This window comes from Esox lucius, chromosome 9 (assembly GCF_011004845.1).
Source record: "Esox lucius isolate fEsoLuc1 chromosome 9, fEsoLuc1.pri, whole genome shotgun sequence".
Taxonomy (NCBI): Eukaryota; Metazoa; Chordata; class Actinopteri; order Esociformes; family Esocidae; genus Esox; species Esox lucius.
Genome location: NC_047577.1, coordinates 20,542,146 through 20,830,503, shown reverse-complemented (window position 1 = coordinate 20,830,503; position 288,358 = coordinate 20,542,146). Strand labels below are relative to the sequence as shown.

Sequence of the window (288,358 nt, the reverse complement as noted above, 5' to 3'; positions counted from 1 at the left end):
GAGATCTTAAGTGACCACAGTGAGTCAGCATCCTGTTTTTAATGCTGCATTTGAAAAAAAACTTCTTACCCGGGACAAATTTGAGTTCCCTACATTGCGATTTTATCTTAGTGACCCTATTGGCCATCCAACACTAACTATAAGATAAGAACAATTTGCGCAACCATGAGATGGTTGAAAAGCATTGAATGAAACCAAAAGGAGAGAATGGAGCGCTATTTTGGCATGAATCAAGGTCAGAGAGGGGCTTGTTAGAAATATGGGGCATACCTTAGAGCTAAGTGATGCCCAACCAGGTTAAAACTTTCCAAACTTTAAAGAATTCCAAGAACATTCATATGACACTATAATATTTTTAATAAAATGACATAATGGAGTTTAAAAAACATACACATCTAAATGACAGTTCAGAGATTATATTTACTGATGATATTTCCTCTTTAGATTTTTTTGAAAGCTAATGGAATCCCTTCCAACAGTACAGATGATTCATGACTTAATGATTGTAGTATTAGCGACGCAAATCTGGTGAAACTCCCCTGATTCCCAGTGTAATCGATAATGATTAATTAATAGAATATCTGATTTAGCCAGAGTAGTCACAGGCTGTCTGAATCATCTTTTCAGGTGGGTCAAAAGCAATGGTGAACCGTGACAATAGACCCATTTGGAGTGGACGTCACAGTTACTATACGTCACTGAAATTTGGTGGTGGCAGAAAACTGCAGGAACAAGTGTTGGGAAACGGGCAAGATTCTGGGACTAAAGGAAAATAATATATTGTTGTGCCGTTGGATGTCAGAATATATAATTTTTTTTATAGAATATCGTTGTCGAAACCACCCTTAGAAGGTAAATGCAGACGTTCATGGTTGCAAGCCATTAAACAGACAGATTGGACTGATGAAATCATCTGGAATGCTCGTCTCTGCAGTGCTCATTTCATATCAGGCAAAGTTTTGTCCACTGTTTATCACACACAGGCAAAATCAATGATGTAGCTATAATAATGACGATGAATTAATAACAGCAGCAACCACAAAGCTGGCATTCTCAGTAGGCTATTTCACACTGGTAAACACCATGGACCAACGTTAGCAACATTAGCTAGCATGTAAGCATAACTAGCATGTAAACAAGCCAAATTGCTCATACTTGACAGTTACATCACTAAGTATTTATGCAAGCATTTAATGAGTGAATATACAGTAATATTATATCTGTGATATGACATTTTCTTTACAAAATAATTGGAGAAGGTATACTGATGAGGTATTCCTATGTGTTGTAAAGAGGTTACTGTCACTTTCTGCCACCAGTTCAGCTCCGCCCACAAAATACCTCATCACTGTTTACTAACACAAAAAGGGTCTATTGGAGCAAGGTGCTCATTAGTGGAAAAAGATCTGACGTCATACATATAGATAAAAAACTTGGATGCATGATTTGAGACTGTTCTTTTGCAGATCTATGTAGAAGCAATTATTTGATGACAGAGTAAAACGGTCCTAAATATGGTTTGTGCCGTTTCAAAGAAACATTTGCCAAAACAGTCACTCAAATAGTGGCGGAATAAATTCAACCATACAACTACTCACTTTATTTCAAGACCATGGTATATGTTGTATGTGCTGAGAAAAAAATTGCACTGTATTCAATGTCCAGCAGGCAATTGAAAAAATGCACGAAAAGACATGTCATGTACCCAGTACTTCCTATTGCAACATCATTACCTTTGTTTTTGCCACACAACCAGTAATCTAAAGTTGAAATAATATTTTATACATTCAAAATGATATGAATGAGATAGCAACAAAAAGCTGTAGATGAAAACAAAAAGTCCAGACTCCAATATGATAATCATTTTAAAATGTCCTTTATGAAATGTATAATGGCAAGTTCATGTAGCTTGTCTTTTGATTTTAAATCAGAAAGAAGTATATTTTTGATTGAGATCAAAGCCAGGGCCATCACCCTCCTTACATACACTCATGGCAAAAAGCTAACCAGCTAGCAAGGCTTGTGGGCTAAAGCGTGAGAAAACAAGATAAGGCTCACTATTGGCTCTGAATTTGTGACGTATTTCCCACCTATTTCAAAACAATTTGTGATTGGTTGATTCTACTGTCATTCCCAAATGCAGTCAATGTCAACGACATTGGCTGGTGCCTTCTATTCAAAGCCTGAGGGCCTAGCCAATGAGCGTTGAGCACAGCTAGATAATTTCTACCAAGATACTACCAAAGAGAAACTCAGATTAGATATTTTTTTCTCTTGGATATTAACCCTTCTTTTTCCAACACAAACTGAAGAAATTCAATAAGTAGATTATTACAATTAAGACAAAATGTTTAAAACAATGAAAACAATAGCAAATTATTATATATAAATATATATATATAGATTTGTATATATACTTAGGCCCTCTCTGAGGCTGTAAAGGGCCTTGAAGGTTCCCCACTGTTCAAAAGGGTAGATCATCTATATACAAACACTCAATAAAATAGCTCCATAATTAGAATGCTTGTTTACATGTCACATGTTTACATCCCCATATCTTACTGGATGACCATGAATTGGATGTGTGTCTGTCCTGGTGGCCCACTACTCAGCAGCCCCTTGGTCTTTTCCCTTGCATGTCAATCACAGAGGTCCTGAGTCCCACTGCCCTGCAGATCACCGACCTTGGACCTGGGTTCACCACCAAAATGAGGATGCCCTTGTGACATACCGGTTCCCATTTAATCTCAGACGCCTAAAGAAATGTAGCATGTCCCAGAAGACCCTTACCGATGGCCATTGAGAGAATACTATCAAGCTCCTTGGTACGGCAACTGCATCGCACAAGAGATCGCACGGCTCCCCAGGGGGTACAGAGGTCAGCCATAAGCACCATCACGGGCACACTGACTGCCCTCCTGGATATTTATTCCACATGGTGCGACAGAAAGGCATGGATTGTTAGTGATGCTACCACCTAGCAGACAGAGACGTTTCAGAAGCATCATAACAGTGAGGCTGAAAATAAAATAACAAAACATCTACCCCCGGGCCAACAGACTGTTAAAGTCCCTGCACCCTGTTCTGCTCCTTACAGCACTTTTTTACACACTCAAACAATTCAGCCCATTTACATAGACTCACCATTACCAAATTCTCACCATCTCACCCATTCTCCATGGACACACATACACACACAGTGCACAACACTGCACTCATGCACAAACTACACCAAAATGTAACAGGGACCAATTTGCAGCCGCTACACAACCTTGTTTAAGTGAGAGAATTCTTGAATAACAAAATACACTCTAAAATGAAAAGCGTCTCTTAGGATCCTTTCAAGGTTCTTCATTGACACTTTGAGGGAGCCCATACAAGTTCTTCAAACAGAAACAGATATTTCAAAAACCTCCTTTTAATAATTCCTCAAAGAACCTTTTTATGAAGAATACCCCGGAACACATAACCCCAAAGTGTACACATTTTCTTTGAGGAACCATTAAGTAGGGGTTACTTGAAAATAATTTGAAAGGGTTCATCAGAGAACTTTTAGGGGTTCCCCCACAGTTCCCTAAAAGATCCTCCAGGAACCTTATCTTTTTGCTGGACCGCATAAGCGGATCATCAGTAATGTCTCTTACTGAGTGAGTGAGTGAGTGTCGGCCCGTTGTTAAATAGCTTAGTGGTTAAAGATGCAGACTGCCAAACAACAGAAACTTGAAACAATCAAAATGAATAATGCATTAGGATTTGTTCCAGATAGACAAAAACTTGGATAGACAAAAACACTGGCTACAACCCCCAGTAGCTATTTTATAGTAAGCTTAAACTAAAACTGTTTACGGTTATAGTTGTTATTGTAAACCTAAACTAAAACTGTTTACAGTTATATTGCGACTATTTCTGCTGGATTTTCAAAGTATGCATCCGTGCATAACTTTTGGGGTAATATAGGCTAGATCACAAAAGAGTAGGGGTTTCCATGATTTTCTCGTCTTTTCACTTGACAAGTTTTTCTGTTATCGTCACCTATATTGATATTTATTGTATCAGTAACAAATGAAATGAAAGAAAAACGAACGTTGTTGTGCTATGAAATGAAATAGCTTTGGCAGTGTAAAGTCTTCAGTCTCGCTAGCAATTGCTCAATTCTTATGGCTATTCCAAGTAGTAAGATAGTAGATACTTGTAGGCCTATTACTGGCTAAAACGGCCAGTGGCAAAAGCCATACAGTTCCTAGATACTACTTGTGGTGGAGGTAAACTTAATAAGAAACTTTACTCAGTTTAACACAAAAGTGAATGGTGTTTAGCGAAATATTTAAACTTGATGCGTGACAGAATTATCCAATGTCGAGAGGCTACAGGGACAGTCGACAAATGTTTAGCTCTGTGGCGCCGTGGTTAAAGACACAGCCTTTTACGTGGGAGACTTCTATACGTAGGCCGGCTTAACTATGCTTTTCTGGTTAGGGTGTACAAGTAAACTTGAACAAAAAACACAGGTTGTTCTCATACTGACATTGTCAGAAATATAGTGAAGTTCTGTTTAATTTACTGCAGGGAAATTAGAAGGCTGCAAGCAGTAATGTCTTGATACAACAATCAGAGGGTTCCCAGACTTCTCGAGGATCTCAAATCAAATATCATCTTCGGTGCTCACCAATAATACGGTTCAATATTAGTTTCAGGACAGTCCATGAATTAATATTTACTATAAGTGCAAACAATAGCAGGAGAGTGTCCCCCAGGAGAAGAAAAGGTCTGGAGAGAGACAGGCATCCAGGCACAAGTACAACGTTTCAGTTCCACTGAATTTATATTAAGCCACGCTATGCCCACTCTCATCCTCCAAGCACACATGATCCTGCATGCACGTGACAGAGATCATCTGGACATGACAACAACAAAACGCCACACGCTGATCAATTTCCTGGTAATAAAATCCAGTTTATCTGCCATCTTTGTGTATTTGATTGAATTGGAGCATTTTTCAATTGTGTTTAGAAATTCTCTATCTTAAATTATCCAACAGACCGCATTGTATAGGGGCAGCTGCAAAACAGTTGGCTACCTTGCTGACAACATCTTAATGTGTATGCAACTAATACAACTTGATTTGAATTCCACTGCTCTGACTTCCCACCAAAATCACAGCGGGGCTCTGGGAACAAAATGGCCTCCCCCTTGACGACAGCACTTAAGGCCAAATCCTTTCCCGATTGCCTAATTAACTACAAAGTCTATTTTTTCCAAAACAGACAAACAGCCCCAGCTTATGCTTTGATTTCAGTTTTCTTCCAAGTGGTCAGAGCATCATAGTTTTAAAATAGAATGTGATGCATTAACATAGGTTTGAAACATAGACATGTAAACTGTCATTTTTAGTCAGTCTGAAGTCTATTACATTTTGTCTTCAAATATTTTAGTGTATATAGTGATAGGCAACTGCTGATCCATTGCATGTAGAGCATATCCTAACAACACCAAGCTTTTACCATTGCAAAGCTGGACAGAAAATGAACAATTAATATGACTGTGCACCGGAGGTAAGAAGACTAAAGAAAGAAATGATGAGAAACACACTAGCAGGCTAATGCTAAAAATAACACAAAACCCTTTAAGAAGCTAGCACTAAAAACGATGAGAAACACTTTAGGGGGCAAATGGTAAAATAAGGAGAGACAGTTTTTTAATGGTGAGAAACACTTCAAGTGTCAAGAGGCTAATCTAAACACTTAAAAAATCATACAGAACACTTTGGGAGGGAAGCACTACAGTGTCACTTTGGAGGAAGCATCTCCAGGAGCCGTGACTAATAATCTTGGAACTAATTTCTACAAGATTATGCTCATTCATCTAACATTAGTCCAACACTTCAGAAAATTTCATGACTACCATAGGTATGGACTGAAACACTACTGATGGACAATGGCTGCTACTACAGCAATAATCTACGTCAAATGAAAATGCAAGTGTTGGGCTGAAATAAAACATCACTGAAATGTTCGTCCCAGCAAAGAAAGCATATTTTTCTCATATATTTCAAAGGCATAACAAAAAGCTAATTAAACAGAATGATCATTACACAGATGAACCTTGTACTGAGGATAAAATGACCCAATCAAATATGTAGTCAGTTTGTTACACAACACAATGACACAAGTTAGAGTGTCCTGACTGCAGGAATGTCTACAATAGATGTTGCACGAAAATTTTATTTTGATTTTTCTATCATTAGCCGCAACCAGCGTTTTTCTAGAGAACTTGGCAGTACGTCCAACCCACCACACAACCGAAGAGAGCGTACAACCATGCCAGCCCAGAGCCTTGACATGAGGCTTCCTTACATGGAAGGTGGTATGTGACTACCCACTCAGACAGCTAATGAAACTGTGTTTCCACAACCCAAGGATTTCTGCGCAAACTGACATAAATCATCTCATCTGCATGCTTTTTGACCTCACTCTTGATCTGACTGCAGTTTGGCATTATAACCAACTAAAATAACAGGTAGTCAGTCAAATCTCTGAAATTGTTGCATTCTGCATTGACAACTTTTTTAATTGCAAACCAGCAATTGCCTTATCATAGTAACTTGTGTCTAAAGCGCACAAGAGCACTAGTTAGCTAGCTTTAGGAGGGAGAATTTATTATAAAGTCTGTGAAGGGGCAATGATAGCATCCCCTTTTGGGTTGGAGACCTGCTCAGCTAGCTAGCAAACTTTTTTTACATTTTGATTCAATGAATACTGATCTTATAACTACCGTATTCCTTAGCTTGATGCTCAATTATGGGGTTAAAACTTGCTCAACAGAACAGAGATTCTTCAAAAATGATGAGAACAAATTTGGGAAGCTAACATTTACAATATTGAGAAACACCTTGCAAAGCTGGCACAAAAATGTATGATGAACACTATAGGCCTGTTTCGCAGGTACAGTTTAAGCCTAGTGTAGGACCAGAAAAAAAAGCTCAATGGAGTTTTTGGTTGAACTAGATTTTCTTGTCCTAGATTAGGCTAAATCAATGTCTGTGAAACCGGGCCTTAATACTAGATCCTAATGCTAAAAACAACAAGGAAGCTAACACTTATTTGTTATTTTTTCTTTCTTTTAAACCTTGTACTACAAATTAAGAAATATAAGCACCTTCATTAGTATTAATGTACCCCTAATCTCACCCTGTGATGAATTGCCACTTCTCCTACATCCCCCATCCACTCCTGAGCCCAGTTAAATATGTGCAGTTAAATATGACAGTTCTAAAATAAGTGTAGAGTAGGGAGGGATGAAGTCCAAATAGAGTTGGGATGAGGTCATCGTTGTGCTATCAGCCTGCTCATTAGCCATGCTTAATATAGTCCGTAGGAGAAAGGAAGCCATCTGGTCTGTTCTGTTCTGAGCCAGACATGCCGCATAATTTTTCTAACCTTTCTGCTCTCACTTTAAAAGGCTTTGCTCGTTTCCTGTTTTCGAACAGGGTCACACATACTTTAGAGGCTTTCGAGTGGATATGGATGACATCATTGTAAACAGGGGCAAATGGGAAGGGATCAGGCAGTGAAGACTGCATTAAAAACATAACAGACTAGCATAAAGCCAAGTTTTCCGGCACCATCTGTGGTGGCGGCCCACAAATTAAGTTAGCGCGGGAAACTAATGCACTGGGTGATGACATCACTTTCTAACCCACAAGCCCTCTGTCCACCGCGTTCAAAGCGATGATTGCAAGAGTTTCGCATGGTCTTGTCTTAGAGGTTGCAATGTTCTTCAACCCATAGACTAATGATTAACTATGTTTCCCTCATGCATTTCCTGTGTTATGCACACTCCATTAATGTCTTATGCATGCCCCTTTCATCATTTACGTATTTGTCATTCATGCCTCCTAATGCATGATATATGAATTCCTTGTGCACGCATTGTTCATGCTATATGCACGCCTCATAAGGTTTCAAAGAGGTGCCATGTGCTTCTGAAATTGAGAGCAGCAAGTACACACCCATTTTACTTGTCTGGTGGTGAACCCTACGAAGCCAGTTGCTGCTCAACCCGTTTTTCCTGGAAGAGCTTTTCAATGGAAGTAGTGATTGTCCTTGACGCGGTGAACAATGCCAGCTTATTCTTCCTCTGGGAGGAACAATAAGCAATTGATGTCTCCAAGAAAGACGATGGCTGGAGGGTGTCTCAAGTCTTAAGAATCAGGTGAAGGGTTATGTGTCCAAATACAGGCACGCTTCACTGTTACATTAAAGGATAACTCCGTTTTAGTCGGTGTTTCAGATAAAAGATGTGGTGTGAACCCGCACTTTCAGTGAATGGCAATATCATGCCATGGTTATGGTAATTTGTCTTACGTTTAATGCTTTCATATGTGCCTTTAGGCTTAAATCAAATGTTAGTAGTGTAATTTAGCGGTGTATTTTAAGAAGTGTGCTCTCATATTACTGTGGGTGTGAGGCCAAATGCTTGTTTCAGGCTACTAAACAATACATCAGATAATACTAAAAATAATAATAATGACAACAGCAATGACTTTGACATTAAACTAGAAATGAAAAAAAAAAGAAAGAAAGAATGTATAATCAAACTGGAGTTGGTAGCAGTAGGCAAGTGGGAGTGTGCATATGAAGTAACACTGAAAAAAAATGCAATAGTCAAGTAATGGTATAAATTAATCAAAAGTAACCAGTGTTCAGCATTATTATGTATCATGTTGTGTATTGCAGGGTTGTGTGTGTGTGTGTGTGGATGTGTGTGTGTGTCAGCGTTGAGCGTGGATGAGTCACTGAGTGTGTGTGATTGAGTTTTTGTATGGTAAGTGGGTGTGCTTATGCTGAATAAGCCCAATAGGGATGTTCTGTACCCACTGGCACTTATTCCAATAACCCACCATACCAAAGAGATCGAAGGAGTACAGCAGCAGGCAAAACACAGCATACATCAAAAGGCATAAACACAGAGGAAGTGCAAATAGAGGAAAAGTGCTAGCAGGCCTGGGCTAAGCACAGAGTCGCTCATGAAGACACTATACACCTAAACGAATTCCATGTACACCCACTATGCCTCAGCAGGCGCTCCACTTCCCAGAAATGTTTGTTGCTGTGTATGGCCGCTAGCGTTTCTTCCATAAGGTTTTCAGTGGGTAGCCCGTGGAGCGTGCTAGCAGGTCTGGTAATCAACTCATACTGTCGCTGCTGAGTCACAGGGTAACATATCTCTTTCCCCTCCACTCTCTCACTCTCTTTATATCTCTGTCTCTCTCACTCGCTCTCTCTCTATATATCCCTGGCTCTCTCTCTCTCTCTCTATATATATATATATATATCCCTGGCTCTCTCTCTATATATACATATATATATCCCTGGCTCTGTCTTTCACACATTTTCTCTCCTTATTGGACAGGCATGGCCCAAATGACACAGTATTCTTTATATGGCTCTGGTTAAAGGTAGTGCACTACATAATGAGGACTGATTTATTCAAATTCTATAGCGCTTTTCATTATAGAAAATAATCATAAAGCCCCTGAAAAAGCTGAATAAAATAAAACGGCTATGATAGAGCAGGTCTTGACTAGAACTTTTTGACCGAGTGGAAGGTTTACAGTAGTTTGAATGATCATCAAGAAGAATGTGGCCTGAGCAAATGTGAGGACGAGTGTGTTTAACGAGGGAGACGAGCAGGTCCTCCGCAGGCAGGCAGGCAGCACAGCCCACCCAGCTCGTGGTCTCCCCAGCACCTTGCCATGTCTACCATCCGACCGCGACATCTCTATAACTGTTGACCTGTTCTCCTCCTGCATCCCGTCCTCCTCCTCGTTTGGCCTTTTGCAGATGTCGTTCCAGAAGCTCATCACTGACAGAATTGTTAAATTCTCCCAAAACTATAAAGAAATACTCCTGAATAGATCTGAATATACTTTCTCCAGATCATTGGTGAAATCTCCTTTTCAATACAAATATTCAAAAGAAAACAATCAACTACCCCTATTTTCCAAAAAAGTTGGCACGCTGTGTAAAATGTAAGGAAAAACAGAATGCAATGATTTGCAAATCATTTAAACCCTGTATTCAATAGAAAATTGCACAAAGACAAAATAACAAATGTTGGAACTAAGAAATGTTGTTTCTTGATAGATATATGCCCACTTTGAATTTGATGCCAGCAAAACTTTTGAAAAGAGCTGATACAGGGGCAACAAAAGACTGGAAAAAGTGTGTAATGCTAAAAGAAAACCTGGTGGAACAACTCAAAACTTATTAGGTTAATTGGCAACAGGTCAGTAACATGATTGAGTATAAAAAGAGCATCCCAGAGAGGCCTTTTTCAGATGTGAGGATGGAGAGGGGTTCACCACTCTGTGAAATTCTGTACAAGCAAATAGTGCAACAATTTAAGTTACATTTAATTTAAATTTAAAATTGCAAAGAGTTTGGGGATCTCATCCTGTATATAATATCATTAAAAGATTCAGAGAATTCAGAGAAATCTCTGTACACAAGGATCAAGGCCAAAAACCAATATTGGATAGCAGTAATCTTCTGGTCCTCAGGCGGCACTGCATTAAAAACCGACACGATTCTGTAGTGGAAATCACTGCAGGAACACTTCTGAAAATTATTGTCTGTGAACACGGTATATCGCTGCATCCACAAATAGAAGTTAAAACTCTACCATGCAAAGAAAGAACCATATAAAAACAAGATCCAGAAACGCTGTCGTCTTCTCTGGGCCTGAGTTCATTTAAGATGGACTGAGGAAAAGTGGAACTGTCCTGTGGTCTGACGACTCATAATTTGAAATTATTTTAGGGAATCAGGAACGCCGCGTCCTCCAGGCTAAAGAGGAGAGGGACCATCCGGCTTGATTTCAGCATTCAGCTGAGATGGTATGGGGGTGCATTAGTGCACATGGCATGGGTGACTTGCACATCTGTGAAGGTACCATCACTGCTGAACAATATATACAGGTTTTTTGTATGTATTGTGGACAGCGTCTTTTCAGGGAAGGCCTTGCTTATTTCAGCAAGACAATGCCAAACCACATTCTGCACGTATTAAGTAGTAAGAGTCCGAGTGCTAAACTGCCCTGCCTGCAGGTCATTGAAAACATTTGGTGCATTATGAAATGAAAAATAAGTTAAAGGAGACCTGTTGAGCCATTGAAATTCTAGATCAAGAAAGAATGGGAATACATTTCACTTTCATAACTACAGCAATTGGATTCCACAGATCCCAAACACTTATAGAAAAGAAGAGGAAATGTAACACAATGGTAAAGCAGCCATTGTGTTGTGTTGCTGGCTTTAAATTCAAAATATGCTGTCTTTGTACTAAATGTAGGGATAAATGTTTTGCAGATTATTGCATTCTGTTTTCATTTACATTTTACACAGCAAGTTGATGGTGGTTGCACAAATTTATTGGAAACTGGGTTGTAGCTGCAGTGATTTGACTGCGGAAAAGTACAATTTCAGTTTAATTCTTACAGTTGAAAGAAAATAAATATTAGATACAACTGATCACCATTTGGGTAGCCACTCAAAAACAAATATTTGTTCAAGAAAAATTCACAAAAAATCTATCAAAATCTATGTCTGGACTTTGACTTGGCCATTCTAACACCTGGATATGTTTATTTGTGAACCATTCCATTGTAGATTTTGCTTTATGTTTTGGATCATTGTCTTGTTGGAAGACAAATCTCCGTCCCAGTCTCAGGTCTTTTGCAGACTCCATCAGGTTTTCTTCCAGAATGGTCCTGTATTTGGCTCCATCCATCTTCCCATCAATTTTAACCATCTTCCCTGTCCCTGCTGAAGAAAAGCAGGCCCAAACCATGATGCTGCCACCACCATGTTTCAGTGGGGATGGTGTGTTCAGGGTGATTAGCTGTGTTGTTTTTACGCCAAACATAACGTTTTGCATTATTGCCAAAAGGTTCGATTTTGGTTTAATCTGACCAGAGCACCTTCTTCCACATGTTTGGTGTGTCTCCCAGGTGGCTTGTGGCAAACTTTAAACGACACTTTTTATGGATATCTTTAAGAAATGGCTTTCTTCTTGCCACTCTTCCATAAAGGCCAGATTTGTGCAGTATACGACTGATTGTTGTCCTATGGACAGAGTCTCCTACCTCAGCTGTAGATCTCTGCAGTTCATCCAGAGTGATCATGGGCCTCTTGGCTGCATCTCTGATCAGTCTTCTCCTTGTATGAGCTGAAAGTTTAGAGGGACGGCCGGGTCTTCGTAGATTTGCAGTGGTCTGATACTCCATCCATTTCAAAATGATCACTTGCACAATGCTCCTTGGGATGTTTAAGGCTTGGGAAATCTTTTTGTATCCAAATCCGGCTTTAAACTTCTCGACAACAGTATCTCGGACCTGCCTGGTGTGTTCCCTGTTCTTCATGATGCTCTCTGCACTTTAAACGGACCTCTGAGACTATCACAGAGCAGGTCCATTTATACGGAGCCTTGATAACACACAGGTGGATTCTATTTATCATTATTAGTAATTTAGGTCAACATTGGATCATTCAGAGATCCTCACTGAACTTCTGGAGAGAGTTTGCTGCACTGAAAGTAAAGGGGCTGAATAATTTTGCACGCCCAATTTTTCAGTTTTTTATTTGTTAAAAAGGTTTGAAATATCCAATGAATTTCGTTCCACTTCATAATTGTGTCCCACTTGTGGTTGATTCTTCACAAAAAATTACAGTTTTATATCTTTATGTTTGAGGCCTGAAATGTGGCAAAAGGTCGAAAAGTTCAAGGGGGCTGAATACATTCGCAAGGCACTGTATGTGCCATCTTTTCTTTTCCCTCTTTCAATTCACCAGATAGTTTTCTTCTATCACCTCCACTCCACACTTCTGAGACTTATTTGTTTAGATGGTCTGTGTGAAGGAGACTTAAGACATGCCGGGCACCGTGTTGAATCCTCGACAGGGACTTGCGATTCTGGCCTTCTGCCTTGCATCGGCTGGTGGTTTCAAAAACCACCTGGGTGCATTCTATTCCTTACATAGTGCGCCATTCTGAAAGTGGTGGACTTCATAGGGATTAGTGCACTAGTTTGGACGCATATTTATGTGGATCTCGTTTCACTTCAAAAATGACCTATTCCCCTGTCTACACTGTAATAAGAATGATTTAAAACACATGTATGACAGGTAACAGCAGGTGATGACAATTTACATCAACATGAAATGTACCAAATTATGTCCCTACCCCTACATAGCCTATGTAGTTCTACTTGCTGTAATGGGGATATTACTAGATGATAGTTGTTTCAATCAGGCTTAACATAGTAAACCCAGTTATACTTAAGTTAAACATCTGTTAAAAGTTACAATTTGATAGTACTGGTGGCAATAGTTATTAAGTATTTCTGGGAAGTGATGCTGGGAGGCAACTTGTCAGATGAGGCAGCAGTCTAAAAGAGTACCACACGTTTGTTCTTCAATGTCCTCTGACCGTCTGGCGGTTCATCAACTTAAATGAGCCCATAAATCTGTCTGACATGCTGCTCAGCAGGAGTGTCAAAAAACGTGGGCCAAAAAGGCTCACTTTAAATACGGGGCATATATGAAGTCGCCCTGGTAACATTCAAGAGACATTTTCAGAGCAATCAACTTGCCTCGATATATTCATTGGTTGTGCAGCGGCAGTCTTCTGTCATGTGTATAGAATGGAAAAGGTCCAAAGCAATCAATGATTCATTCGTCCTCTATTTAAATTTGCCGGGCACGAATACAGATTTTCCCATGACTTCTCTTGGAAGCTGTGTAAACTCTGATTAGTACAGGACACTATCCAGAGAAATTATGTATGACTAAATATTATTTACTACTCAAATATGGTAACAGTTAGTCATTTTTGGCAAAAGTATTCTTTTATTATTATCAAGAAATGTCTAGGGATTTCTTAAAAACCTGGGAATTTGGGGAAGTTAACAGAATGTTGCAACATTACAATTATCCAAACCTTTTGCTGATTTCTATTTTTTTAGGCTCAAGCCTGTCCAGATCCCACAGTCCCCTTTACTCTGACTGAAAACTGATTTACGGTTTCAGTGAAGGAAGCCTTTTTTATTTTGTTATGCATACAATGCCAGAAATATTAACATGTTCCCTGAAATAAACTTAAAATAACAACTGTATTGTGTTTTCCACGAGGAATAAGGAGGAACCTCAGCTTCTGAAATATGAATTATCATCTCCGTCTGTCTCATGTTTGTGGTTTCAATAAAAACCTGTGTTATCTTTGCAGTGGGGAACCTTTGACCTCACTGTTTGCTGGGACCTCTTCAATTTCTTCCCGCAACAAAAACAAAACAACAGCTGTGTCATATTTCTTAACCCCTGCAGAGCCCAACATTCTTGCAGTGTTTATGTGTGTCTGTGGCGTGTATCCAAAGGCTGGAAGGATTTCAAACAACCCTATCGGTTTTAGCCTTTCTCAGGGAACCAAAAAATTGTTACAAGCACAGAAATTGGATACATTTGTATAAGCACTATGTTAAACATTTAGTCTAAAATGTTCTCTTTCATGCTTGTCCCTGTCCTTGTATACAGTAGAAATTTTTCAGAGTAAATATTGCCATCATGTTTTTCATATACTCTAATTTGACTTATACTATGTCAATATAGCCTGTTCTATGAGGGACAACCACCCAGCATTGTAACCTCTTTTAAACCCAAATGCACAAGATCCTTTAATGTATCACCTCATGCTCAGCGTCAATACAAAATCAGCCAGGTTGCACATGGATGCACACAAACCCCTTTACAACAGGTTGCCATGGAGACAGCATTGATTTTGCCCTACAATGGACAGTAAATTAGTCTCATTCAGGTGACAGGCGTCACAATAACAAGATAAACATCTGTTTAATGATGTAGAGACAAATGTAACGATACTGTGTGCCACTCACAATGCCTTGTCCACATTCTCTACTCATTAACCGTTCTGTCTATAACCTTGTGTAACGCTAAAACTCCGGGAAGGAGAGCATGTTGTGGGATTAAGGACATTGCTCAAAGGACCAACAGTAGAATTTTTTTTAAAGATGTTAACCCAGAATGGTTCTGATAGCCAGATCAAATACATCAAATGTTTTTGATTAAGTCTTGGGATTTGAATTGTCCACTTTTGGCTAAATGTGACATTTCTTGTTTCTTTAAGGTTACGTCAGTTGAATCTGCTGCCAAGGCGCACATTGACATGGGTGTCCAGTCAACTAAACATCAAACTGACATTGACCCGAAAATGTAATAGTTATCATTAAACGTAGGATTGGTTGATTCAAAATGTGCCGTATATTCAAACTTTCATGTAATTAACCAATCCTCCAATGGGTGTTAAGTGCAACATATATCATTAGGCTGGACCACAAGAGCCCTATATAGGCCAGACTAATCCTGACTTAAAGATATGTGAAGAAATATGTCTATTAGTCTCATTTCCTACTGTTCACCTCACTGCTTATGTGCCTTTGTGAGGGCATTATTCAAGGGCAACTCAATTTGTGCATGCCCTCCAGCTTTGCAAAGATCTGTAGGTGCTAATAATCAGCTTAAATGGTTTGGGTTCTGATGCCTCATGTCATTCTGCTGGTAAAGGGGGTGTCATTTTGTCTGTGCACACTACACTATCTTTGACATTTTCACAATGATAAAAAAAAGGGCATTAGGTAACCCCCTCACATTTCTGTTGCCCTCTAGGATAGTGATAAGGGAGTAAACTTTTTGCGTGTATGATATGATTTGTCCTTCAGGCTCGAGGACCCATCTTCGGGGGCGGCAACTGCCTCGCGATTGGGTGTGATCCTGGCTGGTAACCATGGCGACAGGGCCGTCTGGCAAGGAGCACCTGGGGAGTGACGCACTCAAAGTCAGGACTCCTGAAGGACAGTAGGAAGATTAAGAGGGGGGCAGGTGCGGACTTGCAATCAGGCACTTCTGGAAAATATCGTAAGGGCTGGTCCATTTGTTTACCCGGAGGATTAGTCTGACTCCTTTATAGGGCTAATAACACATGCTTTAAGAAATACATGGTTTCATGTGGGGACCTCAAGAAAACGAAATGGGCGGATATATTAGAAATGCCAAAGCATATTTCTGGTCTGAGTCCGCCCCGGGTAGGGGGCAAGGACAGGCTGGGGATGGGGGGCGGTAAAACTGAACAAAAAGGTGCAAGCCAGAGGGGGAGGACGAGAAGGAGTGAAGGGAAAGAGGGGTGAGAGAGAAAGGGAGAGGCCATAGAGTGCCAGCTGTGTCCACAAACGTGGCCACAGGTGTGTGAGGATAGGCCGAATGAGATAAAGGGCGGGAATGTTTCTCAGTGAATTTTCCATAACATTTACTGCTGAGGCATTGAGTGAAAGAGAGGCTGTTCATTTCCCGGGTCCTTGTGATTTTGTCAGCAGAGTGAAAGGACAGAGAACAGAGCGAATGCTATAATCAGTACTTCTCAAAGCCACTAAACTAAACCACCACAGACAGTTCTGTTTGACTTTGACCACTCAAATACAAGTTTGGCAAGTTATGAGTTTTTGTTTTTATACCGCAAGCTGAAGCATACGTCTTTTATCCATAGCTATACTAAAATAAACCTAAACAATTATACTTGCTTTTGAATTAAAGGTGGATTTTGATAGAGAATGAGGGTTGTTGCTTGTAATAATAAATAATTAAATTCAGAACACTTACTACGTCTTGGTTTAGTTAACAAATGTTCATTTTTTTATTTTTATTATTCAATGCTTGATTTAATAGAGGGACAGCTTTAATGATTCTGTTAGATAACTGTAATTTGAAATAATATTAGCGAAACATGATGCTGTATATCAGAAATATATAAGCTACAGTGTTAATATATTTTAGACACTTAGTGTTTGGAAACAGGAGCTTTACCAAAATGCCTGAATCATCACAATTCCATTGGCAGAAATCTCTGTATGATTAAAAGGTGGCCTTGGCAGTTTTTGACATTGACAATCAAACACACTGCCAAAGCCTTAAGCCCTTCTAATGTAATAAAGCAAGAACTATTTGAGAAATATACACATGGACCTCAGTGTAGTGGGTCTCACGAGGTTTCCATTAAAGCAACATTTGAAGTAGCAACTGGTCTACAGTGGGGTGAAATTAGTTTGGATCGGGTGAATTGCTGATCTCCTGAATGCTTTCCTGAAATCTGACAACTTTCGAAAACCGATGCAGTAATTGACAGAAAGGTTTGAAATCAAACCAAGTGCTCAACAAGCCTAGATCCCTCATTGGTTTCATTGATTTTGATAGTGCATTTTTGATATGGGCACATCATACACCTGTAGAAAGTGAAGTACAACTGTTTATATTTGAAGAGCGACAATGTTTTAAAGGTAAATAAATGTATTCCATCACTGTGTTTTGCGATTGGATTCACCACAAATGCTCAGCCATCGGAAGACATGGGATGTCTTTCACAGCGACCTCTGTGAAGACTGACCTGCACTGACAACGCCATGGAAATAACCAGGCTCCACAGGCAGAGAGAAAAAGCCCCTGTTTTGTGAGCTAATCATACCACCAAGTACTTGAGCTCATAAAAGGGCTGTCTCTGCGGTTTAACGTTGTCAATTGTAATTTTGAGGACATAGGATGCTGGAAAGAGTAAAGATGCAGTACTTTACTTTATTTGTATTATAGTTTTCCATTGGTTCAATGTTTCAACTTACTTGAAACTTACTTGAAACTTACTTATACCAGAAAATAGACTTTATTTCAGTTGTACAGAATTATTGTGAAATAAAGAATTTGGCCGTAGTCTACAATTAAGGCTTCTTTGTTATGATGATAATACCTACCCAAAGTCAAATATACAGTGAACTTTCAGAGTTCTGTATTTGCACAGTGGTAATTCTGTTGTTTTGACTCTGTTCGAACACTTTGGATTTGCAATGATACAATGATTCTAAGGCTAAAGAGCACACAGTCAGCTTTAACTTGAGGGAAGTTCCACACACAGTTGTGTAAACCATTAAGTAATTGCATCACTTTGTACATATTCTCTCCATTATAGGGAACCGAAAGTAATTCGGGAAATGGACTTACATGTGTATGAATTCCTCCGTATTTAGTATAATATTCCAAGACATTAATGACTGCGTGATGGCAACCAACATGTGAATTGGAGATTGCATCTGTGGTTTATTTAGGTCGTTTTTCAGAATTTGTTTGTTCCTAAGAGAAATTAATGGTGAACAAGGTATTGTGTCATTTTGCCCTTGTAAAAATTAGAACTATTAAATGATAATAGATCATTCTAAATTAATAGAGTATAATGATGTCCACCCTAAATTTCACTACTTCTTCAAGTTTTATATTTTCCTATTGATGCCTAATTATTAGTAGAACACAACTCCATCGACATTATATGCTTTGGATAAGTAATCAAGCCATATTGAAATGCAGTAGGGCAGGCTATATTTCAAAACGTGTTCATGGCCTGATTCCATTCCAAGCCCCAAAGATGGCCTAACTCCATTCCAAAAAGCCCTTACGATGCACTTTATAAAGAGTGAAGTACATGGTGGTCTGTCATAACAAAGTCTATATTAAGGCCTAGTCCACACGTACACAGGTGTTTTTTTTACTTCGATAAATCCCGTCCATACGAGCTCTGATTTAAAAAAGAAAATCTCAGTCCACATGAAAACACAAAAACACGCTGTCAAGCACTGTCAAGAGAATGCCAAACCAACAGGCTACGATATAACCCTAACCCTAACCTACGTGGGTATAAAAGGTCTACACACCCCGGTTAAAATGACAGGTTCTTGTGATTTAAAAGAATGATACAAAGATAAATCATGTCAGAACTTTTTTCACCTTTAATGTGACTTATGCAACCAGGTTATTGTAAGGTTTTTATTTGTCATTTTTCAATTGAATTCTTCACATTATCGGTCACATTAAAAGTGAAAAATTTTCTGACATGATTTATCTTTGTCTCATTTTTTTACATCACAAAAACCTGGCATTTTCACAAGTGTGTGTAAACTTTTTATATCCACACTATATTCACAGTATTATGAATTAATGTGGTTTATTTGGTAGCATTTCGTAGTGTGACTGATTTTACTTATTGCATTAGTAGGCCTACTGTACAAAGTTAGAGGTTTGCTATTTGATAGATTACCTGCTTCTCAGGCTTCCAGTGGTGAGACCTTCCCATCTTGTATTTCTGACTGGAGACCTTCCCAGGCAGTAATCTGCCTAGCACAAACTAGAGTCAGGGCGCCTACTCTGACAACATAAATTGACCCACAGTCCCACATGATGGCATCATTTATGTGACATGAAAATGAGCGAAAACAAAATGTCACCATTGTGAATATCTTTTGTGCGATGATGGAATTTCACTCTGGTGTTTTTACTTACAACAGTCAGTGTTCACCACATGAAACCTTCCAACTGCCATCATTTTAGGTCTAAATTTAACAAACCATATATCCTAAGTAAATTTTTACCGATCTGAGACCGAACACAGTGTTTGGAACAATACTGGGTACTCTTCTGTGTTGCCTACAAGATTCAAAATATTAATGAAAAAAACTGCCACACTGTGTTGTGATTGAGTCTAAAATGTAATCTTGGAAAGCTCATTGTTTTTGTTTGGCTTTGGCTTACTTCTATTCAGAGAAACAATTCATTTTTTTAAATAAAGCGACAGCTACTATAATCCCCAAGAGAATTTCAAACACGACTGATATGTAAAAGATTATTTATATCCCATATATAGGCCACAAACACAAGCAGACAGACAGACACAAACATGAACCTCCACCTCCTCTGACTACAAAGTATGCGCAATGCACATGATCCCTTTGAAAGGTTATTGTCTAGTGCCTGAAACTCCCTAGCTAACACTGTCACTAACAACTGCTCTAAATATGTCACAGATTCTCTTCTATACTGTCACTTATTAAACATTTACAGTGGAAAAAAGAGACCACAGGGATGATGTCTTATTCATTGGCCGCGTTACGCACCACTGGCGCAGGCCGATTATGTCAGACTCGTAGGAGATATAGACAACAAGGGGTTAATGAACAAACTCATCTCACATCACTGGCTACCCAGCTGAAGCAGGGTGACGTGGGATACGTTATTGTAGCCCGGTGGAGGGATCATGTAACCTTGGACGCAATTGTTGTTGGGAAGGTTAGGAAAAATGTGGCGATGGCTATGGTGGATTTCCCCTCCGAACCAGCTTGCCTTTCATTCGTTAACTATTTAACATTGGGTAAATAGAGTCTTGCCTATCAAAGGGTTTTAAGGTATATCAGTGTGTGCTTGCAGCCTATTCTGTTGCTAGGAAAGATTTGGATTTGGCCCAGGCTTCGCGTCAGTAAATGTTGTACATGGGTGATTGTGTCCATGGCCCCATCAATACTCAGGCTGTATAACACATTTGACACAGTGCAACTAATATTTTAGTTTGTCGGTCCAATTGTTTATACCAATATTCTGTTTTGTGAAAGGACAACTTTTACGAATATGTGGGATTCCCGGACCAAATACAAATGTGTAAGTCACAGCCTGAAAACGGAAAATGGAAAAGATTACTTTCAGAATTTGTTAAATACTCATTTCTAGCTCAAAATACTAGGGATTACAGTTTATTTTGGGACAACTGTCCTGCATGGTATTGCTCACCACATTGTCCGGGACAACTATACTACCTGTAACCCAACCACACTCCCATTGACCACAAGAAGCACACCTCCCACACTTGATTTCAGCATCCTGAGGCTATCGATTTGCTGTCCTGAAGGCACACTCACAGTCACACGACACGCTTATAGACTATATTTGGTACAAAGGTCAGACTTCGCTTAGCCTGGAGAGCCTGCCTCACCTCATACCCCCACATTCACTTCCACTGATCTGAAAACCCGAAAAGCGGTAAAGGCAACCATATGGATGTCTACTCTGAATTAGTTTTCCAGTTATTTCAAGTCTGTTCAGGTAAATAGAACGTAAGAAGGAATGCTTAAAGTAGGCCATTTCTAATTTTGGGATTTACCAACGTTTTTACCCCAAACTATTGATGTAATCGCTGCATTTCAAAAAGAGGATGTGGCTTTAAAATGTGTTTTGAAACGGCCTAATGGAGAACATTATGTTCTTCAGCTACTATCTACCAGTTAAGTAAAAAGTCATGGAGCCTTTCTTATTGCTCAGTTTCTGTATACAGATTGTACTATGTTGATTGACTCGTGCCTAGTGGCATATGGAACCGTTTTGTTTCTCATACAATTTGCTTACAGTTGATGAAAAATGTTTCTGTTTTTGATCATTTGCCATAGCATGTTTACTGAAAATGTACACATATTTTCAGTGGCCCCTTGAACATGGGTGGCTCATGGTTGGATCATATGATTTGATTTGTACACTGTTTACAAATGGGAAACATTGTTTTTTCAGCAAGACATTTCATTCTGTTATAGGTAGAAATATTGTTGCTGTTATTACGTAGTATTTAAACAAGGGAAACTTTGTCAAAGGTTCATATTTCAAGCCTTATAAAATAATGTGGATCAAGTAAACACTTAAAACACTTAGAAGTTAACACTTGACAATAAAGTTCCATTCATAAAATACAAAGGTCTTAACATTTAGTTAACACATTAAGACATCATTCCAGTAGAGACTCACTTCTCAACCTAAGAGATGATCACCAACTTACCCATGATATTGTACAAAACGTATAAAGCAGCATTATACTCAGATTATGATACAGTTTGCCTTGTAGTGGCAAATCTGACTGAACCACTTCCAGTGTCTGTGTGAAAATTCGGTTGTTTCTAATTAGATTACATTATTTCTATGGCTTATTCACTAAAATCAACTGAAAACACAGCAAAGAGAAAGAAAAATAGACTATTTTGTCATTTGAAAGTGTACTTTATCTGCTTAAAAGTCAGACAGCCAGACAGCTCTTCTGCAGCAATAGGTAGCTATAGCCAGCTTTTGGACGCTAAAATAAAATAAAAGCCAGTAAAATGATTGGCTGCCAGATAAAATGTCTAGCAGAATAGTGCATTCTCCAAAACCTTTAAATAGCTTACAAAGTCCCCATTGGAATATTCAGTGTACCCTAATTGGGCAAAACTGTTAATTATTGCCTTAATTTCCATGATTTAAAATGTGCCCACAGGGAGGGGATTTTCTCCAAAACCGAATATAGACAGCCTTAAGATCCTGTCTTCAGCAGGAAAATGTAAGCATGCTAACGCACATTTGCAAGCTGCTTGAAGAAGTTGGGCAGTTGATTCCCCACTTTAGGAGGCCAAGATCCTCCCCAGGCACCTACATGCTCAGCAGATATGCCAAAAAAGGTTTAACTGCTGGAAACTAAGCACTCATCGTCTGCTTTTGCACGCGTCTTATAACACCAGCTGCATTAATGTCCAGCTCGCAAGAAAACCCAAAAAACCTCTATTCCCGAAAGCCTTTCTGATAAAACCTCTCATGTTATTAGAATATCATTTCCTACTTTATTTTATTGGATAAAATTTGCAAGCAGTTACATAAATAAAATGTTAAGTTGCTCATAGTGCTTTAGGCTAACTGAGTCAAAACAGAAGCCCTGGTAGCTAGCAAATATCGCTAACAATGTATAATGTCTGTTTTTCCTTAGCTGGGCTAATAGTTACTAGGTCCTAGTAACTTGCAACCACCCAACCATATGATTCCATTATCTGGTTGGCTGGTTACTAGTGGCTGGCAGATGCATCTGACTAATCAGGGATGAGATAATGATAACTGACTTAAATGAGATAATAACTATTCTAATCAAAAAAGGGAAGAGTTCCAGTAATTGCCAGTCCCTACCTTTGTGGGGCTCCTATAAGCCTTATTGTTTTTATGCTGTATTTTAACAGCGTCCAACCTACCAACAGTGTCAGGTAAAAAGGCAGGTAACAGCTGAGTGAGAAGAAAGGGCCCTTTGTTTATTTAAAAAGACAGAAAGGGAAACTGCAATGCGTTGGGTGTGCAAATCTAAAAGCCACTGATCGGCAGGGAACACAACCAACCCCATAAATTCTTCTGACGGTATTAGTTCATAAGGCTTTTTATGTATAACCCCCCCCCAAAAAAAAAACAAGAAAAAACAATAACTGATGCCTCTAAAAAATATATTTAACAATAGAATCATGGATGTAGGGTGAGGGGAAAGCGCCATCCAAGATATGAAAGAAACTACCTGAGATCAGCCTAACTCTGTCGGTTGAAATGGCATGTATGAAAATGTAAGGATAAATATACACTCAGAACTGTAAATAACACTGGAAAAGTATCTGAAATGTATTTTGTTAAAATATAAGGTAAAAAAGTGGTACTATAGACTTGTCTGATAGTGGAATAGAGAGACGCAGGACATACTGCCATTTATTTTATGTTTAGACTACTGCGTTGTCACCCCTTAAAAAACAAGCTCTTAGAATAACTCAACCTGGTCTCAGAGGATTCGCAGACTATTTTAGGTAAATCCATTGCACCAGATTTTATATATGCTACGTTAGGTTACATTACAATGCGCTACCGCAACATATAATACATTACGAATTGGCTAAAACCTAACATTCGTTACGAACACTATTAAAACTTTTAATATGATACAAACGCCAGACAAACTTATAATACGTTATGAAAACGTATCATTTATTACGAATTTGCACCAAACACACAAGCTGTGTTTCAAACTGGCGATGAGCAGTTCTGAAGGTAGGCACCTTGCACACTGCTCCACACAGGGTTTGTGGATCTTGTTGGATTAGTATTGGCCTATAATATGTAATGAATGCATTTCAATGTTTTTTCTACAGTTAGGTAAGGATTGGGTATCAAAGCACTGGGGTTAAGATTAGGGTTAAGTTTAGGCATCACAACACTGGGGTTTAGGTTAGGGTTAGGATTAGGAAGAAAATCACTTGTAACATATTGATGTTGTAACACCACTAATCAGTAGTGTTGGCCATTCGAGGCTTCATTACCATTCTTCTACCAGCAGGATATTATGCTAGCAGCGCTTACTCAGATTTTCTTTTTCAAAATAAAAGCCATCATTGAAATATATTAGGCAATATACTTAACAATCGAGTTGGTACATTTTATGTTTAATGTCCATTCCAATGTTGTTTTTGTCTGTTCTTTTTTACAGACTAGATTGTTAACTATATTGCCTTATATATTTCAATGATGGCTTTTATTGTGATAAAGAAAATGTGAGTGCTGCCAGCATAATATTTGGACCCCATAACATTTGATTTGTTTTTAAAATAAAAATAATTAGATGGTGGCTAGCTAAACAAAAAGTTCCAAAAACGGTGCAAGAAACTAGAGTTAAATAACGCCTGACAACTGCATGGGCACTTGACTGAATTCAGTTAAGACACTGAATAAACATAACAGTTTTATAAGAATATAGTGTTGCTTTACTAAGAACAGGGGGTAGACAAAGGAGGAAAAATAAAGGTACAGTGAGAGTAAGTAGGAGAGATAACCCTGCCATCCTCAAAAAGGACTAATCGCTCACCACAGACAAATCCTCAAAGTTCTCTTTTATAGCCCCTGATTGTCAACTGAAATAAAACCATGCTAAACCATGCTGAAGTGATGAACTGAATTAATCCACCTTGATAAACCCAGTAAATTAGAGACTGTCCCTGTCAAGGCCATCAAGGTTGCTATTTTCTATTCAGTCCTCTATTCTATTCTGGCAACTCAGCACTTAAGAGGTAATATGATCAGCCGGGTGACTGATAAAGATACTGTCAAGCTGGAAGGCTGCAACTGATTCACCTTTGATTTCACCTTTAGCCTCATTCCATCATTCTCTTCCTCCAACCATGAAATCTGAATTTGATTCAAATTTATCCACTTTTTTTTGCTCCATTTGCGCAACTCCAGCAACTGACTGTTACAGTGGTTTGCAACCAGCTGAGACAGTTAAAACTACAGACATATATTCTCACGTTTTAATTTGGACAAAGGCTTTGTTCGCAATATGCTGCTGGACAACTCCGTAGCAGTGCTATCTCTGGAAGTTTCCCCTGCTTTAGGCTTTGTTTGAACAGAACTCACAGTGACATGTCATGAGAGAGAGGGAGAGAAACTCTGGACACTGGTACACATTTACCTGAAGGGCATTATTCAATGTTTGGTTGTTATTTACACAAATATGTCACTGGAGAGTTTGACATGATTGATAATGGAGAGGTGCTGAGTGAAAAGGCACAAAGCATCTTGTGTTTGGTTAAGTGGTAAGGTTACAGGGGCCATTTAGTGTCTAAAATGGGCTCTGGCTCTGATGAACTCGACTGACCTTGTGTTCTGGTAAGACCACTCACTTAAAGCTAGGATCCTTAAATTGAAGAAAAGAAAGGAAGTCAACCAAACTGTTTTTAAATAAAAAAGCTCATTGTGGTTGTGGAAAAATGCTATGAAGGCGAGGCCTGTCCAGAAATCCAGAATTATATTTTTAACCGCACCTTGTGGCAATGTTTGTTTGCCATAATTGTTTACCAACGTCAGAGTTATACAAGTTTATATTTTGGATTCTGATAAGGTATAATATTCATGGTAATAATGTAATAACTACCCAAACCAGCTATGTTTAAGCATGATGGGACATGACACCAATCCATGTGGTACACCACGTGAAATAAAGGATGGGATAGAAGTGCTATAAAGTTTTGGGCTATAAAGTTTTTACATTCACTATTTTGATATAAATGAAATCAAATGACATTTCCCGATGGCCACTTCTTTTTTACTTGTTAAAAGTTGCTCCACATATCTCCACATATTGGACAATGATATTTGCAAAAGTCACCCACTCAGAGAAATTATAAATGTTCCACGCTTGTTATATCCTCTCTCTTAACCATGTGTAACTCCTCCATGCTGCAAGCTGCAATCACTCACATTCCAAACCACCACTGCACAACAACCCCATACACACACACACACACACACACCAACCAGTTAGTACATCCCAGTCTCTATGTCATGCTAGGCTGCACTCGGGGGTAGGGGGGTTCATCTGGGGTATGGAATTCCCCAGCATCAGCAGACCACACAGCCTGACCTCCCAAACACACATACCCACACACACACCTACTGCTCCACCCTCTCACCCATCAGGAGACCACACAGCCTGCTCTCCCAACACACATACCCACACACACTCCTCCTGCGCCACCCTCTCACCTATCCGCCAATATTTATTAGAATTATAATTTTGCTGTTGCGTGCTTAGTGACAATGAGCTACTGTACATGATGCGGTTGTCCCTGTGGTTAATCGTTTAATCGTGGTTAATCACATTGAACTCAAAGTGAATATTTTATCAATGGTTTTATCAATGCTTTTTAACAACTCATGACCTCAGTTGCCTTCAGGGACCACAATTACGCTTCATCATTCAAGCACGGAAAGCTTTTTTTTCCAGTATTCCAATCTTGAACTTAAAGCTGTAATCCTAATCCATTTAAACAATATAGTAAACCTTTAACCCACTTGTATTTGGGTAAAAAGCTATGGGATGGGTCTAAAGAAGTCTCTTATCATACTCTCTAATTAATTGAAAGAGCTTTAAAGTGAGACCTGACCATCCAGTGTTAGGAGGTCATACTATGTTCGTTTACATTCAGTAGTGCTTTCTTTGAAAAACAACAAAAGTGTTAGAGTAAATCAAACATGCATTTGGGGTTCCGATTGGGTACGACAGTTGATCTTAGCTTATGTACTATTAATGGCTAAAGTATATCACTGATTTATAAGTCTAAAGATGATGAGCACATACTAAGGAACCCAGCTTTAAAAGCTCTTTAAATTAAGAATCTCATGGAGAAATACCTTTTGGACAAACCTGAGACGTTCATTAGGCAGTATGTCTGGGAAATTAGTACTCTGTGTGCAAGCACAAAACCTTTGTGCCATGAGACATCCAGTCAGTTCTTTCCGTGTATGAAAAGTCCAGCTTGAGTCTTCCCAGAGACCCCGATCATGCATAGTTAATAGCCCGCCTGAGGAGCAGGGCGGGTTCTGCTCTGGTCAGCCAGTGTGAACACACACCAACCTGTTTTTCAAAGAGAGCCCTGTTCTCGTCTCATCGTTGCCTGGCAACACCAGAGGTCAAAGCCAGTTGAAATTTTCGAGGGTTTTGGCGAATCAGAGGGCTGGTTAGCCGACACGCCCCTGCAGACTGAGAAGGTGCTAACCTGATTCATGGAGAGGGACTCTCTGAGTTCTGTTTTACATTGCAATGACAAATGTATACACACCACATGCTTTGCTTGTTTTTAGTTAATCTTCTCATTCTGTAACATTAATAGCTTTTGTATATACACTCCCAGTTGACTTTCAACTTTTAAACTGATGCTATGCATCAAGTAGTATAACTACTTCAACGAGACGGCCTGGTATTTTCCACAATGAAAAAACAAAGTGAATCCTGAAAATAAAGATTTATTTTTTACATGCATTTTAATGAGTGCCATATATTTGGAACATATTTGATTGGAAATGACATTTATGTCCAAGATTTAATTTTACATTTGATATTGTACACCTAATAACCTTTTCCCTTTGTGAGCTGCCTTGCTTTGCTGTAGCATGTTGTATACACGGGTGTGCGAGACTCCATGCATGCGTGCCACCAAACGCTCAAGAGAGTTCTAACTTTCCCCTCAACAAAGCCTAAGGGCTTACTGTATGACTTTCTCTGGTTTCCTGGTCGCCGATGTTGTTGTTTTTGTTGATGTTGTTTTGTCCTGAAGAGACTCTGAAACAGGCAGAGATATTCTGAGATTCCCATTAGAAGGAGCCGTGGTGCCTCCACCCCGGTAATTACGGCACACTGGCTTGGCACAAGCACTCTGGAGGTCACGTGGAATGTTTCAACGGCACATCTCATTACCATGATGTTACTGAATGTGACCCCCCCCAACACAAGCACATGTTTGCATGTGCACTAACACGCACATGTGCACTAACACACATGCCAGTTGTGGCCACGCAGCAAATTTCATTTGATTCGCTCAGTGAATCATCCCTGTTGGGTTGGCAGTATCAGCGCATGTGGCTTGGATGCTGGAAGTGGATCGGCAGTCTGGACTGTGTCCTGAACGGGACAATCTCCCGTGCGAAAACATTCGAGTGTGTGTGAAGGTTTTCAACCTACTTACCCCCCGCTGATTTTTCCACTAAATGTCGTTTTTGTTTCTATCTGTCTGTACATGAGGTTGTTACAATAATCAAAGGATTTCAGAGTAAGGTAACATTTTAGTTACAGCAATTCCAAGTCCAACTCAATAAAAATCCTACTCGACTTACAACATCAGCAGCATAACAGGACAGTGTTTAAGGGACTATTAACCGTACTGAGAGTTGAACTGTAACGAAGAAAGAAGGTGAGCAAGAGAGGGATTATGGGAGGCTCTAGTGTGTTGATAGTTCCATTTTGGAGGTACCAGCCGACATTGTTGGGGTTTTCCCTTAAATACACAGGAAGGCACTGCAGAATCTAGTGTGAGAAAATCATGAGAGTTTTGGAGGTTTCATGTTTTCCCTCCAGTCAATGTCCTCTATGTCTGACTTGCCCCGGCTCACCTTTGTCGGCTGTGTCGAGTGTGTGTGTGTGTGTGTGTGTGGGCACACGCATGGTTCTGTGCAAGTTAACCCAGCAACAAAGGGAGTGGGAGGGTCATTTGGTGACCAGTACTGAAATAAAAAAAAAAGGATCTGGCCGGCCAAAGCTGGCAGCCGCACAGATCCAACCTTTTAAAAAAAAAGATTACTGCATTCCTCCGAACAAACGGGAACCAGGAACAAACAGACACACACACACACACCTGCTGAGTGCGATGGAATGCTGAGAGGAGGTCTAGTGGCCTTGGAAGGGGAGAATTGTTTTATTTTCTCCTCGTTTCTCCCTTCACACACAATTGTTTAAAATGAAGGCCGTGGTGTAAGCAGCACATCATGATCCAGGGTGAAGTTCACTTCTAGTTCTCCTCTACAAACTGAAACCCAGGATCATACCTCCCCTCCCTCAATCCTACCTTTACTGAGGAAAAAGAGGATTGTCGCGAAACAGACAGCAGATCAGTTTCAGTAGAAAAGCAGGAACTTCCTGTGGATGTAAGCAAATACCTCCTGTTTTAGTCCAAAGCAATGTCTACCTGGTACAGCTTTTTGTTGTTTCCTTTGTGTATGACTGTACTGATACGGACAGCACGGATGGATTGCAACGTCTGCCACATGAGAAGATGAACTCAAAACAAAGACAGTCACTGATGACGTTGATGGAGTCAGTGATGTTAGTCATTGTCAAGTGACCCAGTTACACAGAGAGAGAAGATGTTGATACACCATACAGGCAAAAGGCAACCCGCTGACCTAGGCCTGAGTTTGAGTCGCAGCAACATTATTATTCATAAGCACAGTTCCATTGTGGCTGGTATTCTCACAGTCGTACATTTAGCCAACCTGATTTCTACTTCAACCAGAGAAATGTTTCGATACAAGGGGCATGCTCATTAAGGCATTCAACAGAAAATGACAACCTTCTGTTGTTTTCACAGCCAGGTACTGGGTCCCTGTCTGTTTCATTACATTTGACCCTATGGGCACGAGACGTTGAAAATACATCTTTCTGGTTGAAAAGGCTCTGAAAAGACATTGAAAAAATGTTGAGAAGACGTCCGTCAAATTATTTTGCTCACTGGGACTTCCGTTTGGTTCACCACCCTGGGCTTTTCCACTGCATTTTGCCTGAGTCAGGGAAAGCCAAAACAACAGTATTCCCTTCAGACACGGGCACCAAAGTCCAAAGTGCTGATCCCACTCTATCTCCACTGACCTGATCTCTCTCTCTCTCTCTTTCTGTGTTTGAATAGGACTGAGAGGGCTTTCCAGAGTCGCCGACTAATGGGGCCGAGAGAAAGAGAGAAGGTGAGCGAGATAGAGAGACTGATGACATGACCTGTCTGTTGGCCCGTCAGTGTGGAGCCACTGGGGTTGTGTTGCCTGCCTGTCCATTTGCAACAATTGGTAAAAGGACAGACAGAGAGAGAAACATAACAGCTCCAGTGGTATCTTATGTCCGCATGTGTCAAGTCCATTAACATCAATGCACTTAACCGTGGTGATATTAACTGTTCTATTTTTGACCCTGTCGGGTTTGCAAAGGTTTGTGTTATTGCAGGGTGGGGGTTCAATTGTTCCACCCGTCATCCAACCCTTGTCCCAGCCTATTGGCAGGGACGGCTCTTTGGTCTCCCCCATTACAAAACCGAAATAAAATACTTTTGTCGGGACCCGAGTCTCTTCAGCATTGGGGGGGGGGGGGGGGTCTTGGGTGGTCGTTGCAAGTTCAACATGAAAAAAGATACCCAATAATAAAACTGACACGTCTGGGATTTTCTCATACAAAACATCCAAGGCTGTCTGAGTTTGTGGACAGTAGTTCACAGTAGTTCACAAACACAAACTAGTGTTCAGAATATGCCGCCCCAGAGTAGCGCAGGTGTCTAAGTCACAGCCTTGCAGTACAGGTGTGTCATTCTCGACCGTATTTCTTCATCCTGTTTGTGGCATTTCGACGGTGCCTGTGATAATTCCCGGGCTTGACGGATGGATGTAGGACAAGTTTGCCTGGTCTCATTCCACGCTAGTGACTCCTTATGGTAAGTCTTACAGCTGCAAGCGAAATCATGGCTGTTTGCCAGGAAATGTCTCCCTGGTTCAACATCTGGTGTGATAAGCAGCTGAACTCCTTGGCAAGAAGTATATAGGAGAACTATGTGTTATGGCAAGGCCATAATATCAAACTTTAGACAGGAGGTGATAGTCATCCACATCTCTTGTCTAACCCCCCCCCCCTCCCCCCCCCCGAAAAAAACAAAGCTTGGCAAAATGAAATATTGTTTTTATTGTTCACATTTAAGACCCTAGCTTTAAAGTGCAGTGGACTTGTGCATCTGTGACTTTCAGGAATAGATTTAGCCATACTGCACATTCAGTTCACCCGGTCTACGAATGGTGGAGAGAAGCCCTCAGAATAGACCAGTATGTAAGCAGTGTTGTGAGGATTTAGGTTGAGTTTGATGTCACTTCCTCCCTCTCTTTTTCCCCTCCCATTCCCTCTACTCAGACAGAAGAAATAGCAGGCTGTGTTTCTGGGGATGCTAGGTCGTCTGTGGACGTGCCACAGGTAGTGAGCCTGCCGATGTTCTTTGGTGGGGAAATTCTGCTCGGTAACCCGTCGTCACAGCAGAGGCCCTGCGCAGTGATTGGAGGAGAGCCTTTGCCTGGAGGGAGGCTCGTTCTATGACTGTGGTGCATTTTTTATCGCCGCCCCCACCTCCCCCCGTCCCCCTTTCCCAAGCCAGACTAAACAGAGCTAGTGCTTTGAAGAAAGCCGCTGTTGCAGAATAACAGCGGCTCATTTCTTCCTCTGTCTCCCTCTCCCTTTGCCACTTCTCACCTCTCTGTTGTCCGACTTCTATTGTCTCTTCCTTGGCTCTCATTTTTCTCAGTCTCTCTTTGTCTTGCTATCTGCCATCACATCTTCCGTCCTGTCTCTCTCCATATCTCTCTTTCTCCCTCCCTATTCCATTTGGGTGTCCTCGGGTCTCGTCCAGCAGAGACTTTTATAGAATTACAAGTTGTGGGGGGGTGTAATTTAATCTCGGCAAGGGGCGGGGGGGGGGTGGAGTAAAGAGGGCATGAAAGTATAAAATACAGATGATAGCGTGATAGAGAGGGATAGAGATGAGGGACGACGAGGAAAAAAAAGGTAGGAATCCCCAATTAAGGCTGGAATGCCAGTCCAACTGCTGGGGTTTATCCTGGTAGACACTAAAACCTTGTTGTTGACCATCACAGTGCTTGGAAGCTTTGCTTTGATGCAGAGGACAACTACATGTCAAATGAAACCCTTCAACTGATATTAAAACAGAATTGATTATGTCTGCGTACAGTATGAATCAACAAGATGCTGAATGATCTTCAAAAGCTGATATGCCTGCGCACAGACCTGGACATCAGTCGTCTTGTAGGTTTCAGCACAATACTTCCAGAATCTCTTCACCTGTCTGGGAGTCACTTTTGTCCATGCCCTGATGAGCCCTTATATTATTTAGGTGTGGCTCCTCAGGGCTTTTGACTTGGGCTGCATTCAGCATCCCAACTCTTCTCCTCTAGGGCACCTTCCAAGCACAGTGGCACGTCGTTGATGTCGGTTGGTGCATGTTGAGGGTTGGTACATGTTGAGGGTTGGTGCATGTTGAGGGTTGGTGCACCCACCAATTTAAAATGTACACTCACTGGCCACTTTATTAGGTTTATCTGCTTGTTAAGTCAAATAGCCAAAAAGTGAGACAGCTGACTGTTACTCAATATAAGGCATGCAGACATGGTCAAGAAGTTTTTATTTGAACAAACAAAGTTGCGCGACAACAGAGACTTTGACTGTGGGATGACCATTATGGTTCCAGCATCTCAGAAACAGCAAACATTTTCTTGCAATACAGACTGTAGAGTTCACAGAGTGCAATAAAAAAACATCTAGTGAAGGGCAGTTCTGTGTGTGATAACACCTTGTTATTGAAAGAGGTCAGAGAAGAATGGCCAGAATTGTTCAAGCGGACACAAAGGCCAAAAATACTCAAATAACCTCTCTTTATAACAGTGTTGTGCAGAATGGCATCCCTGAACACATGACACGTCAAACCTTGAAAAGCATGGAGGCGAACATTTCCTGATACCAAAGAGGCATACCTAAAGACGTGTCCAGTGAGGATTTAATCTGCCTTCCGGAGTTACACAATTGGACTGACAATGATCCCAACCATGTACCAAATATTAACAATAAAACATTTTCTCTCATCCAATGTTACTGTTTACACCAGTGGCGTCGTTAGGCCTCCGGAAATAGCCCCGGATCTTTTATGAATAGCCCCAGGTGTGTTATGATCCTAGCGAGACATCTGGTTTACACCATAATAATTAACAGTGTGGGTCTTTTTACATTTTACTGACAGGTACAGTTTATAAATGTTGATTAGAAGACTGATTAGAAGGATAACTAAAAAGTTAATGGCAGAACAGGGGATCAATTTGTTGCCTCAAGGTGAGTATGGTTTCCTGGGATAGAATGATTTGGGTTTGCCTCATGTCGATTTTTCTGTATTCTGTAATTTTTCCAAAGTAACGTAGACTGGTTAGTAGATGGTACAGCATTGTAGAATGAGGACTTTCTGAAGAACGGCTGATGAGTGCTGGCAAGGGAATAGCTAACACAATTCTATTTTTGAACTGTCTCATTAGCGAGCGCTGGATTACACATCACAAATTACTGGGTGTTAATGATGGTGTGAGATTTGAAGTGACACATTTCTAAAAGTACAAGGTGGCCTTTCTTTGTTACTATCAGCTGCAGCAGAAGCCTGCTACTGTCCTTTTGACCAGAACACAAAGCTGCTCAGTAGCTATTTGTGCTTTTTAGGATCTTTTCAGTTTCAGTTTTGAGTATAATTAAACATATTGAGGTCTTTGATTTTTCTTTAGATCTCTTTTTTTGAAAATGTTTATGTATTATGGAATAACGGCAACACATTATTACTAGGTTTGGTTGTGTTCCCGGCCAAACATTTGATTTTAGTTTTGCATGCGATAGATGAGCTGCTATTTCTGCCAGCACTCACTGTCTGTATGAGGTATCCAGTATGGGGAACGGTGTGGTGCATCCAACAAATTGTCTACTGAGTATATATGAAGGTATGCTAACATTCACCCAAATGCAGATACAAAATGCCTTCTATGATAATAGTTCAGGGCTAGAAGGGAAGACACAGACAATGTTATAAAAGTATAATTTTCAAATGTCAACCTCCCATTCCAAAACTTAAAAATACACCTGCAATATCATTAACCACAAAAAACCTGAACCACCAGAACCATTACTGCTCCTATTGGTGCCCAAATATAATGACAGATCTACTGTACCACTTTTGTCTACATAGTCCACCCACAAGTAGAGAAGTTATTTCAGTTTTTCTTGTAATTGTTTTATTACTCAAAGTTTTTTTTTGGTACAAGACTGGAACTTGGCTCATCCGATGCTGGCTGGAATGGCCTTAACCGAAACCACGGACATTCTCATACTCCAACATCACTCCCTCAGTCCAAATCCAAGTCAACTCCTTTACCCCTTCTCTCTCACAAGTAATGGTTCACTTCTGGGTTTCATTTTTGTGTGGCCTCCAGTTCTCCATCATTTGGAACATAACAAAATAGGACAGACTCTGTAACCGGAGAAATGTAAGTATCCGCTCTGGTCATTCAAGCTTGCAGGCCAAATGAGAAACAAATGTTGCTTCTCAGCTGCCTTTGGCCCACTTCCCGGATCCCTTGTCCTCTGGAGTCTGGGGTTCGTTCCTTTCAGAAAAAGTGCTCGGCGTCAGCATAAAGGGAGCCTGTGAGCGCTCTTCCGTTCACAACGTATCAGGTGGCCCGTCATGCTTTATCGTCTGGGACTCATCTCCCGCATTGTTGCCACATGCCAAAAAAGACTGTAGATTGCAAGATTAGGGAATAGGATGTGTATATATATGTGTGGGAGGGGGTTCTCATGTAAAATCGGCAGTGTAGTTAGTTTTACTTGTCGAGTTGTTATGGAGTGGCTTACTATGCAATTTTTTATTCTGGGTAGGATGGCTTTAAGACGTTGAACATTTTGGCGATATTACATTCATTTCATGCTGGAAAATTGAGAGGAACTCAAACTGGCATTCCAGATAGACGTTTTTTAGTATCACACAACGAAGGAGATTTGACACCAGGCTTGTGTGATCCAGGTCGTCTAAAAAAGGTTTCCACTATGGATGAAGCCAAGATTTCTAGTCCAAACAAAGCATTTGCAAACATTTTCCAAATTCAAATATCACCTGATTTCAAAGGCTTCACACATTTTCACCATGCTGAACACAACCCTGTGATTTTTAGTGATCTTTAGTGATTTCTTTTTATTTGGCCACCATGGCCGTTTAACGTGTACGCTGGCCTCTGAGGGACTTTATGCAGAATGGGATTTGAATTTAAGATTAGTAGTCTCCTTATGGGTCTTGGCTGACTCAAGACTAAATCTGATAAGCCAGGGTTCTAAATAGCGTCTGGTCTGGGATATTGGGAAAGACCGCCAAAGATCAACGGTCACAGTATGACACAGTCTGGCGAAGTTGTGACAAAGCTGACAAATAGATTGTGATGTAGGAGGACCACGAGGCTGAGATCCACCAATCATTCAATTTAAAGTAGAGCCAAGAACTTAACAGGCTTACCCAGAGCCTTTGGAATCAATGACTTAACACGTAGAAATAGAATAACTAGATTCCAATTACTTTATCATGGGGAGCCATCTGGACTAAATGGAAATTGTTTAGGAGTTGCTATTGTAGTCATTGCTCTGTCATAGATTGTATGAAATACAATCAAGCCATTCTACACCTATATCATTTCCACCATCTCTGTTGCAAAACAAACGTTCATTCAAAACAATACAATTTAATTCATGACGCACTGCAGGATCATTGGGGACAGGAAACCAAAGGGGAAGTCTCACTCTTCACGGAAGATATCTTTTCTTCGGCCAATATGAAATGAAAGTTCAACTGCCCTGCTTGATATCCTAATAACATTTGCCAGTGACACATTTAGAACACAAGCCTCGATCTAGCTTTTGAACTGGATCTGCTATGTTAGCCTAAATCTATTTCTCTAACCCCAAAATGAAAGGAAGTGTGTGATAAGGGAACCCAAGACTCTTTAATCTATTTGGGTCCGTGCTCGCCCCCACCCTGATCACTTGGCAGCAGAACAGAGCCTTCGTTTCTCACCACATGACCTCATTTCCTTGGAAACGGCGGGGCGGAGGAGCAGATACCCAGTAATCCTCCTGGTGCTGTCAGCAGTGGCAGTGGCTGGCTAGTCCATTCGCAAAGGACTACTGGGGTTTATCAGTTCTCTGTTTGCAACAGGGTATTATCATTACCCAAGATTACCTAGTGGGCTATGGCCTAGATAGGCGCACATGTGGTGTTGTTGTTGTTGCTGTTGTTGTTGTTGTTGACGGTTTGTCAATGAGGTTTGAACTCTGTCATTGTAAGAGCTTACCTATCCTGACCTCTGAGTTCTTAATGAAGACAATCCTTCAATCGGAAGTCTGGAAACCTATGATTATGAATTACCTATACTGTTTTTCAGTTAGCATGTCTGTTCATTACAATCCAAACTTTGTAAATACCATGGGTTTTCTGTGCTCAACATGATAACATTAGCCTTGAGCTAGCATTAGCATCGAATACCAAAACATTATAGGAATGAGTGAACTTAGAAATCTGTTTAAAGAGGCTGCGCAGCACCTACTTTCAGTGAGGGGATTTGGTTATGTTTTGTTTTAGAAAAGAACATCCAGCCCAGAGCAGGTTGCAGCCCAATATTCTTCCTGTAAACAGTAGACTAATTCCGAACCATTACAAACAAGCAAAAATCTCCAAGAAGTACCTTCTAAAAAAATCTGTTAAATTTTTACCATATGGTCTGACCACTGCTCGCTTGCACGAAAAGAAAACCCAGAGAGAGGTCTTCTCTTTCTCTCCACCCTCACACAAAATAATCCAAATGCTGAATTTGTTCAGGTCCCTGATAACATTGACTACAGGGGTCCTTGGATAGGTAAAGTAAACGTAATAGAGCTTTAGCTTTGAGTCCTAAATGGTGCCTTGTTCCCTTCAAAAGGCACTACATTTGACTAGAGCACTATGTCAGGAATAGGGTGCCATTAGGAATGCAGACTTACACTTAATCCCTGCTCTGGGTTTGTGGTCAGTCAAAGCCCTGCAGGAAATATAGCGTTCGTGAGAAAGCTTACGCGCACCAATGTTGTGGCTTGTTTCTTAGCGTGGCCCTCCATTCACAGTGGATTAGCTCCAGTTACCATTAATGGAAAGTAGAGCAGACTCCTGGCTGAGCCGTGTGTGTGAGATAGGCTTCCATCCTGAGTGGCCCTACTACTACTACCACCTCATGTACTCATTGTGTGTGTGAGGTATGACAAAGGGCTTGCTACATGTGTAAGGAGCGAGGTCTCCCCAGATGGATGTTTACATTACAAGTGTATTTAGGTAGACTGGTGGTTTGCATGAGTGTGGCGGACAGGATTGTTGGATGAGCTGTTGTGAGTTAGGGTTACAATTTCATAGTGTGTGCTTCAAAAACATTAGTACATTAGTACCTGCCATTTTAAAATTTGCTTAGGTTTTAAAATAAAAACACTTAATCTTAATTTATCTAATACCTTGTCTTAAAGTCTTACCCTAAAGCCATGCACCTAATTTAATGATTTTTCTATGTACATTTTGTGTTGTTACCGATTCATACAGATACATTTGAAATATTAAAACGATAATTGATAAAACCTCTAACCTCTAACATTTTCCCACGGCTTTGGTTGTACACAGTATCATTCAAACATGGAATGATACAGTGGAATACAACTGTGATGTAGTATGACTTGGAGTGTCTTTGGGTGTTGTATAATGTGCTTAGAAACATTTTCATAACACATATTTTGGTCATCCATTGCAGGGCCATGCTAATGTGTCTCTGTGTCTTTAATAAAACTTAATATTATATAAAACAGGGGGAAAAAAGAAAAAGTGGGAATAATAATATGCTATTGCTATGTGTGGACTTTGTCAATGTCTGTGGCCCCCAGATAAAGTCAAAATGAAATACTGAGTGTGTGTGTACATGTAAACCCTGTCCATGTCTTTGGCCCCCAGACAAAGTCCAAATGAAATACCAACACAGGTCAAAAGAAAAGTAAATGTACAATTTCCTGGAAACACACATTCTTGAAATCCCCAAAAGCCTTAGCCGCAAACTATGAGTATATGTGTGTGTGTCTGTTATTGTAGACTTAGGTTTCACTACATAAATGAGAACAAATTGTCCCCAAACTTGTGGTTGAACCAGGAAAATATTTCCTGTCCCCATTTTTAAATAGGGTATTTTTGGTCTTCCGTGTTATGTTTAGGACAGAACTGATGATTGGCCGTACCCAGGGATAGGTTTAAATATCAGGGGTAGATATGCAGACATAGCCCTACAGACAGAACACACACGGACACGTTTATTTTCACGTTCATTATTTTTGTGGATAGTAGAAAAACAGATATGTTCACAAATCCCTAAACCTACCCCAAAATCTAACATTAACCTACCCCAAGCTCTAACTTTAACCTTAATATGGGTAAATGTAATAAATCCTTAATGCCAAGACCAAACTAAAAGTAACCCCTATTTTAACACCAGTCCCAATTGTAAGTTTTACCCTTAACTTAGCTCCTAGCAATCTTATGTGGAGCGCGTTGTCCAATTTCTGTATCTTTTGGGGAACTTCTGGTCCCCACGTGTAACATTACACACACACAAACCCCCTCCAACCCATCCTGACACACACAACGCACACTATGAGCTTGTCTTTTGAACCAGGGCCTCAATTAATGCTATCCTGCTCCAAAGAAACAACTCCCTCTCAGCACCAGAAACCCAATGCCCCCAGGGAAGGAAGGACGTGGAGAATGTGTGTTTGTTGGGAAAGAGGTGGAGGGAAGGACGTGGGGGGGGGGTGGAGGAGTAAGGGAGGCCCATTGAAAAGCAGGCCCCCAAACAAGGGCATCCTTTGTGCAAGTTAGAGGCTCATGTGATGAATTAGCGCTAGCTGCTCCTGCCTGGAGAACATTTTTCCCCTCCCTCTTTCTCTCTTTCCCTCCCTCCCTCTTTCTCTCTTTCCCTCCCTCCCTCTTTCTCTCTATCCCTTCCTCCCTCTTTCTCTCCCTCTCAGCTGTAGGTATCTGATGACTAAGAGCTTGTGCTATGCTCCATGGTGAATAAATGAATATGACTAAGAAAAGGATAAGATTACAACACAAAAACACACACATACACAAGGCACATACACCAACACACACACACACACACAGTTTACAAACACGCACATCAATTCTTGTGCAGGAAACCCAACCTCAAAAGGGGAATTTCACTTTCTTAATACTTGAGGTTAATTGGTTCCTCATCATGAAAAAGGTATTGCAATATAGGATTCAGTTTTCATCAAACATGAGCTCACTAATGAAAACAGTTTTGGCTAGACTGCTTCACTAGAATTTAACATAGTCAATTCCCATGATTAGTTTCTTGCATTTTTTTGATGAAATATCCAACATAAAGTATAAACATAAGATATATTCTCCTTTAAGAGCAACAGCTGACATACCAATTCTGGCAACAATCATCAACAACATCCCGACCCATGGGCTTTTGTAAGTGGAGGGTGGTACCGAAACCACAACCTATCTGGGTTACAAAGACCAAAGTCCTCTGCGACATTCCTCGAATAGTCTTTACTACCAGGCAGTATTCAGTGGAAGAGTGCCAGATAGCACACTATTCCCTCTATAGTAGCACACTACTATGAACCAGTACTTTCCCATATAGTGCCTTTGGCCCCTGGTCAAAGTAGTACACTATAAACGGAATTGCATGTCATTTGGGATGTAAGCCAGAACTTACCTAGGTCATTCCACGCCCCCATCACAACATGACATACCATTGACGCCATGAAGGCGCGGTACCATCTTGTGTGGTGGTATGACAGACAAATACCACAGGGATTAGGCTTAAGCTGGTATGGTTGACATATGCTGCTTTCTTTTATGTGTGTGTGTGTGTGTGTGTGTGTTTGGGGGGCTAAGTGTGTGAATGGTGCAGGATGGGTAGGGGGTTTCTGTGTGTTGCTTAGCTTTCCGTTGACATAATTACCATGCCAGGCCCTCGGTGAAACAAATCCACAGATCTGGATTCAGCAGAGATGCAGCATGTTTTTCTTCAGACATTGGCCGTGCATGTCTGATTAGACAAGTATGGGCCTCTTGCATCACTGCTGTGGGACCCTGGCCAGAGAAAGGATACAGATTGACTTGCTGTGGACTGGCAGTGGTGTTGGTTCCGTCCTCACAGTCGTCTCACAGCCCTAGTTGTGTTTGAACGTGCTTGTAATGTGCACGTGCGAGCGCGTGCGTGTGTATGTGTGGGTGTGTGTGTGTGGGTGTGTGATATACGCCAGTTAGACCTGGCCATGGGACGGGGAGGATCCTGTGTAGCTTTCTGAACTCGGGCCGATTCAATTAAACATTGTAAATAATTGAACTAATGGAGAAACTCTACCCAGCGACCGCATGGGATAGCTGACATCATGGGGTAAGAGTAAACCAATATACCCCCTTCAGCCGGAGACACTGCCGTCTGTTTGTCTCCAAATCAGACCACCCGATCTGATTACTCGAACGCGCACCGCGAACACACACTCGCACGTACACACCGAACCGCCAAAGGGTAAGTCCAAAAATATCGAGTCATACTAGCACTGACGCACATTGGGATAAACACACACATCCGAGGAAAATGACGCTGTGTTCGCTATACACCGACTGAAATAGCAGGGTTTATTTCAGGCACTTGATAGAGGTCAGGTCAGGCTCCCGCGAAGGGATTTGCAGATCCTGAAAAACAGCACTAATCCCAAGCAGGAAACCGTTATTAATAAATGATCATTGGTTTTACACCATGGTTATGAAAAGCCTGGTATTTCTGTCTCTTCTGTAATGGAAATGATGTATGCCCACTGATGTGGCATGATTTTTAAAGACGCACTCCCGCTATTTTAGACTTTTTCCACTTGAAAAACAACACGTCCCAATAGGCTCTGTGCACAAGCGTATGGACGGAGTTCCGCTTTAGCCAGATGTCGGCATATCAGTTTCCGGTTTACTTTAGGCAATCACACGCGTCGCCCAAAATTTCAGTTTTTAGTAGATGTCTCCAAAACCTGCCTAAAATAAGCATTAGTGATGTCCATCGAATTGTTGATGCCTGGTCCCCTGCTCCAACAAGCAAGCGGAACAAGGGATTCAAACTCTGCGTATCGAGTTATCTGCACAACTACGAGGGTAAGTAGTTTACTGTGGTGTGCCGGACGGCTATCGGCTAAGCTAGTTAGCGACGCTGTTCCTTTTTAGTGTAGGCAGGACAATAGAACGCATAAAAATTCACCCTAGCCTCAAAAACTGCAGAAAAACGCTGGCTGAGCTGGAACGCTAGCGCGTCCCCATAGCAAGTGAATTGAAACAAACCTTTGTTTAGCCTCTTCTAACATGAATGAAGCTTAAAATTCCATAGCCTAAAAAAAGCACCAAAACAGGTCTCCTCTTTTATTTTACTACTGTAACCTCATTTCACAACGAAACTCAAAAATAACAACTGGCATAGGAAGTAAACATCTGGTCCTATATGATATTAATTGCGCTTAAACCTGCGTTATGTGGAAGTATATCAAAATGTGCCTTTTCTGACAATTTCTAGTCTAGCGTTTGAAGTCATTAAATGGCGCAAGCCATATTAAAAAGAGGACATTCTCCTGATTAAAATGATGCCCCACTTGTACCTTGAAAATTAAATGAGTCACGTACATTATATTTCTTTTTTTCTGTACAACAGCATCACTCATCTTGTTGTGAGTTTAGGTGTTTACTAATGCGGATGAGTATTAGTAAGTAAACCGGAAACTGCAATACCGACTTCTAGACAAAAGTGGAAGTTCCTCACTAAGCTGGAGCACAGAGTCTATTAAAAGGTGTTCTGAGCAAAATACTGTTTCTATTTTTATTTATTTTTGACAAATATAATGCTAACGTCATGGAGTAGGTGTTGGTTTGATGGTCTGGTGGTCTGATGGTCTGAGTTCATCCCTTACTTGAGGACTTACCTGGTCCCCGGGCAATGGTGCAGATCACATGCAGCATGAGCCTAAAATATCTACCATTTGAAGTTAGCAGTTAAGGAGGGATTGAGGGAAATGAACATTGAAGGCGCTTTATATTACCAGCTTATAGCCTACAACACTTTGCAATCATAATGAAGAAGTTTTAATGAAGCAAAAACTGTCTTGTTATGCCACAAGTCAGTGCTTGTAGGAAAGCTCATTTGTGATGTATGCACGCGGCTGTCCAAATGTGTGCGATAATGTGGCATTTGGAGCTTGGGGGCACAAAACACATGGGTTAACATGTTGTGGGAAATTACTCGTTGGTAGATTAAGCCGATTTAACCAATACCATCACCGGAGGAATTTTTCACGACTTTCTTATTAGTTAATGAACCCCACGTAGGTCAAATTGTTCCGCAAGACCTTCCACAGATTTGGCTGGAAGTGTCTGGGAACAGGATACTTGAGGAACAAAGGAGGAGCAAGATTTGTGTCATGTCACAAGGATACCTGAACCACCTAATAAGATTAAATCAGATGAGAATTGAGTTACAATGGAACTTGGAGTATGACATTGAATTGAACTCTTTTTCCACCTTAATCTAAAACTATGAGCTTGCATTGTAAAGTTTTTGTGTATTTTCTGCCAGACTTTGGTTGCTCATTAGCCAAAGCAGGTCATAGTGTTTCTTGTGACCATTTTCTTACATTTGATATTCTGAGTGATTAGATATTTTCCCAGTTCTGATGACGCATTGGTAGGAGTTTCAGTTTCAGCTGTCTGGCGAACAACAGCATTTCCTGAAAGCATTGGATATAGACCTGTACAGAGCTATAATGTATATTTTGTAAATACTTGCATATTATTTCTCAAATGTTTTACATTTTACATGGGTAAAGGAGTATCCACTGTATTTATTGCACTTGTCATTATCTTTCAAATCGTGGGAAGGGAACCATAGATCACTTTGGGATGGGGGAGAGATTATTATGTCGTAGGCTGTGTTTAGCCTCAACACCCTTCAATCATTTGCCACTGTCTTGGGAAACTGGGGAGGATACATGTTTAAATTGTTCATTCATACATTCCTTCTGAAAAGCCCTTTGATAGCTGTTTCTCCTCCCTGACCTCTACATATGATGTGGGCAGTGGTGGCCCGGTCATCTGGAACCCACCAAAGTTTCCTTTAAGTCTGGGGCATCCACCCGAGTCCCTCCTTTTAGGCGGAGGGTAATCATTGCCATGTGCTAACGGGAGGTCAAAGGGCACAGGAGACGTGAGCTTTTCATTAGTGGCGAAGGCAACAGGAGTCAGGCACAAGCTTTAGGTAGGTACTCGGAATGGGTTTGACGGTCTGAGAACAAGGTCTTTCCTTTATTGTGGAGGGTGGTGTTTAGGGGATGTAGGAGTAAACCAATCAGGCCATGTGAATCTCAAAAGCAGGTAACATACCCTACATGTCTCTCTCTTCTTGTCTCCCACTATTTGTCAGAAGTGCCATCACCCCCGCTCTCATGATAGATCCAAATGAAAGGTTAAGGGGTCAGCCTCATTCCTGAGCCTCGCCCCCCTGTCCCTCTACTGCCTCATTGCTATACAGACAAAAGCCAAGACATGTTGTGTGTAGAGCAATGATTCGTATCAATCAGAGGAGACTGCTGCTAACATGTCACATGTTGAGTCCTTTTCTATGCTACTTTAAATCACGATTACTGGCCTTGGGGAAAATGACTGCTTACTTGCTGAAGAGTGGGGGTTTGGGGGTAATGGGACATGTCTCATGAAATAAGATGGAATAAGTAGTCATTGTCACTGGTAAAATGAACTGTGGTAAGCCTGAGCAACATTACGTGATTCCAAGCAATATGGCCACCTAAGTTACTACACAGCCACAACTGTGGTTACGCCACCCCCCCCCCCCCCCACTCTGAATCCCACAGGGTGGGAGAAAGAGTGAAAAACAGTTGCTTGGGAATCAAAACAACAGCTTGGCATGTGTGTTGAGAAAGCCCAGAGGTCCGTCATCATTTCCTGAACACAGCCCCCCTTTTACACCCTTTCAGTCCCCTCCCCCTCCTGTCGTCTGGTGCAGCGTGCTAAAGGCAGCATGTCTGGCTACGTCCGTGGCTACGGGAAACTCCGCTAAACCCTCCCAGCCAACCTCATTAACACTGATCCCAGAGTGGTGCAGAGGATCGCTGCGAGTCAGCGCATGGCGGGTATCCCACGGCGACGCTGAGGCCCACCCCGGGTTTTTAATAGTTGTCTACTGATCTGCCAGCTTGTTTGTTTGGTTTACCTGCCTCCAGGCAGGCTGGGACAGGCCACCTTTTCAACCAGGCGAGTTTCCCGCAAAGCGTCATGACCCACTTCCTGCTCTTAGGTCCAAATTATTCCCTTTGTTTCACGCCTTCCTCACACAGGGAACACTCGTGGACAAAATGCGTTCATTTGTGGACGTGTGTAACCTGTCATACCACCACGTAGCGAAGAAGTCGAAGTTGGAGTAGATTCCCTGTAAGTCGCGTGTGTTCATTCAAACCTTCTATCCAAATTAGTCAACAACAACAACAACAAAAAATACAGTTGATGTTCACCTGAAAAAAATAACGCAAAACCTAATCCGTAGATGGCCACAAAAGTATAGCTATACATCAGAAGAAGAGTTGACTCAAAGGCTGATTGGTATGCTGAAAGAAGGGCCTTCATGTAAATGGATGCCTCTCTCCTTCAAAGAGGGTCTAATCATCAGAGGCATCTTAGGCGGGGCGTCACACTGAGCTGCCATCCCCGGCCATCTGCACAGACACTGGGTGCTGCCAAGGCCTTCCTACGGGCGTGCTTGGCCCAGGCAGTCGAGATGACAGGGAGGAAATATAACCAGCTCTCTAACCAACAGAGACGCTGTCGCCTGCTAGCTAGCACGACTAACCAGGTTACCAAAGACTAAGTGTGTGAGATGTATGCGTGTTGCCTCCTAATGGCAGATCTAAAAACCTCTCGAAACCGCTTGCTAGGATGAAATCTTTTCTCTGACCGTAAGATACGAAAACGAAAATGAACATAAATCAGTTCATATGAGAAATCTCCCTCTCATTTGCCTATTTAATGGACCAGAGAGCCACACAAACATAAATACACAGATTGGCACTGAAAGTAATAGGGGGCAATTCCCTGAATTTAAGAATAGGCCTATATATTTTATCTTAATCCTACTGATTGACACAAACTTAATTTTCAAACCATGGAAGGCTCTTGTCTTTTAACTATTGCCAAATCCTTGATTTGTCCACACTTGTCTGTATTGATGTATTCCACGCGTTTTATAGTACATAGGCTGCTACTTTTTAGAGTCATTCACTCGTTGCTTCAGCTGAATTTTCTTTTGTTTTGGGAGTGTATGGTTTCCATGTGTGTGTGTTTGTGTCAGTGTTTGAATGAGCCAGTGTGTTTCTCTGTGTTTGCACCGCTATGAATATAGCCCTGGAGCTGCAGCTACCCCTACTGAGAGACCAAGGGTGGTGTTTGTCGGTTTTGGATCAAAAACCTCTTCTCTTTCACAGTGCCAAAGAGCTTCCTCCATCTAGTACTCTTACACAAAATCCCTTTCGTCCTTCCTGGCTGTCTCACAGTTCAAACCTTAAACTGTAAAATTCCACAACCAAACGCTGAAACAGGAATTAACAGCTAAAATGATTTTGAACACTTGTTGCCCAGTCTGGCTGTACCAACCTGATGAACTCCCATATTTACAGACATCCCATTCAGACACAAATCTGCTCACAGGGGGAAACATTTATTTTGTTTCTACCTCCAAAGACTGACCTAGGTTTGCAGGATACACATATACCTTACGTAAACATTTTATTTCTATATTGATTTCCACCACAAAAAAATATTCTAAAAGAATGATATCCAATAAAAGCAATATGTGTCATACTTTCAAATGTTTAAAACGTACAGAATTCTAACTTGTGAATCATTAATTAAATAAAGCTATTGAAATCACTTTGTTATCAATACGAAGAAAACAAGTAAGGTTACAAACTGTATTCGTTTTCGTACTTGCATTTTTCTTTTTTGATAGGTAATCTTTTGAGTTAATGGTAAAATGCTAAGTTTTATTTAACTATCTTACATTTAGAAGCTCTATTACCAGCAATGTGGCATTATATTCTTTAAGTACATATCAACAGATTATATGGTATTATTTTTTAATTATCTTAAAGATGCATTCAGAGATTATTGCATTCAGAGAAGTGGCATTGTAAAAATGTAATGTACTGAACATGCTAATATATGCCCCATGTCATCATAACAACTTGCTTTCAAACATGGAATTCCGGTATGATTGGGATTCTACATATAAAAACATATTACATATCCAGGCCAAAATGGGAGGCAAAATCGTTTGTTATTCACAAAAGTCCCATGTGGAGTGTACATACAGAGCGTTGTTATGTATTTAACTTGCTGTTTAATAATTCCAATGAATTTCAGCTCCAGTGGTTAGAGAGGTTTTGCTTGTTTTGGGGCATTTTTGCCTTCAGCCTGGTCTTCAGCAAGTGAAATATATATTCTGGATTCAGTCCAGTTTTTGTCCCTGAAAAACATTTGAGGTCCTTGTCAGGCTGCAAGTTAAAAGGCCATCCAATGTCAGACAAGATGTTCCCTCTTCTAAACGTACCAAACAGTTGATTTTGGCACGTCTGATGTTTTAGCTTTGTACCTGATTGATTTATTCTGGTTTATCTGCATCAGGATGGACTTGAGTTGCAATAAGACTTCTATTGTGCTCACATTGTCAGACACCAGCAGCAAACTCCAAATATAAGACCAAAGCATAGAATCAAGAGTATACTTTGGCAGCTTGTTTGTGCATGCATTAATGATGAAAAGAAACACACCTTCCTAAGCTATAAGAAAGCTATGAAATGTCCAATTACTTTGGGCACACTTTTATGGGGGGATGTAAAAATATTATTTTATTTCTAAATTGTCCAATATAGATATGTATACCTCAAATTAATGCTTGACTGTACTTTAACCCATCATCAATATAACATTTCAAATCCAAATTGCTAAAGTACAGACCAAAAACAATAAAACACCAGGCATTGTTGAAATACTGATGGATTGCACAGTATGTAAACGGAAGCTATAAGCAGGAAAATGGAGCTAAATACACTGAATGTTAATTAATCCTTTGAGGTAAGTAGCCTGAAAACGAATTATATTTCCTGGAGCCAACACAACTGACTTCTCGAGATAAAATGGTGGCCAACTCACTGTTGCACTAGATATCTGGACAGAAATTCCCCTCAGCCAGCAGGGTGGAGGGAGAGCGAAGGAGCCGGAATCTGAAGCCAGCCGCCACCACTGCTAACTCTCCACTTACTGACCCCAGAGGGAGGGAGTGGCGATTTCAACATGGCGGATCAGTTGGAACGGTCCAGGGAAAGAGGGAGACTGGTCCACTTACTGCCTCAGAAAAGAAAAAACTGCCACCACCAATACTGATGCCAAGAAGTGAAGAGAGAGAGAGAGCGAGCTTATGGGGTCTCAGGGTGCAATGCCACACTCGCACAAGTGGTCCTCTCTCTTCCTCTCCCTCCTGCTTTCCATTCCTTTTCAGTCAGCGCCCTCTCCCCATTCAGACAACCTAAACATAAAAGTCTTTCTCTTTCTCCACTTGGCTGGGAGAGTTGGCCAGGCTGTCATCCTCCCTCCCTTTCTCCTTCCTCCGTTCCTAGTTCCACTACGTGTTTCTCCTTGAAAACACATCTAATGACATAGCCTTTGGAATGGGACGAGCACAGGGTTCATGGAAAATACAGGGTAGGCCTGCCATTTCCAGTTTTATGGGACGTTCCTGGGCTGGGATTCAAGACGGTCTGTATTTTGTTCCAATAGTAGGAGAGGGGATTTTTTTTTTTCTGTCTCCTGGCGTGTCTCTCTGCTGCTGTAGCCAGGACTGCCAAGATACACAGGAAAAACAGCTGCAGCCAGGGTAAAAATAATTATTCCTCTGTTTACCCCTGCAAGCTTTCTTTCACTAGAGTCTTTGTGCAAATTCACTCAAAAACACTTGCCTGGTCTGTGTCTGCATGCATGTCTTTGGTTGTGTGGGCGTGCGTGAGTGTGCTCGAACGTTCATGAGTGCGTGTGAAGCCTCGGCGGGAAACACCTGTGGCAGCGTGTGCATATCAGCCTCTTTCAGCTGCTCTGAAATAACTGCTTTAAAAAAATCCTGTGATGTTTGAACAGCTTTCTTTCTCTCATTGTCTCTTTGGGGAATACCGACCGTGTTGCCATGGTTTCCTCCCTGGTCTGAAACCATGGCAACGGAGGCTTGCAAGCGCATTGTTCTGTTCAAGATGACGGGGCAGAAGGTGATAAATGATCATTTTGCAGACGCAAGTCACGGCGGCAGGTTTTACAGTAAATGTGCTGAGTCAGAGTACGGGCTAACGGCGTACTGTCGCTCGCGTTCGCCATGCGGAATAGTGGACACTGATTGTATTATAGACCCAAGTTAGATACCTAATTGGCTTGATATCACAATGTGCACATACAATAAAGGTATACAGCTTGCGTTCTTGGTAATTGCAGGGTTTCCCTTGTTGTATTGCCAACTTAAGTTGACCCAGGACATCACTACAAGTAACGCCCATATAAATGGTTTAAGAGAGATATGTCAAAATCATTCAATAAGGATCCCATTGTTTGGATGTCATCTTAAACCCCAAGGTTCTATACAATTCTAGAATCTGATTGAAGCAAAGGAGGTTAGCACCTTAATTGTCCTCCCCAATTTAGGTGCCACCAGCTGCCTGTGGTTGTGCGTTTGGCAGAAACTTTATTTGTGCACTATCCACAGGTCCCTTTGTTGTATCTCAGTACCTGTCTCCAAACATCCCAACCAACAAAATGAGACAATTCAAATCCCAGCAACTTGGTTCTTCTACTTATTTTCAAAGGACTTTCTATAGTTTTCACAGGCAGTTTTCTATAGTTTTCAACAAAAGAAAAGTTTTTTTTTTCTCCCAGTGGTGAGCTGGGATGACATTACATCATGGATGCAAACGCACGCACACAGACACACACACACACACACACACTAGGATGACACATAGTAGGTCTTCCAAAGCAGCTTCCAGGAACGTTTGAGTAATTGTAATAATATACCAGCGCCACGAGGCAACCAGCCTCTGGCTGAGCCTCCTCATGTCATGCCTGGGCACTGATAGAGGTAGATGCCGCAGAGGGGGCAGTCCTTTGCCCATCCCGGGCCAGCTGCATGTCAGCTGTGGGCTGGTAAGCCGCTGGCGAGAGAGATTACAGGGCAGATGGATAATCCTTCCCATAGACAAGTGTACACACGTATGCATTGTACACGCTTTCGTGTGCGTGCTGTATGAAGATGATCACTTGCATTGCAGGCCCACACACACACACACACATAGAAACACTGTCAATGGTTTGGACACACCCACTCATTCAAGAGTATTTTAATGATAGAAAATATTATCATCTGCATAGTATTTTCTAATAGTGAATACATCAAAACTATGAAATGACACATATGGAATCATTGTAGTAACCAAAAAAGTGTCAAAATATGCTTATTTTATTCTTCAAACCTTTGGGTTGATGTCAGCTTTGCACCCTTTTGTCATTTTCTCAGGCAGCTTCATGAAGTAGTCATGGGGAATGCGTTTAAATTAACAGGTGTGCCTGATACTGTACATTAATACAGGAATTAAGGTGTCCACACACACTTGCTTAACGACACACAAACAAACGTGCACTTACAGTATGCAGGCACACACAAAACACACACACACAGTCTAACTGGAAACCCCCCAAAAGCATACACATGCATCCAGAACCCTGTCAACCGGTAAAGTGTGGTCAATGACGCCACCCGCCAAAGGTTTAGTCATCCCCTTTAATAAACTGTAACCACCACAACCACCCATAGAGATTGCACAAGGGCTGCATAAGACTAGGTTGCCATTTAAAGGCAAAGGCGCATGTTATGGCAGAAACAGTCATTCGTACCAAGAAACACGCATTATGGTGTGTGTTAGAGCAGGTCTAAGCGTGTGCCCTCCCTACCCAATAGTCAAGGTGGTATATTCCCGCAGATGTCTGGCCTTGCATATGTAATGCAACTGGCCATCTGTGCTGTTAAGCAGCACTTCTCAGGATTAGTAATTATCTGGGGGATGAGAAGTGCCAACTAAGGCAGCAGACAGGCATATGAGCAATTCTTAGAGAAACCGACACACGTCTACCTAAACAAATGGTGACTGTAAACCGACCTACAGTGTTCAATATTTTGGCTGGAGTCTGTCCCAGGTTAAAGTAGTAGCTAAATGCTTTTCATTATCTTGAACTTACCTGATTCATCAAATTAGTCCATAAGCCTGGGGGGGTCTGTCCAGCTTAGACTTACTTGGAGCAATGTTTTTTTTCAAGGTTATGTCCCTAGAATGGAAATTGTGTGATAGCATGTCAGTGTTGATGGCTTTCTCTGTGTAATCACGCTGAATTTGTATCCCTCCTTCCAAAACAATTGTACATAATAGTTTATAACTAGACTTCTTAGGGATTAACTTCGTGCAATGGTTTCCTTCTCTCTTTAGGTGAAAAGGTTTTGCTATTCCTATGGAATTTAATGAATATGCTTGATGTTTAAATCTTGCAATTATTGATATTCAAAAACAAGTAATTTCATTCTTGTGCAGAATCTTACCATAATTCTGTGAATTGATTAAGTCTTATCTGACAGACATGGCTCATATGGTTGTGTATTCTACATCATTATGAAAATGCTTGGATATTTTAGGGAATATTAGAGTATAATTTCATACACAGTCAACTTGTCCAAATAAATGATTGAGTTGTCTAGCGGCTATACTGGACTTCTATGGGGCTTGTATAAGACTTCTAAGTGGATTTTGTTAGTTGAACTCTGTGTTGGCACTCTGTCTACAAATATTTTATGTAGAAACAAACTGCTCTAGCTGTGTGGGTGTGCAACAGAGCAAGAGGTGCGACTGAAAAAGAAGATACAATCCTCATAGATCACATTATGTGAATTAGCTCCAGACATTCCAAAGAACAACATGAGTGCGTTTTAAATAATACCTGTGCCTTTTAAGTTGGTTATTTTGAAGGATAATTTCAAGACATGTCAGGAAAACTTGTCGAACTAACTTGAAAATGTTGAAGCTCGACACCCCCGCATCCTGATTTTTTGGCTGTCTCGAGGTCTAAATCTGGTACTGTACCTAGCCTTGGGAGGCTCCTGCTTTTTTTGAAATCATTATGTATTGCTACTGCCCCCTTGCGGCAATTTTATCTCAATGCAACCACCCACCAGTGTTCCTCCGATCTTTGTAGTTATGTTGTTTTTAGGGACAAAATCACGTCTGAAATCAAAAACACACAAAAAAATTTGATGTCATGTTTTAAAAAAAAGTATACTTTATATATCTAGGATCTAGAATTATTTGTATCTAGAATAATTTTTATCAGGCGGTCAATGCGAACACCTTGGCTGTCAAATTAGCAGTGGGTCTTACAGGTCCTTCTTGCTGCGAGCTTGAGCCTGTGTGGGGTCATGTACCATCTCTGATGTAAATCAAAATTTAAATAATCTCTTTAGTAACTCAGTAATATCATATATTTCAGAAGTGATGATGGGCAGTAAATCGAGCACGATAGCCGCTGGTGTTTGCGGCGCTTTGTTTGTCGGCTACTGCATCTACTTCGACAGGAAGAGACGGAGTGACCCCAACTTCAAGAACAGGCTGCGAGAACGTGAGTGTTGTCCGCGCTGTAGACCCAGCTCCAGTGCAACAAAATGCCTGACGAAGGCTGAACTTATATAACTATTCCCAATTAACGAGGTATGGGAGTTATAATGTTAATTGTTTGTTCAGTAGATCTGATTAAATCATTGTCAACGCACTGCATTTCCGGCCAAAGCCTTGCGTCTAGTTTGCTCATGTTCTGTACTGTTGCATTCTTCCTACTCAATAAAAGCAAGTGTTTTGTCAATCGTTGAATGATTTCAGACAAATAAAGTTGAACTTAACGTGATTCATTCGTTGGAAATTATAGCATACTTCTATGTAACTGTCGTAGACCAAGCAACCTATTCCAGGCTACTAGATGTCTTAACTTGCCATAGCAAAAGTAAATTGGATGTCAGAGGTATTACTCTATCCAATTCTATTTGTACAGTTAGGCAAAGCTAGGCGTTGTCTAACAGCTCTTGGGATGGGAATTGTTGTGGACCCCACGATACAATGTTATTACGACAGAATATGTATGTGATCTTTACATGTTACGATTATTGATCTTTGAAATCTAGTGAGGGGAGTAACATACTAAGAATAATATGTCCAAAGTTATATTGTGTCTCAAAACCCAAATACAATCATCCACTTCAAGTATTTTGCATTTTTATACCAAAGGCTGCCTTTGCAACCTATACATTAGTCGTTTTCTTGATTTCCTGGAACAGCTCGCATTGGAGAGGAAGAGGATCTGTGTACCTCTGGACAAAGATTTTAACACTTAACACAGAAAATAATGCAAGTTTTTCATTTTGTAGTTTTTAATGAAACATGCCTTTCATTGGCCAAATGTATCACCAATGATTCATGTCCCTTCAAAATAAGAGTTCACCCCATTCATAATTTAAATGTTTTTCTTTACTTTCTATTAATTAGTCTATTCGTCGTACTACGCTAAGGTTAGTAGGTGGTTGGTGTCAGTATTCAGAAATCTGCATGTTAGAAAACGCAGAAATACAATAGCGGTGGGTATTGGCAAATACCTTGCAGTACAATACGATATATATCATGATACACGTTACAATTCAATACATAACGATTCATCACGATATCACAATACTGAAGTGCTAAAGAAAATCTCAAATAATATTAGGCAATATACTTGAAAGAACAATCTTTAGCTAACCCCCATGGGCAACCCCTAATAAAAAAATAACCACTCAATTTGAAATGACTTAGAAGTTCTAAAATAACATTTTAGACCCCAATAGAATTCTAGAATTCTGTTAATTACTGAAAATTCTCAAAATAAATCATATTTTCTCACACATTTCAAACAGACATAGCACCAAAACCAAATTACAGTTACAAGTTCACTTTTTTTTAAAGAGCACATACTCTTCTTTTATTTGACAGCACATTAATCTAACTTGGAATAATATAATTTGTTTACAATCAATAGAAAGAAGGACGAACATCCAAGCAACGATTTGAGCTCCACAGCTGATGTGCTTATCTATCAATTTATCACGAGACGATTGCAGTTGTCATCTAAAAGATATTACCAACATTTCACAGCACTAAACTTATAGCCACAGTTTATTTCTTCCTCACCTCGACATCATTATTGCTTTCAAAGAGAAAGGACGTTTCTAAACTCGTGTCACCAAACAACACAGAAACAATCTCTTCTAACGTGAAATGTCGTGGCTGCTTTGGCGGAAGCTTTTTGAGTAAAGATATTAATAAAACAAAAAAACTAAAATCACAGCATACCCTTTTCTGGTTTCTTATTAATGACGACATCCATGGGAATACCGTAACAGGCTTTCCTCAGGTAGAATTTGTGATATTTACACAAATATTACTGTTTAACGGGCATGTTCAGCGGCTGCTACAGTCATTTAAAAGAAGGCTGTGGACAGCATAAAAAATAAATAAACATTGATTCTAGAGATCAGAATATCGAGATTTTACATTAAATCGTGTTGTTGGCTCAGCACTAAAATCCAATCATAAAAAGACAGCAGCATTTAAAAAAAAAGTGGTAAGAAGCGTTTAAATAATTACACAGTATTGACAAATGCACTTTCATTTAGGATGGTGATGTAGAATTCCTATTATTCTTACTGTAGCATTGTAGGATTGTCTAATGATGGGACAAAGCAGAAGTGATATTAATAGTGACTGTACGTATTACCTCTACACTAGGGAGGAGAAAGCAGGCAGCTGCAAAAGAAGGGACAGGACTGTCAAAGGTGAGTAAACCTCCAGCAGGTTTTATTTAAATTCTTCCTGAATAAAAACGTGTCTAAAGAATGCATGTCAAGTCAAGAGTCTTTCATGGTCTTGGTCAGAAACCACTTGAACTAGGCCAGCTATTTTCTCTGTGCAAGAAACAAATTTTTTGTAATCATATTGTCAGCTAACATTGGCAAAATAGCTTGCTTGCTATTACAAGCTATTTAGCCTGCCATTTATGAGATGGAAAGATTCCATGCCTGCTAATGGTTAACCCAGTGAAAACTCGACAACAGCTTTTCCAACATGCCAATATTTCCCAGTAATTTTTTGACCCCGGAAAGTAAAGGTTGTGTGACCTTTACAGCTTCCAGACCTCAAGGATGCTGAAGCCGTCCAGAAGTTCTTCCTTGAGGAGATTCAGCTGGGAGAGGAGCTGTTGGCTCAAGGTAAACCAGGTTTATTTATATTGAGTTCACATTTGGCACGAGGTTGACAAAAATAGGAACAACAAATTATTATCCTTGCATTTGATGGATTTTCACATATGCATTTTAAGTATTTATAAGCAGTGTCCTAAAAAAAAATACTGATTGGCTAAAAAAATTGTTCTTTGATGAGCCACTCCGGTCACAATCATCGGATTGAAAATTGGCAAGCTTCTCCTGAAGTAGAAATGTTCTTAGACTTCTTAGATAGTAACAGTTAAAAGTTTGGACATCTACTCATTCAAGAATATTGTAAAGTAATCAAAACTATGAAATAACGTGAAATTATGTAATAACCAAAAAAAAAGGTTAAACAAATCAAAGTACATTTATATTTTAGATTCTCCAAAGTAGTCACCCTTCGCCTGATGACAGCTTTGCACACTTTTGGCATTCTCTCAACCTGCTTCATGACGTAGTCACCTGAAAGGATATTTCAGATGGACAATCAACATTTTTCTAACTGTCCATAAGTCCCTTCGCGGCACAGGGAATATTTCAAAAAATCGGCAACCACCGATACTGGTGACAAAAACGTGCCACTCTTAGCGCCAATCTAATTCCCTTCTCAACCTTGCAGGAGACTACGAGAACGGTGTAGAGCACCTGACCAACGCCATTGCGGTGTGCGGCCAGCCCCAGCAGCTGCTTCAGGTGCTGCAGCAGACCCTTCCGCCGCCAGTCTTCCAGATGCTTCTCACCAAACTGCCCACCATCAGCCAGGTAACCCAGACCCCCTTTCTCAGCAGACTCCAACCATGGGCGGCTAACCGGAAGTCTGGAAGACCACGGCTGCATGAGCCGATGCGATACGTACCGTGGCTACATTCCTATTCTGGGATAGGGCAGTGCCTCATTTATTTCGGGTTCATTGACAGGCACAGAATATTTGTGCTGTTAGTTAAACCTTTGCATCTTATCCCTCACAAATGACATTTTCAGTGCTCCAAACAGTATGCTTCTACCCTGAGCAACTTATGTTAGGGAGGCTATAGTACGATATGCTACCTTTTTGAATGACGTTTAAATGCATATTCATTGAGAAGGGAAATTCAGAATTTCATTAAGAGCAAAGCGCCACTTTAATATGAATTGAGCGCAATTCTGGTGTATCTGTTCTGAATTTGACTGCTTCCCTCTCTTTTCCACAGCGCATCGTGAGCGCACAAGGCAGCTTGAACGAAGATGACTTGGAATAACTAGTAACATCGTTGGAAATGTCCCCTCAGAACTTTCTTCTTCGGGAACCCTGCTATATAGAGTAGGGTGAAGTTGCCCCTAGATGCTGATCTTGGATGGTTGGTTAGTATTGGGAATCTGATCCTAGATCAGTACCTAGGAGAACATTTCAGAATGGATGTCCTTTAACCCTTATCCTGACTCGTCTAGGAAATTAGTTCTTTTTTTTACTCACCTTGTCCTTTTCTGGGGTTTTGAGGATATGTTCCTTCACTTCCGTCCAAATTAAAGGGGGAAATAAAACCATTGTATTACAATTGGTCGGATAACTTGACCATACATTATTCTGCGCTAATGGAAACCAATTGAAGAGAAAACGCCTGTCAGAAAATCTGATTTTATTGGATTCACATGTGGTTAGAAGTTTTTAAGTGATGTCTTATCTAACTGTTGTGGTTCTGTCCCTGAAAGGTTCAGCAAAATAAAGTGGGTGTTTGAGCATTTCCTATTCAGTCCCTGCTTTTCCTTCTGGTTGGACCCCGGGAAGAACAGCTGCTGCTCTGGCAAAAGCTTACGGGGATCACAAACTTAAAACACCAAGGGCTGTATGTATCAAGGGGCTGAGTGTAGCAGCGCTGATGGTGTAGGTAAATGTCACTCTGCCAATACATTTGTATTAACTTGGATACAATTTAAAAAGGTGAAAAAAAATACAGTTCCTACTCAGACTAGAACCAGTATTGAAATACTACTCACTTTTCCTGGAATGCACAACTACCACAGGAAATGGACCACCGACGCAGTTGCTTTGATGTATTTAAGTTATTGTTTTCAATCAAATGTAGCTTCTTTTTTAAAGTGATTGAATGTTGTTCTGTAAGGCCATTTCAGAGGTTGCTCCTCTTTGAAAGAAACCTAAATAAAGGGTAGGATGAAGCAATAACGTGTATCGTGAGTGATTTGAATGTTTATTATGACCGATTACTATAGAGGTCTCAGAATAGTAATGAAAGGATTTTGTCCACAGATTTATGATAATACAGATATCTAAAAAGACAATGTTGGTCTCAGCCCTCCTCAGTATCAACAACATTGACAAAACTCACTCTGATGAAGCTCCACTGAGACTGTTAACTGTACAACATGAACACTGTCACCCCTAAATCAAACTTCTTAGAAACTGCTATGTTGCTTACGACCATCAGATCTCCGCAAGTAAAGACTGCCCCTCCCCAATTAGAAAACAAAAAACTTGACACCATCCAGCTCTCAGGAGGTGGATTTCAGAGCAGAAACTAAAATCCCCCTTCACAACTGTTCTAAATGTTAAAAACATGTCAAATGTGGATGACCTGATTCCTTCTCCTGGGTTTCAGTTTCTTTTTCAATGCTTTTGCCTTTGCTTTCTTGCTGTTCGGGTCAGCCATTTCACCTTTGAAAGAAGGACCTGTAGTTGATTTCGCAGGCCGGTCTGGTGTTCTTTTGAATGGCTTTCGTGTTTTCTTTTCGGGACCCATCCTTGACTGCTTCCCCACAGATTTGTTTTGGGTGCCACTTGGCCCCTGTCTGTTCTTGAAGTCACCCTTGGTGGGCCTCTTCTCTGCCCCTGTAGCCACTCTTTCCTCCTTCCGTGGGCGCTTGTTTGTGTTTTTTTTTGGGCCCTTTCCTCTGGGCCCCAGTTTCTTCTTGTCTTTCTCTTTCTTCACAGACCTCTTCACCCGAATCGACCTGCCTAGGACTTTGGAGCTGTCTAGTTTCAACGCCAGCTGGACTGCGTCGATGTTCTGCAATGAAAACAGTTTGAAAAAGTGGTGCCATGACGCTCTGATCTGTCATATGGCATAGTAGAAGTCTACAGCCCAAATATGCTATTGCTTGTTGTGTAAAGACAATAGCATAGGACTAGCCTAGCAAGTAGGAAGCCTAGTATAAAATAAAACAAACTCACTTCAAACAAGATGTAGCCGAAGCCCTTGCCCATTCCAGAGTCCTTGTCTCTCACCAACCGCACCCCTTCCACCTTGCCACACTGCTCAAAGTGCTGTCGCAACGGCAACTCGGTTATATCTGCAAGTCAATATGATATGAAATAGAAAGGGATAAAATTGACCAAAACAAACCAGACGCATGTCATATTTCCTAGCATGACTCATAAGTGAACCCTTCCCGATGGTTGCTCACCGTACGGTAGATTGCCAATGAATATTGACCTTTTATGATCGTGCTGAAAGACAAAACAGATGTATACATGCATGTTTAGCAGCTAGATATGAAGCTAACATACCACCTTAACTCTCTGGAACTGTCTGCAAGTGAATTCCACTACCACATGGGTGGAGTACACCAAGCATGTGCTTTGTTTTTTTTTAAATGTTGCAGGACACTTACCACCAAATTTTTGGTGACCTTGTCCACTCTGATGTGAAAGTCCTTTTCAATCTCCATGCCATTCCTGTAAGAATTCAAAAAAATTTAAGTTTACATGTTTTCTCCAGTATGTAGATTTTGTCGCCGATAATTTAAATATCATATACTTGAATTTAACAACAACAGGGTATATGGGGGTGATTCTGTAGCCCCTTCACTACTTGCTAAGTCATTTATTGATTTTCTGTTGTGGGAGTGTAACGGCCCAGAAATACAATACACATTGCATTGCCATCAGCGTCGCATCAACATGACGTTTTTTTGAAAAGGGAGAAGAGCAGGTGAAGAAAGTTATTTTATGATAATGGGTATGTAAAATTTTGGTTACGTTTTTTTAAACTTACTAAATTGCTCCTTCATGGTCATTTATTTATATAAAGGGTGACTTGGGACATTCAAAACCTATACTTCTCCACTTCAATTATCAGTAGTTTGTCATCCATCATCCAACTTTTACCAAAGCAAGGGTGGCGTGTCAGTTGACCTGTGGCAACTTCCAAAAAAAACTACATAACTCCAGAAAATGTGTCTGATGAAAGTAATGCCAGCAGCCTAAAGAGCTAAAACAAACACTGCAATTTTCCCAAACACAGTAGTCCTATATGAGCTATCATTACTTTTAGTTTACTATTAGTTTTTTAAATGAATCAATACACCCGAAAAATACATTCATTTCTTATTATTGTAGTTCCCAAGAAGATTATTGAACCTCAGCGTTTCTTGAAGCTTGGATGCTGCCATTGAACGTGACAAGTGGAGTAGTGTGGCAGCAGTTATTCATTTCAAAGGGTCATTCCTTAATGGTTGACGGTTGATGGCTGTTGTGCAGCTTCAAGATCATTTGGCAAAGTCCTATTGTTTGCTGATCAATTATACAGTTAAAAAGTGGTATTTTGTTCTTTCCCAATGTTAACCTTAAACGGTTATTTCCGTTGCTGTACCTTTCCAATGCTTTCTCTGCACCTTCCTCATCTTTGAACACCACGTAGGCATTGATGCTCTGCTTCTTTGGGTGAACCTTACGCCTGGAGAGGAAAAGCAACAACAGCAATATAATATTTGCGAGAATGCATGTGTCATGTTATCAACGAAACTGCCCCAATTCCCAATCAGTTTTGCATTGCCACTGTCAACACAGGAACGTACTGAATAGCAGCTACTTTGCGTGCCATGCCTGGATCCTCCCTCACCTGTAAGAAAAATGTCATGTTTAGATTCACTGATCAGGTTTGAGTCTCCTGAAAGCCTTGTATTACTAAGGTCACTGTTGATCTATTAGGTTTACATTAATGCTAGGGAGGATTGAGGGAACTCATCCCAAATAATCACTCCCCATACTTTGTCAAATGAGAATTCAATTAGTGTAATAATTATGGCGAACAGAGTACTTGCCACTGATCGAAATCGTATGGTCTCGATGGCTCCGTGACCCTTGAAGACGAGTTGTAGCGTCTGAACAAACCCACAAAGAAACGGTAACATTTGTAGCCAATGTCTGTTTTTTCCATTACTCTTCTGTCTGGGACAACTGTTTACAATGAGGAATGGGGCTGCGGTTTACCTTCTTTGTGCAGCTGGCAGGCAGGTTGCCGACAAACACTGTTCGTTTTAGTTTTATCCTCTCCTCTGCCATTTGGGGTCCAGTCCTCTTTTTTTTCTGCATCCCCTCTTCTGCATCGCCTCCTTCTCCCATCTCATCTCCAACAGCTTTCCTTTTAGTCTTCTTGGGCTTCTTTAGTACCTGTTCTTCTTCATCAGCATTTTGTAATGCACTTTCTCTGAGGGAAAAAGGGAGGGAGAGAGAGAGCAAGGCAACTTTGTTAACTATAGATCTGCAAATTCTAATGCATTTACTGTATACTGGAATTGTTATTGCTCACCTGCTTTCTAGCTTTATGTCAGCAGACGATTTTTCTTTTGCAGCCTTCTTCGTTTGTTGCTGTTTGTTCTGGTCTATTGTAACTGCAACTTCCTCCTTCACCTCAACACTTTTTGATTCAGGCTATGAAGAACCATACACAAATCTCAGCAAAATGACAAATACAGAACATCGTGGCCAGGTGTTAGGCCAAGGTTTCTAAGGCCCATCTGAGAACCACATTAAAACAGCTAGTCTTTTCTTCCTGCCACTTAAAAGAACAATGTTAACTAGCCAGAAAATACAACTGGGCTAAACTTGTGGTTGTTGATCAAACCTAAACTAGTTACTGTCACATTCTAGTTGTGAAACATTTAAACATGTTTTGAACTTTTGTTTGGTGAAATGAATATACACCAGGTTGGTCCTTTCTATTAGTGCAGTTTGACCAAACGGGGAGGGGTCCTACTTGAAATTGACCAATACAAACGGTTTGATTAAAAGCAACTAAACATTGTTTGGTCCGGTCCTTAGAAGCAGATACCAAATAAATATTAATTGGGCTCGAGCTCATGAGCTGTACATCCTTACGGTCTTACCTTGGGAGCAGGAACAAACAGCAGAGTGTTAACTACAGGTGCGGCTTTGAACAGGGCAGATAATGAACCGGATTTGGGTGCAGACTTTTTGGGAAACAAGCTGCTTGACACTGATCCCACCACATAGTTCACAGATGGCCCCTCCTCACTGATAAAGTAAGCAAAAAATAATGTTACACGTAAAATTGGTACGAAGCACAGCAGAAATGTGCTTCGTACCAGTATTGCTGGTGTTGTGCATGTTTGCAACAGTATGTGTTAGATTTATTGTATGTTATAAAACTAACCTTTCTTCTTTAGATTCCTTTTCCATTGTAAGTTCTTCAGTGATCAAGACTCGATGATCGATTCCAGTTAGTTTTAATGATTAGACTATATTTCTTATCTGTGATTTCTTTTAAACCATAGAATTAATCAAATAACTTGTGGATTCATAGTAAACATACCACATGAAAGCAAGCTACTGATGCCAAAAATGTTAATGCATATACTCACGTTTTGCTCTATGAATACCTGTCCTTCCCCTAAATAGGGCCTACCATCCACAACGCAAATGTAAATGGTTCCTGGCTATACCTTACGGATGAGTATTTCCCCTAAATGCATTCCTCTAAACACATCTAAATACATGGGTGGCTACCTGATACGATAATAGTTATTCAAATAAAAATAACAGAACAACGTTTGATATAATAAAAATTAATCTATCAACAAACATTCAACGCAAACGCGTGCATCATCATATTGTGTTACTTCTTTCCGGTGTTTATTCTACTAAATCGCAAGTCACAATTTGAAATAAAAATCCCACTTTTGATTCTCATTTAAGTTAGTTTAGGGGTGGACATTAGGTTAACGGTAAGTTTAAGATATGAGGATGCAAATCTAATTCATGAAGACATTTCTCAAAGGGGCGGAGTTTTTCACTAGTGACGATATTCCTGTGGGTTTGGCTTTGATTACTGTAATATTTAAACTGCAGCGATGACCAACCCTTTCTGATTAAGGTAACTTTTTTTTGCTGTTATTTACAAATGACAGCATATACATTCGGTCGTTACCTGGTCCTCGTGACTCTCTGACATGTAATATATTTTTTCACATCACCAAGCAGAATAAACAACCCCTACACAGTTCAGATTTGACATGAATAGCAACACAGTTACGTTAGCTAGTTAGCTAGCTTGTTAACGGACTACCACCAGAAAATTATCTAGCTTTGTCAAATGTAGGAGTACTGTAAGTAAAATGGATTCGCTGTCCATTATTTACCATTGCACTCCTTGCAGGTGGATACCTTGATATCAATCAGAGTCTCTGACCAGACACCATGGACGAGGATTTTCCATCAGACGCAGTGGGCAGACGTGTGACTTGTGACGGGGAACGGGGCACGGTTAGGTTTTTTGGTACTGTACCCCCAACTACAGGTAAGCTGTTAAGATAACGAATGTGGGATATGAATGGCATTAGTACTTACAGCGGAAATACTGACTGAGATAAGTTCTCAATTTCTAGTGCTGATTTGATATATCTGAGCTTACCATTACTTTTGGGCTAAGGTGTATGGCTTGGTGTGGAGTGGGACAACCCTGACCGAGGCAAACACGATGGTAGCCATGAAGGTGTCCGCTACTTTACATGCAGGTGATGTAACATCTGTCTAGCAATTGCGATTAGTAACAGGTTATTTGTTCTTCTTGAGATTTTAGGTGAACAATGTACTTTTAGCAGCAATTTTATGATTATATTACTCAAATTAGAGTAATCAAGGAGGAAAATAGGGGATGTAATGGGATTTGAATCTGGCCATTGTGTCATGGATGGTTCTCTGACAGACCATGGACAGAAGTAAAGCCACTTTCCAAATCAACACTCTTTTCAAGTACAGCTTTCCTACCAAGGTAAATAGAAATTAGGGAATTGGCTGCTGTGTTTTTACAACTTCTGCTCAAACCCTGAACATAAGGGCAGCCATTTTATATTTGGAATGCGGCACTATTCATTAGACCACTATCTTCATTAACAGCAGCTCTCAGACCAAGGACGTATGAAATGTTTTTGGTTCTAAATGCGTCCCTCCACAGGCAACCAAAGGGTGGCTCCTTTGTACGTCCCAGGAAGGCCAGCTTCGGAGTGGACTACTTGACAGCTGTTAAGAGGCGTTACGAGATTGAGGTCCAACAGGTCTTGGAGGAGGAGTACCAGATCTCCACAAAGAAGGTAGAGATGGTTGGCTTTGAAGATGTCTCAAAGAAACAGAGGTAAGTGGACAGACGGCAAAGCTTCGGAGCTATTAGTTATTGTCTCTGGTGATTTGGAATGTCTTGTTTTGTGTTCTGGGTTCTTAGATGCTGTTGAGGATTAGTTCTGGATTGAAAATGTGTCCATTCAAGTTGACTACGTGAATCTGTCTCTAAGGGATGCATGTGCTCATTTTTATAGTGAACTCGTCATGTACTGTTTTTAAAGTGGCCCAGTTTTAGGAGTAATTTGAAAGGATGTCCCTTTACACCTTGATACTATCAATGTCAGTTCCCACTAATCATAAGAGTTAAAGCATTTAGGGAAAATAAATACACTAGAAGTTAAACTTAGGGCCAAATAAATTGGCATACAGTCGGGAGAACAAGTATTTGATAACCTGCTAAATCGGCAGTGTTTCTTACTTACAAAGCATGTAGAAGTCTGTAATTTTTATCAAAGGTACACTTCAACAGTGAGAGGTGGAATCTAAAACAGAAATCCAGAAAATCACATTGTATGATTTTTAAATAATTAATTTGCATTTTATTGCATGACATAAGTATTTGATCATCTACCAACCAGTAAGAATTCCGGCACTCACAGACCTGTTAGTTTTTCTTTAAGAAGCCCTCCTGTTCTCCACTCATTACCTGTATTAACTGCACCTGTTTGAACACGTTATCTGTATAAAAGACACCTGTGCACACACTCAATCAAACAGATTCCAACCTCTCCACAATGGCCAAGACCAGAGAGTTGTGTAAGGACATCGGGGATCAAATTGTAGACCTGAACAAGGCTGGGATGGACTACAGGACAATAGGCAAGCAGCTTGGTGAGAAGGCAACAACTGTTGGCACAATTATTAGAAAATGGAAGAAGTTCAACATGACGGTCAATCTCCCTCGGTCTGGGGCTCCATGCAAGATCTCACCTCGTGGGGCATCCATGATCATGAGGAAGGTGAGGGATCAGCCCAGAACTACACGGCAAGACCTGGTCAATGACCTGAGGAGAGCTGGGAGAAGGTCATGTGGTCTGATGAGACAAAAATAGAGCTTTTTGGTCTAAACTCCACTCGCCGTGTTTGGAGGAAAAAGAAGGATGAGTATCACCCCAAGAACACCATCCCAACCGTGAAGCATGGAGGTGGAAACATCATTCTTTGGAGATGCTTTTCTGCAAAGGGGACAGGAAGACTGCACCGTATTGAGGGGAGGATGGATGGAGCCATGTATTGCGAGATCTTGGCCAACAACCTCCTTCCCTCAGTAAGAGCATTGAAGATGGGTCGTGGCTGGGTCTTCCAGCATGACAACGACCCGAAACACACAGTCAGAGCAACTAAGGAGTGGCTCCATAAGAACCATTTCAAGGTCCTGGAGTGGCCTAGCCAGTCTCCAGACCTGAACCAAATAAAAAATCTTTGGAGGGAGCTCAAAGTCCGTATTGCCCAGCGACAGCCCCGAAACCTGAAAGATCTGGAGAAGGTCTGTATGGAGGAGTGGGCCAAAATCCTTGCTGCAGTGTGTCCAAACCTGGACAAGAACTTAAGGAAATGTATTATCTCTGTAATTGCAAACAAAGGTTTCTGTACCAAATATTAAGTTCTGCTTTTATGATGTATCAAATACTTATGTCATGCAATATAATGCAAATTAATTCCTTAAAAATCATACAACATGATTTTCTGGATTCAGTCTCTCACAGTTGAAGAGTACCTATGATAAAAATTACAGACTTCTACATGCTTTGTAAGTGGGAAAACCTGCAAAATCGGCAGTGTCAAATATTTGCTCTCCCCACTGTATGCATTTGGTTTGGAACTGTGGAACACCAATGATGTGCGGTTGTACTTGATCCAAAATGCATTGTTGTTGTCTCTTCAGGGTGGAAAAGCTCACGGAGGTTGCCCTGAGGATGTGCGATGTTTCCAGCCCGGGCCCTGCAAACGAAATACGAAAAACAACTCCCCGTATCCTTTCTTTAGTAGCTTTGAAAAGATTATTTAGCGATGATTTAGTCCCTTGTCAGAAAAGCATGGCTATCAATCTCACATTCAGAACTCTGTAAGTATTAATTAAGAATTTTTGTGGTACTGTGAATTTCAGTGCAATAGGTATGCACTACTTTTGACCAGGGTCCATAGAGCATAAGGAGCCTAAGGTATTGAAATGAAATGGTGCACCGCCATTTGGGACACAACCCATGTTTCTTGTTAGTTTGGGGGAGATGTTGATTTGATGTTCATCAAATGGTGCGTTTCTGCTACCATGCCCTTAATGGTCACTTAGACGTGCTGATGCTGGACCTCTGTGCAAATTTGCTCTGCAGCTGGGATGATGTGGCAGCCATTACAGAGCAGATGGAGAATCTCAAAGAACTTTTACTAAGGTAGACCAGACTGAATATTGTGTTTGTGTGTTTTTCTAACCTAACTGTATTTTGGATGTCCTCTGATTTATCCAAAATGTCCTCTAATTGTGGATAAATCAGAGACTTATTACTTGTCCCTAATTGGATTTTTTTGGGCTTGAGCATAAGGTTTAGGGAAAAGTATAATTGGGAGTAGGGTTAGAATTGGGTGAGGCTTTGGCTAGGGGCAAGGTAAAGTTTAGACACAAATGTTAGGTTATTGGTTATTGTGGTTAAGGTTTGGTTTAGGTCAGGACAATTCAAGTCTTACCCTAAGAGTCCTGGGGCCTGCTTGATTTCTGTAAATAATTATCTCATTATACCCACCTGGTGTCTCCGGTCTAAATATGTCCTTGACTAGAGGATTGCAATGAAAAAATGAAGAGGAACTGGCTCTGAGGTCCAGAGTTGAATACTCCAGGTTCAGGATTGGTTAAAGCAGGATTTATTTGAGGACAGTCAACTTAGAGGTCCCTATTTGAATAGCTTAGTATAAGCACAAGCGTGTTCGCCTTTGCCTTGATGGTTCCTCTGTATCACGCCTGAACAGCCTGAGACATCAGCGGAGATTAGTAATGTTGGTAAACAACTGAACTCTTAGGCAACTTGGCAGTATGATGGATGTGCGTTTTGTACCCTTTAGACCTTAATTTTTTTGAATTCTCTAGACTGTAATGTGAAGTGTGGTTTCAAATAAAGTATTTACAGCTTGAGTGTTTTTCCACCACACTTTGTTTAAACTTTTACCCCCCCCCCCCGACTGTTCCTGCCCTCTTCTGTCCCCTCAGCTACAACAGGCTGCGCGTGCCCTCTGATCCATTGGCACGACTTCGTTCCTTCCCCTGCCTCAGGGTGCTCTCCCTCACCAGCTGTGCCCTAACATGGCCTCAGGTGACCACTACCACCCTCAATTATGGTCTCCTTCTCAATTCATCGTTCATCATATAAATCATATGAATGCCTGAAGAATATGTTTTAAAAATCCTCACATTACTTCATAGATTTATTTCATAGCAGTGATAAAAATGTAGGCTTAACTTGAAACTCAATCGTGGAATACGGTTACTCTTGATAGACTGCTTTCAGGGTGAACAACTTTCTCACATCAACTTATAAAATATTGACCTTTTGCTTTTGACAGTATATAAAATGTGTAGTAAACCCTTCTGAAAATATCTATAAAACATGAGAAAGAGATCAAAACATGACATGATGATCGGATTAGATTCAACTTTATTGTCATGGAACAGTACAAGTACAGTACAATGAAATGCAGTTAGCATCTAACCAGAAGTGCAAATAGAGGGCAGTATAAAGTATACAATGGATATAAAAAGTCAACACACCCCTGTTAAAATGCATTTTTTTTGTGATGTAAAAGAATGAGACAAACTTTTTCCACTTATAATGTGTACTATTCAATAGAAAAACAAACTGAAATCTTTGAGGGGGAAAAATGGAAAGTGTGTACACCCTCTTATAACTGGGGATGTGGCAGTGTTCAAAAGTAACCAATCACATTCAAACTCATGTTAAATAGAATTCATTACACACCTGCCATAATTTAAAGTGACTCTGATTAATCACAAATAAAGTTCAGCTGTTCTAGTAGGATTTTCCTGACATTTTCTTAGTTGTATCTCAGAGCAAAAGCCATGGTCCGTAGAGAGCTTCCAAAGCATCAGAGGGATCTCATTGTTGTAAGATATCAGTATGGAGAAGGGTACAAAATAATTTCCAAAGCATTAGATATACCATGGAACACAGTAAAGACAGTCATCATCAAGTGGAGAAAATATGGGACAACAGAGACATTACCAAGAACTGGACGTCTCTTAACAATTGATGAAAAGATGATGAGAACTGGTGAGGGAGGCTTCCAAGAGGCCTACAGCAACATTAAAGGAACTGCAGGAATTTCTGGCAAATACTGGCTGTGTGCTACTTGTGACAACAATCTCCCGTATTCTTCATATGAATGGGCTATGGGGTAGGGTGGCAAGACATAAGCCTTTTCTTACAAAGAAAAACATCCAAGCCTGGCTGAAGTTTGCAAAAACAAACATCAAGTCCACCAAAAGCATGTGGGAAAATGTGTTATGGTCTGATGAAAACAAGGATGAACATTTTGGCCATGATTCCATAAGGTATGAACACTATACCCACAGTGAAGCATGGTGGTGGCAGCATCATGCTTTGGGGCACTTTTTCTTCACCTGGAACCGGGTGGAGGGAATTATGAACAGTTCCAAATACCAGGCAATTTTGGCAGAAAACCTTCAGGTATCCGTTAGAAAGCTGAAGATGAAGTTCACCTTTCAGCACGACAACAACCCAAAGCACACATCTAAATCCACAATCGCATGGTTTCACCAGAAGAAGATTAACATTTTGGAATGGCCCAGCCAGAGCCCAGACCTGAATCCAATTGAACATCTGTGGGTTGATCTGAAGAGGGCTGCACACAGGAGATTGGGCAAATATTGTCACGTCAAGATGTGCCATGCTAATAGACTCCTACCCAAAAAGACTGAGTGTTGTAATAAAATCAATAGGTGCTTCAACAATGTATTAGTTTAAGGGTGGGCACAGTTTTTTTTCAATTAAATTGTTCACGTTAAAGGTGGAAAAAGTTCTGACCTGATTTATCTTTGTCTCGTTCTTTTACATCACAAAAACCTGGCATTTTTACAGGGGTGTGTAGACTTTATATTCACTGTATGTATATTACAAGTGACATTTGCAAATGTGCAGTTAAGGCAAATGCAGTGCAAATGGCAATACTAAATGTGCAATTAAGGCAAATAGAGGAAGGCAAAATGTTAACAAGTATTAGATATGGTGTATGTTACACGTGGGATAATAGTTGTTCAGATACTAATGGCAATTTCTAAATGGCATTCTAGCTGTGCAAACGAGGCAAATAAAGGAGTAATGTAGTAGGGTAGCGTGAGCAACCGGGATGCAGCACTAAGGTCTTCGAGTTAGTTGTCTATAATAACTGTTATAAAAAATGCAAGCACAATGTCAATTCTAAATGTGCAAAGAGGCAAATTGAAAAGGTGCATGTGCCACTGAAATGCAGGGATAGAAGCGGTGAGGTTCCTGAGGTAGACACGTACCTGCAACAACTGAAGAACTTCCATTATTAGATTTCCAAGGCAGTGTCGGAGTAGTACCAGGGAGTAGTGCAACAAGGATCTGAGAGGCAGGGCGGTGTGGTAACTGATGGGTCACGGAGTTCAGCAGGGTTACCGTGGAAAATATTGTCTAAATTGTATTTCATTTCTGCCACACTTATTGCAAACCATTATCTCAACTTTATTTATTTTTATTGTCTACATAATTAGATTAGTTACACAGACAAGGCAGGGAAATATTTTTCAGTTTCGAACCTGTACAGGATAGGATGCAGCTTAAAGTTATAGCAATGGTAGCTTTGTCTTTTTACTTTTTTTCATCTCCTGTATCTTTTGATAACATAGACATGTGGTATAAGTCCCTCAATCTCTTGTTGACCTTTGACTGTCAGGGTGATTTTTAGAGTTAACTTAGAAATGTTGCTTTGAACTGGAAACCTGCTTCATTTTCAGCTTTGTTTGACAAGTGGTCATGAATTTACCTTGAAAATGAGATAGAGGTTATATTATCTATATATAATAAAACCACAAAATTGGGGAACCCCTATCGATACTGCTGCTGTATACATGCCTGCTATATCCATTTTTGATAAATGTCAGACCCAGGTTTTAAAATGGACCTTTTCTAAGATGTCCTCCAAAGATATTTTGGGTTGCATGGTAAACAGTATGTATTCCAGCTCTGCTCTAACACTCCTGGACATACAGGTATCCAGGGTAATGGGTAATTCTAAATTGTACTCTTGAGGTCAAGTTTTTGTGACGTGCCCTAAGCTTATCTCCAGAGCATGTACTGGTGCGGCATGGGTTTGAATCTGGCCCACAGATGTTTCAGTCTGCTAACTTTCACCACTGTCTCTATTAAAGCATAAATGCCTCCAATTATAAATACAATTTAAAAAGTCTGGTCACTTAAGTCTTCCTTCAAACATGTTAGGTGGATTGCAGTAAATCAATAGTTTCTGTTGATATGAAGACTGTAGTGACAAATACCTTGTGGTATACTGGCAACGTTTTAATGGGATGAGGGGGTGAAAGAAAGTTATTAATGCAGCTGTCACATCTATAAAATATATTGTCGGCCCAAGTGGTCCTGACCCACCTGGCTAATGGAATATGATCATTAGAATTCTTACCAAGATCTGTATTACGTTGGTTGACTTAGATTTCTTTCCTCTCCCTTGGTATTGGTCTTTTAGCTACTTGAGTGCGCCCCCATGTGGCCGCAGTTGGAAGAGCTCTATGCATCTATGAATGACATCACTGAACTGCAGAAGTAAGGTTTTGGGCCATTTACATTTCTATGGTTTTTGGAATTTAAATTTTTTCATTTATTTTAGACCACACATTGTCCACAGCTGGAAGAGGTCTCTCTGGCTGATAATGATAATATATAATACTGATTTGTATTTCAATCTTGGTCACGCAGGCCAAATCATGTTTTGCAGTCCCTGAAAGTTTTGGATCTGTCCAGTAACCCTTTGGTCGATAGAGCTGTACTGAACCTCGCAGACCTTCCACGGTAAGAGCAAGCATAAGCGTGCCAACGCATACATTTCTCCCCCCCAAAGAAAGTAGGTTTGGATTGACAGTAGACATACTTGTAGTATTTCATTGTTCTTAATTGAGTAAACATGAATATACTTCTCATGAATAAAATATGTTAATCTAGTAAAATAATATTGCAAAGCTGTATATGTATTATAATTCATCATGAGTAACATTTATAATGGCTTTTCCTAATTGCTACTTTTGTGTAGTGTGCTACATTTTACCTCTTGCCCCTGGTCCTGGAGGTCTAAAACACTTCTGGTTTCAGTTTACACCTGGTCATTAATTTCACTCTGATACATGTAAGTCTTTCATTTGTGGGACCGAATTACAAACGGAAGTGTTTTGGCCTTCAGGACCAGAGTTATAGTCCTGATTTACATCAGTGCATTTTATGATTTTTAGATTGGAGAACCTAAACATATCTAAGACGGGTTTGTCAACCTTGTGCTTTGATGATGCACTGCCAGGTAAAGTTCAAGCCCAAATGTTTCTAAAACTTTTAAACATGCATGTAGTCTGGACCATTTCAAAACATCCATGTGGAAATATATTTTTAATGACAGGAATTATGTCTTAAACAGTAAGGGAAACAATAGTAAATTTGACCATAATTACTGTAATTTCCCATTTATAAATGGCTTGTACACAGATTTAGCAAAAATGTTCAACGACAGCGGTCAAAACAGTTTGGTACTCATCCAGAGGATAGGGAGCGATTAATTATGTTCAACTTCGGCTGACTTAGCACCTTAAATAGCTCCTTTAGTAGTTTTGTTGGAATTGGGGTCTAGGTGACATTTTGTGGGTTTGGAACTCAATACTTATTTAGTGAACGTGTTGAGTGATACAAGGTAAACAAAATTCAGGTGTCCCCATTGACACCAGGTCAGGGAGGTTCAGGTCATTCTCAGGACAACTGAGATTTTGTAAACTATACCTATTTAAGGAGGAGTCAGTTATTTGTTTTCTTTTGGTGATGATCTTTTCATCAAAGAAGTTCATGTAATCATTATTCCTGAAGTAAAGACCCACTTCACTTTTTGAGCATGGCTTTTTTGTTAACTTTGCAACTGTATCAAAGAGACATTTTTGATTGTTTTTTCTCACCTCAATCAGGTTGGGGAAATAAGCTGATTGAGCAAATGTGTGTGTGCTTTTCAGTATTTGTAGTGTACTGTCTATCCAGGCTAGTCTAAATGCTTCCAACTTGGTGGAGCGCCACTTTCGCTCCAATTTCCTGGAGGCTTGCTTAAGTGCTCTAGTATTGTCTGTGTACCAGGGAGCGAGTTTCTTGTTGCGTATTTCTTTTGTTTTTAGGGGTTATCAAGAATATAACAGTGTTGAGTTTAGATCCTCGATTAGATTGTTTGCAGATTCATTTATACTGTCATCGATGAGCGAGCCTGGAATAATATCAAGAAATCTATTTGTAGCCCGAGAATTTATACTATGGCTTTTAAAAGTCATAGTTTTGGGTGCAAGTGGGTTTCTTGTTTTAACGGTAAATGTAATAAAACAGTGATATTCCAGGATTTTGGGGGGAAATTATTAGATCTACAATATCTATTTCTCGTGACAGGACTACATCTAAGGTATGATTTTGGCAGTGTGTTGGACCTGAGACATGTTGGACAAAAGTAGTACTTTGAAACTACAAAAATGTGCCTATTTTGTAGCAAATTACACTTTTGTTTTGCTGTGTTTTGAATGCCCCTTGATTACTTACTAGAAATTAGGGGCATCCCCTTAATGTATGTACGAGTCATAATTATCCAGGCAAATGCAGTTTATGTATGGGTACGGTTTATACTCGGGTTTATATATACACACAAAGCTATACAATTAATGGTGCAGCTTATAAATGGGGAATTACGGTATTAGTAATAATTACTATTTGTAACAGCACAAAACTTCAATTTTTTTGGAACACATTTGTTCAAGAGGAGTTTTACCCAAAAAGCAAGAGCTCATTTTGTCAGGTCTTCTGAAGGTTGCAAAACTGAAATGTTTCCTGCCCTGAAGATTCTTGCACTCCATAGCAACAACATTTCAGAGGTGAGCATCATCTTGTTTTAAGTGTTGTCTGAGCGTAAGGCTATATTACTGCAATGTATATGTATAAATCGCTAAACACACTGGATGAATACACCTTATGCACAAAATTTAGATACTTGTCTTCTATGAATCAGTTTGAATGAAATTAACACAAATTGACTTACACAATACATTTGCACGACATGATTATAATCTCTAATTAACTTGAACATGTTCTCTTACAATCTCATTCATTCACTGGCATGCAAACACACACACACACAGTGGCGGGTGATAAACGAGCTGGAAAAGTTGCAGAACCTGGTCCAGTTGTCATGTCGGCAGAACCCCCTGCTGAGTCGGGAGAGGAACCCAAACACTGCGACGCAGCAGCTCATCGCCAGGGTGGCCCAGCTGGAGGTCATCGACAGGTGCACGGTGAGGAGGCCTGCGCCCTGTTACGCCTGCAGCCAAACCTGGGCTGTGTTCATCTAGTGGAGTGTTAATAAAACCTGTACCTTACTGCTGACATGCATGTCGTACTGGTGTAACGTATGGCCAGCCACTGTGTGCCCCAAAAGCAAAATAATGGCAGTGATACATTCTGCATTCTGAGTTGTGCGATTTGGTTTTGCTTAGAGATTGTGAAATGTTCCTTCAAAACCAGTCCTCCTTCACAACCTTCTCAACCTATGGACATTGAAGTTTAGTGAACGCACTTGCTTCAATGCTGTAACTTCTTTCTGTGTTACTGTGGATTACCTCTAGGTCTTGCCCGAGGACCGAAAAGGTGCAGAGCTGGACTACCGGAAGATGTTTGGGCTAGAGTGGCTGGCGTCCGGGGGGCACCAAGACCCCCTGCAGAACCGCCCCAGTGCCGAATTCACCGCACAGCACCCCCGTTATCAGAGACTAGTACAGAGTGAGTTAGGAGTGGCTACATTTCTTCCGAAGTTAACAGAGATTCGATCCATTTATATTTCAGTGGAGGGGTGGTGGAGCAGTCAAATAACAGATGCTCTTGCCCAGAGCCACTTACAGTTAGGAAGTAAACATCTGCTGCACCACCCCTGCTCCAGACTAAGGCGGTGCAGTTCATTCTGTATGGTATATACACCCTGCTCCAGACTAAGGCGGTGAAGTTCATTCTGTATGGTATATACACCCTGCTCCAGACTAAGGCGGTGCAGTTCATTCTGTATGGTATATACACCCTGCTCCAGACTAAGGCGGTGCAGTTCATTCTGTATGGTATATACACCCTGCTGCAGACTAAGGCGGTGCAGTTCATTCTGTATGGTATATACACCCTGCTCCAGACTAAGGCGGTGCAGTTCATTCTGTATGGTATATACACCCTGCTCCAGACTAAGGCGGTGCAGTTCATTCTGTATGGTATATACACCCTGCTCCAGACTAAGGCGGTGCAGTTCATTCTGTATGGTATATACACCCTGCTCCAGAATAAGGTGGTGCAGTTCATTCTGTATGGTATATACACCCTGCTCCAGACTAAGGCGGTGCAGTTCATTCTGTATGGTATATACACCCTGCTCCAGACTAAGGCGGTGCAGTTCATTCTGTATGGTATATACACCCTGCTCCAGACTAAGGCGGTGCAGTTCATTCTGTATGGTATATACACCCTGCTCCAGACTAAGGCGGTGCAGTTCATTCTGTATGGTATATACACCCTGCTCCAGACTAAGGCGGTGCAGTTCATTCTGTATGGTATATACACCCTGCTGCAGACTAAGGCGGTGCAGTTCATTCTGTATGGTATATACTACGGATGCACTGAAATGGCGGCCAGCAATCTGTAATCTCTTTACATTTTCCTGATATTTCAGACCAACTGTGCTTTCCAGCTGTTCTGCTACGTACATTTTTCTTAGATGCTTGCAAAACCATAGCTGCCACAGCAAGAAAACAACTAATTCCAGTAACTTTTGCTTAGACACATGTATAGCATTTTCTTCATATGTAGATAAACTTTGAGTTACAACACTGTTCTTAAGGTTATTGAGCTCCTGGTCCAATTGTATTAATGTGCAACTTTAGTAGGAAAGACGCAGAGTGCGCAGCAACAACGTGTTCCAGTCCAAGATACTTTTCACCTGAATCTGTAGGTAGCATTTTCTTTTTTTTCTTTTTTTCTTTTTTTTTTTTAAAACCACGCTTGGTGGTTTTTATTGTTAGTTTGAGTTTAAACTACAACTGCTAGCAACAATGTCAAATTACTACAGGACAATGTAAGTGCTGTTTCTGTTACCACGGTAACCTTTCAGACACAGCTGAACATTTCCAATCTGTGATATTTTGACGCATGATTTTTTTGTTGCAATATTCTTTTTTTTTCTCGAGTCAATGCACAGCATACTTGTTCATTTGTGTTTTATGGTATAAAGGAATGTGGTTTGGCTGGCAAAATGAGTGGTGGTTAGATTTTGAATCTACCTGGCACATTTGCTGGGGAACCAAACATTTTAACTTGATGCCCTGAATATTGTCTGTCAGTCTGTGCCAAGAATCGTTTTATTGTGCATTGCTATTATGCACTATAAACATTTCAGATTTGTTTTTTTCCTTCTTCGTCTCGCTTTATCGGTGTGCTCTGATACTATATTGGGCAAAAATATATAAAAAGCTGAAACCATAAAATTACCCCTATCCTGTGAAATAAATCTTACAACCAGATCCCCATGCTTTAACTCTTCCAGTGCGCAGTGGGTCATTATGAGGTTTCTGTATTCATAGACTGGCCTGATTGTACTTTTGTTTTTCTTAGAATACGGTGCTCCAGAAGATGGTGAACTAAAGAAGCAGGAACCATTTGCACTGAAAAATCAGCTTATAAGTAAGTTCCCTTGTGTGTTTCTTTATAGCACCCTTCAACTTGAATTTACATCGCTCTTCAAGACTTTATGGATAAAGCAATATGTAAGAATTGTATTTAAATTGTGTTACATTAGATATAAACTAATGAACAACTATGAAATTTTTTCATAAAAAATCTTTGTTCATCTTAACCAAGGGTGCCAAAAATTGTGAGCGAGGTATTCATTGGTGTTTTGGAATGATTTATTTTGTTTTGTGATGATTTGCTACTAACATGTAATAACCTTGTTTCCTCAGCTGCATGTCCTGTAGTTTGAAAGTTTCACATTTTCTCCCCTCCAGGCATAACATTTGTTTGTCCGGATGAGACAGACCAAAAACCAGTGGTTAAGAAACTCCCAGGTAAAGAATACAACTATTTAGATGGATTACCGATGCAGCCAAATACACTTATCCCCTTGCACTTTACTTAAATTACGGAATATTCCTTAAAAAACTATATTTTGAATTTCCTTCACAAAATTAAGTTGTTGCATTATTAACATTTCAGAGCCAATAAAATGTTTGTGTACTTAAGTTAAACATTTCAATTGAGAAAGTAAAGCTGATGACAGACAATTATAGAAATAGAAATGTCATTAATTCTAGAACAGTCCAGGATATCGTCTTTAACATTCCTTGGTGATTTATTTGAAATATGAATAATAAAAATGACCGTCATTGACATGGTGTCAACTGAAAAGTGAAAGAAAATAGAAAGATGTGTATTTGGCCACATCTGTACTATTAGTTTTATTCTGAGAAAATTATAAATGAAATAATTATGTTCAGTGTATCAGGAGGCTGACCGATCTGAGAAAATGTATCATTGATGCAGTCAAAATATTAGGTGTGACTGAAACTGGCTCAATTATCTTTATTGAGAATGTGACTGCTGTTGGCAGCTGCAGGATCTATTCTAAAATACAGAAACATGTTATTTGTTCAGGTCCAGCGCTTGGGATAAAATAAGTGCAGGTACTGCCAAATTGCACTTTAGACTGTTTATCAGAATGTATGTGTTAATAGAGCTTGTTCCAGTAAGACTTGCTCTTTTGCCTAAAGGTTCCAGAACGCTGTTTGCCTAAAATTAGAAGTACTGGAATGCCGTTCAGGCCCAAGTAAAGCACTGCACAAGTCCAATCAAATGGTTTGGTCCTGTCCATCAGAAGAGTATGAAAAATTTATGTTTGCATAAAGTCAAAATAAGATCTAGACACCATGTCCGCCCTGACACCATGTTAACATTTATTTTGGGGATGTTTTTGAGCAGTATATTTCAAGGTTCTCTACAACAAACAACTGCAGACTTTGGAATTTGCTCATTAGGCAACATGTCGGGAAGTGTAATGTTTTCTTTTGTTGACTGAATTCATCATTGGTCTTGTTTAAATAAATAGCTGCAAATCTGTAAAATGTCCTGAGTGTTTCTGTCATTTAGCACACCCTCAAAACATCTCATATGCTCTCAAAGATACAATTGCTCTGCTGATTTCCCATTAAAGGTCTATGGCTTCTTTCGTAATCAAACATATTGAAACCCCTCGCTTTCTATGGACTTTGAAATGTTTAAATTATTATTATTATTTTTTTTAAATGTGCTGCTGTTAATAATTATGATTACTAAATAAACTTGAGTCTAGACCTGGCAGAAACGGGAAGATGGTTCTGTTAAGAGGAAGAAACAGCAAAGCCTTAAATTCAAACAGCTACGGACTTCAGTGAGACCTATGTATGAACTTAGTGGTCACTTCTCTTTTGATGTGTTTTAGATTCCATGATTGTTCAGAAAGTGAAGGGGCTACTCTACAGGCTGCTGAAGATACGTGGTGCAGAGTTGAAACTCACCTACACAAGTTCAAAGGTAAAGAGGTTTACTGACAACGGTCTTATGGGAAACCTGATAACCGAAAGGTCGCTAGATTTAATACCGGAGTCAGTAAGTTTAAATCTTTCTCTGGCCTTGAAGGCATTGAACCCTAATTGATCCCTATGGGCCCATTGTAACAGTGGAAAGGACTTGCTTAAACTATTTGTTTTTTAGATGGAGGGCAAAGAGATTGAGATTGACAACGACCTGAAACCACTGCAGTTTTACTCCATTGAAGACGGTGACAAGGTCCTTGTCCGGTGGGTGTGATTCACAATGGCCAGCATCGGTAGTTGAGGCAACGTTCGGAAAACTGTATATGGAAAATGTATAAAAGCTAAAGCTGTGATGAAAACACTCCCTATTTAGGCATAAATTCACCAATCAACATTTTGAAGAAACAGGCTTGTTCTTATAGGGCATGAAATGGACGATAACTCTCTACAATAGATGGGAACTTCTGAACTTGTTCAATGAGATTAATTTATTGTTTAAAAGGGAAAACTAGGAGAAGTTTAGGCCCAGAATGACTAGACTTTTCCATCCATGAGGCATAGTGCCTTTTATTGCTTGGCCTTCAGTGAATTAGCAATGGTTGGGGTCAGTTCCAGCTACATTTAAAGTTTAGTCAATTCACAAAGTATACAAATATTCTAATTCTCTTCAATCCTTCCCAATTATGAAACATTTCAAGTTGGAGATCGATATACTTTTTGAATGAAGTGGAATGTCACTGTAATATACCCAAACCCTGGAATTGGTAGCCGATGTGGTATCAGGAGGTGAACTTAAGATGCTCTAGCAAAAATTGCTCACAATATGCATTGTCCCAGCATAGAAGTGATGAAGTCTGATGTAAGACCAGGAGGAATAAGCAGATGTAAGCGTCTTTTTTTCACCTAAAAATAAGGCTAAGAACTGTACTTGTATTTAGTTTGACTTCACCATGATCAGACTGGTTTAATGAAGCTACATTTTTGGCAAGGTCATCTGACTTAGTAATTAAATTATACACTTGAAACAATTTTGTTGGTTTGAAAACACCTTGGAATAGAAAACACTGCAGTATGTTGGCTTTCTGTCTCTGTTCCAGACCGTACATCCCAAGCCTGCTTAAACTACTCCGATCAATATAAATAGGACTGTCTTTTCCTTAAGTTATCTATGTTGAGTTTGGTTGTAGCTTGCCCAATGTTCTGGGTAGCACTATCTTGGCTCATTGTTGAAAATATTTATTTGATCCAAATCTGTTTATTCCATTAGCTTGTACAACAATGTTGTTTTTAATTACATTACTTTGTACTAAATAAAGGTGCATAATTGTTGTCATTATGTTGTCATTTTAATTCATGAGATCCAATTTGAGTACTTCTCAATATACTCAAACTTAATGGTGGCTTTCAAGTTTCTAACAACCTCCTGACACGTTAGTAATGTGATATACTGCAGAGGGAGAGAAGAGCTGCTGGGAAATGTAGACATATTTGATCTTTAAAACATACATGGAAAGTTCTAACATTGCCAATTATTGGTGGGAAAGTGGGGCTTAATCTTGTTTTTGGTTCATGTTCTATCTACAGTAAAGACTATATATGTTATTTTGTTTTTTAAAGATTCTCACAGTTGAAAGCCCTTAAAGCATTTGATTTATCAACTGGTTGCTCAGGTTCACATTTTATTAAATGCACACATCATTGAAGTACAGGTATTGATAAATAATTATTTAGATAAAGGATTTAGATGAAAACCGCAAGTGTCATTAATCAGGTCACAGATAGTTGTTAACTCACCTTATCTGCATGTTCCAATTCTGATAAGAAAGAACAAATATGTTGTGTGAAGGTGGACGTGTTTATTGGCACATTTCCTAATGGGGAGGGGACAGAACAGACTGAATTCTGGTCAGGAAAATTGCAACTACAAAGCTGCAGTGCAGACAACGGAATTGAATTTGGACTTCATTGGACTTTCATGATGTGGGTTGAGTTGCTGTTGCTGGCTGCTTTGTCTCTGTCAACGCTCTCCAATTGTGAAGTACTGTGAGTAAATCATGAATGAATGTTTTTCATGTAGTTAAACATGTTGTCATGCTATATCTATAAATATGTGATCCAATCAATATAATGTGTTTGAGTTCACAAGTGTTTACATGGCATCGGTGGGCCAGAAATCTAGGAAACATATTTTTGCATGTGCATTAGGAGATTTCATAGAAAGGTGTACACTGTGGTACACTGCAGTCTTCAAAGACAAAGGACAGCTGGTGTTGAGCAGGTAGAATTCAGTGAAGCTGTTGGTTGAGAACATGTGAGGTGTCTGTTTCTCAAACTAGAGACTCTGATGTACTTATCCTCTTGTTTAGTTAAATTTGAGCTTTCCACATCTTTATGTCCTTGTTAGAGCCAATTGTCTTTTACCTAAAGTAGCTCCAACTTGCTGAATTAGGGGAAACTCTTCGGCAAGTCAGTCCTAATTTTCGGACTCCTAGGTTGTTGGCGTAAGAGCATTTTACAAAGCGTTTTAGCACTAAAACCAGCTCTTAAATCTGTGGGAATTTACAGGTACTAAGTCACTAAGAACCAAATCACAAACAATCCTAAAATGTCTGCTGCCAGTAATCTGCCTCATAATCAGCCCTGTTATGCTGGTGTCTGAGTGCCCAAGGGCCCAGTCCACCACTGAGGCAATAGGAGATTGAGTCCTGAGCCTCCTAATAAATGTTTTGAATTATAGATTATTAATTATAGATTATAGATGTTAATATAATCTGCAATAACATGTATAGCAAGGTTAATTTATGTACAAATACATTTATGTTCATTCTGTATAGGCTAAGTACATTGACTAATAGAGAATAAAATATTATGGTCTAGTCTAGTGAAAATGATTGGCCTAATGTCCTATTACCTGTGGCATTTGTTTGTTGCTTGAAGTCTGAAAACTCTGCCCTTGTCTGAGACTGCAAAAAATACCTACGCTTTTCACACATATCAGTGGTTCTGGACAGAATTGGAAATTTTTGTTTTGTTTTTAGAAGTTATACAAACTCAAATTGTTCTTAAATAATGTCCTTCCTTTCATGCACAAGTTGGCCAAGAAGCAAAAGCTGTTCTTGCGTCCAGTTTGGTTTTCATTTGCACAATGTAGGATCACACGTCTTAACAGCCATGGTTGTTCTAGTCTGATAATTAAAAAGCTGCTTATATGTATATCTGCTAATTGTTTACAAGCTGCCAGACATAAAGGCTGACAAATAGCTGAACATATCTTGACTAGTCAATATATCATTCTTGGTTTCATGTTTTATCAGTGACTCAGCCTACATTTTTATATGGATATCTTTATTTCAATGGCAACATGACATCCTTCTACAGTATTGTTATGAGGAATTCACTGACAGAGACCCCTCCCCTATCAGCCAAGTCCCTGTGTGACTTGACATCATCTATAGCAATGGGGTCAACCCTGACCTTTTTCTTAACTTAAGATTTCTCCCCATTCCATAATAAAGGTTGGTCACAGCAGTTTTCTGAATAGGTTTTAAGAGGAAACTCTTTACTAAAAACTTTCAATGAAATGGGGAGTGGTGTAAGTTGGCACACAGGTAAGTTGTCACGCTGTTCATACATCCAAAAGAAATCATATAGCTACTTTGTGTGACTACATGTTCTATGGTCAATGTCCTGTTCACATGTGGTCAAGAGCACTCTAATCTGAGGTGAGCACAAGTTTCTTATTTTTCCCCTTCAAAACCAAAAAGTTGTTGAAGGTTGTGCTCATAAGTGTGCTTACCCTGGCCGAAATTGGGAAATTCTGACGTTGATATTGAAAATATGACTGATCAAGCAAAAGAAATGTATTTAAGGATAGTGTTCATCTGAAGACATTTATTATAACAGTTATTTGGCTCCTTTTTAAATAATGATAACAGAAATCACCCAAATGGCCCTGATCAAAAGTTTTCATAGCCTAGAATATTTGGCCTTGTTACAGACACACACGGGTAAAAATGGCAAGTGAAGGTGACTCCCACACCTGTGGCTTTTTAAATTGCAATTAGTGTCTGTGTATAAATAATCAATGAGTTTGTTAGCTCTCATGAGTATGCACTGAGCAGGCTAGAGACTGAGCCATGGGGAGCAGAAAAGAACTGTAAAAAGACCTGCGTAACAAGGTAATGGAACTTTAAAGATGGAAGAGGATATAAAAAGATATCCAAAGCCTTGCAAATGCCAATCAGTACTGTTCAATCACTTAAGAAGTGGAACATTCGGGGATCTCTTGATACCAAGCCAAGGTCAGGTAGACCAAGAAAGATTTCAGCCATTCATGTTTTCTTTACAAATTGTACATATTTGTTCAAGACTGATAAACATATTTGATTTAAGACCATCTATAAGAAATGTGCTAAAGGCCATCTGTTACAGTTTAAATGTAATTTTAATGGTATAAGTCTTGACAGGAAAATTCTCAACATTAATGAAAAACTTATATAACTATATAACTTATATACACTCACCTAAAGGATTATTAGGAACACCATACTAATACTGTGTTTGACCCCCTTTCGCCTTCAGAACTGCCTTAATTCTACGTGGCATTGATTCAACAAGGTGCTGAAAGCATTCTTTAGAAATGTTGGCCCATATTGATAGGATAGCATCTTGCAGTGGATGGAGATTTGTGGGATGCACATCCAGGGCACGAAGCTCCCGTTCCACCACATCCCAAAGATGCTCTATTGGGTTGAGATCTGGTGACTGTGGGAGCCATTTCAGTACAGTGAACTCATTGTCATGTTCAAGAAACCAATTTGAAATGAGAAACCAAATTCTGACTCTACCATCTGAATGTCTCAACTGAAATCGAAACTCATCAGACCAGGCAACATTCTTCCAGTCTTCAACTGTCCAATTTTGGTGAGCTCGTGCAAATTGTAGCCTCTTTTTCCTATTTGTAGTGGAGATGAGTGGTACCCGGTGGAGTCTTCTGCTGTTGTAGCCCATCCGCCTGTGCGTGTTGTGGCTTCACAAATGCTTTGCTGCATACCTCGGTTGTAACAAGTGGTTATTTCAGTCAAAGTTGCTCTTCTATCAGCTTGAATCAGTCGGCCCATTCTCCTCTGACCTCTAGCATCAACAAGGGATTTTTGCCGCATACTGGATGTTTTTCCCTTTTCACACCATTCTTTGTAAACCCTAGAAATGGTTGTGCGTGAAAATCCCAGTAACTGAGCAGATGCCACGCTCAAAATTGCTTAAATCACCTTTCTTTCCCATTCTGACATTCAGTTTGGAGTTCAGGAGATTGTCTTGACCAGGACCACACCCCTAAATGCATTGAAGCAACTGCCATGTGATTGGTTGATTAGATAATTGCATTAATGAGAAATTGAACAAGTGTTCCTAATAATCCTTTAGGTGAGTGTATATTTCAATGAAGCATGGACAAGGCTGCTAGAATCCTATCTAGAACAAAAAAAATTTACTAGCGTCTTTACACTGGCTGCCTGTTAGGGTTGGGGCTGACTTTAAGGTTTTTCTGTTAACCTATAAATCCATACATGGACTTGCTCCTACTTTCCTTGCTGAAATGATCCAGCCATACATACCTACAAGTAACCTACGATCGCAAGAGGCAGGCCTTTTAATTGTACCTAAAATTTCTAAACAAACAGCTGGAGGCAGGGCCTTTTCTCATGGAGCTCCACTACTGTGGAAAGATCTGCCAATTAAGGTTAGAAATGCAAACTCAGTGCAAACTTTCAAGTGTCTACTAAAAACTCATCTCTACAGCATGGTTTATAATAGGTGTAGCCTGGCCCAGGGGCGTGAAGGTGACCAGAAGGCCTGATACTGTCCACCCTTGCTGTCTTGCCAGGTGGGCTCTCGTCGCCACTGGGATGCCCTCCCTCCAATGCCTTTCGGGGGAAGAGTCACTGGCTTGTTGTTTTCTCTCTGTTGCGCACTTGTGCAATTGGGCTGTACTCTGCTGGCAATACCTTGCCCTCATTCAGGGTGGTTGCGGTTGGTGGGTGTCCCTTTGGTTGATGCCTGGCAATGTGGGTGGATTGATTTCCTGCCTGTTGGGCCCTGTCCGGGGCCTCCCCCGGGTAGGGCCACAGTGTCGCCGGGCCCCCCCGTCTCAGTTCCAAGGTTGTAAAAAGGGATTTATAAATATATTTGATTGATTAAACTGACTAACATTTCTTATTAAGTTTACTTCCACCACAAATAGCATCTATGAACTGTATGGCTTTTGCCACTTAACATCTTATTAGCCAGTAATAGTTTTACTAGTATCTACTAACTTACTGCTTGTAATAGTCATAAGAAATGGGCAATTGCTAGTGAGACGGACGACAAACTTTACACTGCTCAAGTTATTTACTTTCATAGCACAACAGTGTTTGTTTTTCTATCATTTATAAAGGACATTGATACAATAACTATCAATATAGGTGACAATAACTGACTTTTTCATCAAGTGAAAAGATGAGAGAATCGTGGAAACCCCTCCTCTTTTACTGTACAAAGGGTTGTGATCAATAGTACCCTAAAAAGCATGCACAGATGCGTACTTCAAAAATTCACCAGAAATAGTTGCAATATAATTTTAAGCCGTTTTTTATTTTAGGCTTACTATAACATAGCTACAGGAGGTTGTAGCCAGCAACGTTTTTGTCTATTCTGAACAAATCCTAATGCATAATTTTTGACTGTGGTGAGGCTCGAACACCAGTCCCTTGCATGGCAGTCCGAGGTCTCTAACCAATACGCAATTTAACAAAGGTCAGTCAGTCACTCACTCACTCAGTCAGTAAGAGACATTCAAACACTTGTTCAAACGGATACTTTGACAATTTTCAATCTGGTTTCCGACCGCATCACAGCACAGAGACAGCGCTCATTAAGATAATAAACGATATTCGCTTAAATACTGACTCAGGCAAATTATCAGTGCTGATACTACTTGATCTCAGTGCTGCATTTGACACTGTCGATCACAACATACTTCTAGACAGGCTGGAAAACTGGGTGGGGCTCTCTGGGATAGTCCTAAAATGGTTCAGGTCATACTTAGAAGCAAGAGGGTATTATGTGAGTATAGGAGACCATAGGTCTGAGTGGACGTCCATGACATGCGGAGTTCCTCAAGGCTCAATTCTTGCGCCACTCCTATTCAACCTGTACATGCTCCCAATGAGCCAAATAATGAGAAAGAACCAAATCTCTTATCACAGCTATGCAGATGACACACAGATCTACTTAGCCCTATCGCCTAACGATTACAGCCCAATTGACTCCCTGCTCCAATGCATTGATGAAATAAATAGTTGGATGTGCCAAAACTTTCTTCAGTTAAACAAAGATAAAACTGAAGTTATTGCGTTTGGAAATAAAGATGAAGTTCTCAAGGTGAACGCGTACCTTCACTCTAAAGGTCAAACAACTAAAAATCAAGTCAGGAATCTCGGTGTGTCTCTAGAGTCAGACCTTAACTTCAGTAGTCATGTCAAAGCAATAACTAAATCAGCATACTATCATCTGAAAAATATTGCAAGAATTAGATGCTTTGTTTCTAGTCAAGACTTAGAAAAACTAGTGCATGCTTTCATCACCAGCAGGGTGGATTATTGTAATGGACTCCTCACTGGCCTTCCCAAAAAGACCATAAGACAGTTGCAGCTCGTACAGAACGCCGCGGCCAGGATTCTCAGCAGAACCAGAAAATATGATCATATCACACCAGTCCTCAGGTCTTTACACTGGCTGCCAGTTACATATAGGATCGATTTTAAAGTATTATTACTGGTATATAAATCGTTCAAAGGCCTAGGACCTCAATACATTGCAGATATGCTCAATGAATATAAACCCAAACGAACACTCAGATCATTAGGATCACATCAGCTAGAAATACCAAGGGTTCACTCTAAGCAAGGAGAGTCTGCTTTTAGCTATTATGCCAGTCGCAGCTGGAACCAGCTTCCAGAAGAGATCAGATGTGCTCCTACAGTAGTCACATTCAAATCCAGACTCAAAACACATCTATTTTACTTTGCATTTAATGAATGAGCACTGTGCCACTGTCCGTCCGACTGTTTTCACTGTCCTTTATTTTATTATATTTTTTATTCTAAACTGTATTTGACTTTATATTCTTAACGGTTTTAATTTTTCTTATTTCTTCACTGTTCTGTATTTGATTTTATATTCTTAATGGTTTTTATTTTTTCTTATTTCTGTAACAGTACCTCTGTCAAATGGATATTTAAATTGTTTTTATGTAAAGCACTTTGAATGACCATTGTGTATGAAATGTGCTATATAAATAAAATTGCCTTGCCTTGCCTTGCCTTGCCTTGCCTTGGCTGGCTCCTCTTATGCGGTCCATCAAAAAATTGAAAAAACATACTGTTGCCCTTTTTTCTCAGTCCTGTCCTTTTGTTTTTTTTCTTTTAGGAAACTAGATTTCTCTTTAGTAAGCTGAGACATCATTGACGTTCCCCCAGCAATCCTCACGCAATTCATTGCTATAGCAATTGCCATTTTCGCCTGATTTGAGACTGGGCCAAACCATTTCATGTGGAGGGGGGTTGCGCAATGCTTAATACAGAGGCTCTCTGGATGTTTACTTTTCCCCAAAACAAGAAATTAAGATTGGTGGATTGGTTAATAATTAATGGATTGTTAAATAATTAACTTAATGTTCTAATATTTTTTTAGGGCCCCCGTTAGTCATGGGCCCTAACAATCCTCCTACCTTTTCCCCCTCATACGACACCCCTGAATACTGCGTGTCAACTGAAGTGTAAATAACTATAATGTCCAAGTGTAATTCTGACAATAAGCAAGTTCAAATCGTATTTGTTGTCTCTGTTCTCTTTATCCCTGCAGGTATGTCATGACTGCTCCTAACCCCCTACGAGTGGGCTGTAGAGAGAGGGTGTTTGTTGAAGCTAAAGATTACAAAAAGGGTGCCCTTGATGTCAAAATCAAAGTGCTAACTTTCCCTGCACAAAAAATTCTCCTTACTGAAAGTGTAACCCTGAATTCAAAGAACAAATTCCAGGCACTAAAGGAAATTGAAGTAGGTCTTCCAACGTTTTCTCATGTTAATTTAAGGGGAATTACAACAAATATCTATAATTTGTTTAATGGCTCAAACGTACCTCACGAAACGGAGTGTCAACGCACGTTATAGTTTTGTTATTTTCCATAAAATGGTTAGGGTGTGTTTCTCATACACAAGACATATGCAACGCAGTTTATGACAGACCCTCAAAAGTAATGCAAACACTTAACAATGTAGACGACATGCATTAACTAGCATAATTTGTAGGGGCAGTGAGGACGTTTCCATTATTTTATTTTTTTTGTCCCCGGAGATGTAAGAGCAGCTTGAGATGTTTGAAATATGTTTTGATCCGTTAAAAGTTAACTGACAACTAGATGTAGCTAGATATGGGCCTATACAAACAACTCAGACCCGGAAGTTAAAATATTTTTAGTACAGCCTAAAATTGCGAGGGACACTGGGTTGAAGCCACTCTCGCACTCACCCTATAGCCCAACTAGTGGATGTTACGCTACTAGGCAGACTTTAACATTGGTAGGAACACAACAACACTTTAATCCAAAAGGTGTTCTATAATCAGCTGGTCAAAATGCAACATCCCTTCCCACTTACGTACGTTGATCTACGCACGTGAGGAATGGCTGAGCCTTAAGCTCATTAATCGCTTCAGTTGTTGGACTGATTCTATGAGGGGTGATTCGTGCATTTAATAGGCCCAGGGAAGCTGTGACTCACTTGGCCTTCCATACGTGTATGTTGTGGACGTGTCGTCTGTAAGAAAACTGCGTCCCCATTGATGGACGGTGTTAATTTTAGAGGTAATTTTAAGGAGCTGTTCAGTAGTTAAGTGACTTGGTGAGTCATATCAGTAGCTTCCCTAGGCCTATTGAATGCACGAATCATCCGTCATAGATTCTACATGCACGCAACTCTCTCTCAGGGTGAGCAGTCGAACCAGCACGAGTGAATCGTCAGAGGGTTTTATTACTCTCCCCTTACTATTGCGATCAAATGTTCTATTACAGCAAAAACACAACATTGGAAAAACCCCAATATATGGTGGTGCATGCCCTATACATATGTGATTTATGTTTGTCTCTGGTTTTAAAGTTCACTTTTTCGAATATCTCCTCCATAGACGTCAAATGGGCTTACTGCAACAAGCTGTATTGAGAGATGTTGGAAAATGTAAAATGTGTTAGCTCGACCTTCTTGCAAATGCCACCATGATTGCGTGTTTTCTTGAAATTCACAATAAATTTGACCTTTGTTAAATTTCCTAATCAGATAAAGGTTGAACCTGGTTACTTCGATGAGGATTCCATGCTGAGCCAGTATGTGTATCTGAAAGCAGAATTTGGCAATGACAAAGCTTCCCTTGAGAAAGTTGTCCTGGTCTCCTTTCAAAATGGGTACATATTTATACAAACGGACAAAACCATTTACACCCCGGAAAGTAAAGGTATGACCAAAACCTTTTGATCTACACTGCATGCACAATTATTAGGCAAATCGTATTCCTCAAGATTTATTTTATTGTTGAAAAACCACAATGCTCTCAGTCAATCCAAAACATAATTTAACTTCAAACCTGAATGTTTAACAAAGGAAACATTTGTTTTGATCTTACTCAGGGGAATACATAAGTGTGCAGAATTATTAGGCAACTAAAATACTAAAATAATTTCTCCTGCTCACTTGTTTATTCTCAATTTCTTGAGTAAGTGCAACAAATAAGTAACAAAATGAAAATTAAAGAACATTTTTGGCCTTTCAAAAATATTCAGTGACTGATATAGCCACCCTTCTTTTCAATAACTGCCATGAGCCTTCCATCCAGTTTCTTCCTGTACCACTGCTTGAGGAAAGTATTTTCCAGAATCTGTCAGTAGGTATGGGAGTTGAGTTCCAGTCCATCTTCAACCTGAAAAGGTCCAACTACCTCGTCCTTAATGATAGCAGCCCATACCAGTACCCCTCCTCCACCTGGCTGGCGCCTGACTGAAGTGGTGTCTTGTGTCCATTAGTGATCCAGCCACCGGCCCGTCCATCAAGAGTCCCTCTCATAAAACATTAGGAAAATCTGTCTTCAGTTATTTCTTTGCCCAATCTATATGCTTCAACATGTTAATCTTATTCAGTGGTGGTCTTCTTTCAGCCTGCTTGACCTTGCCCATGTCTCTGAGCACCTGACACCTTGTAATTCTGGACACTCCAGGTAGGTGTTAGTTCTGGAATTTGGTGGCACTGGAGGATAATGGGTTCCTGGTCGCTTCACGTTTTATTATTCTCAAATCTTTTGCAGTTAACTTGCACAACAGAGCGGTTAAGTGTCCGGTGGTTACGCCTCAATAGTTTAGCTATTTCAAGAGTGTTGCATCCATCTGAAAGGCATTTTACAATTTATGACTTTTCAGTGTCAGTTATACTGTATCTCTTTTTTGGCCCATTTTACCTGAGGTCATGAAGCTGCCTAATAATTATGCACACCTTGATATAAGGTGTTATTCACTGTTGCCACACCCTCCCTCATTACACAAATACATATCACCTTAAAATGATTCAATCCAATGAGCATTCAAGTTTATTTGGTTTGGAGTTGGAAAATGTGCATAGAAATAATAATACGATCAGAATACTCACTTGCCTAATAATTGTGCACGCAGTGTAATACATTTAAATTAGCATTGCTCAGAAGTGGCTATGGATCAGGGCAATGGCATGAAGTGATGAAGTGGTCTCTTAAAATAGTTTAAATCAGCCATCTTTTTCAGTAAACTATAGAATCTTCGCCTTAAAACCGGATCTACAGCCTTTCACGGATACCATCTATGTGGACATCATGGTAAATCGTTTCTTTAGACTATTGTACTTCACATTAAACTACTTTATAAATACTGACATTACTTACCCTGGTTTACTTCTGTCAGGGTTGGGTAGTAACAGGAATTAACTGTAACTGATTAAATACAGAATTTACTGTGGGGGTTTTCAGACCCCTGATGGAATCACCTTAATGCACCAACCGTACAAACCTTCAAACGGTATTCAATCTGCAACATACCAGATTCCAGAAATATCAAGGTTAGTTTTCACTCTTCAATCATCATACACCCCTTGAAAAATTGTTTTGCCTGTGAATTCTTGTGGTCTCATTTTCACTCTTGTATGAAGCTTAGGAAATTGGAAAATTGTGGCAAAGTTGAAAGATGCCCCACTTCAGAACTTCACAACATATTTTGAGGTGAAAGAATATGGTAAGGAAAATGTTGAGGATTGTAAATTCTTTAATGTTAATAACGGGCCTGTTTGTAAAGAGTATTACGTGATCTATGTATTATCATTTTTAGTTCTGCCAAGCTTTGAAGTGAAACTGACATTGAGCCAGTCCTTCTTCTACATTGACGATGAACAGCTAACGGTCACCGTTGAGGCCAGGTTGGAGTTTTTGTAGAATGCCATAAAAAATATATTTTGCACCTCATTTACTCCTATACATAACTACATTGTTTTTGCCTGAAGGTACCTGTTTGAAGAGCCTGTGACAGGAATTGCTTTTGTGGTGTTCGGGGTAATCCAAGAAAATGAGAGGACAAGTTTTCCTGGCTCTCTTCAGAGAGTAGAGGTTTGTGCATGTTAATTGGGAGGGTTTTCTATGTATAGTAGAAATGTACAGTAGCTAGTTTATGTTTAAGGAGTTCTATAACTTCAATTACCAATATCAATAATGCCTCAAGTAGATCTTGACTTTTTTTCACGAATGCAGCTTAAAAGCCAAGGAACAGCGAAGGCGGTACTGAAGATTGAGCACATTAAAGAAACCATTCCTGACATATATACGCTTTTGATGAAATCCCTATATGTATCTGTTAATGTGTTAACAGACACAGGTAAGTTGAGTCTTTGTGTGGTACATTCATATTTCTGTGTCATAAAATCATACCTGCGAGGGGGTTTGTATACACCAATCAACCATAACATTATGACCATTATGAAGTGAATAACACTGATGATCTCGTTACCATGGCACCTGTCAGTGGTGGGATATATTAGCCAACAAGTGAACATTCTGTCCTCAAAATTGATGTGTTAGAGGCAGGAAAAATGTGCAAACGGAAGGATCTGAGCCACTTTGACAAGGGCCAAATTGTGATGACTAGACGACTGGGTCAGAGCATTTCCAAAACTGCAGCCCTTGTGGGGTATTCCTGGTCTGCAGTGGAAAGGAACATTTGTGAACCGGCAACAGGGTCATGGGCAGCCAAGGCTCGTTGATGCACGTTGGGAGTAGCTCAAATTGCTGAAAAAGAGAATGCTATTACTCATAAAAAGGTGTCACAACACACTACTGTTTATTGCGTATGGGGCTGCGTAGCCGCAGACCAGTCAGGGTGCCAATGCTGACCCCTGTCCACTGCCGAAAGCGCTTAATGGAAATGTGAGAATCAGAACTGGACCACGGAGCAATGGAAGAAGGTGGCTGGGTCTGTTGAATCACATTTTGTTTTACATGGATGGCCTGAAGCGTGTGCATTGCTTACCTGTAGCACACATGGCACCAGGAGGCACTATGGGAAGGCAAGCCAGCGGAGGCAGTGTGATGCTTTGGGCAATGTTCTGCTGAGAAAGCATGAGTCCTGCCATTCACGGGGATGTTACTTTCACACGTAACACCTACCTAAGCATTGTTGCAGTCCATGTGCACCCTCGACGTGTCATGGCTGTTTTGACGGCAAAGTGGGGACCTCCACAATATTAGGCAGGTGATCATATTGTTATGGCTGATCGGTGTATACAGTACTATCTAAGACCAGTCTGCTAGTTGATAAAGAAATAGCTACTGCATGAATACTGCAGTGCAGGTGTGATTTAATTATGCAAGTTTTGATTGGATTAAGTTGATTATATTACATTTACAGGAGCTGGTCATATAATTAGAATATCATCAAAAAGTTGATTCATGTCAGTAATTCCATTCAAAAAGTGAAACTTGTACATTACATTCATTCATTACACACAGACTGATATATTTTAAAAGTTAATTTCTTTTAATTGTGATGATTATAACTGACAACTAATGAAAATCCCAAATTCAGTATCTCAGAAAATTTTAATATTACTTAAGACCAATACAAAAAAAGGATTTTTAGAAATGTTGGCCAACTGAAACGTATGAACATGAAAAGTATGAACATGTACAGCACTCAATGCTTAGTTGGGGCTCCTTTTGCCTGAATTACAGCAGCAACGCGGCGTGGCATGGAGTCGATCAGTCTGTGGCACTGCTCAGGTTTTATGAGAGCCCAGGTTGCTCTGATAGTGGCCTTAAGCTCTTCTGCATTGTTGGGTCTGGCGTATCGCATCTTCCTCTTCACAATACCCCATAGATTTTCTATAGGGTTAAGGTCAGGCGAGTTTGCTGGCCAATTAAGAACAGGGATACCATGGTCCTTAAACCAGGTACTGGTAGCTTTGGCCCTGTGTGCAGGTGCCATGTCCTGTTGGAAAATGAAATCTGCATCTCCATGAAGTTGGTCAGCAGCAGGAAGCATGAAGTGCTCTAAAACTTCCTGGTAGACGGCTGCGTTGACCTTAGACCTCAGAAAACACAATGGACCAACACCAGCAAATGACATGGCACCCCAAACCATCACTGACTGTGGAAACTTTACACTGGACTTCAAGCAACGTGGAAATATATCAGTCTGTGTGGAATGAATGTATACATTATGCAAGTATCACTTTTTGAATGGAATTACTGAAATAAATCCCCCCCAAAAATATGATATTCTAATTATATGACCAGAACCTGTATACAAGTAATGTTGTAGACACTCCAATTATTCTTCAGGAAGTGAGATGGTGAAAGCAGAGAAAATGGGAATCTACATTGTCAAGTCACCATACACCTTACACTTCAAGAAGACCCCACTGTATTTCAAGCCAGGGATGCCATATGATATTTCGGTACATTTAAGAACATTGATGTTCTATATTAACTCCACCTCTATCTCATTTAGCATAATAAATAAACTTCTTTTCAACATATTTTCAACACGTGTATTTTTAAAATGTTGTGTGACACAATTGTATTTAAAGGTGTTGTCCAGTTCTTTTAATCAGGGAAACATCTGGTTACTGTGGACTTGGGGTAGTACATTGGGACTGCAACTTTTAGTCTGACTCCACCACTTTCACAACTTCATCAGGTGTATGCGACTAACCCAGACGACTCTCCAGCCAAAGGTATTGTTGTGACGGCTTCTCACAAAGAACATATAGAGCACGGGACGACCCAAGACAATGGAATTGCCAAAATGACCATTAACACAGACGCGAGTGACGATAAGCTTTTAATCACGGCAAGTTCAAAACATTTCTAAGTCTTAATTTGTATGCAAAACATTATCTCTGTTTTGGATATTTTGTTAAAAAGAAGTCTGTCAACAATGTGTCTCGTTACTGTCATTCATTTAATTTTTTGTTCTATTTCTAATGCAGGTGGAAACCAAAGTTGATAAACTAGGGCAGGGCAGGCAGGGCACGCAGAAGATGACTGCCATGCCCTACAAAACAAAGAACAAGTCCGGGAACTACATTCATATAAACATCCATTATGCAGAGGTCAAAATTGGAGATCTAATGAAAGCCTTGATAAACCTCGGCAGCAGTCCTGCTGTGTTCACAAATGACATAATTGAGATAACCTACCTGGTGTGTGGTTTTAAGACTTTTTACCTAGCTGAAGTGCATTGGCTGACACTATTACACTTTATTAAGCTGCATGGACAGTGAATTTTGTAAAATTTCAGTAGCACTGTATCAGAGCATGTGAGCGGAATTGAGCGGGAGCGAGCGGGGAGCGGGAGCGGGCAGATTTTGGACAGAGCGCAGAGCGGCATTTTTAAAAGGACGGAGCGAGCACCCTATTTCCCACTGCGCTCAAACGCGAGTCTAAGCATGCTCAGTCGGGCCTGACCCAGAATCCATCTGTGTCTTGCAAAGTCATCAACACACAGTACAACAGACAGTAGAAAGTAGACATAATGGAGTTCAAAAAGTACTTTAAAAAAGAAAATGAAAGGTCATACAGGTGTAGTATTAAAATAAAACGAACTAACAATGATAATGTGGTACAAGAAAACAAATGTGGATACATTGTTTTTTAAGTAAAGATTCATTTTGGAATCTGAAAAGACACATCTCTCGAAAACACGAAAGTGTGCTACGTGAACACGCTGGGAAGACAGCAAAAGGTTAGCAAATTGAATACTTAACTTGTAACAAAGTTTAAATTAAATATAGTGTAATATTCAAACAAATTCGTTTTGTCATTCAAGTAGGCCTAATGGTTCGTTTTATTTAATTTGTGTCGTCCGTGAATTTGTATTTAATAGAGCGAGAAGAGGAGCAGCAGAAACAAAAGAAAACGGTTGAGGAATTAAAAAGTTTCTTCACTGTACGCAAAGGCCCAACAATAACAAAGGAGAGAAAAAAGAGAGCTGGATGTAGCATTTTTTTAAAAGGTTGTGGTCTGAAATCTACATTTGCAGTTCAGATTTTAAATGAAATAATGATGATGTGATTAAGGTAGAAACTGTCAACCGTGATTTTTTTTCAGGATGTTTTCTTCCATGTCAGATGAACCATTTTGAAATCCCATTTCCCCGCATTTTGTATACAGAGTGATTATCCTTGATCCAATCTTTTATGATACAGCAACATTCCATCAGATCAAACATATAAGTGAAAAACTGACTAACCCAATTTTTTAAATTAAAAACAAGAAACCAGGCACGCCTAGTTCAGCCAGCCCACATTAAAATATGTTACCAGGCTCCGCTTACGCAGTCCGGCAAAAAATCATCATCATCATTTTCTTCCGCTTATCCGGGGCCAGGTTGCGGGGGCAGCAGTCTAAGCAGAGATGCCCAGACTTCCCTCTCCCTAGACACTTCCTCCAGCTCTTCCGGGGGGACACCGAGGCGTTCCCAGGCCAGCCGGGAGACATAGTCCCTCCAGCGTGTCCTAGGTCTTCCCTGGGGTCTCCTCCCGGTGGGACGGGCCCAGAACACCTTCCCAGGAAGGCGTTCCGGAGGCATCCGAAACAGATGCCCAAGCCACCTCAGCTGACCCCTCTCGATGTGGAGGAGCAGCGGCTCTACTCTGAGCTCCTCCCGGGTGACCAAGCTTTTCACCCTATCTCTAAAGGATCGCCCAGCCACCCTGCGGAGAAAGCTCATTTCGGCCGCCTGTATCCGGGATCTTGTCCTTTCGGTCATGACCCAAAGCTCATGACCATAGGTGAGAGTAGGAACGTAGATTGACCGGTAAATCGAGAGCTTCGCCTTGCGGCTCAGCTCTTTCTTCACCACGACAGACCGATACATCGACCGTATTACTGCAGAAGCTGCACCGATCCGTCTGTCAATCTCCCGGTCCATCCTTCCCTCACTCGTGAACAAGATCCCTAGATACTTAAACTCCTCCACTTGAGGCAGGCACTCTCCACCAACCTGAAGTGGGCAAGCCACCCTTTTCCGACTGAGGACCATGGCCTTGGATTTGGAGGTACTGATTCTCATCCCCACCGCTTCACACTCGGCTGCAAACCGTCCCAGTGCATGCTGAAGTTCCTGGTTTGAAGGGGCCAACACGACAACATCATCCGCAAACAGCAGAGATGAAATTTTGTGGTCCCCAAACCTGAAACCCTCCGGCCCCTGGCTGCGCCTTAAATTTCTGTCCATATACATTATGAACAGAACCGGCGACAAAGGGCAGCCCTGCCGGAGTCCAACATGCACTGGGAACAAGTCTGACTTACTGACGGCAATGCGGACCAGTGAGTCTGCTCTCTCTGGCCAAACTTTCACTGACCTCACAGATGGTTTCACGCGTGTAATGAGGGGTAAATACTTGGGGAGTAGGAACAATGAAAAGTGGTCAGACTGACCCGGGTGGGGGAGTGGAATGGCTTTGTAGGCCTCTGGAATGTTTGTGTACACCTGGTCCAGTGGATTGTCTCCTCTGCTGGGGCCGAAGACATTTTGACGGAATTTGGGAAAAACTATTTTCAGATTTGAGTGATTGAAATCGCCTGCTACATTAAAGGCTCCATCCAACTGGGCAGTTTGCTGCTTACTAATTGCAGCCTGCAGCTCTTCCATTGCTAGTTTAGCATTAGCATCCGGTGGTATGTAGGTTGCAGTAACAACAATAGATATAAACTCCTGAGGCAAATAATAAGGCCTGCAATTAATCATCAGGTACTCCAGATTGGTTCAGCAGTGTTTCCTCAGCAAGCAACACGCCAGTGGCCCATTGGCGGCTCACTAGCTTTCTGCCACTGCGGCCGGCAACCTTTTCTGCAAAGCGTCTGGCCAGCGGGCCGCCATCTACGAAATGCTTTTTTTATATTGCGTGTTGCATTTGTGCCACCGGTGGGCTGCTTTCATTACAATGCCTTCCAACAATACCCTGATCAGCGGCTCGACGGCATCTAGCCGCTTTTATGCACTAAACCCGGGTGGGATGCCTCAGGCCCCAATATTAGGTTTTATTTATAATAATCCTTTATAATAATTTAGGTCATATCACAAATGACAATGAACTGAATAAAATCTAAACAATGTATTTCAATTAGTGCAAGATGCATACAAAAAACATGCATTATACAGCAAGCACACAAAATAAACATGTGCAAATGAATTGAAATACATAAAAAAAAATCAAATAGTGCAAGAAAACATGTCCAGCAACAGATATAGTAAAATCACAGTATTTTAATTTGAAAAAAGTACAAAATAAACATAAAACAAAATAAACAAGGGCTAGAATGGCAGTAATATACATAAGTGTGACCTAGCAGCAATCGATAGTTGTTGAATATTGGTTGCACTGGAGCTGTCATTCATATTCACGGCAGGTCCCTTTTACCGCCACGACATCGTCTCCCACCAGCACGGTCAGCTGCCCCTTTCAGGTATCTGGTGACCTGGTTCTGGACAGTCTTGTCAGTGGCATTCCAGGTGGAAGGATTCTTCCTTATGGCTCCTGTAATACAGTAATCAGATATTGTACTTAAGTGGTCTGACAAGATTGAGAAAAAGTCATGAATTAACCACAAGAATCTAATAGCCATGTACAAAATAACTAGATTAACATGCAATTCACATACCTATAGGGCTGTAATCCACAGGGTGTTATGGTGTAGATGTGTGTCCTTGTGGTGGTAGGGGCCCACACTGGAACTAATTTCGCTCCTCTGGTGATATACACGTCCGGTCTCTCACGTATCTAGGAAAAGTTACGATTTTGTAAGCTTTTACCCTGCAAAACACATTTTTATTTTTACTTGCATGCTTGATGATCTTATAAGGGACAGCCTCACAGGTGTCTTCAGATGGTGAATAAGTTCTGGCATACTTGTCGTTGCTGAAGGACTTCCAAATGGTGATGCTGTGTGGTGGCCAGTAGCAAAGTTCCCCCTTTGAGCCACAGGCGTGGAACACCTGTGTGAAGTTGGCCCCCCACCCAACACAAAACTTCGGCAAAATAGGCTCAATCGTTTATGCTCTGTTTGGGCTGGTTTGTGTCGTTAAAATCTTCGTTTGTGCTGGTTTGTGCTGTTAAATGTTTGTTTGTGCTTCATTTGCATTTTTAATATTGGAAATGTAATTATTGACGATAACGTCAGTCAGCCCCCCAACATGCTCCAAATTCAACCAAACTAGTCTCCTTTGTTTGTGCAACCCCTGTAACCCCTGAGTTGGAAACTTACATTGATCGGTCCATATGTTCACAGATCTTAAGCAAAGGACAGATCATTCACTTCAAAAAGTTGGAGTGGAAGAAAGGACAAGGACTCCTGGCAGTGGATATGGACGTGACCAAGAATATGGTCCCTTCCATCCGCGTTGTGGCATATTACCATGTAGGCACGGAAGAGGTTGTGTCTGACTCTGTCTGGGTCGATGTCCTAGACACATGCATGGGAAAGGTGAGAATGTTGCCTTACTGTGTTAAGTCTGTGGTACATTTATAACACTCAGCCTCAGTCAAATATCTGTCCTTCTGCACCAGAGATCAGGCTTTAGTCCCTGTGTCCACCCTTTTTTTTTTTACTGTCAAATCAGTTTGCATGTTTCCCCCTCTTCAACTGCTACCCTATTGTCTTAGTATTTATATGGGAGGTATAGCATTCCATTTGAGGTATAACATATCTCCTCCATTAGCTAACTTTGGATGCTGTCAGGCTCAGCGGAAGTTATGCACCCCAGCAAAAAATCACCCTGTCTCTCAGTGGTGACTCAGGTGCCACTGTGGGACTTGTAGCTGTGGACAAGGGGGTCTACGCCCTGAACAACAAAAATCGACTTACCCAAACTCAGGTGACCAACTGCAGACTCAACATTAAAACAGAATATGTTCAAGACGACCACTAGTGATGGTTTTAAAATGACTGTTTGTTTCTGTGTTCATACATCCCTAAAATGAAAATGTATCACAAGTGTCACCCACTTCATTGACCACTGTCGACTAACAGTAAAATGCTCACCTGCAGGGTACACTGTGTACTGAGTAACAATAATTTGGCTAACCCTAACCCTTTATAGGAAGTACCAGTTCTGAAATGCTAAATGAGTGTACATGGTAATTTAGGTCATTTACATAAGTAGAGGTAGCAGCAGATGTGTAATAAATAGTAGAAGAAACAGCAGCAACATAGGTGATAACTGTGAGGTTTTGTCTACTTCATTAGTATGCATGTATCTTAATGTTATCTGTGAACAAGTCGTGGGTGTATGTGGGGGGGGGGGCAGGTTTGGAGTTCATGCCTATAGTCAATACTGAAGGAGTAGTGCAAAACACTACATTTAATAGTTAGTGACATGCAATTAAAATGAATTTGGCATTATTAGATCTGGGACAAAGTAGAGAAATATGACACAGGCTGCACAGCTGGGAGTGGAGAGGACAGTATGGGGGTTTTCCACGATGCTGGGCTTGTGTTTACATCCAACACTGCAGGGGGAACCCGTCAGAGGACAGGTATGCAACGTCAACACAAAAAACTTCTGCCTAAAAAAAATTCTAAAACCATCACCATTCAACACTGTGTGACCCTTTACCTGATTGCAAAGTGTGCAAAAAATATTTTGGTGAAATATCCGATAATGTGTGTATGCCAAACCCAGAGATAGTCAGCTAACTTAATCTTCAGGGGCCAAATTCACAAAACATCTTAAGGCTAAAGGTAGAAGTAACTCTGATTTAGAAGTAACTCTTCTAAAATAATTGGCGTGTCAGTCCTAACAGTAGGACTCCTAATTATCCTCATTTAACAAATCTTGTTAGAGCTAAAACCATCTCCTAAATCTGTGAAAAGTTAGGAGTAGTCAAGAGGACTCCTAAGTCACTAAGACCAAGTCACAAACAATACTAAAGCGCTGCTGCCGGCAATCCACCTCATGATCAGGTTGATGTTTGAGATACATTTATTGATACTGAGCTTTTAACAAGGTATCGCCTTAATCGTGAGGGTATTATGATCATAGTAGCACTAGTCAGGGATGCTGTCACTTCACCAAAAAACAGAAACAACCCAATAACATTGAACATCATGGCTGTGGTGGCTTCTATTACTTTTTGAGATTGTTCCACTTCGAAAAGTATTCAATCATTTTGCTCAAAGGTGTCTTTTCTTCCACACCGGCACAGTTGAAAGTAGCCTCTTTTCAAACTTCTAGATCACATGGCGAAAGAGTGTTGACCTTTGGCCATCCTGCTTCAGACTCCAGCAGGAAATCAGGACCATTCAGCCATCATTTAGTGCTCAAGAAAGCACATTCCATAATCCTCTTGAGTATTGTAGATACCACTGGATTTTCTGTAGAGCTAACATATCACCATTGTGATGGATTGGAGAGATCTCTAATCACAGATATTCTGTTCGCAGTAAATGTTTGGAATCGTCTTGTGCCATTGTAAATGTACTTAAGTAATGATTGGCTGTCAGTCTAAAACACTGTTCCTTCAAGGGGAATCTGAAGTTCAACTTTCCACATTCGGTTCATGCATACAGCTAATGTCGCTGCCGCAATCTCTATTCAGGGAATGGTTACCTATTTAAGTGGTGTGACTTTGGATTTCCCCCCAACAAGTGCAATATGTACTTGATCCTTTTCATTTTTCATTTTCATGTAGCTTGCCGTGCCATATCCAGGTTCACTTGCATCGCTAAAGTGATGGAGCTGTGCTGTTTTGGTCTTGCTGAAGTTGTCAGGCTTCATGGAACAGGCAACCTCAGCTGGTCGGGTAACCATTTTTGCCAGGGTTTAGCCAAGTGCTCAGGAATGACTACATCTCATCCAAACTTCAGTCGACAACATTCTTTAAGAATCAACTTCACTTTCAGAACAAAGCGTGACAGAAGGCAAAGTGGATCATATATGGAACTGACCATCAAGAGAAGACCCCTTCCTGTGACTATTTATCATATTTACCTGAAAGGTACTGTAAAGGTATCCATCTCAATGTTCCACTGTGTCCCTAGAGCCCTTTTAATCGTTAGCTTGTCATGATCCAGGTCCAGCTCTTTCATCTGCTTTGCTTTGTCTTCTTTTGGGATTGAAGCCAGAACTGATCAACTATTACTGACCCACTTAGATCATTTAAATCCGCATTCAGCCCAGACATCCCTAAGTCATCCTGTATTCTTCCAGCCTTGAGTCAGTGTTGCCATCAGGCCACCAAAGCACAAGTAATCACAACTTGATCAGGACAAACTCTTACTTGATAAAACATATTCTCGATATCTGCCATCATTGCAACCTTTTCTTGACGGCATGTAAGTAGAACTCCCAGGAGAGTGTTGGAAAGATCTGGACACTGAAGGAGCTCACTTGATATGTTGAGATGTTCCTTGATATGTTGCTGTGCAGTCAAATACAACTCTGATCATTTGTTTGTGGTAAACACCATAATGAGGTATATAACAGATTTTTCCTTTTTGCTAAAGTTTGCTCCCGAACGTCCGCTAAACTGGCAATTGAGATCATGTTAGCCATTACCTTTGGACGACCCACGTAATCAGCAGCGGTGCAACCTTCGAGTGGTGCATTGACCACCCAACCTAACAGGGTATTAACCGCATGCGGTCCATCATCTTGACTATTCATGACTTGCCAGTTTTCATGACTTTTGGAATATTCACTCCAATCAATAGTTCCAGTTCTGCATCGATTTCTGTCCAATGTATCTCCTTCAATTACAGCTATTTACTGATATCCCTTTGGGTCAACATATTATCCTTTGCGGCTGATATTTTTCTTTGGTTATACACCTTAGGCAGTGAAATCAATTGGTCACCATCTATGCTGGCTACTTCCAGTCCAGTCCATACTGTAGCATGAAATGGGCTTCTCCTGACCCATCGTTCGCAAAAGGATGTCAGTCTGTTTGCCTATTGCATGCAAGTGTTTCATGTGCAAAATGTGGCTGAACTGCCTGGGTCCAGGAAGACATAGGTGATTACAATCTTGTCACACTTTGAGAGTTTTTCTTGTACTGGAACAATAGCCAGTACAGATTCCCTGCACATTCTCAGCCCCGGTATCTTCTCCGGTTTCCATAGAAACAAGTGCACTACTAACAAGGGTTTCTTCTTGCTTAGCCACAGTGCAACTCATTGTTGTACTGTCTGTCTGTCTGCTGTATTTCCAAATGAAGTAAGACTCAATGCCTTTTCTGACAGTGCTGACATGTCATTCAGTTTTTACAGTGTTAACTAAGGTGTCCTTTGGTCAGACATCCAAAAGATAAGCCATTAGTGTGTACCAGATTGAATTTCACTTCATGTGGTTGCGTGTTCAGTCGCTGGCATGCAAACAAATATTGTTCTCCTGTACAATAAATGCATTGGTCATTTGACACATTGATCTCTGGCCTTTCTTTTTCAGATGTGCTGTAAGACAGCGAAGCTGCCTCCTGTCCTGCCTTGTTTGAACTTTTTGGTGGTCGTTGGTAGTACAACGTCTTGAATGTCCCCATACAAAGGATCTAATACTATTTTGGCTTGCTTTTCAATGAATAGAACAAGATCAATTAATTTAGCTTTCCTTTGTCTTTCATGTATGTCACTGGCCATGGACCTCCATCTTTCCCAATACTTGTAGGGGAGCTTTAGGACAATAAGCCTGATGTTTGATGGAATATCAAGCTCTTCAAGATATTTCAAGTCTTGCATAGCATTGTGACATCCTCGAAGATAGAGTCCACGGGCTTGCAATGATTTTCCATCCTCTTTCTTGCTACTTGGCCATTTCAAGGCCTTTTCCATGTAAGCATTGGTAATCTTGATTTCATTACCAAAGTTATTTTCAAGTAGCCTTTCAGCTTCAACATAGCCACTGCCTGGCTACATGTGCAGGCAGCTGCGCACCATGTCTTTTGATTGTCCGGTTGTAGCGTACTGTTCCAGGAAAAAGTCTGTCTTGACTGTTACTTGTTTTGTCCTCGATTCCATGTTCAAACACTCGCATGAAAGGCCTGAAATTCAATGGATCCCCATCAAATACAGGGATTTCCCTTACAAGGCGTAGCGCAAGTGCTTGCTGAGTGACCAGGATCTCAGCTATGTCATTTTGTCTTTGCAGTACATTAGTTATCACATTTTGATTGACCGTTTCATTCCCTTTGAATTTCTTGTTCATCATAGAGATTTGTACATTGGTTAGCAAAGTTGACCCTGGCCTTTGATGTAAATGATGTTGAGATGAACCTTGTTTTTGAATAACAACCTCTTGCAGTGGGGATTTTGGAATTATTCCAGCAAATTAAATTGGTGATTGCTCATAGATAATTGGTTCCAAATGTTCTTTCATCATATCATTGTATTCTGTTACACTTGAGAGAATGTATCAAATTGATCAATAACATTTAGCTATGTCAATTGTTAATCTTAATTTTGCTTTCCTTGTTTTTAAACTGTCCTCCTCCAACTCCAGGGCAAGCCTCTACTCTAAAGCCACTTCTTGGACTTCCAGCTCAGCTTTTTCTTCTTCAGCTTTTAGACGTGCGGCTATGATCAAGGAAGAGGTGGACTTTTGGCCATTTTTACTTCTCCTACAAGATGTAGCTACAGAAACTTTGTCATCCAGCAAAACAGCTGATTGGGGCTTGTCAGCTTGTGCAAAATCCTATTTCCACCCCTCCATTTCATCAGAAAATTCATCAAAATACATATTTTACCCCCAAACCAATCGTCATCATCTTCTCTTTCATCTTCAGACAACATCGTAAGCACAGTACCATGGAATTCCCTAAAATAATTCAGAGCAAGATTGAATGCTTTAATACGCTTGGTTATATCACAAACATTTCCCTCAGCGCACAGTAATGATTGTATTTCATTAATCCTCTGTGTATATTTTCTCAGTTTAGCTGTACAGGATCCAATCATTGACATTAGCTCATTAACTGCTGCAGCTGCGGCTGGCTTGCTCGCTTGGCTTAAGCTGTCGACCTTTGTCACTTTTATTAAAACAATTAACGACCATTGTCTCATTTATGCACATACAGTAAATTGTATTAATTGTTACTTCCAAGTGTTTCTGGTACGGCAACATTGAGCTATGAGGCTCATCGATAATATCCTTCAAGCTCCCTGAGTCCATACATTTAACGTTAAACATTAACATCCATTTGGTGTCACGGTACAATATTATACAAAGCTGTGAAGGTGCGTTTTTATGTGTCAAATCCTTCCAAATGAGCTTTTTCAAATCCTTGACACATTCTTCTACAGTATTGCTATGATGAATTCACTGACAGAGACCCTCCCCTATCAGCCAATCACTGTGGGCATAGTAAGTTAGCTTGTTTGTGGAACACCACATCATCCATATCAACATGATTAACCCTGCCCTTTCTTTTAGCTTAAGACTTCGACCCGTTCCTTAGTAAAACTTGATCTTAGCAGCTTTGTGAATAGCCTTTTAGAGAAAACTCTTAGCTATGAACCTTTAGTGTTGTTTAGGAGTCCTCCTAGTGGTAAGATAAAAAAAATTGGGAATATGGCCCCAGATTTTAGCTCTGATTTCTGAGTTGACAACATAGTAGTTACTATATCATCTTGAGCCTCTGTAATAGTGTTTTAGTATTAAAATGCATTTTGCATTAATGTGCTAAATTACCAAAATGTTATAATTCTCAAAGAGGAGTTGATTTCATGTTTAATATTGTCTTGGTAAATGTCCCAAGTAAGTTTTGTATATTGAAATGTGTTATCTTCCCTGTGCGTTTTAGTGTCCACCTGCCCTCTCAACTCAAGGAGAAGACGTGCAGTGACTATAAAAAAAGTCATAACCATATTGGGTAAGAAGATTGAGTGTGTTTGAAAAGATAATATAATTAAACTACACAGCTCATGAAAATTAAAGGAACGTGTAATCATCACAGTATAACACCAAGTCAATTAAACTTCAGGGGTATCAATCTGGCCAGTTAGGAAGCATAAGCAATTGTGAATCAATGTCACCTGATTTGGTGCAAATGAGAGTGATAACAGGTGTACTGGAGAGGCAACAGCAAGACAAACCCCTAAAGGGGAATGGTTTTGCAGGTGGTGGCCACAGACAAATGCTCTCTTCTTATCCTTCCTGACTGATTTTTCTCTAGTTTTGGGTTTTGCTACTGGTAGCATGAGGCGGTACCTGCAGTGCTTTCAGGTTGCACAGGTAGTCCAGCTCCTCCAGGATGGCACATCCATACATGCCGTCGCAAGAAGGTTTGCTGTGTCTCCCAGTACAGTCTCAAGAGCATGGAAGAGATACCAGGATATGGGCCGTTACACGAGAGAGCTGGACAGGGCCGTAGAAGGGCATCAACTCTGCTGCAGGACCGGTATCAGCTCCTTTGTTTGAGGAGGAACAGGAGGAGCACTGCCAGAGCCCTACAAAATGACCTCCACCAGGCTACTTGTATGCATGTTTCTGACCAAACTGTCAGAAACAGACTCTATGAGGGTTGCATGAGGGCCCAACATCCTCTAGTGGGACCTGTGCTCACAACCAAGCGCTGTGTAGCTCGACTGGCATTCAACAGAGAACACCACAATTGGCCATTGGCGCCCCGTTTTCTTCACAGATGACAGCAGGTTCACACTGAGCACGTTGCAGACGTGAGTCTGGAGACGCCATGGTAAAAGTTATGCTGCCTGCAACATCAGCCAGCATGACTGGTATGACGGTGGGTCTGTGAAGGTCTGGGGAGGCATATCCTTAGAGGGTCGCACAGACCTCCACGTGCTAGCCAACAGTACCCTAACTGCTGTTAGGTACTGGGATTAAATCCTCAGACCCATCGTCAGGCTGGTGCAATGGGCCCTGGGTTTCTCCTGGTGCAGGACAATGCCCGGCCTCAAATGGCCAGAGTGTATAGGCTGTTCATGGATGACGAAGGAATTGATGCCATTGAAGGGCCTTCACGTTCCCCAAACCTGAATCCAATTGAGAACCTCTGGGACATTATGTATAGGTGCATCCGACGCCACCAAGTAGGACACCATCCGCGGTCTCATTAGGAGCATGCCCACACGTTGTCAGAAATGCACAAAGGCATATGGGAGCCATACACACCATTGAGTCACATTATGAGTTGCCATGATGAAATTGACACAAGCTGGAACAGCTTGTGATTTCAGTTGTTGACTTTGATATTCGGTGTGGGTTTGAATCTAGCCCTCAGTCGGTTGGTGATTCTGTTTTCCATTGACCGTTATGTCATTTAGTTCTCAACAAATTACACAATGTACAATTAAGATTTTGATCTTTAATGTATTTAATTCATCGAGACCCAATGTGTGATTTTAGTGTTCCCTTAATTATTTTGAGCAGTGTATTTGCACCAGAGTTCGATCTATACAATGACAATCGGGGGGTCAACTTTTTGCCGGACTACATAAGCAGATCCGGACTAGAAGAGCAAATGTCTCTTACTGACTGAGTGACTGAGTGACTGAGTGGCTACCCCTTGTTAAATAGTGTAGTGGTTGGAGACGCAACCTCCCACGCAGGGGACCGGTGTTTCGAATCCCACCGCAGTCAAATCAAATTATGCATTAGGATTCTTTGAGGATAGACCAAAACTTCATTATGTTATAGTAAACCTAAAGTAATTTACGCTTATAGTCTGACTATTTCTGGTGCATCCGTGCATGCTTTTTCCCTTGAAGGGAGAGAGAGCATCACAAAACATCCTACTAGCACAAAAGCTGTCCAACTTTTGCTGGGAATTTGCTGTACTTCGGGTCATGCGTCTTGATGTTTTAATATTACTAATTATTATTATTAAATAGATACAGTGGGGAGAACGAGTATTTGATACACTGCTGATTTTGCAGGTTTCCCTACTCACAAAGCATGTAGAGGTCTGTCATTTTTAACATAGGTACACTTCAACTGTAAGAGATGGAATCTAAAACAAAAATCCAGAAAATCACATTGTATGATTTTTAAATAATTATTTAGCATTTTATTGCATGACATAAGTATTTGATCACCTACCAACCAGTAAGAGTTTCAGCTCTCACAGACCTGTTCGTTTTTCTTTAAGAAGCCCACCTGTTCTCCACTCATTACCTGTACTAACTGCACCTGTTTGAACTCGTTACCTGTATAAAAGGCACCTGTCCACACACTCAATCAAACAGACTCCAACCTCTCCACAATGGCCAAGACCAGAGAGCTGTGTAAGAAAATCAGGGATACAATTTCAGACCTGCACAAGGCTACTGGACAAGGCTACAGGACAATAGGCAAGCAGCTTGGTGAGAAGGCAACAACTGTTGGCGCAATTATTAGAAAATGGAAGAAGTTCAAGATGACAGATCTCCCTCAGTCTGGGGCTCCATGCAAGATCTCACCTCATGGGGCATCAATGATCATGAGGAAGGTGAGGGATCAGCCCAGAACTACACGGCAGGACCTGGTCAATGCCCTGAAGAGAGCTGGGACCACAGTCTCAAAGAAAACCATTAGTAACACACTACACCGTCATGGATTAAAATCCTGCAGCACACGCAAGGACCCCCTGCTCAAGCCAGGTCATGTCCAGGCCCATCTGAAGTTTGCCAATGACCATCTGGATGATCCAGAGGAGGAATGGGAGAAGGTCATGTGGTCTGATGAGACAAAAATAAAGCTTTTTGGTCTAAACTCCACTCGCCTAGTTTTGAGGAATAAGAAGTATGAGTACAACCCCAAGAGCACCATCCCAACCGTGAAGCATGGAGGTGGAAACATCCTTCTTTGGGGATGCTTTTCTGCAAAGGGGACAGAAGACTGCACTGTATTGAGGGGAGGATGGATGGGGCCATGTATCGCAAGATCTTGTCCAACAACCTCCTTCCCTCAGTAAGAGCATTGAAGATGGGTTGTGGCTGGGTCTTCCAGCATGACAACGACCAGAAACACACAGCCAGGGCAACTAAGGAGTGGCTCAGTAAGAAGCATCTCAAGGTCCTGGAGTGGCCTAGCCAGTCTCCAGACCTGAACACAATAGAAAATCTTTGGAGGGAGCTGAAAGTCTGTATTGCCCAGCGACAGCCCCAAAACCTGAAGGATCTGGAGAAGGTCTGTATGGAGGAGTGGGCCAAAATCCCTGCTTGCAGTGTGTGCAAACCTGGTCAAGAACTACAGGAAACATATGATCTCTGTGATTGCAAACAAAGGTTTCTGTACCAAATATTAAGTTCTGCTTTTCTGATGTATCAAATGCTTATGTCGTTCAATAAAATGCAAGTTAATTACTTAAAAATCCTACAATGTAATTTGCTGGATTTTTGTTTTTGATTCCGTCACTCACAGTTGAAGAGTACCTATGAACAATTACAGACTTCTACATGTTTGGAAATGGGAAAACCTGCAAAATTGGCAGTTTATCAAATACTTGTTCTCCCCACTGTTGACGATCTGCTCGATAAGGTTTAAAATAGGTTATTCTAGCTAACGTTTGCTATATGTAGAGGTTAGCTAGCTACTGTCTAGATTAAAAAACGTTGTTTTTGAACCTATGTTTTTGAGAGGAAATACAAAAATGAGGTGAGCAATGGGAATCTCTTAACCAAAGTATTTATCTAATAGTATACTATTTATTATTAAAGAAAGGAGAGCAGGCTTGGAATTTCGTAATTTTAGGGGCAAGGCCATTGGGCCTTCGATTTCACACAGATGTTTAGGGCACAAAGGCCTTTGAGTGAAATAAGAGGATTTGAGCTTAATGAAACCCATCTTGAATTGTATGGAGTTACTTTTGTTTCAATAAGAACAAGCAAATGTTTTAGTACTGCAAAAAATTGAAAGCAAAATATCAACTAAAAAGTTTTGAGATAAAAAAATATATATTGCAAATAGAATCTTTTGAAATGTGAAAACAAACTATAATTATTTGAGAGGAAATGTTTTTTCTTGATCTTGGTTACGTTACCCTGGATTTTGCTCCCGAGTTCTTTTTTTGCAGTTGTGAGTTTTTGACACAAATTTCACGGTGGGCGGGTTTAAGAGAGCAAGCTCCAGTTCATTTACACTGTAGGCTTGTTACATTAAAAAGTAGACATGCTGTTGTGTAAAGTGTGGAGTAAAAAGAGTGAAGCAAGGAGAGTGTAGAAGTTGAGGTGGAAAGGTGAAGAGAAGGAAAGGAAGAAAGAGAAGAAAGATGATCAAAAGAACAAAAGAGGAGAATGTCTGTAGTAGAAAAACTCTATTGTCTCTGTTTGTCCAATTTTGTTCATTTTCTCTGCTCTGAATCTACCCGGACAACCAGGACCACTGAATGACAGTTCAGATTGGACAGTTCAGACTTGTCTGTGGTGTTTCTGTACTATAGTGGTTTCAATGTCTATTATGTGCCTGTTAGACTAAATATAAGAGACCGGAATTGTCCCCCTTTTTTATTTCATTGATAATAACATCAGATCAAAGATATATTAACCGCCAAACTGGATATGTCCCCGGTTTTCTGGTCACCTTACTATAAAGTCAATCTTCTTGTGTATTGCCAACCTTATATTGAATTAATATATCTTCAAAGGTCTGGTTTACCTTTTGTAGTAGGGAGGCATTCATAAAAAAAAAAAAAACACGGCAATGTTGGGAGGGAGCCAGGCAGACAAGACGTTCAACTAACCTCAAGGTTAGGAAATGGTATGGTGCTTTTTATGGGAGTCTGAAATTGTATTATAAGATTCTTCCAGGCATGAATATGCTAAATATATTGCAATAGTTACGATTACAGGTAAGAATGATATATAAATGTTTCAACCCCAACAACCTGTTGTTTTTAGGGGGGCCTAATTCGAATCCTGCTTTACAACTGAACTCATATGGGGCACTGTACCTATGCCTTCTTTTCTTTCTTACTGTTATTTTATCAGCTACATATGCCTAGAAAGTAATGACCTAGGGTTTAATATGTTGCTCGGAGGCACAACAATCGTTTTTCACCTTGTTGGCTCCGGGATTAGAACCAGCAATCTTTAGTTTACTGTTTCAACACTCTTGAACACAAGGCGACCCTGTGGCCCAATTTTATTTTGCAAGGAAAGTCAATAAAAAAAGAAGGCCTGAGTACTGGGATTGAATAAAAAGAAACAGACACCACAGAGAGAAGACACAGCAACAGCACAGTTCCTCCACAAAATAAAGATTGTAACACCGGACCGCATGACCCCAGCATCAACGATATAGACCTGATAGCAGACAATATAGAAAAACAATACAGCAGGGCACAAGCGTTTGGACAATAGATGAAAACTGAACCAGCATGGCCAAATTACAATCAAAATACTTTTTGTTTGTGATATACAGTGATGCCCAACAGGTGTAGACTTGGCCCATGAGACCCGTCTCCAGGGTGAAAAGAGCTTGGTTCGACCCCACTCAAATTCATTCAGTGCTTTTCATTTACACTGAATGGATGATTTCATCTGGGTTAAATCCCACTGGGCATTGAGACTATGCTGTCAGCAGTGGGATTGAACTTCTTTGTTCCAAAAAAGAAATTAGCTCTTCTATTGGGACTCTCCTCTGCTACTGTTTTCTCACAGCACCAGTGCAACTGTCTATGTGATGTACATCTCCGGAAAAAATTAAGAGATCCACTGCACCTTTTATTTTCCAAAAAAGTTGAAAAGGAAGGTTTTGAGTGAGGAACAGAAGTGTTCATTTGCAGTGGTCTCTTAATTTTAACCCTTCTGTTCCTCACTCAAAACCTTCCTAATCTACTTTTTTGGAAAGGAAAGAAAAAGGTGCAGTGGTCTCTTAATTTTTTCCGGAGCTGTGTATAACACCTGGTGTTGTCACTTAGCTTGTTTGGCTTCTCTCACAGACTGCACCCTGTCATGCTGGAGAAAAGGGTTGTCTAACTGTGAGTGATGTTGGCCAGGCAGGGTGCCCCGCCTTCTCCCGTCTTTGTGGGCTGGCTGGTAGGGAAGGGGGGCATTAGTGAGATTTTATCACCTCTCGAAAAAATATGATACGTTTTCATACTGGGTTCATTTTCAAAAGCAGCTCTATTAAATGAGGGACCACTTGAGGCTGGCCAATGAGATTCATCCTTACCAACGAGCCAGACCTCTTAACCCCTATTGAGTTGCCAGAATTCTTTGACCCTGTTGCGTTATTCTGTTCAGGGTAGGCAAGTCTTATTAGATGTGCTTATTGAAAAATGTATCTAGTGTAGAGTGCAATGAGGGGACGTGAGCCTCAGTGCCAGCTTACTTTGAATTAGCGCACTACACACTGTTTTGTTTCTCTTGGGTTGGCTACCCCAGCCTGCCATGTTCAGGGTTCCGCTGTACATCCCGGGAGTCTGTATCTTTGGGTTGGTTATTAATATAACCGTGGTTCCCTAAGGGAGGTACCGGGTGCGACACCTCAAGAGCCCCACGCTGTTAATGCTGAAGAGAGGATTTGAATATACGGGGTTGCGGTCGATTAAGGTTTTTATCAAACGCAAGGCAGTTCTCCCATGTCAGAATGTAAGGCATAATTGATCTTCCTTTTCTGATGTGTATAAGGACAGGTTCCTCATAATGTTAATTGGCTTCTTTATTGAGCCAAGGATGTATTCATAAACCAAAGGTTTCAACCAGTCTTTCTTTTTTGTATAGCTTCCTCTAAAATCTCAGAACTAGGTTTTCTAATGCTTTTGTAGATCACTGTGCCATCCCACGAACAATATACTGCTCTCTTTCCTAGCGAGCCGTTACACAGGCCTGAATAGACAATGCTGCATGGATGGTATGAGAAAAAACATTCTGGATTACACATGTCAGCGCCGTTCCCAATATGTAATTGATGGACCAGAGTGTGTGAAAGCCTTCCTGGAATGTTGCAGAGAAATGGCCACTAAACATGAGGAGGCCAAGTTTGACCAGCTAATCTTAGCCCGCAGTAAGTAAATCAACTGTACTGGAATTGTAAATTCGAACATAAATCCCAGTGGCGATTGTCTGACTTCTCATTCTTGGTTAGGTGAGGAAAGTGTTGAAAAGGAAGGTGAAGATGAAGATTTTAATGACATAGGTTCCCGGACTGTCTTTCCTGAGTCCTGGCTATGGAAGGAGGTGACGCTGCCAGACTGTCCTACAGCCAAAAACTGGTCAGTGGTTGCTTTGATACTTGAAAAATAAGCGAAATAACCTAGATCCAGCAAGTAAACGTCCCTAATCTGTCACATTCTGCAACAACTAAAGATGTTGCATTTGTTTTGTGCCTGTAAAAAGTGTGAAACAAACCTATGCACATACTCAGATACTGTGTGTGACTGTATGAGCGTATGAAGTTTTGCATCTTCATATTATCAATATCTTTGGCGCTGCATGTAACTTTTTATGGAGGCAGGACACTGGTTTAGGGAGAACAGAAAAATGTCATAACATAACTGATATGTAACAGAACTGGGGCAAAACCAACAATAGACAGATGTCTGTGCTTCAAATGAGAGGGCATTGGCCTGCCATGCTAGGATAGGACCGCATGGGGCAGTTATGTTTACATTAACCTACCTTTAAGGATCAACATTTAAATTAAAAATATAAATACATTCCTAACAGATAATTGCCTTTAGGAATGAAATGCAGTAAAAATATTAGTAATGTACTTATTATACCTATAGTAAAGTACAGATACCTCTCAAAACGACTTTTAAGTATTTTCACCAAAGATAAGTGTTTTTTGAGTTCTCTCCTTTTAGAGGTTTCCATGTTTCTTTTTTGACCATTTAGTGACACACTCAAAGAGGATATTTACTTACCGGATTCCATCACCAGCTGGCAGATTACTGCGATCTCTCTGTCCAAAACCCATGGTATGGTACCTTGTTATGTTTGCTCTCCTCTACATTGGTGGCAATTCCTTCGATGTCTAATGGCAACTCTTTTATTGCTTAACAGGAATATGTGTGGCTGATCCCCTTTCACTAATTGTTCGTAAGAATTTCTTCATTGATCTAAAGCTTCCCTACTCTGCTGTACGCAATGAACAACTGGAAATCAAAGCCATTCTTCACAACTACCTTTCAGAATCTATAAAGGTAAGCGTATGTAAACAACTCAGACCGTCTAGACTTTGTTGTTACAGAGTGTAGGCTTCCAATGTCCAGAAATCAATTGTGCATTCAGTTAAAGCTCAGTTATATTTTTATGACTGTCAAATGTTGCATAGTGATAACGCACAAATCATGTCACAGTCATCTATATAGAGTGGGTGTTGAAAGTCACCTCCCCCAAAATGTTGACCTTTTTTTGCTTTACCGCCTGAAATGAAAATGCATAAAATCTGACTTGTTCAGGGTTTCATTACTCAGAGTAACTCACATTATGAATCTCAAAATCTCAATTAAAATAAAAACTGTAAAATACCAAATCTGGTTAAGTGAACATCCTCCTTAGAATTCTAATTGCCAACTTTCTGAATTAAAACCAACCCCTTCCAGATCACCAGTCAAACTAGTTGGCTTCCATCTGTGTCAGCTGTAGTGACTTTAATTAGTTCAGAGTAAAAACAGTTGGTCATAGAGGACTCCACTGCTTAGTAATGCAATTCAAAGCAAAGAATCCACAATGGGAAGAAATGTACTGTCAAAAGATCTGTGATCAAGCCGGGATGGATATAAAAAGGATATGTCTATCCCTTGGGGAACAGTTAAGACCATTATTTTGAAGTGGAATGCATATGACACCACCAAGACCTTGCATAGATCAGGCGAAGATTGATCAGAGATGCTACCGAAAAGTCAATGGCAACTTTGCAGGTGCTTCAGGCCATTATGGCAAAGACTGGCGAATGTTTGAATGTGACAATAGTATCACAAGCACTCCACAAATCTGGCTTCTACGGGAGGGTGGCTAGAAATCAAAAACTCCCCAAAAGGTCAACATCAAGTCTCGTTTGAGCTTTGCCAAAAAGAACATTGTAGGTTACGAGGCCAAGTGGCAAATGGTGCTATGGTCATATGATACCAAAATTATTATTTTTTGCCCGGAATGCAAAACTATACATGTCTGGTGAAAACCCAATTCATATTTCCACCCAAGGAACACCACACCTTGGTGCCAAGTAGTACCAGAGTAGATTAGATTCAACCCTATTGTCATTGAACAAGTGGTACAGTACAGTATAACGTAATGTATGCAGTTTGCGTCAAACCAGAAGTGCAAATAGAGGAGGACAGTATACCAATTCTAAATGTGCAGTGGAAAATGTACAAATGTACAGAAAATGTACAGGTATATTGTATGTACAAGTGGGATAAATAGTTGTGCGGGTGGCAGTTCTCAATGGTATTCTGAATTTGCAATTGAGGCAAATTGCAGGAGTAGGGTGGCATGTGCAACTGAAATGCAGGGCAAGCAACAATGAGGTTCAAAAGGTAGACTGGTGTGAGGGTAGCAGGTGCGTAAAGGAGAGGCAAACATTTTACAAAACAACACCAACACAAAGAATTACGTTTCTTGACTTTACAGCTGACGGCACCACACAGTCTCAAACAAACATAGACACAATAACCCCGTTAGGAGCGGGTGAAAATGAGGAACCTAAATAGACATTGTAATGACTAACTAAAAACAGGTGTGAGGGAGTGTTGGCTGTGCACTGCTGCCATCTACTCCAGCCAGTGGTTAGTACACTGGCGAGGTGGAGCGCCGGAGAGGGAGAGAGCACGCAGTGCCACACGGAGTAGCCGTCCCAGTGTGTATGTAACAATTGAAAATGCTAGTACAGTGGAAGTTCTTAATGTGCAATGGGGGCAGGTTTAATGTGCAAGTCGGCATGTGGAAATGAAATACAGGAATAGCAGCAATGACTCGTACCTGTAGACAACTGAAAACTGAAAACCTTATCAGACATGTAAGGCAGTGACAGAGTCCAGTAATACACAGTCTGGGTATAGTTAGTGATGGGGATTCAGAGTTCAGCTGGGTTACCATAGATTCAAAGAAACTGTTACTGAGCCTGTGGTACAAGAATGGAGAGACCTGTACCACCTGCCTGATGGGAGGAGGGTAAACAGTTTGTGGCACGGGTGTGAAGGGTCCCTGGTTATGCGGCGCACCCTGCGCAGACACCGCTTGTGTTGGAGGTCTACAATGCCTGGGAGCTGGGTACCCGTGATGAGCTGGGCGGTTTTCATCACAAAGGTGCCTTATGCAACTTAATGCCACCTATCGGCAGTGAGATGCATATTGGTTCTATAACTCCTTTTGTATCTGACACTATCATTACTAACTACGAACATACTGACCAGTTTGAAACAGATTTTGAGTAAATTTTCCAAATACTTTTGGTCCCTTGAAAAATAAGTGTCTACATATTAAAGAGTGAACCCCTTTCTCCAATTTGGATGTAAATACCCTCAAATTAAAGCTGAGAGACTGCACTTTAGGCCCATATTCATTATTTAACTGTAACTTGAATATGTTTTGGTAAACAGACAAAATAACTAAACTTGTGTCAGTGTCCAATTATTTCCGTAACTAACTGTGTGTGTGTGTGTGTGTGTGTGTGCTTGTTTTTAAATCCTTGTGGGGACAAAATTGGGGGTTCTTTAAGGTTAGGCATTAGATCTAGGTAAAGTTTAGGTATAAATGTTTCTTTAGGTTAAGTTTAGGGTTAGTTATAGATTAGGGTTGGGGTAAGGGTTAGGGTAAGGGTGCATGCAATTTAGTTTTTTAGGTCCCCATGAGGATATAAAAACAAACATCTATGTCTGTGTGTGTGTGTGTATATACTCTCACCTAAAGGATTATTAGGAACACCTGTCCATCCCTTTATGACCACCATGTACCCATCCTCTGATGGCTACTTTCAGCAGGATAATGCACCATGTCACAAAGCTCAAATCATTTCAAATTGGTTTCTTGAACATGACAATGAGTTCACTGTACTGAAATGGCCCCCACAGTCACCAGATCTCAACCCAATAGAGCATCTTTGGGATGTGGTGGAACAGGAGCTTCGTGCCCTGGATGTGCATCCCACAAATCTCCATCAACTGCAAGATGCTATCCTATCAAAATGGGCCAACATTTCTAAAGAATGCTTTTAGCACCTTGTTGAATCAATGCCACGTAGAATTAAGGCAGTTCTGAAGGCGAAAGGGGGTCAAACACAGTATTAGTATGGTGTTCCTAATAATCCTTTAGGTGAGTGTATATCTGTGTCTGTGTGTGTGTATTAGGGATGCAACGGAACACAGTATGTTATCGAACCGTTCGATACGCCCCCTCGGTTCAATATGCACACGTTAACCGTAGAGAATCCTGGAAGAACAGATTAATTATGGTGTTTATCTGGTCAGACACACAATGATATGATTACCATCTCTTCATCTTAATCACAGGTCCGTGTAGAACTGAAAGAGACACCACACATTTGCAGCTCTGCTAGCAAAAAGGGCAGGGACCGTGTGACGGTGGAAATGGACTCCATGTCCACAAGAAGTGTCCCCTTTGTCATCATTCCCATGATGTTGGGCCGCCATTCCATTGAGGTGAAGGCCCTTGTCCCAGATTCCGGATATCAAGATGGTGTTAAAAAGGATTTGCTTGTTGTGGTAAGGCAAACTCTTGCTTCTTGCCTGACGTACCTCCATTTAATAGGAAATTCCCTGAAGATGATCTGGGATAGCTGGGTAAGTGTGTAAATTAGTGTGAATCAGCCTTCAATGCTTTTCTTTGATTGAGGGAATCCAACTTGCAGGAAAAAATTTGGATAGGAGTAGATGGCAACCAATGTGAGATAAGGTACAAAACACGGAACAATGCTAACCAATTTGAAACAGGGATGTGGGTTCACCGTGACCAGACAGGGACGAGGCATTTTCCAGAAGAATCCTGTACGTTATGTATTTCTAAACCACTATTATTTAAAAGGGATTAATGTCTTACTAAAGATGACAGCTGAGTTAACCTACTCAAAGTTTAGTTTGCCGATTGGTTGGTCCAATACATGTACTCTTCTTGGTCCTACTTTATTGTAAGGAGGGATTGTATAATATAATATTGTCTGTCAAGCTTTGAAAGTCTATTTAGAATGTCTGCAGGGGAAGCTATTACATTTTATTACATAAAATGTTATTGCTGGTACCATAACTGATGACCTATCAAACGTTTATTCATTTATCAGGCTACATAACTGATGTAGCCTGATATCTGATGTAGCCCCCCCTCCCCCCAGATTAGCCTGCCCAGCAAATTGATTAAAACAAGTTATCATATGAACTTCAAAAACCCAAATCATAAGTGATTTTACCTAGGATATTAGTCACTCTTTAGAATAGTTTGAGGGTAGGGTAAATATAATGACATGACTCATGTAGGTTCACATAAACAGTCATTTCTTACTCTGAAAGGCTGAAGGCGTACTGACAAAGCTTCTGGATACAAATGTGGAACTGGATCCCGCCAAACATGGTGAGTTTATGGTTGTCAATCTAAATAGGCAACAGTTCAATTGTGTTGCTGTTTGTTGCAGTAATCAGTTTAATTTTTATCTATGTCTCTTTCCCATGTTAAAAAGGGGGTGTTGATATTGTACATGTTAGGAGCGGTAACCTGGCTGACCAGGTTCCAAATACACCTGCCAGCAGAGACATACGTTTGACAGGTGAGAAACATCAATGGTCCATTTAGAAATGCATCCTGTGATTCAATTATTCAACAAAATATGTTGAATTAGCTCAACATTGGATTTAGGGCAAAGTGCAAAATGTACCCGCTTGGCTACTAAATCATCATTGAAATAAAACTTTGAAATGGCAGTCTCTTCACATTGTCACTGACGACACAGAGGGAGTTCTATTCCAGCTATTCGGTTTTACTGTCTGCATTGTCTTTGACTGCACTCTATGTATATTTTTAGGTGAGCATTTGGCCCGCACCATAGAAGCTGCTCTCAGTGGTTCACCCCTGGGAGATCTTCTTCGCCAACCAGGTGGCTGTGGGGAGCAGAACATGATGGGAATGACTATGCCTGTCATTGCCACACATTACTTGGACAACACCAAACAATGGGATCAGGTGGGATTAGAACGCAGAAGGGAAGCAATCAGTTTCATCCAAAGTGGTAAGGACATATTTGAATTCTACCTTTGAGGTATTCCACTTACAGTTGCGCACAATCCCAGAGAGAACTAGAGTGCAGATTTCAAAGACAACATTTCAAATGTGAAAACTGAGAAAGGTTATTGTTTCTTGAACAATATATGCCCACTTATGCCAGCAACACATTTAAAAAAAGTTAGGATAGGAGCAACAAAAGACTGGAAAAGTTGTGTAATGCTAAAAAAAACCTGGTGCAACATCTCACAACTAATTAGGTTAATTCGCAACAGGTCAGTAACATGATTGGGTACAAAAAGAGCATCCCAGAGCGGATGAGTCTTTCAGAAGTAAAGATGAGGAGGGGTTCACCACTCTGTGAAAGACTGCACAGGCAAATAGTGCAACAATTTAAGAATAACGTTCCCCAGAGTAAAATTGCAAAGAGTTTGGGGATCTCATCATCTACGGTACATAATATCATTAAAAGAGGTTTCAACATTGAAACTAAATATTTGGATAAATTATTTGCACATCATTACAATTTGTTTTTATTTGCATTTTACGCAGCATCCCAACTTTTTTGGAAACAAGGTTGTAATATATTATTAGTTATATATTGTTTTTTAAATTTTATTTATTACAACGGTTAATCTAAGAGTGCCTAAAAGTCTAAATAGTTCCAATGGAGCCACCTCTGTTGTGTTTTGTAAAATTAGGTTTCATGTTTATTTTTTGTGTGGTCTTCCTTCCAGACTCCCACTACGCCTACAATAGAAACTACTGTAATTTGATTAACTTGCTTGTTTTATTGTGTTACATCAAGGCTATGATCGGCAAATTGGCTTTCGGAAAGATAGTGGATCCTTTGCTATCTATCCTGATTACGATAGTGGAACCTGGTGAGAAACACCTGCCACCCTCCCTCTTACTTCCACACATATTTTATCTAGGTCCTCCGACCATCCATGATACCATCCATGATACCATCCATGATACCATCCATGATACCATCCATTATATTTCAACCTATAGCCTAGACCTATTGTTAGAAGGTTCCGTGATTGATACACACATTTATGTATTACAATTTATTCTTGAAACCACAACATGCAATTTTTACATATTGTTTGGTGATTTTCTTTTTTATTATTTAAAAAAAATGTTTTTAGCCCATGCATCCATAGCTCTGAAAGTATTCAGACCCTTTAACTTTTTTGCATTTTCAGTGGTAGACTGAATATATAATTGATTACAGTACTTTCTCATTGTTCTACGAACAATATGGCGTACGACAAAGCAACAACATTTTCAGAAATGTTAGTCCAATTTATTGAAAATTGGAAATAGTTAATTTACCGGCTTTGCACAATTGGATTTGGGCTGTTTCTCCCATAATTAACAGCATTCACTTTTTTCTGTCACTAAGTTGTTGACAATTTGCTGCACAGCCATGTTGTTTATTTAAATACACACTTTTTTTTTTACTTTGAAGAATCACAAATGTATGCATGTATTTGTTCATGTGTTTTTTTTATTGGCTTTGTATCTAGGCTCACAGCATATGTTGTTAAAGTATTTGCCATGGCAAGCCCCTTCATTGAGGTTAAGTCTGAAGTCCTCTGCAAAGCGGTCAAGTGGCTTTTCAGGGAAAGACAGAAAACCTACGGAGTTTTTGAAGAATTTGCCGGGATTATAAGCTCATCAATGATGGTACTGCATGTGTTGAAGTTAAATGAAATAATTTTTGCCTGAAAACAGATAATGAAATTCAAGATTATTCATTGGCACTCAACCTTGAGCTCACTTCTGTCCTTGTGTAGCCTACCAACTTGTGCAGCCTACAGTGTCATTTTTTTTGTGTTAGTAAGAGTCGTTCTAATAGGATTCAATGGTAAATACTTGCAGATTATATAAAATATAAAACAATAAAATAATTTATTTATATAATAACTAATTTCTATATTACAGGGAGATGTGCTGGGCAATGATAAAGATGACACGCTGACAGCATTTGTGCTCATAGCCATGCAGGAAGCGAACCCAGTGTGTGACAATAATGAATATGATACAACAGTATGTACACATTCAAATTTTTCGCATTGTATAGTCAAACATAAATTTCTATTATCTTATGAAGTGACCTCTGCCTTTCTGCAGGGCTTACTAGCAAGCATGAATAAGGCGAAGGAATTCCTGAAATATCGTAATCCATCCCTGACCAACCCTTATTCAGTGGCTCTGACCTCACTCGCCCTGGCTAACGAGGGCGAGCTCAACAAGGATATCCTGTTCAGACACTCATCTACAGGTGATTTGACAAATCCTTCTTCACAGAAAGGGAGTGTTTGATATGTACTGGAGGGTGAAGGGTGCATAGTCTTTTAAAAGATTTGCCCTACCCATGTAGCTCAGTTGGAACAACATGGTACTGGCAATGTCAGGGTTGGGTGTTGGATTCCCATGGTGGATTGAAAAAGTATGAAAATACATGTATTCCCTACTGTATGTTGTGATTGTACGTATTGCTTGGTCTTATTCCAGTGGTGCAATGAACAAATGTATCCCTTAAAGTGTTAGCTAGATTTTTCTGTTGACTTATCTCTTAATGGCAGGGGAAATGTGGAAAAATTAAAATGCAAAACTAATGTAGATCTCATTACATGCAGGGTTAGATGGCAGCATGACATTTGCTCAAAGTTTGTTGTTAATTTTAAACAGAGCATGCAATCTCTCCCTACCGTCACTCGTACAAGGAGGAGGAGTGGGAATAGTAGTTTCAGAGTAGTAGCAGGAGGAAGAGTAGGCGTAATAGTTGGATTCAGAGTAGTAGAAGGAAGTGGAGTAGAAGTAATAGCATTCAATTTTGTAGCCACTTATCCTTCGGACAAGTGAGACTGATTTCTTGTCCAACTGCTTTAAGTGCTAAAAAAACTATTGCTCAATGCTATTTCAAAATAATTGTAATTTTAATAACTGAATGGATGTGTGTAAATTACATGACATAGTTACTTTGTCTTTTTCAAGTATTGCTGAGTCTGTTACCCCATCAATCAATATTGACAAATATTTTGCTAAAATGTACTATTCTATGCCCACTTAATTTGTTTAGTACAATTCATTTTATATAAATATTGTTGGAGATTATTGTAATGCTTACCAATTGGCTAATAAATGTAACCTATTAGTGGCTATATATTGACTATATAGGCCTAGTCCATTAACATAATTAGCTAGCAAGGTAGAATTGTTGAAACTAATTTTGATTAGATGACTGATGTGTCTGTAACAGCAGGGAATTGCCTGCACATCGAGTCGTACATTATTTCCACTTCCTCAGTGTCAAACTGAATCCAGGGAAACTCTTCTAATTTGTTGGGACTATTTTCACCTCATATGCCTTTGTCATGATTAACAAATGCATGTTGGCTGAGTCCAGAGTCTATTAAACCTAGTCCATGTCAAAAGCATGAGCAGATGGACAAGGACAGGGATAAGGGGTCAGCAGAGTGGCAGCTAAAATCGTCAGGTATCGTCTTAATCTGCAACACAACCAGGAGGACTTTGGACAGGGATAGCAATGAGTCTTTCAATCCCAGTACACCAGAGGTGTGGGCCGAGACCTCATGTCCTCCTATGTTTAAAAAGGGCAGGAGACAGGGAACATTTAGTAGGTCATTCCACGGTACTGGAGCTCTATGAGAGAAAGCCCTGCTTCCGGCTGTTTGTTTAGAATTTCTAGGTACAATTAGAAGGCCTGCATCTTGCAATCGTAGGTTACGTCTAGGTATGTATGGCTGGATCATTTCAGTGAGGTAAGTAGGAGCAAGTCCATGTATTCCTTTATTAAAACCTTAAAATCAGCCCTAAACCTAACAGGCAGTCAGTGTAAAGAGGCTAGTACTGGACTAATGAATTCTAGCAGCCGTGTGCAGCACTAATTGAAGTTTATTTATTGATTTATCAGGGTAACCGGAAAGAAGAGCATTGCAGTAATCTAGTCTAGAAGTAACAAAAGCATGGATACATTTTTCTGCATCCATTTCTGATTTTTGAAATGTGCTGTTCTGAAGATTAAAATAAGCAACTCTTAAGATATATTTTATATGTTCATCAAAAGAGAGGTCAGGGTCAAGGGAAACGCCAAGGTTTCTCACAGTCTTTTGGGAGACAATCATACAGCCATCGAGGTTCACTGTGAAATCTGCCAAAAAACTCTTTCTGTTTCTTGGGTCCTAAAACGAGCATTTCTGTTTTTCTTGAGTTTAAAAGCAGTAAGTTCTCTGTCATCCACTTCCTAATATATGAAACTCATGCTTCCAACATTGCTAATTTTTATGGCTTCTCCATGTTTCATGGAAATATACAACTGTGTGTCATCAGCATAACAGTGAAAATTTAAATTGTGATTCTGGATGACATCACCCAGAGGCAGCATATATAGTGAGAACAATAATGGCCCCAGAACTGAGCCTTTAGGAACACCAAAAACATCACTTTGATTTGTCAGAGGATATGCCATCCACCCATACAAACTGATATCTTTCAGATATATAAGCCCAATGAGGGTTTCCAGTCTCTCTAAGAGAAGGGAGTGATCAATAGTGTCAAAAGCAGCACTAAGATCAAGAAGGAACAGGAAAGATGCAGAACCTTTGTCTGAGGTCATTAGAAGGTAATTTGTTACCTGCAGTCTCAGTGCTGAATCCGGACTGGAGCATTTTATAAATGTTATGTCTTCAGGAAGACATTAAGTGGTTGGGAAACACATTTTTGTAAGGTTTTTGAGAGGAACGGGAGGTTCGATATTGGCCTATAATTGTTTAATATGTCTGGGTCCAGATTAGATTTTTTCATAAGAGGCTACATTTCCTAAATGTTTGTGAGTTTGGTACACATCTGGAGGTTAGGGAGCAATTTATTATGTTCAACATTGGCTGACCTAGCACCGGAAATAGCTCCTTAAGTAATGTTGGCAATTTGTGGGTTTAAAAATGTGTGTCCCCATTGACACTCAGGGAGGTTCAGGTCATTCTCAGGACAACTGAGATTTTGGGGAATTTACCTATTTAAGGAGGAGTCCGTTATTTGTTTTCTAATTAGGGATGATCTTTTCATCAAAAAAGTTAATGTATTCATTACAGCTAAAGTGAAAACCCAATTCAGTTGATGAGCATTGCATTTTTGTTAACTTTGCAACTGTATCTAAGATACATTTTGGATTGTTTTTGCTCACCTCAATCAGATTGGAGAAATAAGATGATCGAGCAAATGTGAGTGCTTTTCGGTATTGTAGTGTACGGTCTATCCAAGCTAGTCTGAATACTTCCAACTTGGTGGAGTGCCACTTTCGCTTCAATTTTCTGGAGGTTTGCTTGAATGCTCTAGTATAGTCTGTGTACCAGGGAGCGAGTTTCTAGTTGCGTATTTCTTCAAAAATATTTAGCAGTGTTGAGTTTAGATCCTCGATTAGATTGTTTGTGGATGTATTTACTCTGTCATCGATGAGCGAGCCTGGAAGAACATGAGACATGTTGGACAAAACCCAGGGAGTCAATTATGTTTTCTCAATCATTTTGAAGGGGGTCATTGGACTTTTCCATATGAATATTGAAAATTGCCAAATATTTGAATACTATCTGCCATGACTACAAGGTTAGAAATAGGCCACTACAAGCATGGAAACTCACTGAGGAACAATGTGTTCGGCCCGGTGGTCTGTAAATAGTTGCTATGCAAAACGATGTATCAGCCTGGTTAGCTTTCATGAGTAAACCTTCAAAAGAATGTAAACCAGTGATGTGTTTAAGTGTAAATTTATATTAACTATCATAAATATTAACACCCCCCCTCATTTAGGACTGTAAATTCATCAGGCATTAGCCATGTTTCACACAAGCCAATAACATCTACAGCTCAAAAAAAAAAATCCCGAGCTGCAGTTTATGATCAGTGATTAATTAATTTTCTGCATTTGCCTTTGGAGCAAGGGGTCTAACATTAAGGAGTCCCATTTTGAGATGTGAGGTAATACAGTAATTTTTATTTGTGACCGAGTTGGAGGAAGGCTTTGTCTTAATAAGGTTGTTTTTGTTAGCACTACCTTGTTTAACTTTTCTCAGCCTGGAACAAGTCACAGCGTCGCAATAGGCAAAACTATACTAACTACTCTTGCTATGCTATCGACAGACTCCACTACAGTGAGGGAAAAAATAATTTGATACCCTGCTGATTTTGTACATTTGCCCACTGACAAAGAAATGATCAGTCTATAATTTTAATGGTAGGTTTATTTAAATAGTGAGAGACAGAATAGCAATAAAGAGTGCTTCAAATCTCAGCTTGTTACCTATATGAAAGACACCTGTCCATAGAAGCAATCAATCAGTCAGATTCCAAACTCTCCACCATGGCCAAGACCAAAGAGCTGTCCAAAGATGTCAGGGACAAGATTGTAGACCTATACACGGCTGGAATGGGCTACAAGACCATCGCCAAGCAGCTTGGAGAGAAGGTAACAGTTGGTGCGATTATTCGCAAATGGAAGAAACACAAAAGAACTGTCAATCTCCCTCGGTCTGGGGCTCTATGCAAGATCTCACCTCGTGGAGTTGCAATGATCATCAGAACAGTGAGGAATCAGCCCAGAACTACACAGGAGAATCTTGTCAATGATCTCAAGGCAGCTGGGACCATAGTCACCAATAAATAAATTGGTAACACACTACGCCGTGAAGGACTGAAATCCTGCAGTGCCCACAAGTTCCCCTGCTCAAGAAAGCACATGTACAGGCCGTCTGAAGTTTCAAAGGAGAACTGAATGAAAGTGTTGTTGTCAGACCACAATTGAGCTCTTTGGCATCAACTCAACTCGCCGTTTCTGGAGGAGGAGGAATGTTGCCTATGACCCGAAGAACACCATCCCCACTGTCAAACATGGAAATGAAAACATTTTGTTTTTCTGCTAAGGGGACAGGACAACTTCACTGCATCAAAGGGATGATGGACAGGACCATGTACTGTCAAATCTTGGGTGAGAACCTCCTCCCCTCAGCCAGGGCATTGAAAATGGGTCGTGGATGTGTATTTCTGCATGACAATGACCCAAAACACACGGCCAAGGCAACAAAGGAGTGGCTCAAGAAGAACCAGACCTTAATCCCATAGAAAATATGTGGAGGGAGCTGAAGGTTCGAGTTGCCAAATGTCAGCCTCAAAACCTTAATAATTTGGAGAAGATCTGCAAAGAGGAGTGGGACAAAATCTCTCCTGAGATGTATGCAAACCTGGTGGCCAACTACAAGAAATGTCTGACCCTAAGTCATGCTTTGCCGAGGGGTCGAATAATTATTTCACTCATTAAAATGCAAATGCAAAACAATTTTTACATATGTTTTTCTGGATTTCTTTGTTGTTATTCTTCAAAATCAGCAGGGGATCAAATAATTGTTTCTCTCACTATATGCTAGCAGGCTGGCTTACAGCCTGCGGCCTGTCCTGCACCTTATCTCATGGTGAAGCTATTTCTACAACATGATCACTTGCTTCATACTCGGTCCTCCAGCTCAGTTCTCCGATCAACGGCTATGCACATTCGCAGAGAAAAATTGATCAAGGCAGAAACATTATAAATGTTTAGAGCTGATATTTAAAAGCAGACTATAATAATTAATATAGTTTGCCAAAGTAACAAAATACTTGAATTACTGACTTCTACCCAAACACAGAATACACTGTTAGTTTTACATTCGCAAAGAAAAATAGATAAAGACAGTAACATTATAAAGACATGTTTGTAACAGATAATTAGACACATGGTAGTTCTAAAATAACTAATGTAGTTGATTTTTGATTGTAATGAGAAACACAGATGAAGTCATACACTGAGCCTTTGCCAAAGTAAAAAAGACTTGTGAACAACTGACTCATTCAACTGAACGGTTGTTTCGTTCATTTGAACAACTGGCAGTGGAGGTCTGCCCAAACATGGAGTACGCTGTTAGTTTTACGTTCCTAACAGGAACAATATTGGGATTAGACAGTTTGGATTCAAATGAATGATATTTCCAGGTGGTATGATGGGTGTTGTGCAATACAAAAAGTATTATTTACATTATTATTAAGCATGGCTTTCAGTTGTTCTTGTAGTTGCCTTGATATAAAAAGATGGTGATCGTCACATTATTCGCTAGTTTCAAGAGTAGGGGTTATTGTCCGGGTGGATTTAAACCAATGACCTCCTACACGCGGTCCCCACAATGTCAGATTTTAATGAACATAGTAGCTGATGTACTCCACTCTCGACTAGGTATAAGCCATTTGACTGTTGGTTGTATTTTGGCAATGTAGCAGCTATGTGATTTGCATTTCCTTTTTTATTGATGAAGAATTCATTTTGTGTTTACCCCACAGACCGGACCCACTGGCCTGTTAAAGGAAACCCTCTACTCACATTAGAGGCCACAGCTTACGCCTTGTTGGCCCTAGTGAAGGCAAATGCCTTGGAGGATGCTGGTCCCATTGTCAAATGGCTAAACAGCCAGCAGTTTAAAGGTGGATATGGCTCCTCTACTCAGGTATAGCAGCCAGACCCATCTGTGACCTATTGCAAGTATGCCGTAAGATGAATAATGTTTGGGAAAAACACGATACATAAAACTGAAGTGCTGAATCTAATTCATTTTGGGTCATTTTAAAATGCCCTGTGTGTTTCTTTGGAAATAGGCCACTATAATGGTTTTCCAGGCTGTGGCTGAATATATGACGAAAGCGGGGAGGAAACAAGACATAGATCTGAATGTGGATATAAACATATCAGGAAGAAAAGATGCCATCGGGTTGTCAATAACCCAGAGTAACTCCTTCCTTACCCGCAGTAACAAGGTGAGCACTTTTGCACTCACATACTACCAGATAAGTAATGTAGACCACTTTGTTAATTAGGCAGGTCGTAAATTAAAAAGTGTATTCTATATAGGTCAGTCTGGATAAGAGCTTCAATGTAACAGCCAGAGGAAAGGGTCAAGGGAAATTGTCGGTAAGCACCACGCCCAGCTTTCTTCACATTAAGCAGACAGATATTTTTGAGAACCCCTAGGGCAATGGAGGCCATAAAAACACATTGATAAGCCAGTATATGGTCAAGCCCTTATCACTCTTTAATGTCTTTATTTATCAAATCTGAGCCTAAACCACACTTTGAAGGATGGCTTCTTGAAACTTTCCCATTGCCAATACCTGTTTCTCTTTCCACATAGTTGTGGAAATTTGTACGTGAAGACATTTCATTGATAAAATGGAAGTTAAATGAGTACCAAAAGCTGTCTAATACTTGCCTACCTGCATCATAGGTCATCACGTTATACTATGCCATGCCGAAGGAAGAGAACCAAGAATGCAAAAACTTTGAGCTTGATGTGAAACTTATAAAGCTGGATTCAGGTAAACTTGCTTTTCACGTTTCAATTTCCAAGTTATAAATTCTGCTGGTCAAAAACTGCAGACCATGAAACAACGTAGATAATTGTACTAGTTATAATTCATGCTTCCTCTGAAGATCCTCCAGCTTTGCGCTGAATGATACTCTCTGGGTATCTTTGGCTAAGAATTTGAGCCCATAATCCTTCGCTTACATAGAGTGTTTGGGTATTTCTCTAGCCTTTCAACATTTCTAAGGCCAGCGTGTCGGGTCAGGTCCAAAACAGAATAGCGGGACTGTGTCAACGGAGATGGTGGGAGGGCTTACCTTTGGAGCAATCACAGCTCCTGTCAATCCGTGCAGTTTATCTCTCTGGATTTCTCGAGCTGGTATAGCTCTCCTCTCAAGGAATAGAGGCTTCTCCTCTTGCTAACTTAGCAGAATTGGCAGTATTTCAGCATGGCCTAATTTTTTCCTTCCATGTGAGGAAATGCAAAAAAGTTGTCAATTAAAGCAAAATACTCCAAATAATGTTACTATTGTTAGGTTGATTTAAAAAAAAAAATCCATAGGCAAAGAATACTTGATTTTCCACTGGTCTTGTTATCCAGCAACAGTATGTTCCCATAATTGTTATATGTTATTTGTCTGCCATTTTCACATGAAATCACTTTGGCTTAACATTGTTTAGTTGGAACCTGGAAAGAAGGAAGTTATCCTCCTGTGTATGATGCTAAACTGTGTATCTAAATCTACCTTTTAAATGCCATCTTTTGCCTTTGAAGTTTCTTACACTCGAGCTAAAGAGACCTATAAGCTCCACATTAATGTGACGTAAGTAAAGAGAAACCTGATTACTTAGGCTACATTTATTATTAGCATGATCGCATCGCATCGCATCGCATCATCTTCCGCTTAATCCGGGGCCGGGTCGCGGGGGCAGCAGTCTAAGCAGGGATGCCCAGACTTCCCTCTCCCCAGACACTTCCTCCAGCTCTTCCGGGGGGACACCGAGGCGTTCCCAGGCCAGCCGGGAGACATAGTCCCTCCAGCGTGTCCTAGGTCTTCCCCGGGGTCTCTTCCCGGTGGGACGGGACCGGAACACCTTCCCAGGAAGGCGTTCCGGAGGCATCCGAAACAGATGCCCAAGCCACCTCAGCTGACCCCTCTCGATGTGGAGGAGCAGCGGCTCTACTCTGAGCTCCTCCCGGGTGACCGAGCTTCTCACCCTATCTCTAAGGGATCGCCCAGCCACCCTGCGGAGAAAGCTCATTTCGGCCGCCTGTATCCGGGATCTTGTCCTTTCGGTCATGACCCAAAGCTCATGACCATAGGTGAGAGTAGGAACGTAGATTGACCGGTAAATCGAGAGCTTCGCCTTGCGGCTCAGCTCTTTCTTCACCACGACAGACCGATACATCGACCGCATTACTGCAGAAGCTGCACCGATCCGTCTGTCAATCTCCCGTTCCATCCTTCCCTCACTCGTGAACAGGACCCCTAGATACTTAAACTCCTCCACTTGAGGCAGGCACTCTCCACCAACCTGAAGTGGGCAAGCCACCCTTTTCCGACTGAGGACCATGGCCTCGGATTTGGAGGTACTGATTTTCATCCCCACCGCTTCACACTCGGCTGCAAACCGTCCAAGTGCATGCTGAAGGTCCTGGCTTGAAGGGGCCAACACGACAACATCATCCGCAAAGAGCAGAGACGAAATCGTGTGGTCCCCAAACCTGACACCCTCCGGCCCCTGGCTGCGCCTAGAAATTCTGTCCATAAAAATTACGAACAGAACCGGTGACAAAGGGCAGCCCTGCCGGAGTCCAACATGCACAGGGAACAAGTCTGACTTACTGCCGGCAATGCGGACCAAGCTCCTGCTTCGGTCGTACAGGGACCTGACAGCCCTTAGCAAAGGACCCAGGACCCCATATTCCCGAAGCACCCTCCACAGGATGCCACGAGGGACACAGTCGAATGCCTTCTCCAAATCCACAAAACACATGTGGACTGGTTGGGCAAACTCCCATGAACCCTCCATCACCCTGTAGAGGGTATAGAGCTGGTCCAGTGTTCCGCGGCCTGGACGAAAACCACACTGTTCCTCCTGAATCCGAGGTTCTACTATCGGCCGTATTCTCCTCTCCAGAACCCTGGCATAGACTTTCCCGGGGAGGCTGAGAAGTGTGATCCCCCTATAGTTGGAACACACCCTCCGGTCCCCCTTCTTATAAAGAGGGACCACCACCCCGGTCTGCCATCCCAGAGGCACTGTCCCCGACTGCCACGCGATGTTGCACAGGCGTGTCAGCCAAGACAGCCCCACAACATCCAGAGACTTGAGGTACTCAGGGCGGATCTCATCCACCCCCGGTGCCTTGCCACCGAGGAGTTTCTTAACCACCTCGGTGACTTCAGCCCGGGTGATGGACGAGTCCACCTCTGAGCCCTCATCCTCTGCTTCCTCAATGGAAGACGTGACGGCGGGATTGAGGAGATCCTCGAAGTATTCCTTCCACCGCCCGACGACATCCTCAGTTGAGGTCAACAGCTGCCCACCTCTACTGTAAACAGCGTTGGTAGGGCACTGTTTCCCTCTCCTGAGGCGCCGGATGGTTTGCCAGAATCTCTTCGAGGCCAGCCGATAGTCCTTCTCCATGGCCTCACCGAACTCCTCCCAGGCCCGAGTTTTTGCCTCCACAACCACCCGGGCTGCAGCCCGCTTGGCCTGTCGGTACCCGTCAGCTGCGTCAGGAGTCCCACAAGCCAACCAGGCCTGATAGGACTCCTTCTTCAGCTTGACGGCATCCCTTACTTCCGGTGTCCACCACCGGGTTCGGGGATTGCCGCCTCGACAGGCACCGGAGACCTTACGGCCACAGCTCCGAGCGGCCGCTTCGACAATGGCGGTGGAGAACATGGTCCACTCGGACTCAATATCTCCAACCTCCCTCGGGATCCAGTCGAAGCTCTGCCGGAGGTGGGAGTTAAAGATCTCTCTGACAGGAGACTCGGCCAGACGTTCCCAGCAGACCCTTACAGTACGCTTGGGCCTGCCCAAGCGTACTGTAGTATATTAGCATGATATACTCATTAATTTGTCAGTTAATTTGTCAGTCATATATATATGACTTGCATCTTTACACACCAATTTCCTCTCAAGGTTTAAAGCTGACCGAGTTGCCACCATGACCATTCTAGACATTGGCTTGCTGACTGGCTTTATATTTGATTTTGATGATCTGAAACAGGTAAGTGTCATCAATGTCTAATCAGTACTGGCTGACACCAAGGAAATGTATTGGCACATACTGGGTGCTGTGTAGAATCCTGTCTCTAACGTTTACAGGACTGAATCTAAGCAATAAGACAACTTGTCTTTTCCCCTTTTTCCCTTAACAAACAAGACCGAAATGTCATGAACTAATCCAGAGTGGTTTAGGGTGGAAGGAAAGTACTAAGTCTCTAAAGCGGGAATGAGGAGAATACAAATTAATGAACCAGCAAGACATTTTAAATGTCACCCTGAACTGCATATTTATCTTAGCTTTGCAGCCACACAGCCATGAGTTTTTCCCATTCCAGTAGCAAGTATATTTTTCCAAGTGATGAGCAATATGCTTTTCAGAGTAATTTGATGTTGCAGCGGAATTGATTCTAAAACCTTGGGGGGATGGTGGGGTTTTTCGTCATCCATGTAAAAATCATGAGATGAAATCTGTAGTGAAATCTGCAGTCCTCTGCAGTAAGGAATTGATTTACACTCAAAGCTGCTGCTAACAGAGAAGCAAGTAAGGATCTGAGCGACTTTGACAAGGGCCAAAATGTGATGGCTAGACGACTGGGTTGGAGCATCTCCAATACTGCAGCCCTTGTGGAGTGTTCCCGATCTGCAGTGGTCAGTACTGTGAACTGGCGACAGGGTCATGGGCGGCCAAGGCTCATTGATGCATGTGGGGAGTGAAGGCTGTGTTGTCTGATCCAACAGACGAGCTACTGTAGCTCAAACTGCTGAAAAAGTTAATTCTGGTACTGATAGAAAGGTGTAAGAAAATACAATGCATCGCAGTTTGTTGCGTATGGGGCTGGGTAGTTGCAGACCAGTCAGGGTGTCCATGCTGACCCCTATCCACTGCCAAAAGTGCCTACAATGGGCATGTGAGCATCAGAACTGGACCATGGAACAATGGAAGAAGGTGGCCTGGTTTGATGAATCAAGTTTTCTTTTACATCAAGTGGATGGCTGGGTGCGTGTGTGTCATTTACCTGGAGAACACATGGCACCAGGAGGCACTATGGGAAGAAGGCAAGCTGGCGGAGGCAGTGTGATGCTTTGGGCAATGTTCTGCTGGGAAACCTTGGGTCCTGCAATTCGTGTGGATTTTATTTTGACACCTACCACCTACCTCAGCATTGTTGCAGACCATGAGCACCCTTTCATGGCAACATTATTCCCTGATGGCATTGGCCTCTTTCAGCAGGATAATGCACCCTGCCACAAAGTAAAAATGTGTCAGAAATGGTTAGAGGAACATATCAAGTTCAAGGTGTTGACTTGGCCTCCAAATTCCCCAGATCTCAATCCCATCAAGCATCTGTGGGATGTGCTTGACAAACTGGTCCGATCCATGCAGGCCCCACCTCGCAACTTACCGGACTTAAAGGATCTGCTGCTAACATCTTGGTGCCATATAACACAGCACACCTTCAGAGGTCTGGTGGAGTCCATGCCTCAACGGGTCAGGGCTGTTTTGGCAGCAAAAGGGGACCTACACAATATTAGGCAGGTGGTCATAATGTTATGGCTGATCGGTGTATGTAACATAATCCATAATATAAGAACATGTACCACCGCCGGCAAAAACATTCCCTTTTTGGGGGTTGTCTTGCTGATGCCTCTCCAGTCACTTTCATTTGTACCAAAATAGTTTAAATTTATTCACAATCGCTCATGTTTCCTAACTAGACAGATCAATATCCCTGAGGTTTAATTGGCTGGGTGTTTTATTGTGATTAATTACATGTTCCCTTAATTTTTTTGAGCAGTGTATTTGTACAGCACCTGATTCTTTTGGCATTTTTAAGCAGTATGTTTCCTGTTGTGTTGAATGGTCTGTTATCAGTATATGTTTCTGATGGTGAATGTGTATCATTTACACTACCAAGCAGGACTCTGATTCCCCTTGACTGCATGAAAGCCTCAAAACAGCATTACCGTAGATCTTCACATTTTTCCTTATTTTCTTATTTTTGCTTGCAGTTGTCAACAGGGAGGGAAAGGTACATTCAAAAGTTTGAGATGGACAAAAAGTTGTCTGAGAGAGGATCCCTCATCATCTATCTTGAAAAGGTAGACTTTCTATTTGTGATGGCATTTCACTGGTTTTGAAACTCGTGTCTCCTTCTCAGTGAATTAATAAAATCACTTTGTTTTATTTATCTTTCACTATCTCCCATATCCATAAAGGTGTCTAATGATAGAGCAGACACAGTGGCGTTCAGAATACATAAGGTGCAAGATGTTGGTTTACTTCAACCTGTTGGGGTCACTGTTTATGAATACTATGATCCAGGTATGTTTTAAATGAGAGAAATGAACCAGATCTGGTTTCAAATATAATGATCCAAAACTTGAACTGTAATTGTTTGAACTTGTCTGTTTTGAAACAATGTCATCTAAAAATGCAAAACCAGCTCATCTTGAATTTCAAGCGTGTTCAATCAAACAGAAAGTGTTTTTCTGAACCTGTCTTACAAAAGCATAAATTCTCGCACTACAATGAAATGTCCTACATACAGAAGAAAAGGTATTTAATGTCTTGAAAAGGAACTTTTATATTGCAGGGAATCGATGTGTGAAGTTTTACCACCCACTGAAGCAGGGTGGAACTCTGAACCAGCTCTGCAATAAAGATGTTTGTCGTTGTGCTGAAGGTACAACGCCTCAGTGGCCAAATGGCTACCCACAAACAGTTATAGAATTAGAATACTACATTCTAATCTCTTTAATATTGCCCATCTAAAAGACTAAAATCAAACCTTCTTTTTAGTCATTCCCTAATGTTCTTATCCACAGCCACTTACAAGAGAGCTAAGTATCTGACTTGAGAGCACATTGACCGATTTTTCTCCAGTCTGTTTCTGTCATGATTTTACTCCTTCACAATTCTTGTCATGTAAAACAAGTACAAAAGGTTTGCCTTGAAATATTTTTCGGTGTTTGTATACTGTACTCACTGTATAGATGGTTGGGTTACTTTGACATTTTCTTGCCTTCACTTTTCTAACAGAGAACTGCAGCTTTCAGAGAAAAAATGGAGATAAGAGTACAAATGTGAAACTTTTTGATCAAGCCTGCAAACCTGGTATGGATTATGGTAAGTCTCTAGCTTTTTGAAATAGACAAATGTATTCAATTGTAAGTCATGTCAAAGCAAAGCACTTTGCAAAAGAACACTTGAATAATTTCAAGTAGTACTTGAGTAATTCAAATATTTGAGAAATACATAAGTAATACTTGAGTAATTTCAAATTTCTCATTTCAAAATGTTTACTTTCTTCTTGACAACTAAAGTGATTGTGATGTGAACAATATCACAGGTTAACTCATTCAAATGACCTTGTCGTTTCATCACAGTTTTCAAAGCCACACTGTTGAAGGCAGACCTGAAGACCTTTGCCGATACATACCACATGGAAGTAAACATTTTGAAAAGAGGTAGGATAAGTTAATGTTTACTCAAGAATGTGACAGACTGGGTGGGCAAATAGTGCAAAATTTAAGAATAAAGTTTCTCAATGTGAAACTGCAAAGAATTTGGGGATCTCATCATCTACGGTACATAATATCATAAGAAGATTCAGAGAATCAGGAGAAATCTCTGTATTCAAGGGGCAAGGCCAAAAATCTATATTTAATGGCCATGATCTTAGGGCCCTCAGGCATATGGAGATATCTGCCAAAAGGTTAAGCGTATGCATTGTTAGGATCGTAAGAATATATATTTGTAAAATGGTATGATTGTAAAATAGGTAATATGTGAAACATGAAACATAAGTGTGAAATTAGATCTGTGAATGTACACACAGATCTAATTTTAGAGGCCCCTTAGCGGTTGGGGGCCATAGGCGACCTCTTGTGTTGCTTATGCCTGAAGCTGGCCCTGAGAGAACCTAACCAGTTAAAGATGAAAGTTCTGCTGTAAAGTCAAAAGATAAATTCAGTAGTAGAAATTACATAATATTGACTGTTATTATGCCTAAAACATTTATCAACTTATGACTATAACTTGGGTACTTGAGGGAAGGAAAAGGGTACAACAGCCAGGGGAGCGCTTTTGAAGGCTAAACAGGTCTGAATCAATTCACATACACCGATCAGCCATTACATTGTGACCACCTGCCTAATATTGTGTGTCCCGCTTTTGCCGCCAAATCAGCCCTGACCCTTTGAAGCATGGACTCAATTAGACCTCAGAAGTTGTGCTGTGGTATCTGGCACTAAGACGTTAGCAACAGATTCTTTAAGACAACTCCTAAAACAGCATAAAATGTTTTTTCAGTCTGTTCAATGCTGGAATGAGGAATACATTTCACTCTCCAGGACTGCTTTGAAACAACGGATTGGCAGATGTTCTGTGATGCAGCCAATGGGAACATTGATGAAGACACAGACTCTGTCACAGCATGTATCTCCAAGTGCATCGATGATGTTGTACCAAGGGTAAATGTTCAGACTTTCCCAAACCAAAAGCCCTGGGTTAATGGTAATGTCTGTGCTAAGCTCAGAGCACGATCCTCTGCCTGTAGTTCTGGAGGCTCTGAAGAGTTCCAGATATGACCTACAGAAGGTCATCAGAGGTGCAAAAAACGACTACAGGGATAAGTTGGAGTCTAACTACCACAGCTTTGACACCAGACACGTGGTGTGAACTACCACACATCACAGACAAGGAAGGGAGAAACAGCAATGACGCCCAGCCTGCTGCCTCCCTCCCTGATGAGCTCAACTCCTATGCACGGTATGAGGCGACCAACACCATCTCTTCTGGAAAACTTGCTGAGGACCAGGACGACTGCACTCTGTTCCTAACCATGGCCGACGTGAGGAGAGCTCTTAAAAAAGTGAACCCTCAGAAGTCATCAGGGCCAGTTGCACTGACCAACTAGCAGAGGATTTCACCTCCATATTCAACCTCTTCCTGTTTCTGTCTGCAGTCCCCTCCTCCCAAAAGATCCCATACACATTGATGGAGTTGAAGTGGAGAGAGTTTCTGACTTCAAGTTCCTCTGTGTGTTCTTTAAAGATGACCTCACTTTGTCCAGGCAAGCAAATTGGGCAGTGAAAATTGCCCAAAAGCGACAACATTTCTTGAGGTGACTCGAGAAGCTTGGCATGTCTGAAAAAACTCTCACCAACTTCAACAGGTGTACCATTGAGAGCATGCTCTCAGGCTGCATTACTGCCTGGTACGACAGCTGCTATGCTGTGTATCGCAAGTCCCTCCAGTGGGTGGTGAAGTCTGCAGAGCCCGTCATCGGCTGCCATCTCCCCTCTGTGCAAGGCATCTACCATACATGATGCCTGAGGAAAGCACAAAACAACATTAAAGATCACTGTCTGTTTTCACTACTGCCGTCTGGTAGACGCTACCGGAGCAGGCACTTCCAGACTCACAAACAGTTTTTTCCCTCAGGTCATAAGGCTCTTCATGCAGCAACACTGACGTATGATCATACTGATCCCACATGAACATTTCAAGCGCTCTGATGTCTTTCCATGTACATTAGAATATTATCTTTGAATATTGCTCCTAGTTTAAATTGTTACGTATATTATTGCTTTATGTCTGCTTTATACATTCTTAATTCTTACTACAAAGATTGTCGTGTGCCATGTCACAAGAAGTTCATTACTCTGAATGACGCTGTGTAGTTCGGTGCATTTGATAAAGAAAACTTTCTTAATCAAAGTTCTGTAGTGAAACGCAAGTTCAGTCTTGCAGTAGCGACATACAAGCAGGGTATATATATTTGTTTTTTGTGTGAAATGTTCCCAAACTGGACATCTGCCTTTTATTTTCTAACTGCTAAAACATTTATCAGCTTTTGGCAGAGATGGGGACAAGTCACTTAACCATCAAGTCTCGAGTCAAGTCTCAAGTCACAGTTCAGATAAATCAAGCAAGTCTAGTCAAGGGTTCACCCTAACCAAGTCAAGTCGAGTCCTTATAAGTTTCAAGTCAAGTCAACGTACTAAAGAGATGAACACACACACACACACACTGTCCTCTGTTTCTGACGTGCGCTTGGTGCACGATTTCAAAATCAAAGCTCGATTTCAAAATCAAATATTTTTCTCCTCCGCGGTACAATTATTTGGGGGGACGAAGCGGAGGGATCTTGAATCAGCCTGAAGGGGTTGTATGCGCTATAACAACCACCTCGCTATACCTTATCCCGCTTATTACATGGCTACCTACCAAATAAATAAATAATTTGACACAAAATATTGATTTCAAAAATAATATATTGATTTAAAAACGATTGTATTGCTTCCTCTAAAGAAAATAGTCCGTTCCGTCTCTGGTAAGAATCCTGCTGCGTCCATAGCAACGCGCTGTTTTTCATGGCAACGGTCTGTTATCTAGAAATAACACGCATTCTGCACTGGAATTCAGCCAATCCATGTAATAAGGGCTAATAATAACAACCTTATAAACTAATTATTGTGACTGAAAAACTGCCTAATATGCCTAATATGTAATTACTAGTAATCACATCGGCGCCTCCATGTTAGCCTTTCATGCAGTAAAGTTAACTGTTATGGTGTAAGCACAATGCTTTTTAGTTTCCACACGCAGTCCACAAACACTTGAAAATGCGCACATTTAATACAGACATTATGGCCTACGTGTAATAATATACATGCCCGCTCATTTTAAGATGCCCATCAACATTAAAATTCAGGCTATGCCACTGTTATAGTCAAATTCCCTTACATCTATTTACCAGATGTATTCTGTAATGATACACATTTCTAACAAGAAAAAATAAAATAAAATATGCAACCAAGGCCAAATTATGACTAACAAAAGATTAATCCATTACTTAATCGTAATAGGTCTAGTGAAACTGAATATAAAAAGATTACTTTCTTACCTTTCCTTGTGGTTCTTAAAATGACGAATTAAATTTGACGTTGTTGCATATTTTGCATCTGGCAAATCTTTTTTATTCACACGGTCCAGTTCAAAGTCCTTGTATCCAAACGATACTATTTGTGGAGCTCGACTAACGTTACTGTCTGCCATGTTTGGCGCGGTTTGAATTGTGCAGCGTTAAAGGCACATACGCTGATTAGTGCTGCTGATGTCACAACATATAAAATAATTGTATTGCTGTTTGTTTATTATAAGTTCAAGTCATTGTCGAGTCTTCCACTTCAAGTCAAGTCAAGTAACTTGTTCTCAAGTCAAAGTCAAGTCAAGTCATTTTCATACTTTAATCAAGCAAGTCACAATTCCTGAAAATTGTGACTTGAGTCAGACTCGAGTCAAGTCATGTGACTCGAGTCCCCCACCTCTGGCTTTTGGCACATCAGGCAACAGGAGTAAACCAGTGACTTAGCACCAGTAATGGGATTATGGATAATAGAGTAAAAGAACATTTCTGATTTTTTTTTTATAATACAGAGTTGGGGAAAAGCAGTTATTGAAATGTTTTATGTTAATCAAAACAGAGATCAGGGTAGTGCTAAGTACCTTTGTTTTTTAAAAGATGAATACAACCATGAAAATCACCAGTGTCAAAACACCTGGGTCTCTGCCCAATAGTTATGTGAGGGTACTGGTACTGTAACATGTTTAGTACATGCACGCTTGGCACCTGGTGAACATTCCTGATCTGATCAGAAATTTGATTATTTCTTTCATTATGATTCTTCAGTATTTCACTGCAGAGGTCTGCCAGGAAATTTACCATTGCGGAGTTCTTTAAAGGCATCTTTCTTCATAATGTACCAATATTGTTTTAGCTATGTTTCAAATATCTTTTGTTCTTATTCATCTGCCACAAACAAGCTGTAATTTCTAAATGGTTCATCAAATATGGATGAAAAACTAAAAAGCGGACAGTCTGCACTTTAGCTCCATAGTTATTGTATAATTTCAAAGCCACGTGCGCAAAAAACTAAAATAAATGTTTCACTGTCCAAATACCTATGGAGTTCTTGGAGGGGAAAAAGCAACCAGCACACCACAAATTACCCTACTGGAAGTCAGTTACCAGGCTGGCAGAAATCTTTCTTTGAACAGGTGTGGTATGCGGAAGTGTTTAAAACTCTTTAAAAAAAGATACACCTAGAACCTTTACTGAGTTATAAGACCACATTATCCTATTGTGTTCAAAATAGGGGTGTAACGGTACACATATCCGTATCGTACCGATCCGTACAGGACGTTCAGTTCGGTACATGTTGTGTTCCGAATGAATATAGTCTAACATACTAAACTTAATTTCACCCAGAGAAGGAACTTAGCTGAAGTAGCCTAGCACATGAGCGAAGTTTGCTTACTGTAAGAAATTATAATGTCAGCTAGAGGATGAGAGGATGACAAACAGCCAATTCCTCCTTCGTCTACTACAGCAGACTTAGACTAGCTTTCAATACCTTGCAGCCAGGAAGCCTAAGCTAACATTAGCAAGGCTAACTATAACGTTGAACTCTGCTGTAATAAAATGCTGTAATATTTCTTTTTCTGAAAAAATCCTACCTAGTGCAGCTTTAACTATAGTGGCAATGAGCAAAATGTATAACTTCATAATAAATAAAAATAAATGTTATGTGTCATCGGTGTGTCAGGGTGTGTGAATAAAGGAGCCAAACGCAGGGAGGTAGATAATCTTCTTTCTTATTTAAACGAAAAAATGGCACGCGTAACAGCAAGAGCGCAAAAGCGTGCAATAGACTTGCAATACAACACCAAACATAGAACAATACCACACAAAGACGCCCAGAAACAAGGGAACTAATATAGGCAACCTAATGAGGGAATGGACACCAGGTGTGTGCAATAACAAGACATGACAGTGCCGTGGGAGGAGGAGCGGCGTGGCTAGAAGGCCGGCGATGACGCGCACCGAACACCACGTCGGGAGGGGTGGCGCGCGTCCTCCATGCGCGTCCTCGTTACAGTACCCCCCCCTTGACGCGCGGCTCCGGCAGCGCGCCCCCGCCGGCCCCGGGGCCGACCCGGAGGGCGCCGCGCAGGACGATCAGGGCGCCGACGATGGAAGTCGGCGAGGAGCTCCGGATCAAGAACATCCACCGCCGGCACCCAGCAACGCTCCTCCTGGCCGTACCCCTCCCACTCCACCAGGTACTGCAGGCCCCTCCCCCGGCGCCTCGAGTCGAGGATGGAACGGACAGAGTACGCCGGGCCCCCCTCGATGTCCAGAGGGGGCGGAGGGACCTCCCGCACCTCAGACTGCTGGAGGGGACCAGCCACCACCGGCCTGAGGAGAGACACATGGAACGAGGCATTAATCCTGTAATCAGGGGGAAGTTGTAACTTATAGGTTACCTCGTTCACTCTCCCCAGGACTTTAAACGGCCCTACAAACCGCGGGCCCAGCTTCCGGCAGGGCAGGCGGAGAGGGAGGTTCCGGGTCGAGAGCCAGACCCGGTCGCCCACAGCGTAGACCGGGGTGTCATTGCGCCGGCGGTCAGCAGCGGACTTCTGGCGAACCCCGGCGCGCCGGATGTGTCGATGGGCCAGGGACCAGGTGTCCTCGGCGCGCCGAAACCAGTCGTCCACCGCCGGAACCCCAGACTCGGGCTGGCTCTGCCAGGGTACCAAGACCGGCTGGTACCCCAGGACACACTGAAAGGGAGTCAAGGACGTGGAGGAGTGACGGAGTGAATTCTGAGCATACTCTGCCCAGGGCAGGAACTCCGCCCACTCCCCTGGCCGGTCCTGGCAATAGGACCGCAGGAACCTCCCCAGGTCTTGATTCACACGCTCCACCTGCCCATTAGCTTCGGGGTGGAACCCGGAGGTGAGGCTGACCGAGACCCCCAACCGGCCCATAAAGGCCTTCCAAACTTGAGACGTGAACTGAGGGCCCCGGTCAGAAACAATGTCCTCCGGCACCCCGTAGTGCCGGAAGACATGGGTGAATAGAGCCTCTGCGGTCTGCAGGGCCGTCGGGAGACCAGGGAGGGGAAGGAACCGGCAGGCCTTTGAAAACCGATCCACAACAACCAGGACCGTGGTATTGCCTAGTGAGGGGGGAAGACCGGTCAGAAAATCAATGGACAAGTGAGACCATGGTCGTTGTGGAACGGGCAAAGGGAGTAACTTACCCGCCGGAAGGTGTCTAGGTGCCTTACACTGAGCGCACACCGAACAGGAGGACACGTACGCCCTCACATCCTTAGCCAGACCAGGCCACCAGTACTTATCGGTAAGGCAGCGCACAGTACAGTCTATGCCCGGGTGACCCGTGGAAGGGGACGTGTGGGCCCAGTAAATGAGACGGTCACGGACATCCAGCGGGACGTACTGACGACCCGCAGGACACCCAGGAGGCCCAGGATCGCTGTGCAACGCTCGCTGAATGTCCGCGTCCACGTCCCACACAACCGGCGCCACAATGCATGAGGCGGGCAGAATCGGTGTATCATCTACCCGCCTTTCACCCGCGTCGCACAACCGAGACAGCGCGTCTGCCTTGACGTTTTTTGTACCCGGAACGTATGAAAGCGTGAAATCGAACCGGGCAAAAAACAACGCCCACCTGGCCTGGCGAGGGTTCAGTCTCCTCGCCGCCCGGATGTACTCCAGGTTACGGTGGTCGGTCCAGACTACAAACGGGTGTCTCGCTCCCTCGAGCCAATGTCTCCAAACAGTCAAGGCGTTAAACACAGCCAACAGCTCCCTGTCACCGACGCCATAGTTGCGCTCTGCCTCACTGAGCTTTCGTGAGTAAAAAGCACAGGGGCGACGCTTAGGAGGGGTACCCGACAGTTGGGACAATACAGCACCTATCCCCACCTCCGAGGCATCCACCTCCACTATGAACGGCAGTGACGGATGGGGTGAGCCAGAACCGGGGCAGAGGTGAACATTCTCTTAAGGGTGCGAAATGCGACGTCTGCCTCGGCCGTCCAGGTGATCCGGCTCGGCCCACCCTTCAACAAGGAAGTAATAGGAGCTGCCACCTTGCCGAAGCCCCGTATAAACCTACGGTAGAAATTGGCAAACCCAATGAATCGCTGCACCGCCTTAACCGTGGTGGGAACGGGCCAATTACGCACGGCTGACACGCGATCGACCTCCATTTCCACCCCACCGGCGGAAATCCGAAACCCGAGGAAAGAGACGGCTCGCTGGAAGAATGCGCACTTCTCTGCTTTAGCGTACAGGCCATGCTCCAACAGTCGCTTCAGCACCCTGCGAACGAGAGACACATGCTCAGCACGCGTAGTGGAATACACGAGGATGTCGTCAATGTAAACCACAACTCCGCGCCCCAGCATATCCCTAAACACGTCGTTCACAAAGGACTGAAACACTGCCGGGGCATTCATCAACCCATACGGCATCACCAGGTATTCGTAGTGACCCGTGGTGGTGCTGAAGGCGGTTTTCCACTCGTCTCCCTCTCGGATTCTCACCAAATTGTACGCACTCCGGAGGTCCAGTTTTGTGAAGAAGCGCGCCCCATGCATTGACTCAATATATTGGGAAATCAGGGGGATAGGATAGGAGTACCGGATCGTCAATTTATTTAACGCCCTGTAGTCAATGCACGGACGCAAACCCCCATCCTTCTTCCTCACAAAAAAGAAACTCGAGGAGGCGGGCGAGGTGGAACGGCGGATCTGCCCCTGCCGCAGGGATTCGGCCACATAGGTCTCCATCGCTGCGGTTTCTGCCTGCGACAGGGGATACACATGACAATAAGGCGGCACAGCATCTCCCTTTAGGTTTATAGCACAATCCCCGGACCGATGTGGTGGCAAACGACTAGCCATGGTCTTCGAAAAGACCAGCGCTAAATCGGCATATTCCGGGGGAATGCGCACTGCGGAGACACTGTCTGGACTTTCCACCGAGGTCGCACCAACGGAAACACCTAGACACCTCTCCTGACACCCCTGAGACCACCCTGTCAACACTCTCTTCGACCAGGAAATAGTTGGGTCGTGTCCCGACAACCATGGAAGACCCAGCACCACAGGGAAAGCAGGAGAGTGAATAACATGAAACTCAATCTGTTCGGTATGGGCGTGCTGTACGGTCATCGTGATAGGGACTGTGACGTGCTCAACGAGACCAGTGCCTAGTGGTTTGCTGTCTAAGCCCGTAATGGACCTAGGTTGAGACAATGGAACCAGCGGAATGCGCAGTTTCTGTGCGTAACCGCTGTCCATAAAATTCCCAGCTGCGCCTGAGTCTACGAGCGCCTTACACTGAGAGTTAGCAGGAAAATCAGGGAAGGCCACCAAAAGTGTCATGTGCTTCGCAGAGAACCCTGACAGTGTGTGTGGTCTACTCACCTGACTAGGTGTAGGGGTGTCAGGCTTCCTCCGCTCGACCCTTTCTCGCTGGAAACAGTAGGAGGCAGAGTGTCCCTTCCTCCCACAAAAGGAACACTCCCTAGACCGCACCGTCTCCCTACGTGCGGCACCTCCCACTTCCATGGGTTCAGGTCCGGCGACGGGGTGTACCGGAGGGGGCTGATCATTCCCGGTGCGTCCGCGGGTGGCTAGCAGATTGTCCAGCCGGATCGCCATGTCGACGAGCTGGTCGAACGTCAACATGGCGTCCCGGCATGCCAGCTCCCTACGGACGTCAGACCGTAAGTGGCACCGGAAATGATCTATAAGTGCCCTGTCGTTCCAGCCCGACCCCGCCGCCAGGGTCCTGAACTCCAGGGCGAAGGCCTGCACGCTCCTTGTCCCCTGCCTCAGGTGCACGAGACGCTCGCCGACCTCCCTGCCGTCGGGCGGGTGATCGAACACGGCCCGGAAGAGGCCGACGAACGCCCCGTAATGGGCCAACTCCGGCCCGTTGGTGGACCAAACGGAGTTGGCCCAGTCCAACGCCTTGCCCCTCAGGCAGGAGACAAGGGCCGAGACCTTCTCCCTATCCCCCGGGTGAGGGCTGAGGGAGGCAAAGTAGAGCTCCAGCTGGAGCAGGAACCCAGAGCACTGGGCAGCGTCTCCGCCGAATCCCTGAGGAAGGCTCAGTTGAATGGTCCTCCTCTGCGACGGTGGAGACGATGGCAGGGGCACTCCACCCGGGTTGAGTGTCGGGGTTTGCTGCTCAGATGGCAACCTCGCCTCCAACCGCCGCATAGCCTGGACCATCTCTGTCACGGCCTCCCCCAGGGACGCGATCATGCTCCCATGCTGGTGGATGAGGTCGCTCCCCGCTGGCTCCATTCTGGAGGTGTGGTATTCTGTCATCGGTGTGTCAGGGTGTGTGAATAAAGGAGCCAAACGCAGGGAGGTAGATAATCTTCTTTCTTATTTAAACGAAAAAATGGCACGCGTAACAGCAAGAGCGCAAAAGCGTGCAATAGACTTGCAATACAACACCAAGCATAGAACAATACCACACAAAGACGCCCAGAAACAAGGGAACTAATATAGGCAACCTAATGAGGGAATGGACACCAGGTGTGTGCAATAACAAGACATGACAGTGCCGTGGGAGGAGGAGCGGCGTGGCTAGAAGGCCGGCGATGACGCGCACCGAACACCACGTCGGGAGGGGTGGCGCGCGTCCTCCATGCGCGTCCTCGTTACATTATGTTTTGCATATCTTTTTCCACTGTACCGTTACGTACTGAACCGTGACTTTAGCATACCGTTACACCCCAGCTCAACAGGGATGGAATAGACTAAAATCAATGCTTCACCTAGATGTGGCTGTAAATCAAAGCTTCACCTTGATGTGGCTGTAAATCAAGCTTCACCTAGATGTGGCTGTAAATCAAAGCTTTACCTTGATGTGGCTGTAAATCAAGCTTCACCTAGATGTGGCTGTAGATCAAGCTTCACCTAGAAGTGGATGTAAATCAAATCTTCCCCTAGATGTGGCTGTGCCCCTTAATGAGTTTAAACTCTATGCATGAAACTGTTCAGGAGAGGTGTCATTGTTTCATGTAGTCCACATCAAGCTGTTGTGTTGAGAGCACTTTATTGATTCCTGCAATATGGAGTTACTTTTGTTTCAATAAGAACAAACAAAAGTATTAGTATTGCAAACAAAATAATATTGAAACCGTCTTCTTCCAGCTCAGCCCCGACACACAACATAGATTTGCAAACACAAACGTACGGTTTTGTTTTCCTATGAGCAGGTTCTCAGAAATGTGATCAGTTTTAATAATCTCAATTACATTTTCTCTTTAGGCACTGATCCTGTATTGGACAAGGGTCAACGCATGTTCCTGAGCCACCCCTCCTGTAGAGAAGCACTGAATTTTAGCGTAGGTCAGACGTACCTGCTCATTGGAGAAGGTGCCGATGTTATCAATACTGGCAAAACGTAAGTGTTTCATTACTTTCATAAAGTGCCCTTCAGATTGTCCAGTTTTAGTTAACTGATAAAAACTCTCAGTAGTTGCCAAAATGGGCATAAGACGACTCTACACTATATAGATATTCCAATATTAATTGACAAATGTCCCTTCAAGCCCTTCAGCTCTGGAAAAACTGCACCTTTTTCTTTCCTTTACAAAAAAGTTGAAAAGGAAAATTTTGAGTGAGGAACAGAAGTGTTCAATTTGCAGTGGTCTCTTAATTTTAACCCTTCTGTTCCTAACTCCAAACCTTCCTTTTCGACTTTTTTGGAAAGGAAAGAAAAAGGTGCAGTGGTCTCTTAATTTTTTCTGGAGCTGTATAAAAAATACATCCTACATATATTATCATAAGCTCATAAAGCAGAGTTGAAGAACCTAATTGTCACACTTACAGGTGCTGGAAAACTTCCTCTTTTAGAGTTTGTCCAGTAGGTTTCCCTTTAGGGCAACCCTCCACCTCTGTGTCAAAAGTCATGATAAAAATGTATAGTAAACACTAGTTTTAATAGCTGCAAAAATACTACATGCCAAAAAAAATGTAATACTAATGAATACAAATATAGTAATTCTAGTACATTGTAGTGTTTTTTTATTAAGGGATTCAGTTGACCACAAACCCTGAGAAGTACAGTGTATCTGTTTTTGCAGATTTGAGTATGTTTTGGGTGAGCGAACATGGATCGAATACTATCCCGCAGAGAGTGAATGCAGTGCCCCAAGAAGTCCGTACAGAGACAGATGTTTGGAAATTGAGGACTTCATTTTTCAAATGGAAAAAATTGGATGTGAAGTCTAAACAGAACATGTGTTACTTTAACTGCCTGTCAGAGAGAATTATTTCCTGGCTTGTCGTAGCATTAATGCCTTAATTAGCATTATATTTGCCATGCCAATTATAGGTTTGATATGGGAAGTTGTTTGAATGATAACAATTTTATAAAAAAAAAGCTTGAATAAAATATATTCCAATAAAACGCTACATTTGATTGCAACAGTTAAAGGTAAAGACACACCCATATTTATGAAATCTATGATTAAATAAGTGCCTGTCTTATTTTAAGTGCTGGTTTTGAAATTTGATGTTTATCAATTAAACAGACCAAACAATACTACTAGATGTCTGTCCATCATCCCACTATGGTATTTATTATTGGAAAATGTATAACAATCTAGTGTGGATAATGTTTAATCTAACCCTAGTTTTAAATTATTTTAAATCAGTGGGATACAATAGCATTGAAATGTGATTAATATTCCAGTATCAGTTCTGGCCAACAATAATCTTGTTGTTAGTGTCTGCCCTGAAATTGGAAGTTTAAGATTTTGATCAAATTTTTTCAAACAATTCCAAATAAAGAAATGGGACCCGATCCCTCTATTCTTGGCAATCAGAATTCAGGAGAAAAGCCCTGTGATAAAAGTGCAATGGGCTATTCTCTCACAGAAACTGGAGACATGGGCTCTCGATCAAATAATGCTTACTTGCTCACCCACAGCTAGAGATTGTCTGAAATGGATCTTAAACCTTGTGTTATGTTAACATTTTGGTTACACTCATCTTAGAGGGTCAAATTGACCAGGGGTGTTAAATCACTACCCAGTACACACTATTGATATTTTAGCCGCAAACACATTTTTGACATCCATAACTCATTACTCATATCAATTACAACATTTACTAGTTTGATTTTATTATAAAGTCCATTTAGATCACATTTACCTTACGATGAATACTTGTTTTTTACCCCAAAAACAGAAATGTAGGACAGGGCTCCATCTGATGTTCACAGAGGCTAAGTTTCTGGGAAGGCTCTCACACCACGTGTTGTTTGTCTCTCACACGACATGCTGGTTTTGTGTCAGTTATCGAAGCGAACTACTTTAGAGAATATACTGTATAAAAATATATGGGTCCTCCCACCTACTACAAAAAAAAGCCTTTCCCATGAGTAAAGTTCAGTTCCAGTAACAACAAAGATAATAATAGCTTGTATTTGTGAAAGATGAGGGGTGATTTAACTTTTAGTGTGTGTGATGTTAGACATTACAAAGGGTCTCAGTGGGTAAAATACACCGATCAGCCATAACATTATGACCACTGACAGGTGAAGTGAATAACACTGATAATCTTGTTATTATGGCACCTGTCAGTGGGTGGGATATATTAGGCAGCAAGTGAATATTCTGTCCTCAAAGTTGATGTGTTAGAAGCAGGAAAAATGGGCAAGCATAGGGATCTCAGTGACTTTGACAAGGGCCAAATTGTGATTGCTATATGACTGGGTCAGAGCATCTCCAAAACTGCAGCCCTTGTGGGGTGTTCCCGGTCTGCAGGGGTCAGCTATCAAGTGGTCCAAGGAAGGAAAAACAGTGAACCGGTGACAGGGTCTTGGGCGGCCAAGGCTCATTGAGGCACATGGGAAGTGAAGGCTGGCCCTTGAAGTCCAATCCAACAGATTATCTAACGTAGCTCAAATTTCTGGAAAGGTTAATGCTGGTACTGATAGAAATGTGTCAGAACACACAGTGCATCACAGTTTGTTGAATATGGGGCTGCGTAGCCGCAGACCAGTCAGGGTGCCCATGCTGACCCCTGTCCACTGCCAAAAGCGCCTACAATGGACATGTGAGCATCAGAACTGGACCATGGAACAATGGAAGAAGGTGGCCTGGTTTGATGAATCAAGTTTTCTTTTACATCAAGTGGATGGCTGGGTGCGTGTGTGTCATTTACCTGGAGAACACATGGCACCAGGATGCACTATGGGAAGAAGGCAAGCTGGCGGAGGCAGTGTGATGCTTTGGGCAATGGTCTGCTGGTAAACCTTGGGTCCTGCTATTCATGGGGATGGGGAAACCAAAAGGGGGGCCTACACAATCCATGATCTGGTAGAATTATTGCAACAAACACTGACCATGGCAGGCATTGTGTGTATGTGTGTGTGTGCGTGTGCGTGTGCGCATGCGCGTGCGTGCTGAGGAGACATGTAGTAAGGCGTAGTGAAGAGTAGTTTCCACTATCTGCACTCAGCAGGACGTTCAACAATTTTTATTACTATTCTCCACCACCGGGTCATTTTGACCCTAACATTACGAATGTAAAAAATGTTTTAGAGGCCCTTGCTTCTGAAAAATGTTGGTCACCTTTCATTTTATATGTTCATAAACACAATCTTGAGGATATCATCAAGTTTCATGCATATCAAAATAACCTAAATGGTATTTCAGACATATCAAAATCTTAAAACGGGTCAATTTGACCCTAACATAACTTAAAAATGTACAAAAAAAACTTTGGAACATGCCATTCACTGTGTGATATGCCTACCCAAAAAAAAAGGGGAAAAAAGCTTTCTGATTGCTGTGCTAACAAGGAAAAACATTGTATGACATTTTTTGAATGGTTTAATTGGACAGCTGTATATCATGTGAATGTAGAATAAATCTCTGTCAGTGTCCAGTTGCTCTCACAGTACATGCATCAACCTTAAGTAACTCTCCTATAATTAACCCTCTTCCGGACATTGAGGATGCCAACCAATGGTCACTCCATATGGAACATTTTCAGCCAGAACAAAAACAAAATAACAGCGCTATACCTTACACAGAATAGACTATAACTGGTCATCAAGAGCACCACTGGAAACTTTTGAAAACAGTCAATGGTATTTATTTACATACAGAAACCTTAAAATTAGATATTTTCTTCTCAAATGGGTCATAGGAAGATAACAGAATAATTTGTTAGATTTGAAATGTCACAACATGACAATGGCATAAGCCCCTCCCCCTTAAAAAAGAAGAAAACTCCACATAAACTCCATGTACACTTCAGTCCATAATTGGCTCATAGTGGTGGCTAGGTCTAATTCCTTTACAATCCATTGGCCTTCCCTATTGCTTGTAACTGATTGACCTTGATATCATAGGACTACATAGGATGTAAGCTGGGCTCTTTAACTCTGGGCCGGTTGGGCCAAATCACCTCTGTTTTCTGTTTCTACTTAGTTGCACTAAACTGACATGCCATAATCCCTGACTAGAAAATGATGGGGGAAAAAAGGGTCTGGCTCTCCAGGACCTTAATTGAACAGGCTGCATTTATAAAAATGGGTAGCACCTCCACCTAACCAGCCAGGCAGCTAGCAGATATTACTATCAAATTATGAAAACCTACTAAATTCACTCAGATCTGCCAGAAGGAATCAACAAGGAAGTTTTGGGATAAGGGTTTGGGATCAGAATGGATTTTGTCCGCTAACCCCCCAGCCATATGCAGCTTACACTTCTTTCACTGGGACGGTGCATGTGTTATCTCCCCTTTGTGTAGTCAGTGGGGGAGTCTCAGAAGTTCCTGTCCACACAGGTGCCATCCATCACATCTGGGCACCGGCAGGTGAATCCACCGTGGCGTGGTAGACAAAGGTGTGAACAGCCTCCGTTATTCAGGCAGTAGTTATATGCTGTGGGAGAGATTTGGATGACATCCTTTTTGTTTGTTTCTTGGACATAAAAAATGTGGTCTGAATAAGAATGAGAGCCAACCTAATCAAAAGCAGTAGTGTGAAGTTTTTAGTTATAGCAACATTGACTATATACTCCTATGTTTTCTGTTGACAATATGGGACACTTCGCACGATAAAACATGCTCCTGAATTTGAGGGATTCTAACTCTGGGAAAGGACTTTTTAAAAAGACAGTTTGGACAGATTTATGTTGCACCTATAAATGGTTAATCAGTAATTTAAACCAGGATGAGTGTCATTTGCAGGGCTAAGTACTAACAAACCATATGTAATTCTGCATTAACTGGAGTATAATAAAATGCAGTGACCAGCTCTTGCATGTTTAAACTTGATCATATTGCTTCTCAAATTTTCAGTTCAAATGTTCTGTACGTTGAATGGCCACTGTCTGTCGACCCATTCTGTGATATATTGCACACAGCCAACTAACTATATCACAAATTTTTATGCAAAATAAGAACAGAGCCTTGTGGTGGATTGGAGCGACCAGATCAATCCAGCACAGATGTACAAGGACATGCACATTCCACCAGACCAGTAATTGCATCCAGACCATGTGGGAATATACTGTATAGATCAGGATAAATCTAAGCTTAGTGAATTGAACCTCTACATGGCCAGCTGCAAAACTACAGTTATGAGACTCTGCTGTATCCATGTACTTTATATGTGAAGCTGTGTGTCCAAAATAACCGGTTTGCTTTATTCCTGTTTAACTACTCTTTAGAATGACAAGAAATATATTTGGGTGTCAGTTCTGTGTCATTTGTATTATAGAAGTGGACATATTTCAGTAGAAAATTGTTTAAATTGACTGTACAAAACATTATAAAATTGAACTATTCAGTACGTATATTTTGTTAAGGCAGTTTTACCAGATCTGTAACACTTCAGCAATAAAATGTAATAGAGCCCTTGGACAAAATCCAAATGGCAACCGATTCCCTAAACAGCACATTAACTCTGAAAGTAAGGAAGTGTGAAGAGGCTTACCCTGAGGGCATTGAGTTGTGGTAATGGAGATTCCATACACTCGTGAACGCTTCTGTGGCAAAAATTCATCTGTCTCTCTGGCCATCGTGCGGTCCACGGCTACCACCGCCTCCCTGGCAATGCCAAATATAACTTTACCAGAAAATTCTCTAAAAAGTCGCTAGGATCAATGTTTGTCCCAAGTCAGGTAAACAAGGGTTAAACCAACATAAAAATATATGTAAATGTATGTATGTATGGGTCGGTAGCTTTAAATAAACTTGTGTCCAATTTGAGCATTTAACGTTTAATAATAATAATGATAACATGTTCATTTACATAAAAAAATTGTGGAAGACCTGGTAATAATACCTTCTCCAGTCAGTGTAGTACAGGTTCCTCCCATGGGCTACAATGGCAAAGGGGTACTGAATTCCTTCCACAATCTCCCTTCGGTTTCTACTGTTGGGGTCCATACACTCTACCTTACGAGTGCCTGTAAAGATACAAATATCAAAAAGAAGAGTATTTGGAAGAGTAATATTCACATTAACAACAAAGCAAGTATCTGACATTTTTATATATAGCAAAAACAGACAGTGGGATTCCCCCATTAATTGCTAGATACTGTATCATAAGCATGTTTAGACAGTATTGAATACTTTTTTTTTTACTTCTTACCAGCATTGATACTATCAGCATGTTTATCATAGCCTGTTAGCATCATCACTAGTGTCAGCAAGCTTAGCACAGATTTTAACAACACCTGCATCAGCCCAACACAGCTGCTGGCTCTCAGAGTCATAGGTCAGGCCATTTGGCAGCGCCAAGTCATCCTTAACCAAGACAGTCCTGTCAGTTCCGTCCATGTTGGACATCTCAATCTTGGGACCTTCTCTGTTCCAGTCTGCCCAGTAGAGTCGCCTGGACAACAAGCCAGAAAAAGATATTCACATCACAATGCTAAGAACCACACATTTAAACCAACAGCATTTTTCAAAGCTCCTTTTAATGTTGCAGGTCTGCTCAGTCTCAGTTCCCTTTGGATTCCCTCCCTAACATTTTGAGAACAAAAATATGGTTAAAGTATGGTTAAGGTTAAAGTTTGAAGTCTCATTTCAAGATTGTAGAGGTCTGGTTTATGTGGCAATGGACGACCCTTCCTCTTCTGCCTAACTGCAGAGCCTCCTGAAGTTCCAGACAGTCACACACTGTTGCAAGGCTCTAGATAGCTAATGTTGAACAAAGCATGACATGCTAGTTTTCGGGAGTGACAAACCAAAAGAAATGCCCATTGGTGCAAAAAACTACTTGGCTAGATGTAAATTGTAAAATAATGCATCCTCTGGTAAAATAAAAAATGTTGTGCCCAAATGTGTGGTGGGGGGGGGGGTTTATTTGACAATGGTAAGCCAGATCCACTTTCACCCGCAAGTTGTGTGGTTTTAACTTGTTCGGCTGCAGCAGTTTTAAATAAATGAAGTAGTTTTGAACACGTTTTAACACTTGTAAAGCTAGCCCTGTCACATGCCCCTACAGCACTAAAAACAAACCACTTCGTTAATGAGAAACCAAACACGTTGTCCACAGACACTTACCCATAGGAAGGGTCCGCGACGACAGGCCGTGGGTTGACTAGGTCAGTGTCAAAGAGGACGCGGCGCTGGCTCCCATCAAGTTTGGCCACCTCTATGCTGTTCTTCATTGAGTCGGTCCAGAACATTAGCCGGGCCAGATGGTCGACTGCCAAACCCTCTGGGCTCTCCAGGTCTAAGGAGGAGAGTCAAAGAGTCATTCTAGACATGATGTGAGGTGTGCAGAGATGTGTCAAGATCGGGCCTTACAAGCAGATGCAACAGGTCTTTCAGACGGAAACTACAGATTTTTCAGGGATTATCCGGGATGAAACGTTAAACTGCCCTCTGGGATCTTTCACTTTTATCTTGATGTTAGACATTCCTCATCCTGATAGTATACTGCTCAAAAGAATTAAGGGAACACATAAATCACACTTCAGGTCCCAAACTAAATATATTAAAGATCAAAATCTTTACTGTACATTCTGTAATTCATTGAGAACAAAATGAAGTAACAACGGTCAATGGAAACAAAAACCACCAACCATTTAAGGGCTGGATTTAAACTCACACCAAAAATCTAATTAAACCATTTAAATCACAGGCTGTTCCAACTTGAATTTCGTCAAGGCAACTCATAATGTGACTCAGTAGTGTGGCCCCCACATGCCTGTATGCACTCTCAAAATCATCTGGGCATGCTCCTGATGAGACGGCGGATAGTGTCCTGGCGGATTTTCTCCCAGACCTGGATCAGGGCATCTGTGCGACCTTCCAAGTATATGCCTCCCCAGACCATCACTGACTCACCGTCAAACCGGTCATGCTGAATGATGTGGTTGGCAGCATATCTTTCACGTCTGTCACGTGCTCAATGTGAACCTGCTCTCATCTGTGAAGAGAACATGGCGCCAGTGGCGGACCTGCCAATTCTGGTGTTCTCTGGCAAATGCCAATCACGATACACGGTGCAGGGCTGTGAGCACAGGTCCCACTAGAGGATGTCGGGCCCTCATGCCACCCTCATGGAATCGGTTTCTGACAGTTTGGTCAGAACCATTCACACCAGTATCCTGCTGGATGTCATTTTGTAGGTCTCTGGCAGTGCTCCTCCTGTTCCTCCTCACACAAAGCAGCAGATACTGGTCCTTGTGCTGGGTTGATGCCTTTCTACGGCCCTGTCCAGTTCTCCTTGTGTAATGGCCTTTCTCCTGGTATCTCCTCCATGCTCTTGAGACTGTACTAGGAGACACAGCAATCCTTCTTGTGATGGCACATATGTATGTGCCATCCTGGCGGATGTGGACTACATGTGCAACCTGAATGGGCTGCAGGTACTGCCTCATGCTATCAGTAGTGACAAGGACACAAGCCAAACGCAAAACTAGAGAAGAATCAGTCAGGAAGGATAAGGAGAGAGCAATTGTCTGTGGCCATTCCCTTTTTGGGGGTTGTCTTGCTGTTGCACGTCTCCAATGCACCGGTTTTGGCACCAAAACAGGTGACACTGATTCTCAATCGCTAATGTTCCCTTAATTTTGTGAGCAGTGTAGTCTATGGGGAATTTTTTTAAAACCATGCTTCAGGTTTGCTAACAAAAAACTATGGAAGTTATGTGAAATATGTAACATTTTGATGATTCTGATGTACATGATCATACATTCTCATTATGTGTTTTAGCCAGTACCCTGCACAGACCTTCCGAGGGGCATGTGCCGAATCTAAAGAACTGGGTGGAGCTGTGGGCTCACATGACAAACGATGTGTTTGAGCGAGTGACGTGCGATAAAAAACGGAAGGGCGCATGCCCATCGGAGTGAGTGACGCGCATACAAAAGATGGACAACCTATATCCGTCGGTATGCGCCGACACACGTCACCAAAACGGACGGCACATGTCAACTAGAAAGAAAACTAGAAAGAGCACTAGATGGCAAAGGGGCATGTGCTCTGCACAGGTTGAGCCTTACCTGTGCATGTGCCTGTTTTTAGCTAGCATTGGTTCAGGTAAGCTAAGTGTTTAATGGCTGAATCTTGACTTGAATCAAGCAATTCCTGTTAAAAAGATAAAATGAGCAGGACATTCAAATGAACAAATCCGATCCCATTTTAGAATAAACAAACATCAGTAACAGTTAGGCTTAACAGATAATGTAGGAGGTACTTTGTGTATTACATGTCGAGTATAAACACTTGACAGAAACAAATGCATCCTTAATTTTGTGTGAAATATTCCAGATTAGTTTTATGTAAAGGAGGTGTCATAGTATATGATTAGATCACATGGTATACAAAAAGATGGGACTTCTTGACTCTATAGTACCATAAAAACTGTACAGTGGCAAATACAGGTCCAAAATCTGAGAACAAAAAAGAATTTCAATGGAAACATTTTCTACTTTCCCAGTCTAAAAATACTAGCATCTGGGTGCCCTAACTTTCAATTTCATGCAATTACAGACTGAGACTAACAGGATCATGGAAAGCAATCCATCATTTTTTCATCGCCTTTTGCACAGGTCAAAATATTATGTTAGTGGAGGTTTTGACCAATAAATTGAAGGTTTAAGGTTTTTCTTAACCTCGGATTTAATGTTTCTAAAGGGATACTAAAATATTGGCAAAATAAATTCACCCAACAGTGTTCACCAGAGCCGTGTATTTATTCAAATATACAGGTGCTGGTCATAAAATTTGAATATCATAAAAAAGTAGATTTATTTCAGTAATTCCATTCAGAAAGTGAAACTTGTATAATGTATACATTCATTCCTCACAGACTGATATATTTCAAGTGTTTATTTCTTTTAATTTTGATGATTACAACTGACAACTAATGAAAACCCCAAATTCAGTATCTCAGAAAATTTAAATATTGTGAAAAGGTTCAATATTGACACCTGGTGCCACACTCTAATCAGCTAATGAACCCAAAACACCTGCAAAGGCCTTTAAATGGTCTCTCAGTCTAGTTCTGTAGGCAACACAATCATGTTGTCTACATGCTGACTTGACAGGTGTCCAAAAGACAACCATTGACACCTTGCACAAGGAGGGCAAGACACAAAAGGTCCTTGCTAAAGAGGCTGGCTGTTCACAGAGCTCTGTGTCCAAGTACATTAATAGAGAGGCGAAGGGAAGGAAACGATGTGGTAGAAAAAAGTGTACAAGCAATAGGGATAACCGCACCCTGGAGAGGATTGTGAAACAAAACCCATTCAAAAATGTGGGGGAGATTCACAAAGGGTGGACTGCAGCTGGAGTCAGTTCTTCAAGAACTACCACGCACAGACGTATGCAAGACATGGGTTTCAGCTGTCGCGTACTTGTGTCAAGCCACTCTTGAACAAAACACAGCATCAGAACCGTCTCGCCTGGGCTAAAGACAAAAAGGACTGGACTGCTGCTGAGTTATGTTCTCTGATGAAAGTACATTTTGCATTTCCTTTGGAAATCAAGGTCCCAGAGTCTGGAGGAAGAGAGCAGAGGCACAGAATCCACATTGCTTGAAGTCCAGTGTAAAGTTTCCACAGTCAGTGATGGTTTGGGGTGCCATGTCATCTGCTGGTGTTGGTCCACTGGGTTTTCTGACGCCCAAGGTCAACGCAGCCGTCTACCAGGAAGTCTTAGAGCACTTCATGCTTCCTGCTGCTGACCAAATTTATGGAGATGCAGATTTCATTTTCCAACAGGACTTGGCACCTGCACACAGTGCCACAGCTACCAGTACCTGTTCTTAATTGGCCAGCAAACACCCCTGACCTTAACCCTATAGAAAATCTTTGGGGTATTGTGAAGAGGAAGATGCGATACGCCAGACCCAACAATGCAGAAGAGCTGAAGGCCATTATCAGAGCAACCTGGGCTCTCAAAACACCTGAGCAGTGCCACAAACTGATCGACTCCACTCCACGCCGCATTGCTGCAGTAATTCAGGCAAAAGGAGCCCCAACTAAGTATTGAGTGTTGTACATGCTCATACTTTTCATGTTCATACTTTTCAGTTGGCCAACATTTCTAAAAATCCTTTTTTTGTATTGGTCTTCAGTAATATTCTAATTTTCTGAGATATTGAATTTGGGATTTTCATTAGTTATAGTTATAATTAGTTATAATCATCACAATTAAAAGAAATAAACATTTGAAATATATCAGTCTGTGTGCAATGAATGAATATAATATACAAGTTTTACTTTTTGAATGGAATTACTGACATAAATCTACTTTTTGATGATATTCAAATTTTATGACCAGCACCTGTATGGTTCTGGTAATCACTATTTGTCATAAGAGATAGACATTGCAATAGACATGTTAACTGCTCACCAGTAGTGACAAGAGAGTTGGTGTCGCCCCCCTCAAGGTTAGCCCTGCTGATAGAGGGCCCTGTAATTTCTGTCCAGTAGACCATCTTCTCCAAGCAGTCGTAGGCTACAGCAACTACCACTCTGTCCTGGAGGCAACACACAGAGAACAAGGGTTTTCATTCATTAGTTTATTTCAATCTGGACAGTTAATGACACAATACAGTGACATATGGAATAAATCAAATCTACGTTGCCCTGTGAACCATGGTGTGGTGTGTTGTTCATCTGGAGGATGTTTTTTAATATAGAATACTGGTCAATACTATTACAGAAATGTACTGAGCTGATGTATTGATTAATTATACCATTGAATAGGATAGTGAAAAATCACTAGCTACTTACTGTGTTGATACTGTGTAAAATACTGAATTCATGTATTTAGACAGTAGGACAATGCTAGATGTGCTAATACAGAGCAAAAATAAATCAAAGAATCTAGATTAGGCTGATTGAGACCATAGTCATTGATCAAAGGTCAGTTATTTTGTAAGATGTGGTCCCACCTTCTTGTTCATACGAAAGGAGGTGCTTCTGAACTGTACGGCAGACAGAATGTCACTGATCTTGTGTTAGTGTCTTTGTCTCTATTTACAAATATTTACAAACTGTATTAGTGTTCGAGTATTTTGATCTCTATCTTACCTGCCTTAAAGGGTTCTGACTTTAGATTTCTACGAAAATACGCCTTAAGCTTTCTTTTCATATAAGCTACTGGAAAACCATGTGATCGTCAGAATACAGAGAATTATAAGACACCAACACACTCAATAGAGCCCCTGTTCTCAGGACATCTTAATGCTATAAAATATGTAGCTTTTTTTCTAGATTATTCACATTCACGTTGCCAGCTGAATGGGACCTACTTTGATACTCCTAATATTAAGCTTGCAACATTTGACAGATGTGGTTCAACAACACTGCAGAATGCAACTAGCCAAACAATGAAAGTCTTTGAAGAAAAATTCCGTTGTACATCATGTTTAGTTATACAGTATGTCCTGTCAGGCCATTCCACACTAGTGAGCATACAATAGATGCGAGAAGACTGAGTACAATTATAGTCAACTCTGCTGCTGTGACACAATCAGAAGATTGTTCACATGGCCTTTGGGGTATTCCAGAGAGTAGGGTCTATGGACCCAAAAAATCCATCAACAAACCCTCTGTCCAACCAATGGAATAGTTAAACAGTACTAATTGAATCTGCCTTTTTTCATTTTAAGACTGGGGTTCTGGGAAGACAGCTCTGAGAGTGCAGAGGACAGGCTTGGATTGATTTTGGATCACTAACTCAATGAAGAGAGAACACAAAAGATTGTTTGTCTATAAGTAACTTACCAATTGTATAAAATAATGCAGTGAATGACTGGTTAAATATCTGACTGGCTAACCGAGTGGCTAAGGTAATGTGAGATGCGTAAAGGTGGAGCCTCACAGGCAGGTGCAGCAGAGCTTTGGCCTCTTGTTTCTTCAGACTGTATCCATCCAGTGGGATGTGCTCGATCTTCCCACTCTGGGAAAATAACAGGTGGGTCCCTGGAGCCACGGGAGAGACATCCGGCCTTGGGGTGGGACCGATTGGGGGAGGAACCACTCTGTGGTCAATACCTTTTAAGGGATGACAGGTGAAATTACAACCCCAGAAGAGCATTCTGGAGAGCATGAGTCTTTCAGAAGTAAAGATGGGAAGGGGTTCACCACTCTGTGAATGACCGCAGGCAAATAGTGCAACAATTTAAGAATAAAGTTTCTCAAAAGAACATTTCTAATCTCTAAAACTGCAAAGAGTTTGGGGATATCATACCATCATTATAAGATTAAGAGAATCCAGAGAAATCTCTGTAAGCAAGGGACAAGGCCGAAAATCACGGACACCGTGTCCTCTGGACTAAAGAGGAACGGAACCAACCGGCTTGTTATCAGTGCGCCGTTCAAAAGCCAGCATCCATGATAGCATTAGTGCACATGGTAGTAGTGACTTGGACTTCTGTGAAGCCACCATTAATGCTGAACAATATATAGAGGTTTTGGAGCAACCAATGCTGCCTTCCAGACCAGGTCTTTTTCAGGGACGGCCTTGCTTATATCAGCAAGACAATGCCAAACCACATTCTGCACTTATTACAACAGCATGGCTCCATAGAAAAAGAGTTTGGGTGCTAAATTGGCCTTCCTGCAGTCCAGACCTGTCACCCATTGAAAACATTGGCGCATTATTAAATGACAATTATGTCAACCCCAAACTGCAGCCAAAATCCTATATTAGGCAAGAACTGAAAAACATTTCACTTTCAAAACTACAGCAATGGGTCTCCTCAGTTTCTAAATGCTTAAAGAGCATTGTTAAAAGAAGATGCAACACAGTGGTAAATAACTTTTTTGAAAACATGTTGCTGGAATCAAATTCAAAATGGGCATATATTATTCAAAAAACAATAACATTTCTCAGTTTAAACATTTCATATGTTGTCTTTGTACTATTTCCAATTAAATATAGGGATTAAATGGTTTGCACATCATTGCATTCTGTTTTATTGGAAACAATTTAATTTCCTATTGGGCAGAGAGGTCAGATCAACTTCTAGATTTCATGCAATTCAATGAGTAATTAAATAACAAGAAATCAATGAAAAAACTGAAGAATATCATTTGACGTATGTCAAACATTGACTGAAAAAAAAAGAAAATTAGCAAAATTCCTTTATAGAAAAAAAGTATTTTCCAAGATGTTTTAACAGAATTGTGGTTAGTAAACTGCTGTGAAAACAAATTTGATTAAACCAGTCCATTACCAGTGAGTTCCTACTGTATTGAATGCTAGTGCAATTGTTGTATAATGGATAAAACATAATTTTTCCTAATATGAATATTCAGGTACCAGCGAGGGATGACCAGTCGGCCCCTCCACCCTTTTTAGGAAGTTACTTACACAATGGTCTTTGGCCAGGACCAGTTCTGGTGTTGGGGATCTCCTGGCCATTGCTATCCACACACCAGCACTGCCTTATGCTATCATGACACTGAGTGGGCTCATAAGCACCATGATGGTCACAGGTGGGAACATACTGGCCAGTGGCAGGGCGTGGACGGAAGAAGGAAACCGGAAAAGAAGGTGTGTTGTAGGATGCCTGGATAATCTCTCTGTCGCGCTCGCACTGCGTCTTCTCACGCTCTGGAATGAAACAAAGATGGCATGAGAGAGATAAACAAATTAGAGGACAAAGAAATAATGTATGTATCTTTGTTTATGTACAGTACATACACCGATCAGCCATAACATTATGACCACCTGCCTAATATTGTAAGGTCCCTCTTTTGCCGCCAAAACAGCCCTGACCTGTCGAGGCATGGACTCCACTAGACCTCTGAAGGTGTGCTGTGCAATCTGGCACCAATACGTTAGCAGCAGATCCTTTAAGTCCTATAAGCTGTTACGCGGAGGCCTCCGTGGATCGCACTTGTTTATCCAGCACATCCCGCAGATGCTCAATTGGATTGAGATCTTGGGAATTTGGAGGCCAAGTCAACACTTTGAACTCATTGTTGTGTTCCTCAAACCATTCCTGAACCATTTTTGATTAATGGCAGGGCACATTTTTCCTGCTTCTAACACATCAACTTTGAGGACAGAATGTTCACTTGCTGCCTAATAAATCCCACCCACTGACAGGTGCCATGATAATGAGATTATCAGTGTTATTCACTTCACCTGTCAGTGGTCATGATGTTATGGCTGATCAGTGAATATTATATTTAGTGTTTTTAATCAAAATCCTTATTACCCAAATAAATGGTCTTAGTTCGACTTTAAGGTGCCTTTTACTTTTACACAGTAATGTAGAAGTGTTGTATAGCTTAGGCTTTGATTTCAATATAATTTCCTTAATGTACCACATGGCAATTCAAAACTAAAGTTATTTGCTCACTACTAAAGTACAAAATATGGAATAAGAAGAGAGCAAAAGATGAGTTCCAATGTAGATCTTTTTAAATGTTATTCTGAAATGGGGACACAGTTAAATAGAGCTTCCCTAGAAAACTTCCCAGCGTAGCTGTCTGGCTAACACAGTCTAGTCATAACAAACTTAAAGTTCAGCAACATAGAGCATCTGAGTGCAACAGTCAACAAAAGCCACCAGAAGAAGGTGAATCATCAACAATGGGAATTTTTGACTCAGATGATGCAAAGATCAAAGCAGTTGTCAGATAAATCAAAATCCATTGAGATGAAGTCAACTCTCACAGAGTACAGACATTACCAGTTTCTACTACAAGTTCAGACAAAGGAAGACAAAAAATGCCTCTTTTCAGACAGCTCAAACAAGACAAAAACATATTGTAAAACTGTAAAGGCATAGAAGGAGCTATAATTAGTGTGGTGGAGTACATACATGCAGTTGATGTCTGGATTGGACTTGAAAAAAGAGGTAACACCTGGGGAGGATGCCAATTTACAAACACCCCAAGGCTTCAGTATGTGACATGAAATCTAAAGCCTATAGAAAACAATGCCACAGAAAACATGTACCAAATGAATAATGCACTGCACTGAATCAGTGTAATTTATAAATGTTGGATCTCCATGATAAGCCACATGATTTACCAAGTTCAGTCAAAATCCTGCCAGAGGTTTTAGAGATATTGTGTGGGTTAGCTAGACAAACGTCCCTGAGCTTGTGTGCCAAATCTAATCACTGAGTCAAACAGATCAAGAGATAAACATGTACCTGTTACAGTGCCACCATGTGGTCAAAAGGAATGTTTTTATAACTAGGAATGCACCGATACCACTTGTTCATTGTCCATACAGATCAAGAGTTCTGACATTTTGAGTATCTGCTGAAAACACATACATACTGCCATTTTCATTTTGTTGACATAATTGCCATAATTCTGGTACATGAATGTCATACAACTTTTTTAACAGCTACATAAATATTAATCTAAGATTGAACCTAAGATCTTACCATTCTTACATAATTTAACAACATCAAATCTTGTCAGAAATAAGTCAAATAAACTCCATGGACACTCAATGGTAAGTTTATTTATGGAAATTCTACAGCAATGTTTAATGGCAAAGGGAATATGTAGTGGACAGAATGTAGTGAAAACTAGGGATGTGACAAACTGACAGTTTTCCTTAAATTTTCTACAAGCATTTCCTCATTGGTATTGGTTAAAATCATAAAATTCCAAGTGAACTGGCATGTTAATCACATTATGATTGACAAAGTATTTGGAGATTAGAAATTACGTTAAAACGTTTTCCCAATAGACCAAAATAGTTGATGCGTCCTAATCCTCATAAAACCTAGCAATGCTATACTGGCTAATTTGTTTCGCGTTTTCCCCATTCATTTTTCCCATAAGGGATTTTAGAATCACTTCAAATAAGGTTTGTGTTTCATGTAGACTTACGCCACCTCGCCGTCAGAACAAGGTGACAAATGTCAACCTATTTGTTTAAATTACCCCTACAAACATGTACATGCTAATTAGCAACAAAGCAAACCTAATAAGACTACAATTCCCTGAAGTAAAGTAACACATTATGCCTCAGGATTTGTTCAGGACAGACAAAAGCTTTGTTAGTTACAACCTAATGAAGCTACGTAATAGGAAGCCTAAAATAAAACAGTTCTTAGGGATATTAGGATTTGTTCAGTAGAGACAAAGATTGCGCTGACTAACGATTATCTCCTCTTTTCAGTTGACGAAAAAGTCAGTTATCATCACCTATATACTGGCTACACGTCTTTTCACTTGACGAAGAAGTCTGTTATCGTCACCTACTGTATATTGATACAGTAGTTATTGTATCAATGTCATTCACAAATGGCTAATAAGCTTATAAAACGGCCAGTGGCAAAAGTCATACATTTCATAGATGCTATGTGTGGTGGAGGTAAACTTACTAAGAAATGTTACTCAGTTTAACTCAATGCTTAATGGTGTCTAACGAAATATTCAATCTTGGCGTGATGTTAATATGTGACAAAACAGTTTAGTTGTTGGGATAACGCAGGAAAGAAAACAGACATGGACTGTGAATGGAAAAGGCCATTAACTTCTTACAATGTGAAAGCTGTGGACACGGCTGATACCTATAAACTTCTGTCCAGATAACCCTCAGAGGAGGATCTTCAGTGGTTGATGAACTGTCTCTGTGGCAGGTTTACAGGCATGGTAGAATTCCTTGAACCTAAACCAGAACAACTGGTAGCCTCCCTGTCTGTACCACACATTGTTAAAAACCAAGGGAACCCGGGACTTGCAGGCATCCTGGCTGGCATGGTGATGTCTTCAGGGCAGCAGGAGGCTATGGCTAGCAACAGTGGGACAGCTCACCAACCCCTGATTGTACATCGTGTGGAGTGGGAGGTTGAGGGCCAGCAATTTAGGATTTGTGTTAGGGCAAAACAGCTGACGTTAGCTAGCGTTAACCAACTTAGCAGTGTTGTATTCTCCATTAGGCTTGCGTTAGGTATTGTTAGCAAGCTTGCTAGCTTTGCAAAGTTTGCAACTACCAGTTTTACTAGTGGGTGTATCAAGTGCAAAGTAATTCCTGAATGCATAGCTCATTTCAGGTCTGCCTGTAATCAACAACTCATTTGTTTTTGGCACATTGGGATAATCTGTTTCATGGCATGGCTCATTATATAGACTGTCACCGATACCATATCCTGTATTTTTGTCTGGTATCAGACAAATGTCAGGGGATATTTATGGAACAGTACATCCTTACATGCAAGATGTGTACCACATTTTAGTAGAATACGAATATCATTGACCAATGTATCTGCATGTCAATGTGTATTGGTTGATAGTGTATTGGTTGATTAATTTAGGTACTTATCAGAAAAATACACTCACCTAAAGTATTATTAGGAACACCATACTAATACTGTATTTGACCCCCTTTCGCCTTCAAAACTGCCTTAATTCTATGTGGCATTGATTCAACAAGGTGCTGAAAGCATTCTTTAGAAATGTTGGCCCATATTGATAGGATAGCATCTTGCACCTGATGGAGATTTGTGGGATGCACATCCAGGGCACGAAGCTCCTGTTCCACCACATCCAAAAGATGCTCTATTGGGTTGAGATCTGGTGACTGTGGGAGCCATTTCAGTACAGTGAACTCATTGTCATGTTCAAGAAACCAATTTGAAATGATTCGAGCTTTGTGACATGGTGCATTATCCTGCTGGAAGTAGCCATCAGAGGATGGGTACATGGTGGTCATAAAGGGATGGACATGGTCAGAAACAATGCTCAGGTAGGCCGTGGCATTTAAACGATGCCCAATTGGCCCTAAGGGGCATAAAGTGTGCCAAGAAAACATCCCCCACACCATTACACCACCACCACCAGCCTTCACAGTGGTAACAAGGCATGATGGATCCATGTTCTCATTCTGTTTACGTGAATTAGTTGAGTGTAAGTTGAGCTATTTTTGTCCATAGATAGTTTCATGCAGTCCTGTGTCATTTGGTGCAAGAGGACTAGCATGTAAAGTGTTTTACCAATTTTCTAAATGGCTGCAAATAAATCTTATCCATGAGAAAAATGACAAAACTTTGTCCCTGTCTGGAAAGGGACTTATGCAATGCATTGAGAGGTGTGAACTTGCCAAGTATACATTGTCAATAGCTTGTTATAGTTCCACCATCTGGCCAATAATGTATGTTTATTATGGAATTTTTTCTAGAGCAAAACAGAATATTCACCCAACATACATAACAATTGGGCTAGTGGTTTCTGACATAATGTTGTAGAGTCAGGCAGTGCAAGCAGGATGAGTTTAATCTAGAGGATGAGAAGGAACAGGTAGCTTAATCCTGATTGGATAGTTCAGAAGTTATTCTTCTACATGTTAACTCGTGGCATGAGCGGCTCATGGCAAAGGATGGATGGGGTAACTCCAGGCATGTGGTTTAAAATGTAGTCACAGGGGTGCAAGACAATTAAGGATTATAGCACAGTAAATACCTACTGTACTCTATTTTCTAACATTATTAAACCAAATTTTAATAAGCAAAAAACACAACTGGCCCCAGGGCGCTCACTAACACAGGGAATGGTGGATATGATACACTGGGCTCATGGCTTGTGTCACGGTCGTGGGATGGAAAGGACACAGGCGCAGAGTAGAGGTAGGGAAGGTAATCCATTTTTAATCAAACAAAAGAAAGAAGGACTCCAACAAACAAAAAGGCAGCAACCAGTGACGTGGGTCTTCCTTACACAGGATACACAAAACCAAAATGAACCACGCCTTGGGGCCTAACAAACTAAACTTAAATAGGGTCCCCAATTGGAGGCAATAACTAACACCTGCCTCCAATTGGGGAAACCAAAAAAAGGAGTAGAGGTGGCTAAAGGCCACCTCCTGTCCTGTCCCGGCTATGCCCCGAGCCCAGCGCAGAGATGGCTAGGGGCACAGCCGGGACGTGACAGCTTGGCAGGGCCCGCCGTCCTTGAGAACATGGGCCTGTGTGCTCGTCCATAAGATGGTGAAACCAACATGCGTTGTGTGAGCAGACTGGCAAGCGTTGAACATTACATGCTGAAATCAACAAGCGAATGTATTCATCAAGTGTTTGTTTTAGTAGTATGTCAATGTTGTCTTCACCAGTGCTTTTCCTTTCATTTTCTTTAGATGAGTCTTGAGTCCTCAGATGGCTATTTTTCAATTAAGTTTGGATCATTTGTTTCCAATTAAGTGGTCAGCATCAGTTCAGGGATAGGTGTTAAATTATTATGTATTTCTTGGTGTACATAGAATAATGTGAAACTAGAGTCTCTTTTCAGTCTGTGAGAGAATTAGGTCTGTTACAATGCATCCATGTATAATGCTGCAGGCCTTTGGCCCAAATCGTGTGCAGAACGGCCAGTTATGTGGATCTTTCCACATGGGGATCTTATCTTCTGAGACAACACCAACCTCCCCATCCATTCCTATTTCCCCCCTGCTACGTAACAGCTGCATGTTGTTGTACCCATCCACACACAGGAAGGATGCAGTGTCAAATGTCAAACCTCTAGAATGGTATCCATCTCACGAGGGAAGAGAAGAAACTAACACACACCCTTCATTTATAACTGCTCCATAGTTCAGCACTCAGTCATATGGAGGCTTATATGATTTAAGAAACCCTTGTTCTGAGCCAGGGAATGAAACAATACAGACACATCTGTTTAAATATGTAGAATGCAGTGTATATTTAGTATTTACTTTGCACTCCACACTGGCTGTGGTGAACATTCAATGTAAACAGTCTGTCTCAGCTAGCCTGGCTGGTATTTTATGCACTCCTTTGATGATAAATCCCTCACTATCACTGTCCCTCTCTCCCTTCTGTCCCTCCCTACCTCTCCCAAACAGTTAGGAGATTTACACGTTCCAGCTGGGTGAAATGAGACAGATAAAGTGGAGTTCTTAGACAGAATTTGTTCTACTGTCAACTGTGTTTGCTAGTAAAAAAATAAGAATGTTTAACTAGTCCACACTTATCAGAACATTTTGAAGGGAAGACAACTGAAGAGAGATCTAGATCTTACTATACCCATGTAATATATGGTACTTACATAGCTCTGGAAACACATAACATTTTATGGTTTCAATTGAATTAATTTTTATTTCCCTCCCTTACACATTTTGGAGTACACTGCCACTGGCTGCTGTGAATCTTATGAGTATCAATTTTCTAAGCCTGAACAGCCCAAAGGGTAGGAGCCCTGTTTCTGTCCTGTTTCTGAAGCCTGTGAGGGGCAAAGGTTAGATTTTCTCCCCCAGAACATCTCATTAAAGAGGACATCTGCAATAGCTAATGTAAATATAGTTGTACTGAAAATGCACCCTGAATATGTATGAATGTCTGTTTATTTTCAAATGAACCTGACCCAAAAAGTTTCCCTCAAAATACTTTGAGTCTCAAAGGGTGATTTATTTAACTAAACCACTGTGGTTACTTACCCGGGGAGCCAGGGGCACAATGAAAACCATTGCCATGGAAATTGGGGAGGCATTGACAGGTGAATGAGCCCTGAGAGTTATAGCAGACAGCATCCCGATGACAGCGGCTTTGCTCACATTCATCAATATCTATGGGTATGAGAGACAAAAGACAATCAGATACCGTTAGGACACAGAAGTTAACCTGAAAGCAAGGTACCTAGTATTGGAATATTATGTGGTCTAGATAGGTCCAGTGTTAACCCCTGAACACTTGCTGTTGTGGCATGGGGTCAGATTCATCTGACTGCTCTCTCAGCAAAAAGACTTAAGACAATTAACCAAAACCAATGGCTGGTAATACATATAATGTATTTCTAACCCTAATGCCTTTTTTTGCTATATTGGAAAGAGAAAGTGGCATATAGCCCTAGCTGAAATATAAAGAATCAATTGAAAACACAACACTAAATGTTAAACATACTGTTCAATATTGAAATGTCACTTGGTTATGCAATGATAGATTGGATCTTAGATGGGGTTAACAACAAAATAAACAATTCCTATAAAAAGTACAGTTAATAAAAACTAGTAACTACTGCACACGTTTAGGTTTTTGACTATATTTGACTACATTCTTTGAAGGTAACTTGAAGATGTGTATATACTCATATACTCAGCTCACTTCTTCAGGTTAACAAACATTTTATTTCCCAGGCTTTCCAACAGTATCTAAGGCCAATGAATGAAAAAATATTTCTACAAATCCTACAAGGACATTTGCAAATTCCTACAGCGCTAGTTTGGTGGCTGGCCAAGTCGCCCCGAATGAGGGGAAAATAATAAAATATAAGGACGGATGGATAAAACATTTCACTCACGAACTAGCCAGATGGAGGACCATCTTGTTTTAGCATTTCCTGTCCAGGTGGACACACTTATGCTCACAGAGGCCCCAGTGAAGCTGAATTACAACAAGGATTCAACAGAGAGACCCAGTGGAGATTTTAGAGAGAAGACGTGGTCTGTTTTTTTTTAACCTACGAGGTGTGTGTATTTCTGTACCAGGGGGAGGGGGAGGGCACAGACTCTGACCCCTGTCAAAGAAAAACAAAATGCTAATGTATTTTACATGTTGGACAGCAAAGTCTGCTGTTTCTGGAGATTCACCTTCCTGTAGAATCACTCTCCAGACCCAGCTGTGACTAACCTCTTTTAGCTTTACATCCAGCTAATTATTAGAATCAGGTGGGCGAGAAAAGCTAGAACGGTCAGAACTCCCAGGAAAGGGTTGGGCAGCCCAGGGTTCTCAAACATTTTGGGACTAGAGATGCCACAAAACATAGATAAATCATGTCAGGGAATTAGAGTGAGATTAAAAAAAAAAGGAGTTTGGCAGCGTATGGCTAAATGAATCATTGCTAAATGAACTAGGGGCCAAGTCATGTTTAATCATAAAATCGTAAAACATGTTTTGAGAATGGTTTTAAATTCATGCCCATTGCAAACAGAAGAGAACAATGGGGGATTAATGGTGCTTCACTGTTGAAAGATGGCATATACTGCATTGTGCAATGAACACTTTTTCAGAGACAGGTGGGACATTTTGGTAGAAAATACAGACGAGGTCAGACTAGGTTTCATAGTCTTAAAGCACCATCCCAAAAGAGGTTAAACTGTGTGAAAAGAACAGCCTTTCTAATAATTTGTAGGTCATCTGTGATGTATAGAAGATGCTGAAGAGTCGGCTAGATGGAACACACAAATCATTCATTCTGCAGAACAACAACAATAATTGCATATAGTAGGTATAAAAAGTCTACACACCCCTGTTAAAATGCCAGGTTCTTGTAATTTAAAAGAATAAGACAAATAACTTTTTCAACCTTTAATGTGACCTATAACGTGAACAATTCAATTGAAAAACAAACTGAAATCTTTGAGGGGGAAAAATAAAAAATTATAAACTCACAATAACCTGGTTGCATAAGTGTGCACACCCTTAAACTAATATTTTATTGAAGCACCTTTTGATTTTATTACAGCACTCAGTCTTTTTGGGTAGGAGTCTATTAGCATGGCACATCTTGACGTGGCAATATTTGCCCAATCTTCCTTGCAAAAGCCCTCCAAATCTGTCAGATTGAGAGGACATCTCCTGTGCACAGCCCTCTTCAGATCACCCCACAGATGTTCAATTGTATTCAGGTCTGGGCTCTGGCTGCGCCATTCCAAAACGTAAAACCTTTTCTGGTGAAGCCATGCTTTTGTGGATTTGGATGTGTGCTTTGGGTTGTTGTCGTGCGGAAAGGTGATCTTCATCTTTCTAACGGATGCTGGAAGGTTTTGTGCCAAAATTGCCTGGTATTTGGAACTGTTTATAATTCCCTCCACCCTGACTAAGGCCCCAGTTCCAGCTGAAGAAAAAAAAGCCCCAAAGCATGATGCTGCCACCACCATGCTTCACTGTGGGTATGGTGTTCTTTGGGTGATGTGCAGTGTTGTTTTTGCGCCAAACATACCTTTCGGAATTATGGCCAAAATGTTCAACCTTGGTTTCATCAGACCATAACACATTTTCCCATGTGCTTTTGGGGGACTTGATGTTTGTTTTTGCAAACTTCAGCCGGGCTTGGATGTTTCTCTTTGTAAGAAAAGGCTTCCCTCTTGCCACCCCACCCCTTAGCCCATTCATATGAAGAATATGGGAGATTGTTGTCATATGTAGCACACAGCCAGTACTTGCCAGATATTCCGGCAGTTCCTTTAATGTTGCTGTATGCCTCTTGGAAGCCTCCCTGACCCGTTTTCTTCCAGTCTTTTAATAGATTTTGTCCAGTTCTTGGTAATGTCTCTGTTGTGCCATGTTTTTCCACCTGATGATGACTGTTGATGATGACTGTGGGAATTATTTTGAGCCCTTCTCCTGACTGATATCTTTCAACAATGAGATCCCTCTGATACTTTGGAAGCTCTCTGCGGACCATGGCTTTTTTTCTGAGATGCAACTAAGCAAATGTCAGGAAAATCCTACTAGAACAGCTGAACTTTATTTGTGATTAATCAGAGTCACTTTAAAAGATGGCAGGTGTGTAATACTTCCATTTAAAATGAGTTTAACATGAGTCTGAAAACAGCCACATCCCCAGTTATAAGAGGGTGTGCACACTTATGCAACCAGGTTATTGTAAGGTTTTTATTTTTCCCCCTTGAACATTTCAGTTTGTTTCACATTATAGGTCACATTAAAAGTGGAAAAAGTTCTGACATGATTTATCTTTGTCTCATTCTTTGACATCACAAAAACCTAGCATTTTAACAGGGGTGTGTAGAATTTTTATATCCACTGTAAGCTAAATAAACTTGACTTGTACTAATAGTCCTTTCTTTCTAGCAACATTTTTATGTTCACTGTTCAGGCAACCCATAAGTGAGAAAATAAAATGTTGGTGTGCAACCTCTTATACTGTAGCACCTGTACCTTTATTTCAAAGTCAGAAAAGAGATTTAAAGAAGATGTTTTCTTAGCTTTTGCTGCTATGCAGTCCAGTCTGAGAAAACTAAACTAGATGCAAGGTAAGTCTAGATATATCACCTAAAGACAATTAAGTTGCATCGAGTTTAGTTTTTAGAAATTATTGCTATAGAATGGATAGGTACGGAATTGTTAAATTACAAAGGAGAAGTATTTGACTTTGTTTTTACATGCAGGGATAAAAATGTCCTTCAACTTCTGACAACAGGATGGTAAAAGGGTACAGCTGAATAAGATAGTAATTGTTTTTTTTCTGCGGGTGGCTACCGCCAAAACACACTCCACAAACTACTCAAACACACATAGAGAAGTGACTGTCACCCTACCCTGGCAATTATAACCATCACCCACGAAGCCAGGCAGACAAGAGCAAATGAATGAAGAAGCCCCTGTGTAGCTGCAAAGTGCCCGCTCTGGGATGTCACAGTTATCGGTGCCCCTCTGACAGTGATTTATGGGTTGGCTTAGTTCTAGAAGGAAGACAGGAAGGGACATTTTAGAGTTGGTGGAGACGGAAATAGTTAAAAACACATACATAACATACTCCAATCCAATGTTTGAAGAAACTAAAATCTTTTTTAGGGTAGCAAATGTAAGAGTAGACAGATGGAGAGACTAAAGAAAACAACAGTTTGATTGACACAGCAGAGAGGCTCTCTTAAACAATATAGAAACTTGATAGTCTAATTAGAGCAAAAGATTGATAAACTGCATAGAAAGTATTTTAAACAACATGGAATCACTCACATTGGAGGTTACAATGAATCCATTGACGCTGTAAACCATTCTGTTAACTGCTGCAGTGCATTTCAGCGTGTGTTAACTTGTGTGCAACAGAGTTCTCTTGGGGGCTAACCAAACAAAGAACCCCACACAGCTGCAAACCTACTTTTTCCTGCGCTACATACCAACACAGGTCTTCCCATCGCTGGAGAACTGGAAACCATCCACGCACTCGCAGCGGAATGTTCCCAGTTGGTTGTTGCAGATGGCATGAGACCCACAGATCTCTGGGATCTCTCTGCACTCATCAATGTCTACCAAACAAGCACATTTAATGAAAATGTAATTTCAACTATTAAAAGTGTACAGCTTTGCACTAGATTCATGTTTACTGAAAGTTGTACCAACCGCTGTATTAGTAATTATTTAATTCCATATTTATCAAATTAATTTAATTACTGTTATTTGTAGTATATAAAGCAATATACAATAGCCTACTGTAATTGACACATCATCTTATGTGAAAACATCTCAACTTACTGGAAGTACCAAATCATCAATAAGATTTACCATTGCATGATAAAGAAACACTTTCAAATCTGGTTGTATGCTGATTAATCAATGATATCTGTATAATAACACTGATATGGTGTCATGTGACTCGTTAGTGTTACAAGGTCTCAGGTGTGAATGGGGAGCAGGTGTGTTATATTTGGTGTTATTGCTCTCACACTCCCTCATACTGGTCACTGGAAGTTCAATATGGCACCTCATGGCAAAGAACTGCCTGAGGATCTGAAAAAAAAGAATTGTTGCTCTACATAAAGATGGCCTAGGCTATAAGAAGATTGCCAAGACCCTGAAACTGAGCTGCAGCACGGTGGCCAAGACCATACAGCGGTTTAACAGGACAGGTTCCACTCAGAACAGGCCTTGCCATGGTCGACCAAAGAAGTTCAGTCGTCATATCCAGAGGTTTTCTTTGGGAAATAGACGAATGAGTGCTGCCAGCATTGCTGCAGAAGTTGAAGGGGTGGGGGGCTCAGCCTGTCAGTGCTCAGACTATACGCCGCACACTGCATCAAATTGGTCTGCATGGCTGTCGTCCCAGAAGGAAGCCTCTTCTAAAGATGATGCACAAGAAAGCCTGCAAACAGTTTGGTGAAGACAAGCAGACTAAGGACATGTATTACTGGAACCATGTCCTGTGGTCTGATGAGACCAAGTTAAACTTATTTGGTTCAGATGGTGTCAAGCGTGTGTGGTGGCAACCAGGTGATGAGTACAAAGACAAGTGTGTCTTGCCTACAGTCAAGCATGGTGGTGGGAGTGTCATGGTCTGGGGCTGCATGAGTGCTGCCGGCACTGGGGAGCTACAGTTCATTGAGGGAACCATGAATGCCAACATGTACTGTGACATACTGAAGAGCATGATACCCTCCCTTCGGAGACTGGGCCGCAGGACAGTATTGCAACATGATAACGACCCTAAACACACCTCCAAGACGACCACTGGCTTGCTAAAGAAGCTGAGGGTATAGGTGATGGACTGGCCAAGCATGTCTCCAGACCTAAACCTCATTGAGCATCTGTGGGGCATCCTCAAACGGAAGGTGGAGGAGCGCAAGATCTCTAACATCCACCAGCTCTGTGATGTCGTCATGGAGGAGTGGAAGAAGACTCCAGTGGCAACCTGTGAAGCTCTGGTGAACCCAATGCCCAAGAGGGTTAAGGCAGTGCTGGAAAATAATGGTGTCCACACAAAATATTGACATTAAAAATATATATAACACAATTCATACATAGAAGCAATTCAACATGCTTTACAAACAAATATAAATCAATTAACAATACAATTGAATGAAAAAAAAATACTAGAATAAAAATGGGATAAAACGTTGGAAGCTATAAAAGCTGTAGGGCTAAACAGGGCTCTACTAGCTGACCTGTGTCCATGGATCTAAGAGCCCCGCTCGGTTTATATTCTTCAAACATATCAGAAATGTATTCGGGCCTAAACCATTCGGTCATTTATAAACTAAAAGCACCATTTTAATATATATTCTGTAACTGACTGGAAGCCAGTGCAAAAATGTAAGAACCAGGCTAATGTGCTCTGTGTTCTTGGTCCTGTTTAACAATCTAGCAGCAGCATTCTGAACGAGCTGCAGCTGTTTTACAGACTTTTTGGGGAGTCAAGTTAAGAGGCCTTTACATAAGTCAACGCTACTAGAGATAAAAGAATGGATGAGCTTCTCTTGGTCTTTTTGGGACACTAAGCCCTTGATTTTGGCATCTTATTTTTAAGATGATAGAATGCTGTTTTGGTGACGGTTTTGATATGATAGGGTCCGAGAATCCAGATCTTTTCAAATACTAGTTATTTAATTTGTTTTGCCAAACACAATAATCTATGTTTTATCTTGGTTTAAATGTAGACAATTTTGGTTCATCCAGATATTAGTGCTCTATACAATGAACAGTGAGTCTACTGAGCTGTTGTCATATGGTTTGAGAGTCATATACAGCTCCGGAAAGAATTAAGAGACCACTGCACCTTTTTCTTTCCTTTCCAAAAAAGTTGAAAAGAAAAGTTTTGAGTGAGGAACAGAAGCGTTCAATTTGCAGTGGTCTCTTAATTTTAACCCGTCTGTTCCTCAATCAAAACCCTCCTTTTCGACTTTTTTGGAAAGGAAAGAAAAAGGTTCAATGGTCTCTTAATGGAGAAATGTGTACAAAAGTCCTTGAGGTTTAACTCTCGCCTGAGGCTAAAGTTAACTTTTCAGCATGACAACAACCCAAAACAAAACACCAAAGCTACAATTGAGTGGCTAAACAATGCGCTTAAAGAAAATTGGTCACTGCAAAATGGTGGTTAGCAGTCTTTCTTTTAATACATTTATTATGTCATACAAATGTAAACTGTAAAATATATTGCTGTCCGCCTTATTTTTTTCATTCAATTTGGAGTCATATATTTAAAATAGATTGTCTAATAGGTTATAATAGGTTATACACTGGGGTCCAATTTTACAACAATAAAAATAAAATATTTTAATGCCATGACCTAGCTGATCCACATCAAACCGCAACTTCAACAGATAATTTATTATGTTCTTTATTCATCAAGACACATTTGTGATTTTAAAAGTGTACAGGGTCCTACCATAGCATTGACGTCCATCTCCACTGAATCCTGTTGCACATACACAGGTGAACTGGATACCATCTCCAGGTCTACATGCTGCGTTTGTGTCACAGCCGTGTCTGCCGGTGAAACATGGATTCTGCTCTGGTGGCCCACCTGTCAATCACAAGAAACATCCACTTTCTTGTGAGGCAGTGATGGGATCCGTGTTCAATTTGTGCCTATCAACACATTCAGGGTCAGTAAAGATTTACAGTAGAAACACTCAAGTGAACAAGTTGGATCAGTATGCAGTGCAATGCAGCAGTTAACATTAGAGCGTAGGGATCAAATGATTTGAACATACAATGCCCTCCACTAATTGGCACTCTTGGTAAATATGAACAAAATGGGCTGTGAGAAAAAAACTGTATTATTTATCCTCCTGATCTTTAATTCAAAATATTAACGCAAATCTAACCGATAATTAATATAAAATAATTGAAAGAAAAAATACATTATTATCATAAAACAAATATTTTTCTCAAAAATATGTGTGCCAACATTATTGGCACCCCTTGATTTAATTGTTTATACAACCTCTTCTCCTATAATATATAATGGGGTTGGAGAACACATGGCAAGGAATCTGAGACCATTTCTCCATACGAAATCTCTCTTCAGTTCATTCCACAGTTTTTCTATAAATTTGAAAATCCACCAGAAAGTCACAATATAACAGTAAACAGTTTTATTTTAGCCTTCCTATAAAGCAGCTACTGAAGGTTGTAGCCAGCAAAGTGTTTGTCTATCCTGAACAAAACCTAATATCCACCAGAACTGTTTTATTTTAGGTTTCCTATTACATTGCTACTGAAGGTTGTAGGCAGTGAAGTTTTTGTCTGTCCTGAACAAATCCTAAGGCATAATGTGTTTTGACTGGGACGGGAGGCGAACACGGGTCTGTAGTCTGTGTCTCTAACCACTACGCTATTTAACAAGGGTCAGACAGTCAGTCAGTGACATTCGCTCTTCTAGGCCAGCTGCGCTTACGCGGTCCAGCAAAAACAGCCTCAAAACATCAAAGATCCACCACCACACTTCACAGTGGGTATGAGGTACTTCTCTGCATGGCTATCTTTCTGTTTATGCCAAACCCACCTCGGCCTCTATTTCAGTCTCATCTGACCATAGAACCCGGTCTCATTGAAAGTTCCAGTAACGTTTGGCTGTAGATTTTTTTAGACAGCAAAGGCAACCCTCCCAAACAATGTGTGCTTATGTAGGTGACGTCTAATTGTAGTTATGGAGTCTTTCTGATTCCAAAACCCAACTAACATCTGTCATTCTCCAGCTGTGATCCTTGGAGATTCTTTGGCCTCTCAAACCATCCTTCTCATTGTGCCTGGGGTCATTATAAACACTGGTCCTCTTCCAGGCCGACTGTTAACATCTCCAATTGCTTTAAACTTCTTAATTATTATCCTAATAGTGGAAATGGGCATTTTCAACCATTGCTGCTCAGCAACCTTTTGTCAAACATCATTACTGTGTTGTCAGGTCTATACCATAGTGATGGATGACTATAGGAATTTGGCCTGAGTCTCACTTCATATTTATACCCCAGTGAAACAAGAAGTCATGGCTTATCAGTTATGTGTTCCTAATAACTCAGGTGAACCTAACAATGTAAAATATGAATGGGAATATATTTCAGTTAGATTTTACTCAGAATAATTTCTAGGAGAGCCAATAAATGTGGCACGTTTTGGAGAAACATGTTAGACTTTTTGTGAATATTTTAAAAGAAAGGCCAAGAGAATAAACAGCAAAGATATTTATTTCACAGCACATTATGCCCAATTTTTGTGGAGGGCACTGTATTGTCCTTCCATTATCTGTAAGGCATAATGTAGTATTTCTAGGATCTGAAAGTTATATTTCCGTAGTATAGGAACCATTAACATAACCATCTTGGGAAACAGTGCTGTGAAATAGCTGGACAAAAATGTTATAGACACATGGGCTCTATAGACATAGGCTTGTTAGACACCACTCCCAGCTCATAGAGGGGAGGTGCTGACCACCTATCAGACAGCTGGTTTTTAGGGAGGAACATTTGAAGTCCCTGTTTCTCCAGGCCCTTGTCATGTCCTTACAGGAAACTCGACACAGATGTTCAGCTTTTTCCTAATAAACTCCAGCTGAGTCAAGTTTACTTGCATAACCTACCCCCAGACACCTGCCTGCCACCCGTAGGCCACCCCAGGCAACCCTTTATGGGCCTTTACCTCCCTCCTGGTGCCTTGCCTTTGCCCTTCCTCCACACCTCCTAACTGCCGTAATACCTTTGTGTGAACTGAAATACGGTGGCCGCTTTTTAACCTTTACCCTGTCAAGGGCTTGGGTGTCTTTCAAAGGCCAGCTGCAGAAATACAAAAGGGCACATTTTTTTATTTATAAATGATACCGTTACACTACAGAATGTTACACAAAGGACCATGTAACACTATGGACACTGTTACTCTACAGTTAATGTGTAGTCAGGAATTCAAATACTCTTGAAAAGAGATGTATGGAATACAAAGTTCTATTGAGGCAACAAATGATCGGGATCAACTAGATGTCAGAGTGGTCTTAATACAGTTATGCGTGATTCATGAATGGATTTGTAATTAACAATGCATTTGTATGAATTCAAAATGATTGCACAAGCATTTGGAAGGTCTTGGGAAAAGTCTAGCTTTGCAGAATTCAAATTCATAATGAAGCATGGAGATTAAATGTGGTGCAAATGCACAAATGGGTTCCACCAGCTTTCAAACCTTTCTGCTTGTCTTAATCACATCTAGTCAAGGAGAGGGTACGTCTTATGTAGATAGAAGGAAGCACAAAGTCAACAGAAAATGTGTACAACTTCGGCATCACATTAACACAAGGATAGTCGAATGTCAGCAGAAAATTTGAATAACTTGGTCAGAGATTTAGACCAACATTAGTAGAACGTCAACAGAAACAACTTGGTCAGAGATTTAGACCAACATTAGTAGAACATCAACAGAAACAACTTGGTCAGAGATTTAGACCAACATTAGTAGAACGTCAGCAGAAACAACTTGGTCAGAGATTTAGACCGACATTAATAGAACGTCAGCAGAAACAACTTGGTCAGAGATTTAGACCAACGTTAGTAGAACGTCAGCAGAAACAACTTGGTCAGAGATTTAGACCAACATTAGTAGAACGTCAACAAAAACAACAACCCAGTTTCCAAAAAAGTATGGACAAAGAATTATGTGCAAATCAGTTAAACCCTATATTCAATAAAAACTAGTACAAAGACAATATATCAAATGTTTAAACTGAGAAATGTTATGGTTTCTTGAAAAATATAAGCCCACTTTGAATTTGATGCCTGCAACATGTTTCAAAAAAGCTGGGACAGGGGCAAAAAAACCTGAAAAAGTAGTGTAATGCTAAAAAAAAGAAACCTGGTGGAACAACTCACAACTAATTAGGTTAATTGACAACAGATCAGTAACATGATTGGGTATAAAAAGAGCATCCCAGAGCGGATGAGTCTTTCAGAAATAAAGATGGGGAGGGGTTTACCACTCTGTGAAAGACAACAATAAGAACAGATTAGATTCAACTTTATTGTCATTGAACAAGTACAAATACAGTACAGCGAAATGCAGTTAGCATCTAAACAGAAGTGCAAATAGAAGAGGGCAGAACATTTTAAGAAAGTATTAAGTATACAGTGGGGAGAACAAGTATTTGATACACTGCCGATTTTGCCGGTTTTCCTACTTAAAAGCATGTATAGGTCTGTAATTTTTATCATCGGTACACTTCAACTGTGAGAGACGGAATCTAAAACAAAAATCCAGAAAATCACATTGTATGATTTTTTTATAATTAATTTGCATTTTATTGCATGACATAAGTATTTGATCACCTACCAACCAGTAAGAATTCCGGCACTCAGAGACCTGTTAGTTTTTCTTTAAGAAGCCCTCCTGTTCTCCGCTCATTACCTGCACCTGTTTGAACTTATTACCTGTATAAAAGACACCTGTCCACAAACAGACTCCAAACTCTCCGCAATGGCTAAGACCAGAGAGCTGTGTAAGAAAATCAGCGATACAATTTCAGACCTGCACAAGGCTACTGGACAAGGCTACAGGACAATAGGCAAGCAGCTTGGTGAGAAGGCAACAAGGATGGATGGGGCCATGTATAGCGAGATCTAGGCCAACAACCTCCTTCCCTCAGTAAGAGCATTGAAGATGGGTCGTGGCTGGGTCTTCCAGCATGACAACGACCTGAAACACACAGCCAGGGCAACTAAGGAGTGGCTCCGTAAGAAGAGAGGTCTAGCCAGTCTCCAGACCTGAACCCAATAGAAAATCTTTGGAGGGAGCTGAAAGTCCATATTGCCCAGCGACAGCCCCGAAACCTGAAGCATCTGGAGTAGGTCTGTATAGAGGAGTGGGCTAAAATCCCTGCTGCAGTGTGTGCAAACTTGGTCAAGAACTACAGGAAACGTATGATCTCTGTAATTGCAAACAAAGGTTTCTGTACCAAATATTAAGTTCTGCTTTTCTGAGGTATCAAATACTTATGTCATTCAATAAAAAGCAAATTAATTACTTAAAAATCATACAATGTGATTTTCTGGATTTTTGTTTTAGATCCCGTCACTCACAGTTGAATAAAAATTACAGACTTCTACATGCTTTGTAAGTAGGAAAACCTGCAAAATAGACAGTGTATCAAATACTTGTTCTCCCCACTGTATTTCATTATGACAATTCTGCACTTATTACAAGAGCATGGCTCATTCTGCACTTATTACCAGGGCATGGCTGTGGAGTAAAATAGTCTGGGTGCTAAACTGGCCTTCCTGCAGTCCAGACCAGATGCATATAAAGTATTGTTAAAAGAAGAGGTGATGCAACACAGTGTTAAGCATGCCCCTGTCCCAACTTTTTTTAAATGTGTTGCTGGCATCAAATTCCAAATGTGCATGTATTTTTTCAAAAACAATATAATTTCTCAGATTCAACATTTGATATGTTATCTTTGTACTATTTTCAATTAAATTAGGGATAAATGATTTGCACATCATTGCATCCTGTTTTTATTAGCATTTTAAACAGCATCCCAACTTTTTTGGAAACCGGGATGTAGAAGAGCGTCAGCAAAACAGTAGAGAATTCTATCTGAAATATAGCATTTTCAGAACACTCTTGTAAGCAGAAATGTTGCGAAGAAAGGGTTTGTGGACGGAGGTCCAGATGGAGCTGGCATGCGTAAGCAATTCCATGTCACTGGACGCCTTCATTCCCCAGGTGATTGCCATCGATTGTCCAGTCCTTGGTCACCGCTCTCCAGCTGCCGTTGCGCAGTTTGAGGTCCTTGATGCCCATCTAGGCTTTGGATGGCCGTCCTGTGGGGTCCAGCACCATCACTCACGTGACCCTCTCACACTCACCATCAATGGCTGCCATCAGGAGAAACTGGAACTGCTGGTCATGACGTTGTCCATATACTCCATCATGCTGGGTCTTCCGTAGCTCTAACAGCACGACCCCAACATCGCATGGAGCTTGTGGAGGGTCCTGGGATGGTTGACGAAATGCCGAAAGACCTGCCTGACTTTGACGTGTGGAGCCACATCAAAGGAGAACCTGGAGGGCGCCCTCTGAGCGAATATCCCGGCGAAGTACGCGGACCTAGGCGGGGTGTTCTCCAGTGTTAAGGCCAGGTGTCTCCCTCCCCACCGCTCCTGGAACTGCACCATTGACCTCCTGCCGCACCACCCAGGAAATTGATCTACCCGCTCTCTGTGGACAAGGCCGACACGACGGAGATCTACATCAAGAAGATGCTGGAGCAGGGGCACATCCGACCTTCCACCTCCCCTGCGTCAGCCAGCTTTATCTTCATCAAGAAGAAGAACAGGGGGCTAAGGCTATGCATTGATTACAGAGGCCTCAACAACGGCACCATTAAGTACCATCACCCGATGCCCCTGGTCCCGTCCGCCATAGAGCAGCTGAGGGGGAGCGCGTCTTCACAAAGCTGGAATATGCTGTGGAGATACATAGTGATCTACATTGATGACATCCTGATCTACTCAACATACCCAGAACACGTGGCCCACATTCATGCTGTCCTCTAGCGTCTCCAGGAGCACCATCTCTACGCCAAGGGGGAGAAGTGCGTGTTCCATACATCCTCGGTCTCCTTCCTGGGATACCACATCGCTCCAGAGGGTGTGAAGACAGAAGAGCTGAAGGTGGAGGCAGCGAGGTCCTGGCCGGTCCCCAAAACCATCATGGAACTGCAGAGCTTCATCGGCTTCGCCAACTTCTACCACCGGTTCATCCAGAGCTTCAGCGACCTTGCAGCGCCACTCACGTTGTTGTTAAAAGGCCAACCACAACACCTTCGCTGGACCCTGGACGCGGAGAAGGCATTCCTCGACCTGAGGGGCAGGCTCACAACATCCCCCCTCCTGAAACACCTAGACCCCTTCAAGCCCTTCACGGTCGAGGTCGACGTGTCCAAGGTCGGGGTGTGGGCGGTCCTCTCCCAGCAGGAAATCCCCTCCGGCTACACCCCTGGGCATGTTATTCCAAGAGGAATTACGACATGGGTGCTCAAGAGCTACTGGCAGTGAAGTTAGTGTTGGAGGAGTGGAGACACTGGCTACAGGGCGACCGGGAGCCAGTCAGTATCCTGACCGGCTCCCGGCAGGCCTAATGGACCTCAATCCCCGACAGGCCTAATGGACCCTCTTCTTCGAGTGCTTCCAGGTGGACGCACTCTCCCGCCTGCACAACCGGTGAAATTGCCTAAGGGCGTGCCCATCCTACCCACCTCGTATGTTGTGGGTCCTGTCTCCAGGGACATCGACATGCCCGGAGGGTGCGGTGCCGGTTGGTGAACTGGCTTCACACTACACTGGCTACCGTCCACCCAGGCATCAATCGGTCCCTGTAGGCGCTCAGGGCCAAGTATTGGTGGCCTGGTATGGGGAGGACAGTGTGGCACTTCGTCCTATCATGTTCCATGTGTGCGCAAACTAAGGCACTGCGAATGGCTCCAGCAGGGAAACTCCATCCTCTACCAGTGACTCAGCAGCCCTGGTCACACATGACGGTGACTTGCCACCAGTAGAGGGGAAAACTATCATCACCGTGATGGTGGACTGGTCCTCAAAAATTATTAGATTCTTTCCACTACCTGGCCTCCCCTCTGCTCTCCAGGTCACTGAGGTGCTCTTTCAGCAGGTGTTCCGGCAGGAGGACATCGTGAGCAACCGCGCCCCCCAGTTTACATCTCATGTCAGGAAGGCCTTCATGTCCAGGCTGGGGGTAGCAGTCAGCCTCACATCTGGGTATCACCCACAGATGGTATTCTCCCCTTGGCAGAGTATGCTCAAAACTCACTGTGCCATTCCTCCAGAGGTCTGACACCCTTCCAGGTGGTGCTCGGGTTCCAGCCTCTGTTGTGCCCCTGGGTGGGGAGCTCAACCAATGTCCAGGCCGTGGTGGAGTGTTTCAGGAAAACGGATGAGGTCTGGTCTGCAGCCCACATCCACCTGCAGGAGGCAGTAAGGCGCCAGAAAGAGCAGGTGGTGGAGTGACACCCCCAAGTACAGCCTGGGGGACAAGGTGTGGTTGTCCACAAGGGATCTTTCCCTCCGTCTGCCCTGCTGTAAGCTTGGGCCCCGGTCCATAGGGCCGTTCTGTGTTCTCCGAAAGGTAAACAACGTCTTGTACACACTCCAGCTTACCCCTCCTTACAATAGCATCTCACCCACATTCCATGTCTCTCTCCTCAGGTCGGTGGTTCCTGGTCCACTGGAGGGATCCAACCCTGTAGGTGCACTGGGGGTCGAGCATACAGGGGGGAGTCGATCCTGGACTCCCAGCAATGGCGGGGCAGGGTCGAGTACCCGGTGAACTGGGTGGGTTACGGCCTTTAGGAACGCAGCTGGGTTCGGGTGGTGGACACCTGCGACCCCACAATGCTTGCTGTCCGGATCAGCCTGCTTCTTGACCTCAGGGTTTTCCAGGGTGCCGGCAGGGGGTAGCGTTCTGAGCCGCACCGGGGGGGTGGTGGGTACTGTAACGTCTGCTCCGAGTGGCACAGCCGCTCCCCTTCCTCTCCAGTACTCCACCTCGCCAGTGTACTAACCACTGGGTGGAGATTGGTGGCAACTGCTCATTCCCGTTCCCAATAATCATTTAGCTGTGTATATCTGTGTTGCTTTTTCCCTTGCACCTCATGGATTATTGTTTGTACTCACTACCGTGAGGTGCTGTCCGTTTTTGCTTGATATTTAAAAATATTATATTTTTGATATAATGCTATCTTCTCTTTTGTTTTCATTTCTTTTGCTTTACGCACTTGCTACCCTTGCACCTTGAGAAACTAATGTAATCATTCACTAACATTTTCATTTGGTTTCGCAAATATTAGCCAGTTCGAGCTGCAGCTCTCCCTGGCAATAGGATCCACCAGTCAGCACAGCCTGATGGTTCAAGTTATACGTTTGTGCCAAAACACTGCACAGCAACTGATACGCATTGTTCGGTAGTACAGCTCTGATCTGGGGAAATGGCCACTTACTGTTGTGCCATGTTTTGCACTGTACAAGGATTCCCTGCTGTTTAATTTTGTTGTTTTTACAGTTGCCACGTGTGATTGTTTTTGTGACATCGAGGTGTAATTCATATTAATGAGGATTACATGCACACCCAAAGCATCTGCTGAAATGTCCATGGAGACAGAAAACTGGGTTACAATTTGGTCACTTTACTGGACCTTTGACTACCAGAACATTAGAAAAGCATTACCACAACTAAATGTAGAAAATGTAGCAGAACAGGAGAACATCAACAAAAAGTGCTAAAACAAGGTTCTACTCACTATGAATAGAGCCAATCTTGTTGCTCATGGCATAGCGGATCAGCTGGTTGCCTGAGTCGTACATGACAAAGATCTGGTCGACACTGAGCTGCTGGGTGGGCTGCATGGTCTTGATTGATTGGTCATGGGGACAGCTCTGGTAGGTGATGATCTGACGCCACTGGTAGGTCTTGGTCTGGACACTGCCGTCCGGTAAAGTGACGGTGTAATCGCGGTTGGAGAAGGAGGTGATCGCTAAAGAAACATAATTTGATTTCTGGGACATTTTGCAAACAGCAGTAAAACAGTAGACCCTATTGAAGTCTACTATATCTCTTACTATATGTCTAATGAACATAATCGTATAGACTACTGTCTGGTGTCATGTGACAAGCTTTTGACTAAAGACACTAGCATGTTGACCTCTTTTACGAATGGATGTACAGTACACCAAATTTTGTGTCCAATTCCAGGATTGAGGTCAATTCTATTTCAACACAAATGTTTGTGTCAAATCTGGAGATCAAAATAATTAAAGGTTACCTCCTGAATTGAATAAATTAAAATAGAATTCACCCCAGCTTCCAATGATGCAATCGCAACTTACAGTTGATGCCGTACTGGTAGAGTTCCTTGTAGGATTCGATCTGCACAGTGGAGCCAGGGGAAACCTCGGGCAGTCTGCCCTCCAGCTGGGTGCTCACCACAAGGTGGTCGTGCTCATCGATGCCTTTGAATTTCTGCTCAATGGTCAGTCTCTCATTGCCCGGTAGGAAGGTCACATCTGCCTTCCTGGTGAACTTGCCACCTGGGTGGTCAAGGAAGTTTGACAGGGTTGGATGTGAGAGAAACCCGGGTGTGGGCATTGAAGTAGGGATTGCGGAAACAGGAATTGAATTGAAAGTTATATGCCACCAAAGATCAGACAGTTCTGTTCTCCATCGCCACCCACACCCTTGAATATACAGTTTGGCTCATAATTTTGCATACCCTGGCAGAAATTATGAAATTTTGGCATTGATTTAGAAAATATGACTGATCATGACAAAATAGTATTTTATTTAAGGATAGTGATCATATGAAGCTGATTGGTCATGGAGACTTATTTATCACAGTTGTTTGGCTCCTTTCCAAATCATAATGATAACAGAAATCACCCAAATGACCCTGATCAAACGTTTACACATCCTTGAATGTGTGGCCTTGTTACAGACACACAAGGTGACATACACAGGTGAAAATGGCAATTAAAATTGAATTTCCCACACCTGTGGCTTTTTAAATTGCAGTTAGTGTCTGTGTATAAATAGTAAATTAGTTTGTTAGCTCTCACGTGGATGCACTGAGCAGGCTAGATACTGAGCCATGGGGAGTGGAAATGAACTGTCAAAAGACCTGCGTAACAAGGTAATGGAACTTTATAAAGATGGAAACAGATATAAAAAGATATCCAAAGCCTTGCAAATGCCAGTCAGTACTGTTCAATCACTTAATAAGAAATGGAAAATTCAGGGATCTCTTGATACCAAGCCAAGGTCATGTAGACCAAGAAAGATTTCAGCCAAAACTGCCAGAAGAATTGTTTGGGATACAAAGAAAAACCCACAGGTAACCTCAGGAGAAATACAGGCTTTTCTAGAAGAAGCCCGTGTGGTTGTTACAAGGATAACAATACGAAGATACTTGAACAAAAATGACCTGCATGGTCGAGTTGCCTGAAAGAATAATTTACTGCGCCAATACCACAAAAAAGCCCAGTTACAATATGCCCGACAACAACTTTACACGCCTCGCAGCTTTTGGCACACTGTAATTTGGAGAGACGAGACCAAAATAGAGCTTTATGGTCACAACCATAAGTGCCATGTTTGGAGAGGGTTCAACAAGGCCTATAGTAAACAGAATACCATCCCCACTGTATGGTGGTGGCTCACTGATGTTTTTGGGGTGTGTGAGGTCTAAAGACACGGGGAATCTTGTGGAAATTTATGGCAAGATGAATGCAGCATGTTATCAGAAAATACTGGTAGACAATTTGCATTCTTCTGCACGAAAGCTGCGCATGGGATGCTCTTGGACTTTCCAGCACCATAATAATCATAAGCACAAGGCCAAGTTGACCCTCCAGTGGTTACAGCAGAAAGAGGTGAAGGTTGTAGAGTGGTCATCACAGTCGCCACTCTGGGAAGATCTCAAACGTGCAGTTCATGCAAGACGACCAAAGACTTTGCATGACCTGGAGGCATTTTGCCAAGACTAATGGGCAGCTACACCGCCTGAAAGAATTACACAACTATTACAAAAGACTGCACGGCTATGCAGACTTTTGAAAAGGGTGTCAGTAAAAAATGTTCCTTGTTGCCATGTTTTGTTTTATGACTGTGCCATTCTGTTATGACCTACAGCTGCATGTGAATCCCATAAGAAATAAAAGACGTGTTTTGCCTGCTCACTAATGTTTTCTTTCCAAATGGTACATATATTACCAATTCTCCAAGGGTATGCAAACTTTTGAGCACAGCTGTATATTCCAATTCTTTGGGCCTTATATATTAATAAGGAATCAAGGAATCACTTCCAAGATACATCCAATTCATCCTTACTTTCAAACTCACAGAATAACAACGTAGTGCAAGACAATCTGACCAGACCTTACCAACAATGCTGAAGCCGTTCTCGTAGCCGGGCTGCTCCAGAGCGAAGGCCCAGCCAATAACGCCCCCCAGGGAAGAGAGGGGCTGAAGGGAGGGGCCAAGACCAGCTGGGATGGTGCTAATGGCCACGTAGGCACGCCCATCATTGGCCACCACGTACGAGTGCAGATCGTTGCTGGAGAACTCCAGCGGCGATGGAGAGTTTCCCACAAACACACTGCCATTCACTTTGCCATTCATCCGTTGGGGTTTACCTGCAGGTGAAAAAGATTCAGACTCCACCATTAAATGCTTAGATGTTCTGAAACCATCTTGAATACATTAATGTGGCAAACTACCCTTATACATAAATATGTACTTGGGGTATGGAGTGCACTCTACCTTCAGCCACACAATCCTTGCCGTTGCCATAGAAACCAGGTCTACAATGGCAACAATAGCCATTGGTGTAGTCCTCACAGTCGGCGAAGGACGAGCACTTCTGCCTGTTGCTAGCGCACGTCTCAGACTTATACGCAAACACTGATGAAAATAAAGTGTTAGTTTTACATAAGAACAGAAGCACGAAACAAACCAACATCAATATGTTCTAATTTGGCCTAAAATAATTCAGCATTCTGGGAAAAATCATGTCTCTGTCACTGCACACAATAAAAATTTTTCACTGCTTACCATCAACGTTAAGGTCATCATCTTCATCCAATATCACTACTTGTGGGGTTTGGGGCTGGTAGAGCGGTGGCTGTGGGTGGATGGGCTCAGGGTATCTGGGCTGGGCCGGTTCAGAGACAAAGGGGTAATTGGGCCGGTACTGGACAGGGTGGACTGTTGGGTGCAGATCTGGTTCAGATGTCTCCTCTTCCTCCTCTGGCTTATATTCAGGAAACACGATCCTCTGTTGTCCTCCGGTATTTATCAGCGGAAATACGGTTCCAGTCTCCATGGGCCCTCCGTCTACGTCCTCCTCCAGGGTCGGGCCTGTCACCTGACCTGGGTTGATGGACGTGAACGCGGGGGAGGTGCCAATTTCGTACACCCATACCCCATGCCTCCCTGAGTTGGTCCCCCTAGAGGAAACAAATTATTTAAAATGTGTTGTCCTATTTATAACAAGGTCTATATACTCTCTACTCTATGTTGAGCTGGATTGAATATGTAATAACCATATAACACTGTATTTATGGAATTGCTTAACATACTGACAGAATAGTATTGAAAATACTTACTGAGATTTTTTTACAGAACTCTGAGCAATCAGAAACTTGCCATAAAATTCCAAAAGCCAGCCCCATTCAAACCAACCCAGCCACTACCTAAACAACCAAACATCCTCCCACCTAACTGTCCATCCTGCCAACAAACCTTCTGACCGACCAGCCAACTCTCCAACCAAGCAACTTACTCAGAGAGCCGTCTGATGGATGCTTCATCCTCAGTAGTGATACGGTAGTAGGTTCCTTGGGTGCTGGTCCAGCTGAACCAACCCCGGATCAGGCCTTGGCTAAAACCGGCTTGAACAGACTCCCTCTGGCCCTCCACAATCGTGGAGACGTACTGAAGCCCTTCGCTGGGGTAGAACATGATGGCGTATGAGGCGGACTCCGTGGAGGCCACCACCAGTTGGAAGGTGTTCCTCTACAGGGTAGAAAGACAAGAAAGAAGAGAGCATATTAGGCTGTCAAACTGTACCCTATTAATAGTTTAATAAATACGGATTAGAAAAAGGTTATATAGTTTCAACTATAAATGTTGACATTGTTGAGTTTCAAGCATAAAAACGTGTCGACGTTAACCTCCTGTCGAAATTGATACAAATCCACAGGTCCGCCATACCTCTCTGTCCTGTCCTTCGCCAGGTGTGCCATGGGCTGCCAAGTTTTCCCATGTGACGATTATGGCGTGGATGGACTCAAGCTTGTTATCATCAGGGAAGGCCTGGCTGATGTGCCCCTCGGTTTGTTGAAGCACATACGGGATACTGTCTTGCCGGTAATATACTTTCCCCACTTCATCGCTGTTGTCCAAGTCTCCTAGGAAAGCTGCAATCATTCCAAAACTGGCAGGCATCTTTCCCAGGTACTCAGACTCCGCCATTGGTTCTTCTACTGCCAGGAAGCCATTGGTATTGATCTGGTAATTTTATATATGATAAGAGATTTATGATTGTTTTTGGCAGAGGTGGATTTTAGTTTTGATGAAGGGACAGTTCCTGCAAAGATTTGCCCAGAAAATCTAAAAAATACACTCTAGTCACATGATAATTCATTCGAAATCTCAAGTTATTGATTTAGGAGAAAAAATAACATACTGTCATCCAATACTGTGAATTATGGACATGAGTTGCCAGCCTAAGCTAAATCTTGACAGTTAATAGAAGGATGAAAAGGGTTTGTTAACAGGGGGAGATGAGCAGGTTGTCTTGTTATAGGCAAGTTGCACAGTTCACTTATTTAACAGCTCCTTGCCATCCCTTTCATCAACATCTCTATGGTTATTTGACTTAGTCTTCAACAAGACAAAGGTTATCATTACGTCCCCAATCAATGATGACAGCCCTTACAAAGCTTTGAAGAAATAAAAAGACACTTTCCCCTTGATTGAAAAACTAACATGACTGCTCTAAAACAACCCCTATAAGGCTAATGTGCATCACAAAAAAATCTATTCCAATATATGTGTTCCTAAGAATCCTAAGAGTGTAATGAGTGTAACTATTTCTTGGTAAACCAAATGGGTCGTTCCGAAAAGGTGGTTTTCTATTCTGACGTGAAAGACTCTTAGATGGTGGCGGTTTCAAAAAAAATTCTGGCTCACTTTTTACTCTGATAAATCACCATGATAAAAAAGAGACACATTCTTCTTTCAACGCAATAAGCAAATGCTGCATATTAGCACATTCCCCAGGGACAGATGATCACTGTGCCTAGAGGGGGTTTTGAAGCGATTCTGATGTATACTTGTGAATTTCAGATCATTGTCTTGCGGCATGCTGCATTTGTAGTTCAGCTTCAGTTCACAGACAAATTGCCCGACATTCTCCTGTATGTCATGATCAATACTCATTATCGAGTACAAAGCAGAATTCATTGTTTTTTCAATCAGACGCATACCGGCGGCAAGGACTGGGGGCTGCCCATTGGTCCATTCCTCCCAAGGCTGGGTCTCACTGCAAGCCTGCCTCTTCCCCTTCACACACACTGTTTCCCAACAGCCACTCTATTTCATATGTAGTGCAATACTTTTATCCAGGCTACAATGTGCTCTGGTCTAAAGGTAGTTCAGCAAATAGGAAATACATATGGAAACCATCTGTATATATGAACTCAGACCTTGGCTCAAGTACTGTATAAGAATTTCAATGTAACAGTCCACCAATGTTTGGAATAAAAAGTTTTGAATCACCAAAAATATGCCCTCCCACAGAGTCAACCAACAGGAATGGTATAGAATAACTGTGTATATAAACAAGCATGGCACTTTGTGACTCTGACTCAAAACCTCATCACAATGAATGTACACAAACAAGTTCCAACCCCCTCAACCAATATCTCTACATTTGTTTTTTTAAAGTAAAAATGCTTCATCAACAAATTAGGTAAACTCGATAATGAACAGTTGTGGAGTGACCTTGCCAATATAACAACTTAAGACATAATTAAGGTGTTGTCTCACACCTGTTGTGAACTCAGCTTTTTATCTCTCCTCAGGCTGAAAACAGACACAGAGTGTTCTCAAGGCCATAGACAGAGAGACAGACTAAGCACTGCCCAATGCCCCACAACAATGTGAGATGTGTGGAATTGTATGAATGTATGCTCGTTATGTTTTGATTACAACATAACATCCATTTATCAAAACATGACAATTATTACAACCGGGTACACAATCATTATTTCAACACTATACGAATGTCTGAATTTCTTACAGATGCTAGTGTGTGATCCAATACTGGGATTAGGATTCAAGCTACGCTTTAAAAGGCCTGTGTGTTAATATCCAAGGAGGAGGCTGGCAAACAAGCACATTAAAGCCACAATATGTACAATTTGTGCATTGTGATATCAGAAATTTTACACAAAATATTGTTGTGACAGTTTCCACGTTTTCTCATTCAGAATTTGTTTATTATGTATTTCTCCTTCAAAGGACAATTCCAAAGCTTGTCTCCACTACTCTCCAATAACATGGTTTGAAACCTAGTAATCCAAATCTGTTGACAATTTTCAAATAAATGATAAACTTATTTGTTTTAATTATGAGATTCCTACAATTTCAAGCACTTTGTAGTAGGAAGGCAAGTACTGAGGCGCATCTCACAATCACTATTCAGTGGCAGTTTAGTTTGTTAATAGGCAACTTACAGCTCCAGAAACAAGAAACCAGGCAAGCCTAGTTCAGCCGGCCTGCAATAGAAAGTGTTGCCATCTTGAGATTCGAACTCAGGTTGCTCACATGAAAGGCTGTGACGTCAACCACTACAACACGGAGATGTACATTTGCCTGGTGTCAGTATAGCCTCTTGTCTCTATCCTGAACAAATCCTCTTTTGCCACTGGCCGGTTGAATAGTTAATTGGCCATTTGAGAATTACATTGATACAGTTACACTGACTAATGTTTCTTACTAAGTTTACCTCCACCACAAATAGCGGCAATGTATGGTGTTTGCCACTGGCCGTTTTAACTGCGTATTAGCCAGTAATAAGCTTTACCGGTATCTACTAACTTACTTGAATAGTCATAAGAATTGAGCAATTGCTAGTGAGTCTGCCAAAGCTATTTAATTTAATGGCATAATAATTTTTTTCTTTCATGGCAAACAACATACTTGTTTCTTTCATTCGTGAATTACATTTATACAATAACTATTAATAAAGGCGACGATAACAACGTTTTTCATCAAGTGAAAAGACAAGAGAATCGTGGAATCTACCTGAAATAATTAATAAATGTCGTTGCTCTCAATAGATTTGAACGTAGGTCTTCCACATGAGAGGCACTGTCTTTAACCACTACGCCATGGAATTACACATTTCAGCAGTCGCTAGACTCTATTGAAGATTGTGTTGAACTGACTAACGATTCTTATTAAGTTTACCTCCACCATAGTGTCTATGAACTGTATTGCTTTTGCCACTGGCTGTTTTAACAGCTTATTAGCCAGTAATAGGCTTACTAGTACTAACTTCCTAAGAATAATCACTGAGCAAGAATTGAACAATTGCTAGCGAGACTGAAGATGAACTTTTCCATGCCAGAAACAGTCACAATATAACCGCATACATTTTCAGTTAAGGCTTACAATAATGTAAATACTAATGTAGACAGCAAAGATTTGGTCTATATGTAATAATTAATAATGCATACTTCGCTTCGCCTGCTAGGAGATACATACTTGGGACCTATAATTCACAAGTCCACTACGCTAACCACTATGCAATTTAACAAGGGGTAGTCAGTCAGTCACTTACTCAGTAAAACACATTCGCTCTTGTCGGTCGGTCGGTCGGAGAGAGACATTTGCTCTTTTAGGCCGGCTCTGCTTACACGGTCCAGAAAAAAAGGCATTATAAATAGTAATGTGCCTGCAGTCAGAACTGAGGAACTCAAATTATGGAACGCCATTTGGGTCTTTGCATGTCAAAATTTAACACATTTAATAACAGTATTTGATGTGTCAAATAAGAAACAGATAATAGAACTATAATTTTTGATTTTCAGAGCAAAATTCTATTAAAAAGGTTGAACATGAAAATACACTATGGCCAAAAGCATGTGTACACCTGACCACCACTCATAAGAGCTTGTTGGACATCAAATTCAAAAATCAAGGGCATAAATAAGGAGTTGGCCCACTCTTTGCAGCTATAACAGCCATCAATCTTCTGGGAAGACTTTCGAAAAGATTTTGGAGGGTCTCTCTGGGAAATTGGCCAAAAGGGCATTTGTGAGGTCGGGCTCTAGTGCAGGACGAGAAGTCTTGGCAGGCAGTGAGTCCAGTGGTGGCGTGCTTTACACCACTCCAGCCGATGCTTGGCATTGCGCTACGTGCCTCTGTGGAGATGTCATGCCCATTTTATATGGGTATTGCTGCAAACACCTGAACTCAATCATTATTAGGGGTGTCCACATATGTTTAGCTATACAGTGTAATTTTAGTTAGGATAGCTTATATAATATGTCACAATGCTTACAATATTAAGTAGCTTAGTTCACACTATTTCTGCATTCTGTGTGGCACGTTATCAAAATGTACCAAACAGCTATTTAATGCCAAACAGCTATTTTAAAGCCAAAAACAACATTAGTTATGAGATCAGGATGTCAAACACACTCCATCATAATGCTTGTCGTAGTTTAAAAAAACAAAAACATATGAGTACCCCAAAATACGTCATTGGGGTTAAAATTTGGAAACTTGAAGTACCTAGCTAACAAACCTATAGAACACATTGTCAAGATGTTTCAATAGTCCGACGTTGGAAACATGCTCTGCACAAAGTTGTTTGGGAGTCTGGAGTTGTCCTTAACGACTAAAGCCAAAGTAACCTTTGTTAAATAAAATATTGGTTTAGTATTTTGGGAATGAAACAATTTAGTAGAACATGTTTCAGCTGGCAACAATTATTTTAACCCCAACTGATGCAGTGAGTAGCTTCTCATTTGTTAATTAACCATGTTGGATGACATATTGCGTGGTCCTGGAAAATATGTTATTGTGTTTCAGAAATGATTGGCCTGCATCAAGTAAAAAAACAACAACTTGGAGATTGCTGAAATTACTGGAATTGGGTTAAGAACTGTCCGATGCATTATTAAAACCTGGAAGGATAGTGGTGAACTGTCAGCTTTGTGGAATAAATGTGTTCAGAATCATTTTGGAAGGACCGTGACCGGAGAGTCTCGATTTACCCTATTCCAGAGTCAGGGTAAGAAGAAGTGCATGAAGAAATGCATCCATCATGCATATTGCCCACTGTACAAGCCTCTGGAAGCAGTGTTATGATCTGGGGTTGCTTCAATTGGTCGGGTATAGACTCAGCAAAATGGAATGGCAATAAAATGAAGTCAGCTGAATAACTGAATGTACTCAATGACCAAATCAACTGATAATTTCTTCCCTGATGGCACAGGCATATCCCAGGACGACCAACAGGCTCAAATTGTGCATGAATGGTTCAGGGTGCATGAGGAATCATTTGCACACATGAACTGGCCACCAGAGTCCTGATCTTAGTCCCACAGAAAGTCTTTGGGATGTGCTGGAGAAAGCTTTACGGAGCGTTTCGACTAGGACTGTCACGATAATGACATTTTAGTTGAGGATTAATTGTCGAACAAATAATTGCCATTAACGATTTTACTGTCTAAATTGTAAATGTTAAGCCACTATTATAGTGTAAGACTAATAATATTTGTTTTTAATACACATGGTAGATCTGGAGAAGATTTTTCAGATTTCTGGTGTTTGCGCTTTTGAGCACCACCTTTCTGGAGAAAATCCAGCAATATGACTCCTCAAAATTATTGCGCTCACCTCTTTCAAATTGGCTTGAAACCAAAATGCGACCAGAGCAGTGCATATTATAGCCTAGTTATTTGAAACGTGTTTCAACATTTAATATGCAATGGGACAACATATATTTCTATCCTTACATTTAATGTGCATTATATAACTAGGAAAAATGGCTGGAAATGACTAAATTTAACTTACAATATTAGTAAAAATATTTTACACACGCAACAGATAGGTTGATGCAACAGAGAGGCCTAAGTAACACTGAGGTAAAAGGTGGATATGGTGGCATTGAAACCTAATCTACAATGGAGAGTGACATGTGGATGGAACCAGAATTGTTACAACTTACCACTACGGCTCACTGTTCTGACTGCTTCCTTAATATTTCAATTTTAAAAGACGTTCTTATACCATTAGCAAATACACAAATGTTCATGCAAATTTTGTATGTATTTACCAAGAAATCACGAAACACAAAGGCCACAATAACTGCCAAAAAGAATTACTTCATTCATGAAAAATACTGGTGAGATGCATAGTTGTCCAAAACACCTCTAATCATTCATAAATACACTGCATGCACAATTATTAGGCAAGTGAGTATTCTGATCGTATCATTATTTCTATGCACAACTCCAAACCACATTAACTTCAAAGCTTATTGGATTGAATGATTTTCAGGTTATACGTATTTATGTAATGAGGGAGGGTGTGGCAACAGTGAATAACACCTTATATCAACGTGTGCATAATTATTAGGCAGCTTCATGACCTCAGGTAAAATGTGCCCAAAAAGAGATTTAACTGACACTCAAAACATGTAAAATGACTTTTAGACAGATGCAACACTCTTGAAATAGTAAAACTATTGATGCGTGGCCACCAGACAATCAAATGTTTTGTTGCGAATACTCAACTGGGGTACAAAAATGCATGGAGATGAAAAGACGCAAATTAATTGCAAAAGACTTGAGAATAATTAAACGTGAAGCTACCAGGAACCCATTATCCTCCAATGCCACCATATTCCAACTGCAACCTACCTGGAGTGTCCAGAAGTACAAAGTGTCAAGTGCTCAGAGACATGGCCACGGTCAAGAAGGCTGAAAGAAGACCACCACTGAATAAGATTCACAAGTTGAAGCATATAGATTGGGAAAAGAAATACCTGAAGACAGATTTTTCAAAGGTTTTATGGACAGATAAAATGAGAGTGACTCTTGATGGACCAGATGGATGGGCCCGTGGCTGGATCACTAATGGACATGGCACTACTTTGAGTCAGGCACCAGCAAGGTGGAGGAAGGATATTGGTATGGGCTGCCATCATTAAAGATGAGGTAATTGGACCTTTTTGTGTAACAGACGTTGAAAGATATTTGTGTTGAAGATGGACTGAAACTCAACTCCCAAACCTACTGGTAGTTTCTGGAAGATATTTTCTTCAAGCAGTGGTACAGGAAGAAGTCCTCAGCATTCAAGAAGGCCATGATCTTTATGCAGGACAATGCTCCATCACATGCATCCAAGTACTCCACTGTTAACTAGCAAGCAAGGGCCTCAAAGATGCCCGAATAATGACCTGGACCCCTTCCTCACATGACTTAAATCCTATTGAGAATTTGTGGGCCCTTCTCAGACGTGAGATTTACAGTCAGGGAAGAATATACACTTCTTTGAACAGCATTTGGGAGGCTGTGGTTGCTACTTCAGCGAAAGTTAATCGTGAACAGATCAAGAAACTGACAGACTCCATGGATGGAAGTAATGGTCGCAGATGTCATTATGCTGTAACCAAGATGTTCTTCTTGTTGATACTGTACTGTACCTCCCAGTTAAGCATTCTGAAAGATTCTTGACATACACTGCCTTGCCATTGCCTTGAACTTCACAGTAATGGTGGTGGGGGAAGGATTTCTATGGATCCTGATGCGTCTGGTCTAAAATGTTCAGTAGATATTCTCTTATTGAGCAGGCTTTTCACAATTCAGGAGTAGACTTAACCTGGGTGTCAAGAAACCTTCTTTCAAAGTATGTTTTGATAATGCCTCCAGAAGGCTTTAGCTTTACGTCCAAAGAACCTTAAAGGGTAAATACACAGCTAGATATTATTTGGGGTGTTTTACCAGCCTTCATACATATCCTGCGTGCACTATTATTAGGCACATCGTATTTCTCAAGATTTATTTTATTGTTGAACAATCCCAGTGCTTTATGTCAATCCAAAATATAATTGAATCTCAAACCGTAATGTTTAACAAAAGAAAAGGGAGTTTTGATCTTTCTCAGAGGAATATATAATTGTGCACAATTATTATGCAACACTTGGTGTGCAGAATTATTTGGCAACTAATTTAGAAAAATAATTTCTCCCAACTCACTTGTTTATTCAAATTTTTTAAAGTAAGTGTAACAAATAAGTGGCAAAAAATGACAATTAATTAAAATGTGTGTCTTTTCAAAAATATTCAGTGACCAATATAACCACCCTCTTTTTCAGTACAGTATCAACAAGAAGAACATCTTGGTTACAGCAAAATGACATCTGCGACCATTACTTTGAGTTGTAGGGAAAGACAAGGAGACAGACACACAAAGCGAGATGAAGAAGTGAGAAAACAAAAAACTAACCACCTGTTTTCTCGACATGCCACAGTCTTGCCTCCTACCAAACTCTCCAGATGTGTCAGTCTAATAATGATATTGTACATCAATAGGATTCCCACAGAGGAATGTTTACCCGCTGTAAACTGTTAACTGTGGGCGAGCAGCTAATATTTTCCTGTAACCTATTAAACCTTATTAATTCTTGTGGACGAAGCCACAAAAGGATTGATGCTTTTATAGCCTGTATATTTGTCAAACACTCCAAAACTTCTAAACAGATTAAACAGTAAGAAGAGCATTTGACATAACTGCACTCTTCTTCACCAGACGTTCCCACAGTTAGAGAATCAACTTCCACCGTCTTCCTGCACATCAACACCCAGAATTGTAAAAATCGCAAATCTCCCACATTTATTTTTTTGATTCCTGAACATACACACCAACAAATATTTCTTTATTTTCCCAGTCTTGTCAAGAGCACTGAAATAACGCACAAATACATATGCACTCTCCATCCCCTGCCAACCCCAGAGGAGAGTGTGTGCGCGTAGCAGAGGCAATATCAAAGACATCTGCTGTGACTGCTGGAAAAGCACTCAGGAAAGCAGCACGGCCTTCAACTTGCATTTCGGAGGGCAAGACGAACAAAGAGGAACAACAGGAGGACATAGGAACTGGGGATAGAGGCTAGAATGGCTTTCTGCATCTGCTGAAGCATTATGGTGGTGGGGGAAGTCCTGCATGCCCAAGGGGTGTGTGGGAAAAGAGTTTGGTGGGAGAAAAGCAGACTTCAGAACTTCTTGAATAAGCTTATCAATAACAAAAGGCAGACAGCACTGCCAAAAGGCAGCAGTTTGTCTCATTACCTATGGCGTTGTACATTGAAACTAGTGCCGTCAAACAAATTAAAACAATTAATTGTTATTAATCGCACAATCTTCTGGAAGTCATTGCAATTAATAACAAATGCTATTTTGGCTTCAATAAAAATGCTAAGACGTTCTCAGAGAAAAATTGCAAAGAGTTTGAAGTTATCATCATCTACAGTGCATAATATCATCCAAAAATTCAGAAAATCTGGAACAATCTCTGTGCGTAAGGGTCAAGGCCGGAAAACCATACTGGATGCCCATGATCTTCGGGCCCTCAGACAGCACTGCATCACATACAGGAATGATACTGTAATGGAAATCACAACATGGGCTCAGGAATACTTCCAGAAAACATTGTCGGTGAACACAATCCACTGTGCCATTCGCCGTTGCCGGCTAAAACTCTATAGGTCAAAAAACAAGCCGTATCTAAACAGGATCCAGAAGCGCAGGCGTTTTCTCTGGGCCAAGGATAACTTAAAATGGACTGTGGCAAAGTGGTAAAATGTTCTGTGGTCAGACAAATCAAAATTTGATGTTCATTTTGGAAAACTGGGACGCCATGTCATCCGGACTAAAGAGGACAAGGACAACCCAAGTTGTTATCAGCGCTCAGTTCAGAAGCCTGCATCTCTGATGGTATGGGGTTGCATGAGTGCGTGTGGCATGGGCAACCTACACATCTGGAAAGGCACCATCAATGCTGACAGTTATATCCATGTTCTAGAACAACATATGCTCCCATCCAGCCGTCGTCTCTTTCAGGGAAGACCTTGCATTTTCCAACATGGCAATGCCAGACCACATTACAATGTCATGGCTGCATAGAAGTAGGATCTGGGTACTGAAATGGCCAGCCTGCAGTCCAGATCTTTCACCCATTGAAAACATTTGGTGCATCATAAAGAGGAAGGTGCGACAAAGAAGACCTAAGACAACTTTTCTCCTCAGTCCCCAGACGTTTGCAGTCTGTTATAAAAAGAAGAGGGGATGACACACAGTGGTAAACATGGCCTTGTCCCAACTTTTTTCAGATGTGTTGATGCCATGAAATTTAAAATCAACTTATTTTTCCCTTAAAGTGATACATTTTCTCAGTTTAAACATTTGATATGTCATCTATGTTGTGTTCGGAATAAAATATTGAAATTTGAAACTTCCACATCATTGCATTCTGTTTTTATTCACAATTGTACAGTGTCCCAACTTTTTTGGAATCGGGTTTGTAGTATAATCTATGAACATTGGTTGACTGTTTTGAGGTCCGTTAGACGAGAGTGTCTTGGCCCTTAAATTTCAGCCATCAAATTACCACATAATTTATGAGAGCATAGATGTGTAGCCCATGTAATTCTAGACAGATGGTTGCTGGTCTCTAATCTTATACAGTAGTCGTACCTTTTCCTTTATCAACGCATCAAGTAGAATAACTGCTGTTAGGCTGCTGTAAAAAAGACATATTAGTGCCTCCCTCTGTAGGGCTGCGGTTAGGGGGTCGGTCCTGGCAAGTACCTCATGGTACGATATACATCACAATACACGTTACAATTCAACTTCTAAATTGAATATTAAGGACTGACCTTGAGGACACTAACTAGTCAACACAAAGACTTTAGCAGTGTACTATTCTGAAACTTACATTCTTAGACAAAACTTAAGCAACTTAGTATAATTATTTTAATAAATAAAAGAGAAATTAAAATAACAGAAATGAAGAAACAGAAATAAAAGTACCTGTGAAATACTCTGAACATAAAGAATGAAAAATAATGGTACGTTGGTGCAAAGAATACTATGCTCAGGAAAGCTCTTGCTCAAGTCAAGCATTGACTATGGATGGTTCTGAGGCTCAAAAAAGGAAAAATGCTTTTAAAATGCTATTAAATGGTTAGTGTTGGGACATAAAACACAAGTTTAAATTCTCTGAGCAGACAGGGAGCAAAATATCTAGTGCTCTTCAGCAAGGCACTTAGCCCGGATTTCTCCAGTTAGTAGCTGGGGATAAAAGGAGGGAAGTATTTTAGACTGACTTAGTACTGACCTTAAGTATTTTCGATTATTTTAGACTGACTTTATTGTTGCTTCTCGCTACTGCAGGAGGTGTGGCTGACAGTAAGTGTAACATGTTACCAAACTCAATTTACTGATCATTACATTCCCAAACAGAAACATTTAGCCTTATATTCGACAAAACATATGTTCTGTTCTAGTAGGATTTTCCTGACATTTTCTTAGTTGCATCTCAGAGCAAAAGCTTCCGAAGCATCAGAGGGATCTCATTGTTGAAAGATATCAGTCAGGAGAAGGGAAAAAATAATTTCCAAAACATTAGATATACCATAGAACACAGTGAAGACAGTCATCAGCAAGTGGAGAAAATATGGCACAACAGAGACATTACCAAGAACTGAACATCCCTCCAAAATGTATGAAAAGACGAGAAGAAAACTGGTCAGGGAGGCTTCCAAGAGGCCTACAGCAACATTAAAGGAACTGCAGGAATTTCTGGCAAGTACTGGCTGTGTGCTACACATGACAACAATCTCCCGTATTCTTCATATGAATGGGCTATGGGGTAGGGTGTCAAGACGGAAGCCTTTTCTTACAAAGAAAAACATACAAGCCCGCCTGAACTTTGCAAATCAAACATCAAGTCCCCCAAAAGCATGTGGGAAAATGTGTTATGGTCTGATGAAACTAAGGTTGAACTTCTTGGCCATAATTTCAAAAGGTATGTTTGACACAACACCAACACTGCACATCACCCAAAGAACACCATACCCACAGTGAAGCATGGTGGTGGCAGCATCATGCTTTGGGGCTGTTTCTCTTCAGCTGAACCGGGGCCTTAGTCAGGGTGGAGAGAATTATGAACAGTTCCAAATACCAGGCAATTTTGGCACAAAACCTTCAAGCGTCCGTTAGAAAGCTGAAGTTCACCTTTCAGCACGACAACGACCCAAAGCATACATCCAAATCCACAAAAGTGTGGCTTCACCAGAAGAAGATTAACGTTTTGTAATGGCCTAGCCAGAGCCCAGACCAGAATCCAATTGAACATATGTGGGGTGATCTGAAGAGGGCTGTGCACAGCAGATGTCCTCGCAATCAGGGGTGTGTAGACTTTTTATATCCACTGTATGTGGCTTTAAATGAAGTAATGTTTTCCAAGGGGGTTGTCTGAGATGGTGGCCGGGCGTACACATCACCAACTCGGCCCCAAAAGCTTACGAGTTTCAATTGTGAGGGAATTGTTTGTTATGTTTAGTTTACAATAGAACATCTATTTATCCGTACACAGGAAGTCACGTTCAGTCAAAGCGCGACAGTAATTAGCCAATGGGCTTACTTTACTGTGTTGTGTATTCTGTCCTGCAATGTCTATAAAGTAGAGGACAACCAGAAGATTCTTTGTGATCAAGTTTGTAAGACTGAGTATCGAATCTGTAACATCATGAACAATAGACTATCAAATGCTGCAATACATAATTGAATTACTCTCTCCTTTGATGATCAGGTACGCAATCATTATTTCACCACATGAGGGATGTGCAATATTTTATTTTATTATTTTCTTTTCTTGAAGCATTAACTAAACAGTTTTGTTGTCTAACCTTACTCGTAACCTAAATCGAAACCTTAACCACACTGGAAGCGGTATCTAACCTTAACAGTTTTTGTTGTCAAACCTTACCCCTAACCCAAACCCCACTGGAGTATTAGAAGAACACAAATGGACTCTCCATACATAACTTATATATGTGGACCAGAACAAATAACTGTCAGTCCCTACTATCATGTACAGATGCACATTCATCTTTAGGACACTGTGTTGTTTAAAGAGAAAATTAAAGGAGGAAGTAATCGTTGATTACTCAAGAACAGAACAATAGATTGTTCACCTTGTCTGAGGTTGGATCAACCATTGTGGCCTGACATTGTTGCCTGTGGCTATAAACTCATGATAAACATAAGAAGACTAAACATTTCAAACAATAACATGACTGGAATGTAGCCTTTTCTTGTGGTTTGTACGGAACACACCAACTTAGGGTATTTTAAGTCAACCTACTAATAGCTATACATTAAGGCAAATCCTGTGATAATAATCTTCTGTCGAGTCATGTCATTATGACCATAAGCAAAAGTCTTGATTATGAGTGGAAGTTGAGCTCCTACACTGGCGGATGTCGCTTTGGAGATAAGTCACCCAACAGGCCCGCTATGTGGGGATCTTGTTAGTCCTCTGTGCCATCTCTGTCTTTTAACAGACAAAAAACCGAGCATGTCACAGACAAAGAATTCAATTTTGGATGAGGGATGTGTATTCTAGGGTTAATGTTTTGTCGGTTTAGCACCAAGGGGCTAATAAGAGCTTGTTAATGAACAGGCCAGTCATTGTTAGGATTAACCTTTACACCACACTGTCTGAGGTGAATTGCGAATTAGCTGAATAATGCGCTAGATGGGGTGCAATAAATCCTCCTTCATTCATCTTTCTGCAAGGTATACTCTTGTAGAAATCGCCATCCTACATCAGTGTTGATGTAATTTACAGGCCTTCTGCTACTAGAGTACCTGAATAAATTACACTTTATAAACGAATGTTGACCATGCCAACAAAGCCCTTTAATTTTAAAATGAAATGAAAAGGCGACCAGTGGTGGTCGCTATTAGGCAAGGTGGGCAGCTGTCTGTCCCCAGAAGACCCCATGAAAATTCTAACTTAAATAAAATAATACACTGTTTTTGTTTATTTTTTGTCCTAAGAACTGATCTTGTTACTCAAAATGATACTCAAATTAAATCATGCCTTCTAATACAGTATTTATGTTTGAAACTGAACCCTGATCTCTTACTCAGATGGTCTGTCCCTTATTGTTTCTCACGGCAGCAGGCCGAAAAACGTGAGCTTACTCATTCAGCCTGCTACACTAGACAAGAGCCAAACGGCAAAGTTTTTTGAAATATGAAACGCCTCTTATGTGAGCGGGGCAGAACAAATAAGGAAAGAGGGAAAAGCGTGAGTGTCTATTAAAGTAGCTTAGTGGCTGCGGCCAGTACCAGTCATAAAGGTGAATATCTTAACGGCAGCGGCTATTACTGAATATGACTGTTTGACAGTCACATAAGAAAGGCCTATCCTTGACCTGGACCATCACGAATGGCCACCAGACAGAGGTTAAGAAGACACTGATTCAATTCTATCATGTCATTCTTCTAACATCACGCATTACACATTATAATGACATCATTGTTGCTTATGATGTTGAAAGCGATAAGCGTCAGTACTACTGATCACAAATTAGCAATGCTGACGTCTACCCTCTCCTGGCTCCCCAACAAAGCTCTAACAGTGTAGTGAAACAGAATTTTTTTAAACTAATTGTCTTACTGCACTGAAAGGGGCAGCAATGCAAGTGTCTTTGGAAGTGGCAGATCCATTCAACAATATAGAAAGAAGGTATGTTCAGAATGTTGCTGGTAAAGCTTAGATAGGGACAATAAAGGTACAAAATAGATGTTGGGGCCTCAACCAGTCTCTGCCTAGGGCCCCCAAATCACTAAAACCCCCACTGATGTAGACAGAAGAAGGAGAGACAGAGAAAAACTGAGAAATATAGAGTGATAGAGAAAGGAGATTAAGGTCAACTTCCGATGGATGTATTTGCCAACTTTCAGCCATTTCTGTTGATCTGAAACATTCCACATTAACTAAATACATAATTGGACTAAAAAATGTATCATTCAACCTAGGGAATATTCAGGAAGGCTGACGTTAATGAATAATGTCCAGTAGGGAATGACTGACATTCCAAACCCTTCCAACATTCCATATAGCTTTTCATCTCAAATGATTAGAGCTGAACCCTATTTTCATTCGTGAATTGATTTAAGTGACGTGATGACATATACATGATACAATGACCTAATTGAGACTGTATATGTTAATTATATTACAGTTTGTTATGGGTGAAATCGATAGGCGTTCTCAATCCCAGTGAGTTGAAAGACATTCCAAACATACTTGCAACAACATTCCGTATAAATAGTAATCGCCTCAATTAAAAGGACTTCAACAATTTATGCTCATTTTATATTAGGAGATGTGATTTAACAAGTGCATTAAATAATCGACAACCTAGTTTGCGTTAACAATCAACATGCATGTGAAATTTCATTGATGGAATTGCTGTTTTCCAGTTATGTTCTGGCATAACTTCTCTACAAATAGCGTATGAGCATTATTATAGACGTACTCACATAAATAGTATCATATTCGCGATCGAAGAAGAACATTGACCGGTTTAAATGGAGTTCTTGAGTTTGATCGGTCCCAAACTCCAACAGTTGGTCTCCAGCTTGCTCTCCATAATCAAACATGTCGCGAATGCTCAAACTGCTTACAGACAACGCAATTACAAAAACAATTGTCCATCCTAACCAAATTCGTTGATAAAGATTCATGTTTAAATACGTATATTCGAAAATAACCCGTAGTTTAGACCAAAGCGTTTGTGCTTCACATCAGCGCGCACAATAGCGGAATGAATCTCTGCGCCGGCTAAGCCCGATTAACTAGACGATGAGTACATACAGTATTAGGGTATTTTGACTCCTTTCCCATTCCCACCGTCACCACTCCCCAGTCAACTGGTAATCAAATGTTAGTCCTGCACTGGCTAAATGTTTATCCTCCAGTCAAGTATATATTTGGAAAAAGATCACCCTGCAAAAAAATAAATTGGAGCTCTGGGTTTTAACATAAATCTGTCATTCACCAATGTTTGATAAACTTGGGCCATTGACAAACGTAAAATACTATAAACTCCATAGGGGACGTTTTTGGATAGTGAAATGTTTTTGTTTGCTCTATATTATTGCACTTTGGATGCAGAATGGTACAATAACTATGGGCAGAGGGAGAACTTTTGTGATTGTGACGGTACATTTCTTATAGATATATAAGAACAATGTTCTTGCAGTATACCTTCAATCATTATGCAAGGAATACCCTCGTAGAAATAATAGTTAAATTTGATCAATAAATTTGATAATACATATAATAATAAAACAAGTTGCAAAGGAAAAGCCATATCTCCAACTGGCCAATAAAAAGAAAAGATAAAGATAAAAATCACAAACGAGGAAGAACTCTGCCTAGAAGGCCAGCATCCCAGAGTCACCTCTGTACTGTTAAAGTTTGATGGAGCTACCAGTTTAGGACCTAAGAGGCTAAATGTATTTGTCCTCTTGATCAGTTGTTTACCAGGGCCTCCTATTCCTATTTCTATTCTGGTTAAAGTCAGCTTGTGCTGTTCTGTGAAGGGAGTAATTGTACGAGATGTTGTACAAACAGTATCAAGGCTGTAGCCATGGAGTCAACATTGGGGGGGACCAAATCAGCTGGGGGTCTCGGGGTCCCCAAAGAAAAACATTCAAAAATGTTTAAAATATTTATAACTCTTAACCATAAATATTTAAACAATCTGCTATCGCCTTGTTGTTCCTACAACATCATATTAAATGTTGTTCCAGGACCATCATTGCAACTGACCTGTAGTTTGTTGGTTATCCCAGTCCTAAGACAGAATATTCCCCCACCCCCCACCCTTTGACTTCAGAGAGTGCCTAACCCTAACCTCAGGGACATCTGTGCCTAAACCTAACCTCACTGGTACCTGTGCCTAAACCTAACCTCAGTTGTGCCAACATTAATTATAATGTTGTCGAAACAACACCAACATGGCGATTGGTCATCAATAGTTGCTCCTTTTCTCACTCACCTCCATGTCACCTGCTCTCCCAGCCCTGTTGGCATCCTCATGCTCTCTCTCTCTCTCTCTCCCTCTCTCTCTTTACTCTGAACGCACCAAAGTGAACATGAAATAAATACTATTAGTAAACAAGTGGCGTTTCTTGTCATGATGTTCAGGAATGGATTACTAACCATTTCTGATCTGAATGGCAATGATTATTATATCAATAAACATTGACTCACCTCTTGTGCTACTGTATACTTATTCTATTATCTGACTGGTACTAATTTTCTCACTGCTTTCAGCTTACTTTTATTTCCTGAGGCTGCTCAAAAATCTGATGAATGTCACTGCCACCCTTCCTCTTAATCAAACAAACACTAATAATGCTATGCAAGTACAGCTATACAGTATACTATACGAATATACAATCAATGAAAACGACTACTGTCGACTGTTGTTATGTGCATAAATTACACATGAAGCCCAATATAAATGATGGACACTTTACTCAGACTTCACATGGGCTTTCTGACGTATGTAACAACATAATTAACGTAAGAAATGAACGTTAGTTGAATACGCACACGAGCACCATTCTTGGTCGCTGGGTAAATTTGTAGCTAATTAGCTTTCCAGGTAACTTAGCTACGACAGATAACGTTAGTGATTGATTGAGCACGCGCAAATCGGCCCGTTTTCACCAAAAACATTTGTTTACACTCCATGCAATTGCTGACACTGTTACTATTACACATTTTCACAATTACAATTCCAGCAAAAAATGACATGTTGATGTTAAGAAGGAAGATAGCCTACGTAACACTCATTACATTCTAGTTTTCCACTTTTTTTTAAACATTTGAAAGTAGTAGGCTAATGAAATAGAGAGACAGTACAATGTTTGACATTTGTACTGTTGAAGTCAACACTTCCCCGAGTTGGTTTGTTGGAAAGGAGAATAAAACACCAGGAGTCAGGTCAATTACCGTACCACATATTCCGTTTATTACAAAAGCTTTTGGAGACAAGTGTCGCTGCACAATGTCTAAGGATCAACGGTCAAAACAGCATTTATACTTCAACTACGCCCAAAAGATAGAGGCGTTAAGTTAACAAAGCAAGTGTGCCATTGACCCAATCCCAGTTTTATTCCTTATAGGATAACTGCAAGTACCCCCTTGCCCCCCTTGTGGTTTCTGTGTTGTCTGTCCGACTATGTGTGTGCCTCTAACCTGTTTCCTGTTTCTCAAAAGACAGACATACTAAATCTTTCTCTTCCCGGCAACCGCTTGAACAGGGTTTCCTGTTCTCCTACTTGCACATTCCGTTTTAGCTCATATTACAAACAATTAATATTTTGCTTCCTTGCTTACAACAGCTTACAACAGTTCACTAACTTATACAATCAATATATCTACAGTTCCTACCAACAACAGTAGACAAATTGGGGTGCGGCAACAGCACTTGGACAAAGCACAAGCAGAACTGCAGTAAACCGTAAAACTAGAGCCTGTAGTAATAATAACAGCACTTTGTTAAGTTTAGTTATGATTATGTTTTCATTTGCTAATGATTATTTATGGACGGCGGTTCATGGTTTAATGTCGTAGCATAACGCATTTTTATTTTATTTATCATTTAAATACAGGGTTGGGTAGGTTACTTTTTAAATGTAATCAGTTACTGTTACAAGTTACCTTTCCACATTTGTAATCAGTAACATAATGTTTTGATTACTCAAACTCAGTAATGTCATCTGATTACTTTGAATGACTTTTAGATTACTTTCATATTAAGAGGCATTTGGAAAACATATAGGAATAGCCTATAACCAACTGAACATATTTTTCTGGATCAGTCAATGTTAGAGTTTACATAGCTGGCCAAAAAACTAAATTAGCTTTTTAACTCATTGGTTGTGTAGGCTACACTGCCTTTGGAAATGAGTTTCCAAACTTTTGCTTTTTACTTCAATTTGATTGGGCTACATCTCTACATTACACGCTAAAGGTCTGTCAGATATTCAGTCATTCCAAAACATTGTTGAAAAATAAATGGCAATTACTCAAAAAGGGTATTGACATTGTTGTATATAAAAAGATATCCGTAGCTATAGCGCATAAAAAAAATCTGCAGTGGTCTGATGATTTGCTCTACAACCAACATTGTCAAAAAAAGTTTAAATATCAATTAAATACATTTTATCAAGATTGTTTCATTCAAACCTGTAATTTTTTTTTAAGTAATTGGTATCATAACTATATTAAAATATAATACATTTTCTAAAAACAAATGTACACAAATGTGTCATATATAAAGTCATGGCTGGCTGGCTGGCTAGCTGTAGGACGCAGGGCCAGTAGGGGACTAAAAGACCAGCAGGAGTAGAGGAAGTTGAGGCAAGGGTGGAGTTGGTCTTGGAAGGGGCAATGGGAGGCCAGGGAGCAATGTTGTGCAGCTGGCAAATCCTGGGGAGTGGAGGCAGACAGGTTGACAGCCATCAGTTGGTGTGCCATTAGGCATACTTTAATTGTTCAACCTATACAAAACAAAGTGCTGTATTTCTACCTTCTATGGTGTGATGGCATGACCAGGATAATACAACAGAAGTTGGCAGGACACCACAGACACAGGACCAAGTTATCCAAATGTTGATTCCTTGCCAGTCACCTGCATGCCCTGTGTGTGTGTGTTGTGTATATTTGTCCTTTTACCCTGACTTATCTTATTGTGCTCACTAGGCCTGTGATGTTTTGTCCTTTGTCCTGTGAGGATGGGATAGTTGCGTCGCCCTTCTGAAGTAACTGTAGCACATTGTTCAGTGTCTGCCTATCCTTGTCACAGTGGAGACCACTTCAACAGCATCCTCCTTATGAAGATCTAAGAGTGGATAGTACATCACTCTGTCCAGGTGAACAAACAACAGAAAGACAGAATAAAATACCTAATATTGGCCTACAAATCAGCCAGTACAGTACACAAGCACCAGGGAAAGTGATACAGTAGAGGAAAAAAACATAGTATGACATTCATATAGGCACAATTTGGATTTAGTAATGTAATAGTAAACTATCTAAGTACAGTAACAATAACATCATGTAGTAGAAATATACATGCCTGGATAGAAAACCACATCAGAGTGATGATGACAGTCAAGTTTGATACTCCAGTTTGTAGATGAGTATTTACATTGATGGTAGCAAGTTAGGTATAATCAGACATGCTTTGTCTTAATTTCTTTTACATAATCACATGATACACACCTCATTTCATGAATTAGATATTCAAAAATGTAGAAGGATCATTTACTAGCAAGCCACCACTGTGAAATAAAGTGAATTATCTCCCATTCTGGCTCGGTTTTTATCTTGCGGCAACAGCATTTAACAAGCTAAGTTTAGTGTGGTAGGCTACTGGTGATAAACCTATATTTGTTATCAACCCATTGCTGTGCACAAACCAGTTTAGTTAATTTGCATCGCCATATAGAGAAATAGCCACATATTAATTCAGAAACTGAGTGGGTACAGTAGCTAGTAAAGACAGGCCAAATAGCTTGGTAAAGCTTACTTAGCAAACATCAAGCTGTTAATTATAAAGCGCTGAAAATCTACTTAAAAACAAGTTATCTATCAAATGACACTATTAGAAAAACATTGTGATAAGAAATTTCACATATTCCTTACCTCAAATGATTGACTTTGATTTAAGGTGACCAGATGTCTGAAATGAAAACTGGGGACATTTCCAGTTTGGCGGTCAATATATCATTGAAGTATCTGATGTTATTATCTATGAAATAAAATAGGAGGCCAATTCCAGTGTCCTGTGTTTAGTCTAACAGGCACATTGTGATAGACAGAGGAAAAAACTATATTTTAGAGACACCACAGACAAGTCTGAACTGTCCAATCTGAACAGCCACTCAGTGGCTGGGCAGAATAAGAGCAGAAGAAAACCAGAGATAACAGACTTTTTCTTCTACTACATTCTTCTCCTCTTTTGTTCACTCATCTTTTTTCTCTTTACCTTTCCACTTCATCTTCAACACTCTCCTCGGTTCATTATTTTACCTCCCTTAATTTTTCCTTCTCACTATTTTCTCTCTTTAATAATAAATAGTACACTATTAGATAACATACTTTGGTTAACAGATTCCCATTTCTTGCCTCATTTTTGTATTTTATCTCAAAAACATTGTTTGTAATAATAAATTGGCATGCTCTGTAAACCATATCTTTACCTTTCCTCCTCAATCACCTTGAATCTTCTTCCTATCTTGTCTTCTTTCTCTCCACTCTCTAACAGAAAATATTATGCTAATGTTATCCATGACGATTTCTAAATATGTTTTCACAATACTTATTATGACAAATCAATAAAATTGTAATATACAAATAAATATTCCCATAATGAATTATGCATTCATTTAATATGATCATATTTTCAAAATAGCCCGTCCACTGCATGTGTTATATGTGTATGTTTTTCAACCTAGACAGTATAGCTAGCTATAACCTCAACATAGCTAACGTTAGCTAGAATAACCTATTTTAACCCTTGTAGAGCAGACCATCTATCTATTTAATAACAATAAATTGTGACATTAACATCACTAGCTAGTATTTAAAACGATTGAAACCTGTCTGGGAAATACACTTGCTATAGCTTCTGGCCGAGTTTTCTCTAAAACTAGCGTGAGCAATTGGTTAGTAGAAGAGTGAATGACGCTAATATAGATATAGCCTATATTGCCATCTGTTGGCCAAAAACAAGCACAGCGCGACTGAGACGTCAACTAGTATATGCTGCCCGTTCTTTTCTGCCACTTAAAATATTTTCACTTTGCGGTCTCTTTTTGACGCACTTGCCACCAACCGGGACTGTCCAGGTCAGACACTTTGCGAATCAAATATGCGACAACAGACTGCAGATCCAGTCTGAACTCAAATCGCATACTTGCATACTATATAGTATGCCAGAATAGTATGTGGGAAGATTAGTACGTCTCAAACCATAGTATGCTGAAAATAGTATTCCAAAAGCTCCCAGATTGTCTACTATTTCTCGTGGATTTTCCAAACACGCATCCGTACTTGCTTTTTGGTGTAATATAGACCACAACCCCTTGCGCGCAGTGAAAGAGGATGGGTTTCCACGATTCTCTCTTGTTATTTCACTTGTAGTCAGTTATTGTCACCTATATTGATATTTATTTCATCAATGTCATTCACTTATGAAAGAAAAAAGAACATTGTGCCATTAAATTTAATAGATTTGACAGTGTAAAGTTCGTCTTCAGTCTCGCTAGCAATTGCTCAATTCTTATGACTATTCCAACTAGTAAATATACTAGTAGGCTTATTACTGGCTTATAAGCTGTTAAAATGGCGAGTGGCAAAAGCCATACAGTTCCTTGATGCTATTTGTGGTGGAAGTAAACTTCATAAGAAACGTTAGCCAGTTTAACACATACGGAGTCTAGCTAAATATGCTAACTATGTTAATGCGCGACAAAATTTAATGTTGACACGCAATTTTATGACAAGGTAGTCTGTCACAGTCGGTCCCAATAGTACGCAACGAGCCATCATCCACGAAGTACGTACTTCTAGTACGTAGTAGGCGATTTGAGCTTCGTGATTTTAGGATTTTACTCCGTCACATTGGCGCACAATAAAAACAATCCCGCCGATAATGCAATTACCAATTATAGAAATGTGTGTCTTACATTGTCAAGTGTTTATGGCAGTTTTCAGATTAAAAGTATGTGATTGGACAGCAAAGATAAGAGTAAACCATCGGAAATTAGAACGCTAATGATGGAAAAGGTTAATGCCTTTGAATTAAGTGAAATATCTATAGCGCAAGCGCAGAGTATATCAGTTCCAGTGTCCCGCGACTCCCGCGGGTTTTTCGGCAGTTCACTGACTGAACTCCAGAGCTTCACTTCAGGCTGGTAAGCTACATGGCTAGATCTTTTATATACAGTCTATGGGCTAGATACGGAAAAAGACAACTAGCTAGATGTATACTTTTAAGATAGCTAGCTAGCTCTTGTCATTTACGGCTAACTTGGCTACATATAATCAATACAGCTAGCTAGCTACGTAATTTTGAGAGTAGCTAAATAACTAAACAAATGATTTAGTTAACCACGTGCTATCTTTTCTGAAGTGGTGTAAAAAATACTTTGGTTCATGCCCATTTTCTTTTTCTGTTGCAGCTTTATCTTCACGGACTAAAAGGGGAGCTTTAAAGGATGTGACAGTTGGGATTAATATGCGCCTAGCTAGCTACAACAGCATTACTAGACCGGTGCTTTGGGGTGCAATTTTTATTTTATTTGTCAACTTAACATAAATGATGCTCCTTTAGAATGAGTGAGGGTAACCCACTATATTTAAAGACATGGAGGTCTGCAACAAGAACCCTAAAAATACTTTGTGCATGACAGGCAGAAGATTGCAGTCAGGCAGACACCAAAAATTGCTTTCATGGAAGGTTCATGTGATAGTTATTCAAGTGATATGGAGAATGGTAGCCTAAGCGAGAGAGATGTGAGCCCCCATGAAGAGCGGGACGGATTCACCACCTGGAATTGCAGGAGCATCAGCTCTGAGAGGTGAGTCGGACCAAGACAGTATTCTTGAGGACAAATCATTGACCATAGACCTGGCTACTTGGACCAGTGAATTCCAAGTAAGACACAATGCTGTGGACAGACTTTTAAAACTTTTGCAAAGTTATGGCCACCCACAGCTGACGTCCACTGCCCGTACTCTCCTCAAAACTCCTAGAGATGTGGAATATCTCCACTACCCCCTGAATGAGAAGTTGGTTCAATAATTTAATTGTTATCCAGATCAACAAAATGTGGAGCTGTCTATTAATATTGACGGATTCCCTATTTTCAAGAGCTCTGGCAAATCCCTGTGGCCCGTCCTCTGTGCTTTTAGGCTAAACCCTGTGACAATTTGCCTGACAGTACTGACCTGTGGACTTAAGAAGCCAACTGACCTTACTTTCCTTGATGACACAGTGGCTGACCTAGTTGTGACTTTGGCCTGGACTACAAAGGGAGGAACATCAAAATAACTGTTTCATGCGTTGTGTGTGATGCTCCAGCTAAATCCATGGTGAAGAACACCAAATGTTTATCTGGGTACTGTGGGTGCGAAATATGTACCCAAAGGGGTGTCTGATTAAAACAGATGACATACCAGGAGACAACAAACCTAACCTTGCACACAGACATGTCATTCTGTGCTCAGATACAGCCAGAGCACCATCGGTAAGACACCACTCTCCTACCTCCCAGTTGACATGGTGATGTCTTTCCCTATTGACTACATGCACCAAGTCTGCTTGGGGGTCACCAAGAAACCTCTAATGATCTGGTGTAGAGGAGAGAAAGGAATGAGAATCTCTGCTGGCCAGGTGCAGGAGCTGAGCACCAGACTCCTACAGTTGAGATCATTGATTCCATCCCTCTTTGCCCGCAAACCCAGAGGTTACAATGAGCTAGATAATTGGAAGGCAACATAGTTCCGCCAGTTTCTCTTGTACACAGGGAAACTAGTGCTGAAAGGAGTGCTCAGAGAGGACCTCTATCAACATTTACTGACATTCAGTGTAGCAATTGGGTTTCTTGTAAGTCCAGTACTTGTACAACAGCATAACAAGTATGCACACAACTGGCTGCAGTAATTTGTAGAAAAGGGACGTGAACATTATTGACCGCCAAACATAGATGACTACGCACACTAGCCAAGGCAACATTGAAGAATACAACCAAATCAACAGAAGATATGATTGCACAAAGTACTCCTTGACCTATTTGAAACTATATTTATCTACAGGATTTTAATTTTAAAAACCTACAGAGAAATAGACAAAGACAGATTAACATACTAAATTGTCCATTTATTTGCAGTGCAGTGTTTTTTGTTTATTTTTAGATAAGTTTTCCTCCGAAATGCCTCTTTTGAAGCCTAAGCTACCCCAGCCCCCCTCATGCACCCTTTCTTCACAAAGAATGCACATTAAATGTACAAGAACAGTTTTAGAACAAACATAAATATCCACAATATCAACATAACATTTTCAAGTGTCCATTGCATGGACACAATTCTGCTCCTATGACATTATTTACAACAATGGGAAGTCATTACTAATAATTGCGCTTTTGCACACAGCCAAAGACAACGATGGACCCTCAGCATCTCACTCCCGAGCTTCAGCTGCAGACTACTGCCAGACAGAAATGTTGGATGGCATTCATAAATGTAATTATTTAAAGAACAAATGCGAACATAAAATTGAACAAATGCTGACGTTCTGTACATTATCTAGGAAAGAATAGACGCAATGGGACGAAGAACAGCCAATGTTTCCTGTAGAGTTATATCCATGGCAATGTATAAAACATCAGCATTTATTTTCAATAGTTTTTTCAACCGTGTCAAATATGGAAAATTAATCCCCATTCTAAGAAACACTTTCAACCAATCAGGAATGAGTGTTAAACAATAATGTGGTATAATTGAAAGTATTTAAAAGTCAGTAACAGTTTTGAGTGTGGAGCTTCACTGCTTACTATTGTCTACCTACATGTGCAACAGATAATGACATTTCCTCAACCCCAGTCACCAGAAATCTAATTAATGGTATTTCAACTCTATTTAAATTACCGTATCAGATGCTGCAATATATTTCTTTGACTACATTAGCAACATTGAAAGTCATTCTAAAATACGAATTAAAGACAATTAATATAGATATTTTACTTAGAAGCCACATGTCCAAACCACAAATTACACTATATGATCTGTCTTATATCCCAGATATATGGGAACCGGCAACAATTGAAATTGACCTGGCCCAGACGGTAGAGGCGCTTTCGGGGTTGGAGGCACAACTGAATGAAATGGATTACAGAAAGAGAATAGTCACTATCCACGAATATTTGACATTCTAAATGCATTAACAATATTTATTTTCTATTTCTTCACAGATAGTCACCCCTTAGTCAAACATTTCTTTTGAAAAAGTGGTGAAATAAATCACAATACAATTCTTAATAGCCAATGTACACAAATTCATGGCTTCACACACCTTTGTTGTCTGCCATAGCCAGATGGCACTGAGAAAATTTCACATTGAAACAAAAACACTGAGTTGGTAGATCAGCTTTTTCATGCTTAGCGCCCAATGTTTGGAATGGCATCCGGTCGGTACTTCGTTTTGATGCCTTAGTGCCCTCGGGTTGGTTTGTTTTATTGGCTAAGGGTTTTTATATTGACAAAGGTCTGTGTTTTAACTGACTGTGTATGTCTACAGCTCTGGGAAAAATTAAGAGACCACTGCACCTTTTTCTTTCCTTTCCAAAAAAGTTGAAAAGGAAGGTTTTGATTGAGGAACAGAAGGGTTAAAATTAAGAGACCACTGCAAATTGAATGCTTCTATTCCTCACTTCAAACCTCCCAAAAAAGAAAAAGGTGCAGTGGTTTCTTAATTTTTTCCAGAGCTGTATGTTTGTTTGCATGTTTTATATGTACTGTATTTATATTTGTGCCATTTGTTTAGTTGTGTTCCCAGGGCACACCTGTTGTCTTAACACTAGAACCGCCAGGCCTATTTGACCCCCAGTAACCGCCAGAGCCAAATGTCGTCATTAGCATAATAATCGTCCCTATTAGCATGGACATTCTCCTTTGCAGCATCACCATCCAGCCAGAGCATCAGTTCATCTACTAGAAGTCTTAAATATATAGAAGTCTTAAAATAATGAATTACAGAATTTGTTTGTTTTAAATGGTTAATGAATTTGAAAAATACAATAATTTGTTTGTTTTGAAGGTCTCATACGAAAACAAGAAACCAGGCAAGCCTAGTTCCGCCGGCCCGCAATAAAAAGATATGTTTGTTGTTGCCCTCACTGAAGGTGAACCAGAGTCTCCGATATAAAAGGCTGTGTCTTTAACCACTACGCCACAGAGCTATACATTTGCCAGGTGTTGGTATAGCATCTTGACATTATATAATTTTGTCACAAAGTAACATCACGCAGTTTGAATATTTAGCTAGACACCATTAAACTGAGTAACATTTCATGTTATGTTAACCTATACCACAAATAGCATCTATGAAATGTATGACTTTTGCCATTGGTTGATTTAAAAGCTTATCATATATCATATGTCGCTAGACACCGTTAAGCATTGTGTCTGACTAATGTTTCTTATTAAGTTTACTTCAACCACAAATTGCATCTATGAACTGTATAACTTTTGCCACTGGCCATTTTAACAGCGTTTTAGCCATTCGTGAATGACATTGATACATCTCTGATCTCATCTTCATCCGCTTATACGGTATCGGGTCGCGGGGGCAGCAGCTCCAGCAGGGGACCCCAAGCTTCCCTTTCCCGAGCCACATTTGCCAGCTCTGACTGGGGGATCCCGAGGCGTTCCCAGGCCAGTGTCGAAATATAATCTCTCCACCTAGTCCTGGGCCTACCCCGAGGTCTCCTCCCAGCTGGACGTGCCTGGAACACCTCCCTAGGGAGACGTCCTGGAGGCATCCTTACCAGATGCCCGAACCACCTCAACTGGCTCCTTTCGACGCAAAGGAGCAGTGGCTCTAGTTCCTTACGGATGGCTGAGCTTCTCACCCTATCCCTAAGGGAGAAGCCAGCCACCCTTCTGAGAAAACCCATTTCAGCCGCTTGTACTTAACTATCAATATAGGTGACGATAACTGACTTTTTTTCGTCAAGTGAAAAGACAAGAGAATTGCGTAGCCAGCGAAGTTTGTCTATCCTGAACAAATCCTAATATCCACCAGAAATTTTATTTTTTAGGCTTCCTATAACATAGCTACAGAACATAGTAGCCAATGAAGTGTTTTGTTTGTCCTGAACAGATCCTAAGGCTTAATGTGTTTTGACTGACAGGAATCGAACATGGGACCTGTTCTGTAGTCCGCGTCTCTAACCACTACACTGTTTAACAAGGGTCAGTCAGTCCTTGGCATTCACTCCTCTAGGCCGACAAAAACAATACATAGAAAAAGACAAGGTTCGGAATAGGCTGTGAACGGCAAGTATTTGCGGGTCTCTCCCTCAGGTAGTAGCTTGGCTGTTGATTTCAATGCCAATGCATAGCTCTAGTCCCATAGAGTACTGGCATATAATATTTTTCTATAGGTGACATAAATAAGTTATTGAAAAACCGAGAGGAGTTACTAGAAAAAGACAAGATATCGTTGGAATTTCGTTTTGTGAATAATTATTTAGCCTAATAAATTGGTAGAGTAAAATAAGCAGAGAAAATTACAAGAGAGACGATAGGATGGGTGTAATTATTTTATTTTTATAATGTAGATTTACATTTTCGATTTACATTTGATGAATTAGCCTACACAATAAGCTGAATCTCCTATTGAAAAACGGTAACCTGTTTGATAAGTAGCCTATATCATTTGTATTATGTTTCAATAATAGCCTTCATTCATCTGTGAGCATCGTGCATTCATCCATTGATGTCATGCATTCAGTGAGGGGTGATTACCACCTGGGTACCATTTGGGTACCAATGGTACGTGGCATGGGCTGTTGGCGGATTAAGTCAGAAATAGGGTAAATAAAACAGATAAATAGTCTAAATAATGTTCTGTTGGGACAATGTAGGCTAATATACGCCTATTTAGGAAAAGTCATGGAAGGAGGAGGGTGATGCTTTCAAAATTGCTGTTTTTATTTAATTACAAACTCAAACGCCAATTGGCGTAGGCATTTGGCGGTTCTAGTATTAAACACTACACACGTTCTTTTCCCAACTTTTTCCGCGAAGTCTTGATTTTATTTGTTACGTTGCAGATTATCCATCTCAGCCTGATTTGCATGTCTAATCCTGGAGACTACCAGGCAAATAATGAGCACACTTGCCACCAGTCCAGTTTGGAGCTGCTTACGGGAAACGAGGGACAATTGCCCTTATTGACATGAGTGTCTACAATGTCATCAAACGTGAGTTCAATTATAAAACAATAACATGTGTGATGGAAATTCCATGTATCGACACTCGGAGTAAGGGACACCTTTGTTCTATCACAAAAAAAACACCTAAAAAACACTAAAACACCTTTGTTCTATCACACAAGTCAAATGCTATCTTCCCCCACCTTATCCTTCCTGCCATAAGTAACTTCTTCAATTCTAAGAGTTCCAACCGAACCCGAACAGACAATAGATGCCCTGATGAGTTATACAGATGAGGAGATAAAGAGTAACCATTTCATCAGCTGATACCAGTCAATGATACCCCCTTGGCAAATACCAGATCCCCCACATTCCTCTACCTATCTAAACAATGGGTCTCAAGTCCTTTAATCAGTAAGAATGCATCAGGCTTCAGAAACTTCCCCAACACATGCCAGCAACATTTTTTATTTGATTCTTCCTACATTTTGTTTCATTGGTTATTCATATTCCATTAAAAGGGTGCATTATCTTTGGTCCCTCATTAATTACAAAAATAGAGCTTTCTGTAGTTCAGTATTATGACAGAAGCTAGTAATAAATTGCAGAACCTATGATAGAAGTAACACAATTTCAAGATATAATCCAACATTTGTCCAGATGAATGCCCCTTTATGTTGACATGTACTGGAATTTCATTGACAAGCTAATGTATCAGAACAATAAAATAATTTATATTCTGTACGTTACAGGGGCTATCATGTGGTGCCATGCTGGGCTGGAGGAGAATGTGGTGGAGTCTTTAATTTCAGAGGTCCTTAAACATGCACCAGCCCACTGCCAGCAGCAGCAGATAACTACCATGAATTTGTAATCATTACAGTTAATAACAACTATTTTTATTCATGTAAATATTTGAGTTACTTCACCAATGATCTCATATAAGCTAAATATTTTCTCCATTAGCTCACTTAAGCAGCTTTTGGATTCACTTTGACATTGAATTGTTGTGAAATGATTGTGAATACTGGTAGAATCAAGTTCTGTAATCAAAAGGGCACCAACCTTTTCTTTTTATTGTCGATGATCAGGCACGGCCAGTCCAAGAGAAAGCTGTGCAGCCAGAAGATGACAACAAACTTGCTTTCCCAAACAGAGAGGAAGAGTGACAGGTAAGACCATTCACATTTCATATCAGCCAGAAACTGATCAACATGATGCACACCCTTATCTTGTTAATAGATAAAGGCAGATTACTGTTCGATGTTCTGAAATTATATACAGTTCTGAAAAAACATGTGACCGCTCTGTATCTATATATATATACAGGGTTGGGTAGCTACCAGCGATGGATTTTCAAAATGTAAATGAAAGAAATCAGCTGTGACTGTCGTGATGGCAATTCCATCGGTCAGAAGTTTCTAAGGAGTAAGTACAGAGACAAAATTCTCTTGGCACAATTAAAGATTATTTGAAAATAGAGAGAAGTGTCAAACACTTACAGGATAATCATCTGAGGAGTCTCTGAAGTAGATACATTAACAGTTCGTATTACAGTTAAAAGGGGTGTGGTAATATGCTGCCCATATGTCTTATAAATAAAACAAATTCCCTTTGTTCTGTCAATACCTAGGCTTCACACAAGGGGCAAGCTGTCCTTCCCCACATGGGTAATCTCTTGAACTCTAAAGAGCTCTTGCAGCATCCGGACAGACAATAGATAGACTTTGATGAGTTGTACAGATGCGCAGATTAATGAGTATCCTTATAATCTGCCGATACCCGTCAATGATGCCCCCTAGGCAAGTACCAGATCCCCCTCTCCTACATTCCTAAGGAACAAAGGACAGCTACCCTTCTTAGTTTAAGCAGAGGAACATGGTCAGAGTACCTAGTGATGCTCTGATACTATACAGACATGTGAAAATAGTTACATACCAGGCAATAGAAAAGCAGACATTTCTCAAATGCACCTTAGTTCAAAATTTCCATAACACTATACACCTGCACTCTTAGTTTAAAGTCAAAGTCGTCAGCAGCTAATGCTAACCAATGAACACAATTGTCTGAGATGCAAAGCAGGCAATTGCGTTTGCATGACAGAGTGCATCCCAACACATCCTTTCTTCTCAAATATCCATGATGAATTCCATCATGTTACAGCTATCTAAAAAATATTTGCCTAATCTTCTAAACAATTCCTGTCTGAGTTGTTCAGTGCAACTCTTCCTGGCATTGTTCGGTACATTTGACAAATAAGCCTTGAAACCTAAAAAGCTTGTCGCCTATCATTGTTCTCAAAAAGATGTGTTGATAGTAGATAACGAAATCACATTTTATATGGGTCGGCCAATATTATAGATATACTGTACTCTGTTTTTACCAGCCACTCAACCAACCAAAATTAAACTAACGCTTCTATTAATTGGTCACTAATCAATTGTTATTTTCATTCAAAACATTTAAAAACAAAATTAAGTATGCAAAGTGTCGTAATTATTTCTTGCACCTAATCTTTTTTAGTTAAAGTAATCATAAATTATTTAAAAAGTATCTGTAATCTGATTACAATATTTTAGTTGGTAACGTAACGAATTACAGTTACTGATTTTTTGTAATCCTTTACATGTGACGGATTACTTGTAATACGGTTACTCCCCAACTCTGTATTTGTGTTTAATAAACATTTATTATAATAACACATTTCATAGTTAGTTTTATCTACAGTAATATGTAATTGAACATGCACCTTTAAGGGGTCAGAGAATTATAGGTGAATAATTGGATAAACAAGAAAATGGATACTGATTTCAATACTGCTTGTAAATGAATTAGCCCAAGTTTAGCCATACTGAGGCTTGTGTTTGGCTTTGATATATGACTGATTTATCTGAGAATGGACAGAATGTAAAAAAAAAAACTTGCCTCTAGAAACAAGTTAAGCAAGTTATGTTGTAACAACCAAAATATGTCTTTTACTTTTTCATTGTAGATACGTAACTGTTATACCTAACCAGTACAAAATCAGCGACAATACATACATTGTCAGTATGTCGTAACAACTATTTGTGTTTGCTGAATAATGTTATAATGTTATGGCTGATTGTTGTATACTCAGTTTAAGAATAAACTCACACTGTAGCCAACTTTCAATTAACCACATTTTATTTTCCAAAGAATGTCTGGCGATCCTAATGTGGGCAGAAACCAACAGCAGATGCAAAAGGCACCTGTTATCTTAATAATATTGTGCCCTGAAAGGGGGAGCAATATACTGTGTAAAAACTGTTAAAAATGTAAATGTACTCAAATGCCTTTACTGAAATACAATTCATGTTTGACCTTACAGAAACTGTTTGATTTTGAAATGTTGGGAATTGATTTCTTGTGGAAAGAGAGAAAAGAAAGATTCAATGTAATAGTATATTCAATGAATTGGTATTGTGTAATTATATGAGCTCAGACTTCTTTAACTTCTCCAGAGTGAAATGTACCTTGCTTTGAGGTTGAGCTTTAAAGAATAATTTTTCTGAGTAAAATTCCTCCACATTTTAGCAAAGCTGCCATGAGTGGCCAGGTTTTTCAAAATGCTCAGACCATGATGCCTGCTGTTAGAAATCAGCTGTTTCGTATAGTGGTTGTAATAGTTATCGCATTAGAGAGGAATTATATTATTTATTGCAACATTGTTCATGAGGTTACGGACCTGGTCTTCCTTACACAACCTCAATCTCATCTCACTCAATCTCTTCTCACTGTAATGTTGGGTACAAGCTGATATATACATTGAAGGGTGTGTCTACCTAGCAAAGATCAGGTTTCGAAGACAGTAACCCCAATGCCAAATGGTCAATGTAAACATTCCTGGGGTTAGTAGAGCACAACCTACAGAGAGATAATCTAAACAGAGAGGTTTCTGTTGTTCACATTGACTAGGCACATTCACTTCCAATGAAACGTACATACGTATTGTATTGTTAATGCTTAGATTCCACACCGCAGACAAAGAGATATCCTCTTTAACGTTCAAAATTTCTAAAATGTTGGCTGTATGTGACTGAACATCTTCCATAACTGATGGAAACCTGAGAAAACTTTGGTGTTTGTTGTAAGCTACCCATTGGCTTATTGCAAGATTATGGCATTATTTTACCCAGTCAGAATAACCTTTGGATACATTTATAATACCTCAATGTGCAATATAAAAGATTTCACAAGTTCATGTGACTTTGGGTAAGTGAAACAAGGGCATGAATTACAGGATTTTCAAAGTGTCCCTTTTAAGGGTAATATCCAACCCAATTTAGGCCTTTGTCCCAAATTGTCATTTTATAATATATTTACATATATAAATACAATATTCAGATTAAAACAATGTAAACACTTTAGGAGTAGTTAGTTTCTGACCTGACATACTGTGCGGGGTCCACAGCTAGTTTGCTGACAGCAATCAGGAAGTGGATAGTGAGGTCTTTCTTCCCTGAAAGAATGTGAGCTGCCCCCATGACCTCGACCAGACTCTTCAGGTGCTCAGCAGCACTGCCCCTCACCGCAGCATTATGGTGGCTGAGGAGGGACAAACAGTACTCATCAGTGACAGGGTTTATAGACACATTGTATAATATTGCCAGTTAGAATTCACTCCTGAATAACTGACTGATTTTCCCTTCTCACTCACCTCAGCCCGCCGGCGAGCAGGGCCTTCAAGACGCGTGTAGGGCTGCAGGACTGCACCATGTGACGCAGGGCGGTGTTCGCACCCCTGGCGAATGAAGGCATTGGCATAGCTAGCCAAGTGCAGCAGCACGCGTCCAGTCACCACCACCTCACAGTCCATGGCCCTCTGAAGGTGGACGTACATGTCACCCAGTGTTACCATGGCAGCACGGGACACTGCAGAGCGCAGGTTCTTCACCTGAATCACAACAACACACACAGGACCAGCTATTAATGTTGAGCAGTACAACACAGGAACTTCAGAAACATCTGCCAGGATACTTTGCCTATTATTCAAATGCACCAGATATGTGTGAATGAACCCAGGTACCTCGTCTATAACTGCCAGGCAGACATCATGCAGTCTTGGCATCAGCAGTTCTTTGTGGTTCTGAGCCATTGAACGGAGACTGGTCAAGCCTTCAATCTTCTTCTCCCTGCATTTCAACATGGAAAATGTCCCTCAGATTTTTATTTGTGAACATAATGTTGATCAATTAGGACTTGTTGAGACTCTTTATTACTTTAGTTTCTAACCTATATAGTTCACATCTACATTTCCAAGGATGCTATACTGGGTTTCCCTTAGCTTAGCTCCATCAGTCTTGCCTATAGTAAATGCTCACCAGTCAACTGAGTCAGAGCTGAGCAGTTTCAAGGTCTTATCCAGGGCCTGCTCTGGGTTGTCCAGTGGCTGCAATCTGGCCTGGTCTTTAATCTCCACTATATGGCTCATAGGTTCACTGGCTACCTTCTTGTCTAAGGGTTGACAGTGTATATCTATTGTATTTCTCTATACTGTCTAATCTAATTTTCTTGATTTATACATTCATATATATACATATCTCTATGCCTTTAACACTGGCACATCCTCGCCCATTATGACATGAAATGTTCTATTCAGATGCAGTAAAACAGTAAGTGGAACTCTGTAATGTCATTAAAATGCATGGGGGGGATTCCAAATCTCCATATTACCCCCCTTCTAAGTCTACATTAAACCCCTAAATTGTTTCAGTTACCTGAGTATAATAATAATTTTAGCATTTGTAAAATGCTTTCTTGTAGAGGAATAATCTCAGAGTGCATGAAAAATAATAATTACCTATAAACTATCAGATTAAAATAAAATATATATAGAATATTTTAGGCCAATTACAGTATATAAATCATAACTATTTAGTTTAGTGTCCTCTTTGTTTAATCAGACTTTTTGACTGCACCACTGAAAGCTTCCTCCATTCTATCTAATAATCGACTATTTAATATTTGTGTAACTATACAGGTGCTGGTCATAAAATTTGAAAGTCATCAAAAAGTTGATTTATTTTAGTAATTCCATTCAAAAAGTTAAACTTGTATAATGTATACATTCGTTCCACACAGACTGATATATTTCAAGTGTTTTTTCTCTTAATTTTGATGATTATAACTGACATCTAATGAAAACCCCAAATTCAGTAGCTCAGAAAATTAGAATATTGTGAAAAGGTTCAATATTGAAGACACCTGGTGCCACACTCTAATCAGCTAATTAACTCAAAACACCTGCAGAGGCCTTTAAATGGTCTCTCAGTGTAGTTCTTTAGGCTACACAATCATGGGGAAGACTGCTAACTTGACAGCTGTCCAAAAGATGACTATTGACATCTTGCACAAGGAGGGCAAGACACAAAAGGTCATTGCTAAAGAGGCTGGCTGTTCACAGAGCTCTGTGTCCAAGCACATTAATAGAGAGGCTAAGGGATGGAAAAGATGTGGTAGAAAAAAGTGTACAAACCAATTATAAGGATTCCAAAAAAGTTGGGACACTGAATGCAATAAAAACAGAATGCAATGATGTGGAAGTTTCAAATTTCAATATTTTATTCAGAACACAACATAGATGACATATCAAATGTTTAAACTGAGAAAATGTATCACTTTAAGGGAAAAATAAGTTGATTTTAAATTTCATGGCATCAACACCTCTGAAAAAAGTTGGGACAAGGCCATGTTTACCACTGTGTGGCATCCCCCCTTCTTTTTATAACAGACTGCAAACGTCTGGGACCTGAGGCGAAAAGTTGCTCAAGTTTATAAATATGAATGTTGTCCCATTCTTGTCTAATACAGGCTTTTAGTTGCCCAACTGTCTTAGGTCTTCTTTGTCGCACCTTCCTCTTTATGATGCGCCAAATGTTTTCAATGGGTGAAAGATCTGGACTGCAGGCTGGCCATTTCAGTACCCGGATCCTTCTTATATGCAGCCATGAAATTGTAATTGATGCAGTATGTGGTCTGGCATTGCCATGTTGGAAAATGCAAGGTCTTCCCTCAAAGAGACGACGTCTGGATGGGAGCATATTCTAGAACTTGGATATAACTGTCAGCATTGATGGTGCCTTTCCAGATGAGTAGTTTGCCCATGCCACACTCACTCATGCAACCCCATACCATCAGAGATACAGGCTTCTGAACTGAGCGCTGATAACAACTTGGGTTGTCCTTGTCCTCTTTAGTCCGGATGACATGACGTCCCAGTTTTCCAAAATGAACTTCAAATTTTTATTTGTCTGACCACAGAACACTTTTCCACTTTGCCACAGTCCATTTTAAATGATCCTTGGCCCAGAGAAAATGCCTGCGCTTCTGGATCCTGTTTAGATACGGCTTGTTTTTTGACCTATAGAGTTTTAGCCGGCAACGGCGAATGGCACAGTGGATTGTGTTCACCGACAATGTTTTCTGGAAGTATTCCTGAGCCCATGTTGTGATTTCCATTACAGTATCATTCCTGTATGTGATGCAGTGCCGTCTGAGGGCCCGAAGATCACGGGCATCCAGTATGGTTTTCCGGCCTTGACCCTTACGCACAGAGATTGTTCCAGATTCTCTGTATTTTTGGATGATATTATGCACTGTAGATGATGATAACTTCAAACTCTTTGCAATTTTTCTCTGAGAAACTCCTTTCTGATATTGCTCCACTATTTTTCACTGCAGCATTGGGGGAATTGGTGATCCTCTGCCCATCTTGACTTCTGAGAGACACTGCCACTCTGAGAGGCTCTTTTTATACCCAATCATGTTGCCAATTGACATAATAAGTTGCAAATTGGTCCTCCAGCAATTCCTTATATGTACATTTAAATTTTCCAGCCTCTTATTGCTACCTGTCCCAACTTTTTTGGAATGTGTAGCTCTCATGAAATCCAAAATGAGCCAATATTTGGCATGACATTACAAAATGTCTCACTTTCAACATTCGATATCCATCCATCTTACACTTATCCGGGGCCGGGTCGCGGGGGCAGCAGTCTAAGCAGGGATGCCCAGACTTCGCTCTCCCCAGACACTTCCTCCAGCTCTTCCGGGGGGACACCGAGGCGTTCCCAGGCCAGCCGGGAGACATAGTCCCTCCAGCGTGTCCTAGGTCTTCCCCGGGGTCTCCTCCCGGTGGGACGGGACCGGAACACCTTCCCAGGAAGGCGTTCCGGAGGCATCCGAAACAGATGCCCAAGCCACCTCAGCTGACCCCTCTCGATGTGGAGGAGCAGCGGCTCTACTCTGAGCTCCTCCCGGGTGACCGAGCTTCTCACCCTATCTCTATGGGATCGCCCTGCCACCCTGCGGAGAAAGCTCATTTCGGCCGCCTGTATCCGGGATCTCGTCCTTTCGGTCATGACCAAGCGTGCCGCACAAGCCCTGAAAAGTGAAGCCAAAACGTCTCGATCGCCACCTGGTGAGTGGTCCCAGTATAGGTCATAAATCCCGCCCTCCCCATGTTATTCAATGGGACGCGAGACCAACTAAACAATTAAAATTCCCCTTCAAATATATTTTTTCCGAAGCTGGTTTCTGTCATTTACTGTAGTTTGTATCACCCTAATGTAAATTCAAGAGTTTGTTTTTAAAATAAGTTTGTTTTTAGTTAGTTATTTAATGCTCTAAAAACGGTGGTGTGACGTCGTGATTCACAGCTGTGATTGACAGCTATCTGAGCCGAGGAGCCACTGAATCTTCGGAGGACTGAGGAGATTGGAACTTTACATTTAATCTCTAAATTTCTATAATTTCACACGGACATAATGGGTTGTTCTGCAGTACATTGTGCTAACCGATCTGGCATTTCCAATCGATCTTTGAATTTTTTTCGGTAAGTTAAATTTATAAGCTATTTAATTAGTAAATAAATGTAATGGGCTAGCTAACGTTAGCTAAAAGACAACAAGCCTCGTTAATAGCCATGTTAATAGCAAGCAGGTGATCGTTAGCTAGAAGTTACCAATTATTTTTGTATTATGCCTATTCTAAATTAAGGTTAAACATGATGTAAGTTAGGCTATAACATATCGTCTAGGTTTAACAAGCAAAGGTTGTACTGTACTTGGACTTGCGATTGATTACGGTATGCGCATTCTGCGAGGGAGAGTGAGGGCGGGGCACAGGGGTGGGGCCGTTGATTTCGCGGCTTTAGGGCTTTACTTCCTTCTCGCTACTGCGCATAACTACTGCGCAGAACTGGTCCCAAGATCGCTATCTGCGCAGACGCAAGTCCAAGATGTCAGCGCCGTATCAGGACACTGGTGGCTTCATTTTTCACCAATGGAAAAGAGCGAAAGGGCGTCGTCCATTATATATACAGTCTATGGTCATGACCCAAAGCTCATGACCATAGGTGAGAGTAGGAACGTAGATTGACTGGTAAATTCTTCACCACAACAGACCGATACATCGACCACATTACTGCAGAAGCTGCACCGATCCGTCTGTCAATCTCACGTTCCATCCTTCCCTCACTCGTGAACAAGACCCCTATATACTTAAACTCCTCCACTTGAGGCAGGCACTCTCCACCAACCTGAAGTGGGCAAGCCACCCTTTTCCGACTGAGGACCATGGCTTCGGATTTGGAGGTATTGATTTTCATCCCCACCGCTTCACACTCGGCTGCAAACCGTCCAAGTGCATGCTGAAGGTCCTGGCTTGAAGGGGCCAACACGACAACATCATCCGCAAAGAGCAGAGACGAAATTGTGTGGTCCCCAAACCTGACACCCTCTGGCCCCTGGCTGCGCCTAGAAATTCTGTCCATAAAAATTACGAACAGAACCGGCGACAAAGGGCAGCCCTGCCGGAGTCCAACATGCACAGGGAACAAGTCTGACTTACTGCCGGCAATGCGGACCAAGCTCCTGCTTCGGTCGTACAGGGACCTGACAGCCCTTAGCAAAGGACCCAGGACCCCATATTACCGAAGCACCCTCCACAGGATGCCACGAGGGACACAGTCGAATGCCTTCTCCAAATCCACAAAACACATGTGGATTGGTTGGGCAAACTCCCATGAACCCTCCATCACCCTGTAGAGGGTATAGAGCTGGTCCAGTGTTCCACGACCTGGACGAAAACCACACTGTTCCTCCTGAATCCGAGGTTCTACTATCGGTCGTATTCTCCTCTCCAGAACCCTGGCATAGACTTTCCCGGGGAGGCTGAGAAGTGTGATCCCCCTATAGTTGGAACACACCCTCCGGTCCCCCTTCTTAAAAAGAGGGACCACCACCCCGGTCTGCCATCCCAGAGGCACTGTCCCCGACTGCCACGCGATGTTACACAGGCGTGTCAGCCAAGACAGCCCCACAACATCCAGAGACTTGAGGTACTCAGGGCGGATCTCATCCACCCCCGGTGCCTTGCCAACGTGACGGCGGGATTGAGGAGATCCTCGAAGTACTCCTTCCACCGCCCGACGACATCCCCAGTTGAGGTCAACAGCTGCCCACCTCTACTGTATACAGCTTTGGTAGGGCACTGTTTACCTCTCCTGAGGCGCCGGATGGTTTGCCAGAATCTCTTCGAGGCCAGCCGATAGTCCTTCTCCATGGCCTCACCGAACTCCTCCCAGGCCCGAGTTTTTGCCTCCGCAACCACCCGGGCTGCAGTCTCCTTGGCCTGTCGGTACACGTCAGCTGCCTCAGGAGTCCCTCAAGCCAACCAGGCCTGATAGGACTCCTTCTTCAGCTTGACAGCATCCCTTACTTCCGGTGTCCACCACCGGGTTCGGGGATTGCCGCCTCGACAGGCACCGGAGACCTTACGGCCACAGCTCCGAGTGCACTCTGACTCAATGGTCCACTCTGACTCAATATCTCCAGCCTTCCTCGGGATCCAGTCGAAGCTCTGCCGGAGGTGGGAGTTAAAGATCTCTCTGACAGTAGACTCGGCCAGACGTTCCCATCAGACCGTTACAGTACACTTGGGCCTGCCGAGTCTGTCCAGCTTCCTCCCCCGCCATCGGATCCAACTCACCACAAGGTGGTGATCAGTTGACAGCTCCGCCCCTCTCTTCACCCGAGTGTCCAAGACATACGGCCGCAGGTCAGATGAAACGACAACAGTCGATCATCGACCTGCGACCTAGGGTGTCCTGATGCCACTTGCACTGATGGACACCCTTATGCTTGAACATGGTGTTCGTTATGGACAAACTGTGACTAGCACAGAAGTCCAATAACTGAACACCGCTCGGGTTCAGATCGGGGGGCCGTTCCTCCCAATCACGCCCCTCCAGGTTTCACTGTCGTTGCCCACGTGGGTGTTGAAGTCTCCAAGAAGGTCGGGTACTCTGCACTGCCGTTCGGCCCGTATGCACAAACAACAGTGAGAGACCTATCTCCGACCCGTAGGCGCAGGGAAACGACCCTCTCGTTCACCGGGGTAAACTCCAACACATGGCGTCAGAGCTGGGGAGCTATAAGCAAACCCACACCAGCCCGCCGCCTCTCACCATGGGCAACTCCAGAGTGGTGAAGAGTCCATCCTCTCTCAAGGAGTGTGGTTCCAGAGCCCAAGCCATGCGTAGAGGTGATCCCGACTACCTCTAGTCGGAACCTCTCAACCTCATGCACGATCTCAGGCTCCTTCCCCGCCAGCGAGGTGACGTTCCACGTTCCTAGAGCTAGTTTCCGTGTCCAGGGATCGGGTTGTCTAGGCCCCCACCTTCGACTGCCGCCCGATCCTCTCTGCACCGGCCCCTTATGGTCCCTCCTGTGGGTGGTGAGCCCACGGGAAGGTGGCCCCATGTCGCTCGTTCGGGCTGAGCCCTGCCAGGCCCCATGGGGAAAGGCCCGGCCACCAGGCGCTCGCGAACGAGCCCCAACCCCAGGCCTGGCTCCAGGGTGGGGCCCCGGCTGCGCCATACCGGGCGACGTCACAGAACACAAAATGTTTTTCATCATTAAGGGGGTTTTGAACCGCTCTTAGTCTGACCCGTCGCCTAGGACCTGTTTGCCTTGGGAGACCCTACCAGGGGCATATAGCCCCAGACAACATAGCTCCACGTTAAGGTGGCAGCTCAAGGAGGGGAACATTCGATATGTTATCTATATTCTATTGTGAATTAAATATAAGTTTATGAGACTTGTAAATTATTCCATTCATTTTTTACTCACAATTTGTACAGTGTCCCAACTTTTTTGGAATCAGGTTTGTACAAGCAATAGGGATAACCGCACCCTGGAGAGGATGGTGAAACAAAACCCATTCAAAAATGTGGGGGAGATTCACAAAAAGTGGACTGCAGCTGGAGTCAGTTCTTCAAGAACCACCACGCACAGACGTATGCAAGACATGGGTTTCAGCTGTCGCATTCCTTGTGTCAAGCCACTCTTGAACAAGACAGCGTCAGAAGCATCTCGTCTGGGCTAAAGACAAAAAGGACTGGACTGCTGCAGAGTGGTCCAAAGTTATGTTCTCTGATGAAAGTACATTTTGCATTTCCTTTGGATATCAAGGTCCCAGCGTCTGGAGGAAGGGGAGATTCACAAAATTCACGTTGCTTGAAGTCCAGTGTAAAGTTTCCACAGTCAGTGATGGTTTGTGGTGCCATGTCATCTGCTGGTGTTGGTCCAAGGTCAACTTTATGATGATATTCTAATTTTATGATCAACACCTGTATGGATAGGACTGACCTGAGCTGGTAGATTCCTTTGCAGTGCAAAGAAACGTATGTGTCTGAAGCGGTTTGCTTGTGGGCTTGGTAGGAAGGGGTGAAGGAATCGGTGTGGGGTTGCGTGGCTCGTCCAGGGTCCCAAACAAGTAGCAGCGTAGCTCCTCTGGTGTCTCCATATCCACTGAGCTCAGGGTTCCCAGGTAGCTGGTGGTTTTCTCCCCTGTGGAATTGACCGGGTTTGTATTCCTTCTGCCCATGGCCTCCAACTCCTTAACCACCTTTGGATGAAATCACAAAATAGTTCTAGTTAGTACTCTTATACTTACATAAACATGTACGTTAAACAATCTTTATGATCCATTCTAGGGCCATGTTGTCATATACAGCCTCATTATAGCCGTGGATGCTGTCTGGTTTGGCAAAGTATCAGTCCCACTATAACCCTAATTGAAAACAGTTAGGCTACCACAATCAGCCCTTCCAACCTTCCATGCCTCTTCATTCAGGTGAACCTTTAAATTCTTTGATTTCTCAAATAGGTGGATGGGTGCAATGTCATTGTCAGAACAGCTTGGGTCCTACTGGACATTGAGGGCTTTGACTTCCAGCCTGCCTTTCTTCTTTTTCTTCTTGTCTTTCTTGAAGGGAGAAGAAGAACGAGGAGGGACAGGAAGTAGATGCACACTGCTGCTCAATGACCCCTTCACCTGGAAGGACTCCAAGCAGAGATCTTTGTCTTGGCCATTAGGTTCATCCACCCCCATCACATTATTAAGTCGGGGCAGAACAACATGTTCAGTCGTTCTGGGAAAAGTCCTAGGTGGAGGTTTGTGGAGTGGTGTTCTCTGAGCGAAGTGGTGTGACACGTTTCTGCCAACCCCGATGAGAACTGTTTGTACATAGTTCTCATAGATGCCACTTATATGCTTGGCCTTAGCCTCCATAGCCTCTCTCTTGGCTCTCTCCATCTGCCGAATCCTGTCTTCATTGACTAAGCAACGCTGGCCATCTTGGATAGGATTACAGATCATGTTGGTACTCTATGAAGAATAGAAGTTGTCCAAATAGTAGCAACGTTTAATGCAATAGGTGTAATGCATTATGATGTGTCAGATTAAGAAACAATGTTAAGGATATAGGCAAGGGAAGTAGTGGTGTTGTGTTTTAGACAGCCACTGACAAGATTTAGACATTTTGCTATGTATTCCCCAGTAGCCATACTCACACTAGACTTGCAAATCACACAAAAGAAAAACAGGTCTGCTGCGTTGCCAAGGACAACGCGATACGCAACCCAGATATCTTTAAGCAACACACCCAAGACCCCGCTTAGCCATTAGCACCCTTTCTCAAAGCTTGTGTCACGAGGTGTGTGTAGTGGAGTGCGTTGAAAAAAAAGGCGAGCCAAATGCAGGGAGGCGATGAAAGTTTCTTGGTATTAACGCACAGTGAAAAAATGCCACACAAACAAAAGTGTGCAAACGTACTCTCCGGTACAGTCAAAGGACATATAACAATACCACACAAAGACACCCGGAAACACAGGAACTTTATACATGCAATGAGGGAATGGACACCAGGTGTGTGCAATAACAAGACATGACAGTGCCGTGGGAGGAGGAGCGGTGTGGCTAGAAGGCCGGCGATGACATGCGCCGAACACCTTGTCGGGAGGGGTGGCGCGCGTCCTCGTTACAGCTTGTTCCCCTGGCTATGGTAATAGGTTAACTATAGCGTATACGTTTGAAATTCTAATGCCAATTACCAGTAATAATGTTACAATTATTAGGGATGGTGACATTCAATAAAATAGGATAGGCTTGGTAGGCTTGTTATGGTGGCCTTGTTGGTATAAAGCAGCATTTTTCTTCCTCAAGATTGACATGACGTTACTTGTGTGAGGTCTTGAGTTTCTCAAGTTTGCAATCTTTTCTACCTTGGTAGTGGATCAGTGATACATAATATAACAAAAAGTTTCTAAAGGTGAATAAAAAATTTAGCGGAGACAGCACTTTGGCTGAGATGACACCTCCGTTACATCGTGACGTCATAATGGCAGTACTTAAGTTTAATGTCAGCACGTCAACTTATGGCGAACATTTACGAAAAGAAAAAAGTTTAATTCCTTTTTATAATGTTTATATTTTTAACAATGGCAGAATTAAACCTTTACTGTAGCTTAGATAGCTAATATGCTACAGCACCATGAACGTGGGAAACATTTCAACTTTCAAATATTCCTTGTTAATAGTGCAAAAGCATCATGGTCATTTGGGCTTGTGGCTATGGTACATTCTTTTTGGTCCTTAAACTGACAACTACATTCAAAATCTTTATTTCCTCTAAATTTAGTAATACAATCAAATTCATGACATTCTTTTTTTAATTAGGAGAGAAACAAAATATCAAACATTCTGTCAGAATGTATGACATTTCATTGATTATTTTATAAAACAATTAATACAATCCAGCTTCCTGTGTAATTCCTTGTCTGTATTATGTGGAAAATGTATTTATTATTATATCCTTATAATAATTATAAATTGGTAGGCTGGAATATTGGGTAGGACTGTCCGGGACAGTCCTTGATTGGTTCAGTGTCACGGTACGATGAGGTTCAGCGCCACCGTGCCGTGGACTCCCAGTTCCCGTCACTCCACAAACGCATTCCAGACTTGTTTGTGTCATGTCTTTAATCGGTCATTGTTGTGTTGTTGTCATTTGAATGCCAACACGTAACCAGTGAGTGCCTTCCGTTTGCTGTTTCCAGGCAGGCCCTTTTCTTTCTTCCAGGTTTGCTTTGTACTTGGTGTTTTTGTTTTTGACAACGGATGAACCAAAATTGTCTACAATTAATTTGCGTTTGGCAACAAAAATAAGTGCTATTAAAGAGCTGGATTCTCTGGCCCTTAAAACCAGGGTTCAAGTGCGTAATCTTGGTGTTCTGATTTTACACATTTAAAAGTGATATCAAAGCGGTCACCAAAACAGCATTCTATCATCTTAAACATATAGCCAGAATCAAAGGCTTGGTGTCCCAAAAAAACCAAGAGAAGCTCCTCCATGCTTTTATCTCTAGTAGGGTTGACTACTGTAATGGCCTCTTAACTAGACTCCCCAAAAAGACTGTAAAACAGCTGCAGTTCATTCAGAATGCTGCTGCTATAACCAGGACCAACAGAACAGAGCATATCACTCCATGAACACAGGTCAGCTAGTAGAGCCCAGGGTCCAAACTAAACATGAAGAAGCTGCGTTTAGCAGTTATGCTGAACACAACTGGAATAAACTACCACATCTTAGATGTGCCCCAAACGTATACATTTATAAATCCAGGTTAAAAATATTTCTCTTTTCACGTGCCTATGACTGAGCACTTAAACTTAACCATACTCTTTAGCCTTATAGCTTCCTTATAGATGTTTTTATCCCCTTTTTATTATTTTTATATTTTCTTATTCTATTCTTTATTATGATGTTTTTATGTTTTCATTTGAGTATGTTATTTTATTTTTATATTTTTCCTTCGATGTATGAATTGTGGTATATAAATACATTTGCTGGCCTATTTATTCAATATTCTGTTAGAAGGTCTTAGTAGTCTATGCTTGAAACATTACGTATACTAAACGATTTCTCTTTCCCTGTAAGCAACTTATAATGTGTCTCTCTGTGTTTAGGGACAGTAATGAATGGAATGTCAGCTGAACAAGGCTCCTAGTCTCCATCTATTTGTGATAGACTAGGCCTTTAGTCTAGCAGAAACCACTGGAAGACTCCCTTCTGGCGGTTACACTTAATAGCAGTAGGGGTGCTCCTGTTTCTTGTATTCTACAGATGAACGGGACTGTAGTGCCTTATATTGGGGGAAGCTACATTAACCAAAGGCCCCCATATAGTAACTGTCCAGAGTGATATACATCAGCCTTTGACTGGGTTGTCTGAGCAACTGACAACCTGGAGCCAGCAATGTGCAACCTTGCATTTTCTAGGCTACCTCATAGTAATTATTCCTTATATGTGCATTCTGCAGATACTAATTCCATCACCTATACTGTTAGAACAGAATATACGCTTGTACCTAGCAATGTTAACTCTGAGCAATTATCATAGCAATTGTCAGGACAGTACTCTGTTGTTCTCTGTGCTTGTTCTCTGTCTTGTTTTGATGATTGTTCCTGTGGATCCCCAAAATTAAACTTGAAATAATCAACTGTTATGAGAACGACAGAGATGTTTTTCATTGATAAATCTTCCACATTTTGGCACCCCAGATGGGACTTTTCAGCTCTCTTCGGCCGACTGAACTGCGCGTATCATAATAGGTAAGCAAAACCTTTTGAATATTTCACAATAAGTTAATATCAGTTGTTTTGAGAGTTTAATTGTTTGCACCGGAGCCGGGAGTGACGAAATCCGATTTATTACGTACAAAATAAGTTGATTATGGATGGTACATGTTTTATTGTTGTTTAATGGACATAATGTTGTATTGTACTAGATGTAATATATAGAAAATCCTTCAATAAGAAGTTAAAGAACAAAAAAAGAGATTAAAAATGAAACTGTGTAACTTTGTGATTAATGTGATAACATGGTATATTGTTATATGTATAATATATAATGATCATTAGGAGACTCCTAAATATAAATACAGTATAGCCAATTCGAGATTCCCAATAACTAATTTGAGACTCCCAACAGCTTATACGTGAGGGTACCAACAGGTTATAAGCTGCTGTTAAGGTGGTTAGAGTCCCCCTTGCATTAGATAAGACAGGTGTATGACTCAAACCGTTTTGTGTCACATTACTCCCCTTGGTGGGTTGCAATAGCAGTGGTTGACAAATCCCTATGTGCCAAGCCAAGGCTTGTACCAAATTAGGAAAATTTTTTATAATTAAAATCTGTAGTATCCAAGATGCTTCAGGTGAGGATACCCAAGATGCTTCAGGTGAGGATACCCAAGAGCTTTAGGTGGGAAGCTTACCTTCTCTACACTGTTAATAGAACTATGAATGGCGAGGGATCACGTGACCCATCGACAGCGATGCCAGCGTAGTTTTCGGCTCTGCTCGCATAATCTTATTTTTTCAGTAATCCTTCAATTACTTTAAAATACTTCGATATCTATCTCATCATGAATACCTCCCCAAGCAAAGAAACACGGAAAAGGGAAAATGAACAATCGCCTATAAAGAAAAAATTCAAGGATTCTGCCATCTCTAAAGAAGAACTCGATGCAGCTATTGCTAATGGCATAAAGCTAGCCCTCCAAGAGCAACAACGTGGTTTAGATGTGGCCGTAGCCTCCGCTGTCAGGGCAGCGGTGGATTCTATTTTGGTCCCAGCACTACGTGACTTGCGAATAGAAATTCAAAAAACTAATGAAACTGTGAAGGAGTTCGGCAGTGAAATTGAAAAGGTAGCCAAATCTACTAAACGGGTTCAAGACCGAGTAGAAGCTGTGCAGACAGCCGCGCGAGAGGACAGGCGATCGGTTATTGAACTAAAGACACAGCTAGACCAGCTAACCACAAAACTGACAGATTTGGAGGATAGGGGACGAAGAAATAATGTAAGGTTGATTGGCTTACCAGAAACAGTGGAGGGTTCGGATGCAGTCGGCTACCTGAAAGTCAATCTTCCCAAATGGATTCCCTCATTGGTGGGCCGAGACATTGACATCGAACGGGCTCATCGCGTATATGATGGAGGAGAGTCCAACAAGCCGCGCACACTCATCTTCAGATTACTGCGTTGGCAAGATAGATCGGCTATCCTTAACGGGGCACGTCAAGTTTATCCAGTGAAGCATACTGCCATCAGCGTACGCGCATCCGCTCGCCCGAGTACGCCTCACGCTCATGCTGCGGCGCCAACAGCCGGCACTATCCTGTTCTTTCCCGACTATAGCCCCGCGACAACAGCAAAGAGAAAGAGCTTCAGTTCTACCATGAAGAAAGCTAGGGATATGGGCTTGGAGCCATTCCTCATCTATCCGGCACGGCTGAAACTGCAATACTATGGCGAAAAAAATATGTTCGACTCCCCTCAGGACGCCGAAGATTTTCTCAACTCTCTTCCGCGGAGGTCCACCTTAACACCGGTACGGCGCGAAGGTGATGTCACTGACGTAGCTTCAAACCCGATCAAAGAAAACAACCATGGGGATCCTCCTCACGCCAGAGAAGGCAATTTAGTGGACATGGGGTAATGATCAGCACCTAACATTTGGTGTGATTGTTTATTTTCAGGGTCCTCACCACAAGGTATGATCATCAGTTAATATTTACCTGTTGGGTTCTAAAACTAGTAGCACCAACTTATGCTAAATAGCCTTGCTTACTCTGTTTGAGATGTGTCCAATGTATTCATTTTAGGTGTTGAGATTGTGTGTGTTTATCTGATTCTGTTGCTATGTGTTGGGGTGGTTTGGTCACGTATCTGACACTGTTTGTGTTCTTGCAGACCTATGGATTTTTACCTGTGCGGTCTGTTTTTGTATATAGTTTTTTCCATCCCCTCCCCTTGACAGACATATTCATACTCTTTGATAGAACATCAGTTTTAGGACACCAGTATGGTAATTGGCAGGATGTTTACATGCTTCTATTATATCTTATACTAACACATTTATATACTAAGACAGATCTTAGCGGTATATGTCGATGCAATCATTGAATATATTGTCACTTAATGTGAATGGCCTAAATTCCGCTATCAAACGCACTCGTGTGCTTGAGTATATATATCGTAAAAAGGCAGACATTGCACTGATTCAAGAAACACACCTAAAACAATGCGATGTGGCACGATTTCAGAATAGACATTACAAATTAATTGTATCATCGTGCGCCCTAAATAAGACCAAGGGTGTATGCATCCTTCTTAACCGAAAACTATCATGCAATATAAATGGTACTGGAAATGATGAGAATGGAAGAATTGCTTTTGCCCGTGTTTGTCTATTTAATCATAAATTAGCTTTCACATCCATATACTGCCCAAATGTGCCTGACAGAGAATTTTTTTCTTACATTGGAAATACATTGTTAGAAAAAAATGACTGTTCTTTAGTGGTGGGAGGTGACTTCAATGCAGTCATTAATCAGTCTCTTGATAAATCTAATAATGATGCAACAGGCAGTCCTTCATCTACCTTGTTGAAGTCTCTCCTCAAAGATTTAAATCTTGTAGATATTTGGCGTATACAGAATACTACGGCTAGAGATTACACATTCTTTTCCAATAGACATAAAACATTTTCCCGAATAGATTATATTTTTCTCAGCCCAACCCTTATTGCAGGACATACGTCCATTACAATACTACCAATTCTAATATCTGACCACTCTTATGTAACATCTACAAAAACATAGTTTTTCAGAAGAACAGTCTAAGTTGCTGGATTCTTTAAAAAATGAATACAATACACTGGCCATATCAAGGGCGGAATTCATCTGGCATAGAACTAGACAAAAGTACTATTTTGAGGCAGAGAGGCCTAGTCACCTACTGGCTTTAATGCTGAAGGAATGTGAAACTAAAGCGCAGATTCCAGCAATAAACACTCCTGAGGGTAAAATTGCTACTAATCCGCAGGCCATTAATAATACATTCTTAACGTTCTATGAACATTTATACAAATCAGAGATTTATTTTGAAGAGTCTACCAACAAACATTTTCTTGATAAATTAGACCTTCCTTGCCTTAAGCAAACTGATCAAGATGATCTGGAAGCTGCATTAGAGCTGAATGAATTACATAGAGCAGCAAAATGTCTTAACAGGCAAGTCGCCTGGCTTGGATGGCCTCCCTCCGGAGCTTTATTTAGAACTATTGGACATGGTGGGCACACTCATGCTGAATTCATTTAATTTTGCAATCAAAATTGGGACCTTCCATAGGGACCAAAAAACTGCACTCATCACCTTGCTTTTGAAAAAAAGGTAAAGATCCTTTAGAGTGCGCTAGTTTTAGACCAATATCTTTACTTACAAGTGATCTTAAGATATATGCCAAAGCACTTGCTCTCCGCCTGCAAAAAGTTATTCAATCGCTAGTCAATGAGGATCAAACAGGATTTATCAAGGGACGCTATGCATCTGATAATATGAGAAGGCTGCTACAAATTATAGAGTTTGCAGAGTCGCACCCAAATCCTTGTGCCGTATTTTCACTCGACGCGGAGAAAGCCTTTGATAGGATAGAGTGGGAATATATGTGGGCAGTGTTACAACGTTTTGGTTTCGGGCAGGGTTTTGTTTCAATGATCAAGACACTCTACCACTCACCTTTGGCGAGTGTTTTAACAGGGGACTTGATCTCCTCTCCTTTTACACTACAGCGTGGTACCAGACAGGGGTGTCCACTCTCGCCACTTTTATTTTGTCTGTCTCTGGAACCTCTAGCACAAGCCATTAGACAATCTGCAGCTTCCCCTATGGTAATTGGTCATCATAATCATATTATATCTCTGTATGCGGATGATATAATTCTGTTCTTGGATAATTTTGATTCCTCTATTGATCTGGTTATTAAGGAATTTGACAAGTTTAGCAGCCTATCAGGCTACAAAATTAACTGGACAAAATCGGCACTTGTGCCTCTAAATAATATACACCCAAATTTTCCTATTCCCTTCTATATCCAGTCCAAAAGCTCTTTCACATATCTGGGTATTACGATCTATAAAAACATACATACAATTACCAAAGACAACTTTAACACTATACTAAGCAAAATAAAATTAGACATTCATAGATGGAGGAAACTTAAAACATCTCTTCAAGGTAGAATTAATACAGTCAAAATGAACATATTGCCCCGTCTCAATTTCCTCTTTTTTATGTTACCACTCTGCCCCCCTCCAAATTACTTTAAAGAAATCCACTCCATGATCTCCAGTTTTATTTGGGATGGTAGACGGCCTAGGGTTCGTCTGAAGACATTGCAACGACCCAAACTGCTTGGTGGTCTGGCAGTACCAAATGTTGAACTTTATTATTGGTCATTTCAGATCAGAGCACTCAGCACATGGGTGGATCCTCAGTCTACCACTGCATGGCGATTGATTGAATCTGCTAAGGTATTTCCACACAAACTGCAAGACATACTATTCTCTAGAGTAGCAAACAAATTGATAAAAAATAATTTTGGGCCCATCATTGCCAACTCTATTCAAGTGTGGAAGAAAGCAGAAAGGTGGATAGGCGGCCCACCTAAATTCTGTCAGAGCACGCCATTATGGCATAATCAGAAATTTTTATGCGGCAACAAACCATTCAATCAACCATCTTGGTCTTCCCTTGGGCTGAATACATTGGGTGATATCTATGATACTCAAGGTCTCTGTTCCATTCAATATTTAAGAACACGCTTTTCTCTTCCTGCTTCCGCTTATTTTGTTTACTTTCAGCTAAGATCTGCCTTAAAAACGTATGGAGTACCCTGGAATTCTCCTCTCCCTTCTCATCCCATGTTACAATGGATTGCACCATTACTGGGTAGAGCTTCTGTCTCCTTAATATATAGTGCACTAATTCAGCATAGTGCTACGGCTCTACCAATTGAATCTATATGGAACAGGGAATTGGGGAGCTTAAATATAAATCTAGATTGGGAAAGAATATGGTGCAATCTAAGTATGACTTCTAAGAATCTAGCTCACCAACTAATTCATTTCAAGACTATACATAGAGCCTACATTACACCTTATAAGAGATTCCAGATGAAATTACAACCTACTCACAACTGTCATATATGTGATACTGCTTCACCTGGAACGTTTTTACACATGTTTTGGGAGTGTCCAGTTATCTCTAAGTTTTGGTTGCATGTAAATTCAGTTTTAGCAGATATACTTGACATTTTTTTATGTTCCCAGTCCTGGTTTCTGTCTCCTTAATGATAATTCTGATATAAATCTTAAGCAAATTCAGTTCAAAATGGTGTTTGCAGGGTTTACCTCAGCAAAGAAAACTATTTTGAAAAACTGGTTCTTTCCGGATATGTGTATGAAGTCATTCTGGATCCATGGCCTTGTCAATATTGTCAACCTTGAGCTTACAACTGCAAGACTCAACAAAGCACGACCAGTGACTGTACAAGCTTGGAATTCTTTCTCATCTAAGATATTCTCTTGGGCCAGGGCCAATAGCTAGAAAATCATTGCTGTGAAACACCTGTCGATCATGTTTTTGATGTCTTATCACTGATGTCTTGTCTTTTCTTCTCATTGTTTAGTTTGTTTTTGTCTCTCTTATATGGTCATATATGATTTTGGATGTGTCTGTAACCCCCCCCCCCCCCCCGAAAATAATAAAAATGTTGATCACAAAAAAAAATGATGAATGGCCGGCTTTGAATGGGTGTTTGAATGAGTGAGCAAATGATCAAGTATTTTTGTGTGTGCGCAGTTTGCAACTGGATGTGTGTGAATGTGAATGGGTGCTCAATAAAATGGGTGACTGGGTTTCGTTCCTAATTATTGCACCACCTCACTTGTGTTCTCTACAATCTGTTCTGATGAAAATAGTAGCAACAGGTGTATGATACAAATTGTTAGACAGTAAACCATTTGGTCTTGTCATGATATAGCCAGACATTTAAAAATTACGTCATGGCTCTCTATTCTTAGGCGCCACGTGGTGGTCATTTGAAGACCTAGACATTGGATCAAGGATTGCCCTGAAAGTCCTTACACAATACACAGGTGGAGGAGTACCTCCAGTACAAGGACAGTTTATGTCAGAACCTGAGGAATGGAAAAACATTTATGGCTCACAATGACGGTGTCCAGAAGGTCCCTCTGAGAACACAATCACCTAAGACTTTAACACAACCTGCCTCTGTCACCATCAGACAACCTGACCACGAACCCATAATAGAGCTTGTAGATGAGAAACGAGTAACATTCCTGATCGACACAGGAGCCACTTCCTCCTGTGATGGTTGGGAAACAAATTTCCTTTATCATCCAAAACACAAGCAGCAAGAGCCTTCAGCAGGCCTACTATCATTAACAGGGTTGCAAAACCTTTGAATGTTAAATTGGTAGGCCAATCTATTAAGCAAGAAATCCTACACTGCCCAAAGATACCAGTTAATTTGATGGGTAGGGATCTCTTATGCTACAATTCACTGCTCTCTAACTGGTTCAACCTGTTCATTTCCGGGGGTCTCAACTGAACAATTGGCAATGTGTTTACTAGCATCTGTCTCCGACACAGTCTACTGGCTACAACTTGCAGATCGCAATGCCCTACAACAAACTGTGGAATCACTGTTGGACCAATCACCGCTGACGGGTATGTCCTCCCAATTCCTCCACTAATTAATTGTTAGGGATAGGAAATAAAAACGATATCCTTGACCAGTGGTGTCGTTAGGCCTGGACGTCCGTGGCTATAGCCCCGGATCTCAAATTATTCATTTAAATGAATAACCTTAATAACTGAATAATCAGTTAATCTCTTTTTCTTGCTCTTGCTTGAATATTAGTAGATTTAAAAAAAAAAAAAGAAATGTTATACTATTTTAATAGAGCAAATTTACATGTATTAGCATGGTAGATCAATTAATTCCATGTAGAGATAAAAAGTATTTTACTGGATATCTTTTTGTTTATGAATTAAACCAATTTCCACATTTCTAATTTCTAAAGCAACAGTTCTTATTCAACTTTCTGTCCTTTTTTACAAATTGGTGATATTGATTAAGTGATATATGGTATACATTAAGTGATTTAGGCTTTTTTTTAAAGCCTAATACAAGTGCCCCAGATTACAAAGTGACCTGTCCCAAATGATCAAATTCCGGACAGATTTGTTTTTGGGGGGATACAAAGAACATTAATAGGTGTGGCATGTCTCCTCTGGGTATAATATCTACATTATTTCCTCTGGTGTCGTTAGAAAACCTCTTAGGAATTTCAGAAAGATGTAATGTGTTGATCTAATGTGTTAGACAGATATTGGAATAAATCACAGAAGTCAAAATTGCAAAACATTTCCAAGATTACCTGAATTGAATAGCAATCGTGCACTGAAAACACATTTAAACAATTCATTCTATGTCCTTAACAGGGTGGACATGTCCAAAGTGTCACATGTGTAATCGGTGTAGTAGGTGCGTGAAATAAGAAGCCAACGCAGGGAGGTAGGTTCAATCGCTAAGGATATAATAACAGAAGGGCACGCGTAAAACTCAAGCGTGCAGACAGCTCAATACAAAATGTACACCGCACATAGAACAATACCACACAAAGACAGCCAGAAACACAGGAACATATATAAGCGATCTAATGAGGGAATGGACACCAGGTGTGTGCAATAACAAGACAGGACAGTGCCGTGGGAGGAGGAGCGGCGTGGCTAGAAGGCCGGCGATGACGCGCGCCGAACACCACATCGGGAGGGGTGGCCGGCGTCCTCCATGCGCGTCCTCGTTACAACATGTTTGTAATCTATCGAAGTATAATACAGTTTAGGTGCCTGAGCCCGACCAATATGTTTTTCAGCAAGTTAGATGTGTCCTTTATATATCAGAACATAAAAATATTGGTAAATCAACTGTTTATTTATCCCAAATTATGAAGTTCAAATGGGACCCTATAAAAAAAATGACCAAGACGTATAATTAAATATAAGCCTATGTTATCAGAAACAACAATTCTTCTCTTCGAATTCAAACAATATTACAACTTTTATTGCAACATTACAAAGTGTAATTTCTTTTTATTACTAATAGTATTACAAAAAGATACAACATCTAAATTACGATCCGGTAATGTCAGAACTTGGTGACTGTTGGAGTTTATGGACTCAAACATTGCAATTTAGCAATCTATGAATAGGATTATAGTAGGATAGACTATATTCTGCCCTTTTGAATAACTAATTTTAAACATATAAAACAGGCGCAGGCTTGAATTAAAGCAGTAAACCCCCTGGTGGCCAGTTTCTGTTATAATGTTATGTTTCTCTCTGCCGCATGAAAACGCAACGTGCCGTAGATACGGAAGCATGCCATGTCGCGGACTGTCCCTTGGCACTGGAATTCAATAGTGACTTCTGTAGTACATTATCACATGAGCCTGTATCTGTTGAATATTATGATTTCAGCCTGTGGCTCCAGTACATTATTATGTGGTCGTGTAGGTGCAGAAAAAGTAGTTGAGGATAGAAATGTCAGTGTCTTTGTCCTCAACTGGAATCTTTAATGAATGACATGCTATGTATTATTATTCCCTAATGTAGATGTTTACAAACCTCAAGGCAAATTACACTGTGCCCAAGATTATAATAGGTTGGTTTCAACATCTAGATATATTACAATAAAGGGTCATGGTTAAGAGGTTGACTTAGACATAATTTTAACTGAACTACCTAAACAATACAGTTCTTGAGTGCACTCAGTCCAGGCAAAACAAAAATTACTGTATATCATTAGCTACTGTCTGACATTTCAACTTGGCTGACCTGAGCCTGACTGGAAAGGAAACTGTTATATTTGAACATGTAGGACTTTATGCTGGGAAACATCTCTCTCTAGATTTCCTCACAATTAGATGCTGGATGTGGAAACCCCAATGGTAGAAACTCAGGGAGGTTATGTTTGTGAAGCCCCATTTTTTATTTGCTTAAAAAAAATCCCAAGTAACCAACAGGAGATTTTCAGAACCCACCATTGACTGGTCTTTTTCTTATAATATTGTCATGAAGGATTATGCCTGCATTAATGCAAATTGCGTGACCACCATCTAGTGGTGTTTTGCAATGGCTGAAACTGAATTTCCAGATATAATCCAACATTTGTCCAGGTGAATGCCCCTTTATGTTGACATGTATTGGAATTTCATTGACAAGCTAATGTATCAGAACAATAAAATATTTTATATTCTGTATGTTACAAGTGCTATCATGTGGTGCCATGCTGGGCTGGAGGAGAATGTGGTGGTGTCTCTAATTTCAGAGGTCCTTAAACATGCACCAGCCAACTGCCAACAGCAGCAGGTAACTACCATGAATTTGTGATAATTACAGTTAATAACAACTATTTTTATTAATGTATCATTTGTTACTTTACCAATGATCTCATATAAGCTAAAGATTTACTCCATTAGCTCACGTTTGGATTTACTTTGACACTGAATTGTTGTGAAATGACCTGGGCTTTTTTGTGGCACTGGAGCAGTAAAGGCAACTTCTTTCTGGCAACTTGACCATGCAGCTAATTTCTGTTCAAGTATCGTCATATTGTGATCCTTGAAACAACCACACTGTCTTTTTCCAGAGCAGCCTGTATTTCTCCTGAGGTAACCAGTGGATTTTTCTTTGTATCCTGAACAATTCCTCTTGCGGTTTTGGCTGAAATCTTTCTTGGTCTATCTGACCTTGGCTTGGTATCAAGAGATCCCTGAATTTTCCACTTCTTAATAAGTGATTGAACAGTACTGACTGGCATTTGCAAGGCTTTGGATATCTTTTTATACCCTTTTCCATCTTTATAAAGTTCCATTATCTTGTTATGCAGTGTACTTTTGCTACCCATGGCTCAGTATCTAGCCTGCTCAGTGCATCCAAGTGAGAGCTAACAAACTCATTGACTATACACAGACACTAATTGCACTTTAAACAGCCACAGGTGTGGGAAATAAACCTTTAATTGCCATGTTGACCTGTGTGTGTCACCTTGTGTGTCTGTAACAAGGCCAAACAAGGGTATGTAAACTTTAAAATATGTCAATAAAAACATACCACTATACTTTTTTCTCCTTTCTTCCTCATCTTTCCTGTTCTTTCTATAATGTGCCCCCGATGGCTTTGATCTTTTCATATTAGAACAGCAGTCAGAACATTTCAACTGATCGTATGACCGTCAACTGGCTCACTTACCCACCGTTTACACCAGGCCCCGTCCTGCCTCACTATCTCTCGATACGTCAATATCATCTCACTCATAACAAATATGTAAGTCTTAACTTAATGTATAATTTGTTTTATTTTTATAATAACTAAAACTACATATGGATTGATCTCCCCCATATATATACATATATTTAATTTATTTTATATTTGTTATGATAAGGGCGGGCGCCTAATCGGCGCCCCCCATGAAGGTGTCGCCCCCCATGAAGGTGGCGCCCTAGTGGACCGCATAGGTTGCCTATAGCTAGAAATGCCTCTGTGTGTGTTTCAAGTTTTTCATAAACATGTATTATAATAACAAATTTCACAGTTAATTTTATCTACAGTAATATGTGTTATTGAACATGCACCTTTAAGGGGTCAGAGAATAATGGGTGAATAATTAGATAAACAATAAAATGGAGATTTCAAGGCTGCTTGTAAATGAATTAGCCCAAGTTTAGCCATACTGAGCCTTACGTTTGCCTTTGATATATGACTGATTTATCTGAGAATGGACAGAATGTAAAAAACACTGGCCTCTGTAGAATCCTAAGTGAAAATGACAAAAAGACCTAGAAAACATAGCATTGTCACAACGTACTTGAAAGGAAATTACAACATAAGCAAGTTACATTGTAACAACCAAAATTAGTCTTTCACCTTTACTTTGTAGATACGTAGTTGTTTTACATAAACAGTACTAAACCAGAACCAACACATATGTTGTCAGTATGTCGTAAAAACTACTTGTGTTTGCTGAATGGTCATAATGTTATGGCTGATCACTGTATACTCAAAAAAAAATTTAAAGAATGAACTGACATAGTAGCAAACTTTCAATTAAACACATTAAACACATTTATTTTCCAAAGAATTTCTGGCGATTCTAATGTGGACAGAAACCAACAGTGTAAAAAATTTTGTCATGGTGAAATTAGTGTACTCAAATGTCCTCACTGAAATACAATTCATATTTTAACCTTACAGAAACTTTGATTTTGAAATGTTTGAACATTTGGAAACAAGTTCAAAGGTTCTGTAGTGCTTAAGTTGGGAAATGTATTCATATTTGATAGTGAAGGTGGGACTTTAGATGGTAGGGATTATTTCCTGTGGAAAGAGAGAAAAGAAAGATTCAATGTTATATTATATTGAATTAATTGGTATTGTGTAATTATATGAGCTCAGACTTCTTTAACTTCTCCAGAGTGAAATGTACCTTGCTTTGAGGTTGAGCTTTAAAATGACGTCCCTCAAAGAATCTTGCTCTTTTTTCTGAGTAGATTTCTGCCACATTTTAGCAAAGCTGCCATGAGTGGCCAGGTTTTTCAGAATACTCAGGCCATGATGCCTGCGGACAAAGAGATTTCATCTTTAACAGTCAATATATCAACAGTTTTGGCTATATGTTACTAAACATCTTGCACCGCAGGAAACCTGAGAAAACTTTGGTGTTCGTTGTAAGCTAGCCATTGGGTTATTGCAAGATTATGGTATTATTTTGTTTACAGAGTCAGAATAACCTTTGGATGCATTTATAATACCTCAATGTGCAATATAAAGGATTTCACAAGATCCTGGTAAAACAAGGGCTTGAATACCAGAGTTTCAAAGTGTCCCTTTTAAGGGTAACTTTCAACCCAATTTAGGCCTTTGTCCCAAATCTTCATTTTAAAAGATATATATAAAACATTCAGCTGAAAAGGTGTAGAAACAATAGGAGTAGTTTCTTACCTGACATCCTGTGCAGGGTCCACAGCTAGTTTGCTGACCGCAATCAGGAAGTGCTTAGTGAGGTCTTTCTTCCCTGAAAGAATGTGAGCTGCCCCCATGACCTCAACCAGACTCTTCAGGTGCTCAGCAGCACTACCCCTCACCGCAGCATTACGGTGGCTGAGGAGGAACAAACAGAGATCATCAGTGACAGGGCTTATAGACATTGTATAATGTTGCCAGTTAGAATTCACTCCTGAATAACTGACTGATTTTCCTCACTCACCTCAGCCCGCCGGCGAGCAGGGCCTTCAAGACGCGTGTAGGGCTGCAGGACTGCACCATGTGACGCAGGGCGGTGTTCGCACTCTGGCGAATGAAGGCATTGGCATAGCTAGCCAAGTGCAGCAGCACGCGCCCAGTCACCTCCACCTCACAGTCCATGGCCCTCTGAAGGTGGACGTACATGTCACCCAGTGTTACCATGGCAGCACGGGACACTGCAGAGCGCAGGTTCTTCACCTGAATCACAACAACACACACAGGACCAGCTATTAATGTTGAGCAGTACAACACAGGAACTTCAGAAACATCTGCCAGGATACTTTGCCTATTGTTCAAATGCACCAGATGTGTGTGATTGAATCAGAAAGGCATCAAATGAACCCAGGTACCTCGTCTATAACTGCCAGGCAGACATCATGCAGTCTTGGCATCAGCAGTTCTTTGTGGTTCTGAGCCATTGAACGGAGACTGGTCAAGCCCTCAATCTTCTTCTCCCTGCATTTTCAACAGGGAAAATGTCCCTCAGATTTTCATTTGTGAACATAATGTTGATCAATTAGGACTTGTTGAGACTCTTTATTACTTTAGTTTCTAATCTATATAGTTCACATCTACATTTCCAAGGATGCTATACTGGGTTTCCCTTAGCTTAGCTCCAACAGTCTTGCCTATAGTAAATGCTCACCAGTCAACTGAGTCAGAGCTGAGCAGTTTCAAGGTCTTATCCAGGGCCTGCTCTGGGTTGTCCAGTGGCTGCAATCTGGCCTGGTCTTTAATCTCCACTATATGGCTCGTAGGTTCACTGGCTACCTTCTTGTCTATGGGTTGACAGTGTATATATCTATTGTATTTCTCTATACTGTCTAATCTAATTTTCTTGATTTATACATTCATATGTATACATATCTCTATGCCTTTAACACTGGCACATCCTCGCCCATTATGACATGAAATGTTCTATTCAGATGCAGTAAAACAGTAAGTGGAACTCTGTAATGTCATTAAAACGCATGGGGGGGATTCCAAATCTCCATATTACCCCCATCTAAGTCTACATTAAACCCCTAAATTGTTTCAGTTACCTGAGTATAATAATAATTTTTGCATTTGTAAAGGGCTTTCATAGTAGAGGAATAATCTCAGAGTGCATGAAAAATAATAATAATAATTACATAAGAGAGCTATCAAATATAAATTAAATATATATACAGAATATTGTAGGCCAATTACAGTATATAAATCATGACTAATTAGTTTAGTTTCCTCTTTGTTTAATCTGACTTTTGGACTGTGCACCACTGAAAGCTTCCTCCATTCTATCTAATAATCGACTATTTAAAATTAGTGTAACTATATGTATAGGACTGACCTGAGCTGGAAGCTGCCCTTGCAGTGCGAAAGAACTTAGGTGTCTGAAGCAGTTTACTTGTGGGCTTGGTAGGAGGGGGTGAAGGAATCGGTGTGGGGTTGCGTGGCTCGTCCGGGGTCCCAAATTCTAAGTAGCAGCGTAGCTCCTCTGGGGTCTCCATATCCACTGAGCTCAGGGTTCCCAGGGAGCTGGTGGTTCTCTCCCCTGTGGAATTGACCGGGTTTATATACCTTCTGCCCGTGGCCTCCAACTCCTTAACCACCTTTGGATGAAATCACAAAATAGTTCTAGTTAGTACTCTTACACTTACATAAACATGTACGTTAAACAATCTTTATGATCCATTCTAGGGCCATGTTGTCATATACAGCCTCATTATAGCCGTGGATGCTGTCTGGTTTGGCAAAGTATCAGTCCCACTATAACCCTAATTGAAAACAGTTAGGCTACAAAAATCAGCCCTTCCTACCTTCCATGCCTCCTGATTCAGGTGAACCTGCATATTCTTCGATTTCTCAAACAGGTCGATGGGTGTGATGTCATTGTTAATGTCCGACTGGACATTGAGGGCTTCGACTTCCAGCCTGCCTTTCTTCTTTTTCTTCTTCTTTTCTTTCTTGAAGGGAGAAGAAGAACGAGGAGGGACAGGAATTCGAAGCATGCTGCTGCTCAATGACCCCTTCAACCGGAAAGACTCCAAGCAGAGATCTTTGTCTTGGCCATTGGCTTTGTCCACCCCCATGACATTATTAAGTCGGGGCAGAACAACATGTTCAGTCGTTCTGGGAAAAGTCCTAGGTGGAGGTTTGTGGAGTGGTGTGCTCTGAGCAAAGTGGTGTGACACGTTCCTGCCAACCCTGATGAGAGCTGTTTGAACATAGTTCTCATAGATGCCACTTATCTGCTTGGCCTTAGCCTCCATTGCCTCTCTCTCGGATCTCTCCATCTGCCGAATCCTGTCTTCATTGACTAAGCAACGCTGGCCATCTGGGATAGGATTCCGGATCACATTGGTACTCTATGAAGAATAGAAGTTGTCCAAATAGTAGAAACATTTAATGCAATAGGTGTAATGCATTATGATGTGTCAGATTATGACAATGTTAAGGATACAGAGAAGTAGGGGTGTTGGGTTTTAGACAGCCGCTGACAAGATTTAATTTTTTTGCTTTGTATTCCCGAGTAGGCATACTCGCGCAGACTTGTTTTGCAAATCACACAGAAGAATACGGGTCCGCTGCGTTGCCAAGGACAACGCGATACGCAACCCAGATATAAGTTCAGCACCACACCCAAGACCCGCTTAGCCGCTAGCACCCTTTCACAAAGCTTACTCCCCTGGCTAGGATAATAAATTAACTATAGTGTACACGTTTGAAATTCTAATGCAAATTACCAGTAATAATGGTAAGCTTATTAAGGAAGGGGACATTTAAAAAAAAAAAAAAAAAAGATACTTACAGGAGTGGTAGGTTTGTCCTGGTGGCCTTGGTAAGCAGCGTTTTTCTTCCTCGAGGTTGACATGACGTTACTCTCTCCTTCTTGAGTGTGAGTTCTCTCTCCTTGAGTTTGTCAAGTTAGCTATTTTTCCTGCCTTGATTATGCATCAGTGATACATAATAAAACTATCTAAAGACGACATGTACCTCTCTCTGTAAAAGTGAATCAATAAATGAGTGGAAACAGCATTTTGGCTGAGATTAAACCTCCGTTACATTATTACGTCATAATGGCAGTAGTTTAATGCCAATGTCAGCACATAAACTCATGGTAAGCATTTACGGGGAAAAAAACTAATTTGAATCCCCCTTTAATATTGTCATTATTTTAACAATGTCAGAATTAAACCTTTACTGTAGCTTAGATAATATTCTACAGCACCATGAACGTGGGAAACATTTCAACTCTCAGTTGATCCTTGTAAATAGTGCAACTGCATCATGGTAATTTGGTCTTGTGGCTATAGTACATTCGTTTTTGGTCCTTAAACTGACAATGCTACGTTCAAAATCTTTATTTTCTCTAGATTTAGTAATACAATCTCATGAAAGACTTTTTTTTAATTATGAGTGAAACAAAATATCAAATAATCTGTCTGAATGTATGACATTTCGTTGATTAATTTATCAAACAATGATGATGATCCGGCTTCCTATGTATTTCCTCGACTGTATAACACAATTCATTATTTGGGATAGAAAATAAAAACGATATTCTTGACTATTTCAGAACTCTTTGACAGTATGTTGGAATCGTTTTACCTGTATTGAGCCTAGTAATAAACGATTCTAATGGACTAATCAATGAATAATATTACTGTGATGGATTTTAATTTCTGATTAGAGCCTTATAAAACGAGCGGAAACGCTAAAGCCCGTGTTCTTTGAAATAATGTTTTTTTCGTATTATTGTATTTCATAAGACCTTCGATAAAACCAACGAAATACTTCATATATTTATCGAAAAGGTGCTGGCGATTCTAGCGTGAATAACTGATACGGCATATGATTGTACAGTCGTTGGTCTTGTAACCGGCTCGTTGTCTCACGCGTACATCTCCTTGAATTTATGTGGACTAATTAACAGTCATTCATCGATCTAGCCCACAGTAAATAAACACATTACATGTTCTGTTTTCAAACGCGATTTTATTAGAAATTTAAGGAAAAAATATTTATTTACCTCACAAAATATTCATGTTATAATGACGGGTTGAACGTGTAGGCTATTTCTCTTTTAAAAACCGGAACATCCTTCACGTAAACGCACTACGTTAAATATTATGTTAATTATACTTTCATTTTGTTCTAATGTGGCTTATTGTACTTTATCAAAAACATTTTTGGGAAATTGCAATTTCTCATTTATTTAAAAGTTTAATTGACAGAAACCGCAGACATGATAGTTGTGCAGAAAGTAGCATCAATGTTCGCTTGGTAAAAGTCTGCAATTAGCTCATAAAAATGTTAACTTAATCGTCTTAATCGACAGCTATATTTCCAATCAAATAATTGTATTTCAGTTTAAATAATTATGAGTAACGACAAGAAAGAGATTTTAATGTTTTTATTAAGTGAGTTTGATGTGTTTGAACATTACTTGACCAACCTGTTAGGCCTAGATCAATCCAATTGAATCATTTCAATGTTTGTGAAAATATTTAAATTCCTCATGAAGTGTTCAAGGTCATGCTAGCCATTATGCAAACACAGGAAGCCTAAAAGCTAACTTTAGCTCAAAATGTCTAACCTGTTAATGTCCACCCTGTTAGCCGTATTCAACTATCAGTGTGGACACCAGCCTAACAGGGTGGACATGTATATTGTAATGTTGACAAGATTTGTTGCCATATTCAGTGTTTCCCCTATTTATTTATTTTTTTGATAATCCAGGGCCCACCCAGTACTCATTGCACCAGCATAAGGTCTGACGATGGGTCTGAGGATTTCATCCCAGTACCTAAAAGCAGTACCGTTGGCACTCACATGGAGTTCTGTGCGACCCTCCAAGGACATGCATCCCCTGAAGATCACTGACCCACCACCAAACCAGTCGTTGGTTTTTGTTGTTGGTTTTTGTTGCAGGTAGCATCATTTTCACCACGATGTCTACAAACTCTTTTACGTCTGTCACATATGCTCATTGTGAACTAGCTCTCATCTGTGAAGAGAACGGGTGCCAATGGTGGACCTGCCAATTCTGGTGTTCTCTGGCGAATGCCAATTGAGCTGCATGGTGATGGTCCCACTAGAGGACATCAGGCCTAGCATTGATTACAGCGCGCATTCGCTGTGGCATTTTTCTGACAACCTTATGGAACATCACAACATTTATTGCATTAATTATTGTGATCTTGTATTGATGACAGGACAGTGATACCACTCCATGAAGTATTTTACAGCACATCCCAAAAACCTTCAATGGGGCTAAAGTAAGGACTCTGTGGTGGCTAATTTGTGTGTGAAATTGATTCCTCATGCTCCCTGAACCATTCTGGCACAATTTGAGCCCGATGAATCCTGGCATTTTCATCCTGGAATATGCCTGTGCCATCGGGGAAGAAAAAATCCATTGATGGAATAACCTGTACATTCAGGTATTCAGCTGACTTCATTTTATTGCCACATAATGTTGCTGAGCCTAGACATAACCAACTGAAGCAACCCCATATCAAAGAACATTACCTCCAGAGGCTTATACACTCATTAGACCACGTGACCTTTTCCATTGCTCCAGAGTCCTATCTTTATGATCTCTAGCAAATCAAAGCCTTTTTTACAATTAGTTAGTGAAGGGGTTCATTATACATGCAAGCAACTGAGTAATTATTATCATAATTCACTTTTCTTAAGAAGAAATGTGGAAGAATTTGTCCCTTTCTCATAATGTGCGCTCATTTTTTTCATTATATGTTTAAAAAAATACATTTGTAAAAAATAATATCTTATTCGATTGAGGGACATACAATTCCAATAAAAAAGTACAGTTTAGTACAAATATATAAATATAAAGTAAAAATGTCCTTAACCGGGGGGACATACCCCGAATGTCACGTTTCGTTTATATATCTAAGTATAATACAATTTAGGTGCCTGAGCACGAGCAATATGTTTTTCATCAAGTTAGATGTGTCTTTTATCAACCCACTCTCTTCCTTTTGTGTACATATAACACGGGTTCACACAAGTCCTTTTTTGCGTGCAGTTGTGACGCGATCTCCTACCATTAATAATAATGGTCATTAAAATAATTTCATTGAAACGCACCAACTGAAACCTATTTGACGTCACCATCATCGAGGCACGGATTTCCCGAAGATTGACTAATCGTTTAAAAGCCATAGATTAACTTTTTTCTTGAAAGAACGTCAAAGGGTAAAGGTAAAACTTGAATATCGCATAGTTCTTAATGGGAGGAGATCGTGTCTGCAAAGCACGCAAAAAAGGACTTTGGCGTATGCATAGCACGAAATTGTGAAGTGTGAACCTGTGTTATATGTACGCAAAAGGAAGAGAGTGGGTTGCTTTTATACACTGCAAGCACAATTATTAGGCAAATCGTATTCCCCAAGATTTATTTTATTGTTGTACAAATACAATGCTCTCAGTCAATCCAAAACACAGCTCAGGAAAAAAAATAAGAGACCACTGCACCTTTTTCTTTCCTTTCCAAAAATGTCGAAAAGGAAGGTTTTGAGTGAGGAACACAGGGGTTAAAATTAAGAGACCACTGCAAATTGAACGCTTCTGTTCCTTATTTAGAACGTTCCTTTTCAACTATTATGGAAAGAAAAGAAAAAGGTGCAGTGGTCTCTTAAATTTGGCCGGACCGCATAAGCGAAAATATTTATATTTTCCACCAAGTGAGTGACTGACCGACTGTATGAGGGGTGGTTCGTGCATTTAATAGGCCTAGGTATTGTGGATATACTGATTGTATAAGTTGTTAAACTGTTTTGAGCATTGAGGCAACATATTAAATGTCTGTAGCATGCTGAAACTGAAAGTTGCAAGTAGAAGAACAGGAAATCTTATTTAGGCTGTTGCTGGGGAGAGAGAGCCGATTTAGCTTGGGTGTCAGAAGAACAGGAAACAAATTAATAACGCACACACATTCTGGACAGGGCTGAATTAAGAATAGACAAACAGAAACCACAAAGTGCAAAGATGACGCTTGTGCTGCATTTACACATATAAGGTATAGAACATAAATTGGACCAATGGCCCACATGCTTGGCATATTCAACCCCCCACTTTCTAGGCGTGTTTGAAGTATAAATAATGCTGTTATGACTGTTCATGTTCAGACATTGTTGCGGCGACACTTTGTCTCCAAAAGCTTTTGTAATAAACGTAATATGCAGTATGGTAATTGACCCGACTCCTGGTGTTTTATTCTCCTTTCCAACAAACCAACTCGGGGAAGTGTTAGACTTTTTTTCTAGATGTTTCTGAAACAGGACTAGTCATGAACGGGGTCCTGTTTCAGAAAAAAATGTACATAAGCGTAGGATTTGACAAAACCGAAAAAAGGCACCCCACCTGCACACAGCATGCAGCGGGGGTGGCGAGACTCATTCAAATTGTAATACTGTGCCTTAGTGGTGTGTGTTGCAAAAATGGAGTCGAATGCAGGGATGCAGTAGAGTCAATGTATTGCGTTCTTCTGAACAAACAAGGCACGCAATACTAAAATAATGCACAAGCGCAAAACAACCGCACAAGGCAAAATTACAGAACACTGAACAAAGAACAATACCACACAAAGACAGCCAGAAACACAGGAACTTATATATATGCGATCTAATGAGGGAATGGACACCAGGTGTGTGCAATAACAAGACAGGACAGTGCCGTGGGAGGAGGAGCGGCGTGGCTAGAAGGCCCGGCGATGACGCGCGCCGAACACCACGTCGGCAGTAGTACTTGTCGGTAAGGCAGCACGCACGGTACGGTCTATGCCTGGGTGACCCGTGGAAGGGGACGTGTGGGCCCAGTAGATGAGACGGTCACGGACATCCAGCGGGACGTACTGACGACCCGCAGGACACCCAGGAGGCCCAGGATCGTCACGCAACGCCCGCTGAAGGTTCATTGGCAAACCCAATGAACCGCTGTACCGCCTTAACCGTGGTAGGAACGGGCCAATTACACAAGGCTGACACACGATCAACTTCCATTTCCACCCCATCGGCAGAAATTCGAAACCCGAGGAAGGAGACGGCTCGCTGGAAGAACGCGCACTTCTCTGCTTTAGCGTACAAGCCATGCTCCAACAGCCGCCTCAGCACCCTGCGAACGAGAGACACATGTTCAGCACGCGTAGTGGAATACACGAGGATGTCGTCGATGTAAACCACAACTCAGCATGTCCCTAAACACGTCGTTCACAAAGGACTGAAACACTGCCGGAGCATTGATCAACCCATACGGCATCACCAGGTATTCGTAGTGCCCCGTGGTGGTGCTGAAGGCTGTTTTCCACTCATCTCCCTCTCGGATTCTCACCAAGTTCTACGCGCTCCTGAGGTCCAGTTTCGTGAAGAACCGCGCCCCATGCATTGACTCGATGTACTGGGAAATAAGGGGGATGGGATATGAATAATGGACCGTCAGTTTATTCAGCGCCCTGTAGTCAATGCATGGACGCAAACCCCCATCCTTCTTCTTCACGAAAAAGAAACTCGAGGAGGCGGGCGAGGTGGAACGGCGGATCTGCCCCTGCCGCAGGGATTCGGCCACGTAGGTCTCCATCGCTGCCGTTTCAGTCTGCGACAGGGGATACACATGACAATAAGGCGGCACAGCGTCTCCCTTTAGATTTATAGCACAATCCCCGGGCCGATGTGGTGGCAAACGACTTGCCATGGCCTTAGAAAAGACCAGCGCTAAATCGGCATATTCCGGGGGTATGCGCACTGCGGGGACACTGTCTGGACTTTCCACCGAGGTCGCACCTACGGAAACACATAGACACCTCTCCTGACACCCCTGAGACCACCCTGTCAACACTCTCTGCGACCAGGAAATAGTCGGGTTGTGTCCCGACAACCAGGGAAGACCCAGCACCACAGGGAAAGCAGGTGAGTGGATAACATGGAATTCAATTAGTTCAGTATGGGCGTGCTGTACGGTCATCGTGATAGGGACCGTGACGTGCTCAACGAGACCAGTGCCTAGTGGTTTGCTGTCTAAGCCCGTAATGGACCTAGGTTGAGACAATGGAACCAGCGGAATGCGCAGTTTCCGTGCGTAACCGCTGTCCATAAAATTCCCAGCTGCGCCTGAGTCTACGAGCGCCTTACACTGAGAGTTAGCAGGAAAATCAGGGAAGGCCACCAAAAGTGTCATGTGATTCCCAGAGAGACCCGACAGTGTGTGTGGTCTACTCACCTGACTCAGTGTAGGGGTGTCAGGCTTCCTACGCTTGACCCTTTCTTGCCGGAAACAGTAGGAGGCAGAGTGTCCCTTCCTCCCACAAAAGGAACACTCCCTAGGCCGCACCATCTCCCTTCGTGCGGCGCCTCCCACTTCCATGGGTTCAGGTCTGGCAACGGGGTGTACCAGAGGGGGCAGATCATTCCCGGTGCGTCCGCGTGTGGCTAGCAGATTGTCCAGCCGGATAGTCATGTCGACGAGCTGGTCGAATGTCAACATGGCGTCCCGGCATGCCAGCTCCCTACGGACGTCAGGCCGTAAGTGGCACCGGAAATGATCAATAAGTGCCCTGTCGTTCCAGCCCGACCCCGCCGCCAGGGTCCTGAACTCCAGGGCGAAGGCCTGTACGCTCCTTGTCCCCTGCCTCAGGTGCACGAGACGCTCGCCGACCTCCCTGCCGTCGGGCGGGTTATCAAACACGCCCCGGAAGAGGCCGACGAACGCCCCGTAATGGGCCAACTCCGGCCCGTTAGTGGACCAAACGGAGTTGGCCCAGTCCAACGCCTTGCCCCTCAGGCAGGAGACAAGGGCCGAGACCTTCTCCCTATCCCCCGGGTGAGGGCTGATGGAGGCGAAGTAGAGCTCCAACTGGAGCAGGAACCCAGAGCACTGGGCAGCGTCCCCGCCGAATCCCTAGGGAAGGCTCAGCTGTATGGTCCTCCTCGGCGACGGTGGAGACGATGGCAGGGGCACTCCAGCCGGGTTGTGTGTCGGGGGTTGCTGCTCAGATGGCAGCCTTGCCTCCAACCGCCGCATTGCGTGGACCATCTCCGTCACGGCCTCCCCCAGGGACGCGATCATGTTCCCATGCTGGTGAAGCAGGTCGCTCCCCGCTGACTTCATTCGGCGGGTGTGGTATTCTGTAATAGTGTGTCTTAGTGGTGTGTGTTGCAAAAAAGGAGTCGAATGCAGGGATGCAGTAGAGTCAATGTATTGCGTTCTTCTGAACAAACAAGGCACGCAATACTAAAATAATGCACAAGCGCAAAACAACCGCAAAACAACCACACAAGGCAAAAATAAAGAACACTGAACATAGAACAATACCACACAAAGACAGCCAGAAACACAGGAACGTATATATGCGATCTAATGAGGGAATGGACACCAGGTGTGTGCAATAACAAGACAGGACAGTGCCGTGGGAGGAGGAGCGGCGTGGCTAGAAGGCCGGCGATGACGCGCGTCCTTGACGCGCGTCCTCCACGTGCGTCCTCGTTACACAAATAATGTAATGGATAAGTAATGGGACATCAACTTCTGATACTCACAACACACAGTGTAGTGCCGTATGTAAATTCACAGATATTCACTATGACTTCCCTCAGGCAACAACACCTAAGCAAAATTCTCAGGGTTCCAAATTTGACTTTCACACACAAGGGGATAAATATGGCAGACCAGATGGGGACAGGGCTCCCACATGAGTGCGCGCAAGAGGTAGTGAGTGAGAGTAAGACACGAACCGATCTGGAGTCAGAACCCCTCCCAGGGGCAGAGGACTTCTTCACTGATGGGTGCTGTTTCAGACACGAACAAGATGGGCTGAGGGCGGCCTTTGCGGTAGTGAAACTAACACCAGAGGGTTTAGTCACACTGAAAACAGAGAGGCTCCAGGGGCTGCAGTCAGCTCAGAGAGCAGAAGTAAGAGCAGTGATGCAGGCCAAGGGGAAGAGAGCAAACATTTACACAGATTCGGCATACGCGGTAGGCGCAGCGCACATGGAGCTAGGACAGTGGTTAAAAGCTGGGTTTAGAACAGCAGGGGACAAACCGATTAAACACGAGGCGGAGATGAGAGAACTAGCTGAGGCCCTAGACCTGCCCGAAAAGGTAGGCATCATAAAATGCAAAGGACACGATAGCTCAAATAGTGCAGTAGCTAAGGGGAATCAAGCGGCAGACACAGCAGCAAAACAGGCAGCAGGGTACACTCCGCGAGTGATGATGGTAAGAGCAGAAGAGGAAGTGGGGTGGGGAGAAGGCCCTGAGAGAGATGAGCTAGTGAGACATCAAAAGGGGGCGTCCCCACAAGAGAAAACTATTTGGCGACAGAGAGGAGCAATAGAGACAAAAGGGCTCTGGAGAGGGCCAGACGGTAGAGTAATACTCCCACCAGCCATGCAAGGAGATAAATTTGCAGAAGCCCATGGGTTGGGCCATGTAGGGCCGGCTCAAATTTTAAGAAACTTGTGCCACTGGTGGCACCCGTTTATGGTAGACATGGTACGCAACTACACTAGGGCATGCACCATCTGCACTCACCACAATCCAAAACCGTTCCCCATGACGACGAGACCTGGACAAGAGATAGTGATAGACTACACGGACATGGGGGAAACAGTACGGGGGTGCCATTACATGTTAGTGTGTGTGGACATGTTCACAGGGTGGCCAGAAGCCTGGCCGGCAAGAAGGGAGGACAGTCAGACAGTGATCAAGTGTTTGTGAACCAGTACATTCCCAGACACAGCTTCCCAGAGAAAATCAGGTCAGTCAATGGGACTCACTTTAAGAACAGTGATTTACAGAAGGTAGAGAGCTTATTGGGCCTAAAACATGCTTTTGGCACAGTATACCACCCACAGTCCCAGGGAAAGGTAGAAAGGATGAACCAAAACTTAAAAAACAAGTTGGCTAAGATATGTGCACAGACTAAATTGAACTGGGTGGATGCACTGCCACTGGCACTCATGACGATTCGGTGCTCGTTAAATCAGACCACTGGGTTCACCCCATACGAGCTGCTGACGGGGAGACAGTTTCCAGGACCAGCCGCAGGGCCTGCGGTCCTGGAAGGGGAAAAGTGGTCACTGAGTGTATTTTGATGAATTGCGAGCTCTTGTTTAAGAATTCACCAACAGAGTCGGAGAACGGAGGGACCTGCACCCGCTGGACCAGAACCTGGAGCGGATCGCAGGATACTGCGGGACTACGTGCGAGAGAAGGAGACAAAGGACGGCGCCAGGGGAATGGACTCTTAGGGGAAGGAACTGAAGAATACTGTAACAAAAGGGGGTTTAGGACACAGAGTGGGTCCTACCACTCGTACCAAGATGACAGGGTTACAGAGAAAGGTCTGAGGAGATGAGAATAGAATGAAGTGGTACATGGACATTGGTGGATTATTGATATGTGTGTTGTGTGTTGTTACAGGTTTCCCAGTTTGGCATCGGGTCTTCATTCCCCCAGCGAAGAGGTTCGCGACCCCACCTGAGGACACCTGCTTGAGGAAATTTGGGGGCATTGAATTGGACTATGTCAAAGGGTCGCATACGAGCATTCTGGGATAGATAATCCGCTGGAGGAATGGATGACCTCGATGTTTGACCAGTGGAAAGGTTTGATAATGTCTGTTCTTTTATCGCTTGCTACATTTTGTGCTATAATGGTTACTTGTGGGTGTTGTTGTATCCCATGCATAAGAGGGCTCGCAATGAGAGTGATTTCTACAGCCATTGAGAAGGCTCCAGGACCACCTCCAGGGATGCTTATGCCTCTACTGGAGCAGCACGACCCGGGAGAACTGGAGCTTGGCGATTAGGGGTGATCTCTCTGGGGAGAGATCAAAAGGGGGAATTGTGGATATACTTATTGTATAAGTTGTTAAACTGTTTTGAGCATTGAGGCAACATATTAAATGTCTGTAGCATGCTGAAAATGAAAGTTGCAAGTAGAAAAACAGGAAATCTTATTTAGGCTGTTGCTGGGGAGAGAGAGAGACGATTTAGCTTGGGTGTCAGAAGAACAGGAAACAAATTAATAACGCACACACATTCTGGACAGGGCTGAAATAAGAATAGACAAGACAGAAACCACAAAGTGCAAAGATGACGCTTGTGCTGCATTTACACATATAAGGTATAGAACATAAATTGAACCAATGGCCCACATGCTTGGCATATTCAACCCCCCAAGTATAGATAATGCTGTTATGACTGTTCATGTTCAGACATTGTTGCTGGGACACTTTGTCTCCAAAAGCTTTTGTAATACACGGAATATGCGGTATGGTAATTAACCTGACTCCTGGTGTTTTATTCTCCTTTCCAACAAACCAACTTGGGGAAGTGTTAGACTTCAACAGTATGATGGGTGATTCGTACATTTAATAGGACTAGGGAAGCTACTGAACGTCACTTAACGTCTGAACAGTGCCTTAAAATTACATCTTAAATTAACACAGTCCATCAATGGAGACGAGTTTTTTCCTACTGACGACACGTCCATAACACACACACGACACAAACACGTCACGCCAACGATTAGACATAAATGGCCTACAGACGACACGCGTATCATTTTTACGAGTGAATTGATAATTGGAGATCTTAACATGAACGCGCCTCTATTTCGCGTCTCTATAACGTGTTACCTGTCGTCTGAACAACATCATTAGATATCAGCTGTTGAATAAATAAATTGTTGCACCTGCTATATTAACTGCGCTGCACAAAAGTAAACAATTTCCTCCGGTCGATTGCTCTATTGTCCGTCATAAAACCTACTAAGAAAGAGATGCTCTCATAGGACTGTGCGTGGATGTTTTCAAATTCGGAACATGCAAATGGAAAAAGTCACGGAATCGTTTATTTTTGTGTGTTTAATTCTCATTAATTCTAATGACAAATGATCTGTATTGGTTGCTACACTGTCAAATTATTTTTATGGCTTTACTGGTGATGGGACTTGATTTGAATCGGTAGGTTACTGTTTTAGTAGTTTCGAAGTTGAGACATCCATAGTGGAATGATCATTAACACAACAATGCTTTCTGCTCATCTATCGCAGATATTAGAGACCTATTCACCAATATCGAAACACCTAAACACACTCAGGGTTGCAATGGCATTGGTAGATCACCTAATGTTTATTGAGGGTTATGATGGTGTTAAAGCCTTCCTTGGGTTATCTCACCTTTAATTAAATAGTTGCTATTACTACAATATATTAATGTATGTATCAAATGTAGGCCTATAATTGTATTGCCTTGTGCTCTGATGCCTGCATAACCACAACAAATACTTTGGGATTGCAATAGTTAACTTAAGGTCCATAGACACTGCATGAAATATATAAGAACCCCAACATTCAGACTTATAGGTGTATTTATAGGCATTCAGACGTATTAAACTATGTAAAACTGTATTAAGTTTACATTACTAGCAGTATCATTCAAGCAAAAAGGATGCACAATATACTCTTTAAACAGCAAAGCTCATAATAAATATCCATCCTTGGTAATGCCAAGATGTAAAGTCTTCCATGCCAAGTTTAATCTATTTTTCTCTACTTCTGGTCATCAGCTTTCAGATGTAAAACAATGTTTACAATATGTAGGCCTGGGACCTCAAACTTACTGTGCAGGTTGTTTCCTGCCCAGTAGGAACACATTACTCAGCTAATATAGTCCAGACGAGTAATAAATAGAATGATTTCTTCAATGTGTATTACTCAATGGAATAGGTTTGTACTGTAGATTGGGAGGGGTCAGGGTCAATGGATCCCAGCATTTTCTCCAGGGGGGTCACGCCCCCATTCCCCCTAATTCTATGCCATTAGTATTTCTGGATATAAAGCCTGCACCCAAGGTCTAAAGGACCAATGTGTGAGAACACTGGTGTAGTATATAAACTAGTCATATGTAATGCAATGTATCAAAAGAAAGGCATTACAACAATGTCAGAGCTTTTATCGTTGTACATTTCAGAAAGTAGTATGAAAAGAAAATTGCCAGACTTTAAGCAAGCCAAATGATATCCCCTCATGATGTACTGACATTTCTAGAGCACCCAATGTTTTCAAACAAAAACTGCACATTACAAATCCATGTCAAGACTTACACAACACAAGTGAAAGAGCTAATCTAAAAAATACATTATGTATTGAAAGACAATAGCCTACCTTAGAGGGGTCTCCAACCCTGCTCCAGAGATACTGTCCTGGTCATTTTCATTCCAACCCCATGTATATGCAGCGTCATTCAGTTACTCTCTAATTATTTGAATCAAGTGAGCTAAATTAGGGTTGGAGTGAAAACAACCAGGATAGAATCTCTCCAGCAGTAGAATTGGAGACCCCTGGCATATGCTATTGTGACAATAAAGGGGAACATTATATTTTATTATATTTTGAGGTATATGTGTAGGTAATTGTCTTGCTGAAATAGCCACATTCTTTACTCATGAAATACAAATGAATTAGTAAATGTTAACTTGTACATGTGTGGGCAAGTTAAATAAACATTTTGTCACAAAAAAAATGATTGCTTTAAAAGTGAGTCATGTCCCATCATGTCACATCACAACCCAACATACAGGGTTCTTTTAAACCAACTGTAGTAGTGATCCATGAGTGATGAAAGACACAGTTCTCGAACTCAATATCAATTAAGGCTTTAATATCTGTGCTACTCAACCATCACAGGTATCGCCGTACTTCCCACTCGCAAACATACACTCACCTAAAGGATTATTAGGAACACCTGTTCAATTTCTCATTAATGCAATTATCTAATCAACCAATCACATGGCAGTTGCTTCAATGCATTTAGGGGTGTGGTCCTGGTCAAGACAATCTCCTGAACTCCAAACTGAATGTCAGAATGGGAAAGAAAGGTGATTTAAGCAATTTTGAGCGTGGCATGGTTGTTACCACTGTGCAGGCTGGTGGTGGTGGTGTAATGGTATGGGGGATGTTTTCTTGGCACACTTTAGGCCCCTTAGTGCCAACTGGGCATAGTTTAAATGCCATGGCCTACCTGAGCATTGTTTCTGACCATGTCCATCCCTTTAAGACCACCATGTTCCCATCCTCTGATGGCTACTTCCAGCAGGATAATGCACCATGTCACAAAGCTCGAATCATTTCAAATTGGTTTCTTGAACATGACAATGAGTTCACTGTACTGAAATGGCTCCCACAGTCACCAGATCTCAACCCAGCATCTTTGGGATGTGGTGGAACGGGAGCTTCGTGCCCTGGATGTGCATCCCACAAATCTCCATCAATTGCAAGATGCTATCCTATCAATATGGGCCAACATTTCTAAAGAATACTTTCAGCACCTTGTTGAATCAATGCCACGTAGAATTAAGGCAGTTCTGAAGGCGAAAGGGGGTCAAACACAGTATTAGTATGGTGTTCCTAATAATCCTTTAGGTGAGTGTATATATGTGTGTGCAGAGGCATTTCTGGGCAATCTGGTGCCCTAGGCGAGATCTCTACAAATATTTAACGCCAGGTGCATAAACTGGGTAAACAAAAAAGACACTCAAAATAGTATTCTGTGATCTATTACAGCAGATGAAGGGCAGTATCTGTCTTAAAACTGGACACGCCTCGATTTCCTTGCTGCATAACTATCAATGATATCGTCACTGGTGATACAATTTTGGCAGCAATACTGATAGCTACAAATCTAGATGAGGTGAGAATAATGTGTTTTATCTGAGTAGTTAGGTTATTAACATATAGTCAAGTAAACAAACGACAGGTACCTTAACGTGTGTTACTCTGGTGACTGGCCTGATCTGTCTCCTTCGTGCTTCAATAATTTGTTTCGCGCGCAGTGCCCACAGGGTGTGCGACTGTTGTTTCGAATGCGGTAATGAAGTCTGTGCTTCTCATACAAATTGCCCACACAGAGCGTATTGGTGGCTCTGATTATGACTATGCGTCCGGTGTTTCTCAAATCGCATGCAGAAAATTGCACATCGAGCTAAATATCCTTTAGAGAGATGGTTTACCCAGACAAATTATTTGTCATTTGTCGAACAAAACGTTTTGTTTAATAGATATATTTTTCTTGACGTGACATTAAAGATTTTGCCACGGCAGGACGCCATGGTAAAATGAACCTAACTGAATCACGGGGCTACTCACTCTCAGAGGGGATTGATTCCAGTCGTGATGGTTCTCTTTCAGTGGCAGCAGCATCTTATAATACATTCTAATGTTCAAATGTTCAGAACAACAAAGATACATCTGACGGCCAGTTCAGAACAATGATATGCAATGAGATAGATGCAACTTGCGAAAGAAACCCCGACGTTCTAAAACCACTAGTGCACTTCACTTGGCGATTAGGTAGGTCCCCTTCAAACGCTCATCAACTAACCAGTTCACTGCTGCACATTTCTCTGCCAAATTCTAAAACCAGCCCGAATTATGATCTGAACTGGCCTTTGGTGTTCCACTTCCACCCTTTGCCCACTGCCTGAGCAAATGCTATGTACGTACTGCTACTCTGTAGTACTAACTTAGCTCGTTACTAGCTTAGCTAGTTAGCTAGCTTAGTGCGCTACATTTCAAATAGCTCAAACCAGAGATATGTCAATAAAAACATACCACTATACTTTTTTCTCCTTTCTTCCTCATCTCTCCTGTTATTTCTATAATGTGCCCCCGATGGCTTTGATCTTTTCATATTAGAACAGCAGTCAGAACATTTCAACTGATCGTATGACCGTCAACTGGCTCACTTACCCACCGTTTACACCAGGCCCCGTCCTGCTTCACTATCTCTCGATACGTCAATATCATCTCACTCATAACAAATATGTAAGTCTTGACTTAATGTATAATTTGTTTTATTTTTATAATAACTAAAACTACATATGGATCGATCTCCCCCATATATATATACATATATTTAATTTATTTTATATTTGTTATGATAAGGGCGGGTGGAGCGCCTAATCGGCGCCCCCCATGAAGGTGGCGCCCTAGTGGACCGCATAGGTTGCCTATAGCTAGAAATGCCTCTGTGTGTTTCAAGTTTTTAATAAACCTGTATTATAATAACAAATTTCAGTTAATTTTATCTACAGTAATATGTGTAATTGAACATGCACATTTTAAGGGGTCAGAGAATAATGGGTGAATAATTAGATAAACAATAAAATGGAGACTGATTTCAAGGCTGCTTGTAAATGAATTAGCCCAAGTTTAGCCATACTGAGGCTTGCGTTGGCCTTTGATATATGACTGATTTATCTGAGAATGGACAGAATGTAAAAAACTCTGGCCTCTGTAGAATCCTTTTTTAAGTAAAAAAAAAATGTAAGTCAAGACTTATAATATACGTGAAAATGACAAAAAGACCTAGAAAATATAGCATTGTCACAACGTACTTGAAAGGAAATTACAACATAAGCAAGTTACATTGTAACAACCAAAATTAGTCTTTCACCTTTACTTTGTAGATACGTAGTTGTTTTACATAAACAGTACTAAACCAGAACCAGAACATATGTTGTCAGTATGTCGTAAAAACTACTTGTGTTTGCTGAATGGTCTTAATGTTATGGCTGATCTTTGTACACTCAATTTTTTTTAAAAAGAATAAACTGACACAGTAGCAAACTTTCAATTAATCACATTTTATTTTCCAAAGAATTCCAAAGACAGAAACCAACAGTGTAAAAAATGTTGTCATGGTGAAATTAGTGTACTCAAATGTCCTCAATGAAATACAATTCATATTTTAACCTTACAGAAACTTTGATTTTGAAATGTTTGAACATTTGGAAACAAGTTCAAAGGTTCTGTAGTGCTTAAGTTGGGAAATGTATTCATATTTGATAGTGAAGGTGGGACTTTAGATGGTAGGGATTATTTCCTGTGGAAAGAGAGAAAAGAAAGATTCAATGTTATATTATATTGAATGAATTGGTATTGTGTAATTATATGAGCTCAGACTTCTTTAACTTCTCCAGAGTGAAATGTACCTTGCTTTGAGGTTGAGTTTTAAAATGACGTCCCTCAAAGAATCTTGCTCTTTTTTCTGAGTAGATTTCTGCCACATTTTAGCAAAGCTGCCATGAGTGGCCAGGTTTTTCAGAATGCTCAGGCCATGATGCCTGCGGACAAAGAGATTTAATCTTTAACAGTCAATATATCAACAGTTTTGGCTATATGTTACAAAACATCTTGCACCCCAGGAAACCTGAGAAAACTTTGGTGTTCGTTGTAAGCTAGCCATTGGGTTATTGCAAGATTATGGAATGATTTTGTTTACCCAGTCAGAATAACCTTTGGATGCATTTATAATACCTCAATGTGCAATATAAAGGATTTCACAAGATCTTGTGACTTTGGGTAAGATAAATCAAGGGCTTGAATACCAAGTATCAAAGTGTCCCTTTTAAGGGTAACTTTCAACCCAATTTAGGCCTTTGTCCCAAATCTTCATTTTAAAATATATATAAAAGATATATATGTATATATATATATAAAACATTCAGCTGAAAAGGTGTAGAAACAATAGGAGTAGTTTCTGACCTGACATCCTGTGCGGGGTCCACAGCTAGTTTGCTGACAGCAATCAGGAAGTGGATAGTGAGGTCTTTCTTCCCTGAAAGAATGTGAGCTGCCCCCATGACCTCGACCAGACTCTTCAGGTGCTCAGCAGCACTGCCCCTCACCGCAGCATTACGGTGGCTGAGGAGGAACAAACAAAGCTCATCAGTGACAGGGCTTATAGACATTGTATAATGTTGCCAGTTAGAATTCACTCCTGAATAACTGACTGATTTTCCTCACTCACCTCAGCCCGCCGGCGAGCAGGGCCTTCAAGACGCGTGTAGGGCTGCAGGACTGCACCATGTGACGCAGGGCGGTGTTCGCACTCTGGCGAATGAAGGCATTGGCATAGCTAGCCAAGTGCAGCAGCACGCGCCCAGTCACCTCCACCTCACAGTCCATGGCCCTCTGAAGGTGGACGTACATGTCACCCAGTGTTACCATGGCAGCACGGGACACTGCAGAGCGCAGGTTCTTCACCTGAATCACAACAACACACACAGGACCAGCTATTAATGTTGAGCAGTACAACACAGGAACTTCAGAAACATCTGCCAGGATACTTTGCCTATTGTTCAAATGCACCAGATGTGTGTGATTGAATCAGAAAGGCATCAAATGAACCCAGGTACCTCGTCTATAACTGCCAGGCAGACATCATGCAGTCTTGGCATCAGCAGTTCTTTGTGGTTCTGAGCCATTGAACGGAGACTGGTCAAGCCCTCAATCTTCTTCTCCCTGCATTTTCAACAGGGAAAATGTCCCTCAGATTTTCATTTGTGAACATAATGTTGATCAATTAGGACTTGTTGAGACTCTTTATTACTTTAGTTTCTAATCTATATAGTTCACATCTACATTTCCAAGGATGCTATACTGGGTTTCCCTTAGCTTAGCTCCAACAGTCTTGCCTATAGTAAATGCTCACCAGTCAACTGAGTCAGAGCTGAGCAGTTTCAAGGTCTTATCCAGGGCCTGCTCTGGGTTGTCCAGTGGCTGCAATCTGGCCTGGTCTTTAATCTCCACTATATGGCTCGTAGGTTCACTGGCTACCTTCTTGTCTATGGGTGACAGTGTATATATCTATTGTATTTCTCTATACTGTCTAATCTAATTTTCTTGATTTATACATTCATATGTATACATATCTCTATGCCTTTAACACTGGCACATCCTCGCCCATTATGACATGAAATGTTCTATTCAGATGCAGTAAAACAGTAAGTGGAACTCTGTAATGTCATTAAAACGCATGGGGGGGATTCCAAATCTCCATATTACCCCCATCTAAGTCTACATTAAACCCCTAAATTGTTTCAGTTACCTGAGTATAATAATAATTTTTGCATTTGTAAAGGGCTTTCATAGTAGAGGAATAATCTCAGAGTGCATGAAAAATAATAATAATAATTACATAAGAGAGCTATCAAATATAAATTAAATATATATACAGAATATTGTAGGCCAATTACAGTATATAAATCATGACTAATTAGTTTAGTTTCCTCTTTGTTTAATCTGACTTTTGGACTGTGCACCACTGAAAGCTTCCTCCATTCTATCTAATAATCGACTATTTAAAATTAGTGTAACTATATGTATAGGACTGACCTGAGCTGGAAGCTGCCCTTGCAGTGCGAAAGAACTTAGGTGTCTGAAGCAGTTTGCTTGTGGGCTTGGTAGGAGGGGGTGAAGGAATCGGTGTGGGGTTGCGTGGCTCGTCCGGGGTCCCAAATTCTAAGTAGCAGCGTAGCTCCTCTGGGGTCTCCATATCCACTGAGCTCAGGGTTCCCAGGGAGCTGGTGGTTCTCTCCCCTGTGGAATTGACCGGGTTTATATACCTTCTGCCCGTGGCCTCCAACTCCTTAACCACCTTTGGATGAAATCACAAAATAGTTCTAGTTAGTACTCTTACACTTACATAAACATGTACGTTAAACAATCTTTATGATCCATTCTAGGGCCATGTTGTCATATACAGCCTCATTATAGCCGTGGATGCTGTCTGGTTTTGGCAAAGTATCAGTCCCACTATAACCCTAATTGAAAACAGTTAGGCTACAAAAATCAGCCCTTCCTACCTTCCATGCCTCCTGATTCAGGTGAACCTGCATATTCTTCGATTTCTCAAACAGGTCGATGGGTGTGATGTCATTGTTAATGTCCGACTGGACATTGAGGGCTTCGACTTCCAGCCTGCCTTTCTTCTTTTTCTTCTTCTTTTCTTTCTTGAAGGGAGAAGAAGAACGAGGAGGGACAGGAATTCGAAGCATGCTGCTGCTCAATGACCCCTTCAACCGGAAGGACTCCAAGCAGAGATCTTTGTCTTGGCCATTGGCTTTGTCCACCCCCATCACATTATTAAGTCGGGGCAGAACAACATGTTCAGTCGTTCTGGGAAAAGTCCTAGGTGGAGGTTTGTGGAGTGGTGTGCTCTGAGCAAAGTGGTGTGACACGTTCCTGCCAACCCTGATGAGAGCTGTTTGAACATAGTTCTCATAGATGCCACTTATCTGCTTGGCCTTAGCCTCCATTGCCTCTCTCTCGGATCTCTCCATCTGCCGAATCCTGTCTTCATTGACTAAGCAACGCTGGCCATCTGGGATAGGATTCCGGATCACATTGGTACTCTATGAAGAATAGAAGTTGTCCAAATAGTAGAAACATTTAATGCAATAGGTGTAATGCATTATGATGTGTCAGATTAGACAATGTTAAGGATACAGAGAAGTAGGGGTGTTGGGTTTTAGACAGCCGCTGACAAGATTTAATTTTTTTTGCTTTGTATTCCCGAGTAGGCATACTCGCGCAGACTTGTTTTGCAAATCACACAGAAGAATACGGGTCCGCTGCGTTGCCAAGGACAACGCGATACGCAACCCAGATATAAGTTCAGCACCACACCCAAGACCCGCTTAGCCGCTAGCACCCTTTCACAAAGCTTACTCCCCTGGCTAGGATAATAAATTAACTATAGCGTACACGTTTGAAATTCTAATGCAAATTGCCAGTAATAATGCTAAGCTTATTAAGGAAGGGGACATTTAAAAAAAAAAAAAAAAAGATACTTACAGGAGTGGTAGGTTTGTCCTGGTGGCCTTGGTAAGCAGCGTTTTTCTTCCTCGAGGTTGACATGACGTTACTCTCTCCTTCTTGAGTGTGAGTTTCTCTCTCCTTGAGTTTGTCAATTTAGCTATTTTTCCTGCCTTGATTATGCATCAGTGATACATAATAAAAACTATCTAAAGACGACATGTACCTCTCTCAGTAAAAGTGAATCAATAAATGAGTGGAAACAGCATTTTGGCTGAGATTAAACCTCCGTTACATTATTACGTCATAATGGCAGTAGTTTAATGCCAATTCAGCACATAAACTCATGGTAAGCATTTACGGGGAAAAAAACTAATTTGAATCCCCCTTTAATATTGTCATTATTTTAACAATGTCAGAATTAACCTTTACTGTAGCTTAGATAATATTCTACAGCACCATGAACGTGGGAAACATTTCAACTCTCAGTTGATCCTTGTAAATAGTGCAACTGCATCATGGTAATTTGGTCTTGTGGCTATAGTACATTCGTTTTTGGTCCTTAAACTGACAATGCTACGTTCAAAATCTTTATTTTCTCTAAATTTAGTAATACAATCTCATGAAAGACTTTTTTTTTATTATGAGTGAAACAAAATATCAAATAATCTGTCTGAATGTATGACATTTCGTTGATTAATTTATCAAACAATGATGATGATCCGGCTTCCTATGTATTTCCTCGACTGTATAACACAATTCATTATTTGGGATAGAAAATAAAAACGATATTCTTGACTATTTCAGAACTCTTTGACAGTATGTTGGAATCGTTTTACCTGTATTGGGCCTAGTAATAAACGATTCTAATGGACTAATCAATGAATAATATTACTGTGATGGATTTTAATTTCTGATTAGAGCCTTATAAAACAAGCGGAAACGCTAAAGCCCGTGTTCTTTGAAATAATGTTTTTTTCGTATTATTGTATTTCATAAGACCTTCGATAAAACCAACGAAATACTTCATATATTTATCGAAAAGATGCTGGCGATTCTAGCGTGAATAACTGATACGGCATATGATTGTACAGTCGTTGGTCTTGTAACCGGCTCGTGTCTCACGCGTACATCTCCTTGAATTTATGTGGACTAATTAACAGTCATTCGTCGATTTAGCCCACAGTAAATAAACACATTACATGTTCTGTTTTCAAACGCGATTTTATTAGAAATTTAAGGAAAAAATAAATATTTATTTACCTCACAAAATATTCATGTTATAATGACGGGTTGAACGTGTAGGCTATTTCTCTTTTAAAAACCGGAACATCCTTCACGTAAACGCACTACGTTAAATATTATGTTAATTATACTTTCATTTTGTTCTAATGTGGCTTATTGTACTTTATCAAACATTTTGGGGAAATTGCAATTTCTCATTTATTTAAAAGTTTAATTGACAGAAACCGCAGACATGATAGTTGTGCAGAAAGTAGCATCAATGTTCGCTTGGTAAAAGTCTGCAATTAGCTCATAAAAATGTTAACTTAATCGTCTTAATCGACAGCTATATTTCCAATCAAATAATTGTATTTCAGTTTAAATAACGACAAGAAAGAGATTTTAATGTTTTTATTAAGTGAGTTTGATGTGTTTGAACATAACTTGACCAACCTGTTAGGCCTAAATCAATCCAACCTGTTAGGCCTAGATCAATCCAATTGAATCATTTCAATGTTTGTGAAAATATTTAAATTCCTCATGAAGTGTTCAAGGTCATGCTAGCCATTATGCAAACACAGGAAGCCTAAAAGCTAACTTTAGCTCAAAATGTCTAACCTGTTAATGTCCACCCTGTTAGCTGTATTCAACTATCAGTGTGGACACCAGCTTAACAGGGTGGACATGTATATTGTAATGTTGACAAGAGTTGTTGCCATATTCAGTGTTTCCCCTATTTATTTATTCATTTATTTGATAATCCAGGGCCCACCCAGTACTCATTGCACCAGCATAAGGTCTGACGATGGGTCTGAGGATTTCATCCCAGTACCTAAAAGCAGTACCGTTGGCACGCACATGGAGTTCTGTACGACCCTCCAAGGACATGCATCCCCTGACCATCACTGACCCACCATCAAACCAGTCATGCTGGTTTTTGTTGCAGGTAGCATAATGTTCACCACAATGTCTACAAAGTCTTTCACGTCTGTCACATGCTCATTGTGAACCAGCTCTCATCTGTGAAGAGAACGGGCGCCAATGGTAGACCTGCCAATTCTGGTGTTCTCTGGCGAATGCCAATTGAGCTGCATGGTGATGGTCCCACTAGAGGACATCAGGCCTAGCATTGATTACAGCGCGCATTCGCTGTGGCATTTTTCTGACAACCTTATGGAACATCACAACATTTATTGCATTAATTATTGTGATCTTGTATTGATGACAGGACAGTGATACCACTCCATGAAGTATTTTACAGCACATCCCAAAAACCTTCAATGGGGCTAAAGTAAGGACTCTGTGGTGGCTAATTTGTGTGTGAAATTGATTCCTCATGCTCCCTGAACCATTCTGGCACAATTTGAGCCCGATGAATCCTGGCATTTTCATCCTGGAATATGCCTGTGCCATCGGGGAAGAAAAAATCCATTGATGGAATAACCTGTACATTCAGGTATTCAGCTGACTTCATTTTATTGCCACATAATGTTGCTGAGCCTAGACATAACCAACTGAAGCAACCCCATATCAAAGAACATTACCTCCAGAGGCTTATACACTCATTAGACCACGTGACCTTTTCCATTGCTCCAGAGTCCTATCTTTATGATCTCTAGCAAATCAAAGCCTTTTTTACAATTAGTTAGTGAAGGGGTTCATTATACATGCAAGCAACTGAGTAATTATTATCATAATTCACTTTTCTTAAGAAGAAATGTGGAAGAATTTGTCCCTTTCTCATAATGTGCGCTCATTTTTTTCATTATATGTTTAAAAAAATACATTTGTAAAAAATAATATCTTATTCGATTGAGGGACATACAATTCCAATAAAAAAGTACAGTTTAGTACAAATATATAAATATAAAGTAAAAATGTCCTTAACCGGGGGGACATACCCCGAATGTCACGTTTCGTTTATATATCTAAGTATAATACAATTTAGGTGCCTGAGCACGAGCAATATGTTTTTCATCAAGTTAGATGTGTCTTTTATCAACCCACTCTCTTCCTTTTGTGTACATATAACACGGGTTCACACAAGTCCTTTTTTGCGTGCAGTTGTGACGCGATCTCCTACCATTAATAATAATGGTCATTAAAATAATTTCATTGAAACGCACCAACTGAAACCTATTTGACGTCACCATCATCGAGGCACGGATTTCCCGAAGATTGACTAATCGTTTAAAAGCCATAGATTAACTTTTTTCTTGAAAGAACGTCAAAGGGTAAAGGTAAAACTTGAATATCGCATAGTTCTTAATGGGAGGAGATCGTGTCTGCAAAGCACGCAAAAAGGACTTTGGCGTATGCATAGCACGAAATTGTGAAGTGTGAACCTGTGTTATATGTACGCAAAAGGAAGAGAGTGGGTTGCTTTTATACACTGCAAGCACAATTATTAGGCAAATCGTATTCCCCAAGATTTATTTTATTGTTGTACAAATACAATGCTCTCAGTCAATCCAAAACACAGCTCAGGAAAAAAAATAAGAGACCACTGCACCTTTTTCTTTCCTTTCCAAAAATGTCGAAAAGGAAGGTTTTGAGTGAGGAACACAGGGGTTAAAATTAAGAGACCACTGCAAATTGAACGCTTCTGTTCCTTATTTAGAACGTTCCTTTTCAACTATTATGGAAAGAAAAGAAAAAGGTGCAGTGGTCTCTTAAATTTGGCCGGACCGCATAAGCGAAAATATTTATATTTTCCACCAAGTGAGTGACTGACCGACTGTATGAGGGGTGGTTCGTGCATTTAATAGGCCTAGGTATTGTGGATATACTGATTGTATAAGTTGTTAAACTGTTTTGAGCATTGAGGCAACATATTAAATGTCTGTAGCATGCTGAAACTGAAAGTTGCAAGTAGAAGAACAGGAAATCTTATTTAGGCTGTTGCTGGGGAGAGAGAGCCGATTTAGCTTGGGTGTCAGAAGAACAGGAAACAAATTAATAACGCACACACATTCTGGACAGGGCTGAATTAAGAATAGACAAACAGAAACCACAAAGTGCAAAGATGACGCTTGTGCTGCATTTACACATATAAGGTATAGAACATAAATTGGACCAATGGCCCACATGCTTGGCATATTCAACCCCCCACTTTCTAGGCGTGTTTGAAGTATAAATAATGCTGTTATGACTGTTCATGTTCAGACATTGTTGCGGCGACACTTTGTCTCCAAAAGCTTTTGTAATAAACGTAATATGCAGTATGGTAATTGACCCGACTCCTGGTGTTTTATTCTCCTTTCCAACAAACCAACTCGGGGAAGTGTTAGACTTTTTTTCTAGATGTTTCTGAAACAGGACTAGTCATGAACGGGGTCCTGTTTCAGAAAAAAATGTACATAAGCGTAGGATTTGACAAAACCGAAAAAAGGCACCCCACCTGCACACAGCATGCAGCGGGGGTGGCGAGACTCATTCAAATTGTAATACTGTGCCTTAGTGGTGTGTGTTGCAAAAATGGAGTCGAATGCAGGGATGCAGTAGAGTCAATGTATTGCGTTCTTCTGAACAAACAAGGCACGCAATACTAAAATAATGCACAAGCGCAAAACAACCGCACAAGGCAAAATTACAGAACACTGAACAAAGAACAATACCACACAAAGACAGCCAGAAACACAGGAACTTATATATATGCGATCTAATGAGGGAATGGACACCAGGTGTGTGCAATAACAAGACAGGACAGTGCCGTGGGAGGAGGAGCGGCGTGGCTAGAAGGCCCGGCGATGACGCGCGCCGAACACCACGTCGGCAGTAGTACTTGTCGGTAAGGCAGCACGCACGGTACGGTCTATGCCTGGGTGACCCGTGGAAGGGGACGTGTGGGCCCAGTAGATGAGACGGTCACGGACATCCAGCGGGACGTACTGACGACCCGCAGGACACCCAGGAGGCCCAGGATCGTCACGCAACGCCCGCTGAAGGTTCATTGGCAAACCCAATGAACCGCTGTACCGCCTTAACCGTGGTAGGAACGGGCCAATTACGCACGGCTGACACACGATCAACTTCCATTTCCACCCCATCGGCGGAAATTCGAAACCCGAGGAAGGAGACGGCTCGCTGGAAGAACGCGCACTTCTCTGCTTTAGCGTACAGGCCATGCTCCAACAGCCGCCTCAGCACCCTGCGAACGAGAGACACATGTTCAGCACGCGTAGCGGAATACACAGGATGTCGTCGATGTAAACCACAACTCCGCGCCCCAGCATGTCCCTAAACACATCGTTCACAAAGGACTGAAACACTGCCGGAGCATTCATCAACCCATACGGCATCACCAGGTACTCGTAGTGCCCTGTGGTGGTGCTGAAGGCCGTCCACTCGTCTCCCTCTCGGATTCTCACCAAGTTATACGCGCTCCTGAGGTCCAGTTTCGTGAAGCGCGCCCCATGCATTGACTCGATGTACTGGGAAATAAGGGGGATGGGATATGAATAACGGACTGTCAGTTTATTCAGCGCCCTGTAGTCAATGCATGGACGCAAACCCCCATCCTTCTTCTTCACGAAAAAGAAACTCGAGGAGGCGGGCGAGGTGGAACGGCGGATCTGCCCCTGCCGCAGGGATTCGGCCACGTAGGTCTCCATCGCTGCCGTTTCAGCCTGCGACAGGGGATACACATGACAATAAGGCGGCACAGCGTCCCCTTTAGATTTATAGCACAATCCCTGGGCCGATGTGGTGGCAAACGACTTGCCATGGCCTTAGAAAAGACCAGCGCTAAATCGGCATATTCCGGGGTATGCGCACTGCGGAGACACTGTCTGGACTTTCCACCGAGGTCGCACCTACGGAAACACTAGACACCTCTCCTGACACCCCTGAGACCACCCCGTCAATACTCTCTGCGACCAGGAAATAGTCGGGTTGTGTACCGACAACCAGGGAAGACCCAGCACCACAGGGAAAGCAGGTGAGTGGATAACATGGAATTCGATGAGTTCAGTGTGGGCGTGCTGTACGGTCATCGTGATAGGGACCGTGACGTGCTCAACGAGACCAGTGCCTAGTGGTTTGCTGTCTAAGCCCGTAATGGACCTAGGTTGAGACAATGGCACCAGCGGAATGCGCAGTTTCCGTGCGTAACCGCTGTCCATAAAATTCCCAGCTGCGCCTGAGTCTACGACGCCTTACACTGAGAGTTAGCAGGAAAATCAGGGAAGGCCACCAAAAGTGTCATGTGCTTCCCAGAGAGACCCGACAGTGTGTGTGGTCTACTCACCTGACTCAGTGTAGGGGTGTCAGGCTTCCTACGCTTGACCCTTTCTTGCCGGAAACAGTAGGAGGCAGAGTGTCCCTTCCTCCCACAAAAGGAACACTCCCTAGGCCGCACCATCTCCCTTCGTGCGGCGCCTCCCACTTCCATGGGTTCAGGTCTGGCAACGGGGTGTACCAGAGGGGGCAGATCATTCCCGGTGCGTCCGCGTGTGGCTAGCAGATTGTCCAGCCGGATAGTCATGTCGACGAGCTGGTCGAATGTCAACATGGCGTCCCGGCATGCCAGCTCCCTACGGACGTCAGGCCGTAAGTGGCACCGGAAATGATCAATAAGTGCCCTGTCGTTCCAGCCCGACCCCGCCGCCAGGGTCCTGAACTCCAGGGCGAAGGCCCTGTACGCTCCTTGTCCCCTGCCTCAGGTGCACGAGACGCTCGCCGACCTCCCTGCCGTCGGGCGGGTATCAAACACGCCCCGGAAGAGGCCGACGAACGCCCGTAATGGGCCAACTCCGGCCCGTTAGTGGACCAAACGGAGTTGGCCCAGTCCAACGCCTTGCCCCTCAGGCAGGAGACAAGGGCCGAGACCTTCTCCCTATCCCCCGGGTGAGGGCTGATGGAGGCGAAGTAGAGCTCCAACTGGAGCAGGAAACCCAGAGCACTGGGCAGCGTCCCCGCCGAATCCCTAGGGAAGGCTCAGCTGTATGGTCCTCCTCGGCGACGGTGGAGACGATGGCAGGGGCACTCCAGCCGGGTTGTGTGTCGGGGGTTGCTGCTCAGATGGCAGCCTGCCTCAACCGCCGCATTGCGTGGACCATCTCCGTCACGGCCTCCCCCAGGGACGCGATCATGTTCCCATGCTGGTGAAGCAGGTCGCTCCCCGCTGACTTCATTCGGCGGGTGTGGTATTCTGTAATAGTGTGTCTTAGTGGTGTGTGTTGCAAAAAAGGAGTCGAATGCAGGGATGCAGTAGAGTCAATGTATTGCGTTCTTCTGAACAAACAAGGCACGCAATACTAAAATAATGCACAAGCGCAAAACAACCGCAAAACAACCACACAAGGCAAAAATAAAGAACACTGAACATAGAACAATACCACACAAAGACAGCCAGAAACACAGGAACGTATATATGCGATCTAATGAGGGAATGGACACCAGGTGTGTGCAATAACAAGACAGGACAGTGCCGTGGGAGGAGGAGCGGCGTGGCTAGAAGGCCGGCGATGACGCGCGTCCTTGACGCGCGTCCTCCACGTGCGTCCTCGTTACACAAATAATGTAATGGATAAGTAATGGGACATCAACTTCTGATACTCACAACACACAGTGTAGTGCCGTATGTAAATTCACAGATATTCACTATGACTTCCCTCAGGCAACAACACCTAAGCAAAATTCTCAGGGTTCCAAATTTGACTTTCACACACAAGGGGATAAATATGGCAGACCAGATGGGGACAGGGCTCCCACATGAGTGCGCGCAAGAGGTAGTGAGTGAGAGTAAGACACGAACCGATCTGGAGTCAGAACCCCTCCCAGGGGCAGAGGACTTCTTCACTGATGGGTGCTGTTTCAGACACGAACAAGATGGGCTGAGGGCGGCCTTTGCGGTAGTGAAACTAACACCAGAGGGTTTAGTCACACTGAAAACAGAGAGGCTCCAGGGGCTGCAGTCAGCTCAGAGAGCAGAAGTAAGAGCAGTGATGCAGGCCAAGGGGAAGAGAGCAAACATTTACACAGATTCGGCATACGCGGTAGGCGCAGCGCACATGGAGCTAGGACAGTGGTTAAAAGCTGGGTTTTAGAACAGCAGGGGACAAACCGATTAAACACGAGGCGGAGATGAGAGAACTAGCTGAGGCCCTAGACCTGCCCGAAAAGGTAGGCATCATAAAATGCAAAGGACACGATAGCTCAAATAGTGCAGTAGCTAAGGGGAATCAAGCGGCAGACACAGCAGCAAAACAGGCAGCAGGGTACACTCCGCGAGTGATGATGGTAAGAGCAGAAGAGGAAGTGGGGTGGGAGAAGGCCCTGAGAGAGATGAGCTAGTGAGACATCAAAAGGGGGCGTCCCCACAAGAGAAAACTATTTGGCGACAGAGAGGAGCAATAGAGACAAAAGGGCTCTGGAGAGGGCCAGACGGTAGAGTAATACTCCCACCAGCCATGCAAGGAGATAAATTTGCAGAAGCCCATGGTTGGGCCATGTAGGGCCGGCTCAAATTTTAAGAAACTTGTGCCACTGGTGGCACCCGTTTATGGTAGACATGGTACGCAACTACACTAGGGCATGCACCATCTGCACTCACCACAATCCAAAACCGTTCCCCATGACGACGAGACCTGGACAAGAGATAGTGATAGACTACACGGACATGGGGGAAACAGTACGGGGGTGCCATTACATGTTAGTGTGTGTGGACATGTTCACAGGGTGGCCAGAAGCCTGGCCGGCAAGAAGGGAGGACAGTCAGACAGTGATCAAGTGTTTGTGAACCAGTACATTCCCAGACACAGCTTCCCAGAGAAAATCAGGTCAGTCAATGGGACTCACTTTAAGAACAGTGATTTACAGAAGGTAGAGAGCTTATTGGGCCTAAAACATGCTTTTGGCACAGTATACCACCCACAGTCCCAGGGAAAGGTAGAAAGGATGAACCAAAACTTAAAAAACAAGTTGGCTAAGATATGTGCACAGACTAAATTGAACTGGGTGGATGCACTGCCACTGGCACTCATGACGATTCGGTGCTCGTTAAATCAGACCACTGGGTTCACCCCATACGAGCTGCTGACGGGGAGACAGTTTCCAGGACCAGCCGCAGGGCCTGCGGTCCTGGAAGGGGAAAAGTGGTCACTGAGTGTATTTTGATGAATTGCGAGCTCTTGTTTAAGAATTCACCAACAGAGTCGGAGAACGGAGGGACCTGCACCCGCTGGACCAGAACCTGGAGCGGATCGCAGGATACTGCGGGACTACGTGCGAGAGAAGGAGACAAAGGACGGCGCCAGGGGAATGGACTCTTAGGGGAAGGAACTGAAGAATACTGTAACAAAAGGGGGTTTAGGACACAGAGTGGGTCCTACCACTCGTACCAAGATGACAGGGTTACAGAGAAAGGTCTGAGGAGATGAGAATAGAATGAAGTGGTACATGGACATTGGTGGATTATTGATATGTGTGTTGTGTGTTGTTACAGGTTTCCCAGTTTGGCATCGGGTCTTCATTCCCCCAGCGAAGAGGTTCGCGACCCCACCTGAGGACACCTGCTTGAGGAAATTTGGGGGCATTGAATTGGACTATGTCAAAGGGTCGCATACGAGCATTCTGGGATAGATAATCCGCTGGAGGAATGGATGACCTCGATGTTTGACCAGTGGAAAGGTTGATAATGTCTGTTCTTTTATCGCTTGCTACATTTTGTGCTATAATGGTTACTTGTGGGTGTTGTTGTATCCCATGCATAAGAGGGCTCGCAATGAGAGTGATTTCTACAGCCATTGAGAAGGCTCCAGGACCACCTCCAGGGATGCTTATGCCTCTACTGGAGCAGCACGACCCGGGAGAACTGGAGCTTGGCGATTAGGGGTGATCTCTCTGGGGAGAGATCAAAAGGGGGAATTGTGGATATACTTATTGTATAAGTTGTTAAACTGTTTTGAGCATTGAGGCAACATATTAAATGTCTGTAGCATGCTGAAAATGAAAGTTGCAAGTAGAAAAACAGGAAATCTTATTTAGGCTGTTGCTGGGGAGAGAGAGAGACGATTTAGCTTGGGTGTCAGAAGAACAGGAAACAAATTAATAACGCACACACATTCTGGACAGGGCTGAAATAAGAATAGACAAGACAGAAACCACAAAGTGCAAAGATGACGCTTGTGCTGCATTTACACATATAAGGTATAGAACATAAATTGAACCAATGGCCCACATGCTTGGCATATTCAACCCCCCAAGTATAGATAATGCTGTTATGACTGTTCATGTTCAGACATTGTTGCTGGGACACTTTGTCTCCAAAAGCTTTTGTAATACACGGAATATGCGGTATGGTAATTAACCTGACTCCTGGTGTTTTATTCTCCTTTCCAACAAACCAACTTGGGGAAGTGTTAGACTTCAACAGTATGATGGGTGATTCGTACATTTAATAGGACTAGGGAAGCTACTGAACGTCACTTAACGTCTGAACAGTGCCTTAAAATTACATCTTAAATTAACACAGTCCATCAATGGAGACGAGTTTTTTCCTACTGACGACACGTCCATAACACACACACGACACAAACACGTCACGCCAACGATTAGACATAAATGGCCTACAGACGACACGCGTATCATTTTTACGAGTGAATTGATAATTGGAGATCTTAACATGAACGCGCCTCTATTTCGCGTCTCTATAACGTGTTACCTGTCGTCTGAACAACATCATTAGATAGCAGCTGTTGAATAAATAAATTGTTGTACCTGCTATTGACTGAGTTGCACAAAAGTAAACAATTTCCTCCGATCGATTGTTTTATTTTCCGTCATAAAACCTAGGAGGGAGATACTCTCATAGGACTGTACGTGGAGGTTTACAAATTCGGAACATGCAAATGGAAAAAGTCACGGAATCGTTTATTTTTGTGTGTTTAATTCTCATTAATTCTAATGACAAATGATCTGTATTGGTTGCTACACTGTCAAATTATTTTTATGGCTTTACTGGTGATGGGACTTGATTTGAATCGGTAGGTTACTGTTTTAGTAGTTTCGAAGTTGAGACATCCATAGTGGAATGATCATTAACACAACAATGCTTTCTGCTCATCTATCGCAGATATTAGAGACCTATTCACCAATATCGAAACACCTAAACACACTCAGGGTTGCAATGGCATTGGTAGATCACCTAATGTTTATTGAGGGTTATGATGGTGTTAAAGCCTTCCTTGGGTTATCTCACCTTTAATTAAATAGTTGCTATTACTACAATATATTAATGTATGTATCAAATGTAGGCCTATAATTGTATTGCCTTGTGCTCTGATGCCTGCATAACCACAACAAATACTTTGGGATTGCAATAGTTAACTTAAGGTCCATAGACACTGCATGAAATATATAAGAACCCCAACATTCAGACTTATAGGTGTATTTATAGGCATTCAGACGTATTAAACTATGTAAAACTGTATTAAGTTTACATTACTAGCAGTATCATTCAAGCAAAAAGGATGCACAATATACTCTTTAAACAGCAAAGCTCATAATAAATATCCATCCTTGGTAATGCCAAGATGTAAAGTCTTCCATGCCAAGTTTAATCTATTTTTCTCTACTTCTGGTCATCAGCTTTCAGATGTAAAACAATGTTTACAATATGTAGGCCTGGGACCTCAAACTTACTGTGCAGGTTGTTTCCTGCCCAGTAGGAACACATTACTCAGCTAATATAGTCCAGACGAGTAATAAATAGAATGATTTCTTCAATGTGTATTACTCAATGGAATAGGTTTGTACTGTAGATTGGGAGGGGTCAGGGTCAATGGATCCCAGCATTTTCTCCAGGGGGGTCACGCCCCCATTCCCCCTAATTCTATGCCATTAGTATTTCTGGATATAAAGCCTGCACCCAAGGTCTAAAGGACCAATGTGTGAGAACACTGGTGTAGTATATAAACTAGTCATATGTAATGCAATGTATCAAAAGAAAGGCATTACAACAATGTCAGAGCTTTTATCGTTGTACATTTCAGAAAGTAGTATGAAAAGAAAATTGCCAGACTTTAAGCAAGCCAAATGATATCCCCTCATGATGTACTGACATTTCTAGAGCACCCAATGTTTTCAAACAAAAACTGCACATTACAAATCCATGTCAAGACTTACACAACACAAGTGAAAGAGCTAATCTAAAAAATACATTATGTATTGAAAGACAATAGCCTACCTTAGAGGGGTCTCCAACCCTGCTCCAGAGATACTGTCCTGGTCATTTTCATTCCAACCCCATGTATATGCAGCGTCATTCAGTTACTCTCTAATTATTTGAATCAAGTGAGCTAAATTAGGGTTGGAGTGAAAACAACCAGGATAGAATCTCTCCAGCAGTAGAATTGGAGACCCCTGGCATATGCTATTGTGACAATAAAGGGGAACATTATATTTTATTATATTTTGAGGTATATGTGTAGGTAATTGTCTTGCTGAAATAGCCACATTCTTTACTCATGAAATACAAATGAATTAGTAAATGTTAACTTGTACATGTGTGGGCAAGTTAAATAAACATTTTGTCACAAAAAAAATGATTGCTTTAAAAGTGAGTCATGTCCCATCATGTCACATCACAACCCAACATACAGGGTTCTTTTAAACCAACTGTAGTAGTGATCCATGAGTGATGAAAGACACAGTTCTCGAACTCAATATCAATTAAGGCTTTAATATCTGTGCTACTCAACCATCACAGGTATCGCCGTACTTCCCACTCGCAAACATACACTCACCTAAAGGATTATTAGGAACACCTGTTCAATTTCTCATTAATGCAATTATCTAATCAACCAATCACATGGCAGTTGCTTCAATGCATTTAGGGGTGTGGTCCTGGTCAAGACAATCTCCTGAACTCCAAACTGAATGTCAGAATGGGAAAGAAAGGTGATTTAAGCAATTTTGAGCGTGGCATGGTTGTTACCACTGTGCAGGCTGGTGGTGGTGGTGTAATGGTATGGGGGATGTTTTCTTGGCACACTTTAGGCCCCTTAGTGCCAACTGGGCATAGTTTAAATGCCATGGCCTACCTGAGCATTGTTTCTGACCATGTCCATCCCTTTAAGACCACCATGTTCCCATCCTCTGATGGCTACTTCCAGCAGGATAATGCACCATGTCACAAAGCTCGAATCATTTCAAATTGGTTTCTTGAACATGACAATGAGTTCACTGTACTGAAATGGCTCCCACAGTCACCAGATCTCAACCCAGCATCTTTGGGATGTGGTGGAACGGGAGCTTCGTGCCCTGGATGTGCATCCCACAAATCTCCATCAATTGCAAGATGCTATCCTATCAATATGGGCCAACATTTCTAAAGAATACTTTCAGCACCTTGTTGAATCAATGCCACGTAGAATTAAGGCAGTTCTGAAGGCGAAAGGGGGTCAAACACAGTATTAGTATGGTGTTCCTAATAATCCTTTAGGTGAGTGTATATATGTGTGTGCAGAGGCATTTCTGGGCAATCTGGTGCCCTAGGCGAGATCTCTACAAATATTTAACGCCAGGTGCATAAACTGGGTAAACAAAAAAGACACTCAAAATAGTATTCTGTGATCTATTACAGCAGATGAAGGGCAGTATCTGTCTTAAAACTGGACACGCCTCGATTTCCTTGCTGCATAACTATCAATGATATCGTCACTGGTGATACAATTTTGGCAGCAATACTGATAGCTACAAATCTAGATGAGGTGAGAATAATGTGTTTTATCTGAGTAGTTAGGTTATTAACATATAGTCAAGTAAACAAACGACAGGTACCTTAACGTGTGTTACTCTGGTGACTGGCCTGATCTGTCTCCTTCGTGCTTCAATAATTTGTTTCGCGCGCAGTGCCCACAGGGTGTGCGACTGTTGTTTCGAATGCGGTAATGAAGTCTGTGCTTCTCATACAAATTGCCCACACAGAGCGTATTGGTGGCTCTGATTATGACTATGCGTCCGGTGTTTCTCAAATCGCATGCAGAAAATTGCACATCGAGCTAAATATCCTTTAGAGAGATGGTTTACCCAGACAAATTATTTGTCATTTGTCGAACAAAACGTTTTGTTTAATAGATATATTTTTCTTGACGTGACATTAAAGATTTTGCCACGGCAGGACGCCATGGTAAAATGAACCTAACTGAATCACGGGGCTACTCACTCTCAGAGGGGATTGATTCCAGTCGTGATGGTTCTCTTTCAGTGGCAGCAGCATCTTATAATACATTCTAATGTTCAAATGTTCAGAACAACAAAGATACATCTGACGGCCAGTTCAGAACAATGATATGCAATGAGATAGATGCAACTTGCGAAAGAAACCCCGACGTTCTAAAACCACTAGTGCACTTCACTTGGCGATTAGGTAGGTCCCCTTCAAACGCTCATCAACTAACCAGTTCACTGCTGCACATTTCTCTGCCAAATTCTAAAACCAGCCCGAATTATGATCTGAACTGGCCTTTGGTGTTCCACTTCCACCCTTTGCCCACTGCCTGAGCAAATGCTATGTACGTACTGCTACTCTGTAGTACTAACTTAGCTCGTTACTAGCTTAGCTAGTTAGCTAGCTTAGTGCGCTACATTTCAAATAGCTCAAACCAGAGATATGTCAATAAAAACATACCACTATACTTTTTTCTCCTTTCTTCCTCATCTCTCCTGTTATTTCTATAATGTGCCCCCGATGGCTTTGATCTTTTCATATTAGAACAGCAGTCAGAACATTTCAACTGATCGTATGACCGTCAACTGGCTCACTTACCCACCGTTTACACCAGGCCCCGTCCTGCTTCACTATCTCTCGATACGTCAATATCATCTCACTCATAACAAATATGTAAGTCTTGACTTAATGTATAATTTGTTTTATTTTTATAATAACTAAAACTACATATGGATCGATCTCCCCCATATATATATACATATATTTAATTTATTTTATATTTGTTATGATAAGGGCGGGTGGAGCGCCTAATCGGCGCCCCCCATGAAGGTGGCGCCCTAGTGGACCGCATAGGTTGCCTATAGCTAGAAATGCCTCTGTGTGTTTCAAGTTTTTAATAAACCTGTATTATAATAACAAATTTCAGTTAATTTTATCTACAGTAATATGTGTAATTGAACATGCACATTTTAAGGGGTCAGAGAATAATGGGTGAATAATTAGATAAACAATAAAATGGAGACTGATTTCAAGGCTGCTTGTAAATGAATTAGCCCAAGTTTAGCCATACTGAGGCTTGCGTTGGCCTTTGATATATGACTGATTTATCTGAGAATGGACAGAATGTAAAAAACTCTGGCCTCTGTAGAATCCTTTTTTAAGTAAAAAAAAAATGTAAGTCAAGACTTATAATATACGTGAAAATGACAAAAAGACCTAGAAAATATAGCATTGTCACAACGTACTTGAAAGGAAATTACAACATAAGCAAGTTACATTGTAACAACCAAAATTAGTCTTTCACCTTTACTTTGTAGATACGTAGTTGTTTTACATAAACAGTACTAAACCAGAACCAGAACATATGTTGTCAGTATGTCGTAAAAACTACTTGTGTTTGCTGAATGGTCTTAATGTTATGGCTGATCTTTGTACACTCAATTTTTTTTAAAAAGAATAAACTGACACAGTAGCAAACTTTCAATTAATCACATTTTATTTTCCAAAGAATTCCAAAGACAGAAACCAACAGTGTAAAAAATGTTGTCATGGTGAAATTAGTGTACTCAAATGTCCTCAATGAAATACAATTCATATTTTAACCTTACAGAAACTTTGATTTTGAAATGTTTGAACATTTGGAAACAAGTTCAAAGGTTCTGTAGTGCTTAAGTTGGGAAATGTATTCATATTTGATAGTGAAGGTGGGACTTTAGATGGTAGGGATTATTTCCTGTGGAAAGAGAGAAAAGAAAGATTCAATGTTATATTATATTGAATGAATTGGTATTGTGTAATTATATGAGCTCAGACTTCTTTAACTTCTCCAGAGTGAAATGTACCTTGCTTTGAGGTTGAGTTTTAAAATGACGTCCCTCAAAGAATCTTGCTCTTTTTTCTGAGTAGATTTCTGCCACATTTTAGCAAAGCTGCCATGAGTGGCCAGGTTTTTCAGAATGCTCAGGCCATGATGCCTGCGGACAAAGAGATTTAATCTTTAACAGTCAATATATCAACAGTTTTGGCTATATGTTACAAAACATCTTGCACCCCAGGAAACCTGAGAAAACTTTGGTGTTCGTTGTAAGCTAGCCATTGGGTTATTGCAAGATTATGGAATGATTTTGTTTACCCAGTCAGAATAACCTTTGGATGCATTTATAATACCTCAATGTGCAATATAAAGGATTTCACAAGATCTTGTGACTTTGGGTAAGATAAATCAAGGGCTTGAATACCAAGTATCAAAGTGTCCCTTTTAAGGGTAACTTTCAACCCAATTTAGGCCTTTGTCCCAAATCTTCATTTTAAAATATATATAAAAGATATATATGTATATATATATATAAAACATTCAGCTGAAAAGGTGTAGAAACAATAGGAGTAGTTTCTGACCTGACATCCTGTGCGGGGTCCACAGCTAGTTTGCTGACAGCAATCAGGAAGTGGATAGTGAGGTCTTTCTTCCCTGAAAGAATGTGAGCTGCCCCCATGACCTCGACCAGACTCTTCAGGTGCTCAGCAGCACTGCCCCTCACCGCAGCATTACGGTGGCTGAGGAGGAACAAACAAAGCTCATCAGTGACAGGGCTTATAGACATTGTATAATGTTGCCAGTTAGAATTCACTCCTGAATAACTGACTGATTTTCCTCACTCACCTCAGCCCGCCGGCGAGCAGGGCCTTCAAGACGCGTGTAGGGCTGCAGGACTGCACCATGTGACGCAGGGCGGTGTTCGCACTCTGGCGAATGAAGGCATTGGCATAGCTAGCCAAGTGCAGCAGCACGCGCCCAGTCACCTCCACCTCACAGTCCATGGCCCTCTGAAGGTGGACGTACATGTCACCCAGTGTTACCATGGCAGCACGGGACACTGCAGAGCGCAGGTTCTTCACCTGAATCACAACAACACACACAGGACCAGCTATTAATGTTGAGCAGTACAACACAGGAACTTCAGAAACATCTGCCAGGATACTTTGCCTATTGTTCAAATGCACCAGATGTGTGTGATTGAATCAGAAAGGCATCAAATGAACCCAGGTACCTCGTCTATAACTGCCAGGCAGACATCATGCAGTCTTGGCATCAGCAGTTCTTTGTGGTTCTGAGCCATTGAACGGAGACTGGTCAAGCCCTCAATCTTCTTCTCCCTGCATTTTCAACAGGGAAAATGTCCCTCAGATTTTCATTTGTGAACATAATGTTGATCAATTAGGACTTGTTGAGACTCTTTATTACTTTAGTTTCTAATCTATATAGTTCACATCTACATTTCCAAGGATGCTATACTGGGTTTCCCTTAGCTTAGCTCCAACAGTCTTGCCTATAGTAAATGCTCACCAGTCAACTGAGTCAGAGCTGAGCAGTTTCAAGGTCTTATCCAGGGCCTGCTCTGGGTTGTCCAGTGGCTGCAATCTGGCCTGGTCTTTAATCTCCACTATATGGCTCGTAGGTTCACTGGCTACCTTCTTGTCTATGGGTTGACAGTGTATATATCTATTGTATTTCTCTATACTGTCTAATCTAATTTTCTTGATTTATACATTCATATGTATACATATCTCTATGCCTTTAACACTGGCACATCCTCGCCCATTATGACATGAAATGTTCTATTCAGATGCAGTAAAACAGTAAGTGGAACTCTGTAATGTCATTAAAACGCATGGGGGGGATTCCAAATCTCCATATTACCCCCATCTAAGTCTACATTAAACCCCTAAATTGTTTCAGTTACCTGAGTATAATAATAATTTTTGCATTTGTAAAGGGCTTTCATAGTAGAGGAATAATCTCAGAGTGCATGAAAAATAATAATAATAATTACATAAGAGAGCTATCAAATATAAATTAAATATATATACAGAATATTGTAGGCCAATTACAGTATATAAATCATGACTAATTAGTTTAGTTTCCTCTTTGTTTAATCTGACTTTTGGACTGTGCACCACTGAAAGCTTCCTCCATTCTATCTAATAATCGACTATTTAAAATTAGTGTAACTATATGTATAGGACTGACCTGAGCTGGAAGCTGCCCTTGCAGTGCGAAAGAACTTAGGTGTCTGAAGCAGTTTGCTTGTGGGCTTGGTAGGAGGGGGTGAAGGAATCGGTGTGGGGTTGCGTGGCTCGTCCGGGGTCCCAAATTCTAAGTAGCAGCGTAGCTCCTCTGGGGTCTCCATATCCACTGAGCTCAGGGTTCCCAGGGAGCTGGTGGTTCTCTCCCCTGTGGAATTGACCGGGTTTATATACCTTCTGCCCGTGGCCTCCAACTCCTTAACCACCTTTGGATGAAATCACAAAATAGTTCTAGTTAGTACTCTTACACTTACATAAACATGTACGTTAAACAATCTTTATGATCCATTCTAGGGCCATGTTGTCATATACAGCCTCATTATAGCCGTGGATGCTGTCTGGTTTGGCAAAGTATCAGTCCCACTATAACCCTAATTGAAAACAGTTAGGCTACAAAAATCAGCCCTTCCTACCTTCCATGCCTCCTGATTCAGGTGAACCTGCATATTCTTCGATTTCTCAAACAGGTCGATGGGTGTGATGTCATTGTTAATGTCCGACTGGACATTGAGGGCTTCGACTTCCAGCCTGCCTTTCTTCTTTTTCTTCTTCTTTTCTTTCTTGAAGGGAGAAGAAGAACGAGGAGGGACAGGAATTCGAAGCATGCTGCTGCTCAATGACCCCTTCAACCGGAAGGACTCCAAGCAGAGATCTTTGTCTTGGCCATTGGCTTTGTCCACCCCCATCACATTATTAAGTCGGGGCAGAACAACATGTTCAGTCGTTCTGGGAAAAGTCCTAGGTGGAGGTTTGTGGAGTGGTGTGCTCTGAGCAAAGTGGTGTGACACGTTCCTGCCAACCCTGATGAGAGCTGTTTGAACATAGTTCTCATAGATGCCACTTATCTGCTTGGCCTTAGCCTCCATTGCCTCTCTCTCGGATCTCTCCATCTGCCGAATCCTGTCTTCATTGACTAAGCAACGCTGGCCATCTGGGATAGGATTCCGGATCACATTGGTACTCTATGAAGAATAGAAGTTGTCCAAATAGTAGAAACATTTAATGCAATAGGTGTAATGCATTATGATGTGTCAGATTAAGACAATGTTAAGGATACAGAGAAGTAGGGGTGTTGGGTTTTAGACAGCCGCTGACAAGATTTAATTTTTTTGCTTTGTATTCCCGAGTAGGCATACTCGCGCAGACTTGTTTTGCAAATCACACAGAAGAATACGGGTCCGCTGCGTTGCCAAGGACAACGCGATACGCAACCCAGATATAAGTTCAGCACCACACCCAAGACCCGCTTAGCCGCTAGCACCCTTTCACAAAGCTTACTCCCCTGGCTAGGATAATAAATTAACTATAGCGTACACGTTTGAAATTCTAATGCAAATTGCCAGTAATAATGCTAAGCTTATTAAGGAAGGGGACATTTAAAAAAAAAAAAAAAAAAGATACTTACAGGAGTGGTAGGTTTGTCCTGGTGGCCTTGGTAAGCAGCGTTTTTCTTCCTCGAGGTTGACATGACGTTACTCTCTCCTTCTTGAGTGTGAGTTCTCTCTCCTTGAGTTTGTCAATTTAGCTATTTTTCCTGCCTTGATTATGCATCAGTGATACATAATAAAACTATCTAAAGACGACATGTACCTCTCTCAGTAAAAGTGAATCAATAAATGAGTGGAAACAGCATTTTGGCTGAGATTAAACCTCCGTTACATTATTACGTCATAATGGCAGTAGTTTAATGCCAATGTCAGCACATAAACTCATGGTAAGCATTTACGGGGAAAAAAACTAATTTGAATCCCCCTTTAATATTGTCATTATTTTAACAATGTCAGAATTAAACCTTTACTGTAGCTTAGATAATATTCTACAGCACCATGAACGTGGGAAACATTTCAACTCTCAGTTGATCCTTGTAAATAGTGCAACTGCATCATGGTAATTTGGTCTTGTGGCTATAGTACATTCGTTTTTGGTCCTTAAACTGACAATGCTACGTTCAAAATCTTTATTTTCTCTAAATTTAGTAATACAATCTCATGAAAGACTTTTTTTTTATTATGAGTGAAACAAAATATCAAATAATCTGTCTGAATGTATGACATTTCGTTGATTAATTTATCAAACAATGAAGATGATCCGGCTTCCTATGTATTTCCTCGACTGTATAACACAATTCATTATTTGGGATAGAAAATAAAAACGATATTCTTGACTATTTCAGAACTCTTTGACAGTATGTTGGAATCGTTTTACCTGTATTGGGCCTAGTAATAAACGATTCTAATGGACTAATCAATGAATAATATTACTGTGATGGATTTTAATTTCTGATTAGAGCCTTATAAAACAAGCGGAAACGCTAAAGCCCGTGTTCTTTGAAATAATGTTTTTTTCGTATTATTGTATTTCATAAGACCTTCGATAAAACCAACGAAATACTTCATATATTTATCGAAAAGATGCTGGCGATTCTAGCGTGAATAACTGATACGGCATATGATTGTACAGTCGTTGGTCTTGTAACCGGCTCGTTGTCTCACGCGTACATCTCCTTGAATTTATGTGGACTAATTAACAGTCATTCGTCGATTTAGCCCACAGTAAATAAACACATTACATGTTCTGTTTTCAAACGCGATTTTATTAGAAATTTAAGGAAAAAATAAATATTTATTTACCTCACAAAATATTCATGTTATAATGACGGGTTGAACGTGTAGGCTATTTCTCTTTTAAAAACCGGAACATCCTTCACGTAAACGCACTACGTTAAATATTATGTTAATTATACTTTCATTTTGTTCTAATGTGGCTTATTGTACTTTATCAAAAACATTTTGGGGAAATTGCAATTTCTCATTTATTTAAAAGTTTAATTGACAGAAACCGCAGACATGATAGTTGTGCAGAAAGTAGCATCAATGTTCGCTTGGTAAAAGTCTGCAATTAGCTCATAAAAATGTTAACTTAATCGTCTTAATCGACAGCTATATTTCCAATCAAATAATTGTATTTCAGTTTAAATAACGACAAGAAAGAGATTTTAATGTTTTTATTAAGTGAGTTTGATGTGTTTGAACATAACTTGACCAACCTGTTAGGCCTAAATCAATCCAACCTGTTAGGCCTAGATCAATCCAATTGAATCATTTCAATGTTTGTGAAAATATTTAAATTCCTCATGAAGTGTTCAAGG

At 41.3% G+C, this 288,358-nt stretch overlaps 8 protein-coding genes, 2 long non-coding RNA genes and 2 pseudogenes across 12 annotated transcripts; 6 read left to right on the top strand and 6 right to left on the bottom strand.

Moving 5' to 3' along the window:
- The first annotated feature begins 20,921 nt into the window (after nucleotides 1-20,921).
- Nucleotides 20,922-32,962, top strand: LOC105029065. Its single transcript, XR_004576105.1, has 3 exons — nucleotides 20,922-21,028; nucleotides 29,971-30,025; nucleotides 32,766-32,962. It is a non-coding gene; the product is annotated as an uncharacterized LOC105029065 (long non-coding RNA).
- Nucleotides 32,963-51,565: 18,603 nt separating this feature from the next.
- Nucleotides 51,566-56,188, top strand: tomm20b (translocase of outer mitochondrial membrane 20b). The gene is given in 5 exon segments (NM_001304132.1): nucleotides 51,566-51,792; nucleotides 53,985-54,031; nucleotides 54,382-54,463; nucleotides 55,083-55,225; nucleotides 55,654-56,188. Coding segments are annotated over 5 exon segments (444 nt in total). The 5' UTR covers nucleotides 51,566-51,668; the 3' UTR covers nucleotides 55,702-56,188.
- Nucleotides 56,189-56,632: 444 nt separating this feature from the next.
- On the bottom strand, nucleotides 56,633-61,396 carry rbm34 (RNA binding motif protein 34). Its single transcript, XM_010902201.5, has 11 exons — nucleotides 60,853-61,396; nucleotides 60,566-60,713; nucleotides 59,989-60,110; nucleotides 59,670-59,886; nucleotides 59,501-59,560; nucleotides 59,255-59,298; nucleotides 59,050-59,133; nucleotides 58,070-58,133; nucleotides 57,863-57,905; nucleotides 57,630-57,748; nucleotides 56,633-57,465 (listed from the first exon to the last, which is right to left on the bottom strand). Exons 1-11 carry the CDS (start codon nucleotides 60,876-60,878, stop codon nucleotides 57,019-57,021), a joined length of 1,374 nt encoding a protein of 457 aa, XP_010900503.2. The 5' UTR covers nucleotides 60,879-61,396; the 3' UTR covers nucleotides 56,633-57,018.
- Nucleotides 61,397-61,486: 90 nt separating this feature from the next.
- Nucleotides 61,487-78,031, top strand: tbce (tubulin folding cofactor E). 2 transcript variants are annotated; one of them, XM_010902199.4, is made up of 17 exons: nucleotides 61,487-61,572; nucleotides 61,855-61,995; nucleotides 62,128-62,212; nucleotides 62,653-62,829; nucleotides 64,702-64,787; nucleotides 65,107-65,206; nucleotides 66,016-66,118; nucleotides 69,567-69,643; nucleotides 69,797-69,889; nucleotides 70,324-70,388; nucleotides 71,912-71,976; nucleotides 72,241-72,393; nucleotides 72,724-72,877; nucleotides 74,744-74,812; nucleotides 75,136-75,195; nucleotides 76,605-76,696; nucleotides 76,877-78,031. In XM_010902199.4, exons 2-17 carry the CDS (start codon nucleotides 61,896-61,898, stop codon nucleotides 76,970-76,972), a joined length of 1,575 nt encoding a protein of 524 aa, XP_010900501.2. In that variant the 5' UTR covers nucleotides 61,487-61,572; nucleotides 61,855-61,895; the 3' UTR covers nucleotides 76,973-78,031. The 2 variants fall into 2 exon arrangements, with proteins under 2 accessions (XP_010900501.2, XP_010900502.2); XM_010902200.4 differs by lacking the exon at nucleotides 61,487-61,572 and adding an exon at nucleotides 61,574-61,650.
- A 411-nt stretch (nucleotides 78,032-78,442) lies between these two features.
- Nucleotides 78,443-144,344, top strand: LOC114839824 (annotated as a pseudogene).
- On the top strand, nucleotides 143,807-143,860 carry LOC114839940 (annotated as a pseudogene).
- A 2,716-nt stretch (nucleotides 144,345-147,060) lies between the features above and the next one.
- On the bottom strand, nucleotides 147,061-201,390 carry LOC105029071 (nidogen-1). Of its 2 annotated transcripts, XM_034294014.1 has the most exons (20): nucleotides 201,038-201,389; nucleotides 185,610-185,906; nucleotides 185,179-185,411; nucleotides 184,449-184,843; nucleotides 184,158-184,298; nucleotides 183,779-184,030; nucleotides 181,730-181,930; nucleotides 181,144-181,377; nucleotides 172,234-172,371; nucleotides 169,253-169,381; nucleotides 168,671-168,814; nucleotides 164,831-164,959; nucleotides 157,778-158,020; nucleotides 156,284-156,456; nucleotides 154,808-154,934; nucleotides 150,503-150,674; nucleotides 149,671-149,828; nucleotides 149,277-149,400; nucleotides 148,926-149,038; nucleotides 147,061-147,869 (listed from the first exon to the last, which is right to left on the bottom strand). In XM_034294014.1, the coding sequence occupies exons 1-20, from the start codon at nucleotides 201,239-201,241 to the stop codon at nucleotides 147,751-147,753; spliced, it is 3,726 nt and encodes a 1,241-aa protein (XP_034149905.1). In that variant the 5' UTR covers nucleotides 201,242-201,389; the 3' UTR covers nucleotides 147,061-147,750. The 2 variants fall into 2 exon arrangements, with proteins under 2 accessions (XP_034149905.1, XP_034149906.1); XM_034294015.1 differs by lacking the exon at nucleotides 169,253-169,381 and having other exon boundaries at nucleotides 201,038-201,390.
- A 7,007-nt stretch (nucleotides 201,391-208,397) lies between these two features.
- On the top strand, nucleotides 208,398-215,366 carry LOC117594853. The gene is made up of 5 exons (XR_004576116.1): nucleotides 208,398-208,495; nucleotides 208,763-209,161; nucleotides 210,735-210,824; nucleotides 214,418-214,567; nucleotides 215,272-215,366. It is a non-coding gene; the product is annotated as an uncharacterized LOC117594853 (long non-coding RNA).
- Nucleotides 215,367-218,904: 3,538 nt separating this feature from the next.
- LOC114839762 (TOG array regulator of axonemal microtubules protein 1) lies at nucleotides 218,905-220,229 on the bottom strand. The gene is made up of 4 exons (XM_029121969.2): nucleotides 219,862-220,229; nucleotides 219,567-219,672; nucleotides 219,198-219,434; nucleotides 218,905-219,105 (listed from the first exon to the last, which is right to left on the bottom strand). Exons 1-4 carry the CDS (start codon nucleotides 219,969-219,971, stop codon nucleotides 218,905-218,907), a joined length of 654 nt encoding a protein of 217 aa, XP_028977802.1. The 5' UTR covers nucleotides 219,972-220,229.
- A 22,735-nt stretch (nucleotides 220,230-242,964) lies between these two features.
- On the bottom strand, nucleotides 242,965-244,558 carry LOC109616082 (TOG array regulator of axonemal microtubules protein 1-like). Its single transcript, XM_020049504.3, has 5 exons — nucleotides 244,475-244,558; nucleotides 244,087-244,322; nucleotides 243,822-243,980; nucleotides 243,307-243,438; nucleotides 242,965-243,197 (listed from the first exon to the last, which is right to left on the bottom strand). The coding sequence occupies exons 1-5, from the start codon at nucleotides 244,541-244,543 to the stop codon at nucleotides 243,191-243,193; spliced, it is 603 nt and encodes a 200-aa protein (XP_019905063.2). The 5' UTR covers nucleotides 244,544-244,558; the 3' UTR covers nucleotides 242,965-243,190.
- Nucleotides 244,559-263,006: 18,448 nt separating this feature from the next.
- LOC114839738 lies at nucleotides 263,007-266,854 on the bottom strand. Its single transcript, XM_034294100.1, has 9 exons — nucleotides 266,769-266,854; nucleotides 265,778-266,326; nucleotides 265,308-265,569; nucleotides 264,625-264,757; nucleotides 264,329-264,434; nucleotides 263,941-264,176; nucleotides 263,676-263,834; nucleotides 263,123-263,254; nucleotides 263,007-263,013 (listed from the first exon to the last, which is right to left on the bottom strand). Exons 1-9 carry the CDS (start codon nucleotides 266,829-266,831, stop codon nucleotides 263,007-263,009), a joined length of 1,647 nt encoding a protein of 548 aa, XP_034149991.1. The 5' UTR covers nucleotides 266,832-266,854.
- A 15,998-nt stretch (nucleotides 266,855-282,852) lies between these two features.
- LOC109616085 lies at nucleotides 282,853-286,793 on the bottom strand. Its single transcript, XM_020049511.3, has 9 exons — nucleotides 286,616-286,793; nucleotides 285,624-286,172; nucleotides 285,155-285,416; nucleotides 284,471-284,603; nucleotides 284,175-284,280; nucleotides 283,787-284,022; nucleotides 283,522-283,680; nucleotides 282,969-283,100; nucleotides 282,853-282,859 (listed from the first exon to the last, which is right to left on the bottom strand). The coding sequence occupies exons 1-9, from the start codon at nucleotides 286,676-286,678 to the stop codon at nucleotides 282,853-282,855; spliced, it is 1,647 nt and encodes a 548-aa protein (XP_019905070.3). The 5' UTR covers nucleotides 286,679-286,793.
- Between the last annotated feature and the right edge of the window lie 1,565 nt (nucleotides 286,794-288,358).

What these genes read in the sequence shown, in the direction of transcription:
- LOC109616085 (XM_020049511.3), bottom strand. Translation starts at nt 286,678, where the DNA reads ATGTCAACCTCGAGGAAGAAAAACGCTGCTTACCAAGGCCACCAGGAC. An exon ending in TGAATCAGGAGGCATGGAAG is followed by an intron (nt 285,417 to 285,623) that starts GTAGGAAGGGCT and finishes TTTCATCCAAAG; the next exon opens with GTGGTTAAGGAGTTGGAGGC. An exon ending in AAGGGCAGCTTCCAGCTCAG is followed by an intron (nt 284,604 to 285,154) that starts GTCAGTCCTATA and finishes GTCAACCCATAG; the next exon opens with ACAAGAAGGTAGCCAGTGAA.
- tbce (XM_010902199.4), top strand. Translation starts at nt 61,896, where the DNA reads ATGGACGAGGATTTTCCATCAGACGCAGTGGGCAGACGTGTGACTTGT. An exon ending in CTTTGATGATGCACTGCCAG is followed by an intron (nt 70,389 to 71,911) that starts GTAAAGTTCAAG and finishes GGTCTTCTGAAG; the next exon opens with GTTGCAAAACTGAAATGTTT. An exon ending in TTATCAGAGACTAGTACAGA is followed by an intron (nt 72,878 to 74,743) that starts GTGAGTTAGGAG and finishes TGTTTTTCTTAG; the next exon opens with AATACGGTGCTCCAGAAGAT.
- LOC114839762 (XM_029121969.2), bottom strand. Translation starts at nt 219,971, where the DNA reads ATGAGCCATATAGTGGAGATTAAAGACCAGGCCAGATTGCAGCCACTG. An exon ending in AGCTCTGACTCAGTTGACTG is followed by an intron (nt 219,673 to 219,861) that starts GTGAGCATTTAC and finishes GTTGAAATGCAG; the next exon opens with GGAGAAGAAGATTGAAGGCT. An exon ending in GCCTGGCAGTTATAGACGAG is followed by an intron (nt 219,435 to 219,566) that starts GTACCTGGGTTC and finishes GTTGTGATTCAG; the next exon opens with GTGAAGAACCTGCGCTCTGC.
- rbm34 (XM_010902201.5), bottom strand. Translation starts at nt 60,878, where the DNA reads ATGGAAAAGGAATCTAAAGAAGAAAG. An exon ending in GACATAAAGCTAGAAAGCAG is followed by an intron (nt 59,887 to 59,988) that starts GTGAGCAATAAC and finishes TTTTTCCCTCAG; the next exon opens with AGAAAGTGCATTACAAAATG. An exon ending in CATTGGCAATCTACCGTACG is followed by an intron (nt 57,749 to 57,862) that starts GTGAGCAACCAT and finishes ATTGACTTGCAG; the next exon opens with ATATAACCGAGTTGCCGTTG.
- LOC114839738 (XM_034294100.1), bottom strand. Translation starts at nt 266,831, where the DNA reads ATGTCAACCTCGAGGAAGAAAAACGCTGCTTACCAAGGCCACCAGGAC. An exon ending in AAGGGCAGCTTCCAGCTCAG is followed by an intron (nt 264,758 to 265,307) that starts GTCAGTCCTATA and finishes TGTCACCCATAG; the next exon opens with ACAAGAAGGTAGCCAGTGAA. An exon ending in AGCTCTGACTCAGTTGACTG is followed by an intron (nt 264,435 to 264,624) that starts GTGAGCATTTAC and finishes TTGAAAATGCAG; the next exon opens with GGAGAAGAAGATTGAGGGCT.
- LOC109616082 (XM_020049504.3), bottom strand. Translation starts at nt 244,543, where the DNA reads ATGGCTCAGAACCACAAAGAACTGCTGATGCCAAGACTGCATGATGTC. An exon ending in GCCTGGCAGTTATAGACGAG is followed by an intron (nt 244,323 to 244,474) that starts GTACCTGGGTTC and finishes GTTGTGATTCAG; the next exon opens with GTGAAGAACCTGCGCTCTGC. An exon ending in CTGCTCGCCGGCGGGCTGAG is followed by an intron (nt 243,981 to 244,086) that starts GTGAGTGAGGAA and finishes GTTCCTCCTCAG; the next exon opens with CCACCGTAATGCTGCGGTGA.
- LOC105029071 (XM_034294014.1), bottom strand. Translation starts at nt 201,241, where the DNA reads ATGAATCTTTATCAACGAATTTGGTTAGGATGGACAATTGTTTTTGTA. An exon ending in TTGTGCCCCTGGCTCCCCGG is followed by an intron (nt 158,021 to 164,830) that starts GTAAGTAACCAC and finishes GTTTCATTCCAG; the next exon opens with AGCGTGAGAAGACGCAGTGC. An exon ending in AAGCTCTGCTGCACCTGCCT is followed by an intron (nt 154,935 to 156,283) that starts GTGAGGCTCCAC and finishes TGTTGCCTCCAG; the next exon opens with GACAGAGTGGTAGTTGCTGT.